The sequence below is a fragment of the Bos indicus genome, chromosome 1 (genome assembly GCF_029378745.1).
Source record: "Bos indicus isolate NIAB-ARS_2022 breed Sahiwal x Tharparkar chromosome 1, NIAB-ARS_B.indTharparkar_mat_pri_1.0, whole genome shotgun sequence".
Taxonomy (NCBI): domain Eukaryota; kingdom Metazoa; phylum Chordata; class Mammalia; order Artiodactyla; family Bovidae; genus Bos; species Bos indicus.
In genome coordinates, this window is record NC_091760.1 from 84,696,674 (window position 1) to 84,985,031 (window position 288,358).

Here is a 288,358-nt window from a genome sequence, read left to right on the forward strand (position 1 = left end):
CAAGTTTGAGGAATGGAAGGTAAGGCAGTGAGGTGGCTGAGGAGCAGAGACAGGGCCATGAGATGAGAGGCAGGCAGGAGCCACATTGCGTATGATTTTGTGAGCTAGCACAAGGAGTGCAATGAGATACCTTTGGAGATTTTAAAACAGGAAAGAAAAAACCTTGCTTTTTAAAGGTGACTGGCTGCTGTTTTGAGAATGATTCCCAGTGAGTTAGGAGGTTGGTGTCTGGACAAGGTGTGATGCTGGTTTGAACTAGTGTGACAATGGTAGGAGAAAGGTGGGCAAACTAAGGATATATGTTAAAGGTGGGGTCAGATAATTTAATGATGGGTTGTATTTTGGGAGGGAAGGAAAAACTGTCTAATTGAAATGGTTGTATAGATGATGCTGTCATGTAGCATAATGGGAGACCATTGGATTAGAAATCTGGGAAAATCAAGTATTCTGTTAGACATGAATGTTTCTTACTCTCTCAAACAAGTAAAAATAAGTAATGTTCCAAAGGATAGCCAGATACTTGAACATTTTGGGGCAGGATAATCCTGCATTGGATCTTGGAGCTGTACATTTTACCCCAGGAAATGAAAAACTGCCTCTCTAGTTTGACAGTCTAAACTGCACACATATTTTTAAATGCTGGGTGGGGTAGTTCTGGGGGCTTCCCCGGTGGCTCAGCAGTAAAGAATCCGTCTGCAATACAGGAGACACAGAAGATACTGGTTCCATCCCTGGGTTAGGAAGATCCCCTGGAGAAGGTCATAGCAATCTACTCCAGTATTCTTGCTCGGAGAATCCCATGGACAGAGGAACCTGGCAGGCTACAGCCCAAAGAGTGACAGGGCTGAAGTGACTCAGCACACGCGCATGGTTCTGCTTCAGGTTGTACCTCTAGTATACCGTTGCAAGTGTAAGGGGTCTTTACATCCTTATGTGTGTTTTCTCAGGCAGTGGACACTAAAAAGTACAACTTATGCCATCAGTTTAGTTCAGTTGCTCAGTTGTGTCCAACTCTTTGCAACTCTATGGACTGCAGCACGCCAGGCCTCCCTGTCCATCACCAACTCCTGGAGCTTGCTTAATCTGTCCAGCGAGTCAGTGATGGCATCCAACCATCTCATCCTCTGTCGTCCCCTTCTCTTCCTGCCTTCAATCTTTCCCAGCATCAGGGTCTTTACCAGTGAGTCAGTTCTTCACATCAGGAGGCCAAAGTATTGGAGTTTCAGTTTCAGCATCAGTCCTTAGAATGAATATTCAGGACTGATTTCCTTCAGGATTGAAAGTATTATAAAAATAAAATACTTTTATATTTTAAAAATATAAAAATACTTTTTATAGTACTTTCAATCCTAAAGGAAATCAGTCCTGAATATTCATTGGAATTGGAAAGCATTATAAAATACTTTTACAAAACTTAATTTCTTTAACATAATTGTTTAAAGCAAAACGTGTTTAGTTGGGTTTATAAATGTAAATAAACTACAGGACAGTAGTACAAAGGATTGAAGAGTCAATGGACTTTTATTGTAAGATTCTTATAAATGAGATGAGAGAATATTCACTGCAAGGATGCTAATTAAGTTGTGTCCAATTCTTTGTGACCCCTATGAACTGTAGCCTGCCAGGCTTCTCTGTCCCATGGGATTTTCCAGGCTTGAATACCGGAGTGGGTTGCCATCTCCTCCTCCAGGGGATCTTCCCAATCCAGTGTTTGAACCCAAATCTCCTGTGGCTCTTGCATTGCAGGCAGATTCTTTACCACTGAGCAATGTAAGGATGTTTAGTAAATCCTAGGAATTGCCACTGAAAACAGGTATAACCATAAACCTAAAAAGAGACGGAATGCTAAAAAATAACCAGAATGAAGGCAGGAAAGAAAGAAGCACGAGACAATAGAAAACAGCAAGATGTAAAGTTTAAATACAAATATATTAATGATTATATTAATTAGAAGAGACTTGGAATAGACAAAAAGCAAGACCCAAGTAGATGCTTTATACAAGTCATGCATTAAATATAAAGATAGAAGGACTAAAAGTAAAATGATATATCATGTAAACAAGCATAAAAAAGGTAGTGTGGCTATGTTAATACAAAGTATAAAAGGACATTTCACTTTGATAAAAGATCAGTTCATCAGAATAGAATCCTAAATGTGTACGCACCTAATAACAGACCTTCAAAATGTATGAAGCAAAAAAATGACAGAAATGGGCAAATTCACAATTAATTACAGTTGGAGATTTTACTACTCATTCAGTAATTGATAAAACTGTCTAAAAGCCACACACACACAGATACTGATTTGAAAATCACAGTTGATGTTTATGGAACATGCAGTAACTGTAGAATACAAATTCTATAGCTCATACACATTCTATAGTGCAGTTGGTAGAATCTCAACTGGCAATACGTTGGATGTGTAGATCAGTTTAGGAAGAACTGAAATCTTGACAATACTCAGTTTTAAGAGTTTAGGTTCTTAGTTTTATTTTTGGCAGTGCTGGGGTCTTCATTGCTGCATTCGGGCTTTATCTAGTTGTGCTGTGCAGGCTTCTCATTGTGGTGGCTTCTCTAGTTGCAGAGCACGGGCTCTAGGGCTCATGGACTCAGTAGTTATGGCACATGGGCTTAGCTGCCCCTTGGCATGTGTTCTTCCTGGACTAGGGATTAAACCTGTGTCCCCTGCATTGACAAGTGTACTCAACTGAACCACCAGGGAAGTCCTGTTTCCATAAGCTTGGCTATTGTGAATGATGCTGTGATTAACAAGGAAGTGCATTTATCATGTTAAAATCCTGTTTTTATTTCCTTTGGGTATATATGTCCAGGGGTAGAACTGCTGGATCATATGTTAGATCTATTTTTAAATTTTTTGAGGAACCTCCATACTGTTTTCCATAGTGGTTAAACCAGTTTACATCTTCACCAACAGTGAATGAGGGTTTCCTTTTTATCACAGGCTCACTGGCATCTCTCTTGTATTCTTGATGATAGTTATTCTAAGAGGTGTGAGGTGTTATCTCACTGTGGTTTTGATTTACACTTCCCCGATGATTAGTGGGATGTTATCTTCATGTGCTTGTTGACTGTTTTGAGTCCTTTTTGGGAAAATGTGTATTAATTCTGCCCATTTAATTACATTTTGTTGTTGTATGAATTCAGTATGTTTTGGATATTAATCCCTTAACTGATGCACGGTTTGCAATTTTTGTCTCCCATTCTGTAAGTTGTCTTTTCATTTTGTTCTTTTTGCTGTGCAGAAGCTTTTGGGTTAGATGTACTCGCACGTATTGATTTTTGCTTTTATGGATTGTACTTCTGGTGTCATGTCCAAAAAATTGCTGCCAAGACTAATATCGATGAACATTTTCCCTGTGTTTTCTTCTAGGAGTTTTATGGTATCAGGTCTGATGTTTAAGTCTTTGATCTATTTTCAATTGTTGTCATTGTTCTTTTGGCCACACAACAGGCAGGACGTTAGTTCTCCAACCAGGGATCAAACCTGTGCCCCCTGCAGTGGAAGTGAAATCTTAACCCTGGCATCTCAGGAAAGTCTCTCTAGTTTGTTTTTTTTTTTTTTTTGAGTGATGTGAGATATGGGACCAATTTCATTGCTCTGAATGTGTTTCTCCAATTTTCCCAGCACGATTTGTGAAGAGTATCCTTTCCACATTTGGTGTGCTTAGTTCCCTTGTGTATGCTAGGATTTAATTCTGGGCACTCTATTCTGTTCTGCTCTAGCTAGTACAGTAGAAGTGGTGAGAATGGGCATCCTTGTCTTTTTCCTGATCTTAGGGTAGACACTTGTAATTTTTCTTCACTGGGTATAATGTTAGCTGTGGGTTTATCATACGTAGCCTTAATTAAGTTTCTTTGATACCCAATCTGTTAAAGTTTCCTCCCACCACTGCCTCCCCTAGCCCCGGCATCAGGATTACTGATCTTTTCTTTCATTATCCATATCTGGTTTTACTATCAAGGTACTCTGGCTTTATAGAGTAAGTTTGAAAGTGTTCCCCATTCCTTGATATTTTGAAATTTTGAGGACGATGGGTGTTAAAATCTTCACATGTCTGGTAAAAATCTCTAAAGCCATCTGGTCCTGGAGTTTTCTGTGTTGGGAGATTCTGATTACTGATCCAATTTACTTACTTTTGGTCTATTCAGATTTTCTGTTTCTTCCTGCTTGAGTCTTCGTAGGTTTTATGTTTCTAGAAATATATCTTATCTAGGTTATGTAATTTTTGGCATATAATTGTTCAAGTAGTCTTAAGATCCTATGTATTTCTCTAGTATCAGATGTCACATCTCCTTTTTCATTTCTAACTTTAGTGAAGTCTTTTTCTAAGTGTAGCTAAAGACTTGTTAATTTTCTTTATATCTTTTCAGAAAAGCAGCCTGTAGTTTGGTTGGTTCTTTTCTGTTGTTTTTCTGGTCTCTATTTCATTTACTTTCAATCTAATCTTTGTACTATTTTCTTCTGCTTAATTTGGGCTTGATTTGTTCTTTTTCTGGTTATCTTTAGGTTATTTGAGATATTTTTGATTTCTTAATATGTACTTAATGCTTGATATGTTGTATTTCCATTTTCATTGTTTTGAGATAATTTTATTTGGCTTTTGGATATTAGTTTCCCAACCAGGGATTAAACCTACACACTCATCTGTGAAAGCAGAGAGTCCTAACCACTGGGCCACCAGGAAATTCCTAAAGATAATTTTAAATTTCCCTTTTGATTTCTTCTTTGACCCATTGTGCTGTTTAGTGTCCACATATTTGTAGATCTTTTTGTTGATTTCTAGTTTCATATCATTTTGGTCAGAAAAGATAGCTGGTATGATTTCAGTTTTCTTAAATTTGGTAAAATTTGTGTTCTATTTTATCATCTATCCTGGAGTGTTCCATGTGTACCTGAAAACAATGTGTATTCTGCTGCTGTTGCATAGAGTGTTATGCACATGACTGTTAAGTCCATTTATCCTAATTCCAACATTTTCTTATTGTTTTTCTGTCTGGACAATTTATTCATTGCTGATGGTAGGATACTGATCTTCCCTACTATTATTCTACTGTTGTCTACTCCCTTCAGGTGTTAGTATTTGCTTAATACGTTTGGTTACTTGGGTGTTGGGAGCATATATATTACTGATTGCTCTAACTTCTTGATGTATGGGCTCTTTTTATCATTATAGAATAACCTTTCACTTTCATTACCACTTTTGGCTTGAAGTCTCTTTTGTTTGATACAAGTATGGCTTCACCATCTTTTGGTTTCCATTTGCTTGGAATATCATTTTCCATTCTTTTACCTTGAGCGTATGTGTGTCTTTAGAGCTGAAATAAGTCTCCTGTAAGCAGCATATAGTTCTCTTTTTTTTAAACCCATCCAGTCTGTTCCTCTTGATTGATAAGTTCCACCCATTTACATTTAGGGAGATTATTGATATGTAAAGATTTACCACTGCCATTTTTTTTTTTTTTTTTGCCTTCTGGTTATTTTCTCGTTTTCTTTTTCACTTTTGTAAGTTGGTGATTTTCCATGGTGATTTGTTTACTCTCTTTTATGTTGTGTGTCTGCTGTAGCTTTTTGTAGTTATCATGAGATTTACATAAAATATTTCATAGAAACAGTAGTCCTTTTTTTTTGCTGATAGCAATTTATTTCCATTTGTCTGTTTCATCCTTTACTCTTCCCCTTTTGTATTTTTGATTTCTCAGATTATCTTTTTTTATGCTGTGACTTTAAGTTTTAGTAGCTATAGTAATTTTTAATGTCCTCCTTTAACTTTTGTAATTGTTTCATGTACTATTCTAAAAATTTTAGTTTTTCAATTCTATCACCTTAATCACTTTTGTGTACTTCTTTGCCTTTTAATTTCATCTTGAAGAGCTCTGATCAACATTTCTTTTAAGGCAGGTATAGTGGTGGTAAACTCCTTGAGGTTTTGTTTGTCTGGGAAAGCTATTATTTCTCCTTCCTACCTGAAGGTTAACTTTGCTGGATAGGGTATTTTCTTTTTATTAACTGGAGTATAGTTGATTTGCAGTGTTGTCAGGTTCTGCTCTACAGCAGAGGGAATCAGTTATACATATATCTGACCTTTTTTTTTTTAAAAAATATTAGACTGCGTTGGGTCTTGTTGCATCATGTGGGATCTTTTGTTATGGTGCATGGATGCTAGTTATGGTGTGGGCTTCAGAATTCAAGAGCTCAGTGGTTGTGCACGGGCTTACTTGCTCTGCGGTCTGTGAGATCTTCCCATACCAGGGACTGAACCCAAAGCCCCCGCATGCCAGATTCTTAACCACTAGACTGCCACAGAAGTCTCATATCCACTCTCTTTTAGATGATTTTCCCAAATAAGTCATTACAGAGAAATGAGTAGAGTTCCCTGTGCTATACATTAGGTCTTTATGATCTATGTATAGTAGTGCATGTATGTCATTCTGCATTGGGTGGTATTGACTGAATTTTTATCTTTCAATACTTTGAATATGTCATCTCACTCTCTCCTGGTGTGTAGAATTTCTGTTGATAAATCTGCTGATTGCATTATAGGGGTTCCTTTGTAGGTTATGGATTTCGTTTTTTTCCAATGGCTGCTTTTAAAATTCTTTATAATTGATGTTTGAGTCTTAATGTATCTTGGAGGTCTTTTTTTTCCATAGAAATAAGATGTTCTATTAGCTTCATGGACCAGTATATCCAGTTCCCCAGGTTTAGGAAGTGCTCAGCTATATTTTGTTGAACATGTGCTCAGCTCTTTTCTCTCTTCTCCTTATGGTATACCCACTAATGCTATGTTGGCTCTTCTAATGGAGTCTGTAAATTCTCATGGGGTTTCATTTCAAAAAAGTATTCTCTCTTCTTTTCCACCTGAAACACTTCTATATTGTTGTTATTGAGCTCATTCTTCCATCTGACCTGCCCTATATCCAATGCATTCTTCATCTAAGTTCTTGAGCCCTGGAATTTTTTTTTTTTAGAATTTCAATCCCTTTGGTATAGTACTCCTTCTACTCATTGACTTTATTCCTGAGATCATTGTATTACCTTTCTCAGTTTTCTTATAGCTTGTTGAATTTCTTCATAACTATTTTGAATTCTTTATCTTTTAGATCACAATATTCTGTGTCTTGGGTTCAGTTCCTGTAAAAACTTTGTGAAATTGTAATACCATGATTCTTTTCAATAGTATTTGATGAAAAGTGCCTTTGCTGCTGCATTTGAAGTAGAGAACACCTTTCTTATTTAGGTAAGACTTTGATTCAACAGGTTGGCAATTAGGAACCTTCATTTTTTTCAGAATGTTGCACTCTAGCACAAGTTTTTGATTTCTCTTCTCAAAGCGTGCTCACCACTAAGGGGTTGGGAGTGTGCACGTAAAGAAAGAATAAGTTGGCAGTGAGAAATATAGGGGAGAAAAGGGCAGTGGCAGAGTTGGGTGAGGCATATCATTGGCACTTGGGGCTGCCTAAAGCCTGGTATAGGGATCCTTGAATATATTTGTGGGTGGTCCTCTTGCCAGAATCCTGGGGTAGACAGCAGAAAATACATCCTTTCAGTTCTCTGCTTTCTTATTTTAATATTATTAGTAGTTGATTTACAATGTTGTATTTCAGCAGTGATTCAGTTATACCTAAAATATACGCTCATTCTTTTTCAGATTTTTCACATTGGTTATCACAGAATATTGAGTAGAATCCCCTGTGCCATACATGGTAGGTCCATGTTGATCATTTACAGTAGTGTGTGTTATGTTCATCTAAGCTCCTGATTTATCCACTTCAACATTTCTGTGGTAACCACAGGATTGTTTTTGATCTCTTTAAGTCTGCTAGTCTGCTTCTGTTTTGTAAATATGTTCATTTGTATCATTTTACAAAATTAGAGTCCACTTGTAATATCATATTTGTCTTTGTCTGACTTCAGTTAGTACAATAGTCTGTAGGTCCATCCATTGCTGCAAATGGCATGATTTCATTGTTTTCTAAATGGCTAAATAATATTCCATTGTATATATGTACCACATCTTCTTTATTCCTCTGTCAACGGACATTTAGGTTTTTACCGTCTTTTCCCTTTCCCTCTCCTCAGTCACTGTAACCTCTACTCAGAGCAGTGGGTCCCTCCAGCATGTGTGACCACGGAGACCCCCACTATCTTTGCCCTCCATCTCCATTGCCAGAATGGCATGCTAGCCCACCATTGCCACTAATGTCCTGGGGCTTCTGCCTCCTCTGAGGTCCCAATCCACCCCCTTTTGGATGTAAGGTAGATGGATCTCTCTCGGGTCACCTGGTGTACTGTGCAGATACTTTTTCTGGGTTATGGATGTCCAATTAGTTGTAAATCAAAGGGGAGAGGAAATGCTATGAGTCTGAAGCACCCCTCCTGATTTGCTAAAAGTTTGATTTTACATCTATGCTTATGAGAGATACTGTGGTTTAGTTGCCAAGTTGTGTCTGACTCTTCATGACCCCATGGGCTGTAGCCCACCAGGCTCCTCTGTTCATGGGGTTTTTCCATGCAAGAATATTGGAATAGGTTGCCATTTCCTTGTCCAGGGGATCTTCTCCACCCATGAGAGATATTTGGTCTACAGGTTTTTTCGATGATGTCTATATTGTCTTTATCTGATATCAGTATTAGGGGTAATGCTGGGCTCAAAGAATGAGTGTAAAATGTATTTCCTCTCCTGTCTTCTAAGAGAATTGGTATAATTACTTCCTTAAATGTTTGGTAGAATTCACCAGTGAGTGCATCTGGCCTTGTTGCTGTTTTGCAAGGTTATTAACAATAAATCCACTTTCTTTAGGAGATATAGGCCTTTTCAGATGGTTTCTCTCTCCTTGTTTGAGCATTGGACAATTGTGTTTTTAAAGGAATTGGTCAGTTTATTCTAGGTGGTCACAGAGTTGTTCATAATATTCCTTTATTATCCTTTTAATGATCCTTGGGATCTGTAGTGATGTCCTCTTTCATTTCTGGTATTAGTTATTTGTGTCCTCTTTTTTCCCTAAGTTATCCTGGCTAGAGATTTATCAATTTTATTGCTCTTTTCAAAGAACCATAGTTTGGTTTCATTCATTTTCTCTATTGCTATCTGTTTTCAACTTCAGTAATTTCTGCGCTAGTTCTCTTTTCTTCTGCTGACTTTGGTTTTAACTTGTTCTTCTCTTTCTGGTTTCCTAAGATGGAAGTTATTCTAGATTTTTGTGTTTTCCCTAATGTATACACTTAAATGTTATAAATTTCCTTCTAAGCACTACTTCTGCTGCATCCCACCAATTTTGCTAAGTTGTGTTTTCATTTAGTTCAAAATACTCAGTTGAAATTTCTCTTGATTTCTTCTTTGACCCCTGTGTTACTTAGAAGTGTTGCTTAATCTCCATGTGTTTTAGGATTTTCCAGTCATCTTGTAACTTATTTCTAGTTTAATTCTGTTAAGTTCTGAGAGCAGATATTGCATAATTTGTTCTTTTAAAGGGATCTTTTAAAGGGGTGTGTTTTTTGTCCCAGATGTGGTCTATCTTGGTGAATATTTATGAGCTTGAGAAGACTTTGTATTCTGTTGTTGGATAAAACAGTCTACAGATGTCCATTTTATTCAGTTGATTGACTTTTAATTCAGCTATATCCTTAACTGATTTTTGCCTGCTGGATCTGTCCACTTCTGATCAAGGTTGTTGAAATTTCTAACTCTGACAGTGAATTTATCTATTTCCATTAGTTTTTGCCTCATATAGTTTGATGCTGTTTTTGGGCACATACACATTAACCCCTTCTTGATGAACTAACCCCTTTATCATTATTTAATGCCCTTATTACTGATGTTTCTTTCTTTGAAGTCTGCTCTTCTTGAAAATTATTTTTAGCATTAATTTGATTAGCATTAGTGTGGTATATTTTCTTTCTATCCTTTGAATATATATCTCTTTATATTTAAAATGGGTTTCTGGTAGATAACATACTGTTTGTCAGAGTGGATCTAAAACCAAGACCAATCTATTTTTAAACTGGTACATTCCAATGACATTCAAAGTGATTACTGATACAGTGGTTAATATTAATACCTCTCATATTCATTACTATTTTCTAATTGTTGCCCTTGGTTCTCTCTTTTTCTGCGTTTTGTAGTTTTAATAGCATATTCTAAGATTAGCATATTAGTTATACTTTTTTCCCCCACCTTTTTTAGTGGATGCCATAGAATTTGTATATACTTTTATAGCTAATCCAAGTCAACTATGAAATAACACATCACAGTTAGTATACATTATAGTAACAAAATAATCCTAAGTCCTCCTTTGTACAACTGCTGTTATTCACTTCATTTATATATAAGCATATACATTAGCACACATAATCAAATACATTGTTGGTGTTTGGAAGAAACCGTTTTCCTGTTAAAGTTTTAATTTTACCATCACTTATTCCTTCTTCACTGCTCTTCCTTTATACAGACTGAGTTTTTGACCTATATTACACTCATTCTCTAAATGTTTCATGCATGGTGAATGAATTCCATCAGTTTTTGTTTCAGAAAATCTTTATTTTCTTCTTAAACTCTGGCTTTCTTCAGATTAGATTGGTGATCTCTGAATTTCCTGGATCTGTGGTTTGGTCTCTGCCATTAATTTGGGGTAAAATCTGTCGTTTCAAATTCTCTCTTTTCCTTTCTGTTTCTTCTACTGATATTACTGTGTGTACATATGTTATACCTTTTGTAATTGTCCCAAGTGTATTGGTTTTTTTTTTTTTTTCAGTCTTTGCTTACCTCTCCAATATTGGGGTAGCAGTTTGCCCTCTATTCTCCAGTCTCTCATGAATCCAAGAAGAGTTACTGATTTTTCAATCTGTTCAACTTTTGCTGTCAGGATGGAGTGGCGACTTGCTTTAAATGTAGAACCAGAAACAAAGTCTTGGATGCGCACATGGAACTTTCGCCAAGATATATCCCATGCTAGCTTTTACTACAGTCCCAAGGTTTGAAATCATAGAGTATGTTCTTTGACTATAACAGAATTATAAATTAAAAATAATATATACCCCAAGTACTTGGAAATTAAAAATTTCTTATAAATTTAATCACTAAAAGACATAGAAAGCTTAGATTACATAAGTCACTTATAAAGCTAGCATACAGGTTAAAGACTAAAGTAGTAAAAAAAAAAAAAAAAGTGATATACAATATAAAAAGTTAAATGTGATATCAAAAACTGAAATGTAACTGGGGGAAAGTAAAAATGTAATTTTAGAATGTGTTCAAACTTAAGTTGTTAGCAATGACAAAGACTTGTTATACGTAAACTTCATGGTAACCACACAGGAAAACATATAATAGATATACAAAGGATAAATAAATCTAAGCACACCACAAAAGAAAACCATCAAATCACACAGGAAGAGAAAGGAACAGAAGAACTGCAATACAGCCTGAAAACAATGCACAAATGGCCAATGAGTATATACCTACCAGTATGCAGAGCAGCTGAATGGATAAAAACCAATCCAAGACCAAGCTATATGCTGCCTACAAGTAATGCACTTAAGATAATCAGACACACACTGACTGGAAGTGAAAGTGAAAGGACTGAAAAGATTCCTTGTAAATAGAAATCAAATGAAAGTTGTTTTGGCTATATTTACATGAGACAAACAGGCTATAATAAATGACAAGGACATTACATAAAGGGGTTAATCCAACAAAAGGATATAATATTTGTAAGCATTTATAAACCCAACATAGAAGCACTTAAATATATAAAGCAAATATTAAGACTTAACAGAAATAGATAGCAATACAGTAATAGTAGGATACTTCAGTGTCCCATTTTCATCAATAAATACATCATTCAGAGAAAAATCAATTAAAAAACCCCACCATTGTCTTTAAATGACATGTTAAACCAGATGAACTTAGACGTATACAGACTATTTCATCTAAAAGAAACAAAATATACATTGTTCTCAAGTGCACAGGAACATTCTCCAAGACAGATTTTAGGCCACAAATCAAGTCTTAATAAATTTGAGAAGAATGAAATCATATCAAGGTTGTTTTTTTTTTGAGTACATGGCATGAAACTAAAAATCAATTACATAACAAACCTGGAAAATTTGCAAATATGTAGATTAAACAACATGCTACTGGACAATCAAAGGATCAAAGAAGAAATCAAGAGAAATAAAGGATAAAAAAAGGATACTTTAAAGCAAACAAAAATGCAAATATAACACCAAAACTTAATGGAATACAGTTATTAGAAGGAAGTTCATAGTGAGAAGTGCCTAGAAAGGAACTAGAAAAAGATGAATAAAGAACACTCTAATTAGTAGATGGAAGGAAATGGATTTAAAAGACAACAGAGAAGATCAAGAGCTGGATCTCTGAAAAGTAAACAAAATTGACAAACCTTTATCTAAACTCATCAAGAAAAAGGAAGGACTCAAAATGAGATGTTAGAGATGTTACAAGTGATACCACAAAAATACAAAGGATCATGAGATTATGAATGCTGCTGCCGCTGCTAAGTCGCTTCAGTCGTGTCTGACTCCGTGTGACCCCATAGACAGCAGCCCACCAGGTTCCCCTGTTCCTGGGATTCTCCAGGCAAGAACGCTGAAGTGGGTTGCCATTTCCTTCTCCAATGCATGAAAGTGAAAGGGAAGTTGCTCAGTCTTGTCCGACTCTTAGAGACCCCATGGACTGCAGCCTATCAGGCTCCTCTGTCCATGGGATTTTCCAGGCACGAGTACTGGAGTGGGTTTCATTACCTTCTCCAGAATGAATGACTGTATGCCAACAAACTGACTAGCCTAGAAGAAATGGATAAATTCCTAGAAACATATAGAAAACCTGAGTAGATTAATTACTAGTTAGAGGAGATTAAATCAGCAATCCAAAACCTCCCAACAAAAACTCTAGGACCAGATGACTTCACTAGTGAATTATACCAAAATTAATACCAAAGAATTAATACCAAATCTTACTCATCCAAAAAAATAGGAAAAGAGGAAGTGCTTCCAATTTTACAAGGTTTGCATCACCCTGGTACCAAAACCAGAAAAGGACACTGCAAGAAGAAAAATTACAGGCCAATATCCCTCATGAACATAGATACAAAATCCCTCAACAAAATACCAGCAAACAACTCAAGAATACATTAAAAGGATCAGAAACCATGATCAAGTAGGATTTATTAAAAGGATCCAAGGATGGTTCAATATCTGCAAATCAATGAATGTAATATACTATATTGACAAAATGGGGGATAAAAATCATACAACAATCTTGATAGAAGAAAAAGCTGTTGACAAAATTTATTCATTTATGGTAAAATTCTCAACAAAGCAGGTACAGAGAAAATTCACCTCAGCATAAAAAAGGCCATTTGTCATGTCCACAGATAACATGCTCAACACTGAAAAGCTAAAAGCTTTTCCTCTAAGATCAGGAATAAGACAAGAATGTCCCCTCTTGCCACTTTTATTCAACATAGTATTGAAAGTCCTAAGCAGAGCAATTATTTAAGCAAGAAAAAGAAATAAAAGGCATCCAAATCAGAAATAAGTATACCTTTGCAGATGACATATATACAGAAAACCCTAAAAATGCCACCAAAGACCATTAAAAAAAAAAAAAATCCCAAGAAAACTGAACTCATAGATTAGAGAAGACTGGTTACAGGTGGGGGCTTAAGAGTTGGGTGAAATGAATGAAGGGGGTCAAAACGGGGTACAAACTTTCAGTTAACAAGTAAGTCATGAGGATGTAATGACAGTATGGTGACTAAATACTGTATTGCAAGTTTTAAAGTGCTAAGAGATCTTAACAGTTCTCATCACAAGAAAACATTTGGTAACTATCTTTGGTGAGGGATGTTAACTATGCTGATTAACCACTTCACAATGTATACAAATATAAAATGATGCTGTACACCTGAAACTAATGTTGTCGTCAATTATACCTCAATTAAAAAAAAAAAGAAACCAAAGAATGTATGGAAAATAACCCAGGAAGGAGAAATTATTTCAGACATATGGAGGTAAAGTCTCATGAACTAAATTGAAATATTTAAAATGGATCAACTCCTAGAATTATATAAAATGTATAGGAATAATTCTCACTAGCTGTAAAAAGTGTATTAGAAACAGTAGTCAAAAGACCTGTCCTCTCAAAAAACCTCAGGTCTAAATGTTTTTATTCTATCAAATTCTACCAAACTTTCAATAGCTGTTTTATGTAAGTTGTTGCAGAACCCAGAAAATGGGGAAGTGGGGAAGCTCCCCATCTAATAAAAAATCCACACCAAGAGAATAAAAATTATAAGCCCATTTTGTTTATGTACACAGATGCAAAATCCTAAATAAAGCAATAGTTAAATGAATCCAACATAGCACTAAAAATAACAGATCATGAGCAAGCAGAATTTGTGCTAATAATGCAAGGATTACTTAATATCAGAAAAATTCATCAATATACTTCTCTACATGAGTAAAACATTTCATGATAATTTTAACTGAACCAGAACAATCACTTCATGAAGTTCAACACCTGTGTATAATTGTTATGGGTTAACCTTAGATGCATTCCCTTTAAGGTAAGAAACAAGATTAAGCTATCCTTATTACCACAAATGTTTTAACACAGAACTGGAAATCCTAACACTATTAAGAAAAAGTGTAGCGAATGGAAGGAAAAAAAAAAGTATATCCTCCAAATATTTAAAAATCAAAACACTTCTAAATAATCCAGGGGTCTAAAAAGAAATCGTAAAGGAAATAAAATATTGATTTTGAATAACAACAAAAATAAAATCTGTGGGATGCATCTAAAGCAGTAGAGGGAAATGTATAGTTTTAATGTCTTAATTATTAAAATAATTATCTAAGCTTCCAAAATTTAGCCAAAACAGAAGAGCAAATTAAAACCAAAATAGAAAGGAATAAAAACGAGAGCATGAAGCAATAGAAATAAATGGATAAAATTTAAAAAGCCAATGGTTGTTGAAATAAATCAATAAACTTGATTAAATCGCTAGAATGATTTGTCAGGTAAAAAAAAAAAATCAGGAAAGAAGCTACCAATATAAAAAAGAAAAGCAGAAACATAATACAGATCCCACAGTCATTAAAAAGATATTAAAAATATTCTGAATTATGTCAGAAATATTGGAAATTACATAAAATGGACAAATTCCTTAAAAGATACATCATCAAAATTTTCACAAAGAAACAGAATAATCCTGTCCTGTCATGATCCACAATATCCTCACTGAAATGCCCCCAAACCCCTCTTACTCTTGGTCCAGATGACTTCAGTGGTAAATTCTTCAAAATATTAAGAGTTAAAAATAACATCAACCTTATAAACTCTTCCAACAAAGGGGAGGAAGGGACACTTCCCAAACTTTTTTGAGGCCAGTGTAATAACCCTAATACCAAAACATGACAGGGATGTTTTAAGAAAATGAAATTACAGATCCATATCCTTCCATAAGCACAGATACAAAAGCCCTTAACACATTACTATATCAAACAGCAATATATAAAAGGGTAATACATCATAACCAAGTGAAATTTATCTCAGAGATACAAAGTTGGTTTAACATTGAAAATCAACGAGGATAGTTCACCATATTACCAAACTAAAACATAAAGAATCACATAATCATCTTGAAAAATGGAGGAAAAAAATGGAAAAATTTTGAAATTCAACACCTCGGAGAAGGCGATGGCACCCCACTCCAGTACTCTTGCCTGGAAAATCCCATGGACGGAGGAGCCTGGTAGGCTGCAGTCCATGGGGTTGCTAAGAGTTGGACATGACTGAGCGACTTCACTTTCACTTTTCACTTTTCTGCATTGGAGAAGGAAATGGCAACCCACTCCAGTGTTCTTGCCTGAAGAATCCCAGGGACAGGGGAGCCTGGTGGGCTGCCGTCTATCGGGTCGCACAGAGATGGATATGGGGTCACACAGAGATGGACACGACTGAAGCGACTTAGCAGCAGCAGCAGCATTCATGGTTCTCAGCATATCTATTAAACATTGTACAGGAAATTCTAGCCAGTGCAACAAGAGATAAAAAGACATGAAAATTGAAACAATTCTTAGATGACATATTGTGTATCAAAATCAAAAAGGTTCTACACAAAAGAAAAGTTGAATTTAGCAAGGTTGTTAAGTTACAAAGTCAAAGGCACAAAATTAACTGCATTTATGTAGAACAGTAATGAGTAACTGGAAGATTAATTAAATAATTCTACTTACCGCAGCACCAGAAACCTTAAAAATTTTAGGAGTTTAACAAAAGTTTGCCAGATTTCTACACTGAAGACTACAAAACCTTCCTAAAAGACCTAAGACAAATGGAGAGATAACATGCTCATGAAATACAAGAGTCAATATTAAGATGTCAGTGCTTTCAAAAATGATCTATAAATTCAGAGCAATCAAAACCATATCAGGATTTTTAATTCATTAGCTGGTTCCAAAATTTATATAGAAATGCAAAGAACCTAGATAGGATAGCCAAACTTACCACCAGATCTCAAAGTTAGGCAGAAAGCTATGGCAATCAAGAGTGTGCTACTGGTATGAGGATAAATGAATACAGTCCAGAAGTAGACCTATATTTATACAATTTTATATATTTTTCAGTTTTTTGGCCACACTGTGCAGCTTGTGGGATTTTAGTTCTTAGGCCAGGGATTGAACCCATGCCTCCTGCAGTGGAGGCATGGAGCTCTAACCACTGGACTGCCAGAGAATTCCCCAGTCAGTTAATTTTAAAGAGGCACCAAATGAATTCAATGGAGATTGAGAACATTTTCAACCAATTCAGCTAAACCAAACATATTTTTACGGAGTTAGGAGGAAGGAAGATCTTCAATCCTTACATAAATGAATTTAAGATGGATTGTGAATTTAAATGTTAGACTGCTTTCAGAAGGGAACATAATTACCTTTATGAACTTGGGGTTGATAATATTTTGGATAAGACACAAAAAACACATAATCAAAAAGGAAAAAAAAAGAACTTCATAAAAATAAAACACTCCTGGCTCCTCAAATCACCAGTAAGAAAATATACAGGCAGAGCAGTGTAGAGAAAAATGCAAGTAATACATCTGACAAAGAACTGACATCCTTATGGAAAGGATTCCAACCATTCCGTAATGAGACCAGCAGCCTATTGAAAAAAATGGCCAAAGACATCGAGAGATATTTCAGAAAAATATAAATTGCTAGTAAACATATAAAAAGGAGTTAAATGTCATGTTATGCAAATTAAAATCATAGGCTATAATAAAACTGAAACTCACATTATTGCACACAAGTGCACATAAAATGGCACCCACAATCACTTGGGAAAAATTTCTGACAGTGTCTCATAAAATTAAACATTGACCTACCTGCTGCTAAGTCGCTTCAGTCGTGTCCGACTCTGTGCGACCCCAGAGACAGCAGCCCACCAGGCTCCCCCGTCCCTTGGATTCTCCAGGCAAGAACACTGGAGTGGGATGCCATTTCCTTCTCCAGTGCATGAAAGTGAAAAGTGAAGTGAAGTCGCTCAGTCGTGTCCAACTCCTAGCGACCCCATGGACTGCAGCCTACCAGGCTCCTCCGTCCATGGGATTTTCCAGGCAAGAGTACTGGAGTGGGGTGCCATTGCCTTCTCCAATAGACCTACCTATGACCCAGCAATTCTACTTGTTATTTAATAGGAATAAAAACATGTCCATGAAGAATGTTTATAATAACTTTATTTATGATCACCCCGAACTAGAAATAACTCAAATGTCCATAAATCAGAGAAAGGATAAATTGTGAGATGTTCACAAAAAGGAACACTGCTGAGTAGCAAAAAAATACTCCAAACTATGGATATATGCAACAAGATGTATGAATATCACTGACATGCTAAACAAAGTAACATACAAAAGTGAAAATGTACAATTCCATTTATATGAAATTCAAGAACAGGTACAGTTAGTCTATGTGAACAGAAAACAACGAAAAAAATGGTTGCCAAGGGCAGAAAGGGAGAGAAGTTTCCTGCACACTTGAGATGATGGAAGGGTTCTCTATCTGGGTTAGGATTACAGAGATACACACATTTGTCAAAAGTGATAAAATGTAATCCTAAAATCAATGCACTTCACCGTCCACAGATTTTACTTGAATACAGACCATTTTACCTTAAAATCTGCTACTTCCAAAAACAGGTGTTCACAGATACGTGAACTCACTTCAATTTACTGAGTTGGCCAAAAAGTTTCTTCAGTTTTCTATGTAAAAATAAGACACATTTTTCATCTTCACCAAGAACTTTATTGAACAACATATTCACCATTCCGTTCTACTACCTTCTGTCACCTTCCAAGCAACTTCAAAATTCCATCTTCCCGAAACTTATCTTTTTGAGGAAAGAACTGTTCCAGGTAACTTTTACAGTCTTCCAGAGAGTTAAAAATTTTTCCATTAAGAGAATTTTGTAAAGATGGAAATAAATGGACATCATAGTTAGAATATCTGGTGAATACAGCAGATGAATCAGAACTTCCCAGCTGAGCAGTAACAGCTTTTGTCCAGTCATCGAAGTCAGTCAGTCTTGTGTCATCCTGATGGAAGATCATACATTTTCTGTTGACTGATTCTGAATCCTTTTTGTTGAGGGCTCCTTTCAGTTGGTCTAATTGGGAGCAGTGGGTGTTGGAATTGTTTAGCTTTCTGGAAAAAGCTCACAACAGAGGACTTCGTTCCAATCCCACCATGAGCATTCCAATCCCACCATCACTGTCTATGGATGAAGACTGGCCTTTGGTGTGGTCGGTGGTGGTTCATTGTGCTTGCCCCATGGTCTCTTCTGTTCCGCATTATTGTACAGTATCCACTTTTCACTGCCCATCATAATTTGTTTTAAAAATGAAACGTTTTTGTTATGTCTCAGTAGAGAATTACATGCAGAAATATGGTCAAGAAGGTTTTTATTTTTCACTTGACTTATGTGGAACCCAAACACCAAAGCAATGAACATAACCAAGCTGGTGCAAATGATTTGCAACTCTTGATTTGGATATTTTTAGTATGTTGGCTATCTTCTGCATGGTATATAACGCTGATCACAGTACCTTCTTCATATACCACACTTATCTTTTTTTTTTTTGCATTTCAGATGCATTTTTGTCTTTCTTAAAATAATAAAGCATAATAAATAAAAAGCTGAAAATATTGTTTTATTCCATCTTCAATATTAAAATGGTTACACAAAAATCCATGAATTGATTTTTTAAAATGCACATTTATATGACAACTGTCACAGTACAATCTAACAAAATTGTTTCAAATGAAGTTAAAGACAACTAATTTAAGCACTACCAAAGCCAACTTAGGAAAAAACTGAATGAACCTTTTGGCCAACCAAATACAACAGCTTTGTTTTTGAGTCAAAATAAATACTCTTCAAAATAAAACTTCAATTGTTTTTGAATTCACTACATGTTCTGGTGAAATACTGCCCATAAAATTTTACTTTCTTGCCCTATGTCTTAATCATCAGGAACATGATTCATTATGTTGTACAATAAACATTAAAGGCTGAATATCCTAAAGATAGTCTGAGTCCTCAACTCCTTTTAAAACAGAGGCCTAGATAAATTGACTTGTCCAGGATCATGTTCTATCTCATTTCAGAAATAAAATATATATTGTCTTCCCTTGCAAATACTAACACATGTACAAAAACAATAGCTTACCTTTTTAATAAACAGCAAGGAAATAATGTGTTTACAATGATTGAGCATCATTAGGACAGTGGAATATTTCAGATATAAATACAGTATATTTTAATGAACGCATTTCTTTTTCTTTGAAATTTTTAAATTTTTTGGCTACACCATGCAGCACATGGGATCTTAGATCCCTGACCAGGCATCAAGCCTGTGCTCCCTGCATTGGAAACATTGGAGTCTTAACCAATGACTGCTAAGGAAGTCCCAGAAAGCACATATTTTCTATTCATTGAAGGCATTTCCAAATTTACACTGGCTGGTTTTTCACGAATGATCCATTTATAGTTGAAGTGTGTTGATCTTTACAGTCGGTACATTTCAATCAGACAGCTTTCAGAAACTGTACTGATAATCTATACAACTTGGGTAACAAAAGAACTGGATTTCTGAAAACTGCAGTTAGTGAAAGGCATATAATAACATTTCTTTACTGGAGAATAAATGCAGTAAAATTTAACTAAAAAATCTTGGCAGTGCTGGTTTTGATGAGCAGAGAGAGGTTTAAAATGCATTTAAATAATGGAAAAAGACTGACTTATATAGGAAAATTTTTATTTAATATAATTTCATAAACTTTAAAAAATTACTGAGAGCTGCACAACAAGTATGCTACATTTACTGACAATGAAGATAACAAGTTCTATTAGATAGCCACAGTGTCTGAGGTCCAGAATTTTAAACTGTTATGATAGTATTTCCAACTATTTATTATTCATAAAAATCTAACAATCACCATTATTACAAACGTATCATTAGTTATGATCTTTTGAAGTAATATCATTCAGGTTATCTCAAACAGCACTTGAATAATGTTCTGTTTTTATGAAAACAGAAGTCATTTTAGATAGAAATAAAAGTATCTCTAAAGGAGGGCCAAAAATAACAAAACGTTTCATATAACTCTTTGGTGTGTTAGTTTTATTAACACCTGCTTATACCCTAAATTGATCTTTAAAGCAAAAACACAGACATGGGATGATTTTTTCCTTTTCTCCAGCCCCCAAAACTTTTCATAGTAGTGTATTTTAAAAAACTTTTGGTATAAATTGTAAATATTTTAGTGGTTGTGACTCCTGCCTATTAGATAGGAGTCTCAAGCTTATCACAAAAGGCCAATTTCACAATCTTGTGCAGTAGAAATGACCCTGGCTGGAGAAAGGTATTCCCTAACTAGCTGATTTGCCTCTGTTTAATCTCCTACTCAGGACAGTGCCAGAGTCTGGATCAGGTCTGGGAAGCTGCTGGACATCAGAGAGATTAAGACCCAAGGAGGAGGTTAGTTAAGAGAAATTCAAACTTAATTCTCCCCTTTTTCCTTCTCAACTCCACAGCAAGCCTGGGTAGCTATAGTTCCCCTGGCCCACACTCATTCCTTCCACTGTGAGCCTAATTAATGCTTGTTGAAAGTCGAGGCAGGATTGCTGAGTCACCTAAAGCAGCTGATGGGCAATTTTGGAAACTGACTTGGCGATTGCTACTATCTTCAGGGCTACAGCCTTCAGGCTAGGTAAACACAAGCAAGCGAGGCAAATAGATTTGAGACCAGTAACTAGCAATAACACATGTAGCATCGTACCTGGTTTTGTAGGATAACAGTAAGTTAATTATCAACATCGTACTTTCCAAATAATTTTAAAGAGATATGCAAGGAGGAAAACTTACAAATACTCATTATGCAGTAACAGTTTTACAAAATGACTATCTAGCACACAGAAGTATTGGAAGTTTGCAGACAACACTGTTACTTTCTTAACAGAAAATCCTTTTCTTACAAGAATTCCTTTAAAGGGAGTAGGTTTTGAACAACAGAGTAGGATAAGCATGTCAGTGGATGCTATTTTTCAGATACAAAGTTCCTAAATAACTTCAAATGGTGAATGCAGAAAATTATATCAATCATACTTTGAGCACCAAATAGGCTGGCTGAGTTCATGCCTTGCTGTAGTTGGTCAGAGACTGCCTGATGGCTTTGCAGTCCTTCCCTAGTATTAGTAGTCAGTAAAATTGATGGCAAATAAACACCAAAGTAGATGCAATGCCTGGCTACCAAATGTCATTTTGTTATATGAACATTTTACAAGACATTCTAAGAGCAAGTTTGGCATTGTCATCCACTAATACGCTACTGAAAAATTTCTGCAATATTTCCTCTTCTGAAACATGAACTGGTGAGGGTACATACTAAATTTTTATTATCCCTTTATAGTATTTCCAGAATAACAGCATTTTCCTAAATCCAATCTAAGGTAAAGATGGACTATTTGCAAAAATTAATATTTAGGCTGAAATTTATAACCTAATATATCCTTGCATTATTGAAGCAGACAAATGTTATATTGGCAAGAAAATAGCTTACCAGTAAACAAAGGTGAAGTCTTAATTGTATGATTCTTTCCCTACCAGCCCAATTCTAGAAGTCTTATATTCATGAAATGGGAAAGGAGTGGAAGGGTTGTGCAAAAAATAAATGTACAGAAAGGAATTACCACATTCAGAAAATTTTGGCAACCGTTCCCATACAATTTTAAATGTATATGTACTCAATCATATGCTTAGGAACAGTTCTTAAATAATCATTTCCAAATTTTAAAACAACATTACTTTTTATCAAAACAAATGACAGCACTGGATCACATTAAATTCAGGATGAAAATCAAGTACGGAACTGCAGTGAATTAATGGCAGTCATACAAACCTGATTAATCATTTATAGCACTTAAATTTATTGTAGCCATTACCCCATATAATTTAGCATTTTTGAGTTTATTTCATTTACATTCTATAGCCATACCTTATAATGGGACACTGGGCAGACTTGACTTTACTGTGGTAGGCTGCTGTAACTTAGATAACATACTAACCTAAAAATAACAGGATTCTCATCTGAAATTCTTTATTCTAAGAGCTAGCTTATTGAAAGGCAAGAGCAATTCTAAGCTAGACACAAAAAGAGGCTCTTCTCATTTTACTGATTTAATTATCCTAAAATTTTGATTCATATAATTAAAAGTATTTGCAATATTTAAATACTTTCCAAACTTTTTTATTGATATAGCTGGACTTCACAACAGCACTGTAAAATACTACAAACAAAGCCTTCAGATAGACAAGAAAAAACAAATTGACATATATTTACCAAATTAAAGCATGCAAAAGATCCAATGATAAACACATTAAATAATATGCTAATGTATCTAATTTACCCACTATAGGTTCTTTACATTTTCATGAAAATAGTAAACATTAATTAGAAATTTGGTGAATGGACTTGATTTATATATGATATGATATACCTTTTGCATGTATATGGTTAACTTAACTGGTTGTGTTACAGTACACTGAGAGAAAGTTTGGGACTGATATATATTTATCAATACTACCCATAGTGCAAGTAAATAACAGTTGGAAATGCATTCTCCTAATCTGTTCTGTGAACTTAGAAAGCACTAAAGAATTAACAAACATGGGTCACTGAGAGACCAAAATTCCTTAATATTCACATTAACTTTTCCCATGAAAAGCTTCAAATATAACTCTAATAAAAAAATAGAGTTTTCAAGGCAAACTTTTCAGCATAATTTACAGAAGCAGATTTAAATAGAAGACTCAATAACCAAGCTAATACTAAAAAATACAATTAACTAGGAATTAGCTCCCTTTTCTACCTTGATATTAAAATATAGTGGCCTTAGCAAAAGGCTGAAATGCCATTAGGAGTCCCATAACCACATGGGGACAACCCAGATAAAGAGATGAAAAATGGCTCTTTATTCACAAATTTTTAAGAGGGTGGCTGACACGGGTGCATGGTAACGCTTTTTGTTTGTTTGCCATTGTAACTATGAGTGGGCATGAACTAGTATCAGGGATTTCAGAAAGTAATTCCACAGAGGTAGTGTGGCCGTTACCAGGATGCTCACACTCAAATTAGGAAAGGAGTTGAAATGGCTCCCACAAAGTACTACTGCCCCTTTAGCAAGTAGATGAGTCCATTGTGGAGAGGGTCAAGATGCTCCTGTCGTTGGTATAGAAAGGATCCGATGCACTCCATGATCTAAAGTAACAATAAGAGAAAAGTTTGGCTCACCAGGACCTATGTATCACTTGAGAAAAAAATTAACTCTAAAACTTAGGAGCAAAATTCAGTTTGAGTATTAAACTAAGCACTGATTGATTCATTTTTAAAAGCTAAAGAGAAGTTCTTTTTACTAGCACTGAATGACCAAACATTCTATTTATATTATATAAAAATTTGGGAAAATAATGCTCTAGTCATCATATAAAAATATTAGCCAAAATTCACTAGTATTAAAACAATTTCTATAGGTAGTAAAGCATGAGACACTCTTAAAATCTTACCAATTCAGTAAGAAACAAGTATGTTATTAAGAGTTATGCACATTTGGTTTTACTGAAAAGCAACTAGGCTGTATTTGACATAACAAAAGCAAACAAACAAAAAGCCCAGTTACCAAAAGCTTTAGAATGAAGTAACAGTATGTTCATATTATATTATTATTTCTTTTCAGCTATAAATTCTATTCTAAACATTTTAGCATAATTAGCTTGAACAAAGTAAATATTCAACAGGTATCAAAGACACCTGGAAATCACTAAGATTTTCACTTAACTAAGAACAAATAATCCTCTGCTGGTCTGTAAAAAGTTAACTACTGTCTGTCTGAATGAAAAGACCATAAGCAATTCATTATACAGTAATTTATTTGCAGCTGTACCAATTTCAGCTAAAAAACTTAAGACTGAAAATAGCCTGCCATGCTTAAAATAGCCTAACCTATTTCAAGGACAGTTTAGAATTACCAAGTTAAAGGTGGCTGTTCTTAGAAGACTTAAAAGCACTTAACAATAAATACATTTTATGCAACTTTTTCCAGGGTTCCCACTTTCCTTAAATAAAGATGTTAGAGGAAAAGAGTAGCATTTAAAATGGCCCAAATTCACTTTTCTACAAAAATCTGTTTCCTAGAGACTCTAAAGTTTGTATGCAGTTCCAATTTAAATCGATTAAGTGAGCATAATCACAATGAAGTTTATAATCTAGAAAACTTTACAAAGTTGGCGAAGAGGAAGACAAACAAGCAACAACTACCAGTGATTTACAGGTTCTCTAATTTTACTAGTTTCCAGAAAACTTAAACAGTATCTATCCTCCTTTAAGAAGGGCTTGTTCACTACTGTCTCTCTAGTACCTAGAACTATGCCTGGTACATAGTAGGTACTCAGTATTTGTAAAATAAATGAATGAAATGAGACTGTGAACATTTCTTAGTATTCAGGCAAGGACAAGTATGCTCAGACACAGATGACAAAACATAACCATAAATAACACTCCTAAACCAATATTTTATACTAGTTTTTCCTGTTTTTCAACCACTGCTTACATAGAAAATCCTCTTAGGTAAGCTGTCTTTCATTTTGGATCTTTTCAAATCACATATGTGCATTTATATTGTTAAATATCATATTTGACAGAACATTAAACACTGAGTTATATATTAACTATTAACTCCTTTCTATTTAAAAGACAATTTTGATTAGGATAAGTAACTGTTGGTAAATTACATACAGAAAAGCATTTATTGCTGAACCACAGCCCTTCAGAGTACAACATGGCATATCTTTTATAGAGCACCATGATGCTACCTTTGAAACATAGCTTGCAATATGGCATATTTGTTTGACATCAATTAATAAAATGTAAGTAGAATAAAGGATGGTAAAACTTTATTAGTTTTATTAGAAATGTGTTATATGAAAGCACTAATTGTATTCCTCAAGTGATTACCATTATCTCTTATGTTTAAAGTTAATGGAACAAATATCCAAGGGATTCTACATCTTGTAATAGACGTAATCTTGTCCTTTCAAATTAGACATGAGAGAGAGATGTAGAATAGAAGCTGTTCCAAAATCAAAACAGAATGCCAAATGTACCTCACTAAAGCAATTACATGTAAAAAACAAAAACAAATAACTTTTCAAAGTTTAAATATAATGTTAATGGATCTGTGGTAATTTTCATATAGCCCTTAGAAAGGCACGAAGTGGTTTTGCATATTATATAATTTTATCCACTAAAAAAAAATAGAACAAATCTCAAAAGACTTTTTGGATTATTCAGAGATAACGACAGTAGTAACCAATAACATAACTGGAGATGCTGAACAAAACTGGAAAGCTATTTATAGTCTGTCAAATAAGATATTCACTACTGTTAAACATTTTATTAGCAAAAAAGAAAAAAAAAACTCTTACAAAAGAAAAAAGTGAGATACAACTTTAAGTGAAAAAAAGTACAGATGAGAACAGACACCTTCAATAGACCATGCAGAAAGAAACCCCATATAATCCCTCGGGCAGGCTCAAAAGGGATAATGTAGCAAAAAAATGGCTATGTTAAGAGTAATGGGGCATATTACCTTAATAGCCGATATCCAGAAAGTGGGAATATATGTAGAACAGAAAAATATTCTGGGCTCATTTAAAACTAATTCTAGTCTGTTTTAGTAGTTAGTGAAGATGTTTATTGTCATTAAACAGAAATTTCACGCTGAAAAGATATATAAAAAATTCTGTCCAAGTTCTATAGTAGTCTCTTAGTCTAATTCCCACCTTAGTTCTGTGCAGTAAACCTGTCTTAACAAGTAAAATAATATATATCAGTCTCTCTGGAACTTCCTTTGGGAGACTCACTGGCCTGGGTACATGACAGAACTATTTCTTATAATGCATTTTATAATACAATTTTGTAAGTCATACATGTCCCAATAAATTCAGCTGCTCATAGTAATTCTTATATATGGAATAAAATTACTATAAAATAATGTCACAGTGTTATGGAAATATTCTTATCACATTATAATCAACAAATGGGGACTGAAACCATATACATATTAAAAGAATTCTATTTATAAATTCAACTGTACCATAAAGAAATGGCCATAACTAAAGGCAAAGTGGGAGTGAACAAGTTCGCCAGTAAAAGTTACCTGAATTCTAAGGTACAAGAATAATGTACCTTATAATAATAATATATAATAATTAAGAATATAATAATAAGAATAATGTCATGCTCTTCACTTTTAAAACATAAACCCAACCAAATATTAAAAATTCTTTTATCAACAGATAAAAGCAGCGTTGCCGCTACCCTTGATTTCCTGCTCATGGGGTCTTTCCAAACTTTTCTCCAGTGTGGCACATATAGAAAGTGATGCTACTTCATGTGGCACTCTGTGGACAGTGGAATCACCATCCATCTGTGCCACCTCTAACACACCATGTGCACGAGTGCACTGCTGCTCTCACTTTGGAACTTTATAATATCATCCACTTAAAGAACACCCAAGTGTGAAACAATTTTCTATTTCTTAATATTCCCTAAATAATACTATGTCTCTTGGAGAAATGTAGAAAGAACTGAATCAATTTCACTTTTAAATAATTTAAGTGGTAAAAATGGTATTTTTGTTATGATTCAAAAGTACAAGTCTAATTCAAGAAATACATTTGGGAAGGGACAAAAAACAATAAAATTCTTCTAAACCATAATTTAAAGACCCGTTCTAACTTATAAACTTTTAATTAGACCATAAAGAGCAGTAAAAACTTAAAACTACAACTTATTTTAAAACCTCATTACACAGATAAAAAGGTGTAGGAGAGCAGAAATACAGCCTTTTTTATGTTTATAAATATCCCAAAGTCTCAAGTGACTTACTAGACAATATACATGAAGAATAAGAAAAGCAAAATCTCTTGATTTTCCTATTATGTGCAGATTATTTTATAAATACAAAAAGCAAACAAACAAAATACAGGAAATAAAATAGTATAGGTATAACAAAAAAGAGAAAGTTATAAAAACAAGAGTACCATATACACACTCCTATTCACCACATTTGAGAAAGAGTGTAAAGCAAAAATTTTTTGTTCATTAGATGAAAAGTCTCTTCAAAGGTGCTTTATCTTCCTTTGGTAGTGAAAGAACCCCCTATCTTAAAGCCACAAAGTGAAATAGCATCAAAGAGTGCTAATAAAGAGCACACTTCCTGCTTCAACTGGTAAAGGCAGGAGCTGACTGATTAGATTATCTAGAGATGTAGGTTCAACCTGTTCCAGTTTATAGTATACTCATCTGCAGCAAAGGCTACTTAGAGAAATTTCACACCTGCTGACATGGGATGGACTACATCTTCCTATTACTCGCTCCAGCATTCTTCCAACAGATGCACACGCTGTTTCTCCTTCTGAGAAACAGCACATGGAGTCCAAGCACTTGATACTTGAATTTGTTTCAGTAAGCTGAAGGAGGTGAAGCAGAAAAATATTAGTTACTGATAGATCTGGACTTCCAAAAAGCATTAAAAAAAAAAAAAAAATAACAAGCGCTTTAAAACCAAAAGTAATGTATACATATTTTATATAATATGGAAAGGTATGGAAGACTTTAAGAGTGATTAAAAGGCATTATGTCTTAAATTAGAGGTTGAGTAAAATGGTTATATAAAACAAGTAGCTGAATCTTGTATAAATCTGGAAAGTTTGTGGATTTAAAAAAATGTTAAAAAAATTATCTTTTGGCCCCATCACACGGCACATGGGATCTTAGCTCCCCAACCAGGGATGGAACCCACATCCCCTGCCTGCACTGGAAGCACAGAGTCTTAACCACTGGACTGCCAGGGAAGTCCCGAGATTGTGGATTTCAGTATCTTAATATATTATGATCAATATACATCAACCACTCAGAAACTTACTGAAGTTTAATTCTTTGAACTTTTTAGGTGAAACTGCTCCTGCAACTTCAATTAAAAATATCCAGTAACTGAGAAAAGCAGAGTTTAAATTATTTTGAAGATTGGGAAATAACCAGGCAGGACTGAATTCCAATCTTCAGCAATAACACCAACAGCAGCAAACACCTTACAAAGTGTTTACTATGTGCTAAGTTCTAAACATCATATAGATATATATACATACACCATAAATAATTCTTGGAAAAAAGCATCATTTGCCTTAAGTTGCTAAGCAACTATTAAGTGCTAATCATGTCCATAATAAGCTCATCTTGTTTTTTTAAAAATTAACTGATGATAGATTATTAAAGTCGATTAAATAAGTTGTACTATTTAGATTTAAAACTGAATTTCTGTAAGTATGCAAACTTTATACTGAGGAGGAATAAACAACCTGGCAAGATTACTTAAAGCCACAGTGCTAATAATTTCAATCCTGTTAGAGTAAGGGGGAAAAATGGTATAACCACATAGCCCAATGATTCCCAACCTGGTTTTGACACAGTCAAGGGTACTCCTAAATTTCTCAAGGATTATCATTTTAAACAAACTTATTTTCATTTATTTTACATGTATAACATACTGCATAACAAATCTTTCAAAAATAGAGGAAGGAAAACAACAAAAATAGATTCATTGGAGTGCTGCAGTTCACAAAGGTTGGGAGTCACCAAGTGTCGAGTACACGCATGGCAACAGGGTACATTCATGGATGGCACAATGGACAGAAGACACAAGCATGATGGAACATAAATAACCTGCATTCTGAACCTAAGCAACTGGTAAAAGAAAGTAGTTAGTTGCTCAGTCGTGTCTGACTCTTTGCGATCCCATGAGTAGCCCAGCAGGCTCCTCTGTCCATGGAATTCTCCAGGCAAGAATACTGGAGTGGGTTGCCGATTCCTTCTCCAGGGGATCATCCTGACCCAGGGACTGAACCTGAGTCTCCTGCATTGCAGGTAGATTTCTTCACCATTTGAACCACCAGGGAAACAACTGGTTAGGTCCAGCGAAAACCCTGCTCATAATAACCCTGTCAAATACCAGGCAACGTGAGACAACTTGGTTCCTTTTTGGCAATGAACTGACTGCATCAATGTCCTAGGATCTGCTGAACACTGAGGAATAGCCAAATTTCAACTTGTTCTTTCATTATAATGCTCTTGATTTAGGACTCTTTACAGTACTACTTCTTAACTGTGTTTTTTGAGATATTTACAGACATCACATGAAAAAAGTTTTGTGTTAAGTTTGAGAAACCCTAGTTCAAGGAATGTCTAAACACTTTTGTGAGTAAAGGACTGCCAAGAAGTCATGTTTGTATGGTCAGTCTCCAGGGGGAGAGTTAGACGTAGTGCAAATTTGTTTTTTTTTGGTGAACTTCCCTTCTTCCCCTCCCCCCAGGGAACATTAATTAATCAATACCAGGAGGAATATTAATATTCAGTGGAAGATTTTAGGAAATCTTGGTTTAGGTAACAGGATTTAACTAGTTTCCTAGTTTCGTTCTTGGGTCACTGGGCTGTAGCCTCCTCTGTCTCAAAACCAGCCTCTGTAGGAAGCAGAACTTTACAACTCCCACATGCTCAGCGAGAAACTACACCTCAGACAGGCCTGTAAAGCCCTTTATAACCTGACCTAAGGCTGCCTTTCCTACTCTACCTTTAAATGCTCCTTGTGTCCACACAGCCAACCAGGCAGTGTTCCTTGCCTGAGAACATGGGTCAGGGCCTTTTACCAATTAGGGGCAGCATGCTGACTCCTAACACCAAGATCAGTTTAAATACTGTCATTTCTATAAAATCTTCCCACCTGTCTAACTCTCAGTAACCTATTTCTCTCTAGATTCTACTCCATTGGTTGGTTGTATCATTTAAATGGCAGAAGCACTTAAATTCACCTTGTATTTCATTGAGCAAGGCACTGCACTGGTTTTTATAGGGGACAATCTACTGAGTTAAGGATAAAGAAAAGAAAGGGTGGGAGGTAAGTCAGAAACAAGTAATAATGGCTTATTACTTAATTATATTATAATTAAGTTATATTAATTAATTATAATTATTAATTATATATTATATATAATATATATTATTAATATAACTTAATTATAATTAAGTTATATTAATGGAATGCTTACTGTGTGCCAGTTACTAGGTAAGAAGCTTCTCGTGGATTATCTCATTTATAACTGCTTTTGGGATAGGCACCAGACTTAAACACATTTTACAGATGAGGAAACAGAGAAGTTAAAAATATATTCAAGCTCACCCAGCTGGGGCTTGAATCTTGGGTTTCTTTGAATCCAGGGCCCAAAGCTCTTTACCACGCCGTTATACTGCCTTCTTATAATTATGGTATAAGGCAGACTACAAACATCAAAAAAGGGGAAGGGAAGCTCAAAACCAGCTGTTGTTGTTGGTATTAGTGGGAGAGTATTTTGATGAAAAAAGATGGCATCTGAAATGCATACTGAAGACTGGATGGGATTTCAATAGCTGAAGATGGGAGAGAAAGAGCATTCCAGACTAAGCAAAAAGAATGAGTAACTATGTGGGCAGAAAAGCATGATGTGTATTCAGCACATCTTTAGCCTAAGTGTTGAAAGAGCAGCTGTTACTCGTGCCCCCTGGCAAAAAGACCAGTGTGCCTCAAAGTGTGATCTATGGATCATTGTTGGTCTGAAAACAGTTACTGGCCCATGAGAACACAAATGCATCTGATCTGTGAGATTAAGAGATTAGACAATTTTACTGCAATCTGACAAGAATATTTTTGTAACTGTTCAATCTAATAATTTCAAAATTGGGGCTTATTTTATATATCTTTTAAATTTCATTTCCTAGTAATTCATTTTTATTGTATTTTACAAAAGTATTGGTCTGTGGTGAACTAGAAATGAACAACAAAACAAGAAAACAATCTGGTCCTTCACCAGATTTATCTGGAGAGCACTGAACTAGACTAGAAACTCGAACAAGGAGTTTGTCTGGTTCTTCTTAATTTAACAGCATATGCTTCACTAACTGCTGGGGTTCAACCAACTGACAGGGATTCACTAAAGATGACATCCATAAGGTCAACAGCATTTTGAGTGTCCACATATTAATACATGCAGAACAGTGCTTAGGTCTGGATCTGACTTCAGGTAATTATCTTTCTTTGCACTCATCACCTTTTACTTTAAAACCTGAGGACAGGTATTAAATTATGGGCAACTTAACACAGAGTAAACATCTTAAAATGTCAAACATATATAAAGAAATGATTTCTCAGATCACCCTTTGATCACACTAAGTAAAATACATTTCTTTTTCTTCCCTAAGGGGGAAAACCCGCACCTGCTTTGAAAATGCTGGTTAAGTGCATTTCTGTAAAGCTATCTACTGGAAACACTATACTGTTCTCTAGCAAGCCTCCAAGTTCTACCACTTTCCCATATATACATCTTTGATCTCGTATCATAGCTTCCAGTATAACTGAGAGTGCAGCATTTAGGTCTCATTTCATTCAAAGTAAGGAGAGAGGGTCATTACCTTAAAAAAAAAAAAAGACTATTAATAAATACTAGAAAAGAAATAAAGCAAAATAATGGGAGTGAGACCCTACTTAGTGGACTAAAAAGTTACCTTTTAACTTACCAGAAATTTTGATTTATTGGTAAGACTCACTCTCCACGACACTTCTCAGAAACCACCACATAACTCAGAGCTAAAAGGGCTGCCAAGCAAAACAGCTATGGAGAGCCAACATGGGTACGTAAGGCTAGTGGAACTTTTCATCTTTACAGAACTTCCCTTCTGAAATAAATTCTAGCTTACTGCTTTTATATCCAATATTTTCACATCACTGATGGCAAACATTTAGAATTTTCTCCTGTTGCTTCTACAAAAATCTTTCTTGAATCTTCTAAGTTTTGGAAAACTGTCATAACATTTCTAAGTTTTTTAGTCACTCCCATGCCATTTTACCTATCAAATCAAATAAAGTTTTATCAAACTATTAACCACATTTGTTCTTTGTTCTTTTGGTCTTAAAATTGTTTTATATATTTCATAATCAAAGTGAATATCTTGCTTAGCCTTATAGGAGGTATTTGGAAAGAAGCCTTAAACTATAATGATGGTGAGAAAAAAAGGCTCCTGTTTAGGAAATGTTTTTCTTTTAAATCAAGAAAGTCATCTAATATTACCAATTTCCAAATTTGGTTAAGAATAGTAAAACCCCTAAAACCAGTATCAGCTTCAAGTCCTTATTGAGAGCTGGAAGAGGTAGCTGTTTAACGATGGTATTTAAATAACTGCTTCTCTTATTCAAGGCCTTTTTCTCCAAAACATGCTGCAAGTCATATTTACCTTCCCTAGACTCCCTCCCTTTTTTCCTTCTCCCCAAATAAAATAAACAATTTTGAAAGATAGTTATAAGCAAAATACCTCTATACTGACTTTTAGGGATCCTTAGAAAGGAGATTTCCATATGTGTTGCCTAAATTTAAGTATGAAAATAAACATACATTATTAGGCAAGCTTATTGTAATAAATTTGGCTTATTCCTTGTTTCAAAAAGACTGAGACTCTTTTAATAATGTGATTACCAAAAAACAAAACAAAACAAAAAACCAACCCAATATCTGACTAGGAATTTGTAGTTTAGATGAATAAGAGTTTTATCAAACTATTTCACAGATATCTGTGAAATAGTTTGATAAAACTCTTTATTTTAATGGAGATGGTGAATCTGAATAGCAATTATTAACTAATCAGCTGAGCTGATGTTAAAAAATCAGTTTTCTAAGTATCAGTCATACACAGCATATCATTACTATTTGGTAGAAATAATATCAATACTAATATCTTTCTTCATTTTGACCTCCAGATGAAAAAGCTGTTCAGTAAGTCAGCACAGATTTGAAAATAACATTAGTTTGTAAAGTGTCACACTTATCAGATATGCCTTATTATTATCAGCCTTTTAAATGTTTGATTCTGTTTACAAAATTTTACTCATTCAGAAAACTGTACCTTTTAGTGGCAAATAACTGAATATAGGCCATTTAGGTTTTCTGTTCTTCTGTAGTTAGCTGCTTTGTTAAATGAAGTAGTATTTCTATGTTATCTTTGTCACACAAGGAGAGGAAGGTGACTTGTAGTTGGTTGAAACTGCTTAAAATGGTGGTGGTGGTGGCAGATTTCAGGTCTGGGATTTAAGTACCCTGATCCACAATGAGAAGGTTTAGTAGCCCTAGCATCCTGTTGATATCTCTATGGTAGCTTCTAGGTGCAAGCTGGAAAAGGGCATCCAGAGTAGAGCCAAGAATCCAGAGAGAAAGAAATGACAGAACAATGAAGGCCTAAGAGGCAGGTGACATAGAGGGAGATAACTAGGAGAATCTATGGCCCATGGTAACATTTAAGGCTCAGCATAACTCTCTGTCTGATTTGGTAAGGCTAACCAAATTTTGATTAGAGAAACAAATGCCATTTCAAGAAAGAAAATATAGATGAGAGGGATTATTTAACACTTATTTTTAAAAGTGATTTTTACCTCAAAATATATGCCAAAGACAGAAATACTCAAAATACTTTTATTCAACCAATTTAAGTTTAGTGATGAGCAGAAAAAACCTGCAGATCAGGGTTACACCTCCAGCACTTTTACTAAAATCATATCCATGGTCTAAGGGTTCTTCTGCTTTCTTATTTATAGGAAGAGAGACCATATGTCACAGGATGATAGAAGAATTCACTTATCATTCCTTTGGAAAAGTAATCGTAACAAGGCCCCTATTATTTAATAGGGGCATTCTAGGAACCCAATTCTCAACCATACTGTACATTTTAATGGATATATTAAAGCAAAGCAGCTCCAGATACATGTCTTTTGAAATATCCACTTGAGCTTGAACCTTTGGGGAACTTTTATCACAGAGGACATAATTTCACAGTATTAGCATAGTCAGGACCCAAAAGGATTCTCTGCTGTAGGAAATAACTAGGACATAATCTAAATCCCAGCCAGCATCCCCTTTTAACCAGTGCGCCCTTCAGCTGAGTTTTCCTTTCAGCCAATGAGTGCATGTTCTAAAAACTAAAAATCTTTCTATATTTATCAAAATACAAGATAAATATGTTGTAAAGATAATCACATGAACAAAATAAAAATTTGAATTCTTTTGGATTTCTTTTCAACTAATAATAATAATGACTGACAGTTGACTAATCTCCAGCATTTTCCATTTTGGGCAATTCATTAAAAGAATCTAATTTTAAAAACACTTTTCAATATAATTCACATTTTTTCCAAATTACTGTACCTGTTCCACTGTCTGATTTACAATCTTCAAGTAGCTTTGTTTTAAAGTTTCTCCATTTATGAAGGTTATCTCAGATGACACAATAGCACCTTCTTGACCAGTAATTACAATATCCAAAGTGGCAAACAGTCCAAGTAAAAATATAATTACTAGTGGTAAGAATTTTTATCTTCCTTGGTTACTACCAATTAAAATAGTTTGCATATCCCAATCAGATCTAGAAGTAGTTGGTAGGATTTATATCTCAAGAGGGGAGTTAATCAAGTCTTTATTTAAATTCACACTTTTCTATTACAAAGATGTAACTATGACAGCTAATGAAAATTAAGAACTGAGAGTTTGGTGAGTATCAGTCAACAGAAAATTATTCAGTACCAGGTCTAAGCACTCAGTCATTTGACCATTCAACTCAAGGGGGAGACTTAGATAAGTAATGTGGTGTCTAACTACATTAACATGGATAAAATGACACACAGCTACAAAGTGGGAAAAGTGATTTCAGAAATAAGAGAAATAGCGTGACATATTTTCAAAAGAAGTGAAAAGGAATAAATTTTTCACTATAAGACAATAAGACAGAATCTGAAGTAAAGTAAGATTTAACTTAACTCCAAAGGAAGATTAATGAAATATTCGGGTACAGACATATAGAAAAATGTAAAGATCACAAAAAAAGGAAAACAGGTAAACAAAAACAACATATGAGAAACAGTGAAGGAATGAGTAAAGTAAAAACTGGAATGTGAGGCCAGTCCTCCCACAGCGTGCCCCAAGCTTAAGCGTGTAGCGGACACCCCAGGAAGGCCCAGTGCAGTACTACCTAGTGCGTGCAACAACTGTCCTGCTGGCTGCAAGCCTCAGCTAGCAGGTGCCCACTGTCCTCCCCTCTGTGCTTGCTTTCAGCAAATTCATATGCTGAGCTGACTGAACCCTTATCTTCTTCCATCTGGAAGGACAGAAAAGGAACAAGTCTCGTATTACAGAACAATACTCTCACTGTATATAAGTTTAGAATCAAAACAGCAAGTCAGGGTCCACAATCTGTGAGGCACAAATGAAAGTTCACACAACACCACATTCATTTACTGTCACAAAAGAGAGCTAATAGGAGCTTCTTAAGGAGCATACAACAGACCACACAAAATAAAGCCATGGTTATCCAGGGTACAAAGTTAAATTAAAACCAGGTTTCCGTCAGTAAAATTCAAGTTCTTCTATTAAATTCCTTTCCACTAACAATTAGGGTTCTTATTGCAAAGGTATGTCTTATTTCATATTTCTCATGCTCCTTCTCAGAAGACTTCTCTAACTTCAGCAGAGTGGAAGGGTCAATCATATAGCCTTTCAAATGTTAGACATATGGGTAAGGGGGAAGCTTGACTTGATTTAGTAAACAATTAAATCCTTAATTTAAAATATCTTTAGTGAGTATTAACTAACTTAAAACAATTTCTATTCTTTGCCTTTTCTATTTCACAGGGGCCATGCCTCATGGCTTGTGGGATCTTAATTTCCCAACAAGGGATTGAATCCAGGCACTCAGTAGTGAAAGTGTGGAGCCCTAACCATTGCACTGCCAGGGAATTCCCTCTATATTTTAAGTATTAGAGACCTTCTAAGGAATATGTGCCCATGGCCAAGCTAATTTAAAAATTTTAACCTTTCTTTAAAAAAAAAAAAAAAAAGACCTCAATAAAACATACTTTTCCCTCATTTCTATGTGTTTTCTCAGTCTTAGGGCTAATGAATAATTATTTCTATAAAAAATGCTATAGTAAATTTCTTATATACATAATAAAGTAGAATTTCTTGGTTTCAAGAGTACAGTAAGTTTATGTAAAGACAGCTTATTATTATAGCTTTGCTTTTTATAAGGGAGTGGAAATATTAAAAATGAGTTTTCTTTTATTTAAAAAAATTATTAATAGCTTTGCGTTAATGGTTCTTAAGAAGTATCAATACTAACCTTATAAAAGATTTGAAAACTCTTAAAGACATTCAATACATGTATAGTTTTCCTGTCACAATAGTAAACAAGTTATCCTGAACCACACCCAGGAATACTGTTCAACACGGTTCAAAAACAAGATGCATTTAAATTCACAGGGTGCACCAGCAGACAGATATTTGTGGGCACTTTTTCTTCATGAAGCTATGAGCAAATGCCCATCCAGTGGTCATTCACCACTCATGTAAGCAACTGTTATTTCTGCCTGACTTTTGGTTGATTATATTTCTTTTTGTTTTTTGCTGATGCTGACAGTAAGTGAATAAGACTATAGTATATAAAATGGTCATCTGATAGGTGAAGAACCTTGAAGCTCAGAGTTGACTAATCTGATTAGAATACAGAGGGTGCAGTGCCAAGGGCATGCTGGGCTAGCACTCAGGCCTACCGACTACCCAACAGGGTCTGCCATTGTTACACGACCTGACTGGAGAGTGACTTGTAGGAAATACAACGTGACTAATGTACCTGTGTCCATTGTATTCTTTCACAGATGAATGAATGTTAAGCTTACTATTTTATTACACTATTAAGGAGTGGGATATCTTTAATTTACAATTTCTGTGCTTCATTCTTTTTTTGTCTATCACTGCTCAAAAAATGTTGCTTGATTTGAGCCACCGTATGTGAAAATATAATTTAATAAAAATATTAAGATTATTCACAATGCAAAAGTTAATCCTCACAAATCTGCTTACCAGAGTGTTCTTTTAAATAATGAGTTCTCCTATTGCCTTAAGGTTCATAATCAGATGTTCAAAAATGTGATAAGTACACAGTTTTCAGAAGGCACATATAGATAAAAATGATATACATATTTGGCTTAACCAAAGTTGGAGGTAAATCTTCCAAGTTCGCTTTCATTTTAGTTCTCGTTTTAAACATGAAATTTAGTTGACTACCACTTAAACTCCCATTTATATATCATCTACATATTTGTAATTCAAAGTAGAATGTTTCAAAAACCCTCATACTAATAGGAATAATAAAATCAAAAGGTTTGGTAAAATTTGGAAGAGTTCAAAATTACAGGGTTACATAAGTTATTTAAGCAGGGCTTTGTCAAAGTCATTCATTTGATCAAGTGAACACAGATTAGAAATCTACAGAATAAAAAAGAATTTAAAAAATACATATGATTAAAAATCCAGGGTGAGAAGCTGAAAGGTGCCAAAACTAAAAACAAAGAAAAAAATTGTAGTTATATTACTTTTCCTCTTCAAACGAGATTGGAATTGAAGTTAATATATAACTTTGGTATCTTAATATGAAAAGTTCTAGGATTCAAACTTTCATTCTGTTCCATCAAAAGACATCTTGGGATTACTAATTATTTTTTGCAGAAACTGACAGAATGAATCTGTCGGTAGAGATAAAGATGTATATGAGATACAAAATCTATTATTCAATTTATAGATGCACTAAACAGTAGCAAGGATATGAACCATTTCAGCAGCATTACAGTGCACAAAGACAAATAGGCATGTGTATTTACAACACATATTAAGGCAAGATAAAAAATAGGCAACTCTCACTTCTAAGTAACTGAAACTTAAAACTTTAAATTTTATGATGAATTTCTGTAGCTTAAATTACTCAACATGCAGGAGCATTCTTAAATACGAGTATGACAAGCAGAAGCATTAGAATTGTGTTAGGAAAGTAGTTAAGGTATAAAACATATAACAAAGTACAGATCTCTGTCCTGTTATGCTGAATTTTCATCTCAAAGAAATGGATATTTTTTAGGTTTTAACACACATAATGGTAAAGGTCAAATTAGAGACAGAGCTGTGCTAACAAAAATGCCCCACTCTTAATTCATGCCTCTGCCCATCTTTTGAATATAAATTGACCTTTAGCATGCAGAAGAGTTAACGAGGTTCTACTCCTCCTACTCTACCTAAGTTTGCTCAGCTGATTCCTTGCCCTCGACAATGGCTGCAGTGCGATGAACTCGTCACTGAAAGCGACTGTGTTGGAGTACATCTATAAGTGGACAGAAAAGGGATGGGACATACAACAAGTCAGTGAGCTGTATTTATCATCTAAGAGACAGACACAGGACAAGCTTTGTAAAGACATTTGTTCCTACAAGAGCAGGAAGTATCATACATGCTACACATACATGACTGACATTTGTAGGGCTGTTGGCTTTGCTATCCCAAGAATTTACTCTTATTACCACATTGCTATTCTGCAGGAAAAACTCAAAATCGATGCTGCCAACTCTTCTTGTGATATAATTTTTCTTGCTACTATTTGGATGATAGCAAAATGAAGTAAGGAACTGACAGCTTTCTAACAATTTTATCATTTGAAATTAGAGGTGACAGTACAAGTCTGAAACAATAAAAATTACTGACTATAGCAAAAGAATAACATCACACATGGGATTTGAAGGACCATATACTGTCTTAACAAAAACAGAAAAATCCCCCATAGGCTAGGAAAAATCCCTGAGTGAAAGTAGAGATTTCCTCTTTATTTTTATATGTTCATTTTTTACGAAAGTACAATTGATTTACAATGTTGGACCAATCTCTGCTGTATAGCAAAGGGACACAGTTTTACACATATATACATTCTTCTCCTCTTTAGATCAGACCCCAGTTGAACATCCAGTCAAATCATTTAAAAGAAATTTAGTGGGGGTAAAAAGGGAGATTATACAGGCTTTCAGACATAGAAAAATGATTGATTTCTTAACTCCATTTTTTAAATCAATTAAAACCCATGGTAAAAGAACCAAAATATAAAGCACTTTTAACTTTTTCTTGTTTAAGGGTCCATCTTAAGGTATCAAATACTTCCTGTGTAATCCTTTAAAAAGAGGCCTATAAAAATAATAAGGACTAACATTATCATCCTGTATTATCATTAAGAAATCTCTTTGAAAGATATAAGTATGTAAATACTCTGCCTAAAGAAAATTTCCAAGTATAAATGTAAATAATTCTGATTTACTTTTATAAAAATTTAAGTTTCTAAGTGATGTCATTAATCTATTTTGATGAAATATAACTTTAGGCAAGCAGACAAGACAAAAATGTTCTTCATAATGGTCTAGAAAAAGTATAATAGTCAATGTATTAAAACTAGTATTCTATTACCAAGAATATCTCTGAAGCTTAGAAAAAAGGCAAACCTTTCTGATATACATTTAAGTAATATCTTGCACAGTGGAAAAGTTTGCCCATATTCAGATATAGATAAATGCATAGGCAGACAGAGTAATCAGATTATGCAAAATTTTTCAGCCCCAGCTGAAGATCAGTATTAGAACAGCATCCAAATCATTCTTATAATTATGTTCTTATTGAGGACTTACTACATACAGACCCAGGTGCTTCATATTAACTGTCTCTAACAATCATGTAGGGTAGTAATTATTATTCTGATTTTATATAGGAAGAAACTGAGGCTTAAGGAAGTGACTTAAGAATATACATTCTATGGTTAAAACAGTATTTGAATTAAGTCTGTCAGGCTTCAGATGCCTGCACTGCTTCAAAGGTGTTAAAATGTATACTGGCTAGAATTGAGGGACCAAAGCATATAAATGCTAAAGAAATGTTAATATGATCAATTGAAATTAAAACCATATACTATTTAAGAAGCCTAACTAATCTCTAAATACTTAGGAAGCACTTATTCTATTTGTAGCATTAACACACAACTAAATTTCCAAAATTTAAACAAAAATTTGCTTTGCATACAACAAACATGCAAAAACAACAACCCCCATCCCCCATTAAACAATTAATAAGCTTGGTGTTTACAGGGGCATAGAAGTTGATTAGAATGTGTTCCTGAGGATATATATTCAATGCCATGGTACAGTTAACAGAACAAACTAGTATTTCCAGGTTATGTACAAGTCAAATTACAAAGATGGTACATTTCACTAAATAGCTTTTATTTCTTGAGCATCCAGTTTATCTGAATATTAATTATTTCATTTAATCTTCATTACAAATGCAATGAAATAGACACTTCTGTCATAATTTTACCCATGAGGAAACTGAGACTTAAAGTCAGAGCTACCCAGTGGTAGAAAGAGGATTTTGAACTCACAACGATCAGGTCCTTAAGAACATATTCTTAAACACTATGTAAACACTGTTAATACCCGTTGTAGTTTAAATACTTTAGTGAGTATTCAATGAGAGAAAATATTTTGTAAAAATCCATTATGTAGAAGTTATTTCGGTTAAAGAACTATTTCTTTCTTCTGCTGACAACAATATAACCTAAAGAAGTACTACTGAAATTCTAATGATTCTAAAGACATGAATATATATCCCAATTATATATATTTGATAGAATGCTGTGATATTACTTAAGATATATTTATACTATTATTTGGATATGACTTGATAGTTTTATATTTCTAATCTACTTCTATAAAATTTTTAAAATTATAATTTTTCAGGAGTCAAAAACAATACAATTTTAACAGTATCACATTTAACAACATTTATATTGCAAAATACTTGATACAGGAATAGTTAATTTACTATTTTCTAACAGGAGCAAATTATAATGACAACTATTCATTAAACACTCCTAATTCAAAAGGTACTGTATATAAAATGTGGTTACCTGTGCCTTTTCGATATTTGTAGGATGGAACTGTCGGTCAAATACTTTTTTCACAATATCAAGAAATAAGCATGTAAAAACCATGAGGATTATGGCAAACCAAGCAGAACCACTTGATAGGAGCTGAATAAATACAAAGTACATATTCTGGGAACTCAAAAATGGCCTGCAAAGAAAGTGGGATTAATAAAAGAAGAAACTGACAAGACAGATTCTTAAATCAAGACATTAAGTAAACCACTATATTCAAAGGTTACAATTTTAGGTATACAGCGGTAAAATGTTCAAAATTTCAAATCAATGTAATTTAATTAACTAATAAAATGTGATATACTTTCATTGTCAAAAATAAAATCCAATTTAATTCGCTTGAATGACAACCATAGTTTTTATAATTAGGAAGTGGCAAGTAGTTGACTTATTCTATCCCAGTGGTAGGAAATCCAAAGAATTATGTAGTAATACAGACTTAAGAGGTTAAAAAAGCAAGAAAAAGTATGTAATAAAATGTTTTCTACTAAGCAACTATAAGGTTGATAACCAAAATTTTAGGTTGAAAAGCTCTAGTTAGAGGATCTTCTTTATACACTTATTTTAAAATAAATGTACTCACAAATATTACTAGTTCTACACAGTAATAGGTTTTGTCAAGATACCATTTTTGGGGTTTTGTACATATCACTTCAAAGCAGTATGGGGAAATACAGGAAAAAATGAAGAAATAAAGAGGAATAAAAGCAAATGATAGTCATGAGCATCCTTTTATAATCCTAATGAAAGTTAATGTTTAGCCAATCCAAGTTTTTTACCCGCTTTTTGTAATATTTTGCAGACACAGTAGGCAATGTAATATAAATACTCTAATTCAGGGACTTCAGTTGTCCATGACTTATCAAAGAATTTTAGGATTCTTTAGGATAAGCATTCATTTCTGATCTATCAGAGAAGCTGAATACCTGATTTTAGCAATGAAGATACAGCACACTATTTACTTTTCAGAGATAAAGTTACCTTTTTCATGAAACTTTAATGGTTCTATGTGCCTTATTTTATTATATACATTAGTAACAATTTAGAGGTATCAATACTATGGTTAGCATAAAGAACAATAATTTTCAAGTAAATCCTATTTTTAACCTTTGTGATCTTAAACAGTTCAGTATCCAAATAGAAAAAAAGGGATAGTAAGATTATTGTGATGAATCAATGTAATATCTCAGGTAAAACACTAGAATGCAGTAATTGTTAGCTTCTTTTTTCTTCCTTATTAGTAAGATCAACTGAAAGAACTAAATTTCTTATCAGGATAGGCTCTTAAAACTATTCTGAGCAGAATTTGTTCAAACCTATCATAATAAATATTAGAGTTGAATCAATATAATTAAAATACAATATAGTAACTCACCAGAGAATCCCTCCATAAAACAAAGAAAACACAAAATAGAATAAAATAGATCCCCACGTAACAAGATGATTGATCCAGGTCCAAAAATGAGTTTCCAAAGCCATCTAAAAAAATAAATTAAAAAATCCTTAATGTAAATTAATAAATCTTTAACTTCTCAGATAAAACCCAAGAATAAGTGACTAAAAAGTTCCTATGGCAAAGTCCCTCAGAAGACAAATATTAATGAAAAGCTCCTAGTATGAAATTGAACGATTTCAAGTTTATACTATTTTTCTTCTGTGAGGAAGCAGCATTAAAATTTCATGAGTACTTTATCAATTCCATGGGCTAAACCAGCTTGTGTTATCTTGCATTACATATAGAGAAGCACAATTTCACAGGTGGGTATTGAGGAGTTAACTTTCCTCTGACTAGAAAAATCAGCTGAGGCTTTCCAAAATAATGAATTAAAAAATGAATTCATAATGAATTTGACAAAAATTAAAATGAATTATCAAACTAGCCATCCATGAAATTATGCATGACTAAAAAGAAAAACTATATCACAAAATAAATGAAGAAAATTAGAATTATATAGACAAAACGTGTCCATACTTCTAATTTCTGTATCATACCTTTGCTGTGACGGTAATAACCATGACTGTGAAGACCAAGGTGCCAAATGTCCAATTTCCAAACATCTAAAACATAAAGAATAAACTAGTATTGTATTACATGTTAAAATGATGCTGAAACAGAAGTGATGCAAAGAATAACCACATTCTTTACTGAAAATCACTTGCATCATTTATGTCAGGTACATTTGAAATCTGCCTAGATTAGTAAAGTTGAAGGAGAATGAGAAGAAATACAATAAAGCATTATTATGTTTATTACATAAATGATCCTTTGGATAACATTATCAGACTGGAAACTCAAAGACAGGCTTGAAGTTGTGTGGCACAGATAGTTTTTAGTGACAATTATACACTGGCTGGAAGAAGCACAAGCTGGAATCAAGACTGCCCGGAGAAATATCAATAACCTCAGATATGCAGATGACACCACCCTTATGGCAGAAAGTGAAGAGGAACTAAAAAGACTCTTGATGAAAGTGAAAGAGGAGAGTGAAAAAGTTGTCTTAAAGCTCAACATTCAGAAAACGAAGATCATGGCATCTGGTCCCATCACTTCATGGGAAATAGATGGGGAAACAGTGGAACCAGTGTCAGACTTTATATTTTTTGGCTCCAAAACCACTGCAGATGGTGATTGCAACCATGAAATTAAAAGACGCTTACTCCTTGTAAGGAAAGTTATGACTAACCTAGATAGTATATTGAAAAGCAGAGATATTACTTTGCCAACAAAGGTCCGTCTAGTCAAGGCTATGGTTTTTCCAGTAGTCATGTATGAATGTGAGAGTTGGACTGTGAAGAAGGCTGAGCGCTGAAGAATTGATGCTTTTGAACTGTGGTGTTGGAGAAGACTCTTGGGAGTCCCTTGGACTGCAAGGAGATCCAACCAGTCCATCCTAAAGGAGATCAGTCTTGGGTGTTCATTGGAAGGACTGATGCTGAAGCTGAAACTCCAATACTTTGTCCACCTCATGCGAAGAGTTGACTCATTGGAGGTGGACAAAGACCCTGATGCTGGGAGGGATTGGGGGCAGGAGGAGAAGGGGATGCCAGAGGATGAGATGGCTGGATGGTATCACCGACTTGATGGACGTTGAGTTTGAGTGAACTCTGGGAGTTGGTGATGGACAGGGAGGCCTGGTGTGCTGTGATTCATGGGGTTGCAAAGAGTCGGACACGACTGAGCTACTGAATTGAACCGAATTGATACAGCTGTTAGTAACTGCTTTACTCCTGTCACACAGTAAATATGATAATAAACCCTGTTCAACTATAATTATTTTCTGAAACCACTCCAGCCAAAAGTCACAAGAGAATACCTGCCACTGTATTTTGGACACATAATAGAAAGATCAAGTAAAAAGAAATTTATACACAAAACCAACACTTGAAAGGAAAGATAACGGCTAGTGGAATGACTCAAAGGATTCCATGTAAAAATACAGTTAATGCCAGTCAGATAGTATTGCCCTGGGCTTTTTAGCCAAAACTGACTGCTGCTGCTGCTAAGTCACTTCAGTCGTTTCTGATTCTGTGCGACCCCATAGACAGCAGCCCACCAGGCTCCCCCGTCCCTGGGATTCTCCAGGCAAGAACACTGGAGTGGGTTGCCATGTCCTTCTCCAATGCAGGAAAGTGAAAAGTGAAAGTGAAGTCGCTCAGTCGTGTCCGACCCTCAGCGACCCCATGGACTGCAGCCTACCAGGCTCCTCTGCACATGGGATTTTCCAGGCAAGAGTACTGGAGTGGGGTGCCACTGCCTTCTCCTATTAAAAATGCAGATTTGCAGATTCCCCAAAGAATATCAGGATTTAATTTCCACAAATAAGAGCATAACCAGAATTTTACGTCAATTTAGGTCACCAAATAGTCATAATCTTTACCATTGGTTTTAAAAAAACTATTTAAAAGACCAGTCATTTAAAAACAAATGGGTTCCAATGGCAAAAAAAACTTATCTAAATAATTCAAAATAAATGACAAACTCAGTGCTTAAGACCCTGAATAGCCAAAATAATTTGAGAAAAGAATAATGGAGCTGGAGGAATCATACTCCCTGACTTCAGACTATACTACAAAGCTAATGTAATCAAAACAGTATGATACTGGCACAAAAACAGACATATAGATCAGTGGAACAGACACACAGATCAGTGGAACAGGACAGAAAGCCTGGAAATAAACCTACGCACCAATGGTCTAATTAATCTATGACAAAGGAGGCAAATATATACAATGGAGAAAAGACAACCTCTTCAATTAGTGGTGCTGGGAAATTGGACAGTTACATGTAAAATAATGAAATTAGAACATTCCCTGCTGCTGCTGCTGCTAAGTCGCTTCAGTCATGTCCGACTCTGTGTGACCCCATAGACGGCAGCCCACCAGGCTCCCCCGTACCTGGGATTCTCCAGGCAAGAACACTGGAGTGGGTTGCTATTTCCTTCTCCAATGCATGAAAGTGAAAGTGAAGTTGCTCAGTCAGGTCTGACTCTTAGCGACCCCATGGACTGCAGCCTACCAGGCTCCTCCGTCCATGGGATTTTCCAGGCAAGAGTACTGGAGTGGGGTGCCACTGCCTTCTCCGAACATTCCCTAACACCATATAAAAAAATAAAATCTAAAGAAAGTAAAGACCTAAACGTAAAATTCCTAGAAGAAAACATAGGCAGAACACTTTGACATAAAATGCAGAAATACATTTTTGGATCTGTCTCCTAAAGTAATGGAAATAAAAACAAAAATAAACAAATGGGACCTAACTAAACTTAAAAGCTTTTGCCAGCAAAGGAAACCATCCACAAAACAGACAGACAAGTTATGAACTGGGAGAAAATATCTGCAAATGATGCTACAGATGAGGGATTAATTTCCAAAATATACAAACAGCTCATGCAGCTTAATTATAAAAAAAATAAATAAATGGGCAGAAGACCTAGTAGACATTTCTCTAAAGAAAACACACAGATGGTCAACAGGCATATTAAAAATTGTTCAATATTACTAATTATAGGAGAAATGCAAATCCAAATTTCATTAATGAGGAATCCCCTAACAGTGCCAGACTAGCCATTATTAAAAAGTCTACAGAAGGATTTCCTTAGTGGTCCACTGGTTATAAACATGCCTTGCAATGCAGGGGATGTGGGTTCAATCCCCCGTCCAGGAAATAAGATCCCACATACCTAGGGGCAACTAAGCCTGCATGCTGCAACCAGAGCCTGGCGATCTAGAGCCCATGCTCCGCAATGAGAGAAAGCCCACATAGTGCAACAAAGAGCCACCATGCCAGAACTTTCCTACACTGTTGGTGGGAATTTAATTAATGCTGCCACTATGGAGAATAATGGTCCTTAAAAAGCTAAAAACAGTTACCATATGATTCTGCAATCCCAATCCTAGGCTTATAACCAGAGAAAACTACTTTGAAAAGACACATGAACCCCAATGTCCATAGCAGCACTATTTACAATAGCCTAAAACACAGAAGCAACCTAAATGTCCACTGACATATGAATGAATAAATAAGTGGGGTATATACACAATGGAATATTACTTAGCCATAAAAAATAATGAAATAACGCCATTTTTGGTAACATGGATTCACCCAGAGATTACTATATTAAATGAAGTAAGTCAGACAAATATCATATGATGTTACATACACAGAATCTAAAAAAAAAAAGATATAAATGAAATTGTTTATAAAACAGAAACAGATTCACAGACACAGAAAACAAACTTATGTTACCAAAGGGGATAGCAGGGTTGGGTGGGGAGAGAAGATAAATTAGAAGTTTGGGATTAACATATACACCCTGCTATATATAAAACAGGTAAACAGTAAGGACCTACTGTATAGCACAGGGATCTTGTAATAACCTATAATGGGAATCTGAAAAAGAATATATATATGTATACATACAACTGAATCACTATGCTATACATGTGAAACTAACAACACTATAAGTTAACTATACTTCAATTAAAAAACAAATAGCTTAAAAGGTAAAAAAGTAACCAATAAATAATGGTTCTTACAATCAACAATGAAACATTAATGTCCCTTTATTTGAGGGTATTCTGCCAACAAAGGTCCGTCTAGTCAAGGCTATGGTTTTTCCTGTGGTCATGTATGGATGTGAGAGTTGGACTGTGAAGAAGGCTGAGCGCCAAAGAATTGATGCTTTTGAACTGTGGTGTTGGAGAAGACTCTTTAGAGTCCCTTGGACTGCAAGGAGATCCAACCAGTCCATTCTAAAGGAGATCAGCCCTGGGATTTCTTTGGAAGGAATGATGCTAAAGCTGAAACTCCAGTACTTTGGCCACCTCATGCGAAGAGTTGACTCACTGGAAAAGACTCTGATGCTGGGAGGGATTGGGGGCAGGAGGAGAAGGGGACGACAGACGATGAGATGGCTGGATGGCATCATTGACTCGATGGACGTGAGTCTGAGTGAACTCCGGGAGTTGGTGATGGACAGGGAGGCCTGGCGTGCTGTGATTCATGGGGTCGCAAAGAGTCGGACACGACTGAGCGACTGATCTGATCTGATCTGGGGAGCTTATTTGTCAAGAGGAAAATAATGGAAAAGTCATATTGACTTTTCCTGCTTTCATCATCTCTAGAAATGACTTAGAATACTGAAAAAACATTGTATCTCACTCAATTTGGCTCTCAAGAATGCTAGCTCCTCTTTCAGTGATATGGAAACAGTTAATTAATGCAGTCAGGCCACCTGGGCCTGGAAATGGTAACAACCACACATATCTACCTCTCAGTATCTGGTTTTACTGGGCCCAGATTGGGGCTAATTATGTGTATCTTCCTTTGAAGCAGAGAATAATTTAAAATTCGAGCATTTAAGGACCTAGAGGGAGCTGTAGAAAACAAATTCACATTCTCTTTTTTGGGTAAATTAGCAAACTAGTTTATTTCAACTGCAGCAATAACTTAAGACTATTTCTCTGTGATTTCCCCTTGAATTTAGTTTAACTGGCGATGAGGTGAGTGGCAGAGAGGATTTGGGGATCTAGCTAGAGAGAAGCTGAGTTGGGCTTATTTGGCTTGTGTTAAATAGAACCTATTTATGTCACTCACAATCATTTTCACATATACTTATGTTTGAAATTATAGTTTTATGTTTTTTTCACTTAAAGAGGGCCTGCCAAAATGAGTAAGGTTTAGACTACTAAACCTGGATCTGTTCCTGCTCAGAAGAGACAAATGCTCAAAACATTTTCTAACACAATGTTTTGGGTTTTTAAGTCACTTCTTTTAACTTAATTTGCTACCTAATTATTTAATAAAGCCAACCATATATTTCAAATTAAAGAAGATGATTCATTATTCACTTGTAAAGCCAATCAAGATATAATAACGGAGAATCTATAATAATGGTACATACCAAGTACCATTCTAGACCTTGGGGAATGAAGCAGTAATAATGTAACATTCCTGACCTCATGGAGCTTGCCTAGTAGAAAAGGCAGAAAATAAACTTACAGGAAGTGACAGAAAGTGGGAGGGACAGGATTTTACTGGAGTGGTCTAGAAAGTCTGAGTCAAGCCAGTGATAGTTCAGGAGACCTGAAGGAATTAAGGGATTCAGCCACATGACCACATGAGGGAAAAGAATCTAGGCAGAGAAACAGCAAGTGCAGAAGTCCTAATACAGGAATAAATTAGTCTGAAGGAGCAAGAAAACCAGTGTGGCTGGCGTAGAGTGACTAAAAGGGAAGGTGGTAGGAAATACAGTCCAAGAGGTAGTCCAAAATTTTTTTCATTTTTATAAGCTCATTTGGGCTGCTGTGCAGAGAATGGATAGTAGGAAGGGAAAGAATGGAAGCAGGAAGAAGGCAGCTACTATGGTCCCTAAAAGACTGAAAAGGAATAGCTGGTAATGAAGCCAAAGTAACTTATTGAGACTAAGAGAAGATACTGTGGCAGGCAGGAAGGCTTCATAAATTGTACCCAGTGGTTGAGTTCATAAGGGCTGAGGCACGCTCTTGGATTTAGCAATAAAATGGGTGCTGCTGACCATAAAGAACATGGTTTGGATGCGAGTGCTTTGGGGGAAAGTCCCACAGGAGTACATTCAAGGGAGAAGAGGAGGCCAGGAAGTAGAAATAGTAAAAAAAAAAAAAAATATAACTTCTTCCAATTTTGTAACAGGTTTAACTTAACTATACATTGATCTATAAGACAATTACCTTCTATAGAGTTAATCAGTTGTTCAGTTCTCCAGTACAAACTATCTCTTTATTATTCATTTTAAACATTGACCAATTGTTGGATGATACCGTAAGAAGCAATGTATATTTTTCTGTTCTCTGTATATGAATAATTTCCTATTGATTGGAGTATTAATAGTGCTTTAAATATTCTCATGAATAAGAGAATATGCAGGAAAATTATGCAATGAACTAGATAATCAAAGACATTTCAATCATACAAGCTTTAATTAAAATAAATCTATATCTACTGTTAGGAATTAAATTGCATATGTGTCTTTAATGACCTGATTGGCAATTACAGTGGTTAAATCATTTGAATTAAAATAAAGATACTGACTTCTCTGTGGAATACAAATATAAAATAGTATATTTCTATCTTAACACAGAGCTCTTATCATTTGATGATTAGGTTTCAACAGCTGATGACATGTATAGTATAAAAGAGTAATTAAAATCATTAACACTTAAAAAAAAAAGTTCTGTAGTAAAAAATACAAAAAGGTTTTTCTTTCTCAAAATTACAACCTAGGCTCAACCCTGAAGAATAGACAGTCATAAGAGAAAGAGGCAACAGCATTCTAGAGAGGAAACAGAAATGGCTTTGAACACTAGAAATGAATGTTGCATGTTCTGAGGGAGCCAGCAAGGGCAGTTACACAGTTAAAGAGAGAGTTTGTGGGAGAAGTAGGCTAGATGGGATTGGGTAGGACAAGGTCTTCAGTAAAAAGACTTGATAGCAATCATAACAATACTCTGAAGGTTGAGTACTTCTGTATGCTAGCCACTATGCCTAATACCCTACATATATCATTTATTCCTCACAGCAAACCTATAAGGTAGTAATTAAGCTCCTAATTTTGAAGGAGGAAACTGAGTCTCAGAGAGGTTAACTAACTCATCCCAAATCACTCAAATGATAACTTCAGGTGCTAGGATGTAAATCCAATCTGACCGACTGTAACATATGCCCCTTTCCCACTGTTATCTACTAGTACTGGTGGCAGGGAGTGGTAGATTAATTTCTAGTGGCATATATCTGAGTGACAGAACTGGTAGACTAAAAGGGGAAGGAACTTAATGATATACAATTTGAGTTAAAAAAAATGGTAGTTAACTTATGGTAAAAAGAAAAAAAAAACTTTTATACCAAAGGGCCAACAACAATTTACCTTTCATTAAGATTTTTTCTTTCATATAAAGCATGCTCAAGATTTAATTTTAAAATAAAGTCACTAAAAACTAGAAGCAAATCAAAACTGTAATATTCTTAAATAATTTATGCCATATAATAGGCTCCAAAATCACTGCAGATGGTGACTGCAGCCATGAAATTAAAAGACGCTTACTTCTTGGAAGGAAAGTTATGACCAACCTAGACAGCATATTGAAAAGCAGAGACATTACTTTGTCAACAAAGGTCCATCTAGTCACGGCTATGGTTTTTCCAGTGGTCATGTATGGATGTGAGGGTTGGACTGTGAAGAAAGCTGAGCGTGGAAGAATTGATGCCTTTGAACTCTCAAGAGTCCCTTGGACTGCAAGGAGATCCAACCAGTCCATCCTAAAGGAGATCAGTCCTGGATGTTCATTGGTAAGACTGATGTTGAAGCTGAAACTCCAATACTTTGGCCACCTGATGGGAACAGCTGATTCATCTGAAAAGACCCTGATGCTGGGAAAGATTGAGGGCAGGAAAAGAAGGGGATGACAGAAGATGAGATGGTTGGATGGCATCACCGACTCAATGGACATTGGTTTGGGTGAACTCCGGGAGTTGGTGATGGACAGGGAGGCCTGGCATGCTGCGGTTCATGGGGTCGCAAAGAGTCAGGACTGAACGACTGAACTGAATATTACGTAGCTATGAAAAAATATTTTTGAAGCATTTTTAATAAGAAAAATCACTAAGGCAATACTAAGGGGAAAATGATGATAAGGTTATTGAGAAATAAGAGGATATAAATTCTGAGGTTAATGAAAAAATAATAGAAATATGTAAAAAATGATAGGAATAATTACAGTACAAGGAGAACAGGTGGGTTTTTTTTTTTTGTATATTTTTCGGATATAGTATTTCAAAATCAGAAGAAAAAGTAACTAGCACAAAAGAGATCTCTTTAACTTCTTTTTTATCCAATGACATCTTCCTTTTTTCTTAACTTTTCCCCCTGTTTATTCTGTCCCATTTTTGGCCCAGTATTTTAGGTGGAAATGGGCATGCTCATCCATATATTTATATATTTGATGACTGAACTTCCCTGGTGATTCATTGGTTAGGAATCTGCCTGCCAATGCAGGGACACAGGTTCGATTCCCAGTCCAAAAAGATCCCACATGCAAAGACTCAACTAAGCTCATGGGCCACAACTGTTACTAAGACCACACTGTAGAGCCCCTGCTCCGCAACAAGAGAAGCTACCACAATGAGAAGCCATTGCACTGCAGCTAGAGAGTAGCCCCTGCTCACTGCAAAGCCTGTGAGCAGCAACCAAGACCTAGCACAGGCAAATATATATATATATATATATATATATTTGATGGTCCTTGCACAGGTGGTAATACTGCACAGAAGTGTACCAGGCTAATAATTGTTTCTCAACAGAATTTAGGATCATGGCAAAGCATACAGGCTTTGACATTATACATATTTATACTGTATAATATAGAATATTATATATCAGTTATATAATATTGAATTATACTTTTGTAATTTATTTACTATGTGACTTGAGGCAAGTTTCTTAACCTGAGATTACTTTTCTAATACGAAAAAAGTAACATATATTTTCCTCATATAGGATTGTTGTTACAATTTAGTAAGTTAATACATGGAATACACCTGGCACAGAGAAAAAAATTCAATAAAATTCAATTACTTGGGGGAAATGCTGTTAACATTCATGCTACACAAACTAGATTCCAAACCTGGCTAAGCATGTCCTCACAAGTGGCAATAATATGTATGTTCCTATTCTACATCCTAAAGGGATTTGCATGGTTAAAGCCTAAAATTGAAATTCATTTCCTTTATGCCCTTGAATATTGTGTTATTTCAATTGCTCATTTCCGGTATCTCTCACAAGATTCTAAGCTCTATAACCGAGTGTGTTAGTTTCTCTCATAAATCTAGGCACTAGTATAGTACACGGGAATGGCTGCTGCTGCTGCTGCTGCTAAGTCGCTTCAGTGGTGTCCGACTCTGTGTGACCCCACAGACAGCAGCCCACCAGGCTTCCCCGTCCCTGGGATTCTCCAGGCAAGAACACTGGAGTGGGTTGCTATTTCCTTCTCCAATGCATGAAAGTGAAAAGTGAAAGTGAAGTCGCTCCGTTGTGTCCGACTCTAGCGACCTCATGGACTGCAGCCTACCAGGCTCCTCCGTCTATGGGATTTTCTAGGCAAAAGTACTGGAGTGGGGTGCCATTGCCTTCTCTGACATGGGAATGGCTAGTCCTCAATAAATGTTTGTTGCACAGATAAAACGTCATATTCTCCCAACAGCAAATATATTTTGGAGTTCTTAAGTATTGCCAGCAGAAAACAGAAACTAAAGGTAACAAGTGAAAAGAAGAGAAGTGAAAAGCAAAGGAGAAAAGGAAAGATATAAACATCTGAATGCAGAGTTCCAAAGAATAGCAAGAAGAGATAAGAAAGCCTTCCTCAGTGATCAATGCAAGGAAATAGAGGAAAACAACAGAATGGGAAAAACTAGAGATCTCTTCAAGAAAACTAGAGATACCAAGGGAACATTTCATGCAAAGATGGGCTCGATAAAGGACAGAAATGGTATGGACCTAACAGAAGCAGAAGATATTAAGAGGAGGTGGCAAGAATACACAGAAGAACTATACAAAAAAGATCTTACAACCCAGATAATCACTATGGTGTGATCACTCACCTAGAGCCAGACATCCTGCAAATGTGAAGTCAAGTGGGCCTTAGAAAGCATCACTACGAACAAAGCTAGTGGAGGTGATGTAATTCCAGTTGAGCTATTTCAAATCCTAAAAGATGATGCTGTGACAGTGCTCACTCAATATGCCAGCAAATTGGGAAAACTCAGCAGTGGCCACAGGTCTGGAAAAGGTCAGTTTTCATTCCAATCCCAAAGAAAGGCAATGCCAAAGAATGCTCAAACTACCGCACAATTGCACTCATCTCACACACTAGTAAAGTAATGCTCAAAATTCCCGAAGCCAGGCTTCAGCAATATGTGAACCGTGAACTTTCAGTATGTTCAAGCTGGTTTTAGAAAAGGCAGAAGAACCAGAGATCAAATTGCCAACATCTGCTGGATCATCGAAAAAGCAAGAGAGTTCCAGAGAAACATCTATTTCTGCTTCATTGACTATGCCAAAGCCTTTGACTGTGCGGATCACAATAAACTGTGGAAAATTCTTCAAGAGATGGGAATACCAGACCACCTGACCTGACTCTTGAGAAACCTATATGCAAGTCAGGAAGCACAGTTAGAACAGGACATGGAACAACAGACTGGTTCCAAATAGGAAAAGGAGTATGTCAAGGCTGTATATTGTCACCCTGCTTATTTAACTTCTATGCAGAGTACATCATGAGAAACTCGGGGCTGGAAGAAGCACAAGCTGCAATCAAGATTGTCGCGAGAAATATCAATAACCTCAGATATGCAGATGACACTACCCTATGGCAGAAAGAGAAGAGGAACTAAAAAGCCTCTTGATGACAGTGAAAGAGGAGAGTGAAAAAGTTGCCTTAAAGCTCAGCATTCAGAAAACGAAGATCATGGCATGTGGTCCCATCACTTCATGGGAAATAGATGGGGAAACAGTGGCAGACTTTTGTTTTTTGGGCTCCAAAGTCACTGCAGTTGGTGACTACAGCCATGAAATTAAAAGACGCTTACTCCTTGGAAGGAAAGTTATGACCAACCTAGATAGCATATTCAAAAGCAGAGACATTACTTTGCCAACAAAGGTCCATCTAGTCAAGGCTATGGTTTTTCCAGTGGTCACGTATGGATGTGAGAGTTGGACTGTGAAGAAGGCTGAGCGCTGAAGAATTGATGCTTTTGAACTGTGGTGTTGGAGAAGACTCTTGAGAGTCCCTTGGACTGCAAGGAGATCCAACCAGTCCATTCTGAAGGAGATTAGTCCTGGGTGTTTTTTGGGAGGACCGATGCTGAGGCTGAAACTCCAGTACTTTGGCCACCTCACGCGAAGAGTTGACTCATTGGAAAAGACTGATGCTGGGAGGGATTGGAGGCAGGAGGAGAGGGAGACGACAGAGGATGAGATGGCTGGATGGGATCACTGACTCGATGGATGTGAGTCTGAGTGAACTCTGGGAGTTGATGATGGACAGGGAGGCCTGGTGTGCTGCGATTCATGGGGTTGCAAAGAGTCGGACACGACTGAGCGACTGAACTGAACTGAAAGGTGACAAGTATTTTCAGTCTATCACAGGACTACAGTTGTTATTTCTTTCCTTCCTAACCTATCTAGTTAAGCCTAGAGAGAGAGGCCTAGTTCTGCAAAGAATCTCTCAACATGAGCATTCCAGTCAGGACACAGAAGCAACAAACTGTGTGGCACTCCTTTCCAATTTTAAATTTCAGAAATATGGCCATTCTAAACTGTAACTTGACATCTTCAGGATTGCTGGTGTGCACTAAAGAGTACAGCAGCACTTTTTAAGCTTACCAAAAAAAAATATACATCCATTTAAAAGCAAAACCCTAGACATTGTCTCTATTTCTCATTTGAAAAAGCCAATAGAATTACTGTGAGGATTAATGGAAATGCAGCATGTAAAGCACTGAGCACAATATTAAGTACTAAATAAACAGTAGCTATTATTAAAACACAATCCTGAAGTGAACAGCATGCAATGGAATGAATATATCCCCTTATATGAATTAATTTTTGAACCCGCAAAACTACTTAGGTAATTTGAGTTTCACATTAAAATTACACTGCACTGCCTTTCTGTTTTAATTTTCATTTGTATGAAATTTGATTAAAAATAAGTTAAAACCTTTTAATAATTACATTTTAATATATACAACTTTATAACTTAAATGTAATTTTACTTTATTTTTTATGACAGAAAGTTATCAAAAGCCAAACTACATTAATTATTAAAAACATTGGGTAAAAAACTGTATATTTTACCTGGCCATTTCCAAGCAGAGATGTATCTTTCCCTATGAGAAAATAGGATCCAAAAAAGAAAATAAAGGCATGACTGAAACCCAAGGTGGTCCAATAAAGAAATGTTTTCATGCTTAATTGACGGTTTTTACTTATGTCTCTGCAAATTTAAAAAAAAGAGAAAAAAAAACCATCAGGACTTATTATTTATCTACTAAATAATTATTACCATTTGATAATTAAAAAACAAGATGGCTTTTTAATTTAAAATTGCTTACAAATTTTAGAAGAACAAAACCTAATTTACAAACCACTGCTTGTAAATCATACAGCTGTGTAATAGCTTATAATTCTCATATTCAAATACAATTTCTCATTTGATAAGGAAATATGATATGGGCATAATTCTTCAGTTTAATTGTGTAAAGTTGCTATTTCTTTGCTATTACTTTTTTTGGGGCCCTAATGTGTGCCTTATGGGATCTTAGTTTCCTGACCAGGGATTGAACCTGGCCCCCTGGTAGTGAAAGCCCAGAATCCTAACCACTGGACTGCCTGGGAATTCCCTCTTTGTCAAATTCTGTTATATTCTGTTATAACTCAGCCATGACTATTTCTTTATGGTGGAGTCATGTGAGCTAGGTTTAGCACCGAGGTTCCTAACTGAGTTCACAATCTATCAACAGCTATTATGAGAAGAAAAGTCTGTGCCAATCTTGGGTCAGGGCTTCAGTAGCTCAGCTGCTAAAGAATCTGCCTGCAATGAAGGAGACCCTGGTTCAATTCATAGGCTGGGAAGATCCCCTGGAGAAGGAACAGGCTACCGACTCCAGTATTCCTGGGCTTCCCTGGTGGCTCAGATGATAAAGAATCTTCCTGCAACGCGGGAGACCTGGGTTCAATCCCTGGGTTGGGAAGATACCCTGGAGCAGGGCATGGCAACCCACTCCAGTATTCTGGCCTGGAGAATCCCCATGGACAGAGAAGCCTGGCGGGCTATAGTCCATGGGGTTGCAAAAAGTCAGACACGACTAAACAACTATGCACAATCTTGGGTCAAGCCTAGCCCTAGATATCCTGGGAAATCAAGGTAAGTTACTGCCATTTCTGGATAACTGAATATCTCTATAAGCGTAAAGGTCAAGTAAATATGGTAATCATAAGTTAGTCCTGAAAACCCAGGGGGCCTGGGATGGGATTTAATGGCCTCAACTCTATATTTTGCATCAATTACTACCCATAAATTTGGCAGGGTTAGAACACGAACTATTTTTTAGGAACTCTAGAGACAACTAAGTAATGAATAACTTTTGTGTGTACCCATGAAACAGAGTATTATTGGTTTAAAACAGTAAGTGCAAATTATGCAACTGCTCAATGCATTCCTAGGACCAAACTATTCATTCCTAAAAACATTGGAAAAATCATTCAAATATTCTCTTCAATGTTCAACACCTATAAATCATACGAGAACTTAAGTACTTCCTTTAGTAAGATATTAATCACCAAGAAACTGCCTGATATACTTGCTTATTTTTAAGATACTTTTAAAAATGGATAACTATTGAAATATAATGTACTACTTGTTGCAAGAGGTGGTATGGACATTTAATATTGGAAAACACTTACCGATAGAGGGTGGGTTTGTTCTGTAATACATGAGGGTCTATATGTTGTTCCAACAGACTATATATCAGAATAGGCAGGGATGTAAAACAAATATTGTATAAAGTCAGGTACACGCTGTCATATAGTGTCTAGAAAGAGAAATTTGTAGGAATTTGTAGACTCTAGACTACATTACTATTATACTTATTCATATAATTACAAAGAAGCATCATAAAAATTACATATTTTCAGTTTACACTGAATCCATTTTAGTATGATGGACAGGGAAGCCTGGTGTGCTGCGATTCATGGGGTCACAAAGAGTCGGACACGAATGAGCGACTAAACTGAACTGGTTTCTTATATAAACATAATGTTTCTACATTTATATTCTTTGTGGAAATTGGAATATTTTGTTATGTCACGTGATTCTGCTATTACAGTCAGATGGATCTATATTTCAAGACATTCTAATTTGACCACTGGGATGTAATTTTACACAATTCTCTTACATGTGTCCTAGGCTTGTTATTATTCCTTTGATACGCTACACATATAGTTTTGCTTTCATAGCTTTGTCTTCCAACCTAAGTCCTACACTTTCTTTAATCCATGATCCATGAAACTTAAAAAACACTGGCTCAAATTCCTGATGATAGCTGCTTCTTCTAAACAGTTATATGTACTACTGTTGGTACTAAGTGCTTAGCACTTTGCCTATTCTTCACATATAGCTTTTACTAACATTGATACTGTCTCTCAGATTGTACTATAAATTCCCTGAAAACCTAATCAAAATAGGTTAAGTCTTCTTGTCACATGCTCTCACAGCATTCTCTATTTCATCCAAGTAAAACATTTTTACTAGCAATCAATGTCCAAGCAGATGTCTCAAATTTAGAGTTCCAGCTTGTAAACAAAGGAGAAAACGGTGATTAAGGGTAGGAAAAAACTCATTTAAAAAACCCCCAAAAACCTAAGATAATTAAAACTTTCAATAAATTAGAACAAATGTCTTGATCAATTAGAGATGCTGAGTATGATATGTGAGAAGGGTGCTCAAGTAGTCAGAAGCAATAGGTCCAAGCATGGTTTAGTTATTAACTATGTAATCCTGGGCAAGTTACTTAATCCCTATGGATTTCAGTTTCCTTCTCTGTGTGACATGTGTACAAAGAAAAGACCCATCAAGTGTTCATTATAGCTACTGTTAACCTATGACAAAGTTTTCCCTGTGAGCATATAGTCATATAGCTTCAGAACCCTTTTCAATATAGCACTCTTGGAACCTCCATTTAATTATTTACCTTCTGAGATGAAACCTATATGTCATCCCTGGACTCAATCACTATGTTTCTTTCAAATCTTAAAAAAATTCTATGAGTCAAAAAATAAATAATGATGTAATCTTCCAACAATTATGGGGCCTGGCTTGATATGAATTTTATAGAAGTACTATACATAAGTTGAAAATAGCAAAGTCCTCTCATAAGCTATTAAGAGTAATAATATCTATTTTTTAAAAAAAGCATCCACAGTTAAAATATTTTTTTGGTATTCACACTCACTTCAAGCTGAAAATCAGAAAAAAGAAATACTGACGCTAAGCTAATTAAATATACTATAAGAAAAGTTATGTCTAGTTAGTTATCTGTAGGACTAGGAAAAATAGAAAAGGTCCCTCCAAGTATTTAACAAAACCTGAACACATATACTCTACTCTTTATCTAAAAGGATAAAACAAAAGACTCTATTTACTTACTTGTTGAGAAAACAAACAGTAGAACTGATATAAAAATTGGGGTGTAATAAAGCACACATTCTGAAAAACAAGATTAAATGGAAATAATTGAAATATTTAAGTCTAAATGAGAAATGATTTATAAAAATGACTTTTATTAAAGAGTCCAGAAAATAATCTCAGTTGATATGGTAAGTAGATCTGCCCATAAGAACTTGTCCATACAAAAATAGGAAAATAAGAATCCCATTTTATTAAAAAATGCCTAAAAGTAGTCTATGAAGCACTGCAAATGTCAGAATGAAAATACCTTTGACTCCTATCATTGCCAAACAATATGATAATTTTGAATTTATAACTATTATTCAATACTTTTCATACAAAATACAATTAGGAAGGTTTACTTAAACTTTAGGGCTAAAATTACTTTAAAATGCAAAAATATTTAAAATACAATAAATGGAGTGATCAAAATCTCTTTCCATTACAAAAGCCTTGAAAGTGAAAGTGAAGTCGTTCAGTCGTGTCCGACTCTGCGACCCCGTGGACTGTAGCCCACCAGGCTCCTCCGTCCATGGGATTCTCCAGGCAAGAATACTGGAGTGGGGTGCCATTGCCTTCTCCAGGGGATCTTCCCAACCCAGGGATCAAACCCGGATCTCCCGCATTGCTGGCAGACGCTTTAACCGCTGAGCTACCAGGGAAGCCCAGGTCACAGCAAAAGTTGTTATAATAAGCTAAGAAAAAACTGCCAACATCGTCTATTAGCATTATACAGTCTACCTGTGTTCTTTCATTGGGCTGCAGCTACTAATTATAGAAATGCATGCAACACAGAACACTCTGATGTAGTAAATGTCTTGGTATTCAGAGGCGCTTAACATTGGTTCCAAATAATCCCATCTTTGCCCAAAGGGTCAAGAGATAGAACAATATTTCAACATAATTGGCTTCCTTGTAATTCTATGCATTTTATTTTATACATCTAAAATCCCTATACTGAGTAGTTTATACTACTAGACTACCAGTCATTCATGGCCCAAAAAAGATTAAGAACTTCTGCTTAAAATCACAATATTGGAGATAAAATTAAAACTTACTACTGGTTCCGGACAAAATAACAATAAAGAAATCAAACCATTCATGTTCTAATTTACATGGAATAAAATAAGTATGAATTTTGATGTGTCCTGACAAATTCATACATCCATGTAACCGCCACCACAATCAAGTTAAAGAACTTTTCTGTCAAGCAAAGTTCTCCCATATACTTTTCTAGTCAATTCTATCACTCACACTCTTGGCCTCAGGCAACCACTGATTTGCTTTCTGTGAGTACACATTAGATTTATGATAAAATAATAAAAGTATATGCCATAGACTATTGTTTTGACTTATAGAAAAAAATTTCAGACTAATTTGTATGGTAATATTAATAACATTCCTTAAATTGAAACCTCAAATACTGTTATCAATTAACTCTAACATATCTCCATGAAACTCACCTTATAAAAAAAATACTGTACAAGGGTAGCTATTCTAATGTAATAAAAATGACCATGAACAAAAAGCAATTTGGAGAGAAATTTAAATCTAGCTATTGCATAGTCACTGTTTCTTGCAGCTTGTCTTCCTTCTTTACCCATGATTCCTGTAATACAGGGGACAAAAAGGTTAGTTCACTGATAATTGGTAAATGTAAATTTTAAGATATGCCTGAAAATACCTTAATTATCTGTAGCAGCTGAACCTGGATTTAGGATCACTATATCCTAAATTATAGTAGACAATAGATTCCCAAAAGGTTGCTCTATTTATATCAAATATGTAATTAATACAAAGCTATAACATATACTAGGCATGTAACATCAATCTTCAAAGAATTAGAATAAAATTGATATAAAATATTAAAAGTTCAGGATCTAAGAACATTTTTTTATTCTAATGAAGAGAATGCCATAAAACAGCTTTCATATCTCTATTTCCAAGGACAAAAAATATGCTGAATCAAGTCAAAATAACCATGTTTAACAGTTTTAAAACTCTCACACAAAACTCTGTGCTTTTTAAAAGAAAAATGTACAATATTACTTGAAATCAGTACATAATTTTATCTCACAAATATGAGCACTTTTTTTGAGGTTACTATAGTTCATTAGGTTTCAAAAGTTATTTCCAAGTTTGTTTTTTCAATGTGAAACCAGGATTGAAAAAATTATTTTTTCAAAATTAAAATTTTCTATTTTTGTCATAAAAGGATGAAAATGTTCCAAAATGTAAAGACAATCATCTGTATTCACAGCTCCTAGAGTAAACCACTATTTCTGGTCTATATACTCTTAGAAGTTTTTCTTATGCATATTTCATGTATGTTCACTTAACATACATACAAATAAGTACATAAAGATGGGATTATTTGTTTTGTAATCTGCTTTCATCACTTTCTACATTATGGACATTGTTTACTTACTACATATGGACATATGTGCTTGCTAACATAGTCATTTATTTTCTTAAAAGGAATTCCTGGAGGCCTAGTCACTAGGTCAAAGGGCACACATTTTATTTTTGCTATGCACAGGCTTTCACTAGGTACAGCAAGTGGGAGTTACTGTTTGCTGTGGTGCATAGGCTTTTTATTACAATGGCTTCTCTCATTGCACAGCACAGGATCTAGGAGCATGGGCTTCATAAGCTGGAGCATGTGGGCTCAATTAGTTGTGGCTCTCGTGCCCTAGAGCATGAGAGTTTCACTAGTCGTGGCACGAGAGATCAGCAGTTTTGGTGCACAGGCTTAGTTGTTCTGTATCATGTGGAATCTTCCTGGACTACGGATTGAAACCACATCCCCTACACTGGCAGGCAGATTCTTATCCACTGTACCACCAGGGAAGTCCAAAGGGCACACATTTAAAATTGTTATATATAATAATGCATGGTGTACCAATTTACGTGCCCACTAACATCATTTAAGGGCATTTGTTAATCTACATGCTTGTGTGCTCAGTTGTGTCCAACTCTTTATGACCCCATGGACTGTAGTCTACCAGGCTCCTCTATCCATGGAGTTTTCCAGGCAAGAAAACTGGAGAGGGTTGCCGTTTCCTACTCCAGGGTATCTTCCTGATCCAGGGATTGAACCCCCATCTCTTGCATCTCCTGCATTGGCAGGGGAGTTCTTTAACCACAGTGCCACCTGGGAAGTCTATACCCTTGTCCATTTCAGGGTTTTTTTTTTTTTTTTGCCAATCTGACAGGCAATTTTAACTTACTTTTTGATTATTACGGAGATTTCTACTAGAGTGTTTTTCTTATTCTCCTTAAATTAAGACCTCACATAATAGGAATACTAAGACTATCATCTATTTTACAAATATTCTTTACTAGTTTGTCTTTAAAATTTTTTAATATAAGTATTTACTTCTGCCACACATGTTGATCTTTTTCCTTTTCAGTTCCTTGCTTTCTTTGGTTTTGTACTTAAAAGATCCTTCCATACTTCAAATAACAGGATTATTCACTAAAGTCTATTATTTTTTATGGCCTTCAAAAATTATTTAAATCCTAATCCATCTGGAATTTGTTTTGCTATAAGCAATGGAAAGGGACTCACTTTTTCCCCCCAAATAACTAGTTATATCAGTGTTTTATTAAATCAAATAATTTGTTTCCTTACTTATTTGAAACATCTCCTTTGTTACATACTCAATTTCCAGATGTGCCGAACTGATTCTGTTCACTGGTCTGGCTGTTATCATATTATTGATAAAATCAAACTGTTACAAGTATTGTAGCTTTATATACTCTAACATATGATATAATAAGTTATAAAATTATCATGAAGATTTCTGGGAAACAACAGTATAAACAATATAAAGAAAGTGAAGTTTACAAAATGAAGAGTTAATTATCCCAAAGAGGAAGAAGCTGATTTGAGGGATACACTGGAAATATGGGACCTGATCAGTATTCATCACACAGTCAACTCCAGAGCAAGGACTATCTTCTTTTCTAACTCTATAAACTTTTATCCTTCAACAAAAACCCATACTCCTCTCTTTTGCTTCCTCAATAAAATTACTGAGGAAGACAGGTCAAAATACGGTTTAAGTGGGAAATGAATGGTAATATAAATATAATAAAATGATTTTAGTATTCTGAATTTAATAAAAATTTTAGGCAAAAATAGAAAAAAATTAGCATAAAGGTTATTAAATTAGAAAGTTACTTGAAATTTTATAGTTTGGTATAATTTCCTGTCTCTAAAATTATCTTTAAAATACATTCCAAAATCTTTAGACTAATGTATAAAGTAAATAATAATATTCTAAAATAAGAATAATTATATATATCATGAACTTAGAATTTAAAAATGATAAAAATACTGCGTAAAAGTATTTAAAAAGGTACAAAATTGCATGTAAAACTAAACTAACTTTACTGGGAAGAAGAACTGGCGAAGATAAAATTCACTAGTGGTATTTATTTCCTTGAAAATTTGCAATTAAAACATCTTGCGGCTTCCCTGGTGGTCCAGGTGGCTAAGATGCCACATTCCCAAAACAAAGGGCCTGGGTTCAATCCCTGGTCAGGTAACTAGATCCCCCATGCTGCAATTACGACCCAGGGCAGCCAAATGAATATTTTTAAAAAATCCTAAATATTGGGCTTAATAATGATAGGTTTCTGACAGAAATACGATGTGATATATTACACCACTGCATTTAGTTTTCATTCGTATATGTGACATTGTACTTTATTCTACAAAAGATTTATCATCAAATAATTATAATTTTAGAAGTTCAAAGAAAAAATATCAATCACCTATGCCAACATGTGCTTCTTGTATCATGCTTACATCGTTAGCACCATCGCCAATAGCCAATGTTATTGGCTTCTCAGGTGAGATTTTTATCAGTCTTATTACCTGAAAGACATACAACTCATTAATTATAATAAAATTTCAATTTTCTTGTATTTATATAAAATTACTTATCTGAAATGATCTGCTTTAAGAACAATAAAAAATTAGTTTTACATTGGACAGTAATATGCACTGGGGTTCACTGTTTGAGGAATGTCTCCATTAAGACGTTAGGAATGTCTTTCAGAAATGACAACAAAACAGAATGTGGTCTTTGGATTTTATGATGGGATGTAAGAATCTGTTAAACACAGCTTAAATTTATAAAAAGCTTAATAATTGTGTAAAAAATTAACTACAATTAATTGAACTTTGTCAGGCAATTTTTTTCTCTCAAGAAATTATTTTCATTTGATACAGAGGAAAGATATTTATTTTCTCTTGTAATAAAGTTTCTTAAAAATTTAAAAAGCCATCAAAATTAAATTCAATGAAATCTAAAGAAAGGTTTCTTTGGAATACTTGAATGTACTTTTCTAAAGGATTTAGGCATTAGGTCTGTTTGGTCTCCAGTTTAATATCCACAGACTGGGGTATAAGGGTTATAATAATAAAACAGGCACTGTAATAAAACCCCATGAAGCCAAAAAAAAAAAAAAAAACAACACCTGGATGTACAGTTTATTAGCTCTACATGTGAAATAATATGTTTAGATGTATATTTCAAAGCATATACTTGTGACGGTTTCAGTTACAAAAAATATTTGTATAGGTTTTCACTTGAATCATAGCTGAACATTAAATATTTCCTAACTACAGACCGCGCAGAACCACATCGGCTGCAACGGACCGCGCAGCCGAGAGGAGCTACCCCACGCCCAAAGTCAGGGGCAGCGGCTGAGAGGAGCTACCCCACACCCGAGGTCAGGGGCGGCGACCAAGAAGAGCTACCCCACGCCCGAGCTCAGGGGCGGTGGCCGAGAGGAGCTACCCCACATCCCAGGTCAGGGTCGGCGGCCGAGAGGAGCAACCCCACGTCCAAGGAGCAGTGGCTGCATGGATGCTGGAGGGCTGAGAGGAGCTACTCCATGTTCAAGGTCAAGAGGGGCGACTTCGTCCAAGGTAAGCAGCAGTGGCTGCGCTTTGCTAGAGCAGCCGTGAAGAGATACCCCACATCCAAAGTAACAGAAACCCCAAGTAAGATGGTAGGTGTTAAGAGAGGGCATCAGAGGGCAGACACACTGAAACCATAATCACAGAAAACTAGCCAATCTGATCACAGGGACCACCAGCTCAATGAAACTAAGACATGCTGTATGGGGCTACCCAAGACGGACGGCTCATAGTGGAGAGGTCTGACAGAATTGGTCCACTGGAGAAGGGAATGGCAAACCACTTCAGTATTCTTGCCTTGAGAACCCCATGAACAGTATGAAAAGGCAAAATGATAGGATACTCAAAGAGGAACTCCCCAGGTCAGTAGGTACCCAATATGCTACTGGAGATCAGTGGAGAAACAATTCCAGAAAGAATGAAGGGATGGAGCCAAAGCAAAAACAATACCCAGCTGTGGATGTGACTGGTGATAGAAGCAAGATCCAATGCTGTAAAGAGCAATATTGCATAGGAACCTGGAATGTCAGGTCCATGAATCAAGGCAAATTGGAAGTGGCCAAACAGGAGATGGCAAGAGTGAATGTCGACATTCTAGGAATCAACGAACTGAAATGGACTAGAATGGGTGAATTTAACTCAGATGACCATTATATCTACTACTATGGGAAGGAATCCCTTAGATGAAATGGAGTAGCCATCATGGTCAACAAGAGTCTGAAATGCAGTACTTGGATGCAATCTCAAAAACGACAGAATGATCTCTGTCCGTTTCCAAGGCAAACCATTCAGTATCATGGTAATCCAAGCCTATGCCCCAACCAGTAATGTTGAAGTAGCTGAATGGTTCTATGAAGACCTATAAGAACTTTTAGAACTAACACCCAAAGAAGATGTCCTTTTCATTATAGGGGACTGGAATGCAAAAGTAGGACGTCAAGAAACACCTGGAGTAACAGGCAAATTTGGCCTTGGAATACAGAATGAAGCAGGGCAAAGGCTAATAAGAGTTTTGCCAAGAGAACGCACTGGTCATAGCAAACACCCTCTTCCAACAACACAAGAGAAGACTCTACACATAGACATCACCAGATGGCCAACAATGAAATCAGATTGATTATATTCTTTCAAGCCAAAGATGGAGAAGCTCTATACAGTCAGCAAAAACAAGACTGGGAGCTGACTGTGGCTCAGATCATGCACTCCTTATTGGCAAAGTCAGACTTAAATTGAAGAAAGTAGTGAAAACCACTAGACCATTCAGGTATGACCTAAATCAAATCCCTTATGATTATACAGTGGAAGTGAGAAGTAGATTTAAGGGACTAGATCTGATAGACAGAGTGTCTGATGAACTATGGACGGAGGTTCGTGACATTGTACAGGAGAAAGGGATCACGACCATCTCCATGGAAAAGAAATGCAAAACAGGAAAATGGCTGTCTGAGGAGGCCTTACAAATAGCTGTGAAAAGAACAGAAGTGAAAAGCAAAGGAGAAAAGGAAAGATATAAGCATCTGAATGCAGAGTTCCAAAGAATAGCAAGGAGATAAGAAAGCCTTCCTCAGCAATCAATGCAAAGAAATAGAGGAAAACAACAGAATGGGAAAAACTAGAGCTCTCTTCAAGAAAGTTAGCGATACCAAGGGAACATTTCATGCAAAGATGGGCTCCATAAAGGACAGAAATGGTATGGACCTAACAGAAGCAAAAGATATTAAGAAGAGGTGGCAAGAATACACTGAAGAACTGTACTAAAAAGATCTTTACGACCCAGATAATCACGATGGTGTGATTATTCACCTAGAGCCAGACATCCTGGAATGTGAAGTCAAGTGTGCCTTAGAAAGCATCACTACGAACAAAGCTAGTGGAGGTGATGAAATTCCAGTTGAGCTATTTCAAATCCTGAAAGATGATGCTGTGAAAGTGCTGCACTCAATATGCCAGCAAATTTGGAAAACTCAGCAGTGGCCACAGGACTGGAAAAGGTGTTTTCATTCCAATCCCAAAGAAAGGCAATGCCAAAGAATGCTCAAACTACCACACAATTGCACTCATCTCACACGCTAGTAAAGTGATGCTCAAAATTCTCCAAGCCAGGCTTCAGCAATATGTGAACCGTGAACTTCCAGATGTTCAAGCTGGTTTTAGAAAAGGCAGAGGAACCAGAGATCAAATTGCCAACATCTGCTGGATCACCGAAAAAGCAAGAGTTCCAGAGAAACATCTATTTCTGCTTTATTGACTATGCCAAAGCCTTTGACTGTGTGCATCACTATAAACTGTGGAAAATTCACAGTTTTACCAGACCACCTGACCTGCCTCTTGAGAAACCTATATGCAAGTCAGGAAGCAACAGTTAGAACTGGACATGGAACAACAGACTGGTTCCAAATAGGAAAAGGAGTACGTCAAGGCTGTGTATTGTCACCCTGCTTATTTAATTTATATGCAGAGTACATCATGAGAAACGCTGGGCTGGAAGAAGCACAAGCTGGAATCAAGATTGCTGGGAGAAATATCAATAGCCTCAGATATGCAGATGACACCACCCTTATGGCAGAAAGTGAAGAGGAACTAAAAAGCCTCTTGATAAAAGTGAAAGAGGAGAGTAAAAAGTTGGCTTAAAGCTCAACATTCAGAAAACTAAGATCATAGCATCTGGTCCCATCATTTCATGGCAAATAGACGGGGAAACAGTGGAAACAGTGTCTGACTTTGTTTTTTTGGGGCTCCAAAGTCACTGCAGATGATGACTGCAGCCATGAAATTAAAAGACGCTTACTCCTTGGAAGGAAAGTTATGACCAATCTAGATAGCATATTCAAAAGCAGAGATATTACTTTGCCAACAAAGGTCCATCTAGTCAAGGCTATGGTTTTTCCAGTGGTCATGTATGAATATGAGAGTTGGACTGTGAAGAAAGCTGAGCACTGAAGAACTGATGATTTTGAACTGTGGTGCTGGAGAAGACTCTTGAGAGTCCCTTGGACTGCAAGGAGATCTAACCAGTCCATCCCAAAGGAGACCAGTCCTGGGTGTTCATTGGAAGGACTGATGCTGAGGCTGAAACTCCAATCCTTTGGCCACTTCATGCGAAGAGTTGACTCATTGGAAAAGACTCTGATTATGAGAGGGATTGAGGGCAGGAGGAGAAGGGGATGACAGAGGATGAGATGGCTGGATGGCATCACCAACTTGATGCACATGAGTTTGGGTGAACTCCAGGGGTTGGTGATGGACAGGGAGGCCTGGTGTGCTGCAATTCATGGGGTCGCAAAGAGTCGGACACAACTGAGCGACTGAACTGAACTGAACTACAGCTTCATATCACAATTAATTGGCTTTTTAACTCCTTATTAAAGTTCTACTTAGCACTTAACATTCATTTTTAACAAAGAGAATTATCAATTCATGAGAATGCAAGAATAAGCAAAGATCAACAGAATGACCTAGAGGTGCAGATGAACTGAAGTCTTATAGGCTCCTTCACCAGTTAAGTAACGAACTCAAATTTGTGTTATTGTAGTTCAAATTTGTGTCTCAGGAATATCACAAACTGCTCTCTATCACATGGTCATTTCTAGGTTACAATGATCTATTTCTATGTTATTATGAATAACTGAAACTTCAATATTTACTGTGAAATTTCCAAAGGCCTAATGTATATGGTTAAAATTCATATTACGAGAAGTAACTGACTCCTGGTTAAGATTCATATACCGTATATCACCAAATGGAACTATGTGAGGCATTAATGTTAAAGAATACTTTTAAATCAAAATATCTCAATGGGACTTGTTATGAAATAAACGTACCTTTGCTTTCTGTAGCGGTGCCATACGACAGCACATTACAGCTGAACAATGTCTACAAACGTCCATAAATAGCTTTTCATGCTCCCTGAGTGCAAGAGACAAACTGGTCCCGTCTACCACCAGACCATGCTGAATGACATGATCCTCTCTAATCCTAAAAAAAAGAAAATGATGATATCCTCTGTAAGACATGTATAAAGCCATAGTATTTACATTTATTTAGTAAACAAAATATTCTTACTGAAAATTGGATAATTCACCCATAGACTTCACCGGTACAAAACTGACATGTCAGGGAATAGAGTTCTACCATTTGACAGTTAAGATTAAGTAGAATTGAGAGTGATTGATATGAAGAGTAAAATAGATGATATTCAATTTTACAATGAATTGATATATATGAACTCCGGGAGTTGGTGATGGACAGGGAGGCCTGGCGTGCTGCGATTCATGGGGTCGCAAAGAGTCAGACACGACTGAGCGACTGATCCGATCTGATACACACACAGAAACTATATTTTTTAAAATGTGAATTGTGACACATAATCTGAGGATATTCTCTCAAACTGTATAAAAAATCTTAGAAAAATAAAAATATAACTAGTTATATATTTAGCAAGTTCTAATTTTAAAAAATTTAATGAAATCAAGAATGTTCAGGAAAATTTACAAGCTAGATTCACTGTATATTTAAGTAGCAAGGCAAGGAATGAAGAAACCATCAATTGTCTCTTGATATTTAACCCTACAATGGAGTGTAATGCCAGGTATTACAATGGTGGAACATGGATAACACCTCTCTTGTGGGCATACATGATACTGAGGACTATTTCAAAACATGGTCTAATTATTGGCAGTTGAGAGGACTATTTGTGACAAGAAAGAGAAAACAAGTATGTTATCATAATCAGTATGTTATTGCATCAGTATGTAAATAAAGTATATTATTGAGCACACTATTTTGTTCAGCTGCTTCACCCCACTCCGCCTTTGGTAATAAGAACTTCTCAGTGAAAGAAGCAGTGTATAGATTTACATTCTGGAGCAAGCTTATGCAGTTGAAGGCCAGCACTCAGAGTAGCACTGTGTTCAATTCAGCAAAAGGAAAATACTACAGTTCACTACTGGGTTCATAGTATAGCAGGACTGCTACTGAGAAACATCCATACATTTTCATTTTATTTTTTTTTCTCAGTTTTATTGAGATATTATTGACATATATGTAAGTTTAAGGTATACAACATGATCTGATACACATATATACTGCAAAAATGATTACTACAATAGGGTTAATACCTCCATCTTTTCATGTAAAAACTTTTTTTTGGTCTGTAGTGATAAGATTTGAGAGCTACTCTCTTTACAATTTTCAAATATATAATATAGTACTGTTAATTACAGCCACCATACTGTACATTAGATCCCCAGAACTTATTCATCTTATATATAAGCTGGAAGTTTGTACCTCAGATTATCACCTCCCCATCTCCCCCACAGCCCAGCTCCTGGCAATCACCATTCTATCACTGTTTTTTTTAGATTTCACATATAAGTATGTGTTTCTCTCTGTCTGACTTATTTTACTCAGCATAATGTTGTCAAGATTCATCCATGTTATCACAAAAAGCAAGATTTCCTTCTTTTTTATGGGTGAATAATATTCCTTCATGTGTGGAAGGAACATCACATTTTCACTGTCCATACACACATTAATGGATATTTAGGTTGTTGCCATTCTTGGCTATGGTGAATAATGTTGCAGTGAACACAAGTGTGGATCTCTCTGAGACAGTGACTTCATTTCCTTTGTATAAATACTCAGGAGTGGAACTGCTGTATTACATGGTAGTTCTATATAAAATTTTTTCCATACCATTTTCCATAGCAGCTATTCCCTCAATTTTTAAATGATAAGCAAGAAGACTATTAAATGAGCGACAAGTTATGAAAACTAAACATACTGATGATTTTCAGTCTCCTAATACTTAAATTTTTTCTGTAAGTTAAAATGATGTCTTCATAATATGCCTAGTAACTAGTGTTGCACTGTATAGTAAGTGGAAAGCAATGAACATTTTACAATATAAACTTAAAAAAATGTATACTTCCTTTATCAATTCTCCAATACCTGAAATCAGCATCTAAAATGACTATTTTTCCTCTCTGTTGGCTGAACTTACTTGGCAACCCCTGCTATCTACAGACATTCAGTGTAAGCACTGCCTGAGCACATGGTCTCAGAAGCAGAAGTAGCCAAGAGTAGGACAGATCAGATCAGTTTTCCTTGGGAACATTCCCAAGGCACACTAAGTTAGGTTTTTCTCTGGACAGGGTTCATAAATCAGCATACACAATCCATGGTGTAACATTTATGCAATATGGAAAAGCACCTCATAGTTCTGGCACACAGTAAGGTAGCATCTGCTTACTTCTGTAGCCTCATGTTTCAATATTTCCCACATCCTCTCCCATCTATTCCATTCCCTGGCCATAGTTAGCTACAATTGATAGTATCAATTGCCTGAATGAGCCTCTCAGCTCTGGGAATTTGCATACATGGGCCACTTTGCTTCTTGGTGTTATTTTCTGACAAGTTTACATCTCAAAACAGGAGACAACACAGTCATGAGTTCCAATGTACAGAGTTCTAATGTACAGAGCTGTTTCAAGGATAAACTTGGGCTAAGTTTCCCTCTTTGGTCCACAGACAGTTCTCTGTTCTTGCCTTTGTTACAATTCAGTTGTGATGGTTGTGACAATATATTTACTTCTTTTTTTCTGACACATTTTAAGTATTCTGGGAATAAACAACACACCTTATATGACTGTCCCAAATGCCTACATAGGAGACAATCAATGTGTTTTTGAAGGATTAGATACATACACTAAAGCTTTCAAAGGTATGGAATTCTTTTGCTATATCTAAGATTTTTAGAACAGATACTTCCTGAAAGTCTGTAAATCAAAATCCTATTGACTTATATGGTTAACTCAGAAAACATATTTCAGGAATTCCCTGGTGGTCCAGTGGTTAGGACTCTGTGCTCTCACTGCAGAGATCTGGGTTCAATCTCTGGTTGGGGAACTAATATCCCACAAGCTTTGAGACTCAGCAAAAGAAAAAAAGAAAAGGAAGAAAATATATTCCACTAAAATGGTATCTCTGAAACATACATTTCACGTACCAAGCCTAAAATTAATTTTAAGGTATAATATTCACTTTATAATACAAAATATAATACACTTTTGTACAAAAAGGGAAATGAACAATACCCATGATCTTAACAGACTCACCAGCACATATATAGAAGACTTAAAAATATTTGAAAATACAAATAACAATTATCTTCAGATGGCTGTATTATATTACTAATCATCATATCTTATTTTCAGTGCTTTTAAAATGAGTATTTATTACTTTTATAATCAGGAGTAATATTTAAGAAGCAAATGATTCTGAACAATTAGTTTGTATATTTTAGGGAGTTTTGAACATTATGCCCTTAAATGTTTAAGTAGCCACAATAGTGTTGGCATTGCTTCAAAACCAGTGTCATTAACCTAAATCAACCACCTTTTTGAGCTCAAGCAAAGACCTTTCTGAAAGTTGTACTGTCTCTTTAAAACGAATTGCCAGTCCAGGTTCTATGCATGATACTGTATGCTTGGGGCTGGTGCACTGGGATGACCCAGAGGGATGGTACGGGGAGGGAGGAGGGAGGGGGGTTCAGGATGGGGAACACGTATATACCTATGGTGGATTCATGTTGATGTATGGCAAAACCAAAACAATATTGTAAAGTAATTAACCTCCAATTAAAATAAATAAATTTATATTAAAAAAATAAAACATTCCTTAAATAAGCTTTTCTCTGATAAAATCCAAAATTTAGTATCACATCAATCCCTGCATAACAAACATAAATAAAGCACTGAATGTACAGTGACAACTGTGGCCATCATCTTTTCATATTTGTTTTTCTGCATTAATATCACAAGACTGCAAAGACAAATACCAGTAGGACATCTCAGATACCTACATACAAGTAACCCTCATGCTTACACTGAAGCACTCCTATTTAAGGTAAAAAGAAAAAAAAAACAAACAAACTGGGGATCCCCTGGTGGCTTAGTGGTGAAGAATCTGCCTGCCAATGGAGGAGACACGGTGGGGGCGGGGGGGGGGGGGGGGGGGAGAGGTTGATCAATGATCTGGGAAGATTCCACAGGCTGCAGCTCAACTAAGCCTGTGCACCACAACTACTGAGCCTGTGCTCTGAAGTCCAGGAGCCACAACTACTGAAGCTCACATGCCCTTGAGCCCATGCTCTGAAGCAAAGAAGCCACTGCATTGAGAAGCCTGCTCACTGCTAGAGAAAAGCCTGCACAGAAATAAAGACATGCAGCATGGCCATAAATAAATAAAATTTAAAGAAATTGTGTTAAATGAGGGCTCCTAAAAAAAGTTCTACCTAAAGAAGCAGATATAGAGAAAAACAGAACAAATTAAGAGCATATATACTCATGAAAGTATCTTTGAACAGTAAAATGCATGTGCATTTCCCAGTCTGGTCATGTGAACTGTATCACTGGTTGGTAAATGTTTTCTATACAGCACCAGAAGTAAATATTTCAATTTTAAGCTTTGCAGGCCATGAGACTAAATTGAAGATATCATATAGGTTCTTACATTACCAAAGAAGAAACAAATTTTGATAAAAATTTTAAGTAAAAAAATCTAATAATAATCATTAAATATAATTTTAAAAATAATAGAACAGAAATCTTTTTCTTGTTAGGGGAAGAACATTTTAATTGGGGTTCAAAGTTCATGTCCTCTATCAAAGTCAGCTGGCACATGTCCATCTGTTAATGCTGATCTGTAATGAGATTTTACATTACAAAAGAACCATCGGTAATGAGATTTTTAGTTCATATCTGATTATATCTGAAACAGGCAGTATATTAAACCATATCGTCACTGAATAATAAACATAATGCGTTGCCATCTAACTTGATAATAAAATAATCAACACTCTACTGTGCTTTAAGAGTATGATATTAAAAGTCCATTTTTCTTTTTATGTTGGACATGACAGTTAAATACTGACAATAAAAATATACCAAACTGCCATACAGCAGTGTGGCACAGAAAACAATGAGCTATAACTGTGTCACTGTGATTTGCAGTGTATCAAACAGCAATGAGAAATGATAAAAGTGCTCTGTCCCAATTACTCAATTGTGCTGTTGGAGCACAAAAGCCTTTGCTGATGTGTAAATGAACCAATGTGGCTCTGTTCCAATAAAATTTAAGTACATTAAATTTTTAATTTCATGTAATTTTCACACTATGAAATATTACTCTTCTTTGACTTCTTTTTCATCCATTAAAAAATGTGACTACCCATTTACCTTCAGTCATCATGTTCTGAGATTGCACCACCCCAATAAAGGAAAAGAATCCACCTGCCAATGCAGGAGACACAGGAGACCCAGGTTCCATCCTTGGATCAGGAAGATCCCCTGGAGGAGGAAATGGCAACCCACTCCAGTATTCTTGCCTGGGAAATCCCAAGGACAGAGGAGCCTGGCGGGCTACAGTCCAGGGGGCTGCAAAGAGTTGGACACAACTGAGCACACAGGCATGCAATAAAGAATTAACAATAAGGAAAAAAAATGTGAAAGTTATTTTGAGCACATGGGCTGTAAAAAAGGGCAGTGGGCCATATTTGGGTCCATCGGGCAATAGCTTCCTGACCCCTGAACTCCATGATGCAGGTAACTATATTCTTACCTTCTGGCAAGCTGCCCCAATTTTTCAGCACATTCACTGTCTGATTTCTGGTTTAAAAGTTCAAGGATGTTCATGGTTCTGTGAAAATGTCCACATGACAAACTCACACTAACAGCTGTTTCATGTTTATCTCCAGTAAGTACCCATACTTTGATACCAGCCATTCTCAATGCTTCAATAGTTTCTCGAACTTTATCTTGTAGTCTGAAAACAAAAGAAACACAGAGAATACTTTTTTGACCAAATTTTAAGTGTAAACCACATAGTACAAGTAGGGTAATTCTGAACTCCTTAACCTAGGAATGCTACAGTATAGTAAAACAACCGACTTTTTTTCCCACTAGGGAAAAAACAAGAATAACCCAGATCAGTGATCACCTGGCTAATACAAAATCTACAACTCTATGCTGACACATGTGTCACAACGGGCATTCCTGAGTTGTGGGGCATTTGAGGTGACAGATACGAATCACCTGGGTCAATACTGCCTTGATGAGAACATGTATGCATTCTTACAATTGTTAAGTTTCCTTCCTCTTCATTTTGGTGACAGATACTACTACTGTAAACGTATTTGGTTTTTTGAAGCTCACCGGGTATTAATATGCTGGAGCACTATGTAAGCTTAAATATAAAACCTACAACTTTGTATTTTAAGACTGTACTTTGAAGTTGATTTTTATAAAACCAACTAACTATACAGTCTTCACAAACTTATTTCTTAAAAGTCTTAAATTTCAAATTAGGAGATTTTCTTTTTGATAAGAAAATCTCTTAAATCAGTAGTTCAAAAATCAGACTGCAGACAATAAAGTTCTACATAACCTCAGAGAATCTCAGAAATCTCACAAGGACCACTGAAAAGTAAATGAAACACTAGATCTTAAAAAAAATGCAAACACCTTAGATCTAGGTCGTAGAAAAAAACCTAACAATATACTTAATTTGTAGAATTCAATAATTCAAGAAAGTGAAACATACATGGAGAGAGAAGCTAGGGAACAAAGGCAATGAATAAACAGATGGCATGGAATTCACAGGCTAACAGAGAAGAAAGTCTTCAAATAAGTAACTGTAATATACTGTCACAAGGACAACAGCAGAAACTACCTACAAAACATGAAGGCTTCCCAAAGAAGAGAATTTTTAATAGTATTAGGACTCAGGAAAGATCTTCCTAGAGTGCGGGTAATATATGAACTATAATTTATGAATGGGTATTCATAGATGGATAAGAGAAAAATGATCCAGGCAGAAGGCACAGCTTTACAAAGTGTAAAAGGCAAAAATAGAACAGTTTTAGTTAAAACAGTCTTCACTGTTGTTCAGAAAACAAGACAGTTTGGTACTGCTGAAATGTAAAGCAGAAGGTGGCAATGGCAGGAGGTGAGGCTGGAGAATTAAGCAAGAGCTTAAAATCTTTGAATGGCACACGGAGTAGTTGTCTAAAAACTCAAAACTATACATGGCTGGATTCTATCAAGTATTTCAGATAGCTGACTAGGACAAAAATTATATGTATGGACTGGGAAAAATTAAAGCTTTAACTTTTTATTTTAAATACATTAAGTCACTATAAAATGTTAAAAGTGGAGTTTGTCATGTATTACAAATATTTGGTTAGAAAAATTCTTATGAGAAAAATTTCATTGACTATTTATCTGATACTTACTTGTCTTCTACTGCTGTAGCTCCCAGTAATATCAGGTCTTTCTCTATGAACTGGAAGACACCTGCCAATTTCTCTTCCCGTTGCTGCAAGGCAGTCCTGGCTTCAAATAAACGTCTATTTATTTCCTCATACTCTTTAGATGTAAATTGCCTATAGGCCATACAAAGAGTTCTTAGCCCTTTCTAAAAGAGAAAAATTAAAGACAAAATTGAACGAAAATAACTAATGGGGAATCAAAAAGTTATTGAAATAAACTGAGGATACCATTACCAAAAATTAACTATCAAATTTAAAAATTATCATCATCTAGTGACAGGAAACTGTTACAAAACCACAGTCATCTGAATTGTGGGATACATATTATCATAGCTCTTTCAATTTCTGATGGGTTCTTAAAAAGTTGCTCATAATAATTAAGGTCACTGAATTGTACAACATTACAGAGCCTAGACATGCTCATAAACATGATCTATCTGTAATTTTAGAACCGTTTTTTACCAGGAAAGTAAAAAGTTCTACAAAGGTACCTTCAGGCCAATCAAAAGAGGCAGCACTAGGTTCTACTCTCTTGTTTTAACCACTAAAAATTTACTTTTATCTACTTAAAAAAATTTTTTTAAGCAAAGGGGACTATAATTTCCTGAGGCTTCATGGTATGACAAATTCACAATTCAAATAAAGAAGACTGTAAGGTGGTCATTATCAACCAACCAATACTTTTCTAGAGTCACAGAATGAATGATTTTTAATTGTATCATTGTATCTTCACTGGTGATTTGGAATTATACAAAACTTAGGAATACATGTTTGATTATCTGATTGTACCAAGGATCAATTTTTCTTATGGTATTAATATCTGAAAGTTGGTATCTAACTCTGAAAGCTTATAAAAGTTCTTTTTCTTACATTTTCCTCACAAAAACCCAAAATAAAGATTCTAATAAAAGGACTCAGAAAGGAAAGGTTTTAAAATACTATATGACACTACTTCAGTTCAGTTCAGTTGTTCAGTCGTGTCCGACTTTTTGCGACCCCATGAATCGCAGCACGCCAGGCCTCCCTGTCCATCACCAACTCCGGAATTCACTCAGACTCACATCCATCGAGTCAGTGATGCCATCCAGCCATCTCATCCTCTGTCGTCCCCTTCTCCTCCTGACCCCAATCCCTCCCAGCATCAGAGTCTTTTCCAGTGAGTCAACTCTTCGCACGAGGTGGCCAAAGTAGTGAAGTTTCAGCTTTAGCATCATTCCTTCCAAAGACATCCCAGGGCTGATCTCCTTTAGAATGGACTGGTTGGATCTCCCTGCAGTCCAAGGGACTCCCAAGAGTCTTCTCCAACACCACAGTTCAAAAGTATCAAGTCTTCGGCGCTCAGCCTTCTTCACAGTCCAACTCTCACATCCGTACATGACTACTGGAAAAACCATAGCCTTGACTAGACGGACCTTTGTTGGCAAAGTAATGTCTCTGCTTTTGAATATGCTATCTAGGTTGGACATAACTTTCCTTCCAAGGAGTAAGCATCTTTGAATTTCATGGCTGCAGTAACCATCTGCAGTGATTTTGAAGCCCAAAAATATAAAGTCTGACACTGTTTCTCCATCTATTTCCCATGAAGTGATGGGACCACATGCCATGATCTTCGTTTTCTGAATGTTGAGCTTTAAGGCAACTTTTTCACTCTCCACTTTCACTTTCATCAAGAGGCTTTTGAGTTCCTCTTTCCTTTCTGCCATAAGGGTGGTGTCATCTGCATATGTGAGGTTATTGATATTTCTCCCGGCAATCTTGATTGCAGCTTGTGCTTCTTCCAGTCCAGTGTTTCTCATGATGTACTCTGCATATAAGTTAAACAAGCAGGGTGACAATATACAGCCTTGACGTACTCCTTTTCCTATTTGGAACCAGTCTGTTGTTCCATGTCCAGTTCTAACTGTTGCTTCCCGACCTGCATACAGATTTCTCAAGAGGCAGGTCACTACTTAGTAGATTTCTAAATATTGGCTTTCCTTGATTTACATATGACCTATATTTATAAACACCTGTTTCTCTTAAATAAGTCAAGAGACTATCAGAGTTATAAACAAATGAAATTAATTCATTCCGCAACAAGTATTTGTTGAGTCCCAGCTTAGTGAAAGCATTGTTCTAGATATTAAAATGACAGAAAAGTAGAATATCTTTGTTCTTACAGATGTTACAGTGTGGTAGATGAACTAGACCATAAACAATTAGAAAATAAGTAATGGGAGAGAAGAAACTGTAAAGAGGCAGATGTATAGAGATAAGTATGGAGCAAACATTTACAGAAATGCAGAAATGAGAGATCATGAAGCTCTAAGACTGAGATAGAACTGCTTAATAAGTTTCCTCTTCACATGAACTGTAGCACTTTATTTTTGTAAGATTCTCCTACATTCTTTTATTAAGAGGGACATAAGTCACATACCATAATTCACTTTAAAGAGTACAATTAGCTGGTCCTTAGTGTACTCATGAAGTCATGCAATCATGACTATCTGATTCCAGAACATTTTCATCACCTTCAAAAGGAATTCCATACTCATTAGCAGACGCTTCCCTTTTCCCCCTTACTCCAGCTCCCGGCAACTACTAATCTGATTTCTGGCTCTATGAATTGGCTTATTCTGGATTTTCATATAAACAGAATATGTGGCCTTTTGTGACTAGCTTCTTTCACTTAACAAAGGAACATCATTTCTTTTAATGGCCAATTAACACTCCATTATACAGATAGGACACTGTTTAATCCATTCATCAGTTGACAGACATTTGGGTTTTTCCATGTTTTTAGCTATTAGGAATAAAGCTGCTACAAACATTTGTGTCCAAGTTTTTGTTAGATGTATATTTTCAATTCTATGGATGTATACCTTGACTCATATAGTAACTCTATATTATTCTGTGTTGCACGAGTAACTGTAAAACTATTTCTAAAGTTGGCCATATCATTTATATTTCCATAGCATGTATGAGGGTTCCAGTTCTACACATTCTTGAGATTTTTTTGTATAACCCCCTCCGTTTTTTTGGCTGTGCTGTGTGGGAATCTTAATTCCCTGACCAGGAATAAAAATCTGTGCCCCCTGCAGTGGAAGCAAGAGTCTTAATAACTGGACCACTAGGAAAATCCCTCCTTTTATAATGCAGCAATTTGAGGGGTCCTTAAAGCCATAAGTACTCTGGCTGTAATAGGTTCAAACAGAAGATATATGTTTGCAGGTTAAAAGGTCAGTATTTAACCAAAGAATGAGGAACCAACACATAATGTAACAGAACTACAGAATTACTGTAATTTTTGATAAAATACTAATGCAAATATCTTTCATATATATTTTTAATGGTTTTTAAATCAGAGAAATTTCCACTTACCAAAGCAAATTCATCTACATGAATTTTGGTTTTTTCTATTTCTCCACCTATACATTCAGGGAGAATTGATGATTCAGCGCCTTTAACAAATAAAAGCTTCTCACCTAAAAAGAAAAATGAACATTTAAAAAATTGTATTAGATACAATATTCAGTTCAGTTCAGTTCAGTCGCTCAGTCATGTCCGACTCTTGCGATCCCATAAATTGCAGCACGCCAGGCCTCCCTGTCCATTACCTACTCCCGGAGTTCACTCAGACTCACGTCCATCGATTCAGTGATGCCATCCAGCCATCTCATCCTCTGGCATCCCCTTCTCCTCCTGCCCCTAATCCCTCCCAGCATCAGAGTCTTTTCCAATGAGTCAACTCTTCGCATGAGGTGGAGTTTCAGCTTCAGCATCATTCCTTCCAAGAACACCCAGGACTGATCTCCTTTAGAATGGACTGGTTGGATCTCCTTGCAGTCCAAGGGACTCCCAAGAGTCTTCTCCAACACCACAGTTCAAAAGCATCAATTCTTCAGCGCTCAGCCTTCTTCACAGTCCAACTCTCACATCCGTACATGACCACTGGAAAAACCATAGCCTTGACTAGATGGACCTTTGTTGGCAAAGTAATGTCTCTGCTTTTGAATATGCTATCTAGGTTGGTCATAACTTTCCTTCCAAGGAGTAAGCATCTTTGAATTTCATGGCTGCAGTAACCATCTGCAGTGATTTTGGAGCCCAGAAAAATAAAGTCTGACATTGCTTCCACTGTTTCCCCATCTATTTCCCATGAAGTGATGGGACCACATGCCATGATCTTCGTTTTCTGAACGTTGAGCTTTAATCTAACTTTTTCACTCTCCTCTTTCACTTTCATCAAGAGGCTTTTTAGATCCTCTTCACTTTCTGCCATAAGGGTGGTGTCATCTGCATATGTGAGGTTATTGATATTTTTCCCGGCAATCTTGATTCCAGCTTGTGCTTCTTCCAGTCCAGCGTTTCTCCTGATGTACTCAGCATATAAGTTAAATAAACAGGGTGACAATATACAGCCTTGACGTACTCCTTTTCCTATTTGGAACCAGTTTGTTGTTCCATGTCCCGTTCTAACTGTTGCTTCCTAACCTGCATACAGGTTTCTCAAGAGGCAGGTCAGGTGGTCTGGTATTCCCATCTCTTTCAGAATTTTCCACAGTTTATAGTGATGCACACAGTCAAAGGCTTTGGCATAGTCAATAAAGCAGAAATAGATGTTTTTCTGGAACTCTCTTGCTTTTTCCACGATCCAGCGGATGTTGGCAATTTGATCTCTGGTTCCTCTGCCTTTTCTAAAACCAGCTTGAACATCAGGAAGTTCACGGTTCACATATTGCTGAAGTCTGGCTTGGAGAATTTTGAGCATTACTTTACTAGTGTGTGAGATGAGTGCAATTGTGTGGTAGTTTGAGCATTCTTTGGCATTGCCTTTCTTTGGGATTGGAATGAAAACTGACCTTTTCCAGTCCTGTGGCCACTGACAAGTCTTCCAAATTTGCTGGCATATTGAGTGCAGCACTTTCACAGCATCATCTTTCAGGATTTGAAATAGCTCAACTGGAATTTCATCAACTCCACTAGCTTTGTTCGTAGTGATGCTTTCTAAGGCCCACTTGACTTCACATTCCAGGGTGTCTGGCTCTAGGTGAATGATCACACCATCGTGATTATCTGGGTCGTGAAGATCATTTTTGGACAGTTCTTCTGTGTATTCTTGCCACCTTTTCCTAATATCTTCTGCTTCTGTTAGGTCCATACCATTTCTGTCCTTTATGGAGCCCATCTTTGCATGAAATGTTCCCTTAGTATCTCTGATTTTCTTGAAGAGATCCCTAGTCTTTCCCATTCTGTTGTTTTCCGCTATTTCTTTGCACTGATCGCTGAGGAAGGCTTTCTTATCTCTTCTTGCTATTCTTTGGAACTCTGCATTCAGATGCTTATATCTTTCCTTTTCTCCTTTGCTTTTCGCTTCTCTTCTTTTCACAGCTATTTGTAAGGCCTCCTCAGACAGCCATTTTGCTTTTTTGCATTTCTTTTCCATGGGGATGGTCTTGATCCCTGTCTCCTGTACAATGTCATGAACCTCATTCCATAGTTCATCAGGCACTCTATCTATCAGATCTAGGCCCTTAAATCTATTTCTCACTTCCACTGTATAATCATAAGGGATTTGATGGTCTAGTGGTTTTCACTACTTTCTTCAATTTCAGTCTGAATTTGGTAATAAGGAGTTCATGATCTGAGCCACAGTCAGCTCCTGGTCTTGTTTTTGTTGACTGTATAGAGCTTCTCCATCTGTGTCTTGAAAGAATATAATCAATCTGATTTCAGTGTTGACCATCTGGTGATGTCCATGTGTAGAGTCTTCTCTTGTGCTGTTGGAAGAGGGTGTTTGCTATGACCAGTGCATTTTCTTAGCAAAACTCTATTAGTCTTTGCCCGGCTTCATTCCCTATTCTAAGGCCAAATTTGCCTGTTACTCCAGGTGTTTCTTGACTTCCTACTTTTGCATTCCAGTCCCCTATAATGAAAAGAACATCTTTTTTGGGTGTTAGTTCTAAAAGGTCTTGTAGGTCTTCATAGAACCGTTCAACTTCAGTTTCTTCAGCGTTACTGGTTGGGGCATAGACTTGGGTTACTGTGATACTGAATGGTTTGCCTTGGAAACGAACAGAGATCATTCTGTCGTTTTTGAGATTGCATCCAAGTACTGCATTTTGGACTCTTTTGTTGACCATGATGGCTACTCCATTTCTTCTGAGGGGATTCCTGTCCGCAGTAGTAGATATAATGGTCATCTGAGTTAAATTCACCCATTCCAGTCCATTTCAGTTCGTTGATTCCTAGAATGTCGACATTCACTCTTGCCATCTGCTGTTTGACCACTTCCAATTTGCCTTGATTCATGGACCTGACATTCCAGGTTCCTATGCAATATTGCTCTTTACAGCATTGGACCTTGCTTCTATCACCAGTCACATCCACAACTGGGTATTGGTTTTTGCTTTGGCTCCATCGCTTTATTCTTTCCAGAGTTATTTCTCCACTGATCTCCAGTAGCATATTGGGCACCTACTGACCTGGGGAGTTTCTCTTTCAGTATCCTATCATTTTGCCTTTTCATACTGTTCATGGGGTCCACTGGAGAAGGGAATGGCAAACCACTTCAAATACAATATTAAATAAGTACAAATTCATAAAAGTTTAGATTTGTTACCTGAAGGTGCTTGAACAATTACACTCATTCTTCTACGATCTGGATCAAATTCCAAAATATGAAGCAGCTTGTATCTAAGTGAAAAAAAATAAGAAAGACAAAATCTTTACTTTTTTGAATAATATTAAGTGACTATTAGTCTAGTCAAGGCTATGGTTTTTCCAGTGGTCATGTATGGATGTGAGAGTTGGACTGTGAAGAAAGCTGAGTGCTGAAGAATTGATGCTTTTGAACTGTGGTGTTGGAGAAGACTCTTGAGAGTCCCTTGGACTGCAAGGAGATCCAACCAGTCCATTCAAAGGAGATCAGCCCTGGGATTTCTTTGGAAGGAATGATGCTAAAGCTGAAACTCCAGTACTTTGGCCACCTCATGTGAAGAGTTGACTCATTGGAAAAACTCTGATGCTGGGAGGGATTGGGGGCAGGAGGAGAAGGGGACGACAGAGGATGAGATGGCTGGATGGCATCACTGACTCAATGGACGTGAGTGTGAGTGAACTCCGGGAGATGGTGACAGACAGGGAGGCCTGGCGTGCTGCCATTCATGGGGTCGCAAAGAGTCGGACATGACTGAGCGACTGAACTGAAGTGACTATTTGGAAAGAACCCCCATAAGAGATAAAATGGTTAATTCAGAACAAGAAATTAATCTCAACTATATTTTTTAAGATGATGGATCATGAGTCAATTAACAATACAAGATAGAAAAAGAAGGAACAGACTTTTATTAAGTATTGGATTGGAGAAAAAGTTCATTCAGGTTTTGCCAAAAGATCTCATGGGAAAACCTGAATGACCATTTTGGTCAGTCTAATACTTAACGGAATGCCACATACTTTACATACCTTCTATCATTTAACACCCATGAAAACCAAAGGATGTAGGTCTTATCTCACTTTACAGATGAAGACTATTATACTCAGAAAGGCATATTCATTTGCCTAAGCCAAATAAGCATATGAATGGCAGAGCAAGGATTGGAATGCATATCTGCCCAGCTTCATGTTTCCTCACTAAAAAGGGTGAGTGATTCTAAACCCTTTTTTCTGACCAAACACATCTGAGAAATATAAGCCCTCACATTAGTAACAGAGGCTCATTATAGCAGTGATTCTAAACCCAGGACAGGACAGCTGCGGGGCGGGGCAGCGGGGGGCACGGGACGGGACAGGGAAGATCTCTCTAGGGAGCTGCAGAAGAATTTGGTGTCTGATGGTCAAGTGTGGAAGTTGATAAAATGAGCTAGACAGGGTCCCAGATAGAAGTGGTCAAAGACTGGGCACTATTTAGTTCAGAAAAGCATAGTTTGGACAAGCAGGGCTGGAGCTGAGATGTGATCAGAACTGATAAAAACCACAAAAGATATATGAATATGATAAGAATGGACTACTTTATCCAACAGTAGAAGTATTGGAAATGATACAACAGTTCCTTAATGTTTGAAAGATAAAAATCATTGGAAAGATAAAGAAATTTTTGTTTAGTGAGTAGAAACATAAAACTCATTACCTTTACATGTAAAAATAAACACATAAGTAAATTCAAGAACCGTTAAGCTAAAGTACAGATGAAAGATTCAGACAATTATATTATTATTGTGATGAGATACAATGTAATACTGACATCATTCTAGAGCAGGCCTTAGTAAACCTTTAAGGTGCCGGATAGCAAATACTTTAGGCTTTGAACATCATATATGATCTCTGTTGCATTTTTGTTTCTGAAAACATTTTAAAAATGCAATTTAGTCTACAGGCTATACAAAAACAAGCTGTAGGCCAGATCTGGCTTCTGGGTCACTTTACCGATTCCTGTTCTATAGTATTCAATACATAGAAAATTACATATAGAAAAAAATTACCGTTCCAGTTTTCCAAGAGTTTTAACTTCCATAATTTCTCCAGAATTACCAACAAACACGATGCCAAATCTAGGAAATAAAAGAAGAAAGAAATATAAGATATAAAGGATGAGAGGTGGACCATAAAGAAGGCAGGCACAGTGCCAAAGAACTGATGCTTTCAAACTGGTGCTAGAGAAGACTCTTCAACAGTCCCTTGGACAGCAAGGAGATCAAACCAGTCAGTCCTAAAGCAAATCAACCTTAAATACTCATTCGAAGGACTGATGCTGAAGCTGAAGCTCCAGTAGTTTGGCTGCCTGATGCAAACAGCTACTCACTGGAAAAGGCCCTGATGCTGGGAAAGATTGAAGGCAGAACAAGAGGGCAACAGAGTATGAGATGGTTGGATGGCATCACTGAGTCAGTGGACATAAACTTGGGCAAACTCTAGGAGATGGTGAGAGACAGAAGGCCTGGCATGCTGCAGTCCATGGGGTTGCAAAGAGTTGGACATGACTGGGCAACTGAACAACATTTCATATTTTACGATATGACTTGAGTAAAAACATTTAAAATATAAGTTTAAGATGTATTAAAGTATTTCCTTTGAGAATATATAGCATTATTTTTAAGAACTTAAAGGATTAGAGTTGGTACAAAACAATACACACACAAGTATTTCTCACAACATATTTCATAGCAATCAGACAGTAGCTAGTGGTGCCTGGACCTACTACAACACTACTTCTGCTGTCAGAGTAAAACTTGCCATCAGAAGACTGAAGCAATGAAAGGACCAGTAGAAGTGCCATTATTTGATAACACTGCTAGCCTATAGTAAATGTGTTAAAATTTATGTAACAAAATTACTTTGGCTTGTTGTTAACTTTGGGTATGGGTATTCCGCGATGGCTCAGCAGGTAAAGAATCTGCCTGCCAATGCAGGAGATGCAGGTTCGGTCCCTGGGTTGGGAAGATCCCTCGGAGGAGGAAATGGCAAACTATTCCAGTATTTTTTCCTGGGAAAGCCCACAGACAGAGGAATCTGGCAGGCTACAGTCTGTAGGGTCACAAAGTCAGACAGGACTGAGCACACATGCGGAATGCAGTAGACTTTTAAAGAGATCTCTTCAAAATACGACTTAATGCAAGCTTGACAACAAAATTAATGACATTTCACATTCTTATGTAGAATATTTTTATGTGCTTTTTTGTCTGAGAATTTAAAAGTATTTTCTTGTATTTTCACACTTTTATTTAAAAGGTATTTTTCTGAAGATTTGAAAATTATACTTAAACTACCTTGCAGCAGCTTCCACGAGAGCCTTTTCATCTGGTGAAGATGCATAGTACTCCAACTGGGCAGGTGCAAAGCTGGACTGCCAGGGACCATCACCAATGCTATCAGTCTGAACACTGCTAATCTGCACAGTGTGACAGAGACTGACTGCTTTAAAGAAGAGATCATGTTCTTTAATCTGCAGAAACATAATTAATATTCACAATAAAAATACCAATACCAAATAACATGTAGGAAACCAGAAACAAAATTCTAAAAAATCCCATTAAATACAGTTTGTAACTTGATAAAGATGTAGAACAAGAGTGCTATAATCTTGAATTGCATAAGTAATAGCTAGCTGGCTGCTTCTGACTCCAAAGAGTTAAGACGTCATGTTTGCTTATGACCCTTTAACATCTGACTATCTTTTCAGTAGACATAACCAAATTGCAAGTAAAGGTAAAAACTATTTTGTGGCAGAACTGAGATGGAAAAGGTATTAAATAAATTTAAGCTCTGTTCCTTAACAAAGTCTTATTTACTTCAAGGCAGAAGCGCGTTCCTTAACTTAGTCTCATTTAAACACCTAGAGAACTAAAGTAGATACATAATAAGTGACAATTTAAGTTTGCTTATGACTATAAATTCTCAATGCTGAACCAAAGTATAAACATTTCAAATGTGTATTTCTTGCCCCACTAACATTTAAAACATTTTCTCCTACAACCCACCAACTACAAAGAATTACTATTTCAAATGAAATTCCTATTTATTAACTTAAAAATTGCTTACTAGTTCAGTTCCATTTTCAGGACTGGTTCTAAAGGAGGAACCGGCTGCAAGATGGGATAAATTGTTAACATGGGATAAACTAGTAAGATAAGATAAGTTTCCTTCTGAAGAGTCTGGTGTTGGTCCTTCAGATACAAGTCTACCATTGATTTCTTGGTATTTTGTACCATTAATTGAACATTCCCGAAACTGCATCTCGTTTTCTGTCAGTGTACCAGTTTTGTCTGTAAACACATACTCCACCTAGAGATAGAAAAGAAAACAAACTTTTCTGTTCAGGGTCTTATATTAGACAAAAAAAAAAAAAAAAAGCTGCCCTCTGTCTCCTGATGTTGTTTACCTATTAACATTGATATACTCATGTTGAGAGTACAAATAATTAATGATGCAGGGTAACACAAAACATTTAAAATTTATAGACTTTTCTAAGTCTGTGGCATCTTTAGAGTTACGTTCATCTATAGAGGGGACTGGTAGTTTTTGTTTAATCAACAGCAGAAATAGTTCCTGGTCAGGGAACTATATTCCACATGCCGCAACTGAAAGATCTTATCTTGAATGCCCCCACATGCTAAAACCAAGACCCATCAGCCAAATAAATAAATTCAAATAACACACAAAAACCAGCTGCAATACTTCTGATGGCCACTTCTACAAGTATACTTTAGGTCTTTTTCATAAAGTGCCGTATTTATTGTAGTACTTATTTATTGTATTTACCATATTTATTGTATTTCTTAATAATTTAGCAAGTACTGTTGTCATTAGGTTCCTCCCTTTTCATTTTAAATGTATTACTGACAAAGTTTATGTTATACCCCAATCCCATTTTCCCATAAACCCTGTGGTTTTTAGTAAGTAATTTTACACAGCACAGTGATTTTTAGTAATGGATATGTCACATTACAGCAGAACTGATGAACTAAGATCCTGCAAACCACAGGGCACAGCCAAACAAACACACTGTTCTGATATACTATAATATTAGAAATTTAAAATATTATCATAGAAATAAACCAAAAGATAGGTGGAAAGATAAAAGTGCATGACTTCTCCCAGAAACCGTATTATAAAAACACGGAAATGAAAATTCAAAGAGAATTAGGAAATTAGGATAAATGGTCTGACACCCAAATTAATAAATTTCAGAAATAAAATTCCACAAAACAGAAACAGACTTGTTACTAAAGAAATAAGGAAAATTCCTCGAAGTGAAGGACATGTTTCTAGATTAAGAGGACTTGGAGTTCTTTGCCCAAAGGGAGTAAAAAAAGACACCAAGGTGTATCATCATAAAATTTCAGATTCATTGCACAAAGAGAAGATTGTAAACATTAACGTTTCCAGAAACAAAACAACAGATCACATAGAAAAACTGAGACTCAGAATAGGATTGGATTTCTCATAGAAACACTGGAAGCCAGGAAAAAAATGGAGAACTGCTTTTGAAAATATTGAGGAAAAATAATTCCCAACCTAAATTATTAATCAAGTGTAAGAAGGGAATAAAGATATTTTTAGACATGCAAAAACTCAAAATATATCCATCTTATGCATCCTTTCCGAAGAAGTTATTAGAAGATGTGGTCCACCAAAATAAGAGAATAAGCAACAGGTGGGAAGACATGGGAAGCAGAGGGCAGGAAATTTAAAACAGATGGGAGACAAGGGAAGTTCTAGGGTGATGGAAAAGGAAGTCCAGGGTGACAGCTGAGAAGCTGGTCCAGAAAGAAGTCCAAATTGAAGCAGAAAAATGAAAGGCTTCAAAAGAGAAAGCGAGCAACAGAATAAAAAAGAGAAAGGAAATCCTAGATTACCTGCTGTGTTTGCATATGTGAGAGATGGTTCATACACTCATCAGATTTGTTTGTGGTAAATGAAAATTAAGAGAATGGAAAAATAGAACAATTAAGTCTAACAAAACCAAAATACATAGGAAAAATGTAATTATAGTACTACACAGCACACAGAGAGAACTAGGAGTTAATAAACTATAACAAAACAGTTCTAATAATGTCAGTAAGTGAATATTTATTAAATCCCAAATTGTGATTTAACAATATTGGGGAGCTATGGAGAGGCAAAGTGGGTATATATCTGGAGATGTGTGTAGAAGGAATAGTGTAAGGGTTATATCTTTATATTTCATAGTAAATAATGTCGCAACTTTAAAAATCCAGAAAGAATACCATATAAAAATACAATGCTAAATAATGAAGAACAGTTTAAGATTTCAAAATGGGAAACAAGAAACAAGGTGTGGAGCAAAGAAAGTGGGGCTGTTTTTTAGTATAAGTTTTGTAATATTTAGTTTTATTAGTTTTTGTACATTTATTGTTTTGATAAAAATAACAAATTAGAAAAACAAAAGGATCATTTTTACCTGTCCAAGTTCTTCATTCAGATCAGAAGTATTGACTTGAGCTTTCTCATCTGATTCTTCATGATAGAGATCAAGATCCCAGCCAATAAAAAATGATCCAAGAAATTTTTGCAGTTCCACTGTCACGTACAATGAAATTGGAATGATGAAATTGTAGAGTACCAAAAAAGCAAGGAAGTCTGAAATAAATTTCAGAATCTGTGGGAAAAAAATGATTTTTGGTAAGAAAAAATATGAGAATTTCTTTATCATCACTGAAGAAAATAATCGGTTTCACATTTAAATAGACTATTAACTATATTCTGAAACAGAATAGCCTCATGAATTGAAATTCATTTATTGAATTGTCCTTTCAACACATTTATTGTTCTTTAGAATCTTAAAGAGAAAGGAAAAAAGATTAAAACCAAATTACTTAATTTGTTACTTTCTGTGCCTATGCGCAAGCCTGTGCCCAGCTGCTCAGTCAGGTCTGACTCTGCAACACCATGGACTGTAGCCCGCCAAACTCCACTGTCCCTGTAATTTTCTAGACAAGAATGGGTTGCCATTCTTGTCAGTCAGGGGATCTTCCTGACCCAGGGATTGAACCCACGTATCCTGCATCACAGGCAGAGATTCTTAACCACTGAGCCACTGGGGAAGCCCAGTGAATTACTCTGATAGAAATGAAAATTAATTAATTTACTCTTTAGTTATAATCTATAATATACAGTAAATGGAATGAAAATTTCAATATCTAGTACTGAAGTGGAATGCCAATACAGATAATCTAAATTTCTGTGATCTTCTTTAACCATTCAAATTATGTCATAGGGAATATAATTGCTTATGTCCTAAAATGTAAAAAGCATACCAGTACAAACATGTTGGCTACTCTTCACATGCAATATCCTTTTGATATCCTTCAACAATAATACTTTTAGGGGATGACACTGATAACTCCTATCAGAAGTCACTACAAAGCATTAAAAGATATAAAATTTCCAAAGAATAAAATTTTCTTTATAACAGAGTCAAGAACATCATAAAATACCTTACTACTATTTCTTTGATGTTCTGTTTTTTGGTTATACCAAGGTTCATCCCATTTTTCTTCAGCTTGCCATGTATATTTCAAGATAGTACTGATGATGGCTTCAGAAATAAGGATTATTAGATAAATTATCAAAAATGTATTCATTGACCTGAAATGAAAAAAAGAGAATATAAAATGTATCAATAACATGTTACTATACTCATTTGTTTGGAAATTATTATTGATATTAAATAAGACACTAAATATATAAGATATTATGATAGCTATCTAAATGACACAATTTATGACCATTCAATTAAATCTATTTACTAGAAATAAAAGAACAGATACATACGATTACAAACATATTTACTATAGTTAAGCTACTGTTCAAAATGCTTATAGTAAATGACAGTTTTGGCCAGTTATTTTACTGTAAATAATTATCAAAAGATTTTCTACATTTTCAGGACCTATCTTACTTTATGTGCAAACATAACTAATATTTGTATAGCACTGATATTTTATAGAACTTCTGTCACAACCACTAACTTGTCTTATGTTAAACAAAAAACAACCTTGTCTAATATTTATAAAAACCTGTGAGGAAGAGATTGCATCCTTTTTAAAGATGGTGACCAAAACTAAAAAATCGTTCTGTAGATTTCCCAAAATCATACAAGTCATGAATTGACTTTAAAATCCCTCTTCTTTTCACTGGGCAAGCTTAATATTTTATCTCTAAAGTCCTTCATCAACATTCTGTTCTTTTCAGCACATGGATTTTATATGGATTTTGTTAGGTGTACACCTAGGTACTTCTTTGGGAGTGGTGACTGCAAATGGTATAATTTAAATTTCAATTTCTGTCACTGGTGTTTCTTTTTCAATATCATTATTTAGTGCTGTGACAGTTAATTTTGTGTGTTGATTTGACCAGGCTAACCAGAGAGCTGGTAAAACATTGTTTCTGGATGTGTTTGTGAGGGTGTCTCTGGAAGAGATAGTTAGTTCAATAGACTTAGTAAAGACATACGCCCTCACCAATATAGCAACTAGTCGCTCAGTCATGTCTGACTTTTTGCAAGCCCATAGACTGTAGTCTGCCAGGCTCCTCTGTCCATGTCCATGGAATTCTCCAGGCAAAAATACTGGAGTGGGTAACCATTCCCTTCTCCAGGGTATCTTCCTGACCTAGTGATCGAACATGGGTCTCCTGCACTGCAGGCAGACTCTTTACTGTCTGAGCCACCAGGAAAGCCCCAAAATAGGCAGGCATCATCCAATTCATTGAGGGCTCAAATGGAACAACAACAACAATAAGAAAAGGCGAAGGAAGGAGAAATTCTGTCTCTTCTTGATTAGGGACCTCAGAGCTGCTGGTTCTTAGGACTTTGGATTTGGGCTAAATTATGCCACCAAGTTTCCTGGGTCTCTATCTTGCATTTGGCCGACTGAGACTTCACGGGCTCCACAACCACGTGAACCAATTCCTATAATAAATCTCCCCTTATATGTAACTTAGGTATAAACTACTGGCTTAGTTTCTCTAGAGAATCCTAATACAAGTACTATACATTTTCTTCTCAGCACTGCTATAGCTACATTCTACAAAATGTGATTGTTGTATTTGTATTAATTTCTAGGTATTTACAAATTTTTTCTTTGAAATTTCCTATTTGACCCACAGATTACTTATAAGTGCTTCAGCTGCTCCTTATCTGCCAATACTTGGAACCTTCAGTTTCCATTTTTACCACTTCAATAAGTGCGTCTTGGTATCTCTTTGTAGTTCTACTTTGTATCTCTTGTGACTAATGATATACACTTTTTCATGTGCCTGTTGGCCACATGTATATTCTCCTTTGTGAAGTATCTGTTCATATCTTACCTATTTTTTTCACTGGGCTGTTTTTATTATAAACATATAGAAGTTTTTAATATATCATTATATATTCTGAATACAAGTTCTTTGTAAGATAGATCTTGTGAATATCTTCTCCCAGTTTGTGGCTTATTTGTTCATTTCCTTAATTGTGTAGTCTGATGAAAAGTTTTTAACTTTGAGGAAGTCCAGTTTATCAATTTTTCCTTTTATTTATGCTATTTGTGTCCTAAAAAGTACTTAGTTATCTCCAGGTTGTGAAGATATCTTCCAAAGTTTTCTTCTAAAAGTTTCATAGTTTTAGCTTTTATGTTTAGATCTATGATCCATCCTAAAAATTTTTTTGGTGTACAGTGTAAGGCAGGAGTTGAAGTTTATTATTTTTTTTCCCATTTGAATATCCAATTGTTGTTACATCATTTGTTGAAAAGACTTTTTCCTCACTGAATTCACTTAATGCTTTAGTTGAAAATCACTATTTCTCAACTCTCTATATTTTAACCTACTGAACTATCTTTTCATGCTAAAATCATACAAAATTTACTGTAGCTTTATACTGTCTTGAAATGAGGCAATGCAAATCTTTTTAAGTTTTCTCTCTTCTACCACTTCTTTTCCCTTTGATCCCTCGATCTAGGTATGCTGCTGCTGCTAAGTCACTTCAGTTGTGTCCGATCTGGGTACAGATTTACCTATTTTAATATTTGCAAAGAAGCAACTTTTGGCTCTTAATTTTGTCTATTGCTTGTTTTTTATTCTGTTGTTTAAAGCCTACATTTTAAATATTTCTTCTCTTTATTTTCAGATCGGGTTTAATTGCTTCTTTTTATCCAGTCATTTGGGTAGAATTTATGTGCCTGTTTTGGAGTTCATTCCCTTAAATGATTTTTGCCTTTTTAGCTGCTCCTTCAGCTTTGAACTTTGTCCTCTAACGTCTATACACGATAAAGCTCAGGCTCTCTCATAGCCTGTGCAGCAGCACAGTAAGTAAAAAGGGCCCTCAGGTAAAAAGCTGCACTCCCCCTTGTTGCTGCTGTCATTTTTCAGGAGTAGACTCCTTGCCAGTTTCTGTTTTTGATCACTTTCCAATGCTTTCAAATACTTGTTTATTAATATTCTGTCCAGATTTTATAATTCTTTTCTGTAGGAGGTTTAGTCCGCTCAAGTGGTTCCATTATTATTCAACAGTTTTTATTTTAAAATCATTATTTTAGCATCTACAATATGCCAAATATTGTGCAAAATGCTACATGTATACATAAATGTTAGAAAGCATCCATTCCTCTTTGACATTGATCTTAATATTTGGAGGGGTGGTTTCCTGGTGGTCCTCAGTAGTTAGGACTCTGAGCTTTCAGTGTTGTGAGCCCAGGTTCGATCCCTGGTTGGAGAACTAATATTCCACATGCTGTATGGCATGGCCAAAATATATACATATACCTATTGCATCTCCTCAAAATATATACATATATATATATATATTTGCAGGCAAGGGACACAAAAGCAAAAAGGGACTATATCAAACTAAAAAGCTTTTGCACAGTGAAGGAAACTATCAATAAAACAAAAAAGCAGCCCACCCAATGAGAGAAAACTCTACAAATAATATATCTGACAAGAGGTTAATATCCAAAATATATAAAAATTCACACAACCTAACATCAGAAAAACAATCAGATTAAAAAACTGGCAAAAGATCTAATTGGACATTTTCCCAAATGATCAGGGAAATGCAAATCAAAACCACGAGATACACCTCATATCTGTCCGAATGACTATCATCAAAAATACAATGAATGACAAGTACTGGTAAGGATGTGGAAAAAAGGGAACTCTAATACACCAATTAGAAAACAGTGAGAGACTTAATTTTGGGGGGCTCCAAAATCACTGAAGATGGTGGTTGCAGCCATGAAATTAAAAGACACTTGCTCCTTGGAAGAAAAGCTATGACCAACCTAGACAGCATGTTAAAAAGCAGACATTACTTTGCCAACAAAGGTCCATCTAGTCAAAGCTATGGTTTCCAGCAGTCATGTATGGATGTGAGAGTTGGACTATAAAAAAAGCTGAGTGCCAAAGAATTGATGCTTTTGAACTGTGGTGTTGGAGAAGACTCTTGAGAGTCCCCTGGACTGCAAGGAGATCCAACCAGTCCATCGTAAAGGAAATCAGTCCAGAATATTCATTGTAAGGACTGATGCGGAAACTCCAATACTTTGGCCACCTGATAAGAACTGACTCACTGGAAAAGACCCTGATGCTGGGAAAGACTGAAGACAGGAGGAGAAGGGGATGACGGAGGATGAGATGGTTGGATGGCATCACTGATTCGATGGACATGAGTTTGAGTAAGCTCCGGGAGTTGGTGATGGACAGGGAAGCCTGGCGTGCTACAGTCCATGGCGTTGCAAAGAGTCGGACACGACTGAGCAACTGAACTGAACTGAATACACGAATGGTGAGACTGTAAATTGGTGCAGCCACTATGGAAAACAATATGGAGCTTCCTCAAAAAAGGTAAAAATAGAACTGCCATATGGTCCAGCAACTTCACTTTTGTGTATTTACTCAAAGAAAACAAAAGCACTAGTTTGAAAAGATATACGCACCCAATGTTCACTGTAGCATTATCTACAATAGCCAAGATATGGAAGCAACCTCAGTGTCCACCAATAGACGAATGGATAAAAAAGATGTGGTATATATACACACAGTGGAATATTACTCAGCCATAAAAAAATGAAATATTGCCATCAGTGACACGGATGAATCTAAAGTGTATTATACTAAGTCAGACAGAGAAAGACAAATATCATATGATCTTACTTTTATGTGGAATCTAAAAAAACAAAATGAAAACAGACTCATAGATATAAATAGGTGGTTGGCCTGACAGGATTGGGGGAATGGGTAAAATTGGTGAAAGGGATTAAGAAGTACAAACCTTTGGTTATAAAATAAATGATATGAGGATGTAATATCTGTATAAGGGATATGGTCAATAATATTGCAATAACTTTGTATGGGGACAGACGATTACTAGTCTCATTGTATCATTTCATAATTGATACAAATGTCAAATCACCACATACTACACCTGAAACTAATATTATTCATCAACTGTATGTCAATAAATCAGAATTGAATAAAAATGAGAAACTCTCCCTATCCTCAAGGATACCATCTTTTGTTGACTTTAAACATATACCACGTATTTTATACATATATAATATCCATATCAACAGTCCTATTTATGTGTAAATAAAATAGTTTTCTTACTTTTCTACTGCAGATCGTTTTTGCGATTTGCTCTTGTAATTTAATGCCATCTTAGTTTCCATTCCAGTATATACAGCAACACCTGAAAAACAAAACAGACTTAAACTAATCCTCCACCATGTTTCACAAAAGGAATGTACTCACTAGCATGAAAGCAACTTAAAAAATGTATCAACTGACAGTTGTTAGAATTCGGCTTTCAAGTCCTGGAGGTTTTTGGGAAACTCCAGTCATTCAGCCTGCTGATTGAGAAAGCCATATAGATTCTGTTCCTGAATGATAACTGAGACATTTGAATGAAAGCGGTATTACTTGAGTTGGAACTGATGGGGCAAAGAATTTGGAAAGATAAAGATAGCAGAGAATGCCATTACAGATACAGCAAATAGTGCACTAACTATAAGGCAAAGACAGAAATGGAAAAGCACTTTCTATTAGGTTCCAACAATGGATTGGGGTCAGTTTGAAAGGCCTTGAATGCCAGGATCTGGAGTCTAGACATAATCTCATAAGCAATGGAAAGATAATATGGTCATCTGTCACAGTAAATGAAGTAAATACAAGGAAACTGCTATTCTAAAAACATGTGCCTATGAGAAAGACTCTGAGATGAGAGAGAACGACAGTAATAATGGGACTAAAACTGGGAAGAGCAGTCTTGAAATTAGGTAAGAGCAGTCTCATTAAAAAAAAAACAACAAAAAAACTTTGGAGTTAGAGCTTTGTTTGAATGCTAGCTCTGCCACTTAGTTCTGCAACCTTGAGCAAGTTATTTAATCTTTCCGAGTCTCAATTTCTCCATCTTTAAATGGGAAAAAATAACCTCATTAAAACTGTTGCAAGGTTGTGTGACAAATTAGCAAAATACCTAGAAACAGAAAGACGATCAATAGATGTTTATGCCTATTCCTAAGCAGTATGATGTGAGGAACAATATTCATCATGCTCTCTTCCTAAAGATCTGTGCTGGAATTTTCACTATTAGAATTATTCCTTAAAGGCAGAGATTACAACTCAAATGATAAAGGGCACCAAAACTATAGAAATGTGAGAAATCAGACAGAATGGTACAACACAGAGAGGCGGTGCTTAGGAAAACAGCAGCAAATTCATCTAAAGGAATACACATATTTATGTGTAAATAAATATGTGTAAATAAATTTAAATTCATCTAAATTTCCTAAAGTTTAAGACTGTGAAAGGTATTACTGCTAGAGAGGTGTTAAAATACAGCATTATATGAGAGAGCCTAAAAGTCCTGGAGGTTTCTTTGGACTTTTTAAACCATAAAACTTTATTATGGTTTCCTTTTTTAAATTGTGGCAGAATACACGTAACGTACAATTTACCATTTTAATTCAGAGGTACTTAGTTACATTCACAATGTTGTGCAACCATCCTCACTAAGAATATTTAACGCCCCCCTCCTCCCAAAAAAATCCCTGAACCCATTAGGCAATCATTTCCCATTCCCCTACCCAGCTCCTGGGAACCACTAATCTAGTTTCTATTTCTATGAATTTACTTATTTTGGGCTTTTAATATAAATGGAATCATACAACATGTGGCCTTTTCTGTTTGATTTCACTCAGTATAATGTTTTCAAAGTTTATGTTGCAGCATTTATCAGTACTGCATTTCATATAGGGGAATAATATTCCATTAGTTGGACAGCCTACATTTGTTTATCCACTCATTAGTCGATAGACATTTGGGCAGTTCCTACCCTTTGAGCTATTGTAAACAGTGCTGCTATGAACATTCTCATACAAGCCTTTGAGCACCTGTCTTCAGTTCTTTAAGGTATATATCTAGAAGTAGAATTGCCAGGTGATATGTTTATAATTCTATGTTTAACTTATTGAGGAACTGCCAAACTATTTTCCACAGCAGCTGGAACATTCTACTCCTACCAGCAATGTATGAGAGTTCCAATCTCTCCATATTTTGGTCACACTCATTACTCTCCTTTTTAAAAAATTATGGATTTCTTTATCAGAGAGCCTAACACTGAGAGATAAGATATAGTACAGTTAAAAGAAAACAAAAGAATGAGAAAGAAGAGCTCAAAAGCTAATGGCCATTCCTTAAAGGTGAGGAGCTAGTTGACAGCTAAAGGTTATCATTAACTTCACAATTTACCTAGAGTTGAGTCAGAGCATAGTGAATTGAGATCTCCAATGCAAGAACACTATTTATTTATCCTTTTAATCCAGTCAGTGTATGTAAAAACAGCATCTGATACACAGTCACAGATCATTAAGAATTTGCTGAAGGAATAAATGAGCTAGCAGTTTTAACAATCCAATCTAACTATAATGGAATAATACAAGTGGTTTATTGTACCATGGTGCCAGATTATATAGTTCTCAACACCATTAATACAAATGCCAGAATTATCTTCTTAGCACGAAGTATTCACAAAGAAAATATAACAGCAAGGTTCCAATCTATTATTCAAAAGTCAGAATTAAGAAAAAATATAACACAAAATTATATTAACACAATCTTTGAAAGAAAATTATCACAGACAAATTATCTAACCAAAATAACACAAATGCTGTGCTTTCAAAAATACTTCATATAAAGCATCAAAACAAATCTATTATTAAAATTTTTCAATATATACAAACCAAAAATTTCTTTTGTGTTTTTTAATCTGGCTCCACGAAGCAAGAGACTCTCTGGCCCCAGAGGTCTAGGGGGAAAAATAACCAAAAGCATTAAATTTATTAAAAATTCAAGTAAAATTTAAATGGCATCTTTAGCAGACAGAAGGGACTCAAAGCTATACTTACAACAATGCTTTCTCATAAAACCAAAATCTCAGCTAGTATAAAGCTGTCTAGGTCAATCATGATGTTAGTTACTGTAACAACAAATATCTGCTTTAGCATTTCAGTCATTTTAAGGTCAATGACTCAGAAATAAGATTATGCCTGTAGATATCATCAGAAAGCCACTACTTTTAGAAGTTTAGACATAAAACAAAATTAAGTGATGTTAAGTGGTAACTTAAAAATGTTTTACAGAAGATGAAATTTTAAAATTTTGACCAAAATCAATAAACAGTTTTCAAAGGGAAAATACAAAATTAAAATGCAATGTAAACAGGTTGCGTGAAGAAAAAAAGCAATGTAAACACAAATTGTATTATGATTTGTGTATTACTGCATGTTTTCTGCACAATTAAAATTATACTAGGTTACAAATGATAGCATAGTAAGTGAGTTAGTATTTTTTTTAGGCAAGATGAACACTGCAACTTGACTACTTGCATTGCATACTTCTTGAAGCATGGGGTTCTTCTTGCTGTATGAATTTCTCTCCATAATGGAGATATAAAACGAGAAGAAATAACTAGAAAGGAAAATTGTATTTTCTTAGTGATAGCAAATGATAACTCTGTTATGGATGGACTAAAAAGCTTTAATTTTGTTGATATTCCTTATCATAAGGCTTTTCTGAAATATACATACAAGGTTATCTGAATTAAACAGAATCTGAACCAATTCTGAAGAGGTCTATAAACCCAAACACTAAAAAAAAATCCAATGAATATAGGGGTCCGGTGTTTGGCTATGTATAACAAGTATGGTTTTATTAGATCATATATTTGGAACACAATGAATGGATATTCCAAAATCAATTATTCAGGAGACTTATTACAGTTCTTTTTCATTTGGTTCCAACAATGAATAGAAAAACTTTGAGCTCAAGTTGGCATATAAAATTAGGATATAATGGTAGAAAGCCTCAAATTAAAAAATTCATTAGTTCACTCTGGTTGCTTCAGCAAAGAACAAGGCTCCCTTAAAAAACAAACAAAAAAAACAAAACATTCTCCTTGCTAACATAATTGCTCTTTTCCTTTACCAGCCACAATATCTTAATGCGAGTCATACTATGTATCCACACAAGCATTCCATTATGTCACTATAGAAATCAAAATAAAACCCAGTCACTGTTGTTCAGCAGGGGTCCCTAAATTTACAAAGACCTTGTCACAGAGTTCACTGAACGTGCCCCTATGTTAACTTATATTAAAAATGTGAATTCATCCTAATGCATATTTTTGGTGGCTTGTCTTGAGGATTTTATTAAAACAAATTCTCAGTTCTTTATATTAGTATCTTATTTTATGCAGCCAGTATAAACTGAACATCTCCAGAAAATAGGTGGAATGCTAATGAGACGTTCAAGGGTTGATTCCAAGATTTATTCTAAATTCAGCTTTGTGGTCATGCGTAACAATGTAATCTCACCCTATCATAAAATCTTTGAAATGACAAGAAGTTTTTCATGTAGGTACCAGAAATTAACCTGAATATTGAGGGAAAACAAACCAAAACAACCAAGCAACCAAACAGAAGAGTAAAGAAGTTCTAGATTGCCCAGTACTCTAGTTTGTGAGGAATGATTTTGAAGTGAAGACCTAATTTTCCTAAACGGGGAGGAAACAATTCCCTCCCCGAAACAATTTTCACTTAAAAGTGATTGGATAATGCAAATTTATTCTTACCTTACAATTTCTTCCATTTGTTGAGTTATTGTCATTCGTCCCATGAATCTATCAAAGAATTCATCATGTTACAAAAAAACGAATATTACATTTATGACATCAATAGGTGGAAAATTTCAAGAAAGTTTTGGTACTATTCTTATACATGAAACAAAACCAGTCTTTTGCATGTATGAATGATCCAATATTCATACTAGAAATTACAAAGGTAAATCAGTCACTAAGCTTTAAAAAATTAGTATTGTTAGATTCTCAGGGAGTGATCAGTGGTGCTGTTTTCCCTCTCATGCTCTTCTGCTTCATCCCGTTCCATCTGTGGAGGAGCAGTGTAAAGCCTTCCTCCACCATGCAGTGTGCTCCCTGCCATCCCCTGCATGATTTTCCTGGGCTTTGCAGATGATGTACAAATATGTGCTGGTGCCATAAGCTGTTGTTGCTGCCCACAGCTGTCTCACTAGCTCGCATGGTTTATTTCACCCACTTTTGCCATCAAAATTGTAGCAGGAATTAATGGCCTAGAGGCTGGCCAGTTGCTAGTCATTTCTGCTTCCATCATTGTCTTCAACCTCCTAGTGGAGCTGGAAGGCGATTACTGGGACGATTATGTCTTTTCCTTTAACTTTATGCCTTTTTTCCTACCGTCATGGGGCTGCTCTACCATAACGAGTAGCAGAGAGCCTCTGGCTAGTGACAGTGCACCAGAATGAGAATGACGACAGTGCCTCCATGGAGTGTGACAACATGACCCTCATCCACTTGCTACTTAAAGTCTTTGGGCCCATGAGTGAGAGAAACCTCACCCTGCTTCTGCTGCTGCTACAGGTCATGGGTGATGCTGTCACCTTCTCCATTCTGACCAGCTGTCCAACTCCTTCGTGTCAAGAGTCCCCTGATCCACTGAGCTTTGATTCACAGCTTCCAGGGTTTCTAACTCTGGCTTGACCCCTTCTGGACCAGGACTGCTTCCCAGCCCAGGCCTCTCCTATCCTTCATTCTCCAACAGATTGTGACCTCAGTATCTCGTTCCCCTTGTGACTACTGACATTCTGGGCCTTTCTTGCCCTCTAAAAACTACTGCTTGGACTCTGCCTATGGCTTCCTTGAATTTGCCACTCTCCTTCTCCGTTCTGTTTTGCAGCCTCCTAAGGCAGAATACTGTAATTTTTATGCAATTATCCACAACTCTGACACTCAAAGAGTATGTTGGGCCTGGGAATAGAACCCTGGTTGGGGATAGGCATACAAGTTCAAAGATGACTTGACATTTGGCTATAAATCATGTATTCTGATTAAGAGCAGACCTGGGGGGTCAGGTGCTCCCAGTGGTGACAATAAAATGTTGTATTTCTTATTTTAAAAAGCTTTTTTAAACTTTTTCCCCATTTTTCAAATAAGGCAAAACCACTCAAAGCATTACACATTTGACCTCATTATTAATCTTATGCTTTCTTAATGCTGCATCATTTTCTAGTTTTCAACAATCTTTTTATAATTCATCCTTTTCTGAGACTTAGAAATAACAGCAATATAGAACTCAAAGCACTGAATTCTTCACAGTTAAATCTATCTTATAATTTAAATGCACAGAACTTCCAATTTTTATAGTTAAGTGGAAAATTCCACATTGTTTTTGTTTTTGATGAAAATGTAACGTTTTTATACCACACAGAGAAAATTCCATTATAAATATATGGATCCAGAACAAAGATATGTAAGAGATCTGAAAAAGCCAATGACTAATGATTACATCTTAAGCCAACAAATGCAGAGAATGACAAAAAGCTGAGGTCAATTTTTACAATGTGGTTGTGATTTTTACTCTTACCCGTTTTTGAGTAAAAATGAGTAGTTTTCTCATGGAAGTTTTTAATAATGAAAGTTGTTTCCATTTCATAGATGGCAATAATTAGCATATAGCTCACTGAAAGATGACTTACAGTGTTAAAATGAGTTAGTTCCTAACAAACACAAAGACATGGCCCTTCATGGAGCATACATATACATATGCCTGAGTGCATATATATACACACACACCATTAAATTATTTTCTTCTAAGGAAATAACTTTATTTCCCTCATAGCTACTATTATTGTTATAATGTTTACTGCTATTGTTATAAAGCCAGTTCACACCAAAGTAGAAGATAATAAGGAGAAACATGTGAATAAAAGCACAGCTTTTAATACTTCAGCTTAGAATTCTGCCAAATTCTGCTTTTAGCTTTGCCCGCATTTAATTGATTTCCCGCCTTGCTCCCCCCAATGATGTTTTCAAACAGCTATTTCATTGCATGTTTATGACTGTAAAAAATGAGATCTGTAAACAGACTTAAGATGAATATGGTGACTATCACATCATACCTGTACAAGTCCGCTTCTGGTTGCTGACATTCTACCACAGCTATAAGAGTGTCCAAATTGGCAACTGTTTGTAATACTGCTGTTTCTGGAACTGCCACATGTGTCTGAAAAAAAGAAAAGTTAAAGCCCATAGTTTTGAGATCTAAATGGGACCTTAGACATCATTTATTTCAAATCTCTTTTACAAATGAAATCATAGCATTCTGTACTTGAGATCACTAAGCTAGATGGCAGATGAGAAGAGAAAGAAGAATGTAAAGTAACAAGCAGTGAAACGAGCTACTGTGACTATCGGTCTACAAAGGGCATTTGCATACAAGGAAATTAAGTCTGTAAGTGTGTTAATAGTCATCACTGCTCAAAGTTTACTGCAAATACATTTAATAGGTAGAAAAAAGTGAATCAAGTAAAATCTTTGATTGTACTTTGAAAATTGAGAAAAATTTAAATGTGCCCACTATTTAAAAAAGCACCAGTATATTAAAAGATTATAGTTTCTCCAAAGCACTTTTTACTTTTCTTAACTTGCTTAAACCATGTGAGGCTAACCTTGAAGTAAAATGTATACTTTCATGAAGTAATTAATAGTAATTTAAAACATTTCTCCTTTATCAGGTCAAACTTTATTACCTTAACCAAAGGAAAATATCACTATAATCCAGAGATGTTTTGTTCACTAAGAGCTACACTCAAACATACACATGTACAAACCTTCAGGTTAGTTTCTCCATCCAAACTAGCAGTTGTAACGTGACAAGAACCATCAAGTCGATCTGAGGACAGAAGCACCAAATCTGCAGGGAAAATTTCATTTTTGGCTACTCGAACAATATCACCCACCTATGAAGAATTTGGGGGAAAAGTGAATATACAGATTTTAAAAGGCAGGACTTATTTTTATTGCGTTCTAAACAAGTGGTCTACTGTAATATTTTAATGTAGGAAAGCAGACTTTAACTAAAATATAATCAGATTAGAATTTTTCCTTTTAATATATAATTGATTTCTATTATTTATTAAATGCATACCCGAATGTTTTTTGATCTAGTTGTTACAAGGCCACCACTTCGAACAACATAAACAGGAGCTCCATTTACTTCATTATCTGAGATATGTCTTAGCCAATCTTCATAACCCTGTAAGCATCAAAAGAATAAAAAAAGCCCCTCTTAGTATAATTAGAAGATGTGTGTGTGTGTGTGTTGGTTGCTCAGTTGTGTAATTAGAAGATGTGTGTGTGTGTGTTGGTCGCTCAGTTGTGTCCGACTTGCCCGCCAGGTGTCTCTGTCCATGGAATTCTCCAGGCAAGAATACTTGAGTGGATTGCCATTCCCTTCCCCAGAGATACTTTTTATCAAATGAGAAAGGGAAACATAATTTCCCCCAAACATTTCATTCATTAGAACCATGTTAGACTACTTTGGCATTCATTACTACTAGAAACACTCTCTTTACTTGGTTTTCATCACACACATGTTCCTGGTTTTCACAGTACCTCTTCAGTTACTTCTTCTCAGTTTACTATGGGAGGCTCCTTCTATATCATCTTAACGGGCCCTTTTTTCACCCTTCTCTTACTTCCTACTACCCGATTTCTTCATCCCTGTGTCTTCAAAAAATTCTGAAATTTCTATTTCCAGCCTGTATTTCCAGACTCTAATAAACTTAAATATCCAAATGCATTCTTAATATTTCCACTTTGATGTCTCATAAGTAACATTAAACATTTCAAAACTAAACTGATGATGTTATCCTTAAAATCTGCTGCATTTCCAATGTCTCCCATCTTGACAAATGACTCACTTTGGAAAGAGACATGTTGTAAGTTATTATTATTATATTAAACTCACTCCTTTGGCAGATATATTATAAACTCACCAACATATTTTCAACTTAGTTACAGCATCATATTCCAACTAAATCCACTCTTTATTTGGCTAAATTTATACTGGGAAACCAAGGAAAGAAGTATTTCAACATTTAACACTTTCTTAAAAATATTCAAGAGGTTCATTCACTCATCTATTCATCTATCAAATATTTATTTCATGTCAAATATGTGCATAACCTTGTTCTGGTCACTGGTAACAAACTGATAATATAAAACAAAGTATCTGCCCTCAGAGAACTAAACATTCAAATGAAGGTGACAGACAACCTAAAACAAGCATTTATTCAACAGAATAGGTAGTGAATGAGAAATGATATAAGCAAAAAGACCAGAGTAGTGAATGAGACAGTGACACAGGTCAGGAAACGTTTAAGGTGTCCAAGAGGAAATAGTTGTATTTGCAAGCACAAACTGTTTTATGTGTGTGTCTGGAGTTCAGAGCATAGTTGCAGGATACATGTAAATTTAGACCCACTAGACTTGATGAAATCACCAAAGAAGAAATTATATATAAAAAAGAAGTCCAAGGGACAAATCTTTGTTACTTTGATGCAATAAATGACATCTAAAAAACCAAATGAATATGTAATTGTATTAAGTGATCTGGATGCTTACTGACTTACACAAATCCTAGTCTCCAACAGTGGAGAAGGCAATGGCACCCCACTCCAGTACTCTTGCCTGGAAAATCCCATGGACGGAGGAGCCTGGAAGGCTGCAGTCCATGGGGTCGCTAAGAGTCGGACATGACTGAGCGACTTAACTTTCACTTTTCACCTTCATGCATTGGAGAAGGAAATGGCAACCCACTCCAGTGTTCTTGCCTGGAGAATCCCAGGGACGGGGGGAGCCTGGTAGGCTGCCATCTCTGGGGTCGCACAGAGTCGGACACGACTGAAGTGACTTAGCAGCAGCAGCAGTCTCCAACAGACCAGTGAATAAAGGGAAATCAAACTTACAGCTGCTGCTGCTGCTGCTAAGTCGCTTCAGTCGTGTCCAACTCTGTGCGACCCCACAGACAGCAGCCCACCAGGCTCCAGCATCCCTGGGATTCTCCAGGCAAGAACACTGGAGTGGGTTGCCATTTCCTTCTCCAATGCGTGAAGGTGAAAAGTGAAAGCGAAGTCGCTCAGTCTTGTCAGACTCTTCGAGACCCCATGGACCACAGCCTACCAGGCTTCTCCATCCATGGGATTCTCCAGGCAAGAGTACTGGAGTGGGGTGCCATTGCCTTCTCCAGTAGCGTGCTATTCAGACACACTAGATTAACTGTTAATTTATAGACTTCCATTACCTTTATCAAATAAGTAATAAATAAACTACATCTCAGAATTATAAAATGTTTGCCAATTTTGTTTCTATGTCAATTTAAACCTTATCCTTAAATCTTACAAAATGAAAACATCAAACTGGCACATGGAAATTCAAATTAACTCTTTCAAGAGGAAGGGAGCAGATATTTTGAGAAGTGGTAACTATATAAACATGACGTTTCTAGGGATTTTTTAAATTTCTTGTCATGTTTATCCAATAATACTGTTTTTCTACACCTAGATTTTAATATCAAATCAGATCTAGTTGAAGCTATTCCCTTAGAGTACAACTTTACATAAAAATCAATTTCACAGAGAAAGTTGTAAAAAGTAGGAAAGCACTATACAATTTTTATTCAAAAATTTCATGCCAGAAGTACATGCTTCACTCCTAAACATATCCCCTTCCTTTGAATTATATATCCTTTAAATACTACCAAACTCTACAAAGATGACTGTAACAATCTGTTTCACACATAACTTGGTTTGTACATACAAAATGCTTGCTTTTGGATACTTCTTAGGTATGTTAAACGAACAACATACTTTAATAATTGTAATCATCCCATCAGTCACCAAGTACCTGATAAGAGTGGCTTACCTCAATTTAATTTTTACCATATGCAGAATCAAACAAATTTGCTGCTTTTTTTCTGTTTATAATTTTGTTTATTTTTTTGGCTGTGCTAGGTCTTTCACTGCTGTGTGGGCTTTTCTCTAGTTGCAGGGAACAGGGGCTCCTCTCCAGTGCATGGGCTTCTCACTGCAGTGGCTTCTCCTATTGCAGAGCACAAGCTCTAGGGCAGTCAGGCTTCAGTAGTTGTGATTCCTGGGCTCTAGAGCACAGGCTTAGAATTTGTGATACACAAGCTTAGTTGCCCATGGCATGTGGGACCTTCCTGGATCAGGGATTGACCCCATGTCTCCTGATTTGGCAGGTGGATTCTTTATCTCTGAGCCACCAGGAAAGCCCTAAATTTGCTTTCTTATGAAAATTACTTTCGCAACAATAAATCTTACTTTGGAGGAGAAAACTTCTGAATGACTTGGGAAGAAAGCAAGCAACATAAAATATTTCATACCTGCTTTATGGCAGTAACTGTTATTACAAAGAACAACGGAAGTCCACTGGTAACTGGACTGGTAGGTGTATCAATCATAAGCTGCATTAAAAAAGAAAGAATGCAGAGTATTATATTTTATATTGTACATATCACTATTAACATGTAGAATCTTATAATTATTGGGAAATCTGAAAACATTATACAAAATACGTATCATAGTTCAGATGAAAAAGTAACTTGAGAGAGATTATGCAGTGAATGTAGTTTACTTCACAGTTTCACAAGTATACTCTGTTAGCCATTATATGGGGTTAGTAGACTATCTAAATCTATTGCATACCCACAAATACTGCTAGAGTGGACTCAGTTTCTCTGCTTTCTTAACACATAGAGTACTTAAGGTCTTCCTCAGTATTTGTCTTGGAGGGGAGCTACAGCTATTCAGAATTTCAATTCACATTTCTTTGCCCATCCAGAGAAATGCTAAAAAAAAAAAAAATCTGTCAATTTTTATTCTGGGATCCAGAATAAACTCACACTGGAGAGAAAACAAGAAATGGGACTAGGGAAACGGTTTCCTTCTACAAGTGATTTTGTTACAGCTAGTAGAGCCAGAGGGGTACAACTTGGAAAACAAATGATGCTGCAATTATCTAAATCATACAACTGATGTTTCAATAAACTGCTTTAGAAGAAATATTTGCAGTAATTATATTTGGTTATTTAGAACATGGGTCTAATAATTTATTAATATTGGTTTACTCTGGTTAGGCCAATTAAGTTTGTTCTATTCCACAGACAGGCTGAATTCCTGATCTTAGGCAGTAATTTCACAAATGCATGTTACTTGTATGTAATAAGTGTAAATTTCTCATTTTTTTGACTAAACAAGCTGATGGTCTACTGATTAAAAAACAAACAAACAAAAAAAAACCCAGAAGTTCCTTTTCCGCTCACAAAGGGAAGCAATTAAAGAAAAGCTTCCTCAAGCTTTAAGGTGACTACTTCACAAGTTTTTTTTCTTTTGAAGGTCCAGGTTCTATGGAGAGAAAAGTTCAGAGTTTATAAAAAAAATTCAGTGCCACACTGAAAGAGACTGCTAACGTATCATCAGAAAAGAAAAACCTCTTTGAAGGAAAATGACAATCACTAATTCTAAATCTTGGTTTATACTCAAGTTTCATACTGTTCTCTTGATATTCTGATATTAGGGGAAAAAAAGCACAATGTGAAAAACTAAAAACTAAAGAGCTTACAATGATTTAAGTTAAGAAAATGGCCTCCTGGATAAAAATCTATATTCATGGAGATTCTTAGAAATTATAATAAAAACTTTTAAAAGTAAAATCTATAAATTAAAAAAAAAGAAAAACCAAAGGAAGATTAATTTTGTACAAAGATGGTTCCACAGGCAGAAATGTACCAAAAACAAGTGCTGTATATTAAAAGCCAAAGTATTTATTTTCTGAGGCAGAACATTTGAAAGGATGATGCTATTTTCTTGGCTTTAATTATGATTATCAGCACTATTACACATAAGTGATAAAACAAAATACAACGGATCTTAAAATTCACTGGCTATTTTTCAGATATCTGGATGTGATTTACATTACTGTATTCACTGAATACAATGGGGAAGCTCTGCAGAAAAAAAAAATGGGTCCCATAGTCACATGGTTTAGAATGCAATGTTAACTTTTCCTTGAAGATATATGTTTAGCATTCATGTCTATCAACTTAACAATTTATGGAGTGATAAAGCTTACCTGAACCAAAAATATAATAAGAAAATAAAAGTTTGCCACTCTTCTGAATTGTTCAAATAAATTTTTTGGAACAAAATTCCACACAGTATACTAAAAAACAAAAAACAAAAAACAAAAAGATAAGTTAATATTTTAAAATAATATGTATTTTATACAAATAATAAGAAAACTTGTACACATCAGATATATCAAGCCCTTACACAAATTCATGTAACTTGATGCTATAAAAACTATCTGGTTTTTAGAGTTTCAGGGCTTTTATTCTACTTTTTACCTTTTACTATTTATTGGCAATTTTAGTATAACTTTAAAAGAGAGATAAAGGAACCTATCAATTTTGCTATTAAATTCCTAGTTTTTTTAGAAGTTGGAGATGGCAGATCTAAAATAATATTTTAATAATTTATTTTTGGTTTTGATTAGACAAAACTAAACCTAATGTTGAAAGATGAATTAAGGGACTTCCCTGGTGGTCCAATGGCTAATACTCCACGTTTTCAATGCAAGAGACCTGTGTTGGATTTCTGGTCAGGGAATTAGAACCCATATGCTGCAACTAAGAGTTCATGTGCCAGAACTAGGACCCAGGGCAGCCAAATAAATAAAAATAAATTTAAAGATGAATTAGGAGTTGATAAAAATGCTAACACTGGATTCAGTTTACTTTATAAATATTCTCTTTAGGTTTCGTCAGAAACAAAGGAGACAGTATAATTCTTCAAGTACTCCTTGGTACGCATGGGATATGAAATGTGAAAAAGATTAAAAATTACTTTAGTTAAGTGATCACTGGTATAGCCATGAAGAAAATCTCATAAAGGACATGAAAATCTGTCACAATGTCTATTTTTACAGTGAGATAGTAGAGTATAATGGTTATAAACATTGATGGTAAAAGGTTAACAACTGCTGTGGTCTAAATCCTAATTCATGGTCACTGAAGGACCTTGGATCTATCTCTCTATACTTCATTCTATGCTCTATAAAATGAGGACAGTTATAACAAGCATACTGTATAAGTTGTTACAAAGATTAAATGAGCTGATATATTTATATAGTGCTAAGGACAGAACCTCGGAGAAAGCAATGGCACCCCACTCCAGTATTCTTGCCTGGAAAATCCCATGGACGGAGGAGCCTGGTGGGCTGCAGTCCATGGGGTCGCTAAGAGTCAGACGTGACTGAGTGACTTCACTTTCACTTTACACTTTCATGCACTGGAGAAGGAAACGGCAACCCACTCCAGTGTTCTTGCCTGGAGAATCCCAGGAACGGAGGACCCTGGTGGGCTGCCGTCTATGGGGTCGCAGAGTCGGACACGACTGAAGTGACTTAGCAGCAGCAGCAAGGACAGAACCTAGCTCATACTAACCGCTGTGTGTCTGTTGCTATATTATTAATCAGTTTATAAGCCTATAATGCTACATTATGGGGATAGGGTAACACCATATAAATTTTACTTGTGCCACTCACTACACACAACACCATTACAAATAAAATAGGGAAACATTTTACAGTATTGTTACTTTGCCCAATGTCCATTCACCTAGCAGAATGTAAGATCCCCGGGGCTAGGAACATAGTGTTATTTACTGCTCTATCTTCAGCACTTACACTATAGCACACAGATAGCAAAACGCTAGCAGAATACATAAATAGGCAAATAAACACTGATGGGAAAAAACTTTTTTTCCGTAACTCTCCTGGTGTCAGGTAATGAATGAAGCCTTACTGGTTATTGACTAATTCAAGATTTTCTGTGGTACAATGGAAGATGGTTCTAATTTCTGTAGGTCAGAAATTCACTTCTTAATCAATTTTTTCTTCTCTTTTTTCTGGCCCTGGTGTATGGCTTACAGGATCTTGGTTTCCCAACCAGGGGTTGAACCTTTGTTCTCGGCAGTGAAAGTGAGAAGTCCTAACTACTGGACTGTCAGGGAATTCCCTTAATCAGTTTTTTGAGACCTGAAACATTCACTTATGAACAATTTTATAAATATGCCTAGGTTCCCAGAAGAACCCATGAAAGCCTATTTGACTCAAGGGTGTATGAAGAATAGGACAATACCTAACAGCCTTTCTTAGGTGAATTATATTTTCAGTCCTAATCTGGGATACCTGAAACATTTTCTTGTGGTTGTAGTGTCACCAGTGGTTCTAGAATCTGAGATTGGGAACCATGTTCACGACTCTAGAGCGAAGAGAGGCAGATACTTCCTGGAACCAAAAGAGGTCACTGCTCAATGTGTGTACGTGAGACAATGGGTCAAACCACTACCAGCTGATCTTAACTGGAGTAAAAAGACAGTTGTCCCTACAAGGGTCACAGTATTTCCAACAACTTTCTTAATCACCAGAGCAACTGTATAAAACTTTATAAGAACTAACTTGACAATGTTCTAAGTTTACATCAATCTATTTGATTCATAATAGTGATAATACATTTTATCTCTCAGAATTTTGAAAAGAGCAACTAAATATGTAAGTTAGCAATAAGATAATTAATTTCAGGATGTTTTCTTTGGCTAGGTCAATAATACAATGGAAAACTGAGAAGAAACAAAAACTTCTCATGAGCTAGCTTATAAATGTTGGGAATTGTTGTTTTCAGGTAAACATTAGTAGACTGAGTCTAAATTCTGTGCTGGTCCTGTCATACACAGAGAAGGCACTCAAGTAGAATAATATTTAAACACATGAAAATCTTCTAAGGAAAATAATAATTCATTATGCTTTAAAATTATTTTAATTATGTAATAACAGTTAAGAAAAATGAACTAGAAGCATATCTTCTCTACAATTACCTATATGACTTTACCACTGCCCTTCAAAGGTCTGACATTAGTTAAGAAAATGAAACCATGGTCATAAAATTAAATCTTTTGGAAGGAAATTTAAATTTATGATAAGACGTTACTATATAGTGAATTAAATTGAACAAAGGCATATTTTCCATCTACAATGTGCAAGGCACCTACATAATAAGAGAAACAAAGATAACAAGTTTAAATAGAGAGGATTAAGAACAATATTTATATCAATAGCTATATTCCAAGATAAAGTAAAAGAAGGAATATACAAAGAATTCAACAAGCAAGAAAAATTTAATGAAGGAGGTCACAATCAACATGGGCTTTAAGAGAGGAACCACTCACAGCTGAAAATAGGGGGCAAACAGAGAACATTTCAGGAAGGAAAGAAAGAATGAACAAAGGCAGAGAAGAGGGAAGTTCCTCATGGCTTTGTGGGAGAGAAGATAATGCAGTCTGAAAAGAGTCTAGGGAAATAATAGGAGAGTAGAAAGGTAGTAAAAGGGAACATTGAGAAGCCAGGCTCAACTATGGTCAAAAAAAACCCCAGACACTGCCTATATAAATATCTGGGCTTCCCTGATGGCTCAGCAGTAAAGAATCTGCTTGCCACTGCAGGAGATGCGGATTCAGTCCCTGCGTCCAGAAGATCCCCTGGAGGAGACCACGGCAATCCACTCCAGTATTCTTGCCTGGGAAATCCCATGGGCAGAGAAGCCTGGCGGGCTATAGTCCATAGGGTCTCAAAGAATCGGACGTGACTGAACATGCACACACACATAAAATGTCTACATTCTTGAAATATGGTTAAAAAACATGAAATCTACTTTCTCTGCAAAAATATACAACTTATATTCTTAAAAACTGAGGTTATCAAAACAAAATCATAGCAAAGGCAAGGTGGTAGGGAAGTTAAACATGAGTTTATGGAATAGCAGGTAATCTGGTTTGGAAGTTTTAAAAAACATTAGTGGAATAATAATAGAGGAGTAATGAGAAAGACAGTCTTCATGTACGTGAAAAAAGGCAACATTTATTTAAAAGTCTACATTTCTGAAACCTGGTCAAAAACACCAAACCTAATACTACTACATTTGACTGAATATCAAAACATTCATATATTTAATCTCAAAAGTTTTCCAGGAAACTCTGTTTCAAGTATCAACAGACTGTGAACTCCTCAGTTCAGTTGCTCAATCCTGTCTGACTCTTTGTGACCCCATGGACTGCAGCACGCCAGGCCTCCCTTTCCATCACCAACTCCTGGAGTTCACTCAAACTCATGTCCATGGAGTCACTGATGCCATCCAGCCATCTCATCCTCTGTCGTCCTCTTCGCCCCCACCCCCGCCACCTTCGATCTTTCCCAGCGTCAGGGTCTTTTCAAATGAGTAAGTTCTTCGCATCAGGTGGCCAAAGTATTGGAGTTTCAGCTTCAACATCAGTTCTTCCAATGAATATTCAGGACTGATTTCCTTTAGGATGGACTGGTTGGATCTCCTTGCTATCCAAGGGACTCTCAAGAGTCTTCTCCAACACCACAGTCCAAAAGCATCCATTCTTTGGCACTCAGCTTTCTTTATAGTCCAACTCTCACATCCATACATGACTATTGGAAAAATCATGGCCTTGACTAGACAATTACTTTGTTGGCAAAGTAATGTCTCTGCTTCTTAATATGCTGTCTAGGTTGGTCCTAACTTTTCTTCCAAAGAGTAAGTGTCTTTTAATTTCATGGCTGCAGTCACCATCTGCAGTGATTCTGGAGCCCAAAAAATAAAGTCTGCCACTGTTTCCCCATCTATTTGCCATGAAGTGATGGGATCGAATGCCATGATCTTAGAGCTCTGCATGTTGAGCTTTAAGCCAACTTTTTCACTCTCCTCAAGAGGCTCTTTAGTTCCTCACTTTCTGCCATAAGGGTGATGTCATCTGCATATCTGAGGTTACTGATAGTCCTTACAGCAATCTTGATTCCAACTTGTGCTTCTTCCAGCCCAGCGTTTCTCATGATGTTCTCTGCATATAAGTTGAATAAGCAGGGTGATAACATACAGGCTTGATGTACTCCTTTTCCTATTTGGAACTATTCTGTTGTCCCACGTCCAGTTTTAACTGTTGCTTCTTGACCCGTGTACAGATATCTCAAGCGGCACATCAGGTTGTCTGGTATTCCCATCTCTTTAAGAATTTTCCACAGTTTGTTGTGATCCACACAAAGGCTTTGACATAGTCAATAAATCAGAAATAGATGCTTTTCTGGAACTCTCTTGCTTTTTTGATGATCCAACAGATGTTGGCAATTTGATTTCTGGTTCCTCTGCCTTTTCTAAAACCAGCTTGAACATCTGGAAGTTCACAGTGCAAGTATTGTTGAAGCCTGGCTTGGAGAATTTTGAGCATCACTTTGCTAGCGTGTGAGATGTGCAACTGTGTAGTAATTTGAGCGTTCTTTGGCATTGCCTTTCTTTGGGACTGGAATGAAAACTGACCTTTTCCAGTCCTGTGGCCACTGCTGAGTTTTCCAAATTTGCTGGCATACTGAGTGCAGCACTTTCACAGCATCATCTTTTAGGATTTGATAATAACTCAGCTGTAATTCTATCACCTCCACTAGCTTTGTTCGTAGTGATGCTTCCTAAGGCCCACTTGACTTCACACTCTAGGATGTCTGGCTCTAAGTGAGTGATCACACCATCATGATTATCTGGGTCATGAAGAACTTTTTGTATAGTTCTTCTGTGTATTCTTGCCACCTCTTCTTAATATCTTCTGCTACTGTTAGGTCCATACCATTTCTGTCCTTTATTGAGCCCATCTTTGCATGAAATGGTCCCTTGGTATCTCTAATTTTCTTGAAGAGATCTCTAGTCTTTGCCATTCTATTGTTTTCCTCTATTTCTTTGTATTGATCACTGAGGAAGGCTTTCTTATCTCTCCCTGCTATTCTTGGGAACTCTGCATTCAAATTGGTATTTTTCCTTTTCTCCTTTGCTTTTCGCTTCTCTTCTTTTCACAGCTATTTGTAAGGCCTCCTCAGACAGCCATTTTGCTTTTTTGCATTTCTTTTTCTTGGGGATGGTCTTGATCCCTGTCTCCTGTACAATGTCACGAACTCTCCGTCCATAGTTCATCAGGTACTCTGTCTATCAAGTCTAGTCCCTTATCTATTTCTCACGTTCACTGTATAATTGTTAGGTATTTCATTTAGGTCATACCTGAATGGTCTCCCTACTTTCTTCAATTTAAGTGAACTCCTAGCAGATAAGACAATTTAAGTGAACTCCTAGCAGATAAGAATTATGAAAACTAGATTAAAACAACTATTTAAAACCTTGGAATGTGTCCAAAATATAGATAGAAACATGAAGAGAGTTTAACTTAAAAAAAATTACAAATGGAAGGTGTATGAATTATAAGCAACGGCTTCTTAGCCTGGAGATACTATCCAACTCACATAGCTATGGCAGTCAAAGAGTAGGGAAAAGTACTCCCTTATCAACAAAATACGACAAAGATTTAGAGCTCAGGGCTAGAAAAGCAACTGGAAACTTAAGGGGAAAATACTAGTAGTGAAACCCTCCAAGGAAAATGACCCAAATTCAGAACATAAACTATCCAAACCTATGGTGATAACTAATATGCACTAAAAAGGAAATGAACACAGATTCTGACACTTGTAGCAACAAAGATCGTTCTCAACAGTACTGTGTTAAGTGAAAAGAAATCAGACACAAGACTCCTACAGTGCATTGTTCATGACATTCTAGAAAGACAAAACTATAACTACAGAAAGCAGATCAGTTGCAATTGTTGGAGGTGAAGAGAAGGGAGAATGGCCACTAACTTTTTGGAGTGACAAACGTATTCTGTATCTTAATGATGGTGGTCATATGCTATACATTTGTCAAAATTCATCAAATTAGTGAATTTTATTGTATATAAGTTATCAGTTCAGTTCAGTCGCTCAGTCGTGTCCAACTCTTTGCGACCCCATGAATTGCAGCACTCCAGGCCTTCCTGTCCATCACCAACTCCCAGAGTTCACTCAGACTCACGTCCATCGAGACAGTGATGCCATCCAGCCATCTCATCCTCTGTCGTCCCCTTCTCCTGCCCCCAATCCCTCCCAGCATCAGAGTCTTTTCCAATGAGTCAACTCTTCGCATGAGGTGGCCAAAGTACTGGAGTTTCAGCTTTAGCATCATTCCCTCCAAAGAAATCCCAGGGCTGATCTCCTTCAGAATGGACTGGTTGGATCTCCTTGCAGTCCAAGGGACTCTCAAGAGTCTTCTCCAACACCACAGTTCAAAAGCATCAATTCTTTGGCGCTCAGCCTTCTTCACAGTCCAATTCTCACATCCATACATGACCACTGGAAAAACCATAGCCTTGACTAGACGGACCTTTGTTGGCAAAGTAATGTCTCTGCTTTTGAATATGCTATCTAGGTTGGTCATAACTTTCCTTCCAAGGAGTAAGCATCTTTGAATTTCATGGCTGCAGTCACCATCTGCAGTGATTTTGGAGCCCCCAAAAATAAAGTCTGCCACTGTTTCCACTGTTTCCCCATCTATTTCCCATGAAGTGATGGGACCAGATGCCATGATCTTAGTTTTCTGAATGTTGAGCTTTAAGCCAACTTTTTCACTCTCCTCTTTCACTTTCATCAAGAGGCTTTTTAGATCCTCTTCACTTTCTGCCATAAGGGTGGTGTCATCTGCATATCTGAGGTTATTGATATTTCTCCCGGCAATCTTGATTCCAGTTTGTGTTTCTTCCAGTCCAGCATTTCTCATGATGTACTCTGCATATAAATTAAATAAGCAGGGTGATAATATACAGCCTTGACCTACTCCTTTTCCTATTTGGAACCAGTCTGTGGTTCCATGTACAGTTCTAACTGTTGCTTCCTGACCTGCATACATATTTCTCAAGAGGCAGGTCAGGTGGTCTGGTATTCCCATCTCTCTCAAAATTTTCCACAGTTTATTGTGATCCACACAGTCAAAGGCTTTGCCATAGTCAATAAAGCAGAAATAGATGTTTTTCTGGAACTCTCTTGCTTTTTCCATGATCCAGTGGATGTTGGCAATTTGATCTCTGGTTCCTCTGCCTTTTCTAAAATCAGCTTGAACATCAGGAAGTTCACGGTTCACATATTGCTGAAGCCTGGCTTGGAGAATTTTGAGCATTACTTTACTAGGGTATTATACCTAGTGTTTAAAAAATTTTGTTTTCAAGAAGGACTTTTATTTCTTCCATCACTTACTAAGAAATATGTCATTTATCTAAAGCTCCTCTATTATCCTGACTTCCCTGGTAGCTCAGATGGTAAAGAATTTGCCTGCAATGCAGGAGACTTGGGTTTGATTCCTAGGTCGAGAAGATCCCCTGGAAAAGGAAATGGCAACCCACTCCAGCACTTTTGCCTAGGAAATTCCATGGACAGAGGAGCCTGGTAGGCTATAGTCCCTGGGCTCACAAAGAGTGGACACGACTGAGTGACTAACAAAAACACACATGCTCAAAGATGCCTGTGAACTGTGGTGTTGGAGGACTCCTGAGAGTCCCTTGAACAGCAAGGAGATCAAGCCAGTCAATCTTAAGGGAAATAAACCCTGCTGATTTGGGAGGACTGATGCTGAAGCTGAAACTCCAGTATTTTGGTCATTTGCTGTGAACAGTTGACTCATTGGAAAAGTTCCCGATGCTGGGAAAGATTGAGGACAGAAGGCAAAGAGGGTGTCAGAGGATGAGACAGATGGATGGCATCACCAATGCAATCGACATGAACCTGGGCAAACTTTGGGAGATGGTGAGGGACAGAGAGGCCTAGAGTGCTGCACTCCATGGGGTAGCGAAGAGTCAGACACGACTGGGTGACTGAACAACAACAATGCTTAAAGAACTTTACCCTCAGTTTCTGACTCACATCCTCTATAACTGCATTGTCCAGTGAGGTAGCCACTAGTCACATGTGGCTACTGACAATTTAAAATAAATCAAAATTAAAAATTAACTTCCTCAATTACATACTATATTTCAAGGTCTAAACAGCCCTATGTGGCTAATGGTTATCATATTAGACAGCAAGGAAAACATATCCGTCATGACAGATGATAGCATTATTCTATAATCTTCAGCTTCAAAATAGACTAAGACAGCTTCAAAATGCCACAGGAAAAAAAAATGAAACAAGGAAGAATATGTAAGAATGAGTAGGTTCTTTTGTACTATAAAATGTTTATAGAAGAATGATAAAATTAGAGGAAGTCAGGCTTTAAAGTCACACAGAACTGAGTTCAAACTCCTAACATCCCTGGGTAAATTATTTTCCAGCACTTCAGTTGGAGAAACTGATATAAAATGAGTATAACAAACACTCATTAAACATATATTAAAGTTGTTGTAAGGATTAAATAGTACAAGAAGTACCTAATACAGTGCCTGGCATATGGTATAGAAGTAAGTTCCTTAGTTCAATTGCTTCCTTAGTTCCCTTAGTTTAATTCCTTCCTTAGTTTAAACTAAGGGTACCTTTTGGAATACTGGCTATCTGACATTAGGAACCAGCAACTCTTTTTATTTTACAGTTTACAATTTTGGTTAAGATACATCTACCAACCACCATTTCCCTGTATTTTTAAGGATATAAATGTATACTACACAAACAAATCACTTTTTAAAGCAGTACATAACCACAGTTTTAATAATAGAAGTGTTAATTCTTACCTTAGATGAAATGATCCGGTTATCTATAAATTTCTGAGGTGTATAATGGCCATACTGAGGAAACCTGTTGGCTATGTAAATAGTTCTTGTGTCACTTTGATGTGGTGGGTCAAAACCCTAAAAGCAAAGCAAAAGAAAAATAATTGTCAGAAAAGTTAGTTGTCATGATTCTTTACTGGTGGTACTTTTTAATTGATCCTATTATACCTATCACTTGCCTTGAACTGTATATAGGGTTAATGTATTTAAGCCATTTCTTTTTCTTTCAAAAAAAGTGAGAGTTCACTCTTGTCCGACTCTTTGCGATCCCATGGACTATACACTCCATGGAATTCTCCAGGCCAGAATACTGGAGTGGGTAGTCTTTCCCTTCTCCAGGGGATCTTTCTAACCCAGGGATCAAACCCAGGTCTCCTGCATTGCAGGAGGATTTTTTACCAGCTGGGCCAACAGGGAAGCCCCTTTCAAAGCAAACAGGTACATTTTCTTTAGATATAAACTAACTAGGCAATAACCTCTGGTAATGAAAAACAGTCCATTCTTTGTCAGAGATGCAACCACAAGAAAAGAATAATCATACAGAAGATCTACAGAAGTTCGTGAAGGCTTCTTTCCTTCTCTTTCATTCCTGGGGTTCCTTGCTATTCTCTTTCCTAGTTCCTTGCTTTTCTCTTTTCCTAGTCTTTTTCTGATTCCTAGTCAGTGATGCAGAAGCCCAGTGTAGCTAAGGCCTAGTCAGCACCTACCATGTCTGATGACAAAGGCTTACATTTTATTTTACACCCAGATCAACTTGGTTTCAAAGAGCTTTGTTCCCAGAGAACTTAAAAATGCACTGTATAGCCCAGATTCAGTCCATACAAGCATTTCTTCATGCTAGTTACATTATCAATCGACTCTCTCACATGTGGGTATATTAATATGTTATAATTCTGGCTTCAAATTTAGAAGACATTCAATTAAGGTACATTTAGTAATCATCTCCAGTGGAAAGGTTTGCCTTGGTGACAAGAATACTGATACTTCATTCCTACAATATTACACTCTTTTCCAAAGTGGCAAGTAAATCTTTTTATTTTTAAAAAATTTATTTTTTAATTGAAGGATAATTGCTGTACAGAATTTTGTTGTTTCTGTCAAAACTCAACGTGAATCAGCCACAGGTATACATATGTCCCTTCCCTCTTGAACCTACCTCCCATCTCCCTTCCCATCCCACCCCTCTAGGTTGATACAGAGCCCCTATCTGAGTTTCCTGAGACATACAGCAAATTCCCATTAGCTATCTATTCTACATATGGTAATGTAAGTTTCCATGTTACTGTCTCCATATATCTCACCCTCTTCTCCCCTCTCTCCATGTTCATAACTCTGGTCTCTATTTCTCCATTGATGCCCTGCAAACAAATTCTTTGGTACCATCTTTCTAGATTCTGAATATATGTGTTAGTATATGATATTTATCTTTCTCTGACTTACTTTACCTGTATAATAGGCTCCAGGTTCATCCACCTCTTTAGAACTTACTCAAATGCATTCCTTTTTATGGCTGAGTAATATTCCACTGTCTATATGTACAACAATTTCTTATCCATTCATCTGTTGATGGACATCTAGGTTGCTTCCATGTTCTAGCTATTGTAAATAGTGCTGCAATGAACAATGGGACAGATGTGTCTTTTTCAATTTTGGCTTCCTTGGGGGTTATATGGTGGTTTTATTCCTAGATTTTTAAGGAATCTACATACCATCCTTCCATAGTAGCTGTATCAATTTACATTCCCACCAATAGTGAAAGATGGTTCCCTTTCTCCACACCCTCCTCAGCATTTATTGTTTGTAGACTTTTTGATGAGGGTCATTGTGACTGGTGTGAGGTGAAATCTCACTGTATCTTTGATTTGCATTTCTCTACGAATGAGTGATACTCAGCATCTTTTCATGTGTTTGTTAGCCATCTGTATGTCTTCTTTGGAAAAATGTTTGTTTAGATCTTTATCCCACTTTTTGATTGGGCTGTTTGTTTTTCTGGTATTGAGTTGTATGAGCTGCTTGTATACTTTGGAAATTAATCCTTTGTCAGTTGTTTCATTTGCTGTTATTTTCTCCCATTCTGAGGGTTGTGTTTCACCTTGCTTATAGTTTCTTTTGCTGTGCAAAGCTTTCAAGTTTAATCAGGTCCCACTTGTTTACTTTTGTTTTTATTTCCATTATTCTAGGAGGTAGGTTATAGAGGGTCTTGGTTTGATTTATGTCATCGAGTGTTCTGCCTATGTTTTCCTCTAAGAGTTTTATAGTTTCTGGTCTTACACTTAGGTCTTTATTCCATTTTTATTTTATCTTTGTGTATGGTGTTAGGAAGTGTTCTAATTTCATTCTTTTACATGTAGCTGTCCAGTTTTCCCAGCACGACTTATTGAAGAGGCTGTCTTTGCCCCATTGTACATTCTTGCCTCCTTTGTCAAAAATAAGATACCCAGAGGTACATGGGTTTATTTCTGGGTTTTCTATCTTGTTCCGTTGGTCTATATTTCCGTTTTTGCAGAATGGCAAGTAAATCTTCAAAACTTCTTTGATCGGGGAACCCTTGACAGGTTGAAGTGAAAGTCATTCAGTCATGTCCGACTCTTTGGAACCCCATGGACTGTAGCCCACCAGGCTCCTCTGTCCATGAAATTTTCCAGGCAAGAATACTGGAGTGGGTTACCCTTTCCTTCTCCAGGGATCTTCCCGACCCAGAGATCAAACCCAGGTCTCCTAGCATTGCAGGCAGTCTTTACTGTCTGAGCCATAGTGAAGCGCTCACAGGTTGAAAGCAATCACCAAATGCAGGACCTTTTTTGTTTCTAACAGCAATGATTCAAATTTTCTTAGATTTACATGTTTTTCATGATGGTCAAGGGCTATTTACCAGTACTATGAAGTTATTAAGAGATCAATTAAACTTGGTATTCATAAACTACAATGATCCACTTTTATAATTTAAGTGCTCTTAAGCTAGTAATCTACTAAATAATATGGCTGCCTTTCCATGCTTGGCATTCCTGTAAAATTTCCATTAAGTACAGACAAACATAGGATAGTGGAGATTCCCATATTACCTAGGGGAATATTTTGTTTAGTACATTAGAATAGTAGTAGTGCTATGTTTGGGTTTCAATGGCTGTTGTTCATGGTTTTAAACAATCTACTTTGTGATCTTAGAAACAGTTAGCACACAATGGTGCAAATTATATGTATTTGTATGCACCATTAAGAAATGAAGTTTTATTTTATCTGTTATGCTATTTAAAGTGATGACCACACTTTGTGGATGTGAATGTGCCATTATGTATCTGATTTCAAAATCAGTTTAAGGATAAAATGTGGCACATATTTATTTTCCTCATCAATTTTCTTTTAAACATTTCATAACTGTGCCCTATAATAATTCATGGGAGAAAAAGGCAGGTTTCAAAATCAGAGTTGGAACTCACTGGTCTATCTGGAATATCATAATCATTTAAAGATGTATACCATTTATTCAACCAACAACTATCTACTGAGATTAAGCACTATGTTAAGCCGTGAAGGATAATATGACTTATTAAATATGCAAACAAATCATAATATGCTCCAACACAGTAAATAGATGAACAGTCTGAATGCTACTGCTGTAGCCTATGACTGTGTTTCTCAAAGAGGGTCCACCAGAAGTTTGTCTATACAGTACATAAGACAAGAAGAGACACACACAGGTAACTGCAGTGCTAGACTCCATGGAACATACTTATTCTGTATCCACTCTGTAATCATGTTAACCTAGATCCTAAGTTATACACCATGCATGTAAAGCTTCTGAGATAAAAGAAAAAAGAGCAAATCTGAGCAAATTTATATAAAGATATAAATCTTTAAGATGTCAAGACAACTGAGACTGAGAACCACGGATACAAAATTCTTTTTGCTAAATCCAAAGATTATTACTATGTACATCTAAAGTTAAACAAAAAACAAAGAATCTAAGACCTTACCCCAAAATATACAATGATATTAGTACTACAACCTCTCATATTTCATAGTATGAATATACTATATATAAATGCATGCTCTTTACAGGAAGCAAATGCTCATCATTCTCCATCCCTCTCTACTGAATGAACCAGTGATCACACACAAATGCTGGAACTCCTGAGATTTCTACAATTACTTCAGGAAGATATATTGAAATGTCCCAAAAATCAGTTTTAAATTAAACTGAATTTTAAATTCAGTATCACCATATTTCAGGAAATCATATAAGATGACAATACCAAAAGGAAAATAATGATAGCACGTCTTTCCTTATTCCCAAAGAGGCTATAATACCCACTTAAGCATTCTGAATTGTTTCTCCAGTGATTAATTCAAATGACCTTATCCAATTTTGTTATAATCAGTGGCATGTATATACATGTGGGTGTATTTTTTTTACACACACCAAATACTTAGATTTTATATTTGTGACTACAGTCTAAGGATAGCTAGGCGTTCCTCGGAGAAGGCAATGGCACCCCACTCCAGTACTCTTGCCTGGAAAATCCCATGGACGGAGGAGCCTGGTAGGCTGCAGTCCACGGGGTCGCTAAGTGTCAGACACGAATGAGCGACTTCACTTTCACGCATTGGAGAAGGAAATGGCAACCCACTCCAGTGTTCTTGCCTGGAGAATCCCAGAGACAGTGGAGTCTGGTGGGCTGCCGTCTATGGGGTCGCATAGAGTCGGACACGACTGAAGCGACTTAGCAGCAGCAGCAGGCGTTCCTCATGGAAATTAAACCTGTAACTTCAATACATGAACATCATCTTCTCTGCCACAAATTCACATAGGCATGAACTAAATAAAATAAATAAATAAAACTGTCCAAAAATGAGAAAGGTGACTTAGAGCAGGGCGTCAGGCCTGTGTCTCTGAAATTATATGCAAATTTGTGTATACACGCATTAAAATTTTTTTTTTTTTAATTCTGGCCACACTGCAGGATCTCAGTTCCCTGACCAGGGATTGAACCTGGTTCACAGCAGTGAAAGCGCAGAATCCTAACCACTAGACCACCAGGGAACAAGTATTTTTCTGATGACACAATAGTTTTCAACAGATTTTGATGACATAAAGAAAGCTAGAACCACTTTAAGGTCTTGTTTTTATACTTAGCTGCCCCGCTCAATATTCCGTATTTTAAAAATGACACAGAGGATTTTATTTCAATAACGCCTCTAATTTCTTTAACAGAAATCAAAACAAATACCTTTTATCAGAATTAATTATATAACTATACTGTTAGTGTGAAGTTCAAGCATAGTTTCATACTATTTCTAGCAAGCATTATCAGCAATTCTATGGTACTGCACAATCTGAACTCCCTAATCACTAGGTTAAGGCCACACACATCAGGGTCCAGAAGCCTCTGGCAAATTACTTTCTGTTGTCCACCCAGACTATCCACTCACACCCTGAACCTTGGATGGCTTGCTCCTTTCTTCTCTGACTTCATCTTGTCCTGAGTAAAGGAACTGAGATACAGTGATGCTATTCTAGCCATCCTGATTTTTGCACCTGCTAAAAAGTAGAGTACAGTTGACTCTTGAACAACTCAGCAGTTAGGGGAGCCAACCCTCCATGCAGTCAAAACTCTGAGTATAACTTCAGAATTGGCCTTCTGCATGCTCTGAAACAGCCCTTCGGTACTGTAGTATTAACTGTTGAAAGATTCACATATAAGAGGACCTGCACAGTTCAAACCCGTGTTGTTCAAGAGTCAACTGTATAGGATTTTGGAAGCACACAAATTTAATTTTTATTTAAAAATTAAAACTCTCATATTCTAAGAAAGTATGAAATTAAAAACCTCTTTTTTGTCTGAATTTGTGAGCATATGTAAAAACCACAAGTATTTTTAAGTGGATGAATACTTAAGATGGAAAAAAGCCCCACAACGGCATTCAAGGAAAAAATGGAAAACACATGGGACTGATTTGAAAGAGATTTCTTTTGTAACAGCAAACTCATGAAGTCTAGAAAAACCAAACCAGAAAACAGCTTATAATTTTTAGAAGCTGGTCTTTGGCAAAAAGTGGTACTTGGAAATGAATCATAACATATTTTGATACCAAATATACCAACCTCTGTACTATTCTTAAAAATCTCAAAAATTTTATAAAAAATACAAGCATTACAAATAAGAGCTAAGAAAAAACTAAAACTACAGTCCTGTAATTAAATGTCACACTTCCTTAACAAAACTAAGAGAATATTTTTAGAGCTTAGTGATCAAATCTGTACATGTAATCATTCTTATATGTGATCTGTCTCCTCCAAAATACAAAGAAAAAGCTACAAAACAAATAAAAAGTCCATGAAAAATAACATAAAAAGAAGCTCCAGAATCAAAACTTCAATGGCACTGGTTATTAAAAGAAATGATCAAAAGCTTTATTTCAGTCACACACTTTGTATGACAGAAAGTGATTTCTGTTGCCTACATGTTCCAATGTAACGATGCTTCTGGGGAATAATGATTTAATGTACCTTACCAAATCTACAAAATTAATAGTGAATTACCGTTTCCTGGATATGGGCTTTAAATAAAAAACATCTATGTTGTGTTGTGCTCAGTTGCTCAGTAGTATCCAACTCTTCCAAACCCATGGACTGCAGCCCACCAGGTTTCTCTGTTCATGGGATTTCCCAGGCAAGAATACTGGAGTGTGTTGCCATTTTCTTCTCCAGGGGATCTTTCTAACTCAGGGATCGAATCTGTCTCCTGCACTGGCAGTCGGATTCTTTACCACTGAGCCTCCTGGGAAGCCCAAAATACATCTATATGAAGGTATTATAATTTTACACTGTTAATAGCCCAAATCAAGGTGAGAGGAAATAACTTAAAATGCCTATGATGTAAACACAATAATTTAATTTCAACTTTTTGAATCATGTTACATAATTTTCATTTTAGGATTTAAGGTAGTCTGCCATCCATCAGACCAGTCTGGGCTTCCAAGGACTGCTCCTACTGCAGAGGTAGGTTGGAACTAGCTTTCCAGCTACAGGATTCAAAATATAGAGTAATCTTTGGCATCACTGACACGATGGACATGAGTTTGAGTAAGCTCTGGGAGTTAGTGATGGACAGGGAAGCCTGGCATGCTGCAGTCCATGGGGTTGCAAAGAATTGGATGTGATAGTAACTGAACTGAGCTTAACTTTAAAATTCTTAAATCATTTACAAATACTTTACTATAAGAAGTTCATCTCTTACAGGAAGCTTATCTCTTCTGTTACTCCCCAGCCCTAATTCCCTATTCCAGCATACACCTGTAGCAGCCCCGTGGCAATAATATGGCAACTCCTCAGAAAAGTGAACACAGAATATCCACATGATCCAACAATTCTACTTCTGTGTAAAAACTCAAATAGATATTTGTAAACTCATGTTCATGGCAACATTATTCACAATAGCCAAAAGGTGGAAACAACCAAGTGCCCATTGACATAAAAATGAATAAACAAAATGTGGTATGTACAATGGGATATTATTCAGCCTTAAAAAGGAAGGAGATTTGGACACATGCTATAAATGGAAGAACCTTGAAGACATTATGCTAAGTGAAATTAAGCCTGTGACAAAAGGACAAAACTGTATGATTCCTCTTACATAAGGAGTAAAAGTTGACAAATTCATACTTTGTCAGGCATTTATTCAAGGTGTGGAGGGGAGAGTAAAAGGGCATTTGTGTTTAATGGGTATAAAGTTTGCAAAGATCAAACAGTTCAGGAGACAGACAGTGGCGATGGCTGCATAACAATGTCACAATTGGATATTTTAAGTACATTTATTTTTTATTTATTTTTTTTTTTTTAACTGAGGAAACCGAGGCGGGGCTGGAAATCCTTGCTGCCCGAGGTATCGCGCCTGCGCCAGGCGGGGTGGAGTGGAAAGACTCGGCAACCCTGAACTCACTTCCTTAAGTACATTTAAAAATGGATAAAATGGCAAATTTTAAGTATATTTACTACAATTAAAAATGTATCAATTTCACCCATTTGGGACTTAACCACAGATTTTCTGGATTAGAAGTTTCCTATTTGGCCATAATTTAACTGTGATAGTCTCTTACTTGCAAAACTGGTGATTTCTGTGTATAGAATCACAGAGATATTTCTGATAAAAATTAATCTGTGAAGTAGTTTTAGCTTAGATCAAATTTTAAAATTACAGATTTCACTGAGAGAATTTAAGGTTTCTGTAACCAAGAACCCTAAATTAATTTTCTTGATCTACCTATACCTACACCTACAATTGAACACTGGCTGGATAACAAGTGAAACTACTAAATTTAACTGTGGTGTCCAAATTGGAGACAGAGGAATGAACAAATTTCTACTAAGATTTCTCAAACACTTTTAAAGGCTCCTCTTTCTCTACTCACAATCATAAACAACAATGGCAATGAAGACGGCTTCCTGGGTCCTCCTCAGTACATCAGAAGCAGTGGGTTTACAATTCTGAGGCCACAGACAAGAATACTTAATCCTTTACAAAGTACCTTCAAAATTTAATATCTTAAAATATGTGCCAATCTACAAAGACAACCATAAAATTCTAAACAATAACAACATTAAAAAGAATGGCATCTGTTAAAAAGAATGAAATCTTTTAAAATCTACAGATGGGTTTTAAGGGCATTATGCTCAGTGAAAAAAGTCAGTCAGAAAAGACAAAATATTGTATGATCTCACTAATACGTGGAATGTAACACCAAAAACAAAAAAGCCCAAGCTCATAAATACAGAAATAACAGAAAACAGATGAGTGGCTGCCAGGGTGGGGCTTGGGGAGTGGGTAAAATGGGTGAAGGAAGTAAAAGGTACAAACTTCTAGTTATAAAATAAGTTACAGGATGTAATGTGCAGCATGGAATTATAGTTAATAATGTTGTATACGCAAAAGTTGCTATGAGTGTAGATTTTAAAAGTTCTCATAAGGAAAAATTCTGTAACTCTTGTGTGGTGATGGATGCTAACTAGACTTCCTGTGGTGATTATTTCGCCATGTATAAAAATTAGCAATAAAGTATGGGGTTTAATTAATAGCAATGTATTAATACTGGTTTATTAGCATAACAAATGTAGCATAGTAATGTAAGATGTTAACAATAAGAGAAACTGGGTGAGAAAAATGTATAGGAATTCTCTATTATTTCATAAACTTTCTGAAAATCTAAAACTATTTTTTTTTAAAAAGCTATTTTTTTAAGAAGTTAAAAGCACAGTCCTCAAAAACAAGGACATATATAAGTTAGAGCAAAGACGCACAAACAAACAAACAGACATGTGCATGATACACTGACCCGGTATTTCTCATTTTGCCCCAGATCACTGAAAACTTCATCTACAGGAAACACTATGAGGGAACTCATGGTCTAAGGCATTATATAAAGACTGATAACAGTATCTCTAATTACTTAGGACTTGACTTTCACTGTCTCATAATAAATTCCTAAGCTGTTTTGTTTTTAATTCTGCAAATATATGCTGGAAAAATAGTTGATCAAACACTGGTAGGTAAGCACTGCCTCCCTTTAATGCTGCATAGGAGTTGGATCCACAGTCTCCTGTAAATCTAAGTTTAGAGGCCGGTTCCTCTACAATATTTAAATTTCAATAGAAAAACCCAAAATTAGAGAACAACTTCCCTGTCTTCAATAGTAAAAAATCAAGTTCACCCTCAATCTTTGTTCGAATTTTCTGAACTAATGAAGAGCATAGTGGAGAAGTGAGATAAGGAAGGATATTTATATCCCTTTTGTTGCTCAGGAGATGCAATAGTGAAGAAACAACTTCCTAGGTAAAATACGATTAAGACTTGAACTGAATGTCTACAATTCAAGCTTTAAAGTTCAATTACACTCACTGCAAAAAATCTTACGAGACCAATATGTACCCAAGTATCTATTGAGGAAAAATGCTTGATACTATGCTAGGCACTGTACTAAGTTGCCAAACTGCCAATTTCAGACTTAAATTTAAGAAAGTAGGGAAAACCACCATACCATTCAGGTATGACCTAAATCAAATCTCTTACGATTACAGTGGAAGTGACAAGTAGTCAAGGGATTAGATCTGATAGACAGGGTGCCTGAAGAACTATGGATAGAGGTTCATAACATTGTACAGGAGGCAGGGATCAAGACCACCCCCAAGAAAAAGAAATGCAAAAAGGGAAAATGGTTGTCTGAGGAGGCTTTACAAATAGCTGTCAAAAGAAGAGAAGAGAAAGGCAAAGGAGAGAAGGAAAGATAGACCCATTTGAATGCAGAGTTCCAAAGAACATAAAAAAGCCTTCCTCAGGGATCAATGCAAAGCAATAGAGGAAAACAATAAAATGGGAAAGACTAGACATCTCTTCAAGAAAATTAAAGATACCAAGGGAACATTTCATGCAAAGATGGGCACAATAAAGGATAGAAATGGTATGGACCTAACAGAAGCAGAAAATATTAAGAAGAGGTGTCAGGAATACACAGAAAAACTATACAAAAAAGATCTTCACGACCCAGATAATCACAATGCTGTGATCACTCACCTAGAGACAGACATCCTGGAGTGTGAAGTCAAGTGGGCCTTAAAAAGCATCACTATGAACAAAGCTAGTGGAGGTGATGGAATTTCAGTTGAGCTGTTATCAAATCCTAAAAGATCATGCTGTGAAAGTGCTACACTCAATATGCCAGCAAATTTGGAAAACTCAGCAGTGGCCACAGGACTGGAAAAGGTCAGTTTTCATTCCAATCCTAAAGAGAGGCAAAGCCAAAGAATGCTCAAACTACCACACAATTGCACTCATCTCACACAGTAGCAAAGTCATGCTCAAAATTCTCCAAGCCAGGCTTCAATAGTACATGAACCGTGAACTTCCACATATTCAAGCTGGTTTTAGAAAAGGCAGAGGAACCAGATATCAAATTGCCAACATCTGTTGGATCATCAAAAGAGCAAGAGAGTTCCAGAAAACCATTTACTTCTGATTTACTAACTATGCCAAAGCCTTTGACTGTGTGGATCACAACAAACTGGAAAATTCTGAAAGAGATCGGAATACCAGATACCTGTCGTGCCTCTTGAAAAATCTGTACACAGGTCAAGAAGCAACAGTTAGAACTGAACATGGAACCACAGACTGGTTCCAAATAGGAAAAGGAGTACGTCAAGGCTGTATATTATCACCCTGCTTATTCAACTTATATGCAGAGAACATCATGAGAAATGTTGGGCTGGAGGAAGCATAACCTAGAATCAAGATTGCTGGGAGAAATATCAATAACCTCAGATATGCAGATGACACCACCCCTATGGCAGAAAGTGAAGAAGAACTAAAGAGCTTCTTGATGGAAGTGAAAGAGGAGAGTGAAAAAATTGGCTTAAACCTCAACATTTAAAAAACTAAGATCATGGCATCCAGTTCCATCGCTTCATGGCAAATAGATGGGGAAACAGTGAAACAGTGACAGACCATTTTTGGGGCTCCAAAATCACTACAGATGGTGACTGCAGCTATGAAATTAAAGTCATTTGCTCCCTGGAAGAAAAGTTAGGACCAACCTAGACAGCACATTAAAAAGCAGAGACATTACTTTGACAACAAAGGTCCATTTAGTCAAGGCTATGGTTTTTCCAGTAGTCATGTATGGATGTGATAGTTGGACCATAAAGAAAGTTGTGCACTGAAGAATTGATGCTTTTGAACTGTGGTGTTGGAGAAGACTCTTGAGAGTCCCTTGGACTGCAAGGAGATCCAACCAGTCCATCCTAAAGGAAATCAGTCCTGAATATTCATTGGAAGGACTGATACTGAAGCTGAAACTCCAATACTTTGGCCACCTGATGCGAAGAACTGACTCACTTGAAAAGACCCTGATGCTGGGAAAGATTGAAGGCAGGAGGAGAAGGGGACGGCAGGATGAGATGGTTGGATGGCATCACCGACTCAATGGACATGAGTTTGAGTAAACTCTGGGAGTTGGTGATAGACAGGGAGGCCTGGCGTGCTGCGGTTCATGGGGTCACAAAGAGTCAGATACAACTGAGCGACTGAACTGACTGACTGATTCGACCATTCTGAAATATCAAGCAACTTAGTATTTCATTTGTTAAGTGACCCTATAATTTAATTTAAAAAATTCATTATAAATACTATGAGCATTGACTATGTGCTAGGTAATATGCTTGGTACTATGAAAATACCAAAATGAGACGTCAGGACCCTTGCCCTGAATAAAACATCATTAAAAAAAAAAATGCCTTTAATAAACACAAAGAGTGAAATGAAAATCAGATAAAATGAGTAAAAATTTTTTTTTTTAATTTTATTTTATTTTTAAACTTTACATAATTGTATTAGTTTTGCCAAGTATCAAAATGAATCCGCCACAGGCATACATGTGTTCCCCATCCTGAACCCTCCTCCCTCCTCCCTCCCCACACCATCCCTCTGGGTCGTCCCAGTGCACCAGCCCCAAGCATCCAGTATCGCGCATCGAACCTGGACTGGCAACTCGTTTCTTACATGATATTCTACATGTTTCAATGTCACTCTCCCAAATCTTCCCACCTTCTCCCTCTCCCACAGAGTCCATAAGACTGTTCTATACATCAGTGTCTCTTTTGCTGTCTCGTACACCAGGTTATTGTTACCATCTTTCTAAATTCCATATATATGCGTTAGTATACTGTATTTCTGTTTTTCCTTCTGGCTTACTTCACTCTGTATAATAGGCTCCAGTTTCATCCACCAAAATGAGTAAAATTTTGACTGAAATAGCAGTAAGTCACTAGATGACTTGCTTTTTTTCCTACAGAAAATTATCAAACACATTCTTCTGAATAGTTAAATAACAACTTTAAATATATAAAAATAAACTATGGCATAATTTCATTACAAATGTAATAAAAGTTACTAATAAAAAAGGACAACTATCCTATCTCTTTTTAGCATTTCCAATTTCTACATCAACATCACGAGGTTCTCAAATATCAAAACAATTTTGTGGTTCCTAAGGTATAAGGTGAAAAAAGGCATTTAAAACTGAAAACCTTTCTAAAAAATTTGCCACAATGTTCAAAATCAATTAAAATGTATTTCATTTGATATTAGATAACATATGCAAGAGGAGATATATATTAGGGTACAAGCAAGGCCTAGCTTCTTCTAGTACCTAGAATATTATGTCAACTTGAAAATGGCCACATTGGCTAAACTACAGGAACTCTTGATTGCTTCTCTCCTTTTCCTCTCAGACCTGTCTCCTCCATCTCCAGAATACCACTGCTACCTACAATTTCTTTCCCCAACTCATTCTCTCCTCTTGCCTCCCTCTTGGTTAGATTTAAAAATGGAAGGAATGGGAAAGAGATATATAGGGAAAACTGCTGCTCCTGCTAATTCTCTTCCACCCTCGTATATGCCCGGCAAAAACTCTGGGTTATGTCCTGCCTCTAGCACTAATTAGTTAGTAACCTTGGAAAAGTACATACTTTGAACTCTTCTTCTACTTCACAAGATAGATTAAAAAAAAATTTTTTTTTCCTCTTTAAAACGACTTAGCTAGGCTTAAAATAAGGTAATCTTTTCTGATCAGGGGCTGAGCCTTTGGTACTCTGGCTCTGGAAATAGGCAGTCTGAAGTTCAATCCCCTTTTGTACCGAGGTCCAAGAGTCAGGTTCAACTGAAAGGAGGCTAAAAACAGCTGTGTACTTTTAAATATGTGTAAAATCTCCAAAGAGGTAACAGAATAATACTTTTTTTTTTTAAGAACAAAATACTACAAGACAAATCAGGCAAATATGCATCAAGAACAAATGGAAATGAAAGAGGTCCAATAATAAATTTGGGGCGGGGTGGGGGACAGTCATTTAAATTAAAAATTCAGAAGACAAGGATAAACTCTAGACTGGAGTGCAGCCCATGGCTTTTCCTCCCTGGCCCTGGAGCCTCCCTTCCTGCTAGGAGCTGCTGCTGAGGCCTGGGGTGGGAAGACAGGTGAGGGGAAGGGCGAGGTGAGGGGAGAGAAGTGAGGCAGGCCAGGCGGGAGACCAGAGGCCTAGCCCATGGACACAGGAGAAAACTGGTGACTGCAAACTAGAGCTGAGAATTCACACTGAAAGCAGCACAGAGAGAAAACATATGAGAAACATAAACAAGAAGGCAAGAGCCACAGAGCATAGATAAAGATCAAGCAAGAGTTCGAGAATGAGAAAACTGAAGTCGGATAAGCAACATTTAAAGGGGAAAAAAAGCTGTAAAATTTTCTGAACTGTAGAAACGACAGCTTTCAAATTGAAAGCACACACAAGAGTAGAGCAGGAGAAACAAAAATCATATGAAACAATGTGAGCACAGCATAGTAAAACTGCAAAATAGAGGACAACGAGGTAATCTTCAAAACGATGTTACAGAGATTATCAGCAAAGTAATGACTATTAGATTAAAAGCACACTTTACACCACCAATAAATGTCTGAAAGCAAAGGAATAAGTAGTATCTTCAATATGCTGAGTGATGGGTTCGATCCCTGGTTGAGGAAGTTCTGCATGCCGCACAGTGTGGCCAAAAATAACAATAATAATAATGTGCTGTGTGAAAGTAACTGTTAATCTAGAATTCTGAATCTACCTAAATTAGTATTCAATAATAATTAGGAATAAAGACATTTTGAAGCCATAAAAACTAAGGGAGTTTACCACACATGAAGCCTTGCTTAAAAATAACTAAAGAATGTATGTCAGCAAGAATAAAAGTAAATACATAGGCAAGAGGTGATATTCAAGAAATAACGGTGGGCTTCCCTGATGGCTCAGTGATAAAGAATCCACCTGCCAACGCAGGAGACTTGGGTGAGATCCCTGGTCTGGGATGATCCCACGACATGCCACGGAGCAACTAAGCAAGCCGGCGTGCCACAACTACTGAGCCTGTGCTCCAGAGCTGGGGAGCCACAGCTGCTGAAGCCTGCACTCCACAAGAGAAGCTGCCACATCACACCTAGACAGCGGCCCCTGCTCACCACAACCAGAAGACCCAGCACAGCCAACGTGCAAGTAAATAAACTTTAAATTAAATAATGATGAATAAAAAAAATCACTGTAGTAAATCAAAATGAATAACAGGTAAAAAGCTAGAGAATGTTTTGAGTTTAAATGTTTTGCGTTTCCACAAACATTATGGAAGAAAGTATTTGTGAAATCACGTATCTGGTAAGGGTCTTATATCCAGAACATATGTATATAACTCTTATAACTAAAAGAAAACTTAAAAATGTGTTAAAAGATCTGAATAAGCATTTCATCAAGAAAAGCCTCACAAAATACAAACAAATCAGTTAATAGAGACATGAAAAGATGTTTGAAATCATCATTTAGTTCAGTCGCTCAGTCGTGTCCTTAGGCAAATATAAATCAAAACCATGAGTTACACTTATGTTCATGACCACAGCTAGAATCAAAGACAAAAACAAGTATTGGCAATGATATAAAGACATTGGAACCCTTATATTATACATGACTGGTAGGAATGTAAAACAGAGCAATCACTTTGGAAACATTTGGCAATTCCTGACAAAGTTACCACATGACCCAGTAATTCCACTCTTTACATATTTATCCAAGAGAAATGAAAATACACATCCACAAAAAACTTGCACATGAATGGAAAAGGAAGCATTACTTCTAACAGCCAAAAGGCAGAAACCAACTAAATGTCCATTAATTGATGAATGAATACAATCTCTGGTATATCTATACAATGCAATTTTAGCAATAAAAGGAAATGAAGTATGAATATATGCTACAACACAGATGAACCTTGAACACATTATGCTAGCTGAAAAGACCATCACAAAATACCACATACTGCATGATGCCATTTACACAAAATGTCCAGAGGTGGCAAAACCATAGAGACAGAAAGTAGATTAGTGATTGATCACAGCTGGGGGCTAGTGGGGCTAGTGGCTTGCGGGGGGGAATGGAGAAAGAGAGTGGACAGGGAATCTCTTTTAGGGAGTATAAAAATGTTCTAAAATCAGAGTGTGGTGGGGCTGCACAACTCTATGCATATACTGAGAAACTGAACTGTGCACTTTAATGAGAAAATTATATGTGGCTATCTCTCAATAAAGCTGGTAAAAGAAAAACAAAGTTAAACTATTAAGTAATAGTAATGTGGAAGGTAAGAGGGAACACAAGTCAAAATCTTGTAAATCCCTATATTATTTGTAAGTAGAGAGAGATAATAAAAGGATAAAAATACAATCTACAGCTTCTACATAATCAAAGAGAAAAATATTAATAGAACTTAACAAATTCAATGCAAAGCCAATCAAAATCCTAGAAAGATTTTCCACAGAATTAGACAAACTGATGACACAAATAAAAAATAGCATATGGAAGAGTAGAGAGCCAAAGCAATTCTAGGGGTGGGAAAAAGATTGGGGATTTTGCCTGGTCAGATATCATAAAACACTACATTAAGATATTGTACTATATTATTCATGCACCACCAGATCAATAGATGAGTGAAACCAAATAGAGAGCCTAAAAAGAGAACACAACACAAAGGGAATACTGGTATATGACAGAGAAGGCAATATGACAGAGAAGGCAAACAACAGAGATTAGTGGAGAAAAGATGGCCCATTCAATAAACAGTACTGGGACAAACAACTTTCTATATGGGAGAAAATAAATTTCTCTACTTTATTCCACATAGGGCTTCCCTGGTGGCTCAGACGGTAAAGCGTCTGCTCGCAATGCGGGAGAGACCCGGGTTCGATCCCTGGGTCAGGAAGATCCCCTGGAGAAGGAAATGGCAACCCACTCAAGTACTCTTGCCTAGAAAATTCCATGGATGGAGGAGCCTGGTGGGCTACAGTCCATGGGGTCACAAACAGTCGGACACGACTGAGTGACTTCACTTTCACTATTCCATATACAAAAATAAATCCCAGGCATATTCAAGACCTAAATGTTGTAAAACTAGATTTTTAGACAACTCTAAGAAAATGCCAGAAAGACAGCTTTATGACCCTAGGAAGGAATTCCTAAATAAGTAATAAAAAGTAGAAATCATTCACCTAATAATAAGTTTACCTACAAATAAATTTAAAATATCAAAAAAGACATCAAGTTAAATACAAAGTGCAGGCTGGAAGATATTCACAACATACACAAAAAAGAATTGGCATCCAGACTACAAAGGAAACTAATAAGGAGAAAACAAACCACTCAACAGAAAAATGGGTAATCTATTCATATGAATGAAATAAAGGGGGCTTCCTTGGTGGTTCAGTGGTCAAGAATCTGCCCGCCAGTGCAGGAGACACGGTTCAATCCCTGACCTGGGAAGATCCGACATGGAGCAGAGCAACTAAGCCAGTGTGCCATAACTATTAAGCCTGCGCTCTACAGCCCAGAGCTGAAATTACTGAGCCCACATGCTGCAACCTCTGAAACCTGCACCCCAGAGCCTGTGCTCCACAAGAGAAGCCACTGCAATGAGAAGACTGAACATTACAACGAACAGTAGCCCCCCTAGCTTGGCTCAACTAGAGAAAAAGCCCATGCAGTAACAAAGTCCCAGAACAGCCAAAAATAAATAAATTTTTTAAAAAAGAGAAGAAATACAGGACATCTTAATCTCACTAGCAATCAGGAAAATGCAAATTAAGCAAAATGAGATACCTTTCACACTCACCAGATTGGTTAAGTTCTTTCAAGTCTGACAGTACAAAGTGTTGACCAAGATGTAGGGAAAGGGGAACATGGTTTTGGAAAATAATTAGCAATATTTAGTAACAGTCATAAAGTGCACACCCCATGGCCCAGCAATTCCACTTCTAGGTATGCCAATTTAAAAAAACACACAAGCAAGAATGGCCATTGCAACATTTTTTTAAACAGGAAAAAAACAGACAGAAATTCAAATATCCATTAGTCCTAGAAGAATGGATAGGGCAGTGGTTGCTTCATTTTGGTTGTTACAGAGTCTGGCAATATGCTATCACAGAGTACATGTTCAGAAAATGTTTGAGTGAATGAATAAATGAGAAAGAGTGTTACCTAAAAGTATGGATGCAGGTTGAGAAAGTTTTTGTTACATGGAGAACTAAAACAAAATAGGCAAAAATCCTTCCCTTCATGATATAAATGAGACAAGTAAAGTACAAAATATGTTAAATAGTCACAAGTGCTAAGAGAAACAAACAAAAAAGGCAGGGAAGGGGGCTAGGGAAGTATGGACGTGGCAATTTACAATTTAATACTGAAAAGGCCTCAATGATAACATCTAAACAAAGACTTGAAGGGAATGAAAGTGAAAGTGAAGTCGCTCAGTCGTGTCCCACTCTTTGTGACCCCGTGGACTGTAGCCCACCAGGCTCCTCCATCCATGGGATTCTGCGGGCAAGAATACTGGAGTGGGTTGCCATTTCCTTCTCCAGGGGAAGGGAATGAAGGTGCCACCAAATTAACTGGGGCGAAGTACATTCTAGCCAGAGGTGACAGCCAGGGCAACAATCTTAAGACTGAATGAAATCCGTCCTGCACTTCTGATGAACAGCAAGGTGTATGTGGATAAAGCAAAGTGGGTGAAGAATGATGGGAGATGAGAAGTGGTCTGGGCAGGGACTTGGATACAGATCTAGCAGAAACTTTGGCTGTTACTCTGAGCAAGAAGGCAAGTTCTTAGAAGGACAGGAATTACATGACCTAACCTGTGTTTTAATAAGATCACTCTGGCTGCTATGTTGAAAACAGACTGTAGGGATAAAGAGGATAGTTAATAATGATAGTGGCAATCACAAGGTTCTTTGGAGCATTTGGGCAAGGTCCCTACTTCAGTACAGCTAGGATAATTGGGATTCCACTAATGCTTGACCAGGCTTCCCTGGTAGCTCAGCTGGTAAAGACTTGGACTGCAATGTGGGAGACCCCGGTTTGATCCCTGGGTTGGGAAGATACTCTGGAGAAGGGAAAGACTATCCACTCAGTATCCTGGCCTGGAGAACTCCATGGACTGTATATTTCATGGACCCACAGGGTTGCAAAGAGTCAGACATGACTGAGCGACTTTCACTTTACTTCACTAATGCTTGACCTCTTTAACCAAATGAAAAACTGAGTATCTGAGGATATATGTCTGAACACAGAGATAAAATAAGCAAATATTCTAAGATTTAGGATCTTAAACATTAATATTTTCTTGGCTGCACTTTGCAGCATGCAGAACTTCCCAGACCAGGGACTGAACTGCAGCCCCTGCAGTGGAAGGACGCAGTCTTAACCACTGGACCACGAGGGGAGCCCCAAAACATTAACTTTTGAGGTTAAAATTTACTTAGCCACACCAAAATAACACCACCATAGGCCTTGCTTCCTTGGCCTACTCCTCTTTCATTCCTTGAGAGAAAGGCAAAGAACACAGGTACTTCCAAACTGATGTGGAAAGAAACCTGATATTCAGTCAACCAACATTTGGTGGGTGGGTACCTCCAATGGGCCAGCTGCTGTCTTGAGTGCAAGGGTTCTAAAGATAAAATATAGCCCATCCCAAGATATTTACAGACTAGTCTACTGCTTAAGATATCTAGACTTACATAATGTGCTATAAGGAAAAATGAGCTCACTTTTAATGTTATACGGCATTACATTTATGTAGTTTTTAAATTTCCAGTAACCATTTTTTAAAAAGTAAAAAGGAACAGGCAAAATGAACTACAGTATTTTACTTTACTAAATAAATCTAAAATATTTTTCAACATGTAACCAATATAAAAAGTTGAGCTATTTTACATGCTTTTTTTTACACTGTTTTTAAAATCCTATGTGTATTTTATACTTAAGCATATTTCAGTCTGAACTAGCCACATTTCAGAGTCCTGGACAGCATAGTTATATAGGAAAGACCTATTTTTTAGAAAACTGAAAACATTTTGACACAGGTACCGGGCAAAGTAAATTAGTAGAGGGAGGCATTAATGTGTTCACAGCTTAAAGAAAAAGTAAGAGTAAACAGACTACAGATAATTGATGCGGAGAGCAGGATGAAAGAACACAAATGGACTGGTGAGTCTGGAAAAGAGGACTGTCATACTTTTCTTTGTGACAAGTGTAAAGAGAACAGAGGAATAAACAAGTTTGGTGAATGTGAATAGGCTTTTAGGCTTACCATTTTTCTCAGTGAATCAGAAGACAATCTTACTAGCCTCCTTCTGCCACTGCAGATATAAACCTGAAGGGACTACATTTATAGAACAATTTAAGAAACTGTATCCTAGTACAACAACATTAAGTCGTATTTTTAAAAATTACAGTGAGTTTCCAGCTTTCCTCTGGACTGGTCAATCTTGAATTTTGTCACTTTATCTCAAAACACAGAAGCAATAATATGGATTAATTTTTTATCTTCTCACCTATTCATTTATTCAAAAAACATGTACCCAGTGTCTACTCTTATGTCAAGTCCTGTGTGAGACATGAAATACAGAGATAAATAAGGCCCTCACTGACCAACATCTGTGTCCCCAGTATTTAGCTTATTATGTATGCACACAGCAAGTGCTTTAAAAATATAGCATTACATTGTACTGTAAAGAAATATTACATGTCAATTAAAATATGAATTGACAAAGACTTTCATTTAAATCTAACATAGTGTTGTACAATAAAATTTTCTGTGATAATGAATATGTTCTATTCTGAACTGTCCAATACAGTAGCTAATAGCCATGTGGAATTTTAATTTAATTAATTAATTTTGTTGTTGATAATTCACTTTAATTAAAATTTTAATAGTCACTGTGGTTAATGGCTACCATAAAAATCTAAATATGAAACTACAACGGGTTACTGGCACTTATCATAATCGAGGTGTTGCCATCTCTAATGAGTTAACACATGTGATGCTAGAATAATACTCATTGTACCAGAAAGACATCATAAGAAAACTTTCTTAGTGTAAAATAACTAGGATTGTGAGCTCAAAAACGAAGAATGAAAAAGGAAAGGATAGTTCAATCTTTTCAGTCTACTTTCCCAAAGAAAAACATCAACTTTCTGACAACCTCCTCTATTTTTCTCATTGTGTCAAAAAGTGAAAATAGTTTGTGGAGATAAGCAGTCAAGTTGTGTTTAATTTAACAAGGAATTAATAGAAAATACAAGTTGTTTCTGTAACAAAATGACAATAAACTTTTTTTTTGGCACAACAACTTAAGAGGCCAGAAATCAGGATTCATACAATAAATAATGTTTTTAATTTCAAAAATCCTGTCTTTGTGATCTGCTTATTAACCTCTCCAAAGCTGTCCTATTTATCTGAACTTTGTGTGTGTGTGTCCTCCTCTTGCGACCCTATGGACTGCAGCCGGACAGGTTCCTCTGTTCATTGGATTATCCAGGCAAGAGTATTGGAGCAGGTTGCTGTGCCCGTCTAGTGACTCTATTGCTGAAAAACTCAACCCATTGAGCAAATCGAAGTATACTTTAAACTAGCCTACGAACTGAAGAATTCTGGTGCAGTAACTAGGAAGGCAGTTTATGACTGGGATAGTAAAATATACTTATTACTCTGTGTATTCACTATCCTTTACATATAATTTAAGTGACTGTACAAACTTAATCAAAGAGACAAACTCCTACATAGGCACAGGTCTGATTACATACTTGGAAGATCTGATAACTTAAAAGTAAAACCAGTGAAGTGAGTGACTAATATCAGAGATAGCATTTTTTATGCACGGCAACTTGTTCAACTTGTTAATCACTCCATAAGGCATTTCTTGTAAATTAACCACACAAGACTTTTTGCCCCTCCTGTTAGCTGTGTTTGGCTGAAGCCATTTTTTAAAAAAATTAACAAATTGCCTATTCTGAAGATGAGAATACAATCAGGATTTTATCCAAGTTAACAAAAAATACCTAACACTGAGAAGTGGTGTCTTAATCCACTAAGAAAAACTAGAAAAAACCACTGGCATACAAAAACACCATCAGGTAAACAAGATTTCTATACATGAAGATGGGCAAATCAAAAGCATGAAGTCAGACTTGAAATAATTAACTTCTAGAGTCAAGTTACCCAGCTGCGGCTTATTGCAATAAAGCCAAACTATTACAACAATTTGGTATTATAACGACATCATTAGCTTGGTTGTCTAATAAGGAATATATCTGGGATATCTGAATTCACAATTACCTAAAAATAGAGAGCTAACATGTGCTTGAGGGAGTGGCAGGCAGTTCTAGTTTTATTTATAAGGTATTTTTTTGAGAATGATGCCCCCTGCCAAATGAATTAACAGAAGGCTGACTCTAAAACAGCATACTTCTTAAACATAAAAATGCTCTTCTAGAGTAGGTAAAAGGAGGTATCAATGTTTTTAGTCCCCCCAAATCTTTACAGTCCCACAAAAACCGTTTCTGCTTCATTGTCTTTTAAATTAGTAAATGAAAACACCGAATTGTAGCAGCATTTAATTACTAATGCGATTTAGAAATTAACCAGCAACTAGGAACAGACATCATGGAGGTAATCGTAGACTTCTTCAGCCGGGAGCAATTTCACTCCTAACTGTCAACGTTGCCTTACCGTTGTATTTTGGGGTCTGTAGTTGCCAGCAAGCAAGAAAGTTTTCTTTGTGAATTAATTCGGAGAAAGGTGGCGCTTTTTATATGCCTTAAATCACACTTTTCTAAAATTCTTTTTTTTCTCCAGATGTTTCAGTAAAACTGAAAAGTTAACCATTGGTTCCAAATCGGTCGCGTTCACATTGCCTCGAGAACGGAAAAAAGTAAGGTTCCCATTCCAAAAGTTTCACCTGGGGTGGGGTGAGGACAAGGCAGGAAGAAAACCGTCCTTCATAATTCTCTCACTTAGCTTCGCAACTAGACGGGGTTTTAGAATATTCCTTCTTACCCAGGCTTCGGGTAAAATTTCTTTGAGAGGAGTTAGACTAGACAAGTTATGCTTCTCCTTGATAATCCACGCAACCTTGAAAACAGCGAGGAGATGGGGCTGGAGACAGATCCTCGCCGTCCCCTTCACTCAAACCAGTCCCAAACTGTTAAAGGCAGGAAACACGAGCCTCTTCTCTCTCCCCAACACCTACTCTCTTTCCGTCCCCCCACCCGAGTTCCTCAGCCGAGACGCCGACCCCGCTCCGCATCCACTTTTGGTCTCGGAGCGGCGAGAAAGAGGGAGTAACCGAGAAGCGCGACCAGGAAGCGGCAGCCTCCCGCCGCCGGCCTCGGGGCCCCGGGCTCGGCGATGAGACGTGTACGGGGCTGCGCGGGGCACTACCGGCTCCCGGACCCGCCTCCAATGCGGCCTAGCCCGGAGCTCGCGCTCCGGCCTCGCGGCTCTGCGCCGCCGGCCCTTCCCCGCCACCCGGGCCCGAGAAGCCGCGCGAGAGCGAGCGTCCGAGAGGTGAGAGGCGGAGGTACCTACCAGCTGCTGCCGGACCCAGCGCCACATGCCCCTTCCGTCGCCGTTCCCGTCCCGCGAGACGCGGGGGGCGAGGGGCTCCAGGTGGAGGCTGACGAGCCAGAGGGGAAAGCAGGAGAGCCCCTCCGGCTGAAGTTCCGCTCGCCGCGGCCGCCTCACTCCCCGCGCTGGGGCCCCATCTCCCGCGCCGGCTCCGAGGTCCTACAGGCGCGGTCCCGGCGCCGCCCCCACCCGGCGCAGCTGAGTCGGCTGCCGCGCCGCAGCCACCTTCATTATTGACCGTTGTCACCCGCAGTACCGCCACAACTCCGCCCCCGGCCCCCGGCTCCCGGCCCCACCTGGGCGGGCCGCGCCCGGACGTGACGAAAGAGGCTGCGCGGACCAAGGGCCGGGGCTCAGCAGTGTGGGTGGAAGGCGGCGCGCGTGGAGGGGGGCGGGCTCTCGATCGCCGCGTCGGCGCCACCCCCCCACCCCCCCTTCATTTAGCGGGTTGGATTAATTTAAACGGCTGTGTCTGGTATACCAAGGCCGCAGCTTTTGGCAGGCTCCTCTGTTGCAGACCTCCTGTTGCAGGTCTGCTTCTGGCTCTCTACTTTCTTTGGTTCCTTCAGCAGCCCAACACGCACACGTATCATCAGGAGTGTAGTGACTGAAAGTTCATCCCCAGGGGTCTCCACTTCGGTTCAATTAAATTGTCCGAAGTGTTTGTCTCAACACATCGCAGCTCTCGTTAGCAAACGAGCGAGCTGGGGCTAGGGGAATGTTGATGACTTAAGTAATTTTGAAAGGGGATGCAACTCCCCTGTGCCTGGTCGGGTGTAGACCAGTGTTTCCGGAGGAATAGACAAGATATGCTGTTTTGCAGTGCTAAATTGAACAGGTTAGGGGGAAAACACTTTCTGTGGGAACGTAGTTGTTTACTGTTAACTGCCGAAATGCGGTTAAGAATACCGTGTAAGTAGCAAGACCTAAGTAAGATGAGGGTATGAAAGAATAGAAGTAAGAAGGAATATATTGTAAAGACAACTGGAATAAAAATTTGACTTGGAAGGCTGAAATGAAGCGCCGGGTCTCGCTTTATTCAAAGCAAGCTCCTATACATCTTGAGTGTTATGTATGCGTATCGTGTACAGTATTTTGCTGAATTAAAGCACACTTCAACACAAACGAGTTAAAAAGAATTTTTTTATTAAGCAAAAACAAATTTAAATGAAATTAGCAAAACTGGGCAGTTTTTTCTTATATATATATATAAAATTTTTTAGTTTCAGTTGTTGTTTATCCTCTAAGTTGTATCCGACCCTTTTGCGATCCCATGGGCTGTCCATGGGGTTTACCAGGCAAGAATACTGGAGTGGGTTGCCATTTCCTTCTGCAGGGGATCTTCCCAGTCCAGGAATTCAACCCGTAGCTCAGGCTTTGTCTCCTACATTGCAGGCGAATCCTTTACCGCTGAGCCACCGGGGAAGCCTTAATTTCAGTAGACATTCCTTATTATATAATGATTATCCAGCACCACAAATAGAGCCTTTTCTTAGGGGTATTAATGATCTGTAAAACCAGAAGTGGAATTTTACATTATATGTATAGTCTGACTACAAAGAGAAAACGTAATCTCACTTCTGTTCTTATGACTAAATCTTTCTTTATGACCCTAAAAGGAAGTTTGCGATACGTTTACTTGTTTGTTACAGTGATCAAACGTTACTACCATTTATGGAACACTTGTGTGTCCCAAGCCCTATAATAAGCTCTTTACTTGCATGGCCTGTTTTCAGTCAGTTCAATTCAGTCGCTTAGTCGTGTCCGACTCTTTGCGACCCCGTGAATCGCGGCACTCCAGGCCTCCCTGTCCATCACCAACTCCCGGAGTTGGTGGACTCATGTCCATTGAGTCGGTGATGCCATCCAGCCATCTCATCTTCTGTCGTCCCCTTCTCCTCCTGCCCCCAATCCCTCCCAGCATCACGGTCTTTTCCAATGAGTCAGCTCTTCGCATGAGGTGGCCAAAATATTGGAGTTTCAGCTTCAGCATCAGTCCTTCCAATGAACACCCAGGACTAATCTTTAGGATGGACTGCTTGGATCTCCTTGCAGTTCAAGGGACTCTTAAGAGTCTTCTCCAACACCACAGTTCAAAAACATCAATTCTTCAGCGCTCAGCTTTCTTCACAGTCCAACTCTCACATCCATAATGACCACTGGAAAAACTGTAGCCTTGACTAGATGGACCTTTGTTGGCAAAGTAATATCTCTGCTTTTCAATATGCTATCTAGGTTGGTCATAACTTTCCTTCCAAGGAGTAGGTGTCTTTTAATTTCATGGCTGCAGTCACCATCTGCAGTGATTTTGGAGCCCCCAAAAATCTATCCTTTGAAGTTGATACTATTATTTCCATTGTGTGGATGCAGAAATGGAGGTTCAGTTTAAGTAACTTGCTCAGGTTAAGTCAGCAGAGCTGGGATTCAAATTCCCAGATGCAACAAAAACTCATGCTCTTATTGTAAAGAAACAAAAATATGAATGTATCTACTTTTATCATCTGCAAGTGGTCTGATTAAAATTAGTCCTGGAAATTTTTATTTATATGCCACTAAAGTTTGTCAAGACGAGAAATAGAAAGCTAAAGGACATTTTGTGTATTATTATTTAACTGTGTCCCAATTTTCAAAAGGCAGAGTGGGAGGAGTTGAAGCTGATTCTAAATTCTATGGTGGAATACGGTAAGATGTTATTTCAAGGTAACTGTGTAAAGATAATAATTGTAGCTCAAACTGTCAGTAACAGAATGAGTATTCATGGCAGTGTTTTGGTCTAAGGATTTTTCAAGAGCAATATTATATGCCTCATATTGATCTAAGAAGTATTAAGTTTTTATACTGTAGATTGTAATTCTTTATTGGCAATGAAATCAGTTTAATGTGTCATGATCAGTGTCTTTAAAAAATAGGATATAAAACATTGGAATATATTGCTTAGTGTAGATAATATGTATTTGTAAAATTTGTAAAATTTGTAAAATTTTGTTTCAGGTGTTTATGTATATGTGCATATGTGTATGTGTATATACACCTACACACCAGATCATGGTATAAAAGAATGTCGTCCTATTGGTTGTGGTTGGAAAGTTTTGAAAACATTGAGATTGGAATACACAGGACTTAAGGCAAGCACCAACTGCAAAGGAAAGGAAAAAAAATGTATTTGCAGTCAGTGGTCATTCATTCATTCCATAGCTATTTCCTCAATGTATTGGACACCAAATGTATGCATAACAATTGCCTAATATTAGGAGGAGACACAAGTGCATACGACTTTTAAGATGAGCCCCTTCTTTCTGGGGAGAGTTTACAATCCCCTTGGAACGAGAAGTTGCAGAGAGGAATCAGTTAAATAACAGTCCAAGGCAGTATGAGATTAAGTTCTAAAGAACTATACCAATAATAGTCACTAATTTCAGAAAATTGATGTGGGCAATATCAATTGAAGAGAGTTCAAAAGAACAGAGATTAATTTGAACTGAACTTGAAATGGGAGGATGAAGGTGGGAGACAAAGGCTTCCCAGCAGCAAGAACCACGGAAAGCTAAAGATGTTTGAGGTACAACTACTGTGGAGGAATAAGAGATGGGGTTGGATAAGTAGGGAAGGCATAATCTTAGGAGAGTTTCTGGCTAGTCACAGTTTACCAGAAATTGGGCAATCACTGGAATTTTCTGAACAATGAAATGACAGAATGAAATCAGAGTGTTATGTTCATAGACATTATGTGTGATAGGGTGAAGAGAGAAAAAACATCGATAGGAAATTATTGCTAGAATGAAGCATCAAGTTCACAAATGCTGGACTGGCAGAGACCCATATTATAGGAAGTTGTGCTCTGGTGTCAGACAAAGAAACTTGAACTTAAGCCATTTCAAGTGAGGTGATAGGCCTTCCAAGGGAATAATAGCATCACACAACTGAATTCAGTCACTCAATTAATGGTAAGTATGGTTCCTTTTTTTGAGGAAACTTGTTTATATAATTCTGTGTTAAATATACCTGTGAGATGTGTTTATTCCCAGGGAGTAAAAAAATCTCCTGGTTTTCTGTAATAGAGATTCTTAGGTATAATAAGGACAAAGAAGGATATTTTTCTTGATCAGAACATCTTGGACCATCAGTAGGAAGCACAGACTGTGAGCTTGTTAGGGTCATGATTCCTGGCTCATTTGTTTTGGAATGCATAGTGTGTAAAAGGTACTCAATAGGTGTTTGTCAAATTAATTAATACCAATAACTGAGTAGTTAGGGAAGAAAACATCTGGTTCCGAAATATCAAAGTGGAAGAGTGAAGTATACCGGATGACTTCAGGATATCATAAGCTATACAGTAGGAGTACCGGTTACTGTCCTTTAGAGTCAGGGCATTCTGTGTGGCATGCCTCTCAGGACCCTTCAAGGTTCAGTCTGAGTGGAGGAAAGTGAGCCTTGACAATCTGTTGCTTTAATTATTTTCCCACAGATGAAACCATCAGTTGGGCTCTAAAATCTGGTCTCATTTTTCAAAGGACAGCTTTATGTTTTCCCAAAATTATAAATCTAATATATTATAAATTATTATGCTTAAAAAGCAATTTCCTTCTGGTTAACTCTCATTCTAGAATTTCCAGACCAGACTTCAGGGCAGCTTTTTCCAGTTGTGACCAGGCTTGTGTATTTTATCAACTGGTAAAGAAATTCATCAGGAACAATTGTACATTACATCTTTGAAACTTTTCCTGAAAATTTCTCAAACAGATGTCAGGACTAAGTTGTATGAACACAGTTTAATTTCTGGTTATTTATGCTTACAAATAACTCAAAAGCCACTGAAACTCAGAGCCATTGTGAGAGTTAAGGTCTATAAAAATGATCCCTTCTTGAAAAGTCAAAGTATGTAAAGCATAAATATATTCTGAACTGTACACTTAAAAATGGTTAAGATAATAAATTTAAATGTGTATTTTACCACGATAAAAAAAAAAAAAACTGGGGGAAAAAAAGACTGCATAGGGAGATGTTTGTTAACAGTTACCTCATTGATTTTTCTAGGTTAAACCATCACAGTTGTGTTCAATAGCAAAATCTTGGCATTTACCCTTTTATCTATATTAGAAATAAATCCAAAATTCTTTTCTGAGGAAAATCTTGGCTTAGCCCACAAATGTTTCCTCAGTTCCCATCTGTTTCCTTAACTTTTATAAAACCACATGAAACCCATCCCCAGTTCTGCTGAGTACTAATGGAAGTGAATATACCCTAAATTGCCAACATTCCTTTCTGACTTGCAAATTTGTCAGAAATGCTCAGCTGGGAGAAGAAAAGTTAATGGAGGATTTCGTGAGGACTATGTACTTTCTTCTGGTGATGTCTATTTTATCTTCAGATAAAAGAAAAATGATCAGAAATCTGTCTTTACATAGTCTTATTTTGGCTCCTGCTATGGTGACTTTTACTGAACTGCAGTTTGGGATCTTGTGAACAGCTTAAGTCCAGAGAAGGTAGGAGAAGCAGCCTCAGGAAGCCCGTGACTGCTTTTGCTGTGGAGGTGCAGCTGGGAACACCGCTCACTCATCACACTGTTTTATTGAGAGCCTGCAGAAACTCCTCACCACAGATGACTCTGCTTCTCTTGAGCAACTAGTTTGTTTTGTAAGCTTCTGAGCATTTTGAATTATGTAATTGAACAAGCTTCCTTCTGTCATTTTGTTGCTATTTTAAAATTTCAGAGAATTATTTATGGCAAGTGCCTAGACTCTACAGCACACATTTCGTGAATTACTCTTACCCTGGATTTCTTGTTTTGTCTAATTTTAGTTTCCCTTTGGCTAGTTATTTCATCTCCTTTGTATCTTCTATATTTTGAAGATGTTCAATTGTTTCTGAATAGAAGGAATAAAAGAAAATAAGATATTCATATTATAAATCATAAAGATTAGTTTTAAGATAACAATAAGCCCCAAGTAATCTAATCTGAAGATTGTGATTTCCTTTACTGCCACAATTACGTATGTTTTCACTACTTTATGGTGAGTAGAGATGTTAATTTGTGTGAGTCGGCGATTAACTGTAAGGAAACAAACCAATGAGTAAAGGTTGAAATCAGGTTTGGTAGTATGTGAAAGGAGGGGAAAAAATGTGATCAGGAAGAAAACATGCTGAGTCAAACAAAGAACTATGTTAAGGTTGCAAGAAGTAGAATGGGTTGAAAGTTGAGTATTAAGAAATACTACTCCAAGAGATTTCTGTATGGGAAACAGAAAGAAAGTGGCTGCTTGTTTGAAGGGTTTTTGGTAATATTAATAGCATACTATTAAGGAAGGGTCTGGGCTTCCCGGGTGGCACTAGTGGTAAAGAACCTGCCTGCCAATGCAGGAGACGCAAGAGAAGCAGGTTTGATCCCTGGGTTGTGACGATCCCCTGGAGAAGGAAATGACAACCCACTCTAGTATTCTTCCCTGGAAAATTCCATGGACAGAGGAGCCTGGCGGGCTACAGTCCATAGGGCCAGAAAGAGTTGGATAACTGAGTACATACATACACACACAAGGAAGGGTCTGGTTGATTTCACAGAAATAACAGCAAGGAAATAGCAGAGAGCAGGTGAGCGTGGAGTGGGGCATAATCCTGGATAACATATAAAGCCTGTTACTGCCTTAGTTCTCAGGGAAAAAGGGCTCTGGGGTGGACTGAAGATAGTGGCTGGGTTGGTTTGGATTAGGGGACATAGGACGCTGGGGCAGAATACAACCAGTAGGAGACGTCATACCTCTCTGGGAGTCAGGTGAGAAGATTTCAAGCGAAGACAGCTGAGATCAGGCAGTGGCCCTGTAAGAACCCAGAGTAGGAAATTCTCTGGTAACCTAGGGCCTGGCACATATTATATTATGTGTTCAGAATTTTTTTTTTACAATAAATATGCATGCGTACTCAGTCGCATACAACTTGTTGTGACCCCGCCAGGCTTCTCTGTCCGTGGAATTTTCCAGGCAAGAATACTGGAGTGGGTTGCCATTTCCTCCTCCAGGGGATCTTCCTGATCCAAGGATGGAACCTGGGTCTCCTGTGTCCCTGGTTTCAAACCCATGTCTCCTGTGTCTCCTGCATTGGCAGGCATATTCTTTACCACTGTACCACCTGGGAAGCCCCAGTTACATAAATAAAGCTGTACCAAATTGAGCTGTGTGTCTGTGTTACCGTGTTTGCCCACTTGCCTGTGGTTAATATTCTGACATGGCCCTCACAGCAAGGCCATTTGTTGTGCACATATGACAGGACCTGGATGCATCAGCCCTTCACAGTGACTCCTGCGGAGAAGAGGAAAGAGATGAATGGGGCTGTGGTCTCAGACAATTTTGGGTGGTTTCACATGCTCCATGTACTTCTGTTTGCAAGTCTCTTCTGATATCCTGAAGAGAAGAAAGCTTCTTACTTGACTAATTCTTCTTCATCATTTAAGTCTCAGCTTAAAAATTAGTGTTCAGAGAAGCTCAGGTTCCCTTATAGAGCTAGGTTAAGACATTTATAAGCACTCAAAAGATCCCAGTGGCTGCCACCCCCCACACAAGCTAAATACAAACTCAAACACACACACAAAAGTGTGAAACATTTACCTGTTTTGGAAATAACATACAACAAAATGTGTACATATCCTGAATAACTTCTTTCTAGATTTTCTTCTGATTGAAATTATCCCCCTCTGTCTCTCATACATGCTGCCCTATTCTCTCTTTACTCCTTTTTTTCCCCCCTTGAGGCTCTCCTTGTGCCCCAGACAAATGCTGAGTCAACAGTCAAGGTAATTCTGCACTCTTCTCATTAAGCATGTCCAGTGTCCTATACCTTCCCAAATATTTTGTACACTGGTAATCATGTAATTTTTTGCTGAAATCACTTTAATGTTTGTCTTCCCTATGACACTATTCTCCTGTGGGGCAGGGTCTGTTTGTTCAAACATTTGTTTACTCTACCAACTATCCTGCTAAGTGTAAACAATTTTGGGACTTCCCGGGTGGCTGAGCGGTAAAGAATCTGCCTACAATGCAGGAGATGCGGCAGGAGCCCCAGGTTTGATCCCTGGATCAGGAAGATCCCCTAGAGAAGGAAAAGGCAACCCACTCCAGTTTTCTTGCCTGGAGAATCCCATGGACAGAGGAGGAGGAGACTACAGTCCATAGCATCCCAAAGAGTCAGACATGACTGAAGCGACTTAACACACACACTCACACATGCAGTCATTGTGCTAGGTGTCTGGGTTAATGTTCCCAGACACCTTACACTTCAGGAGTTCATTGTTTAAGTCCTGGTTAAGTCCTGTTAAGTCCGTCTTAAAATTAAGTTATTAAAGTAACACAATTTCATACCTGTCATCTTAAATATAGTAAAAATATTGTATGTGAAAGTATTAAAAGTTACTGGTACATAGAGTAAAAAAGGTCTATAAGAAGATAAAATTTAAAAATTTCTTAGTTCTGTCACCTCCAACTTCAAACTTGCTTTTTCACTGATCAGATCCTCAAAGTTTCATCTGGGATGTGGTAACTTTTTTAGATGGAGCGATGTTTTATGCATATGTATCATATGCATACTTAGGGACTTTGCATGAAGAAGCATTCTGTCTGTTGAAAAGGAGACTGCACTTCTACACAATGCAGGGCTGATGGTTTGTCAGTGTGTATGCGTATTTATGCATGTATATGTGTGCATCTGGGTGCCAGGAGGGGAGGAGATGAAATGTGTGCATGTTTTATTACTTAGCTTATTTAATTTTTATCCAGAGTTACTGATGAGTGTAAAGTCATAGACTCAACCCTCAGAGGTGGTTGTTAGCTTTACCAAAAGAAAAGTTTATCTCAGGACTATAGTTTGTATTTCCAGCCTCCAAAATAGGGCAGGAGAAAGCAGATAACTCAGTGAAATCACCAGCATGACCATAAATTCAATTCATATAATGGCAGATCAATAATACCATTTCTTTTTTGAAGTCAGATCATCATTGTAAAGGGAAATTACTGTTAGATGTATCACCCTGTGACTTTCCACTGTCCTATGAAAAAAAAGAGGAACCATAATAGAAAAGGTAAACAACTTTTAAACACATACATGTATATGTTTTCCTCTGTATTATTACATGTCTTTTTATTAATGTACTTGTACAGAAAGATATAAATCTAATTTAACCTTGAATAATATAATAATGCATGTGAATTCTAATGAATAAGCCTTAGTCCAACTCTGTAATTAATGATAGCTTTAATGAATGTGAGTGCTCCAGCAAGGTTGCTTTAGAATTCTGAATGGCATCTTATTTTTACTTTATTGTTTTGAAATGCCAGACAAGAAAATGCAACTTTTCTCCTGTGTTAATTAATTAAATAGTAAATTGGGAGAGATGCCAGCTTTTAGATTGCATCCATCAGTTTTAGCTCCCTCTGTTGTGTTTTATCAAGTTGCTATTTAAATGCTGGTACAGTACTGCATTTGTAGTTTCGATATTGTCCCCATTATCTTTCCTAGAGTGAATACTTCATTACTGACCCCTAAACATGCTCTCATGCACCTCAGCAGGGTAGGTGTCCTGGCCTGGTACCAGAAAGAACCTCTTCTATTTTGAGGTCAGATCATGGACACATTGAGGTTCTGAGGGTCTTAATTGTTCTCCTAGGGGCTCTTTGTAGAACATGTAGATGGAATTTGTCTCCAGTTGGAACCTGGGAGTCTCTTCTTCCTGGATTTTCCTTCTTCCTTTTGCCCTATCTGCTGTTTCCCAGAATCTCCATTCTCAGCCTCTCCCTGCCCCTTGAGTCAGAGTCTAAGAAGATGCATCACTGAATCCAACTTGGGAGAAGGACAGAAAGTACTTGCATTCTTCAAAGTTGGGGATTTGCTGCTATTGCTCATTGGTTTTAATATAACTTTGATGCTTTATTAATTTTACTATTAATATTTATTTAATAATAATAACCACAAGTGAGCAAATACAGCCTACTCTATAATTCTTCTTTATTTATCTCTCTCAAATTTCTATTGATTAGATGTTAAACTGAGAGTAAAAGTATGCTTATTTAGAGGAAATTTGGCTCCTTATAGGCAGATGCAGTTTAACTGCGATGCAATAATCATACTATTTGACACTTTACATTCTTATAACTAATAGAGAAGTTTTCTTCATAACATATTTAATTATTACTAAGTGGGGGAGATCTCAATATGGTGCTCAGAGAAAATAACTGTGGAGTAAAAGACATCTTTTGTGAGTGTACTCTGCTGAGGGTCTCAATGTCTATGTTACAATACTTCTTTGTATTTTTTTCTCCAACAATATCATCTCTGTGGATAAGAGATATTCTATATCTTGCTCTCATCTCTTTCTCCCCAATTAGTTTCAGCTTCCTTCTCTGCAAGCAGTTGCCTTTATTTCATCATTCAGATAGAGTGAGGCCTTTGAAAGCTAGCGAGTCAACGGAAGTCAGAAAATTATATATCATACATTTAATAATATCATTTATTTAATAATTGTGTACAATCTGATTACCGTGGGTACAGTTTTTATTTATGTATTTGTGGCTGTGCTAGGTCTTTGTTGCGTGCATGAGCTTTCTCTAGCCACGGTGATCAGGGGCTACTTTCTATTTGTGGTGTTCAGGTTCTCATTGCGGTGGCTTCTCTCTTTGCAGAGCACAGGCTCTAGAGTGTGCAGGCTTCAGTATTTGCAGCACATGGGCTCAGTAGTTGTGGCTTGTAGGCTGTAGAGTATGGGCTCAGTAGTTGTGGTGCATGGACTTAGTTGCTTAGAGGCATGTGGAATCTTCCTGGACCAGGAATCAAACCTATGTCCTCTGCACTGGCAGGCGGATTCTTAACCACTAGACCATCAGGGAAGTCCTGTGAATATAATTCTGTTTAAAAACAGTACATGACAGCAACCTTTATTCTCTCAGGATTATCTGAGTGGAAAAATCCCTTGAAGGGTATAAAAGAACTTGTGGTATAATTTTGATTTATCAGTAATGCAAATTAGCTTTGATCTTACCATCAAAATGTCAGGGAAAATTGACTCAAAATTGGAAGTAAGATCCTCAGTTCTGGTCCTTGGCTGCTTAGGTGGTTGATGCCCTCAGATAGTTCCCTCATAGCAATAGTGAAGATTGCCATCTTATGGAGTAAAAAAATTAATCTGGCCTTTACTTTCATACCTGAAATAAAACTAAGAGGAAAATTATGTCAGTTTTAGTTTTAGCTAAGTTCAATAGAATTTCACTTCACCTCACCTACATTTCCCAAACCACTAGACCACTAAATGTTCACTGGAGATTTAAGGTCATTGTAAAATTAGATGGCATTTTGGTAATTAGCTGATTTAATGTTCAGTGCCAAGACACAATTGAGGCTCAAAATCCACAAAACTCAAATCCATTAAATTATCCTGTTTTGAAAGTCTACCTTAGGAAAAATAAGCAGATGGTTTTAAAATAGCTATTTCATTTTGTATAACCACAGTCTGAAGAAATGTTAAATTGTATAGGCTGAGAAAGATTTCAGAAGACTCTCAAGATGTGAGCTGATATATTTCATTAGGGAAAGCATTACCTGGTTGTTAATTTAGCCAAAAATATGATTTATTTCTAATATAAACTCCCAGATATGAAAAAATATACCATTGGATTTTAAATGATCAATAACTGTTAATATTCAAGTTGCTTCAAGGATGCTTAGATTTGATTTGACTATTTTCTCACTTTATATTGTTTCTTCTCTGGGTTTATAGACAATAATTTTTCAGATGCAATTATATTAAAAAATTTAATTTTCTTTTGCATTATTTGACAGACTAGGTGTATTCCCAGATTATGAAATGTTTTTAGGAGTTGTTGGGCTTCCCAGGTGGTGCAATGGTAAAGAATCTGCCTGCCAATACAGGAGATGCTGGAGACCTGGATTTGGTCCCTGGGTTGGGAAGACCCCCTGGAGTAGGAAATGGCAACCCACTCCAGTATTCTTGCCTGGAAAATTCCATGGACAGAGGAGCCTGACAGACTACAGCCCATGAGGTCACAAAGAGTCAATGTTCTGACTCTTTGTGACTGAACATGTACCTCACAGCTGCTGCATTATTGTTTTTCTTAAACTGTTCACTATTTTTCCTATTATTTCCCACAATCTTACAACATGAGTACAGTAATTGTTTAGTAGCTAGAAAAGCTGTGATTATGCAATATTTGCTTGACCCTGATTGATCTTTTAATCCACTGTATCCAATTTAATTCACACAACTTGGTATTTAACCTAATCAAAAATTTTCAGTTACAAAAGTCGCATTTTATATACTTTTAAACTATGTCTACTTTTATATATATATAATTTTATATATTATAAAACTTATTATATAAATATATTATAAAACTTAATATTATAAAACTTATATATAATTTTAATATCCAAAATCCAAATACCAATTGTTGAAAACTCTTGGCATTATATTTTACTTCTCTACCTATGCATCTCATCTATTATGTCTTTCTCTCCATTTCTGACAAAAAGCGAGCCTCCAATTTAGCATACATAAATGTCCAGGTCATTATCCAACCTCATCCTTAGTATCAAAGGAAATTCCAATGCTATTATTACAGCCCTATGTTTCTTTCAGTGGGCTTCCCTCGCAGCTTCAGTAGGTAAAGAATCTGCCTGGATTCGATCCCTGGGTTGGGAAGATCCCTCGGAGAAGGAAATGTCAGCCCACTCCATTATTCTTGCCTAGAGAATCCCCATGGACAGAGGAGCCTGGCAGTCTACAGTTTATGGGTTGCAAAGAGTCAGACACGACTGAAGCGACTTAGCACATGTTATCTTTTAAAGACTGTTACTTAGCACCCATATGGGGATCAAGAAATCTGCCAACTACAAAGTTCACTTTTACTTAACAAAATGCAATAAGCCTTCCAGGACTGGATATTTCCTCATCCCTGTGCCAATGCAGGAAAACTGACTAGGGGGAAAGCAGAAATCCTCTGGACATGGTGAGAGAAGCAGTAAACTTTATCCATATGCAGTATTTGGAAAGAGAATAAGAGGGAAGACCTTTGGAAGGTATACATATGTGGCATCTGGGCAGGGCCAAGATTTCTTGCTGAGGTCCCAGTCTGGCTCTTTTTCTGGGACAGCAGCCTGTGCCTATCTCTTCCTGGTCTGTTCAAGTTTACAGTGGGGCTTCTGGCACTGTCTGAACCCCATGGGACCAGTGGAGGTGTCAGCCTGCAGCAGCACTAAGCAGCCTCTCCCCAAAACAGCAGCAGGGGTGAGATACCTACCCGTGCTCCTCACTGCGCTCTGAGGAACACCTGGGGCCCACACAGCTCTCTGGTGACAGTTAACCCTGGGACTTACATTAGCAGTTATGAAGGGATGCAACCTGCCCCATGATCACTTCTTCACAGGTTCAAGATGGCTGCAGGCAGGATCTGAGCTCAGAGAGTTATAGAAACACACCTGAAGCCAGAGCTAGTCCTCACTGTTCCACACAGGGAGGTCAGAATTGGTGAGGAGCAGTGATAGTAGGAGCTACTGTGGTTGCTGAGGACTGGAGCAAGGAGCAGTGGGAATCCTCTGGGACCCTGCTGGAAGGCAGAAGGGACTTGGCAGGGGAGGGCTGAATCACTAGCAAGTACCCTGGAGAGGCCCTGAGCTGGTGATGATTGTATGATCCTCATTTCTTTGCTTTATTTTTTTTCCCCTGGGAACCTGAGAAGTATCTGTTAAAACAAAAAGTCTCCCAAGTTTTGGGAAGTTTTGCTGTTTTTAGGATTACACTCTGAGACTAAATCATCCCAGCCATATACAGTCACAAAAATACTCCCACAATGTTGAGTTGCCTTCTTATCCTTTGTGAGAGACCATCAAATATGCACAAGAGCAGCCATCATTTCAACATATATAAATTGAAGGCCTACTATGTGCTAGGAGCTGTATTTGCTATAGAGATCAAGGGAGGTGAGGCAAGTGAGGCCTGTTTCAGCTGAAGACAGGAAAGAAAGTTAACTTCTGGATGTCATTCCTGTGCATCCACCATTCTGTTTACATCCTGTAGCTGACCTGGAGTGCACTGTGCTCACTAGTAAGGGTGTAGATAGGAGCAGAAAAGGGTTGTTTGACACTTTACCAATGCAGAGGGGATTACCTGGGGAAGCCTTGGAGAATTTAACTGTTCAATAGAGTCTGCTCTAAACGTCACAGATTAGAAAATGTTTCATCAGTAATTTGAAGTTGATTGGACTGGGGATGTTCAATTAGCAAACCTCTCAAAAGATTGATATATGAGATCAGAACAGTACTTTTATTAATTTACAATGAGAAATAAAACCTTTAGGGATCGGGGAGCCCATTGTTTAATTTTTCTTCCTCTCGTTATCCTCCCCTGTAAGAAGCCAAACAATCAGCAGAAATGTTGAGGAGCAAAGGCTTAGGAGAGGAGGCTTAGGAGAGGAGGTATTTGTGAGAGACTTATGGCATTATCCTGGAGAAGGAAATGGCAATCCACTCCAGTACTATTGCCTGGAAAATCCCATGGACAGAGGAGCCTGGTAGGCTACAGTCCATGGGGTCGCAAAGAGTCGGACACGACTGAGCGACTTCACTTTATGGCATTATGTTAAGATGGCCCGGTGTGTGCATTTCTGCTCTAAGAAAATACCTACTGGGCACCAGATACTATGAAGAAGCTGGCTGGATTTTCATTCCTCAAAACACAAATTGACTGGGCTCGGTCAATGTTTATACTGTGAATCTCCTTTTCCTCTATTTTTGGGGCAGATCTAGTCTCCCTACCATTCTTAACTTTATTAATTGTGTAGCAGGCTATTTTGTTTCTTTAAGGTGCATCTCAGTGTAGATCTTTGTTGTAAAACCCAGAGGGCAATCTTATTTCTCATTCTTAAAGAGTACCTCCTCATGGAATGTACTACTACTTGTGAGTGATTACTAAACTTTTAGCTATTAACTATTTTGACATCATTTCCAGTTTTACATTAGTTTCAGAAATGGGAGAAATAGCATGGAAATAGAGTGTATCATTAACAAGCTAGGTTTAAAATTAGGGTTTCCTAATTCCTAATCTGGCTTCCTTGGTAGCTCAGTGATAAAAATCCACCTGCCAATACAGGAGACCCAGGTTTGATCCTTGGGTTGAGAAGCTCCTCTGGAGAAATAAATGACAACCCACTACAGTATTCTTGCCTGGGAAATCCCATGAACAGAATGACCTAGGGGGCTACAGTCTATGGAATGGTGAAGAAAGAGTTGGACACAATTTAGCGACTAAATAACAACAATGCCTAATCTCTTGATAAATTCACTAGTTTTTGAAAGCTAATTACATGTTATTATTAATTTTTAATTGGCATGCTTATTATTTAATTGGGCACTAAGGTGCAAGTTAAAGAAAGAAAAGTCTATTGTATACTAAGAAAAACAGTTTATCAAATTTCCTAGAAGTCATTGTGCATTCTACAGCTTGGAGATTAAGTAGGTGGCTCAGTGGGTAAAGAATCAGCCTGCATTGCAGGAGACACAGGAGACCTGGGTTTGATCCCTGGGTCAGGAAGATCCCCTGGAGGAGGAAATGGCGACCCATCCTAGTATTTTTGCTGGGATAATCCCATGGACAGAGGAACGGGCTACAGTTGATGGGGTCACAAAGAGTTGGACACCACTGAGTATGTACACACTCACAAAATCAGTTTGGGAGATATAAAATGTTTTGTAAAATCATTGTCAACTGGGCATTCTCTCACTGTGATTGTGTCTCTCTGGGTTAAGAAGATTGCTAAGATCAGCATACTATTCAAAACGAATAAGAAAAATCTTTGTCAGTTTTAAATCAGCTCAAGCCGATTTGGTTGCTTGACACTGAGAACCTGCGAGCCAGGTCCGGGCAGCTACTCTGTAAATGTTGTCTCTGGAGCTGCTTCTCTTCATGCTTGCTTCTGCAGATTAGGCCACAGCCACTGTTTGGCTTGGAAAGTCACCTTCCCAGGGGAGCAAGGAGTACACCGACTTGTAACTGGATGGCCACAGGGGCTGGCTGTTAAATCCACTGGGTTTTCCAATGGAAAAACAAAATGGGAAGAAATGTTATGATGTATTCAAACACTCAGGGAATCTTCCTTCCTGAGACAGCACCCTCTGCTCCCATTACAAAAAAGGAAATTGAAACCAGAACTATTTATATCCACTCCTAGTAAGCCAATTTATGAAAACAGAAAATTCACCAGATTCTGAAATCCTCTGCTCCTATTACATAGTTACGTTGTTCAGGCATGCCTTTTAATAGTTAAGAAAAATCGCTCTTCTACCCTAGGAAACATAGTTAGTATACAAATAGATAGGCAAAAAAATGTTATTCCTTGATAGTAATCCAAAGAATGCAAGTGAAAGTGATGTAAAAATAACATTTTACATTTACTAAAATAGCAAAATAAAAGTATGACAATTGTCAATGTTGAAGTGAAAGTATGTACTCATTCTTGATGGCACTATAAATTAATACCATCCTTTTGGAAAGGAATATGGAAACAAAGAACAACAGATATAAGTATAATCACATCCTGTGTTCTATCAATTCTACTTTGAGGAATTTTATCACAAACTAATTTAAAAGAAATAAAAAAGGTATATACATGAATACATTCATTACCTCTTTATCCATAATAATAAGACATTGGTACAGAATAAATAATCAACATTAAGGGTATAGATTAAAATTTTGGTTAATCACTTTCACAAACTAGGTATCACGTTCCTTCATCTACCATAATTGAAAACGAGCACCTATTTCATGATACAAATGTGTACTACAGACACTACTGACATAGTCCAGCAGCTGACAGTGGCAAGAAATGATGAATTCTGCAACCTCATGTCAAACATAAAATTTAGTTACTAAAATTTTAATGAATGTACAGTTTCAATAGTCAAGGATACTATTACCTCAAAATAACCTAACAGTAGTGAGGGAAAGTTTCTTTTTTATAGTATCACTGCCAAAAACTAGGAAGAAATAAGAGTATCACTATGTAGGTATTGCTCAACGAAGGCTATTTGCATCTCAAGAAGACAACCAGACATGTACCTTCTGATGGAAGTTTATAAACGTCTGTGAGGTGGTTTTGTCCTTCACCAAAAAAAAAAAAAAAAGATCTAAATATGATCAAGTCTCAGATTTTAGTTTATAGAAGATAAAATGTGGCAGATGGCAGTATGACTAGATGAATATGTTTAAAAGAGTCCATGGATATTCAGTCAGCAAAATCTAGACAGTGAGGATATCTGTAGGCCTGTGACCTTTTCCTTCAATAATAAAATTGCAAGGTTTTTTTTTTAAAGAGAGAGATCCAGGGGAAACATAGATTAAAGAAAAAAGTTCTCAAAATATATATCAATCCATAACAATATATGGACCCTTCGTATCAAGATTTTGAACAAACTGTTTTTTAAAAAGTTTTCATAGTGTGATAAGGGAAATGTGAACATTGGGTATTAGTAGTATTAAGGAATTTTTCCTGACTTTGGAGGGAGCAAAGTATTACAGCTTTTTAAAAAGAGAAGTCCTAAAAATATGAAAATAAAAAGGAAAGTCCTTTTAAAATGATGCAATATTGAAATATATAGAGAATGAATGATATCTTGAATTTGCCTCAGAACAACCTGGAGTTTCTTCAAATAGAGCTCATATCAATTTTTTAAATGCAACTAAAGCCTACAGAATGTTGCACATGTGCTCCAGACCTTTTCATGTACAAATTTATTTATTCCTTCAAGGAATTTATCTTTTTTCACCAGAGCCTATTTAGAGCTTATTTCTGCTTCACAGATTTTCGCCTAGCTTCTGACACTACTTCAAGACCATATGAACTATTTGCCATCATTTACTTCTTTAAAAAAAAAATCAAATACAAATTCCACTATTAACATGTATTCTTACCCATGGCATCTCATCATAAAACGAAAGTCATAGAATCTGAGGCAGATTAAACCTAGAAGTACTTAACAGATGCACATGATGGATTATGCATGGAGCATGATAGAAACAGGTTAAAAATAAATTCTCTGTCTTGAGAAATTAGACCATCTAAAAGGGGAGAAAGTTGTATGGAAATAATTATAAAAACCAATAACATTTATTGATGTCATACTATGGGCATGGTACTAGCTAAATGCTTTATGTGCATTTGATTTTAATCCTCACAATGACTATGAGGTAGGTATTATTATTATTATTCCTAAAATACAAATTTAAAAACTAAAATGTACAAAGTTTATGTAACTTGTTGAGGGTCATACAAATAGTAGAAGGGCCTGGAACCCAGGTCTCTGTGAAGCAAAAGCCCCCACTAGCACAGTCACACAAAACTATCTGTAGTCTACTCAGCTGAGTCTACCTCAGTAGACTCTGGTAGCTGTAGTCTACTCAGTTGAGATTAACTCCAAGTGTTCATGGTACACAGCGGTATACAGTGAACAGCCCTATACAGACACTGCTATCTGCCACATGAATATGATGATAGTTAATTTTATGTGTCAACTTGACTGGGTCATAGGATGACCAGATATTTGGTCAAATTTTGTTCTGGGTGTTTTTCTAAGGGTGTTTTTAGATGAGATTAACATTTTGATTGGTAATCAGATTGCGCTCCACAATGTGGGTGGGCCTCATCCAACCAGCTGAAAGCCTGAATGGAACAAAAAACAGTGACCCTCCTCCAGGGAAGAGGGAGTTCTCCAGCAGATGGCCTTTGGATTTTATCTGCACAGTCAGTTCTCCTGGGCCTCTGCCTACTGGCCCACCCTGTAGATTTGGACTTGCCAGTCTCCATAATCACATGAGCCAATTACTTATAATAAATTTCTTTCTCTCCTTCTCTCTGTGTATATATTTAGTCCTGTTTCTCTGGAGAAGACTGACTAATGCAAATGTATTTCAAAGAAGCAGTGTTTAAATTACCACTAAATTTTGCAACACTGACATAGTAATTTTATATGAAAATGGCCTTTTCTTCCCATGAATCATATTCCTGAAAAAAATGTGCTTCTAAAAGTCATAAACAGATGATCCTACCTGCTATATTTGATTCCCTCTTAGAAAAAAGACCAAAGGAAACAAGTATTAGTTGTCATCACCAGTCTATTTCCAAACCATTCTATTGATATAAATGTTTACCTTATATCTGTATTATACAACTACTTTACAGAAAAAAATTATTAACTTGTTCAATACATTTTGGTAGTGCCTTGCTAGGCACTGAAAAACCAAAGAAAAAATTGTCCCTGACTTCAAGTAACTAACAATCTTAGTTTGAGCCAGATAAGCTAAAGTCTAGGCTCCAAAATCACTACAAATGGTGACTGCAGCCATGAAATAAAAACACACTTGCTCCTTGGAAGAAAAGCTATGACAAAACTAGACAGCATATTAAAAAGCAGAGACATTACTTTGCCAATAAAGGTCTGTATAGTCAAAGCTATGGTTTTTCCAGTAGTCATGTATGGATGTGATAGTTGGACCATAAAGAAAGTTGTGCACTGAAGAATTGATGCTTTTGAACTGTGGTGTTGGAGAAGACTCTTGAGAGTCCCTTGGACTGCAGGGAGATCAAACCAGTCAATCCTAAGGAAATAAACCCTGAATATTATTTGGAAGGACTGATGCTGAAGCTGAAGCTCAATACTTTGGCAACCTGATGAGAAGAACTGACTCATTAGAAAAAACTCTGATGCTGGGAAAGACTGAAGGCAGGAGAAGAAGGGGACAGCAGAGGATGAGATGGTTGGATGGCATCACTGACTCAATGGACATGAGTTTGAACAAGCTCTGGGAGTTGGTGATGGACAGGGAAGCATGGCATGCTGCAGTCCATGGGATCACAAAGAGTCAGACATGATTGATCTACTGACTTGAACTGATCTGAAGCTGAAGTCATTAGGCTTCCCTAATGGCTCAGTGGTAAAGAATTCGCCTGCAATGAGGAAGATACAGAAGACCTGGATTCAATCTGTGGGTTGAGAATATCCCCTGGAGGAGGGCATGGCAACCCACTCCACTATTCTTGCCAGGAGAATCCTATGGACAGAGGAGCCTGGTGGGCTACAGTCCATGTGGTTGCAAAGAGCTGGACACAACTGAAGTGACTGAGCACAAGCTAAAGCCACTACAATATCATGATACCTGCTGTATTGGAGGCATGTGAACTGCAATGGGTATAGAGAAGTACTGTCTAATCTCCAAGAGAGTCAGGGAGACACCCCAGAATAATAGCTTTAATATTTAAAAAATGTATTGTGATGATTTTCCTTTCAGATCTTCATTTAAGACAAGCTCCACACTGTATCAACACAAAAGGAATCCTGATTATATTTTTTTCTTGTTTATTGACCTCTGTACCTAGTTCTATAGTTAATAAGGAAGCTACCTTAAAACCCAGGAGGAGCTCATGTTTTTCTAGGCAATTCCATTTTTCTTTCTGTCTTTTACAGAGTCCTGGAGGATGGGTTTCAGAGCAACCCATGTATATATGGAATGAAATTACGCATATCCAAAATGGAGTCCCTCTTATAAACTCCAGATCAACAATGTCAGCCTCTGACTCCAGACCTACAGATGGAGAAAGAATGATTCATTTCCCCATTGGTTTTCCATGCTGCTGCTGCTAAGTCACTTCAGTCATGTCCGACTCTGTGCAACCCCATAGACGGCAGCCCACCAGGCTCCCCCATCCCTGGGATTCTCCAGGCAAGAACACTGGAGTGGGTTGCCATTTCCTTCCCCAGTGCATGAAAGTGAAAAGTGAAAGTGAAGTCACTCAGTCATGTCCGACCCTCAGTGACCCCTTGGACTGCAGCCTTCCAGGCTCCTCCATCCATGGGATTTTCCAGGCAAGAGTACTGGAGTAGGGTGCCATTGGTTTTCCATACTCAAATGCAATTAAGGAATTTGAAGTTGTTTAAAATAATTAACAATAAGCTCTCCTACTTTTCTCCCATCCTTAGATTAATTTTCCTTATGAGCCATCCCTGGGAACTCATATTTAAGAATTTGATCTTCCTTAACATTAATGGGACCCCACTCCAGTACTCTTGCCTGGAAAATCCCATGGATGGAGGAGGCTGGTAGGCTGTAGTCCATGGGGTCGCTAAGAGTTGGACACGACTGAGCGACTTCACTTTCACTTTTTGCTTTCATGCATTGGAGAAGGAAATGGCAACCCACTCCAGTGTTCTTGCCTAGAGAATCCTAGGGGCGGGGGAGCCTGGTGGGCTTCCGTCTGTGGGGTCGCATAGAGTCGGACACGACTGAAGTGACTTAGCAGCAGCAGCAGCAACATTAATGGGACTAATGTTACCTTATAAGCAGCCCCTTTATGTTTATTTGCTCAATCAAAACCAAATTTAATCACTGCATTGCATGCTGTGTTTTAGATACTGCTCTCAAATTAAACTCTCTGCCAACTTATGTCTCCTAGTAACTTTCTTGACTTAAACAGAACCTTGACATTAGAATAGATTTTCACATCTACTGACTAGTGAATAGAAAATAATGGTCAGATTTTAGACATACTTTCTGTGATTTAAAATTGGCCTAGTTACTAGGGCTCCGTAGCTCAGGGGTTAGAGCTCTGGTCTCGTAAAATTGGCCTAGTTTTATATATGTTTTAAATCAAGAGAGGTTACGTATCTTTCATTATTATGAAAGAGTTTCTGCCCCCTGGACTCCTCCCTTCCTTCACAAAATGGCATATTGAACCATAAAACTAAGAAAGGAGGAAACATTTTGAGTGGAGGCAGATTTGTGACTTACTTTCCAGGGATATGTTGGCTGGGATGTACAATTCCAGTGGCATTTTGCACATTGGAAGGCACAACAGCTCACTAATGTCTTGTTGAGGGTGGTGGAGTGGGATGTAGCAAAATTGTTTGTTTCAAGCGTCAGTGACCAAAGGTATCAGATTGGGAGGGACAGAGCAGGCAGCACTAGTTCTGGATATTCTGGGGCCTAAAACTGTAGAGCAAGAAGTGTGTTTATGATATGGTGAGGCATACCGTGGGCCAGCTTGCTGGGGTTCAGAGCTGAGCATCAATCTCACAGATGTTCAGGAGGGATGTGCAACCAGGTGCCGAGGACCAGCTGTGAACCCTGGTCAGTTTTAGTGAAGTTAGAAAGGAACAGTGGCTCACTGGTGCTCATGTGGCACCTGGGATTCACTTTTCATCATGGGGAGCTCAGAGGAACAGATGAGTATCATCTCGAGAAGGAGTTAGAAATTGTGCTGGGACTTGGGAAGGGTGAAATTTTAGTTAATTGTGAAGGAGTTCACATCTGAAGTCTAGTCCTACTGGGAGTGGACTGAGAACTCAGAATCAGGCACTCAGAAAGGGGTGGGGGTGGGGCAATGAGTCAGGCCAACCATACACAGGAGTGTGTGTGCTCAGTCACTCAATTGTGTTCAACTCTTTATGACCCCATGGACTGTGGTTCGCTTGGCTCCTTTGTCCATGGGACTTTCCAGGCAAGAATACTGAAGTAGGCTGCCATTTCCTCCTCCAGGGGATTTTTCCAACCCAGGGGATCATACCCAGGTCTCCTGCATTGCAGGAGGATTCTTTACCGCTGAGCCACCAGGGAAGACCAGAAGAGACAGCTATTAGTACTTCCCACATCCCTACAGTGAAGACATTACTAATTCAGATCCAAACTGGTATCTTCCTGAAGGATGCCTTAAAAACAATTAAGTGTATCATCTTGAAAACAAAATGAAGTTTAGAGTTTATTATGAAAAACAGTTATATTTTTGTGTGTCTGCCCTAAGTGAAGTCCACAGTTTATGGAGCCTAAGCATTGAAATGTTTGCTGCCTTACAGTAAGATATTTATGTGGCAACATGTTTTTCTTGTCATAAGATTGTCACCTGTTAGACCTTATTGTAATCATGGGTTCATACCTTTGGCTCCAGCTCTTGTTTGCTAGGGCAATATTAAACCTAGATTAGATATAAACTCTCTGCTAAACTAAGTGGTTGAAAAAGTGCCTTCAGAAGTGCAATACTGATTGTCCTCCTTCTGACCTTCTCTGTGCATTTTCTTTCTTATCTCGGTAACCAGAGAAATAACTAGGAGAGGTGAAGTTGGCTAAGGTCCACTCCTTCACTGCTTGGAAGGTGACAGCTGCCCTAGTTCTTTGCCAATAATGATTTGACCGAAGAGGTGAAGGGTTGGACCTTGAACAGTAGCTATTCCGGCTTCTGAAGGAGTATGGGCAAAATAGGGTGAGTAAAGGGCTCATTGTCCCTGCACTCTTCTCTCTCACTGTTAAATGCACCCCTATATTCCCCGAGCCCCTTCATCTTTCCCTCTACAGATCACTGATGCCCACCCGTACTTGGTCCTTCTCTCCCACTTAGACTTATTACCTCTTTCTGTTGATCTGTCACACCCTGTGTCCTCTGTCAAGGCATAAGGTGAATGTGAGCTTTGGATTGACAAGGATCTCCTCTGAGCTAGTGCACCTGATCCTCAATTTCCTGTTCTGGGAAATGGTAATAAAACCTACTTCACACAATTATTTTGAGGATTAAAAAAAGTATTTTAAAAATGTATTTATGTATATATTTCTAGGCATGCAGTACATATTCTGTAAATGTTGGTATATTTTCCTGCCTATTAATCTTTATCATTTGACCATTTCCATGTTCTTTTTACCTCTAAAACTTTACTACTCAAAGTGTGGTCTGGGGACCAGCAACATCTGAGACCCAGCATGGACAGAACACACATTTTAACATCTCTGTGTTAGTACTGCATGTTAGTGCTAACATGTTTTACATGCATATTAAAGCTTGAGAAGCACAGCTGTTAAGACAGAGACTGCTTCTCTCACTCTCCTTTTGCTAAAGGGGAAAGGATAATGAACATCCCTGATTACCTGCCTGCTCTGTGTCAGCTGCTGGTTTCTTGACTGCCGTTTCCCTCCTTCTCACTCTGTGAGGTTGGCACTGTCATCTCCCTTTACCTGGGAAGAAATGGAAATGAAGGGGTTAACTCCCCAACCCAAGAGCAAGTAGAGATTCAGACTCAACTCTTTTTTGCCTGCAAACTTTATGCTACTTCAAAACTACATAACTCTATTGGCTTTCACTTCTGGAGAAGAAAACAAAAGTGAGGAAAAAAAAGAAAATGAAAATAGAACAAAACAAAAAGAGAGGCATGGAAGCGTTAAAGGTAAACTTGAGTTTCAATTAAATCAATAAAGGACTACTTTTTTTAAACCTATAAGAAATATTTTCATATCAATTTTAAGTTAGAAAGAGGCATACTTTTTGTGTTTTTTAAGATTTATCAGGAAAGAGAAAAAAAAGTGGAAAATCACGGTTATACAGCAAACACTAGTTTCCAATAAAATTTTACATATTTTCGTAGTGATCCATGTAAAATTTTTTTAACATTCCATTTTATTTAGTTATTTATTTTTTTAACATTCCATTTTAAATCATTCCACATACAGGATGAACCATCTCATTGTCTTATGGGTGAGATACTACTGCATTATCTCTTTGGAATTGGAAACCTGTATGTTGAACTGAGTTCCCTGTGCTGTATAGTAGGTCCTTGTTGGTTATCTTTAAATATAGCAGTGTGTACATGTCATCCCAAACTCCCAGTCTATCTCTTCCTTTACCCTTCCCCTCTGGTAACCACAAGCTCATTCTCTAAGTCTGTGAGGCTGTTTCTGTTTTGTAAATAAGGAGGACCATTTTCTTGATGCCTGATTCCAACTGCCCTCAATTCTTTTCTGGGTTCCTTGCCCTTTATTTGATATTGACATACATTTTGGCAGTTAATAAACAGTGATAAAATATTCCACAAACATGAAGTGATTGTTCAGTTTTCATCCTGTTAAATGAAGCAAAGTTTCAAATGATGGTGGCTCCTAATCCAGCATGTGATTGTGTTGTTTCCTTTGTGAGTTTTTTTAAAATGAGTTTTTTTCCTCCTGAAAGTAAAAGAAAGTGAAGTCGCTCAGTCATATCGGACTTTTTGCGACCCCATGGACTATAGCCCACCAGGCTCCTCCATCCATGGGGTTCTCCAGGCAAGAATACTGGAGTGGGTTGCCATTTCCTTCTCCAGCGGATCTTCCTGATTCAGGGATCGAACCCAGGTCTCCCACATTGTAGGCAGACGCTTTACTGTCTGAGCCACCAGGGAAGTCCTGACTAGATTGTAATATTGTAACTATAAAAGTTAATAAACCATTCCAATTTACCAAACTTTTCCTCTATTATCATTTTTCCATACTTTGAAGCTTAACTCACTAGACAACATTCCCTAACTTGCCAGAAATGGGATAACTGTTCCCAATAAGTAATTTTTTGAAACCTCTCCACCCCACTTACTCATGTAAAAATAAAACCTCGTTCTGTAAAAGGGGATGATTATCTGAATTTATCCCCTTTGGACACCCAAATTGGCAGAGTCAGGTTGTAGTAGTCACGCATCCCAGATACCTATCTGTTGTGGGAATGAATTTCAGTTCACAAACAACCACGCAGGAAATATCATATTTCTTTATTTTCCCTAAATCACTGAAATCTGACTCAGAGCCCCCATCCCGCAGAACAGGAACAGCACTCACTCACTGATTTGATGGAGTCTTGCCACAGAACCGTGCTGATTCTGGGGAGAGATGGACTACTCTGGCACTGACCAAAGGACCGGCCTGGCTTTTGTTGCCAGGCCTGTGTCTCATCAGGATGGGCTGAGGGTTCAGCTGCTTCTGGACCATGCCTGAGGAAGGAGAACCCTGGGACAGCCAGGTTCTGTCCTGCTTTGGGGCACTGTAAATCTTCCTCTCGGAGGCCTTGCCTCGTCCTGTAGCTCTGCTGTTAAGCAGTGCAGCTAGTCCCTGGTGCTCTGCAGGATCTGCTGACTTCAGGCCCCTGTCCAGTCTCCCAGAATCTTCTCTCTCTCTTCTGATTTAAAAAAACGCTTTCCTAGGACTTCCTGACTTAGGGTTTGATCCCTGGTTGAAGAACTAAGACCTCACATGTGCAGGGCAACTAAGCCCATGAGCTGCAACTAGAGAGACGTCTGCGCACTGCAAGGAAAATTCCCACATGTTGCAATGAAGATCCCTTGTGCTACAACTAAGACCTGCCACAGCAAATTAATAAATAAATATTAAAAAAAATAAAAATGCTCTTCTTTCTCCTCTTCCCATGTAGTTCAGTTCAGTTCAGACACTCAGACATGTCAGACTCTTTGCGACCCCATGAATCGCAGCACGCCAGGCCTCCCTGTCCATCACCAACTCCCGGAGTTCACCCAAACTCATGTGCATCGAGTCAGTGATTCCATCCAGCCATCTCATCCTCTGTTGTCCCCTTCTCCTCCTGCCCCCAATCCTTCCCAGCATCAGGGTCTTTTCCAATGAGTCAACTCTTCGCATGAGGTGGCCAAAGTATTGGAGTTTCAGCCTCAGCATCAGATTTTGTTATTTTAACCTTTGAGTTGGTTTTTTAAAATGAATTTTTAAAAAGCTTTTTTTTAAAGGGAAAAAAAACAACAACAACCAGGCTTTATAATGAAGCCCACTTTGTCATGAAATGTGTTGAATGAGACTGTGAAAATAGTAAAAATGGGACCCTGCATTTGTCTAGTGGTTCATTTTAAAAATGTTTATAGGTGTTAGATTCACTATTACAGGAGAAGCACATCTTTACGTTGCAAAAAAGATCCAGCATCTTCTTAGAATAACATTATCGCATTCACTTGACTAATGAACTCCTTAAAGCTTTATAAATAATATCCACTGTCCTTAAAAAAAAGTCACTGGGTTACTGGCCTCAAGAATGTTGGTCTGATGAGGGAACATTTACTCTCTCTTTAATTTCAAGGAGCTTCTAAAAATAGTGATTGGACATTACCTATTCATTTATACAGGCATCAACTTTATCTTTTGCTTCATTAATAAGAACTCCATTTGGCGGAAAACTGTCCTGTGAAGCACAAGTTCTGATAAAAAGTCTCCAAGGCACTCACTTTTATCTCAAATCATCTGGGTAAATTTTGAAGTGGGGCTTGGTATTCGGTTAGCTGGAAAAATATCCTTTATCTGCAAGCTTATAAGATGTTTGCATTCCCCTTATAACTGTCATTTTCAGAAGTCTGTCCCTGCCTTTTCTAGAATAGCCCCACAGACACGTGGGGATTCAAGACAGTCCCTGGCTTCTTCCACTATTCTTCCCTTCCTCCCTTGTGCTCTCCTTCCCTCCCTTTCTTCCTTTTAACCGTGTCTTTCACTTACTGTTTTTTATCTTTCCTACAGGGCCACTTAAAATAGATTCACTACCTCCCCAGACTTATAGTCTTACAATTAACTAGAGGTAATTATTTTCGTTATTCATATCCCTCCATCTAAGATTAAATAATCACTCTCTATTAAAGGGGATAAGTTGTTTCAAGCTTTCTTTACAAACTAGTTATATCCTATATCTCTTGAGCACCTACTATGTGCCAGGCAGTATACCTATACCATTTCTAATCCTTACAACCTTGCTAGATGAGTTAATGATGCCTAACTTATCTATGACAGCCTTATCATCATAGCATGTTAGATATGGTAAACACAACTAAAGCCATAATAGTGGCTGACACATAGTAACATTCAATAAGTGTTAACTGTTTAATCTTGTACTTCTGCAAGCATCTGGAAAATTTTTTGACTCAACTATAGTATTCTACATTTATTTGTTTTTTAAAAAATTTCAACATAATAGAATTAACCTGAGGAAAACTTTTGGCTCCTCTTATTAGTTCACTGTTTCTCCTAGCTTTGTATTAACCCATATTTTTGGTCTTTAAAGTCATTCAAAAGAATGATAAAAGATCAAGGATGGAGGCCTGCAATTTTCAAAAACCTTCAGGTTATTCTGGACCAGGCCTGCCTTGTACAGTTCTCTGAGGTTTATTTCTTTTGTGGAAAAGCACTCTCCTGCACAACACGGGGGAATGGCACCTGAAGGTGGACTTCCAGCTCTAACAGAACACTGAAAACATAGCTCTAGTGTGTTTTCATGTATTAAAATTCAGTTTGAAAGATGCAATTTTTTCAAAGCTCAGTTAAAGAGTAGGAGAAAGAGTACAAGGCTGTGGTGATCAGGGGTAGGGTGGCTGATTCAGCTGGGTCAACTGCCATTCCAGCCTGGGAACTGGTATAGGAAGGCATTTACTGTTTGGGGAACATCATTTAGTGAACAGGCATTAGAATTTTTCCATTGGCTATGTAGGATACTGTATTTTAACTCAGCATTGCGTTTTTGCCCACACATCAGCTTGGATTTTTTGGCCAGTTTCCTTGGGGCTTCCTCAGTGGCTCAGTGGTAAAGAATCCATCCGCAATGCAGGAAATGCGGGAGACCGAGGTTCGATCCCTGGGTAGGGAAGATCCCCTGGAGAAGGGCATGGCAACTCACTCTAGTATTTTTGCCTGGAGAATCACATGGACAGAGGAGCCTGGCAGGCCACAGTCCATAGATCACAAAGAGACACAACTAAAGCGACTTAGCACGCACACACTTGAGTTCATAATTCTTTGAACTGGGAAGGACTTGCAGAACTAGTCTAGATGGTTAGACAAACTTCAGTGGTGGGACAGCGCTGGCTGTTGATCTGGGATGCTCCCCTTTGGGGAAGGAAGTGTTCTGGAGTATAGAGCGCTTGGTCAGATTAGGGAACATGAGAAGAAGCTTGCCGTAAGTAAATCTGGGATTTGATTTCTGCGTGCTACACCAAATCTTAAGTGGTACTGGGAGCTGTTCTTGCCCTGAAGATGACTGTATCAGCTCCCCAGCTCCGTCTTTTCTGTTTTCCCACAGTATAACTTCAGCCTGACATAATGAGGGTTAAGCTGCCTTTCAAAGCACAGAAGGTCACCCTTATTCACAAAATGTCAAGGACAGAAGCAGACTGGGAAATATATTTAGTGGAGATTTTAGTAAAATATATTTATATGGTTCACTGTCACTTCCACAGATAACGTTGTTGCCAGTCATTCCAGTGTAGGAAATGGAATGGCTTCTAAAAACATTTCTACCAATCTCTGTGCTGACTCACATGTCATTCTCTACCCAAGAGCTCAGGGCCACTTTCTTATCATGAATATATAATGTATATGTTCCACAGAGACCTGTACCCGTGGGAGTGTGTTATGGAGGAACACCAAGGTTTAAAATATTAGGAGCCAGACTAAAAAATTTTTTTTCTAAATCTGATAAATCATAAATAGAAAAAAAAAAAAAGTCTGAGGATAGAGCTTCTCCCAAATTTGACAGAATACTAAGTATTTACATGACATTACCAAATATGAGTTATGAAGCTAAAGTATGTCAATAATATATCAATAATAAAGAGCAAAAAGCTTCAAACACTGAATTATCTATTTTCTTTATAGAAAATATTACAAAATAATTGTCAATAGAAGATGTGATGAAAGAATATACAGACAAAAATGTTCCCAACAAGCATTATAATTATAAAGGGGTGCCAGGCAGATAATCAATAAAGATATAGTTGCTTTCTTGGATCTTGTGATTTTGTGACATGTCTTTTCAAAATTTGTAATTGTTGTAATTTATTTTATCATACCAAATAAATATTCATTTCCATACCAGCTTTTTCTGTTGTTACTGATCTTTTGGCTACATGCCCACAATCTGACAACAGATGCCTTCTGCTTTTGACTTTTGAGTGGTACTCTGTTTGACCCAGCTCACAGTCAATAAATGTTAATCTAGGGAATAAAAACATAAATCATTGCAGTCTGGAGGGTTAGGTGGACCTCAAAAAGGAGTGAACTACTCTTGGATTTGGGGGATGGGTGGAATTTGAAGAGGTGAGAGGGATAGTGACATCAGCAAAGATGTAGAGATAGGAAGACCATGGAGAGATCAGAGGATTAAAAAATAGTTAAGATTAAGCTAAAAAAATGGAAACTGTGAGATGGTGGCGATGTTAACTAACCTTATTGTGGGAATCATTTTTTCAATATGTACTTATATAAAATCACTATGTTATGCACTTTAAACACACAATGTTATTTGTCAGTTGTATCACGGTCAACAAAAGAGTCCAAAATGCAGTACTTGGATGCAATCTCAAAAATGACAGAATGACCTCTGTTCGTTTCCAAGGCAAACCATTCAATATCACGGTAATCCAAGTCTATGCCCCAACCAGTAATGCTGAAGAAACTGAAGTTGAATGGTTCTATGAAGACCTACAAGACCCTTTAGAACTAACACCCAAAAAAGATGTCCTTTTCATCATAGGGGACTGGAATGCAAAAGTAGGAAGTCAAGAGACACTTGGAGTAATAGGCAAATTTAGCCTTGGAGTACAGAATGAAGCAGGGCAAAGGTTAACAGGGTTTTGCCAAGAGAACATACTGGTCGTAACAAGCACCCTCTTTCAACAACACAAGAGAAGACTCTATACATGGACATCACCAGATGGTCAACACCGAAATCAGGTTGATTATATTCTTTCCAGCCAAAGATGGAGAAGCTCTATTCAGTCAGCAAAAACAAGACTGGGAGCTGACTGTGGCTCAGATCATGAGCTTCTTATTGCCAAATTCAGACTGAAATTGAAGAAAGTAGGGAAAACCACTAGACCATTCAGGTATGACCTAAATCAAATCCCTTATGATTATACACTGGAAGTGAGAAATAGATTTAAGGGCCTAGATCTGATAGATAGAGTGCCTGATAAACTGTGGACTGAGGTTCGTGACATTGTACAGGAGACAGGGATCAAGACCATTCCCATGGAAAAGAAATGCAAAAAAGCAAAATGGCTGTCTGGGGAGGCCTTACAAATAGCTGTGAAAAGAAAAGAAGTGAAAAGCAAAGGAGAAAAGGAAAGATATAAGCATCTGAATGCAGAGTTCCAAAGAATAGCAAGGAGATAAGAAAGCCTTCCTTAGCGATCAGTGCAAATAAATAGAGGAAAACAACAGAATGGGAAAGACTAGAGATCTCGTCAAGAAAATTAGAGATACCAAGGGAACATTTCATGCAAAGATGGGCTCGATAAAGGACAGAAATGGTATGGACCTAACAGAAGCAGAAGATATTAAGAAGAGGTGGCAAGAATACACAGAACTGTACAAAAAAGATCTTCACGACACAGAAAATCATGATGGTGTGATCACTCACCTAGAGCCAAACATCCTGGAATGTGAAGTCAAGTGGGCCTTAGAAAGCATCACTATGAACAAAGCTAGTAGAGATGATGGGATTCCAGTTGAGCTATTTCAAGTCCTGAAAGATGATGCTGTGAAAGTGATGCACTCAATATGCCAGCAAATTTGGAAAACTCAGCAGTGGCCACAGGACTGGAAAAGGTCAGTTTTCATTCCAATCCCCAAGAAAGGCAATGCCAAAGAATGCTCAAACTACCGCACAATTGCATTCATCTCACATGCTAGTAAAGTAATGCTCAAAATTCTCCAAGCCAGGCTTTAGCAATACATGAACCTTGAATTTCTATATGTTCCAGCTGGTTTTAGAAAAGGCAGAGGAACCACATATCAAATTGCCAACATTCACTGGATCATGGAAAAAGCAAGAGAGTTCTGGAAAAACATCTATTTCTACTTTATTAACTATGCCAAAGCCTTTGACTGTGTGGATCACAATAAACTGTGGAAAATTCTGAAAGAGAATGGAATACCAGACCACCTGACCTGCCTCTTGAGAAACCTATATGCAGGTCAAGAAGCAACAGTTAGAACTGGACATGGAACAACAGACTGGTTCCAAATAGGAAAAGGAGTAGGTCAAGGCTGTATATTGTTACCTTGCTTATTTAACTTATATGCAGAGTACATCATGAGAAATGCTGGGCTGGAAGAAGCACAAGCTGGAATCAAGATTGCCGGGAAAAATATCAATAACCTCAGATATGGAGATGATACCACCCTTATGGCAGAAAGTGAAGAGGAACTCAAAAGCCTCTTGATGAAAGTGAAAAAGGAGAGTGAAAAAGTTGGCTTAAAGCTCAACATTCAGAAAACGATGATCATGGCATCTGGTCCCACCACTTCATGGGAAATAGATGGGGAAACAGTGGAAACAGTGGCTGACTTTATTTTTCTGGGCTCCAAAATCACTGCAGATGGTGACTGCAGCCATGAAATTAAAAGACACTTACTCCTTGGGAGGAAAGTTATGACCAACCTAGATAGCATATTCAAAAGCAGAGACATTACTTTGCCAACAAAGGTCCGTCTAGTCAAGGCTATGGTTTTCCCAGTGGTCATGTATGGATGTGGGAGTTGGACTGTGAAGAAAGCTGAGCTCAGAAGAATTGATACTTTTGAACTGTGGTGTTGGAGAAGACTCTTGAGAGGCCCTTGAACTGCAAGGAGATCCAACCAGTCCATTTTAAAGGAGATCAGCCCTGGGATGTCTTTGGAAGGAATGATGCTAAAGCTGAAACTCCAGTACTTTGGCCACCTTATGTGAAGAGTTGACTCATTGGAAAAGACTCTGATGCTGGGAGGGATTGGGGGCAGAAGAAGGGGACGACAGAGGATGAGATGGCTGGATGGCATCACCAACTCGATGGATATGAGTTTGAGTGAACTCCGGGAGATGGTGAAGGACAGGGAGGCCTGGCGTGCTGTGATTCATGGGGTTGCAAAGAGTCGGACACGACTGAGCGACTGAACTGAACTGAACTGAAAGCTAGGAGAAAAAATATTGGTTCCAGTGAAAGGCTTGTGTTGTATAAGGGGTGAGCAAATAGGAAAGGAAGTTTTAAGCCACATTAAGGTAAAAGAATCTATTATAGATTGTCAGATTAAGGGAATTTAACTGTATTGTACAGTCAAGGGAGAGTGTATTGGCCATCTGTTGCCTGTACCTACAGATAAGTCCATCCTCTCATCTTGTAATAGCACCCTTATTTTCTATGGGAACCATGCTTTTTCTCCTTTTGCTCTATGTTGATTGGATGGGTTCACATCACCCCAGGCTCTAGGCATGGGCCCATGACTCAGGTCTTACATGTCAAACTCAGTATTAGGACTTCTGCCAGACTATTGGGAAAGAGTCCTCTCTTTCTGCTAATGATGTTGCATTTCTCTAGTATGAATCTGCTGGTAGTGGTGGCTGAAAGTGGTGGCTAAGTGTGTCCTGGTACACACTTAGGAAGAGTGTGCCTGCGAGTGAAGCCGACCCATAGCCAAGAGATGGAGGAGAGAGACTCCCAGTGATATTGGTTAAGTACTAGACAAGTACTTGGGCAACCATGCTCGAAGAGAGATATCCTTGGCCTTTTCATTTAGGTGTGAGCCAGTACATTTCTTTTTAAATTTGTCAGTACCAACTGGGTTCTTTTATTTGCAACTGAAAGACTTCTGATTACCATAGGCTATAAAAAGAGTAGGGTTTTATGAAAATTAAACTAGTAGCAAATCAAGAATAGAGAAATCAAGATGCTGGTAGTGGAAATAGGAAGGAAAGAAAAGTAAAGAGGAAGAATTAAGAGGGCTGGTTTCTAGAATAGGAAGAGGAAACAAAAATGACTGGTATTTGGAGACTAAGTGAATTACAAAGAATACCATGTTCCCTGCCTGCCCCTCCCCCGCATTCTCTCAGGGGTAAGTACATTTATTCTTAGGCTTTCAGTTTGAGGTGATGACAGGAAAATCAAGTGGAAATATTTAGCAGTTAGTTAAAGTGTAGAATTAAACCTCAGGAGAAAACTCACGATCCAAGATATAATAAGTACACATGTTGGCAAGATGGAACAATATGATGATCTGAGTGGAAAGCTAAGTCTCTGACAGAAGACTGAGAAATGGGCTGATTGACAGGAGACACAGGGCTTGGAACAAATCCATTTCTTTTCCTTTGCCAGACATCTAGTCTCCACCCGCTGCAATTCAGGAAGCAAAGGCCGTGAATCGAGGACATGAGGCTTGGGTGGGCACAACTGCTTAAAAGTGCCTTGCAAGGCGAGAACTGAGCGTGTGTGGGTGAGATTTCTGAAGGAGTGGTTGTGGAGAAGAGAGTGATGAAGAGCAAAAGAAACAGAGATGGGAAGGTTGATTAGAAAGCTCTCTTGGAATACAAAGAAAGAGAACCTCTCAAAATGCGGATACTCAGCTGCAGAGAGATGAGAGGAACAGCCTGGGAGACTGTAGATTCACTGGGCTCTAAATGTGGAACTAGATTCAAGTGAGTAGTTAATATAAAAGTGGAAGCAGAGGGTGGAGACCAGAAGTTTGGCAGAGAAAGGAAGTAGAAGGGGCAGGGTAGTTTACTAGCGGAGCAGCTTAGTCAAGGCTTTTTGTTTGCTTTGTTTTATATCTAGGACAGAGGAGGCTTGTTTCAGAGGGTAGACAGAAGAAAGGGCAAGTGAATTAGTAGGGAGTGAAGAAGATAGAGAGGATTCAACTGAACAGAGGAGACAAGGCAGACAGCGGTGGAGAGAGCAGATGGGAAGGGAAGCAATACATCCCCCATCAGAGACCAGTGGGGAGGATGAGAGAAAGCGTGTAAAGAGAGATGCTTGGAGCCAGAATGGAGAGAAGATGAGGCATCATGTGTTTCCAGGATCGATAAGACAGTAACATGAGGTGTCTGATGCATTCAACAGAGTCTGTGAATCAAGTTACAGTGGGGACCTCCAAATTGCTTTTCTCCCCAGGAGACTTCACAGAAGATTATATTACTGTAAACTGATGTTTAAGCAAGGAAAAAGAAATAAAACTAAATGGATACATAGTCTGTTGCACACATTAGCTTTGTAGCTCCCAGTGAAAATGGGGTGATTGTTTTGTCATGACAAGAAGTAGATAATGCAAACCACATTATGACATGATACAGACAACTGGTCATCACTTAAATGAAGTAAAAGTACAGATGTTATTGGAAGTGACATACATTTCATAATTCTGCTGTGGGACTTTCTCTGGGAGGATCCCAGAGAAGCCAAATATCGAGTCTGGTGGCTGTGGCTTACTTTGGTGAGTAATAAACTGATCCCAAGAAGAAAGACTTGCTATGAATCAGAGGCAGAGCCAGGAGGTAGTCTATCGTTGGTTCCTACTATCAGATCAAACCACTCAATGCCAGAAGAACTGGAGAAACCTGTAGGAAAGGAGTGAGTCATTGTGTCTTGTCTGATAAAAGTTGCTGCACTGTGTCTCTCTGTCTGACTGTCTCTCTCTGACAAAATTGTACTATTGTTCAAGGCAATGGTTTTCACCCTGAAAAGGCAGCTTGTGCCAATGTGGTGATGGTGATTATGGCCCTCAATCAGATCTTCCCTTTTTGAATCAGTCAGGTGGCACACAAGACTCTAACCAAGCCCCTTCTTGGCGCCTTTTGTGCTCCTGAGTCACATATAGACCCACACATCTCCTTGGGTCTATACAATGAAATTAAAAGCACAAATAGTGGCAGGACTGGGTGGCAGGTGAATGAAGGAGGGCATGCCTCTCTTATTAAGACCTTTTACTTAATGACAACTACTTCAAAGAAGTGCGAGGCCAAGAGAATTGCCCAAAAAAGTCCAAGCAAATGCTTGTGGGGGAAAAGAGTGTGGGAAAACATAACTATTTCTTGCAAAGTAGCTAGAATCATGTCATTATCATGGACTCATGATAATATAATTGAATTAGGCCATATGACTATAACAGTTTCCTGTCAAAAAAAAAAAAATTCAGTCGCTAAGTTGTGTCTGACTCTTTGCGACTCCATGGACTGTCGCATGTCAGGCTTCCCTGTCCTTCACTATTCTGAGTCAGGGGGTCCTAATAAATAAGCAATTTGTGAATCTCTGCTGAGATGGGTCAACACTCCCCATGGAGTGTTTGGAAATGTGAGGGGGTGTTTTAGATGGTCACAATGACTAGGATAAGGCTGGTGCTTAGTGGGGATGGGGTGCAGTGACACTTAATGTCCTGTACTCCCTGCCTAAAGAGGAAAGAAGAGTCCCACCAAGCATTCTAATATCATACTGATGAAAAATACCAAGTCACAGACACCTCCTTCATGGAACAGACTTCATAGCTTTTGATTTATGAATAAGATTCTTTGAAAACAAAAATCCAAGTAAGTTGGATGTTCTAACATTGATTACTTGCAATATCATTTTCAAATATGAAGGATAAGTACCTAGGGATGGAGCCTAAGTTTGGGGAGAAAGAATAAACTTGTTTGGATCTATGTTCAAAATACAGCATAAATGGGAGAGGGAGGGAGGGAATTACTGTTTAATGGGTAGAGGGTCAGTTTTGGAAGATGAAAAACTTCTAAATATCTGTAGATACAACAATATGAATATACTTATCACTATTGAATTGTACATGTAAAAATGGTTAAAATGGTACCCACAGACATAGAAAACAAACTTACCGTTATCAAAGGGGAAAGGGGAAGGAAAGGATAAATCAGGAACTTGCGACCAATATATACACATTACCATATATAAAACAAACAGGGAAGTATATTTGATATTTTGTAATAACCTATAATGGAAAATAAACTGAAAGAGGGACTTCCCTGGTGGTACAGTGGATAAGAATCCACCTGCCAATGCAGGGTCATGGATTCAATCCCTGATCTGGAAAGATCTCACATGGCAATGGAGCAACTAAGCCTGTGTGCCATGACTACTGAGCCCAAGTTTTAGAGTCCACACGCCCCAACTACTGAGTCTGCATGCTGCAACTGCTGAAGCCTGTGCACCAAGAGCCTGTGTTCCACAATAAGAGAAGCCACCACAGAGAGAAGCCGTGCACCCCAACGATGAGTAGCCCCTGCACACTACAACTAGAGAAAGTCTGTGTGCAGCAACCAGGACCCAGGGCAACCAAAAATAAATAATTTTAACAAATAAAATAAAATGTATACACTGCCAGGGGCTTCCCAGGTGGCGTTACTGGTAAAGAACCTGCCTGCCAATGCAATGTAAGAGATGTAGGTTTGATCCCTGGGTCCAAAAGATCCCCTGGAGAAGGGCATGATAACCCATTCCAGTATCGTTGCCTGGAGAATCCCATGGACAGAGGAGCCTGGTGAGCAATGGTCCACATGGTTGCAAAGAGTCGGACATGACCGAAGCGACTTAGCATGCACACATACATTACTAAGCTTATAAAAAGGGAAATAATAAAAAATGAATATATATAATAAATATATATATATATAAATCACTTTTCTGCACACCTGAAACTAACACATTTTAATTAAAAAATGGTTAATTTGGTAAATTTAATGTGTATTTTATCATTAAAAATCAACAAAATAATAAAATTTTAAAAATATATAAATGGCTTGAGAATTGGATGCAGCCCTCATTTCAAACCTTTGAAGCAGAATTTCCACATCGCAGGGACAGACCTAGGGCAATCAAGGAGAAGCTTGTATTTAGGATTCCTGGTCCTCAGTCTTAGCGTTCCTGTATCTCTTTCCCAGCAGTAGTCCTTTCTGCCATCCCTCAGGATGCCACAATATACTGGTAATTCCTTAGCTCGGTTCAGTTGAGAAATCCATTTGCTGTTCTTGATCTCTTTCTTTCCCTTGTCTCTCCCATCTCTCTGCCCCAATCCAGCCTCACCCAGGCTCTTCTGTCTCTCCGCTGGGCTCCAGCAGTAGCCTATGACCTAGTCTCCTGCATCCCTGCTACTCCTTGCCACTACCCCTCCGATCCATTTCCCTCACACACCAGCCATAAAGATGTCTTTTACGCATTATTCAGATTGTGCCATTCCTTAGCTTCAAATCCTTTAATACCCTCCCTTTGCACTGAAAGTAAAATCAGGGTTGATTTCTATGCCTCTCTCCTTCCTTGTTTGAACCTCCTGCCCCTTGCTCACTGTGCTCTAGCCACATTGGCCTTCCTTCCCTTCCTCACGTGTGCTCAACTCATGGCCACTTTGGGAACTTTGCACTTATTCCCTCTTCCTGGAATGCTCTCTAAATAGCTAGCTGTTTCTTAGGCTTTAGGAATGGCTGACAATGTCATCTTTTCTAGATTCCTTCTTGGTCCTCCCCCACCCCTACCCTCATCTCTGTCCTCTTATAAAATTGCCTGCCTCCTCATAATCACTGTTTACTGCAGTTACAATACTTAATCTGAAATCATCCTGTTTATTTGTTCACATTTTCATTGTTTATTTGTTTTCCTCTATTAAAAAATAAGCTCCATGAGGACAAGCCCTGCCTATTTTGTTTACCATTTTATTACCAGCATCCAGAACAACACCTTTCACATAATAGCTGTACAACAAATACTTGTTCAATAAAAGAACAAGTGAAATGTGAATCTGATTTTCATAAGAGTCCTGTGAAACAGAAAAAATATTCTCAATCCTAGTTTATCAACATATTTTACAGAGTATCTGTGCTTACCAAAACCACATAAGTGATATTTTTCTTCTAAGTCCTTTATGCTGCATTCTATTTGCTGGTTCGTAAACAGGTAATCTTAGCCCTCTTTGAAGATGGAAGAGGCAGGAAGTGGGGCACTTGAAGAGACTACAAGTCATACTATATACACTTTCTTATTCATAAAACTGTAGCCACAGACAGAGAAGTGTGGGGAGAGGGGCCCATCTCCTCCATGTCTCTACTGAAACCACGCATAGCATGGCTGGACGAGCAGGAGAGCACTGTAGGTCACTACAGGGGCTTTGTAGGAAGATAGATCTGGGTTCCACTTTTACTTCTACTACTTACTGGCTGTGTCTTCAGACAAGTTATCTTTTCTGATACTTGATCTCCTTTCTTGTAAAATGAGAATAACACCACGATCTTTTAAAGCTATTTGGATGGGTGGGGGGAATTCCTTGGTGGCCTAATGGCTAAGGTGCTGCACTCTCAACGGAGGGGGCCTGGGTTTGATTCCTGGTTAGGGAATTCAATCCCACATGCCACAACTAAGAGCATGCTGCAACTAAAGATTCTGCATGCCACAACTAAGACCTGGCACAGCCAAATAAATAATAAATAAAAATAAATATTTAAAGTTTTTTTGGGGATTATTAAAAAAAGAAGATCTGGTGTTTGGTATACAGTTGGGCTTCCCAGGTGGTGCTGGTGGTAAAGAACCTGCCTGCCAATGCAGGAGAGATCCCCTGGAGGAGGGCGTGCAACCCACTCCAGTATTCTTGTGTGGAGAATCTCATGAACAGAGGAGCCTGGCAGGCTATAGTCCATAGGGCTGCAAAGAATCAGACACGACTAAAGTGACTTAGCACACAGCACAGGTGCTGTATAAAGAATATGGTGTCAGACTGTTATAAACACGGGACTGAACAGGCTTACCAGAAGGTCAGCTTTCCAACACCTCCCTCTTCCACCTATAGATATGGAAGGGAAGTTAATTTCTAGCTCTTAGAACTGACAAGTTCTTGATAATCATCCAGTCAAGCTACTTAATTTGTACTCCAAAGAAACTCACGACCAGAGAAGGTGATGACTTGACTGAGCACCCTAGGACAGAAGCAATGGAACTGGAGATGGAAGAGGAACCTGAGTGAACTACGCCTGTTTGTGACTCTCTCTACTCACTGTAGATACTACAAGGCATGGACATCTCAGATTTCCATCTGTTCCTTTCCTTGGCTGATGTACACAACTTAAATCAGGAGGGTTCCCTCAGGGCAGGTGGGATCATTCAGATATGAGCAGGCCCTGAGGAGTCCTGGGGCCTTCCCCAAAGCCTAGTTACTGGCTTGTGAAATGGGCAGTTACATCTCACTGATTCTTAGTTCCATCCTCTACAAAACAGGGACGGTATTGGGGGAGAATGGATACACATGTATGTGTTTGGCTGAGTCCCTTTGCTGTCCACTTGAAACTGTCACAACATTGTTAATTGGCTATACTCCAATATAAAATTAAAAAGTTAAAAAAAAAAGGATAACAGTACTTACCTCTTAGGATTGCCATAAAGATTAAATAAAATAACTCATGTAAAATTGCCTGCAACTCAGAAACAATAGTAGATCTATTTCTAAACTTGTATAAAAGTGATTTAAAAGTGCCTGTTGTAAGAGGAAAATATAGTTTTGCTCATATAATACAATATGTAATATATAACAATTTATTACTAAACTTGGAAAAATATAAAATATATAGTTCTAAAGAAATATATTGATTACCACTGAATATTGGTGACTAGAAGAGAATAAAGCATCACAAACTGACTGGTAAATTAAGTCCCTTACTGTACATGTCATATTGTAAAAGCAAATAATGAAACTGCATTTTATTTGTTTGTACCAATAAGTAAGTTATAATATGAAGTACATTAGGATAAATTTCTGCATAGTCTATAGAGTAAATATATTAATAAAAATGGGCACAAAGCAAGCAGCAATATAAAATAAACTTGAATGAATACAGGAGTTGAAGCACATGTAGCTAAACAAATATTTCACTAAAAACTAGCACAAAATATAGGAGCATATTATTGCATTGGCAGGAATGTCAATATTATGTGGGCAGTTAAATCAAGTTGTTCACAGAAAGTTAGTATTCAAAAAAGCAACAAAGAAACCAATTGAATTTCAACAGAAATCTCATCTGATACCCCACAACAATGGGCAGAAACAAAAAAGTGACAAAAAGTGACCAAATAGGCTTCTTAGCAGTTTACTTTTTATCCTCAGAACCCAGGAAGCCTTCTCCTTTAACTCCCACCAAACAAACCCTCCGCCTCTGCTGCATCCTGGCGAGTCTCTTCATCATTAAGTGTCACTGCATTAAAAACAAAGCCAACACTCCTTCAAATCAGCAACTCCATGTTTTTAGACTGATTTCATCACTATCTTTTGCTTTGTAAGAGTATGTTTACTATCAACCCTAGGCTTCTCTTCTAGTTTTCAAATATTTGTAATTTTTTTTGGTTGTTGCAAGATCTGAATAGTATCTGGCAACTTTATTATGGTCTTTCTCACTAGGTCTTAAAAAAGCCTAAGACTGACGCTCATGTTAGAAAATAGCTGATACTGCTTTTGAGCCAATAACTTATATAATAATTAATTTAATTTTTTTAAAAGAGAGAAGTATAATGTGAAATAGAAATTATTACAGGAATAATGTAAATTCTACACCCATCAATTTGGGGACTTATAATCTTTTAAAATAACTCCTAACGGGTGCTGCACCTCACCAGTAGGAGGGAATAATAATTGCCATTGCTTGATCATCCATTACATCCCTTCCCTCTTAGTTTTGAACTTTCTATTGGTAGCACTTAAGTCAACATGGGATGATTTTTAGATGCCTCTTTCAGTGGAAAAATACATAGTATACATTAATTAGCATGATCATTTAAATCATTTATGCACATAGCATCATTGAGGATGGTGACTGCAGCCATGAAATTAAAAGATGCTAGTTCCTTGGAAAAAAAGCTATGACAAACCTAGATGGCATATTACAAGGCAGGAACACCACTTTGCCAACAATAATCAAAGCTATGGTTTTTCCAGTAGTCATGTACGGATGTGAGAGTTGGACCATCAGGAAAGCTGAGCACTGAAGTTGATACTTTTGAACTGTGATGCTGGAGAAGACTCTTGACAGTTCCTTGGACAGCAAGGAGATCAAAACAGTCAGTCCTAAAGAAATCAACCTTGAATATTCATTGGAAGGACTGATGCTGAAGCTGGAGCTCCAATACTTTGGCCACCTGATGCAAAGAGCTGACTCATTGGAAAAGACCTTGATGTTGGGAAAGATTGAGTGCAGGAGGAGAAGGGGAGGACAGAGGATGAGATGGTGGATGACATCAGTGACTCAGTGGACATGAGTTTGAGCAAACTCAGGGAGAGAGTGAAGGACAGGGAAGCCTGGCATGCTGCAGTCCATGGGGTCACAAAGAGTCGGACACAACTTAGTGACTAAACAACACTGCACATATACATCATTTAAAGCTCAGAAAACTATGTTTCCAATAGTAGCCTAGTAGCCTAAATGTAGCTATAACTTATTTTGGTGCTTCTTAAAATGTGAGCCATGGAACACCTGTATCAGAATCCACTGGAGGTGTGTGTTAAAAATGGAGGTTCATAGTCTCCATCCTGCTTTCTCCTCCAAAGTCTACTGAATTAGATTATCATTTTTAACAAAGTCCCCAAGTGATCCTGGGTCCAGTAGAGTTTGCCAGTCAGGACATATCACATTGGTCTTCTTCCTTCCATATCTCAGTGAGCAGGTAAAAGTCAGCTGAACAGAACAGCCTTTCTTTCAGGTATTCACCCAGGTGGCAGTTTTTGCTTTGCTAGAATTCACAGGTTCTTTATGATTGTATTTGAACTTTGAATTATGATATTTACTGCAGACCCTTCTCTTCAATTACTTCCTTGAACAGTTCTGTAGAGAATCACCATTTTACTCCCCAATTCCCTCATCAAGGCCACACACACAGCATCAAGGCCACACACACAGCTGCTTTGCCCAGTATATCAGGTTCATTCTGACCCATCTGTGGTCCAGGATAAAGAAATCCCTGTGAGAGGGGTCATGCTACTAGGACAGCCTCTTTCCATGGCTCAGACAAGGCTTGGAGAAGGGGAAATTTACAAAGACATTATAGAGAGCTATCTCACTCAGGGAGGAGGGCTTTAGACATCCGACAGGACAGACAAACTCAAAGGTACTTGTTTTTGAAAGAAAACATAAATTAAACTTAATGAGGCAGGGAGTTGGATGCTCTTTGTGACTGACTGATTTCCAATAAATTCAGGGCACCCATCCCAAATTCAGGGCAAGCTCTATATAACCAAAATCTAAGGAAAAGTCCAAGTTTCTATGGTATATTCTTTAGGGCCACTTTTGAATGCATTAACTATGGGAATCAGAACATTTAGGGAGCAGCTAGGCAAATGTTCCCTGGGTACCAGAGTGCCACTTAGGCACGAAGGGATATGGGAGGGTTCTGTTTGGCCATGCGGAAGATGCTATAGAATCACCTGAGTTTGTTCTGTTTTTTTGTTTGTTTGTTGCCACAGAAGCAGTAAGCTTTCATTATAGGAGGCCATTTTAATCATTGCTGAGGTTTTCTTAAATGTCTATAAATGAGTCTGGGTATACAGCCGTGGGTCTGTAGCTCAACAGTAGCTGCATGTGAGAGTGGCCTTCCAGGGGGACTGTTCCTACAGCGATGATGCAAGCTGACTCATTCAAATATGGAAAGAAAATATTAGAACTTCTAACTAAAATACTGCATTATAGACGTCTACTTCTGTGTGTTTTTTTATTTGTTTGTTTGTTTGTTTTTTACTGCACTGTAGAGCTTTCAGGATCTTAGTTCCCCAACCAGGGATTGAAGCCAGGCTCTTGGTAGTAGAAGTGCAGAGTCCTAACCAATGGACCACCAGGGAATTCCCGGTGGGCTTTTTATATGTCTAGTGCCTGTATATAGATTATAAAAATAAATAGACATTTATTGAGGGTGTGTGCTCAATAATTTTTTACTGACTAGGGTGCATAATTAAAAAAATTTGAGATTACTGTCCCATAAGGTAATGGATTAGGTGAAAGCAGAATAATAATTTGATTTTAGTTTGCTGAATGATTTCTCAATTGTGTGATGTTTACTTGTCATTTAGCCACTGGTTTGGTAGCTAGGATTGTAAAACCATAACTAGGGGATAATCTGCTGCTGGTAATTAAGGAACTCCAAGACAAACCACTGAGTCATGGCTGTGATCAGATGCTTTTTATTTCTCCTTCCCTTAGGTGGAGGGGTAGTGGGAAAACTTAGGAGTCAGACACACCCATGTCTGACTAGGAGGAACTCTAAACTCTGCCTCTTATTTTTACTTTATGATTTTGAGAAAGTAAATTAACTTTTAAGCTAGCTAAGCCCCCAATTTTCACACTTGCATGATGTGCTGGTTATAAAACAAAATGGAAAAATGACATAAGCTAGCAGAGTGCCTGGTGCATAGTAAGCTCTCAACAAATGTTGGCTCCTAGCTTCTCAAATCTCTTGCTTGTAGACCAATCGTCTATACTAAGAGACTTGCCAAGACTATAAGCTAGGGCCAAGTGAAGTAGGTGAGAACCACATGGCCTGGGAATTATTACATAAGACTTGCCAAACTGAAGAAAAAACAACCCTGCCAATAATAATGACAGGGACTCATGCCAGATGCTGCCAACTAAAAAGGAGCTCTTAAAAAAAAATAAACAAAAGATCTCTTTATTTACACAGAGAGCCTGGTACCACACCACTGCATGGAGGGAGACAAGAGTGAGCAGTCCCAACCTCTGGTGCTGGTCTTGGCTGGCCTCCAGGTCTGGGAGGAAAGACCTCCCATGGGAAGGAACACCTCCCACGCCTCTGCTGGAGTTCTACTGCCTGCCTGCAAACTCGGTATCTGCAAAGAGTCCCAGCTGAGCAGGTAAGCCACAGGTGACAGAGCAACACTTGCAGAGATTCTGCTGGGTCAGCCAACTTTCCCAGGCTTTTTTATGACAGGGTGGATGATGAAGCTTGCTTTCTTAATTTCTTGAAGGCAGAATAGGTGCTGGTGTGCTCAGTCGTCTCTGACTCTTTGCAACCTGATGGACTGTATGTAGCCTGTCAGGCTCCTCTGCCCATGGGATTCCCCAGAAAGAATACTGGGGGGTGGGGGGTGGGGTGGGGTTTTGCCATTTCCTGCTCCACAGGATCTTTCCTAACTCAGGGATGGAACTGCATTTCCTGTGTCAGAGGGTGTATTCTTTACCACTGAGTCACCTGGGAAGCCCAGCCAGGGTAGGGTTATCTTCCTATTCAGTTGGTTGTAGCCTAGGATGAAATAGGCCATGGGAGAGCCCGGGCGGGAGGGGCAATTCATTTTCAATAATAGACTTGATGAGTTTAAAAGTCACAGGACTCTTCTATTCCTCCAAAGCATAGTTTGTAGATAAAACCTAAATAATGGCCCCAAAGATATCCTAATCTCTGGACTGTGCAAATATTATCTTATAATGGCAAGAAAGACTTTGTAGGTATGAATAAAAGATACTGAGGCAGGAAATTATCCAGGTGAGCCCTGAATGGAATCACAGGTGTCTATTCTCTCTCTCTCTCTCTCTCTATATATATATTTTTTAAATTTTATTTATTTATTTTTGTATGTGCTGGGTCTTTGTTGCAGCTCTTGGGGGCTACTCTTCATTGTAGTGCAGGGGCTTCTCCTTGTGGTGTCTCCTCTTGTTGCAGAGCATGTGCTCTAGAGAGGGAGGGCTCAGTGGTTGTGGCACACAGGTGGCATGTGGAATCTTCCCAGACAGGGACCAAATCCGTGTCCCTTGCAGTGACAGGAGGATTCCTAACCACTGTATCACCAGGGAAGTCTGCAAGTTACAATTTTTAAAGGTTCACAGGTGTCTTTTTAAGAAAGAGGCAGAGGGGGACTTCTCTGGTGGTCCAGTGGGTAAGACTCTGCACTCCCAAAGAAGGGGACCTGGGTGTGATCCCTGGTCAGGGAACTCGATTCCACATGTTGCAACTAAGACCTGGCACAGCCAAATAAATAAATATTTTAAAAAAAGAGGAAACAAAGTTCTACTATACAACACAGAGAACTATATTCAATATCCTGTAACAAACCATAATGGAAATGAATATGAAAAAGAATTATATATATTATAATATATATATATGAGACACTTTGCTGTAAAGATGAAATTAACAAAACATGGTAAATCAACTATACTTCAATACAATCTTTTTATAAAAAGAGCAAAGAAGCTATGGGAGATTGGACATAGAAGAAGGAGGCAAGTAGATACCAAAGCAAAACAGGTTTTGAAAATGGTGGAAGGGACCATGAAACAGGAAATGCAGCCCAAAAGTTTGTGGCATTTTGTAACAGCAGCCAAAAAAAAAACCCAACAACAACAACAAAAAACAAATACAGCACCTTAAATGTAATGAAGGTTTGTTTTTCCTGGAAGCTTTCCTATACATATAATCTCATTGAATCCATACCATGATTCTATGCCTTAAAGCCATAGTTCTGTAGATGGGGAAACTGAGGTTCAGAGAGCTTAACTAATGAATGGCCCAAGTTCACTGAGCTAATAATAAGTAGGGCAGTATAGGGTTTTGAACCTGTTTACTCTCATGTTAGAATTATTCTCATATTAGAAATTCTGTTAACAACTGTGCACTTTTGTTTTTAAATTTGAATTTTATTTTATTTTTAAACTTTACAATATTGTATTAGTTTTGCCAAATATCAAAATGAATCCGCCACAGGTATACTTGTGTTCCCCATCCTGAACCCTCCTCCCTCCTCCCTCCCCATACCATCCCTCGGGGTCATCCCAGTGCACCAGCCCCAAGCATCCAGTATCGTGCATCGAACCTGGACTGGCGACTCGTCTCATACATGATATTATACATGTTTCAATGCTATTCTCCCAAATCTCCCTACCCTCTCCCTCTCCCACAGAGTCCATAAGACTGATCTATACATCAGTGTCTCTTTTGCTGTCTCGTACACAGGGTTATTGTTACCATCTTTCTAAATTCCATATATATGCATTAGTATACTGTATTGGTGTTTTTCTTTCTGGCTTACTTCACTCTGTATAATGGGTTCCAGTTTCATCCATCTCATTAGAACTGATTCTAATGTATTCTTTTTAATGGCTGAGTAATACTCCATTGTGTATATGTACCACAGCTTTCTTATCCATTCATCTGCTGATGGGCATCTAGGTTGCTTCCATGTCCTGGCTATTATAAACAGTGCTGTGATGAACATTGGGGTACACGTGTCTCTTTCCCTTCTGGTTTCCTCAGTGTGTATGCCCAGCAATGGGATTGCTGGATCATAAGGCAGTTCTATTTCCAGTTTTTTAAGGAATCTCCACACTGTTCTCCATAGTGGCTGTACTAGTTTGCATTCCCACCAACAGTGTAAGAGAGTTCCCTTTTGTCCACACCCTCTTAAACTTAAAAGCTTCTGCACAACAAAGGAAACTATTAGCAAGGTGAAAAGGCAGCCTTCAGAATGGGAGAAAATAATAGCAAATGAAGCAACAGACAAACAACTAATCTCAAAAATATACAAGCAACTCCAGAAAAATAAATGACCCAATCAAAAAATGGGCCAAAGAACTAAATAGACATTTCTCCAAAAAAGACATACAGATGGCTAACAAACACATGAAAAGATGCTCAACATCACTCATTATCAGAGAAATGCAAATCAAAACCACTATGAGGTACCATTTCACGCCAGTCAGAATGGCTGCAATCCATAAGTCTACAACTGTGCACTTTTGAATTTGTTGTTGTTCAGTTGCTCAGTTGTGTCTGACTCTTTGTGACCTCACGGACTGCACCACACCAGACTTCCCTGTCCTTCACTAACTCCCGGAGCTTGCTCAAACTCAAGTCCATTGAGTCAGTGATGCCCTCCAACCATCTTGTCCTCTGTCATCCCCTTCTCCTGCCTTCAATTTTTTCCAGCATCAGGGTCTTTTCCAATGAGTTGGCTCTTTGCATCAGGTGGGCAAAGTAGTATTGGAACTTCAGCTTCAGCATCAGTCCTTCCAATGAATATTCAGGGTTGATTTCCTTAGGATTGACTGGTTTGATCTCCTTGCAGTCCAAGGGACTCTCAAGAGTCTTCTCCAGCACAGTTCAAAAGCGTCAACTCTTCATCATTCATCCTTCTTTATGGTCCAACTGTCACATCCATACCTGACTACCGGAAAGACCATAGCTTTGACTATACAGACATTTGTTGGCAAAGTAATGTCTCTGCTTTTTAATACATAGTTTAGGTTGGTCATAGCTTTTCATCCAAGGAGCAAGCGTCTTTTAATTTCATGGTTGCACTCGCTGTCTGCAGCGATTTTGGAGCCCAAGAAAATAAAATCTGTCACTGTTCCATTGTTTCATCATCTATTTGCCATGAAGTGATGGAACTGGATGCCATGATCTTAGTTTTTTGAATGTTGAGTTTTAAACCAGCTTTTTCACTCTCCTCTTTCACCTTCATCAAGAAGGTCTTTGGTTTCTCTTCACTTTCTGCCATTAGGGTGGTGTCATCCACATATCTGAGGTTATTGATATTTCCCCTGGCAATCTTGATTCCAGCTTTTGCTTCATCCAACCCAGCATTTCACATGATGTACTCTGCATATAAGTTAAGTAAGCAGTGTGACAATATACAGCCTTGAGGTACTCCTTTCCCAATTTTGAACCAGTCCATTGTTCTATGTCTGGTTCTAACTGTTGCTTCTTTATCTGCATACAAGTTTCTCAGAAGGCAGGTGAGGTGGTCTGATATTCCCACCTCTTTAAGAAGAGATGAGCTCCTTAATGCAAAATTCAGACTTCAATTGAAGAAAGCAGGGAAAACCTCTAGGTCATTCAGGTATGACCTAAATCAAATACCTTATGATTATACAGTGGAAGTGACAAATAGATTCAAGGGATTAGATTTGAGACAGAGTGCCTGAAGAACTATGGATGGAGGTTCATAACACTGTACAGGAGGTGGTGACCAAAACCATCCCCAAGAAAAAGAAATGCAAAAAGGCAAAATGGTTGTCTGAGGGGGCCTTACATATAGCTGAGAAAAGAAGAGAAGTGAAAGGCAAAGGAGAAAGGGAAAGATATACCCATCTGAATACAGAATTTTGAAGAATACCAAGGATAAGAAAGTCTTCTTAAGAGAACAATGCAAAGACATAGAAGAAAACAATCGAATGGGAAAGACTAGAGATCTCTTCAAGGAAATTAGAGATACCAAGAGAATATTTCATGCAAAAATGGGCACAATAAAGGACAGAAATGGTAAGTACCTAACAGAAGCAGAAGAGATTAAGAAGAAGTGGCAAGAATACACAGAAGCACTATGCAAAAAAGATCTTAATGACCCAGATAACCACAATGGTGTGGTCACTCACCTAGAGCCAGACATCCTGGAATGTGAAGTCAAGTGGGCCTTAGGAAGTATCACTATGAACAAAGCTAGTGGAGGTGATGGAATTCCAGCTGAGCTAGGTCTAACCCTAAAAGATGATGCTGTTAAAGTGCTGTACACAATATACCAGCAAATTTGGAAAATACAGCAGTGGCCACAGGACTGGGAAGGTCAGTTTTCATTCTAATCCCAAAGAAGGGCAATGCCAAAGAATGTTCAAACCACTGCACAGTGGTGCTCATTTCACATGATAGCAAAGTAATGCTCAAAATCCTTCAAGATAGGCTTCAACAGTACATGAACCAAGAACTTCCAGATGTACAAGCTAGATTTAGAAAAGGCAGAGGAACCAGAGATCAAATTGCCAACATCCATTGGATCATAGAAAAAGCAAGAGAATTCCAGAAAAACATCTACTTCTGCCTCACTGCCTGTGCTAAAGCCTTTGATCCACTGTGTGGATCAAGACAGACAGTGGAAAATTCTTAAAGCGATGGGAATACCAGACCACCCTACCTGCCTCCTGGTCATTAAATGAAAGAAAAATGTTACTACCCTTCTGCTGATGTGAATAAGTACTACGACAGTCATAGTTTGACCTCATAGGGTCGGACATTCTCCTGCCTAATATGAAGGCAGAGCTAGTTATATAAGCCTGATGTATACTTGAAGAATGAGAAAGAAGCTGATCTTTTCCTCTCTCCCCCATTCTCCTTTGATTATAAAATTGTAGCTCACTTAATCCCCCTTGCCTGCCTCCTTGCATCTCTCAGTTCAGTTCAGTCGCTCAGTCGTGTCCGACTCCTTGCGACCCCGTGAATCATAGCACGCCAGGCCTCCCTGGCATCTCTCACAGCATCCTAAATTAATAAGTGTACTTCTTGCCTATTACTTTGCCTCTCACTGAATTCCTTCTACACTGAGACACAAAGAACCAGAGCCTCAGTATGTCCAGACACAAGGTGAGTGATTATAATTAAAAGACCGTGAGTTTAAGTCCTAGTTTGGGTTCAGGCTGCGTTCCAGTTCTGGCACAAGGATTCAATTCCCAGTCAGAGGCGCACAATTTCAGTTCAGCAGTACATGTTGGTTTATTCTCCTTGGGATCCCCTTTGTCTACTTGAAAAAATTGCACGATATGAGAATTGTGTTATTTGGGCAAAAATGAGGACTCCAGCCTGGGAGACAGTACCTCAGGTAACTGAGAAACTGCTTCAAAGAGGTGAGGGGAGAGGTCAATATATAGGGAATTTTGGTGAAGAGGGAGTTCATGTAATCAAGTACTTATCTTTGCAAAAGTTTTCTGCTAGTGATGAGGAGCTGATGTCACCATGAAGGGATTAAGTGCTTTTCTAGATATGAGGAGATGCAAGAATTGGGCTCATAATATCTGTTCCTGGAAATATCTATCTGAAGACCTGTTCTGCCAGTTTTCCAGAGCACAGAATACTTCATTCTTGATCTCTACCTTGAACTCCCTTCAGGGGGCGTTGAAGGTCACAGCAGCTGTAGCAACACATGATTTAATCATTGTAGAGGTAGATGGCAGGTGCTCATGGCAAGTGACACTTTGTAGCTGACAGCTTCTACAGACAGTTTTCATAGCTTTCTGTCCTTTGCTAATGAAACGGAATTCCCCTAGAACCAAGTTCCCCTGCCAAGTTTATGATTAACCTCTCTATCCAAAGCTTTATTCCCTTTCTCGTCCTGCATCTGTTTCCCTCAGGATTGAGGGGTATCAGAGAAAAAGCGTGGGGGAGGTTTGAAACAGCAGGACCCAGTGGGGCCCTCTTGGGTACCAAAGCCTCTCTGTGTTCCTTATTTCTTGTGTGTAACAAAAGACTTTAGTCTTTTAGATCTTTCTGAAGTTGCAAAACACAGGCCCATGCAGTTACTAATTAGGGGAGTGAGGGTATGCAGAAACAAAGGAAAAGTAGTTAAACAAGAAAAGCAATAACAGGTCAGTGGTAAAGCAGAGTCCCGGTTCCTCCTCAAAGGATACACATAACATTTGGACAGGTATCTCTGAAGCTGTTCCTTAGGAAATACAATCCCTACCTGAGGCAGAGGATGCTGGCTACTGCTGCTGAATCCAAGCACTAGACGCGTACTGGATGGAAACAGAAGGCTCGTGATTGAGAGCCCTGAAATACCACCCTGTTGCCTCACTACTGCCCCATCAGAAGCCCTTGCTCCAAAGGTTGTCTTTAAAGACACTCCCCTGAAAACAATCAGGGAGTTTGGATCTTTCGAGCACGAGCCACCCACATTCTTGGCTCGAACCTGCAATGAGGGCTGTACTTTCCTTCACCACAACTGGTTTCAGGAAACTAGCTTTACTGTGGGTGGGTGAGCAGACCCAAGTTTGGTTTGGCAGCAATAAGACAATTTACTTTCTGAGTTGTAAAATTTTGTTACATCAGCTCCTATTCTCTTTGTTATGACAGATTTATACCTTTCTCTCGCTGATGTGTTGGTGAGGACTTGAATTGGAAAGGAGATAAATGTATGTGATCAATCTGTTTAATTAGAAATTAGCCTTTACTTTGGGTGATTCAGTTTGTCTTTAACCATGTTTTTTCAGGGCAACAAATAATGGAATTAAAAAATTCTCCCCCACCCCTCCTAAATTTTTTTTTTCCCATGATCTTTTTAATTTTAAAAAGGAAGTTTAGTTCTTTTAAAGTTTTGATTGGTATATTTATACATTGTATTCAATGGAATCCTTTTTATTACTGCCATTTTTATAGCACATTTAAAAATCTTCACTTAATTCCATGTAGATGTTACTGAAAACAAGTTCCTATGCCTGACACACAGGAAGGCCAAATGAATCAAAACATTCAAGTTTGGAGCAGAGAAAGGTATATTGCAGGGGCAAACAAGAACAGGTGGCTTGTGCTCAAAAACCTCAAACTCCAGGGAGTTTCTACAGGCAAAATGTGGGATGAGGGCTTCAGGGTATGTGGCTTTCTTCTGACTAGGTGGTGGTGAAATAACAGGGCAGTGTTTCAGGAATCTTGTGCTCAGCCTGAAGTTACCATCCTTCACCTGAGCAGGAGCTTTAGTTCCTACAGAAGAACTAAAATATATTGCTATGTATATTCCTTTTCCAAATAGGAAAAGGAGTAGGTCAAGGCTGTATATTGTCACCCTACTTATTTAACTGATACGCAGAGTACATCATGAGAAACGCTGGGCTGGAGGAAGCACAAGCTGGAATCAAGATTGCCAGAAATATCAATAACTTCAGATATGCAGATAGACACCACCCTTATGGCAGAAAGTGAAGAGGACTAAAAAGGCACTTGATGAAAGTGAAAGAGGAGAGTGAAAAAGTTGGCTTAAAGCTCAACATTCAGAAAACTAAGATCATGGCATCCGGTCCCATCACTTCATGGCAAATAGATGGGGAAACAGTAGAAACAGTGGCTGACTTTACTTTTCTGGGCTCCCAAATCACTGCAGATGGTGATTGCAGCCATGAGATTAAAAGATGTTTACTCCTTGGGAGGAAAGTTACGACCAACCTAGACAGCATATTAAAAAGCAGAGACGTTACTTTGCTAACAAAGGTCCGTCTAGTCAAGGCTATGGTTTTTCCAGTGGTCATGTATGGATGTGTACTGGACTATAAAGAAAGCTGAGCGTCAAAGAATTGATGCTTTTGAACTGTGGTGTTGGAGAAGACTCTTGAGAGTCCCTTGGACTGCAAGGTGATCCAACCAGTCCATCCTAAAGGAAATCAGTCCTGGGTGTTCATTGGAAGGACTGATGTTGAAGCTGAAACTCCAATACTTTGGCCACCTGATGTGAAGAGCTGACTCATTTGAAAAGACCCTGATTCTGGGAAAGATTGAGGGCAGGAGACAACAGAGGAAGAGATTGTTGGATGGCATCACCGACTCGATGGACATGGGTTTGGGTGGACTCTGGGAGTTGGTGATGGACAGGGAGGCCTGGCGTGCTGCGGTTCATGGGGTCGCAAAGAGTCGGACATGACTGAGCGACTGAAATGAACTGAATATTCCTTGGGGAATATTAAGATGTATATTAAAAAGCAAAGATATCACTTTTCTGATAAAGGTCTGTATAGTCAAAGCTAAGGTCTTTCTGGTAGTCAGGTATGGATGTAACAGTTGGATCATAAAAAAGGCTGAGTGCGGAAGAATTGATGCTTTTTGAACTGTGCTGGGGAAGACTCTTGAGTATCCTTTGGACAGCAAGGAGATCAAAACAGTCAATCCTAAAGGAAATCAGTCCTGATTACTCATTGGTGGGACTGATGCTGAAGCTGAAGCTCCAATACTTTGGCCACCTGATGCGAAGAGCCAACTCATTGGAAAAGACCTGATGCTGGGAAAAATTGTAGGCAGGAGGAGAAGGGGACGACAGAAGATGAGATGGCATCACTGCCTCAGTGGACATGACTTTGAGCAAACTCAAAGAGATGGTGAAGGACGGGGAAGCCTGGCAAGCTGTAGTCCATGGGTTCTCAAAGAGTTGGACTGAGTGATTGAACAACAAAAACATATTCCATGAGGAGGAACCAGGCCCCTGCACTCTGGCTCTGCCTTTGTTTCTTGACTATTCCTTCCTTGTTTACGCATTCCCTCCCTTCCCTGATTAGTAACTATTTGAATCTGCCCTTTGGAACTCATGGAAGGTCAAGGAGGCTGAATGCAGCCTGTTTCCTACAAACAAGAAATGGAGGACACAGAAAGGATTTATACCCAGGAGAAAGCCACAGGCTCTTTGCTCCATTTAATAGATGACTATCAAATGTTTTAAATACAGTTCTTTAGTTTTAGTCTTCTAAATACTCTTATTCCGTAACCTTGAATTTGAATTAATTATTTTAAGCCATCCCTGGAGGGTCTGTCAATATTTTCCAGCTGGATAAATTCATTTTATCCTTCCTAACAAAAACAGTAATAATATCCATCTGAAAGTTTACTGTTTTAAAAGTATCTTCATGCATACTATACCATTTTCTTCTCCCATCACTGTAAGGAAGGCAGTGAGGATATTTTCCAAATCAACAACAGGGGAATAACCAGAGGTTGGGAGGAGTGACTCACCTAAGTCCACGTAGCCAGTGGAGTCAAAGCCAGGCCCAAGTCACCCAGCTGTTTAAGGTGCTCTTTCCACTTATAAACCTGCTGACATATGTTTCTCATGCTAATAAACTAATCTCCCACACATTATTCCCTACTGTACCACCCCACAAATCAAACCCTTGGAACCTCAAGTTCAACTTACTGAGTCTGTTTCTTCTGCCTGACTTCCTCCCACCCCTACCCCATTTGAACACACTGACCTTCTGTTGTGCTTTTCCTTTTGTCCTACCTTCCTGAGTGTATCTCTGTGTTACTTACTGTTCAAATTTCTCAGACTGATTTTCAAAGCCTTCCAAAATCTAATAGCTACCAGTTATCTGGTGTTTTCTGTATGTCAAGCGCTATACTAAAAACTTCACACATACTAATTCATTTAATTTACTTACCTATTCAGTGAGATAAGCACTGCTATTATATTACCATTCTCACTTTAGAAAGGGGGATAGTGAGGCAACATAAAGATGAAATAGCTTCCCTGGTAGCTCAGTGGTAAAGAGTCTGCCTGCCAATGTCAGAGACGTGGGTTCGATCCCTGGGTCGGGAAGATCCCCTGGAGGAGGGCATGGCAACCCACTCCAGTATTCTCGCCTGGGAAATCCCATGGACAGAGGAGCCAGGTGAGCTACAGTCCACAGGGTCACAAAAACTCAGACACAACTTAGTGACTAAACAACAATAATTTGCAAAACTAGCCACACACCTAATGAGTGCCAGAGCTCAGGGTTTGAAACCAGGTAGTTAGTGGACCTCTGGAGCTTTGCAGATCCCATAGTCTCACTTCCAGCTGTTAAAATGTGTCATACAAAAACCCCATCTCCACTCCAGCCTGAAATCTGACCGGAAATTGCAAAAAGCAACTAGTTCACTTTTCATTTTCCCACATCTTAGATATCCAATAACTCTTGTGGGTAACAAAGACTAACCTAGGATTCTCCACTTTTTGCTCACCACCTGACTTCCTAAAGAAGTTTGACCTGTGGTCAAATTGTTGCAGAAGTTGAGATTGAGGTTGAAAGATGAAGCAATTTCAGAAGTTTGGGCATAGAAGGGTGAAGGAAGCTGCTGACAGCTGGAGCTCCTTGGGATGCCCAGCTGTATTCTTAGACTTTCTGTCTAGTCGGGAACATTTTGTCTAGGGCATAAAACCACAGATTAAAACATCATTTGCCGCCACCTAGTGTTAAAGTGGACAAATTGCACCTATTTAGATTGGTTTCTCTTGTAACGTCTCAGTAGTAGACTTTCCATGAACTGGAGAGATAAGACACTTATTTTTGCAACTATATACTTTTTCCAAATTAACTTTTATGTGACATGATACTTGAATTGTTTGATACCAGGATCCATGATTCAATTAAGCATTTTTTGGACAAATATTTGTGTGGAATTTATATACATTTATCAGTTTCTCCTGTTTGTATCACAGAGATGTCCTAAGACTCTCTTGGGATGATGTACTTGAGAACACTTTGTATATGATATGATTGCCAGGGGAGGACAGAGCTAGGAGGTCATGGATAAACTGAAGGAGAGAAGTGCTTTATAATTATGGCAAGATAAGTCATTAATAATGACAGTCAATACTTTCATGGTGTTTATGGTGCCAGGTCATGATCTAAACACTTTTTATGTATTAACTCCATCTTCCCAACAACCCTATGAAGTAGGTCCAATGACTGTCTCCATTTTAAAGGCCAAGAAATGGGGGCATATAGAAATTTAGTAACTTACTCAAGGTCACACAGCTAAGTAAGTAGCCAAGCCAATATTTGACCTTTTATGCATTTTGGCTATGGAATCCATAGTCATTAGGCAACATTGCCTTAAACATTAACATGCTAGCAGTTATAGTTCCCACTATAGAGCAACTACTGTAGCTGAGCAGGACCACGTGGGGCTCCTGGGCACAGAAGCCTTTTTGTCTCCCGATTCTTGTTTGTAGGGAACAGACTCCAGCCTCCATGACCTTCCTTGAGTCTGAAAGGGCAGATTCAAATAGTTGCTAATCAGGGAAGGGGAGATGCAGAGACAAGAGTGCGTGCATGTGTGCTCGATCACTTCAGTTGCGTTCGACTCTTGCAACCCCATGGACTGTAGCCTGCCAGGCTCCTCTGTCCATGGGGATTCTCCAGGTGGGAATACTGGAGTGGGATGCTGTGCCCTCCTCTAGGGGATCTTTCTGACCCAGGGACTGAACTGTGTTTCCTGTATTGGCAGGTGGGTTCTTTACCACTAGCGCCACCTCGGAAGCCCAGAGACAAAGGAGGAGCAGTGAAGAAACAATAGTGCAGCTTTGGGGCCGAGTCCTGGTCCCACCTCAAGGGATACACAGAATGATATCTTTGAGCTCTTTACAGAACTGAACTCCACCCGCCCCCTGGCTTGCCCCCCACCAAATGGAAGAAGTTAGTATTCTTAATTCCAGAGATTACAGTTTGATGGCCTCAAGAAGTTCATCAAGAGACCACCAAGTGGTCCAGTGGTTAAGATTATGCCTTCCAAAACAGGGAACATGGGTTCGATCCCTGGTTGGAGAACAAAGATCCTACATGCTGTGGGACAACTAAGCCCGCATGCCTCAACAGAAGACCCTGTGTGCCACAGCTAAGATCTGACACAGCCAAAACAACAAACCAAAAAAGAGACCATATGAGAGACCATATGGTCGCTCTTTAGGCGACCACCTGAGACCAGAATAAAGGAGTACAGACCCTGTGCACTCTCTAGTCCTCATTAGCAACCCCACTGTTGCTATTAAACTCCTCAGCAGATCCCCCTGGATAGGGGCACACAGTTTTGAGGCCATGAGCCTGCAGTATCCCCATTTCCCTGGCAAAGCAATAGAGCTATTCTTTTCTACTTCACCTAAGACTCTGTCTTTGAGATTTGATTCTGCACCAGTGCACATAAGCTGAGCTTTCCACATCACTATTGGGTAGACTCACCTGCTTGATCTCATTTCATCCTCACACTGACCCCAAGAGAGAGATACAAATAATCTCATTTTAGAGATTTGGAACCTAGGTTTTGGGTAGGTAAGTAACTTGTCCTAAGTCATATAGCTGTTATAGAGCTGAATCAAGATCGACCTGACTTCAGAGCCCAGTTAGTAACCACATAATCATATGTCCTTAGAGTGTTATCCACAGGATGGCCCATCTCTCCCCTCTATTATCACTATGCTGCATACAACTACAAGAATAAAGAATGAACATAAAAGCAAACTGAGAGAAATATGAATGAACTAAAAGAAAAAAATACCACCACCCCCACCTAGAGTGCAAGGGGCTCTCCTGTGAGTGAAAGATATGGGTCTTAGTGAACAATTTTATTAAATCTTATTTGCATTCTTTGGATAATTTTGTTTTTTGTTTTTTTGCTTACTACTTTTCTTAAATGTATTCTGGGTAGCTGAAATAGCTAGGTAGCTGGATTCTGAAGAAATGAAATGTTACCATAAATGGAAATAAAATGACTGTTTTGACTTTGTGGCCCACATTGAGATATGTCATATTTAACATATGTTCACACAATTTAGGAATGAGAAATCATTTTTCTTTACTCTTTTTTTTTTTTTTACCATGAGCACTTGCCTTCTTATGCTGTATCACTTTACTCCTACTTCATTTTTCAAGAGTGCTCAGCAAACTGCTTCAGGAAGCTTTGCACCAGTCTACTAAGTGTGCTGTTTCAGCAGTAAGATCGAGCAGGTGTCCAACTGCTACTCAGGGGTTACCTATTTTGTGCAATCTGTAACTGTTTTTATCCTTGTTTATCCTTATGCCATGATCTCTTCCAATTCTGAGAACATCTCAGGTGACAGCAGTGACCTCAACGGAAGTGGTGGGTGGCAGAGGACGCAAAAGGCCCTCTGGGGATGAAGGAAGGAGAAATCAGAACTGGTGATCCAGGTTGAAAACAGGACCTTGATTGTTTTAGGGGAGTGGCTGGTTCCTAGAACAGCCTGGCCTCTGCTGTAGGTGCGCTCTCCGTATCAAATAAGGAACAGCCAGCTTGGGAGGTCAGATCCAAGAGAGCATGGCTAAGTCCTACATACCAAGGGTCAATAGTTTCCCAGTCTGGAATATGAATTCATTTGTCTTTTATCATTTCTAATAAAATACCTCAAATTTCTCTGCAGTCCCCTCTTTGGTCACACTATTTAGGATTTTTATTTGTCTGTTCTACAACTATAGCTAACTTAGGATGGAAAGGAATTTACTGGAATGTGTTAAATCAGAATCAGAGAAAAGGTCTACAGTCTATTTTCTATAAGGCTGCTAGAGCAACTTAATACAAATACAAGTCATTCAAGTCTCTTTCTTGCATACCAAGAGCTTTTCATTACATGCTAGAATAAAACTCTACCAGGCCCTACACCATCTGGCCCTGGCCCTGTTACCTCATCTCTGCTTCCCCACCTACCCCCATCAGTTCCGGGTAGTCCACCCTCCCTACTCTCCCCTGCCTCAGGACCTTTGAACTTGTTTCACCTGCTGAAGAAAGCTTCCACCAGAGTTTTATATAGTTCACTTCTTTATTCAGATATGTTCACTTGTTTATCACCTCTTTTCTCCAACTTGAATGTCAACTCTATGACAGCAGGGCTTTATTGCTGTTTTCTGAGCTTAGAACAGGGCCAGGCACATAGTAGGCTCCAATTAATGTACTGACTAAATGAGAAACCAGATTATAAGCAGTTCCAGGGACCTCATTGGCAGGAGTTAAGGGGTAATCTCTAAAGAACTGGAATGAAAAAGCTGAATGGAATATACTAAAAGTTTTCTGAAAAGCCACTCAAAGGTTGTGGTGACTAATTCTGATTTGTATGTATATGGGGGGGTGGGGTGGGAAGGAAGCAGAGGTGGTTCCCACACTAACAAGCCATTCTTCACTAGTGGGTGTCCTACAATTCAACTCAATTCTGACACTATCTACCTGGAGATAGTGCAACCAAGCAGGACCCTGTGGATCTCCCGGGCGTGGAAGCCTTTCTACGTCCTCTGTTTCTTGTTTGTAGGGAATAGGCTTCAGCCTCTATGACCTTCTCTGAGTTTCAAAGGGCAGATTTAAACAGGGATGGGAGGGGATGAAGAAGTAGGGAAGAAGTCAAGAAACAATAGTGCAGCCTTGGGTCAGGATCTGGTTCCGCCTCAAGGGATATACATAATAATATCTTTGAGCTCTTCTGCAGAACTAAACTCCCAAACAAATGAAAGATGTTAACTACCTGATGAAGCATTTTTCATTCCAGAGACAGTCATAGTTTGATAACCTCCAGAACCAGAGAAGCTCTTTAGGAGACCACCTGAGTTCACCTTAAAGGAATTCAAGCCTTATATACTCAATATGCACTAAATATGCCAGCAAATTTGGAAAACTCATCAGTGGCCACAGGAAAAGTGGAAAAGGTCAGTTTTCATTTCAATCCCAAAGAAAGGCAATGCCAAAGAATGCTCAAACTACCACACAATTGCACTCATCTCACACGCTAGTAAAGTAATGCTCAAAATTCTCCAAGCCAGGCTTCAGCAATATGTGAACCATGAACTTCCAGATGTTCAAACTGGTTTTAGAAAAGGCAGAGGAACCAGATATCAAATTGCCAACATCTGCTGGATCATGGAAAAAGCAAGAGAGTTCCCGAAAAACATCTATTTCTGCTTTATTGACTATGGCCAAGCCTTTGACTGTGTGGATCACAATAAACTGTGGAAAATCCTGAAAGAGATGGGAATACCAGACCACCTGACTCTTGAGAAATCTGTATACAGGTCAAGAAGCAACAGTTAGAACTGGACATGGAACAACAGACTGGTTCCAAATTGGGAAAGGAGTATGTCAAGGCTGTATATTGTCACCCTGCTTATTTAACTTCTATGCAGAGTATATCATGAGAAATGCTGGGCTGGAAGAAGCACAGGACGGAATAAAGATTGATGGGAGAAATATCAATAACCTCAGATATGCAGATGACACCACCCTTATGGCAGAAAGTGAGGAAGAACTAAAGAGCTTCTTGATGAAAGTGAAAGAGGAGAGTGAAAAAGTTGGCTTAAGGCTCAACATTCAGAAAACTAAGATCATGGCATCCAGTCCCATCACTTCATGACAAATAGATGGGGAAACAGTAGAAACAGTAACAGAATTTATCTTTTTGGGCTCTTATGAAATTAAAAGATGCTTGCTCCTTGCAAGGAAAGTTATGACCAACCTAGATAGCATATTAAGAAGCAGAGACATTACTTTGCTAACAAAGGTCTGTCTTGTCAAGGCTATGGTTTTTCCAGTAGTTATGTATGGATGTGAGAGTTGGACTATAAAGAAAGCTGAGCACTGAAGAATTGATGCTTCTGAACTGTGGTGTTGGAAAAGACTCGAGAGTCCCTTGGACTGCAAGGTGATCCAACCAGTCCATCCTAAAGGAAATCAGTCCTGAATATTCATTGGAAGGACTGATTTTGAAGCTGAAACTCCAATACTTTGGCCTCCTGATGCGAAAAACTGACTCATTTGAAAAGACCCTGATGCTGGGAAAGATTGAAGGTGGGAGGAAAAGGGGACAACAGAGGATGAGATGGTTGGATGGCATCACTGACTCAATGGACATGAGTTTGAGTAAACTCTGGCAGTTGGTGATGGACAGGGAGGCCTGGCATGCTGCAGTCCATGGGGTTGCAAAGAGTCATGACTGAACTGAACTGAACCGAACTGATACTTATTAGCAACCCCACACTTGAACCATTGCTATAAATCTCCACACCAAATACTTCCAGGTAGGGACAGTTTTGAGGGCATGAGCCTTCTCTGTTCCCTTTGCCTGGAAAAGCAATAAAGCTATTCTTTTCTGTTTAACTCAAAACTCAGCCTCTGAGATTCAATTTGGCACTGGTGCACAGAGGCTGAGCTTTCAGCATCATTGGCTTATTATAAAAGGATATAATTCAGGAAGAGCCTGAGATGCATAGGGAAAGGTATGGGGAAGGGTACAGAGCTTCCAGGTCCTCTCTGAAGCCACTTTCCTAGCACCTCCACTTGTTCACCAACCCAGATGCTCTCTAAACAATGTTCTTTGGGGGTTTTTGTGGAGGCTTCATTATGGAGGATTGATTAAATCATTGGTCACTGGCAATTGATTCAAACTCCAACCCTCTCTTGGGAGGTCAGGGGTAGGATTAAAAGTTTCAACCCCTCTAATCATTTGGTTGGTTCCCCTGGCAATCAACCTCCATCCTTAGGTGCTTTCCAAAAGTCACCTCATCAACCTAAAAGAAAACATCTTTGTTGCTCTCATCACTTAGGAAATTCCAAAAGTTTTAGGAACTCTGTGCCAGAAATGGGGATGAGGACCAAATTATATTATATTATAAGTGTATTTTTTATAATATATTGTATCACAAATTATATTAGTTATATACTATAAATATATTTTATATTTTTATAAAGTATTATATACTCTATTCTATTATAATTATATTACAAATCACAATATCATAGCATCAAAGAACAAACAACATAATCGACTATTACTGGACTGAGATCTGGCAGAGGATGGGAGCTCAAAATGTGAATGCACTGCTACTGAACTGAACTTGGGTTGGCTCGCTCATTAGCAGTGAAGCCAATCTACTGACACTGGTCTGTAGTGAAAGAAAGTACAGTGTTTATTGCTGGGTGTGAAGCAGGGGAAAGGAAGACAAGACTCAGGTTCTTTCCAACTTGGTCTTCGGATTAGAATGTTTTTTTTAGGGGGAAGAACAAAAAGGCTGGAATTAATCATAGTTTTGTGCCATTTATGTGCCATTTCTTAATTGTAGTTTAGGGAGTCAGGATGTCTCTGGTCTATGATTCTCTGGCCTAGTGGTCCATGGCTCAGGGGTCTGTTAGCCTATCTTGCCCTGGGGAAACAACCTGAGTTTGTACGTTGGTGATGATACATACAACAGCAACTGTAGTCATCTAACTCTAGAGGATTAGTGTTCAGTTAGGACAGGATTGAGGTCATGGAGGATGAGAAAGGGAATAAAGTTTTGGATAGAGATATTAATCATAAACTTGGGAAGGGAACTAGGTTTTAGTAGGACTTGGTTTCAATATTACTTGATGACTTTTGCTGCTGACTCAGTGGAGGCAGCCATGAGGCTGAGCTGAGATCTCACTGAGCTAGGAGTTGTCAGAATTACAATTCAGGGCATGCAAAGGGTGTTGTGACCTTATTACTGTAGCCCTCAAGGTTCCTCTGTCCATGGGATTCTCCAGGCCAGAATACTGGAGTGGGTTGCCATGCCCTTCTTCAGAGGATCTTCCTGATCCAGGGATCAAACCCAGGTGTCTTTCATCTCCTGCATTGGCAGGCAGGTTCTTTACCAATAGTGCCACCTGGGAAGCCCCCTGATAAATAGCACTCTACCTCTACTCCTTGGACTGGGAATATAGCAATAAAAATTAACTGGAAGTAAATCAGATCTTGTATGGGCTGTACCTTTCCAGTCATATGGAAACCCCCAAAATCCCAAATAAAGTGATCCTGATTGCTACTGTGTCCAGGTGTCTGAAGGAAACAAATAAAAATAACACTGAGGAGAGTAAAATCCTACAGTTGGCTTTAAATTATTTATACACATATTTTTATAAGTCTAATCCATTTTGTAATTTCTAGCGTAATTACTAAAAACAAAACAAAACTAAAAAGAGTGTACATTTTCAAACTAATAGATAAGTGGCACGTGCAAAAAAAAAAAAAAAAAAAAAAAAAAAAAAACACTACCCTAGAAGACAGGAGATAGGAGAGAAAAAGGAAAGAGTTTGTAGACAAATAGAAAGCACATAGTAAGATGGTAAATATATTCCCCAAAACAACATTATTATGTTAACTATAAATGGGCTAAATGCTCCAGTTAGAAAGTTGTATGTATAATGTGTAACTGGAGATATATATCTATATGCGGATATATATCTCATTGCACCTGGCAGCTTGAGGGATTTTAGTTTCATGACCAGGGATTTAACCTGGGGCCCTCGGCAGTGAAAGCACAGTCTTAATCACTGGACCACCACGGAATTTCATATATACATATATATTTAATTTATTTTTAAGCAATATACCTAAATGAGGAAGATGATAAGGATACAGAAAGATGGAGAGTAAAATATTAACTTCCTGCCAAATTTATTTTAAAATTTGAGCAGTTCCATTAATGTCGGACAAAATAGAATTTAGGGAAGAAGCACTACTAGAGTTAAGGGGCTTTACGTCATAATGATAAAAGATTAAACTCATCAAGAAGATATGGAAATTCTATATTGGCATGTTTTTAATATGATAACTGGAAGGACTGATGTTGAAGCTGAAACTCCAATACTTTGGCCACCTAATGTGAAGAGCTGACTCATTTGGAAAGATCCTGATGCTGGGAAAGATTGAGGGCAGGAGGAGAAGGGGACGACAGAGGATGAGATGGTTGGATGGCATCACCAACTCAGTGGACATGAATTTAGGTAAACTCTGGGAGTTGGTGATGGACAGGGAGGCCTGGCGTGCTGCGGTTCATGGGGTCACAAAGAATCGGACATGACTGAGCAACTGAACTGAACTGAATATGATAACAGCAACAGATATAGAGCAAACTTCAGGCAGAATTGCCTGGAGAAACAAATTCACCCTAATAGTGAAGAATGAGTATTGCACTGATAGCAGCATATTGTAGACTTTTCAAAGTCATGAAGAATATTTACAAAAATTGATGCTATACTGAGCTATAAATAAAGTCTTAACAAGTTTAAAGAACTGAAATCAAGTTTAAAGATGAATGGATAAGAAAGCTGTGGTACATATACACAATGGAGTATTACTCAGCCATTAAAAAGAATACATTTGAATCAGTTCTAATAAGGTGGATGAAACTGGAGCCTATTATACAGAGTGAAGTAAGCCAGAAGGAAAAACATAAATATAGTATACTAACGCATATATACGGAATTTAGAAAGATGGTAACGATAACCCTGTATACGAGACAGCAAAAGAGACACTGATGTATAGAACAGTCTTATGGACTCTGTGGGAGAGGGAGAGGGTGGGAAGATTTGGGAGAATGGCATTGAAACATGTGAAATGTCATGTATGAAACGAGATGCCAGTCCAGGTTCAGTGCACGATGCTGGATGCTTGGGGCTGGTGCGCTGGGACGGCCCAGGGGGATGGTATGGGGAGAGGGGAGGGAGGAGGGTTCAGGATGGGGAGCATAAAAAAAAAAAAAAAAAAAAAAGAACTGAAATCATATAGAATATGTTCTCTAACAAAGTATATTTATTCTAACAAAATCAATAATAAAGAGATAAATAAAAAATACCTACATGTTTAGAATTTAATTAGTAAGCATCTAAACAAATCATAAGTCTAAGGAAAAAATCACAATTAAAATTAGAAAATATTTTAATTTGTATAATAGTGAAAATGCTACAAATTAAATCTCCTAAGATAGGATTAGACCAGTACTTAGGAGAAAATTTACTATCTTTAATGCATATACTAAAAAGGAAAAACAGGCTGACAACAATTAAGCCATACATCAAATCTCAAGAAATTAGAGGAAATTTCCTGGCAATCCAGTGGTTAGGACTTGGTATTTTCATGACGGTAGCCTAGATTCAACCTCTAGTGCGGAGCCAGGATCCTGCAAGCTACGAGGTGTGGCCAAAAAAAAAAAAAGAGAGAGAAAAAACAGAAAAGTTAATCCACAGAAATTAGAAGGCAGGAAATAAAACAGATGAGAACATGAACTAACGAAACAGAAAACAGTCAATAAAAAAGATGAACAAAAACCAAAATGTAGTTATTTGAAAAGACCAATAAAATCAATTAACTTCTGGTGAGTGTACCGAAAAAAGAAAGAGAAGGAACACATAATCAATATATAAAAAGATAAGAGGATACTATGAACAACTTTTTATCCCCAAATTGAAGATTTAAATGAAATATTTAGACTCCTGGAAAAATACCAAACTTACCAAAACTGACATAAGAGGGAAGTCGCTCAATCATGTCCGACTCTTAGCGACCCCATGGACTGCAGCCTACCAGGCTCCTCCATCCATGGGATTTTCCAGGCAAGAGTGCTGGAGTGGGATGCCATTGCCTTCTCCGATTAGTAAACACAGAAAACCTAAATACTTCTCTAACTATTACAGAAATACAGTCTCTTATTAAAGAGCATCCTGCAAAGAAAATTTATGCTCTGATTGGCTCAAGTGGAGAATTCTACCAAGCAAGGAGGAAATGCCAATAATCCTATGGTCTTTTTCTTCAGCTAATTTCAGAAGATGAACATAATCTTGTACTAATATGACAGATTCTGCACATATGCAAAGAAAAATACAGATGAATTTCATTTACAAATATAGCTGCCAAAATTCTAACAAAATGTTAACAAACCGAATTCAACAATGTATAAAATAACACATCATGATCAAATCGAGCTCATTCTTGGAAATAAAAATACAGACTAACATCACAAGTTCAGTGTCAAAGTGTTAGTCACTCAATTGTGTCTGACTGTTTGCAATCCCATGAACTGTGGTCCACCAGGCTCCTCTGTTGATGGAATTCTCCAAGCAAGAATACTGGAGTGGGATCTCCAGGGGATCTTCCAATCCAGGGATCAACCCTGGATTTCCTGTGTTGCAGACAGATTCTTTACTGTCTGAGCCACCAGGGAAGCGGAGTTCAATAAATGTAAATGTGAATATTGACAGATTATATGAGGAAAGTCATATAATCATCTTAATTGAATCAGGAAAAAAAAATTGATAAAATTCAGTATCTGTTTATAACTAGGAAAAAGTACTGTTGACAAACTAAAATTGAAGGTATCTTTTTAGGGATAAAGGACATCTAAAAAAAGCAAAATGGAACTAATGAAATGTTGGAAACTTTCTCTTTGAGATCAGTGTATTAATCATGTCTTATTTTTTCGTATCTTATAATATTTTAACATCTTAAAAATCTTAATGGTGGAGGGGAGGCTGGCTTCCTTGGGCTAGTAATTCCTGAAATTGGTAAATACTTTACTCGGGAGCATGCCTCTCATGTGCAAGCCAATCACCTCCTTTATCTAATGCTTACACACTAAGCAAATATTTCCCCTGGCCTAAGTCATCCCCAGGCCAGGAACCAAGTAGCTAGAAAGGACCCCATAGCCCAAAGCCCACAATTTATTACTAATAATAACTAATCCTAAACTGTTTTACTTTGCCCTGCCTTTCTCAAAAAACTCCAATAAGGGTTCTGGGTTTAGGCTTTTCCCTCTCTCCTGTCTGTCTCCTGACCACTCATGTGGTCTGAATGATGTGGCCTCTTCTCTCAGGAAATGTGAGTAGTTCTTATTTCAATGGCATTAGCTTTCATGTCATCATTTAGTCACCTCAATAAATTAAAATCCCACAGTTACAAATCACACAATCAGGAAAAATACAAGGATGCCCATTATAACTATTTCCATTTAGAACTGTAGCAGAGTCCCAGTCTGAGCCATTACATAAGAAAAAGAAATAAGAATTATAAGGATTGGAAAGGAAGAAACAAACTCATTGTTTAAAGATGATATGATTATGATAAAACCCAGAATAATCTATGAATACAATATTAGTTTTTAGCCAAATTGAGCAGTGGATACAAAGTCAATACAAAAATTAACTATTTCTATATACCAGCAGCCAATAGTTTAAAAAGGAAACAAAAAAGAGATAACCATTCAAAATAGCTTAACAAATCAAGTCCCAAGGTATAAATAAAAAAAGTGCAAACCCTTTGTGAAGAAAACTATAAAACTTAATGAAAGAAAATAAAGGCAACTGAAATGTACCATGTTTATGGATCTGATGACTCCACACCAACAAAAAGAAAAAGGAGGAGGAGGAGAGGAAGAGAAAGAAAAAAAGGAGAGATATTGAACCCATAATCAATCCACACCATGACAAGTCAGTTTTGGGTAGAAAGTAGATCTCAATGTCAAATATAAAGAATAAAAATTTTTGAAGATAATCTAGGAAAATATCCTTATGATCACTGGCCAGGGAAAGATACTTTAAAACAAGCCACAGAAAATAATGATTGCTGAATTTCGCTGCACGAGTCAGAAGACACATTAAGACTCATTAAGAGAAGAAAAAAAGTCACAGAGAAAAAACATTTGTGATGCACCTAACAAAAAGCTCACATCCAAATATAAAAAGAACTTCTACAGTGCAATAAAAGACATATAACAAATAACGACAACAACAAACGGAGACAAAAGACAAAATACCAAATAACCAGACAGCCCAATGGAAAAATGGAAAAGACATGAATTGACAGTTCACAAAAGAGGATGTCTAAATGGTCAATAAACATGTGTACAGATATCCAAACTCACTGGTAATCAAGATAACGCAAATTAAAACTACAGTGAGGTACAAGTACTTACCACACTGGGTAAAACTTAAATTCTAACCTTAAGAAGTGTTAGCAAAGATGTGGAACCACAGAAAAGTTCATATACTGCTGGTCGGGTGGCAGGTGGTTAATTATTTCAACCATTTCAGGAAACTGTTTGGCATTATCCAGTGAAGTTGTAGATTTGCATATCCTTTGACACAAATTCCTCTCCCAAGTATATACCCTAAAAAAATGTGTGCTATGTTCACCAGGATACATGTACAAGAATATTTAGAGATGGGTCAATTGAAATAGCCCCAAACTGGAGAACTATAAAGTGAAGCAGTGCGGTGATGACTATAAAATTCAAGAGAGTTGTTAGGGGAGGGGTAAGTGATTGGGTCCCTCACCTTTAGCCAGATATCCTGGAGTGTGAAGTCAAGGTGACCTTAAGAAGCATTACTACGAACAAAGCTAGTGGAGTCGATGGAATTCCAGCTGAGCTATTTCAAATCCTAAAAGAAGAGTCTCTTGATGAGAGTAAAAGAGGAGAGTGAAATGCTGACTTAAAACTCAACATTGAGAAAACTACCATCATGGTATCCAGTCCCACCACTGCATGGCAAATAGATGGGGAAACAATGAAAACAGTGACAGATTTTATTTTCTTGGGGTCCAAAACCACTGCAGACAGTGACCAAACTATGACAAACCTAGACAGCATATTAAAAGCCAGACATATCAATTTGCCAACAGAGGTCCATATAATCAAAGCTATGGTTTTTCTAGTACTCATGTACGGATGGGAAAGTTGGTCCATAAAGAAGGCTGGGTTCTGAAGAATAGATGCTTTTGAACTGTGGTGCTGGAGAAGACTCTTGCAAGGAGATCAAACCAGTCAATCCTAAAGGAAATCAACCCTGAATATTCACTGGAAGAACTGATGCTAAAGCTGAAGTTCTAATGCATTGGCCACCTGATGCTGCTGCTGCTGCTGCTGCTAAGTCGCTTCAGTCGTGTCTGACTCTGTGCGATCCCATAGACGGCAGCCCACCAGGCCCCGCCGTCCCTGGGACTCTCCAGGCAAGAACACTGGAGTGGGTTGCCATTTCCTTCTCCAATGCATGAAAATGAAAAGTAAAGGTGAAGTCGCTCAGTCGTGTCCGACTCTTAGCGATCCCATGGACTGCAGCCTACCAGGCTCCTCTGTCCATGGGTTTTTCCAGGCAAGAGTACTGGAGTGGGGTGCCATTGCCTTCTCCCACCTAATACAAAGAACCAATTCATTGGAAAAAACCCTGATGCTGGGAAAGATTGAGGGCAGGAGGAGAAGGGGGCGACAGAGGATGAGATGGTTGAATGGCATCACCGATTCAATGGACAGGAGTCTGAGGCAAATTCAAGGAGATAGCGAAGGACAGGGAAGCCTAGCGTGCTGTAGTCCATGGAGTCACAAAGAGTTGAACAGGACTGAGTGACTGAACAAGTGATTGGGTCAGGGCATTCTTAGGATTTGACCAGGAATCCTAGGTAGTTAGCTCCAAATGTATTTGCATTCACACCCATGTTGATGATTACAACAGCGTGACAATTCTCAAGGGTTATGGAATGGAATTCTCCTTTACAATACAGACTTATGTAAAGCCCTGAGGCAATGAGATTCAGGGCAAGCAGGCAAAGAAGGATAAGTGGAAATAAACTGGAACACAAAGATTCCTCTTGGGAGCCAAAGGGAAGCTTAAGGAGAGGCTCTGTCCAGTCAGAGGGTCTTAAAGGGATATAAAAAAGGGAGGCATGGTATTGGTTCTGAGTAAAACATATGCATCCCGTATTTTCTCCGCAGACTCATCTTACACCATTAATATAAATGTACCATCCTACTCTATGGTGCCATTACTTCCTGTGTAAGGTAAGTCTGAGGAGAAAATATGAGATACATACGTTTTACTCAGAACCAATACCATGCCTCCCTTTTTTGTATCCCTTCTAGATACTTTAGGATACTGTAGATTCCAAGTGTTCTTATGTTACTGAAACAGATATATTACTCACTGAACTGTATACTTATCTTGTATTTCTCTTCATATAATTTATAGGAAAAATGAGTCATTAAATGTACATATAAATGACATTTATTTGTATATTTTGAATAATTTCCATATAAATAAATTCACATTTGAGAGAAAAATCTTTGCTAGATCAGGGCATCGTGATTGTTGGTTCAGGGACTTTGATCAACCATCACCACTGCCCTGAGTGTCACGGCTCTGGTCTCTTTAGGCGGAACAATTTCCTCAGCTCCTATGGAACTGGAGCACAGTATGAGGTCTTCTAGCCACAAGAGAGGGCAGAAATCATACACATGAAAATTTTGAACCTGCACCTGTGCTGTCCATAACCTAAGACTTAGTGAAAGGATTAAATCAAAGTCAAGGGCAACATGTATGGTAAACGACTTTAATTTTTTTGGCCACATGGTTTGCAGGATTTTAGTTACATGACCAGGGACTGACCCCTAGCCGCGGCACTGAAAGCGCCAAGTCCTAACCACTGGACCAACAGGGAGTTTCTGGTAAGTGACTATTTAAAAGAACTTTTTGGTTATAAGTTTTGAAGAAGATACCTCATCAATGTTGCTAAAATAACAGGCATTTTCTTTTCTATCGGTTTATCTCCTTAGTTTGCCTATAATATCCTGTGGGCTTCAGAAATATTAAGAAACAATTTGGTGCTGCTTGGGTGGGTTGGGATGTGATAAGGGAGAAGAAAAACACTTACCTGGATATGGCTGTTGCTGCAGCTCAACTCAGAAATGATGACAGATATAATGAGGAAAATAATAGTCACTTTAAAAATGATTTGGCAGTAATTTTATTTGTTGTGCAATAAAATGACTGGCTTGTGGCTGTATATGTAGATTCAGGAGTAAACTTTCAAAGCATGCTCAGGAGGCATGCATGGTAATCCTATTATCAGATAACAGGATTTGTGCACATACCTCCCACATGCAGCATCAGTAACCCACCCTTTCAGTATTGCTGTGAAATGCAATTTGTGTGCAGATGAAAAGTTTACAGAACATGGGCCTGTGCCATGAAGCTCAACAAAGCCAGCGCACTGTGTGGCAAGGTTTCTGAACCCAACCCCTGTTGTTCCTGCTGTCTCCCTCCTTATTGATTTCTGTCCCTTGGCCAAGCTGGCTTTGTAATGGTCTGTATCCACCCAGAAACTTGCAAAATGAGCTAATCAAATAGGGCAGCAGAAACCAATCCTGAATTTCTAGGCGGTTTCGGAGTCATGCCATACAGGGAGGTGAAGAGATGACTGGGTCAGACAAATGGTGGCTGAGTGTATGGTGTGAGGTGGTCAAATGGCATGAATTTTGGATAATCATTTTTTACAGAAATATCCAGAGAAGTAGGCAAAGCAAAAATTAGAGGCAAAAACTGGAATAAGTCTTAGTCTGCTAGAGCTGCCATAACAAAATACCACAGACTGGGTGGCTTAAACAACAGGAATTTATTTTCTCACAGTTCTGGAGGCTGGAAGTTCAAGATCAAGGTGTCAGCAAATTTGGATTCTCCTGAGACTTCTGTCTGTCCTTGGCTTGCAGACGGATGCCTTCTAGCTGTGCCCTCACATGGCCTTTTCACCAGACCCCTTGGTGTCCTTTCCTCTTCTTTTTTAAAATTTATTTTTATTTATTTATTTGGCTGCACTGGGAGTTAGTTGTGGCATGCTAAATCTTCGATCTTTGTTGTGGCCTGTGGAATCTTCTAGCTGTGGCATTCGAACTCTTAATTAATTTCGGGATGCGGGATCTAGTTCCCTGACCAGGGATTGAATCCGGGCCCCCTGCATTGGCAGCGTGCAGTCTCAGCCACTGGACTACCAGGGAAGTCCCTCTTCCTCTTCTTATGAGGATCCAGTTATTGGATTCAGGCCCCACCTTCATGACCTCATTTAAACTTAATTACCTTTTAAAGACCGTATCTCCAAATATAGTCACAGGGAGGGTTTCAACATACGAATTTTGAGAGAACACAATTCAGAACAGAAAATGACATGAGTAGTGCTTTTAAAATAAGGTCTTGCCAATACCTTATTGGTATTGGCAAGACATTCAGCCAATATGTGCATGCTCAGTCCTGCTCTTTGCGACCCTATGGACTGTAGCCTGCCAGGCTACTCTGTCCAGGAATTTTCCAGGCAAGAATACTGGAGCGGGTTGCCATTTTCTACTCCAGGGTACATACAACCAAGAGGCACATTAAAAGATGTTCAACATTGCCAATTATAAGAAAAATGCAACTCAAGCTACAATGAGGTACTACCTCATACTGGTCAGAATGGCCATCATTAAGAAGTCTGTAAATAACAGAGGCTGGAGAAACTGTGGAGAAAAGGGAACTCTTTTATACTGTTTGTGGGAATGTAAATTGGTGTAGACACCATGGAAAACAGTATGGAGGTTCCTCAAAAAACCAAAAGCAGAGTTGCCATATGACCTAGCAATCCCACTCTTGGGCATATATACAGAGAAAACTCTAATTTTAACTAATACAATATTGTAAAGTTTAAAAATAAAATAAAATTAAAAAAAATAAAAATAAGAAGGGAAAAAATTAAAAAAAAAAAAAAAGATATGTACAGTGCAGTATTCAATAGCAGCATTACTTACAATAGCCAACACATGGAAGGAACCTAAATGCCCATCAACAGATGACAGGATACGAAAGGTGTGGTATACATGGAATACTACTCGGCCATAAAAAAGAATGAAGTGCCATCTGCAGCAACATGGATGGACTTAGAGATGATCACACTAAGTGAAGTAAGAAAGAGAGAGACAAATAGCATATGCTATCATTTATAAGCGGAATCTAGCATATGACACAAATGAACTTTTTACAAAACAGAAACAGGCTCACAGGCATAGAAAACAAATATGCAGTTACCAAAGGGAACGGGGTAGGGGTATAAATTAGGAGTTTGAGATTAGTAGATACAAACTACTACATAGAAAATACTATACATAAACAACAAGGTCCTACTATATAGCAAAGGGCATCATATTCTACTACTGTAGGAATGTGTTGAATCTATAGATCCCAAAGGAAAAAAGGTCCTGCTATTCACATTTTAAGGTTTTTGTTCAACCTGTTCTATTTTCTTTTGATAAAGCTTACAATAACTGGTATATAGTTTCACATGAACATCATAAAGAGCAGCAGATGTTAGTAACAGAAGCTGCTGTGAAAAATATGGAAAAGAATACACTCATTACTTCTATTGCTTATGAGTGTGAAAATAAAGATTTACACTTTTATTTTCTTAAAAACTGAATGTGTGGAAAATTCACATATTGATAGGTGAATTTCTTCATTCTTTCCAACAAGCTAATCAAGATGGGAAAGTTATTTTAATAAAATGTATTTATGTTAACCATTGCCTTTAAGACAATGTGATTGCATATGGTTTAAAGAATGGATAATCATTCAATGTACCCCTTCATGGGTACATTCATGGGTACAATGTACCCATTCCTGGGTTAAGCAATGAGTACAAATAAGACAAATAGATTTAGTTGGGAGAAAGTTCTAAACCATGAGATATATGTGAAATTTGGATATTGGGATTCTGTTGGTGGCTGATAAGGAAATAGGTTGTTCTAGCTCTTTTCTTTTCCTTGTAAAACTTGGAATCAGCTTATCTATTTCTACAAAAAAGCCTGCTGGGATATTTATTGGGAATGTGTTGAATCTATAAATTCATATGACAAGAACTGATATCATAATAATACTGTATATTCTGACCTGTGAGCTCAGTACATTTATACTTTCCAGAGTCTATGGCTCTTGTACTATTTTGCTAGATTTACTCCTAAGCATTTCATGTTTTTTGATGCTATAGTCAACAATTCTGCTTTAAAATTTCAATTTTCAATTGTCTTCTACTGGTACACAGAATTACATTCAATAATTTTTTCCCTAAGTACTTAAAATTCATTTCATCCTTAATAAATACAGTGAAATACTCTTATGATTAAATGATGCTCTTAACATTATTATCAAATGCTTGATTTTGAATCAACATTTCTAATGCATATCTGCTTATCTTCGGGGTTTACTATGCTATGCTTTTATGTAGTTTTTTAAAAAAATAATTAAATTGGAGGCTAATTACAATATTGTGGTGATTTTCACCATATATCAACATGAATTAGGCATGGGTGTCCAGGCATCCCCCTATCCTGAACTCCCCTCTGACCTCCCTCCCCACCCCATCCCTCTGGGTTGTCCCAGAGCACCAACTTTGAGGGCCGTGCTTCATGTATCAAACTTGCACTGGTCATCTATTTTACATATGGTAATATACATGCTTCAAAGCTATTCTTTCATATCGTCCCACCCTCGCCTTCTCCCACAGAGTCCAGAAGTCTGTTCTTTACATCTATGTCTCTTTTGCTGTCCTGCATATAGGGTCGTCGTTACCGTCTTTCTAAATTCATACATATGCGTTAATATACTGTATTGGTGCTTCTCTTTTGATCTTACTTCACTCTGTATAATAGGCTCCAGTTTTGTCTACCTCATTAGAACTGACTCAAATGCATTCTTTTTTTTTTATAGCTTTGGAGTAATATTCCATTGTGTATATGTACCATAACTTCCTTATCCATTTGTCTTCTGTTGGACATCCAGGTTGCTTTCATGTTCTAGCTATCATAAACAGTGCTGCAATGAACATTGGAGTACATGTGTCTCTTTCAGTTCTGGTTTCCTCACTGTGTATGCCCAGCAGTGGGGTTGCTGGGTCGTATGGCAGTTCTATGTCCAGTTTTTTAAGCAATCTCTACACTGTTCTCCATAGTGGCTGTACTAGTTTGCATTCCCACCAACAGTATAAGAGGGTTCCCTTTTCTCCACATTCTCTCCAGCATTTATTGTTTGTAGACTTTTTGATGACAGCTACTTTGACCAGCATGAGATAGAAGTACCTCATTGTGGTTTTGATTTGTCTTTCTCTGATAATGAGTGATGTTGAGCATCTTTTCATGTTTTTGTTAGCCATCTGTATGTCTTTTTTGCAGAAATATTACAATGAATTTTTTTTATATTGAACCTGTATCTTGCAATCTTACAAAACTCATACTTTATAGTCATTTTTTCTTTCTTTCTTTTTTTTTTGGTATATGAATTTACTCCATAGAAAATCATGTCTTCTGCAAATAAGGGGAAGCTTATTTCCAATATGCATGTCTTTTATATCTTTTTCTTGCTTTAGTCCTTTGGGTCTCCATTATGATGCAGAGTAGCAGAAATGAGAGCGGACATCCTTCTCTCATTTCTGATCTGAGGGGGAAATCATTCAATCTTTTATCAGTAATAATGATATTAAAAGTAAGATTTTTGTGGATGTCCTTTATCAGCTTCTACCTTAAGGAATCAGAAAAAGAAGAGAAAATCAAGCCCAAAGTAAGCAGAATAAGGGGGTGGGGGAGGGAATAAACATGGCAGAAATCAGTGAAACAGAAAACAACAGGGGAAACGGGTCAGTGAGATCAAAATCTGGTTATTTGAGATCAGTAAATTGATACACCTCCAATCAGACTGAGAAAAGAACACTATCTTCTGACTTTTATGGTTTCTGTTGAGAAGATGACTGTTCATCTTATTGTTCCTCCTTTGAAGATAATGTCTTTTGTTTTGCCTGATTTAAAAATTTCCTCCTTTTCTTTTGTTTTTAGCTCTTTCGCTCTGATATCCTGGTTATGCTTTTCTTTGTAGTTATTCTGATTAGGATTCATAGGACTTCTTGAATGTGTGATTTGCAGTCTTCCATCAAATTTGTATTATTATCCCTTGTCTTTTCAACTGTATTGCTGCCAGAGAATATGGTCTTCACGATGCTGATTCTTTGAGATGTGTTGAGACGTGTTATGGCTGAGTTGAGTGTGGATTTTAAGAAATACTGCTTGTGAGGTTGAGAAGAATGTGTGTTCTCTACTTGTTAGATATCTAATTTTAAATATGTTAATTATAGCAATTTTGTTATACTTGTTCTTCAAGCATTCTTTATTCAAATTAATATGTTATCTTCTAGACCACCAATAATTACAAAGGTGTGATAACATATGCTATGATGATTTTGAGGCAATTTTATTCTGTGCATTCAAATTTAAATTTGCTATAATTACATAGTGAACTGAAAACTTTTACCATTATATAATAACCTTCTCTATTCCCAATAATGCTCTTTGTTTTATATTTTATCTAATATCAGTGTAGTGATCTATGATTGTTCTGGCATTGTCTGGAATTTCTTTTTTAATCTTTTGACATTTTTATATTTTAGGTGTGACTATAAACTTTTTCTTTAGGTTTTGCTAAAGAAAAAACAGATTAAATAAATTTTTAACTTTTAATTAATTCATTTATATTTATTGTCATTATTGATATAATTGGACTTGTTTCTATCAATGTAAATTTTTCCTTAGGGGCCTTCGTGGTGGTCCAGTGCCGAATACTCTGCCCTCCCAAGGCAGGGGACTTGGGTTTGATCCCTGGTCAGGGAACTAGATTCCACATGCCTCAAGTAAAAGATGCTGCATGCTACTTGGCTGTGCTAAGTAAAATAAACAAATATTAATTTTTTTCTCCTTTCTGTTTCACTTGCTTCTTTCCTTCGTTTTCCTTTTCAAGATTAATTCAATTTTTTAGTTAAAGATTTTTCTTAACAAATTTTCCCCTCATCCAGTTAAGATGAAATATTCTTTTAGTAATTACTATTGAAATTGTATCATGCATATTAAATTTAAGTAAGTCTAAAGTAAGTTAATATGTTAAACATGCTCCTGAACGATGCAAGATGCAAGAATCTTAGAACACTTTTCCATCAGCTACTTACTTCTCATTGGTGAGTCAAAACCAAAATCTGGAGACTGAAGAATCTCCAAATGCTACTTAAGTCTAGAACTTCAGTTCTGTATTTTATTGCTTAAACACTATAAATTAGAACCCCACCTCTCCTTCCTTCTTTCTTTCTAATCTTCTTCCTTGAATGAGGTAATTTAAAATTAAAGATGTAAAAATTACATCTTTACCAATTTATTCACTAATAATTTGCATTTTAGACTTTTCTTTAACAATAGCTTTGTTTCTTACTAATGCACATTCTTTACAAGTTCCTAAAACTGTTGATGGCAAACTCTTTAGATTTTTGTTCAACTGAAAATGTCTTCATTTTTTCATTATTTCCGAAAAGATAATTTTGCAGAATACATAATTATAAGCTGACAGTTAATTTTTCCCCTTGTTCAGTTGCTAAGTTGTATCTGACTCTTTGCAACCCCATGGACTGCAGTGCATCAGGCTCCTCTGTCCTCCACTACCTCTGGGAGTTTGCTCAAATTCATGTCTACTGAGTTGGTGATGCTTTCAAACCATCTAGTCCTCTTGCTGCTCCCTTCTCCTTTTGCTTCCAGGCTTTCTCAGCATCAGAGTCTTTTCTAAAGAGTTGACTCTTCACATCAGGTTGCCAAGGCACTGGAGCTTCAGCTTTACTATCAGTCCTTTCAATGAATATTCAGGGTTGAATTCCCTTAGTATTGACTGGTTTGATCTCTGTGCAGTCCAAGGTACTCTCAAAAGTTTTCTCCAGCACCACAATTCAAAAGCATCAATTTTTCAGGGTTCAACCTTCTTTATGGACCAATTCTCATATCCATACATGACTACTGAAAAAACTACAGCTTTGACTATATGGACTTTTGTTGGCAAGGTTATGTCTCTGTCTTTTAATATGCTCTCTAGATTTGTCCCAACTTTCCTTTCAAAAAGCAAGTGTCTTTTAATTTCATGGCTGCAGTCACCATCTGCCGTGATTTTGGAGGCCAAGAAAATAAAGTCTGTCACTGTTTCCATTTTTCCCCATCTATTTGCCATGATCTTAGTATTTTGAATGTTGAGTTTTAAGCCAGCGTTTTCACTCTCCTCTTTCACCTTCATCACGAGGTTCTTTAGTTCCTCTTCACTTTCTACCATTAGGTGATGTCATCTGCATATCTGAGATTATTGATATTTCTCCTGGCAACCTGGATTTCAGCTTGTAATTCATCCAGCCCAGCATTCACATGATGTACTCCATATAAAAGTTAAATAAGCCAGGTGACAGTATATACCCTTGATGTACTCCTTTCTCAATTTTGAATCAGTCAGTTAGTTATTAGATGTCTTGTTCTGTTTTTTCTTGATTTCATACAGATTTCTTAGGAGACAGGAACAGTGGTCTGGTATTCCCATCTCTTTAAGAATTTTCCATGGTTTGTTGTGATCCACACAGTCAAAGGCTTTAGCATAGTCAATGAAGCAGAAGTAGATGTTTTTCTGGAACTCCCTCGCTTTCTCCATGATTCAGTGATCCTGTCTTTTTGCTTTCTATCGGTATGGTTGAGAGGAAAACATCATTCTTTATCAGGTTGCTTTTAAAGTCTTTTTGTCTTTTGTGATCTGCAATTTCACTACAATGTATCTTTGTCGGTTTCTTTTTATTTATCTTGTTTATTATATATCAGCTTCCTTTACTGATACTTCTGAGTTTATGTATCTTATCAATTTTGGAAATTCCTTGATCATTTTCTCTCCAAATATTGCAGTTCCTCCATTCTATTTTCTTCTTTAGGATTCTGAATGGAAGTATTTTAAAGTCTTTCATTTTATTCTCTATAACTTTCAATCTCTATATTAATTTTTATCTTCTTTTTTCTCTACATGGGATTCTGGATATTCTTTCAGATATATCTTCCAGTTTACCAATTCTCTTTTCATTTACATTTAATCTGCAGTCTAAACCATCTATTTTCTTTTTCAACAATTACATTTTTTATTCCCAAAAGTTCTTTTCATTTTCATTTTTTTCAAGTTGGCAGAATATTTTTGATAATCCCTTAACAATTACTTGTTCTGTGAAAGCATGTTTAATTATTTGAACAATTTATATATAGAAATGTTATAATCTGTATCTGACAATTTCCAAAATGTGAATTCCTTAGGGACTGGAATCTATTTGATGACTTGCAATGATGGTGTCTTTTTCACATGTGTATTTTCTGATTTTGGTTTTGAGCCCATATTTGCTTTCTCTTAATATGGATCTTTGGGTAATACAATGGGGATAGTTTTCTTAAGAGAATATTTATTTGTAATTGTGCTAGGCAACAGGGAGACCATTGAGCTGGAACATTTCAGTTTCCTTTGAGATCAGCTTAATGTGGGATTCTCAAGTTCAACTCTTATAGTAGCTTCTAGCCCAAGACTTGGTCCAGCTATCAAAGCTCTAATATTGGCTTATGCCTTTAGGCCACTCTACCTTTCCCTTCTTAATACTGCGCATCATTCTGCATTCTTGAAATTTATTTTTGGAGAGAGTATCCTGAAAAATTACCTTTTTTTCTTACAACTATAGACATGCAATAAAGGATGGCTTATCAGGATCTACTTGTTTTTTGGTGGGAGGCCCTCTCAGAATATTAGCTCCTCTTACTTCCAGAAAAGGAAATCTGAAGTTTTTTCCTCAAGTGTCTGTTTAATAAGATTAAAAAAATTACAACTAGATCTTCAGCTGAGTTAAAAAAAGGTAATTCAGACAACAAAACCTATCTTATTCACCATGATTAAGCAGTGTTCCTCACAGCCCCAGTTTTATGATCTGCCCATTCACTTTATCTTGCATATAGAATGCAAACTTGCCACGGAGGGTTAGATTTAGAATATTCAAATGAGCAAGTATCTTTTAACACAAACACAAGTTGTGTATACAATTTGGCAGATTGAAGATTAGAGAAAAGACTTGGAGTTTCTTACAAAGCAAATAGAAGCATGAGAACATTACTGAATGAAGGCAATGAGCTGCATCTCTCTAAAAAGTTAAATAAAAAAGCAAAGAGATCAACAACTTGGCATTAATGAGATTGTAAAATTAAAAATTTTACAACATTTTTCTCTTAAATCTTCATACACACCCAGAGCATGTGTTTCTGCTCAGTTGCTTCAGTTGTGTCCAGCTCTTTGTGACCCCATGGACTGTAGCCTGCTAGGCTGATCTGTCTATGGGATTCTCCAGGCAAGAATACTATAGTGGGTTGCCATGTCCTCCTCCAGGGGACCTTTTCAACCCAGGGATCAAACTACTGTCTCCTGTGTCTCCTGCATTGCAGATGGATTCTTTACTGCTGAGCCACCAGGGAAGCCCATATCCAAAGCAGTCAAAGTTTTTTTCTGTGACTACATCAGTGTGTAAATTTGACTATTTTAAAGTTTTGCAGGTATCTCTGAATTGTATACTTAAAGTTAAAAATGTGCTGTATAAGGTAGAACACCACTGATACATCAACTATAGTCTTCTTATGAACAATAATGGTCGTGAAATCAACAGCTTGAAATACCAGCTATATTTTTTCAAATACAAAATACAATGTATTCTTTGACTTATGTGTATCTCAATTCAGAAAATACTATTTAAGGTAAGAAGAAGCTGTGAGTAGCAGATTGAAGGGAGATTACTTTTTGAAATTGCACAACAGAGTCTTCATGGAGGGCATGGCAAATTGGTCTGGACGGTTGAATCTCTAGGTAAGACTGATTTTCGGGTGCTATTTGTTGACAGATAAACACGTGTGGTCTTGCAGAGGCTTGATCCCCATTCACATTTTATTAAAAAAATGTTATCTGTTTATTTTTGGCTGTGCTGGGTCTTCATTGCTGTTTGAGTTTTTCTTTAGTTGTGGTGGGTAGGGACAGCTCTCTCGTTGCAGTGCTTGGGTTTCTCATTACAGTGGCTTCTCCTGTTGCGGAACACAGGCTCCAGGGTGCATGGGCTTCAACAGTTGTGGCACGTGAGCTCAGCAGTTGTGGCTCACTGGCTTAGTTGCACTGTGGCACGTGGGATCTTCCCAGACCAGGGATTGAACCCAAGTCTCCTGCATTGACAGGCAGATTCTTTATCACTGAGCCACCAGAGAAGCCCCCTTGTTCACATTTTAAAGTGTCTCTTCAGTTCTCATAAAATTAACTTTATGTTTACCCCCCATCTCTGGGTCTTAGTTAGTTTCCTAGTACACCAAAGATGCAAGACCAAGTGTTCTCTAAGGTTTCTCCTAGCACTATCAGTCTGGTGTAATATATGAAAGTAGGGTATATTTTAGTATTCATCACAGCCTTCTCTCACCACCACATTAAACAGTGTACAGTAGAATAAGGGAGGCTATTAACCACAGACAAGAAATCCAGATACGAAAAATTTAAAAAAGGTATTTAAATTGGAATGGAAGAGATAAAACTGTGACTATTTGCAGATGACATGATGCTCTATATAGAAACCTCTAAAGTCACCACACAAAAACTATTAGAACTAATAAATGAACTCAACAAGGTAGCAAAATACAAGATTAATATACAGAAATATGTTGCATTTCTTAACAATGAAATGTCAGAACAAAATCCCATTAAATATCATGCCAAAGGACTTCCCTGATGGTACTGTGGATGGGAATCTGCCTGCCAAAGCAGGGGACACAGGTTCGATCTCTGGTCAGGGAAGATTCCACATGCCTCAGAGCAGCTAAGCCTGTGTGCCACAACAATTGAGATTGTGCTCTAGAGCCCGTGAGCTGCAACTACTGAAGCCCTTGAGCCTAGAGCCTGTGCCCCACAACAAGAGAAGCCATTGCAATGAGAAGCCTGTGTACTGCAACTAGAGAAAGCCTTTGCACAGCAACAAAGACCCAATGCAACAACAACAACAACAAAAAGTGTAAAATTAAAAAAAACCCCAAAATACCCCAGCAATATAGGAATCAACTTAATCAAGGAGGTGAAAGACCTATACATTGAAAACCACAAAACATTGATAAAGGAAGTTGATAACTCAAAGAAATGGAAAGACACTCCATGCTATTGTTTTGGAAGAAATACCATTGTTAAAATGGCCACACTGCCCAAAACAATCTACAGATTTAATGTGAATCCTATCAAAATACCCTTGACAGTTTTCACAGAACTAGTACAAATAATCCTAAAATCTATGTGTAACCATATAAGACTCAGAATTGCCAAAGTAATTCTGAGGAAAAAGAACAAAGCTGGAAGTATAACTCTTTCAGACCTCAGACAATATTGCAAAGTGACAGTAATCAAAACAGCATGGTATTGGCACAAAGACAGGCACATAGATGAATGAAACAGAATAAAAAGCCCAGAAAAAAACTCACACACCTATTGTCAATTAATCTTCAACAAAGGAGGCAAAGGTGTACGATGGAGAAAAGACAGTCTCTTCAACACATGGCATTGGGAAAGCTGGACAGCTACCTATAAATCAATGAAATTAGGACAGTCCCTCATACTATATACAAAAATAAACTCAAAATGGTTTAAAGACCAAAATATAAGACATGACACCATAAAATTCCTAGAAGAGAACATAGACAATACTTTCTTGGACATAAATCATATCAATATATTCTTAGGTCAGCCTCCGAAGGCAAAAGAATTAAAAACAAAAATAAACAAAAGTGACCAAATCAAACTTAAAATCTTTTGCACATGAAAAGAAACCATCAACAAAACTAAAAGATGATCTACAGAGTGGGAGAAAGTATTTGTAAATGAAATGACTGACAAGGGATTAATATCCAAAATATACAAACAGCTCATATGACTCAATTAAAAAATTAACAAACAAACAAACCACAAATAACCCAATCAAAAAATGGGCAGAAGACCTAAATAGACATTTGCCCAAAGAAGACATAGTGAAAGTGAAAGTCTCTCAGTAGTGTCCAGCTCTTTGCAACCTCACGGACTATACAGTCCATGGAATTCTCCAGGCCAGAATACTGGAATGGGTAGCTTTTCCCTTCTCTGGGGATCTTCCCAATCCAGGGATTGAACCCAGGTCTTCCATATTGCAGGCAGATTCTTTACCAACTGAGCTATGAGGGAAGCCCAAAGAAGATATACAGATGGACAATATGAAAAGATGGACAACATGAAAAGATGCTTAACATCACTAATTATTAGAGAAATGCAAATTGTAATCATAATGAGGTATTACCTCATACCAGTTAGAATGGCTATCATTAAAAAGTCTACAAATAATAAATGCTGGAGATGGTGTGGAGAAAAGGGAACTCTCTTACACTATTGTTGGAAATATAAATTGGTGCAGCCACTAGGGAAAAAAGTATGGAAATTCCTTAAAAAACTAAAACTAGAGCTAATATATGATCCTGCAATCCCACTCCTGGGCATATATCCAGAAAAGACAAAAACTCTAATTTGAAAAGATAATGCACCCAATGTGCATAGCAGCACTACTTACAATAGCCAAGATATGGAAACAACTTAAATGCCCAACAACTGTTGATTGGTTTAAGAAGATGTTGTGTATATATATATATATATATATATATACACACATATGGGCTTCCCTGGTGGCTCAGAGGTTAAAGCGTCTGCTTGGAATGCAGGAGACCCAGGTTCGATCCCTGGGTCGGGAAGATCCCTTGGAGAAGGAAATGGCAATCCACTCCAGTAATCTTGCCTGGAGAATCCCATGGAGGGAGGAGCCTGGTAGGCTACAGTCCATGGGATCACAAAGAGTTGGACACGACTTGAGCGACTTCACTTTCACTTTCATATATACACACAACATGGGATATTACTCAGCCATAAAAAGGAATGAAATAATGTCATTTGCAACAACATGGATGGACCTAGAGATTATCATACTAAGTGAAGTAAGTCAGACAGAGAAAGACAAATAATATGTGATATCACTTTATGTGGGATAAAAAATAATACAAATGAATCTATATACAAAACAGAAATAAACTTATAGGCATAGAAAACAAACTTATGGTTACCAAAGAGGAAGTGGGAGGGAAAAATTAGGAACATGAGATTAACAGATACAAACTGTTAAATTAAAAGTAGATAAGCAATAAAGATTTACTGTATAGACAGGGAATTATATTCAGTATATTGTAATAACCTAGCTGAAACTCCAGTACTTTGGCCACCTCATGAGAAGAGTTGACTCATTGGAAAAGACTCTGATGCTGGGAGGGACTGGGGGCAGGAGGAAAAGGGGACGACAGAGGATGAGATGGCTGGATGGCACCACCCACTCAATGGACGTGAGTTTGAGTGAACTCTGGGAGTTGGTGATGGACAAGGAGGCCTGGCGTGCTGCAATTCATGGGGTCGCAAAGAGTCGGACACGACTGAGAGACTGAACTGAACTGAACCGATAACGGAAAATAATCTGAAAAAAAGCAACTGAATTACTTTCCTGTATACCTGGAACTAAACTAATACAATATTGCAAATCAACTATATTTCAATTAAAGAAAAAGATAAAAGGAGGACAGTTTCCTCCATGATGGGCCTCAACAGGCTCTCAACAAAATTTTTTTCCTTGAATGACTTAATCTATAGATTATTTCATGAAAAAATATCTTGATTCAAACAACTTTGTTACTTTATCTGTTATTCCTTCTTAGAGAACCTTGAGTGACCTTCAAACAGTAATGATAATGTTGGTGATTTCATTAATTCACCTTTAGGGTGAAGACAGTACCTGGGAAGATAAAGCAGAAAAATGGAAAGAAACTAACATTTTGGTGACACTATTGGAGCCCCTGGATCAACACTTGCTTAAAGCTTGAACTGGAGTTTTCAGTTACATGAGCCAATGCATTGCCTTTATTGTATAAGACAGATGTAGATTTTGTTTACTTGCAGTTAAAAGCATCCTAATGATAATATTTCTATTTAGAGTATAACTTGAACATATGACTTCTAGCCAATAAGTGTTCCAAGAAGTTGTGTCTGACACTTTGTGACTCTTTTGACTGTAGCCCTCCAGACTCCTCTGTTCATGGGATTCTCCAGGCAAGAATACAGGAGTGGGTTGCCATGCCCTTCTCCAGGGGATCTTCCCTACCCAGGAAGTGAACCCATGTCTCTTATGTCTCCTGCATTGGCAGGTGGGTTCTTTACCACTAGTGCCACCTGGAAAGCCGCTTTTAATTTATTATCACATAAATAAAAATGGAGTTTATTATTTGGCAGGGTAAACAGAAAATACACTATTTTTCTTTTGAGATGAAAACAAAGACTGAAATGCATTAAAAAAATTCAGTGACAATTAACCAATGGCTAGAAGTGTTATCGGAGAAGGCAATTGCAACCCACTCCAGTACTCTTGCCTGAAAAATCCCATGGATGGAGGAGCCTGGTGGGCTGCAGTCCATGGGGTCGCTAAGAGTCGGACACAACTGAGCGACTTCACTTTCGCTTTTCACTTTCATGCATTGGAGAAGGAAGTGGCAACCCACTCCAGTGTTCTTGCCTGGAGAATCCCAGGGATGGCGGAGCCTGTTGGGTTGCCGTCTCTGGGGTCGCACAGAGTCGGACACGATTGAAGCGACTTAGCAGCAGCCGCAGCAGAAGTGTTATATATCAATAAGACAGGTTTCAGCTCCTAGGGCACAGAGTGATTAACTTCTTTTTTGCATCCTGCTCAGTCATCACATCACCCTTCCTTCTGAGCCAACACTTGGCCACAGTCTCCCTCTGTGGCAGCCACTGCCAATTTCTGAGACCTGGGACATAAGATAACACCTATTTGTGCTCCTTGTCATTTCATTCTATCTGCTCCTAAATGTCAGAATGGGGACTAACACGGCTATGGGTTTTGCAAGAAAATAAATGCAAAGCTTTTGAAAGAGACAAAAGGATTCATTCACTCATTCATTCTTTTCAACAAGTATTTATGTTTCACGGAAGAAAAGGAGTGAGACTAAACTCACAGATTTTAACAGTAAAGTAACATCTGCCCTCATGTATGCAGAAGTGAAGAACTACAAGGTTTCCAAGTCAGCTGCTGCTCCTAAGTCGCTTCAGTCGTGTCCGACTCTGTGCGACCCCATAGACCGCAGCCCACCAGGCTCCCCCGTCCCTGGGGATTCTCCAGGCAAGAACACTGGAGTGGGCTGCCGTTTCCTTCTCCAATGAATGAAAGTGAAAAGTGAAAGTGAAGTCGCTCAGTCGTGTCCGACTCTTGGCGACCTCATGGACTGCAGCCTACCAGGCTCCTCCGTCTGGTATTCAGGCAAGAATACTGGAGTAGGTTGCCATTGCCTTCTCTGTCCAAGTCAGCAGCAACCACAAACTCACCAGTGAGAGAAATTGTAGTGCTCACCTCCTTCCACAGAGGGGCACTCCAAGCTCATCACTGAAAATGCCCGCAGGGTCGCTTCTGTGAGCCGTTGGAGACCAAGTGCTTCACATCTCCTCTCCATATCTAAGGATTATTGAGTAAAATTGAAAGTACATTTAGCAGGGCTCTTTGAGAATGATGCGCAGCTATTTTAACATCAATCCCTATGGTTCCAGCAACTTCTTCTAAATTAATTCATGTTTAAAAAAATTAACAGAAATGTGTTAAGTTTGAGAACAAATTGGACTTCAGATCTGTTTGGGTCTCCATTATACACAGATGAAATAATCATACAAAATAAAGAATACATTGAGGGTAAAACATTTCTCATTCAAAGCTTTATTATGGTTTATTAGAAAACTAGAGTCAGCTCTACCTCAAACACATGCCTTCATCAGAACGGGCAGTACAGAATTCAAAAGTACATCTTGGATAAACAGAATTTTAGACAAATATGAGTCAGGTCATTATCTTTATCCCTGTGTCTGGGAGAAAAATCTTTCAGTATTTCCAAAGGCTTGATAGCATTTCGAAATCAGCAGTGGATGAAAGGTGGGACCGTGTAGCTTTGTTGAATCAAATACGAGTGTATAGGATGGGCCTTAAAGTTTGTTTCTCACATTACAAAATGAAACCATCAAAGGGGAGACTCTTGTCTTTCCTAGTATATTAAAAAAGACTTTGAGGACCAAATCCTGGAAGACTGGCGTCAACGCCGCCAGGCGTGCCGACTCCCTTCCGAGCCCGGGAGCGCCGCCGAGGGAGCCGTTGCGTTTCCGCTGGTGAGGGGCGCTCCGAGCGCTCCCACCGCTCGCCCGGGCAAACGGAAAGGGCTAATTGGCTTGCAGCTGAACAACACATTTAAAAGGCAGCATTAAAAGCCCAGAAGGGCAGCAGCCCAGATTGTGGAGCCGGCAGAGCTGCGGGCTTTGAGGGTTCCTGGGGCGAAAGGGGAAGGGGCGGCGCGCCCGGCCTCGGACAGATGGATCTCGAGCTCCCGCGGCCCGCGCGCTGGGGGCGACCGCACCCAACATCTTCCCACTTGGTTTAAGTTTATTCTGGGCCGCCGGGAGCTGGAACAGGAAATGTTCAGTCTTTCATGTCCGCTGGCCGGCTGCAGTTTTGCACCTCCCGGCGAGCGCTGATGAGTTGGTTGATTCTGCTGCGTTTGAAGTTCACCATTTATTATTAAAGAGAAGTGGCAGTGATTAGTTCGGAGTTCTCAGAGAGCTAAATAAATGTTTACCAAATAACAAGGTTCAGCCCTACTAGAAACGGCTCGAACAGGTTTCTGAAATCCCTGCGAGGGCCCCACGTGCCGCCCCCAGGCAGGAAGTGGAGTCGCGCGCTTCCCTTTGGGGGTATGCCATCTGCAGACGGCGTGGCGCTGGGGACCTTTGAGAGTCAGGGCTAAACGGAGAAAATCCCGGTCCTGAGTCCAAGTCGGTGGTCTGTGGTTTTTAAATGGTGCTATAGGCTGTGTTTCTTGTATAAAGGCAGAGGTGACTGTCAAGCTAAACTTTGAACTTTCCTTTCAAAACAATTTAAATAATGCAGCATTTTATTGTTCAGACAACTAAGAGGGTTGATTTGTATTGCTTCTATCATTAGGATTTTCCTAGCCTCTGTATACTCCAAAATAGATTCAAATTGTGAACACTGAAAAGAGTATATTTAGACGGTTTATTTGGCAAACAAGATGGCATCCTTATAAGATGGCATCCTTGTTAAAAGGATTTTTGTTGGTTGTTGGTTATTTTAAAAACACTTTTCCCTTAACATTAGACTAACACTTTAACTTTAGAAAATGTAGAATATGGATATATTTGTGCATCGATATTATGCTATTGGTATTCCAGTTTTGTATGATTTTTTTTCAGCCACACTTTTTTTCTGAGAATTTTCTAATGACATAAAAAATTTCCAGAAAACATTACCAATCGTTGAACATTAAGGTGGATCCCAGAATAGCACAATTAACATAGTTACACATAAGTCTGTTTGCATCTTTCTGATTATTCCCTTAGGAAAAATGCCCAGGTATGGAATTAGCAAGATAAGCTTGTGAAAAAATTTAAACTGCTTAGTGTATCTTGCTGAATTTATAGAATGTAAATTGAAGGAATTAATAGGTAAGACACCATTTTAATTTGAATTTCTTTGATTATGAATTGGGTTTAATATATTATGAGTTCTTTCAAAACAGGGCCAGTTTTTGCTCATCAATCAATTTGGTGTCTTGGGTAATACCAGGTACATATTTGGTACTCAAATAAATATTTGTTGACTGATTAAGGAAAAGATGAATAAATGTTAGCAGGACATTTGAATTTCTTCTTGTGTCAGTTGCTTTTTTCATATTGTTCAGTTATTGATTATTGTGAGTTATCTTTTTCTAATTAATTTAAACTGTGTTTTACATAAGAATTTAATCTTTTGTCACTTATGTGGCAAATCATACATGCCCTCTCCAAATCAAAAGTATATTTGTGTGTGACTACTTTTTGATTTTCAAAAGTTAAAAAATTAATTTTGTAAGTACTTTTAAACACTTTATCACATACACAAATTAATTAGCTATAGCTGTGCAATCTAAGATTTGACAGTTTTATATATTTTAGACATAAAATATATTTAGCAAGTTGTTCCTTGGAGTTGTTTTCTAGGACATAATATGTCAAGTAAAAAGGCATTGCAATTTTAGTCTTAGTCTGACAAACACTAGGCTCAAGACCTGTTGTCATACCAGAGAAAATCTGCCAAGTCCCTAGTTCCCAAACGACTAAAAAACGCTTCTTGCTGCTCTTCCATTTGCCCTTTTCTTTTCTTGTACATTATTATTAATGAATAGAAAAAGGATCTTAGTTTCTTAAGGGGTTTTTTGCACATATCTCATTCCAAATGAACATGTAATCCCCTTTGGTATCCCACCTGGTTGTGGTTGAAATGACAGAGTGTTAGGGACCATGGGATGGAAACGGGGTGCAATTTAAAACTTTGGAATATGGATATCTAATGGAGAGAGACATTAAGCCTTAGATTTCTTTTCTTTGCTAAGTAAGCATTCCCAGAAATAAAAGCATGACACAGGAGCCAAAAACTTATCTAAGGCAAACAGTACGGCATTTAAGTCACAAAATTTGAAGATACTGCATATTGTATGTATTTTTGTAGAGTTAGGCTTGAGAGTTAGAGAGGGAAAGGAGCTCACTTGGAGTATATTTCTTTTCCTTGTTATAGCAACACCAGTTTGGGTTACCTGTAGCTCTACTTCATTTTGTCCTTACTCTAGACATAGAACAGGCTCTATCTGGGACACTGCTGCCCTGAACTAGAAAAACCTCTGTGAACCCAATACCAGTCTTCTATTCAAGTGATATACACCACGTGGGATTGTTCAAAAATAGCTATTCAATTCAATAAGCATTTGGCACGTGCTTTCTGGGTTACTTTGACTTTTTCAGATGCTGAGGGATATAGGCTTTAGTGGGAAAGAGTGAAGGAGAGTTAACCTGATCAGATTCTGAGCAGTTTACCACTATCTGTCTTTCAAGGCCCATTGAATTCTTGGAGTCTTCTTGGATAACTTTATAGTCAACACTAACATGCTCCTTTCTGTCTGCCTTCCATTCAAAAATATTTATTGAAGCCAAGTATGTGTGGTGAGTAACAACACAGGCATGGTTTGTATTTTCGTATAGTTGACTTTCTAGTGGGAGGAAACAAGCAATAAATAAGGACACTAGTACATATGACAGTTTCAGATGGTGAAATGCGCTGTGAAGAAAACGCATGTCAGAGAGTGTGGCAAGTGGGATGAGTGGCTGGCTTATGCTGCACGGTTAGGGAAGGCTTTTTCAGTGGGTAACACAGGATCTAAGAGCCTACCGAAAACCAGCAGCCAGCTGTGTCAGGGGAGGGACTGGTCAGTACAAAGGCCCAAAGGTAGGTAAGAGCTTGGATGACTGAGGAATAGAAAGAAGACCAGTCGGTCTGAGGCTAGTGAAAGTGAAGATGTGTGGTAGGAGATGGGGTCTCAGAAGTTGGCAGGTCTCGGACATCTAAGCCTTTGTGAGGACTGTACTTTTTCTTTTTTTCCTGGTAAGTGAAATAGGAAGCTATGACAAGATTTTCAGTTTCACAGTACAAGCTCTGATTTAGGTTTTTAAGCAATCATTCAGATTGCTGTATGCTGTATGGTGAATGGATAGAGTGCAGTGAGAAGTGAAGACGGAGGGACCAACTGAGAATCTGGTACTTGCTCATTTTCAAACTAACATTCTGAGGGGTTCCCCAGTGCATTACAAGCTCCTTTAGGACAAGAACATGCTACTTCTCTTCTTTCTATTCCCCGTCTCCCTTTCTCTTTTTGTCTGTTACTCCTAGAGGCTCTAACAGTGTTAGCAACATAATGGGCTCAATTAAAACTTACAGTGATCTGGAGAACTTTTCTGCGAATTATTGCCATAACTTTTTGGATGTAGAATTGGCCCAGTGTATTTGCCATTTGCTTTGAATGTGTGGATTCAAGAGACTTCAGCTCCTTGGAAGAAGGTAACTGCATAATGAAGACGTGATGTTTTCTTTTTTTCTTCAGTTCTATTGAGGTGTTTTGTTGTTGTTTAGTTGCTAAGTCATGTCCAACTCTTATGTGACCCCATGGACTGTAGCCCATCAGGCTCCTCTGTCCATGGAATTCTCCAGACGAGAATACTGATGTGGGTTGCCATTTCCTTCTCCAGGGATCTTCCTGATCCATGGATCAAACCTGTGTCTCCTGCATTGGCAGGTGGATTCTTTACCACTGGGCCACCAGGAAAGCCCCTTATTGAGGTATAATTAACAAAAAAGATTGAAATGTATTTAAAGTATACATGATGAATTGACTGAGACATACATTGTGAAAGGATTCCCACCTCACATATTTATTTATCTTTTCTTTTTTGGGTGAGAACACTTAAATTCTACACTCTTCACAAGTTTTAGTTATACAATACAGTATTATCAACTGCAGACACCATGTTATACATTAGTTCCTCAGACCTTAATCATCTTTAAACTGAAATTTTGTACACTTTTATCAAACTCTATTTCCCCAATCCTCCAGACCCTGGAAATCATCATTCAACTCTATGTTTCTATGAATTTAACTTACAAAATTCATATATAAATGATATTGTGCAGTATGTATCTTTCTCTGTTTGGCTTATTTCACTCAGCATAAAGTCCTCCAAGTTCATCCTTGTTGTCATGTATGGAGGATTTTACTCTTTGTATAAGACTGAATAATATTTTTTCAATCCATTCCCTATATCCATTCATTCATCAATGGGTACATAGGCTATTCTCAATAATACTTTAATGAACATGGAAGTAAAAACATCTTTTCTAGATGGTGATTTTATTTCCTTTGGATATATATGCAGAAGTGGAATTGATGGATCATATGGTAGTTCTAGTTTTAGTTTCCTGAGGAACCTTCATGGAAGCTGTACCAACTTTACGTTTCCACCAAGTATGTACAGAAGTTTCCCTTTCTTCATATCCTTGCCAGCATTTGTTATCTCCTATCTTTTTGTTTATTTAAAATTTTAATTAATTTTGGCTGCCCTGGTCTTTGTTGCTGCATCTGGGCTTCAGTAGTTGAGGTGCATGGGCTTAGTTGCTCTGCAGCATGTGGAATCTTCCTGGAACAGGGCTCAGATCCATGTCCCCTGGATTGGAGCACCAGGGAAGTCTGTCTTCCCTTTTTAATAATAGATATCACCTCACATCCTAGTATGTATGAGGTGATATCTCCTTGTGATTTTGACTTATATTTTGGTGATGATTAGTGATGTTGAGCTTCTTTTCACTTCCTACTTGATCATGGTGTATGACCCTTTCAAAGTACTACTGAATTTGGTTTGCTAATATTTTGTTGAGGATTTTTGCATATGTGTTCATAAGGGCCATTGGCCTATAACTTTCTTTTCTTAACAGTGTTTTTCCCAGGTTTTTGATAGCAGACTAATACTGTTCTTGTAAAATGAGATTGGGAAATGTTCCCTTCTCCTGTTTTCTTGGAAGAGTTTGGGAAGGGTTGGTATTAATTCTTCTTGAAATGTTTTGTAGAATTCACTAGTGCAGTCATCTACTTTTTTATGTGTTGGAGAAGGTTTTGAACACTGATTTAATCTATTAGTAATTGGTCATTTCAGATTTTCTATTTCTTCATGAGTCAGTTGTGGTAGGTTATATGTATTTAGGAATTTATTCACTTTCTAGGTTAGCTAATTGTTGACATACAATTGTTTATAGTAGCTTCCGATGATCCTTACTGTTTCTGTGTTATTAGTTGTCATGTCTTCTGTCTCATTTCAATTTTATCTATTTGAGTCTTTTTTTCTGTTTTTCTTAATCTAGCTACACTATGTCTATTTCATTTATCTTGTCAAAGAACTTGATCTTAGTTTCAAGGATTTTTTCCTTTAGTCTTTTTAGCCTCTTTTTCATTTATTTCTATTTTGATCTTTGCTATTTCCTTTCCTCTACTAACTTTGGGTTAGTTTGTTCTTTTTCAGTTTTTGAGGTGTAAAGTTAAGTTGTTTGAGATCTTTATTTTTTCTTAGTATGGGAATTTATTGCTATAAACTTCCCTCTTAAAACTGCTTTTGCTACACCCTTTAAGTTTTGGTATGTTATTTGCTTCCATATTCATTTGTCTTAAGATGTTTTCTAGTTTTCCTTTTGACTTCTTCTTTGTCCTGTTGGTTGCTCAGGAGCATGTTGTTTAATCTTCACATATTTGTGAATTTTTCAGTTTTTTTCTTTTAGTTGATTTCCAGTTTTGTACCATTGTGGTTGGAAAAGATGCTTGATATGATTTCAATCTTCTTAAATATATTAACACATATTTTGTGTCCTAACACATGATCTATCCTGGAAAATGTTCCATGTGCACTTGAGAAGAATGTGTATTCTGCTGCTGTTAGATGGAATGTTCTATATATGTCTGTTAGCTTAGTGTGTACTTTAAGTCCAGTGTTTCCTTACTGATATTCCATCTGGGTAATCTATCCATTGATGAAAGTGGGGTATTGAAGTTCCCTATATTATTGTGTAACTTTCTATTTCTCCTTTCAGATCTGTTAAATATTTGCTTTATACATTAAGGTGCTTTGATGTACCTAAATGTACATTATACATTATTTATAATTGTTATATCTTCTGATGAATTGGTCCTTTTATAATTATATAGTGATCTTCTCTGCTTCTTGTTACAATTTTTCGTTTAAAGTGTATTTTGTCAGATGTAAAGGTAACTAACCCTCCTCGCTTTCTATTTTTATTTACACGGAATATATTTTTCCATCCCTTCACTTTCAGTCTATGTGTGTCTATAAAGCAGAAGTGAATCTTTTGTAGGCAGAATATGGTTGGATTTAAAAAAAAAATTTCATTCAGCTACTCTTTGTCTTTTGATTGGAGGATCTAGTCTATTTAGATTTAAAAAAAATTTTATTTATATATTTATTTAATTTTATTGAGGCATAATTGACTTATAATAATATTACATTAGTTTCCAATATACAATATTTGATTCAAAATATTATAGATTATATTCTATTTATAGTCATTAAAATTTTGGCTATATTCTAGTCCATTTACACTTAATTATGGAGTAAATATTTCCATTTTATAACTTATTTTCTGGATGTTTGTAGTTCCTTTTTTCTTCTCTTGCTCTCTTCCTTTGTACTTTGGTGTATTTCTGTAGTCGTATGATTGATTCCTTACTTTTTATCTTGTATCTCTGCCGTAGTTTTTTGCCTTGTGGTTACCATGAGGCTTACATAAAACATCTTACAGTTAAAATGGTTAGTTTAAAATTGATAATGACTTAAATTCTAATGCATACAAAAGCTCTATATTTTCACATCTCTCCCACCTTTCATGTTTTTGATGTTGCAATTTACATCTTTTTATATTGTGTATCTATGAAGAAATTATTGTAGTTATGGTTATTTTTAATGCTTTTGTCTTTTAATGTTTATACTAGAGTTATAAGTGACTTACTCATAACTGTTACAATCTTAGCATATTCTGAATTTATACATTTACCTTTACATTTTATACATTTGTGTGTTTTCATGTTATTAATTAGTATGCTTTTATTTAAACTTGATAAACTTGCTTTAACATTTCTTGTAAGACTGGTCTAGTGTTGATGAACTCCTTCAGCTTTTGTCTGAAAACTCTTTATCTCTCCTTCAATTCTAAGGTAAAGGACAACTTTGCCAGGTAGAGTATTTTGGTTTTTAATTTCAGCACTTTAATCATCCTACTCCCTCTAGCCAGCAAGGTCTCTGCTGAAAATACGATCATAGTCTTAAGAGAATTCCTTTGTATATAACAAATTGCTTTTCCCTTGCTGCTTTTAAGATTCTTTTTTTGTCCTCAACTTTTTAAAAAAATTTATTTTTTTACTGAAGGATAATTGCTTTACAGAATTTTGTTGTCTTCTGTCAAACCTCAACATGAATCAGCCATAGGTATACATATATCTCCTCCCTTTTGAATCTCCCTCCCCATCCAACCCCTCTAGGTTGAAATAGAGCCCCTGTTTGAGTTTTCTGAGCCATACAGCAAATTCCCCTTGGCTCTCTATTTTACATATGGTAATGTAAGTTTCCATGTTACCCTTTCCATACGTCTCACCCTCTTCTCCCCTCTCCCCATGTCCATAAGTCTATTTTCTATGTCTGTTTCTCCATTGCTGCCCTGTAAATAAATTCTTCATTACTATTTTTCTAGATTTCATATATATGCGTTAGAACACGGTATTTCTCTTTCTCTTTCTGACTTACTTTACTCTGTATAATAGGTTCTAGATTCATCCACCTCATTAAAACTGACTCAAATGCATTCCTTTTTATGGCTGAGTAAAATTGTCTATTGTGTCCATTGTATACATGGACCACAACTTCTTTATCCATTCATCTGTCGATGGACATCTAGATTGCTTCCATGTTCTAGCTATTGTAAATAGTGCTGCAATGAACAATGGGGTACTTGTGTTTTTTTCATTTTGGGGTTCCTCAGGGTATATGCCTAAGAGTGGGACTGCTGGGTCATATGGTGGAGAAAGCAATGGCAATCCACTCCAGTACTCTTGCCTGGAAAATCCCATGGATGGAGGAGCCTGGTAGGCTGCAGTCCATGAGGTCGCTAAGAGTCAGACACGACTGAGTGACTTCACTTTCACTTTTCACTTTCATGCATTGGAGAAGGAAATGGCAACCCACTCCAGTGTTCTTGCCTGGAGAATCCCAGGGACGGGGGAGCCTGGTGGGCTGCCATCTATGAGGTTGCACAGAGTTGGACACAACTGAAGCGACTTAGCAGCAGCAGCATGGTGGTTTTATTCCTAGTTTTTTTTTTTTTTTTTTAAGGAATCTCCATACTTTTAAATGAATCTTCCATAGTGGCTGTACCAATTTACTTTTCCACCAACAGTGCAAGGGCGTTCCCTTTTCTCCACACCCTCTCCAGCATGTATTGTTTGTAGACTTTTTGATGATGGCCATTCTGACTGGTATGAGGTGATATCTGATTGTAGTTTTGATTTGCATTTCTCTAATAAAGAGCAATGTTGAGCATCTTTTCATGTGTTTGTTAGCCATCTGTATGTCTTCTATGGAGCAATGTCTGTTTAGGTCTTTTTTCCCACTTTTTGATTGGGTTGTTTGTTTTTCTGGTATTGAGCTGTATGAGCTGCTTGTGTATTTTGGAAATTAGTCCTTTGTCAGTTGTTACATTTGCTGTTATTTTCTCCCATTCTGAGGGCTGTCTTTTCACCTTGCTTATAGTTTCTTTTGCTGTGCAAAAGCTTTTAAGTTTAATCAGGTCCCACTTGTTTACTTTGGTTTCTATTTCCATTACTCTAGGAAGTGGGTCATAGAGGATCTTGCTTTGATTTATGTCATTGAGTGTTCTGCCTATGTTTTCCTGTAAGAGGTTTATAGTTTCTGATCCTACGTTTAAGTCTTTAATCCATTTTGAGTTTATCTTTGTGTATAAGTCCTGAGTGTTCTTTGGAAGGATTGATGCTAAAGCTGAAACTCCAATACTTGGCCACCTCATGTGAAGAGTTGACTCATTGGAAAAGACTCTGATGCTGGGAGGGATTGGGGGCAGGAGGAGAAGGGGACGATGGAGGATGGGATGACTGGATGGCATCACTGACTCAATGGACATGAGTTTGGGTGAACTTCGGGAGTTGGTGATGGACAGGGAGGCCTGGAGTGCTGCAATTCATGGGGTCATAAAGAGTCCGACATGACTGAGCGACTGAGCTGAACTGAACTGAACTGATGGTGTTAGGAAGTGTTCTAACTTCATTCTTTTACATATAGTTGTCCAGTTTTCCCAGCACCATTTATTGAAGAGGCTGTCTTTGCCCCATTTGTCCTCAACTTTTGATGGTTTAATTATAATTTGGGTCTGTTTATGTTCATTCATCCTATTTAGTATTCTTTAAGCCATTATTTCCCTGAATAAGTGTTCCGCTCCTTTTCTCTCTCACATCTCTATAGTTCATATATAGGTATTTTTGGTATTATACCAAAAAGTCCCTTGAATTATTTTCACTTTTTTTCATTCTCTTTCCTTTTACTGTTCTGATCGAATGAATTCCACTTCCCTGTTTTCAAGTTCACTGATCCTTTCTTCTGAATGATCAAGTCTGACACTGAACGAGAAATACCAATAACCTCAGATATGCAGATGACACCACCCTTATGGCAGAAAGCGAAGAAGAACTAAAGAGCCTCTTGATGAAGGTGAAAGAGGAGAGTGAAAAAGTTGGCTTAAAACTCAACATTCAGAAAACTAAGATCATGGCATCCGGTCCCATCACTTCATGACAAATAGATGGGGAAACAATGGAAACAGTGAAAAACTTTATTTTTTTGGGCTCCAAAATCCCTGCAGATGGTGACTGCAACCATGAAATTAAAAGACACTTGCTCCTTGGAAGAAAAGCTATGACCAACCTAGACAGCATATTAAAAAGCAGAGACATTACTTTGCCAACAAAGGTCCATCTAGTTAAAGCTATGGTTTTTCCAGTAGTCATGTATGGATGTGAGAGTTGGACTATAAAGAAAGCTGAGTGCCGAAAAATTGATGCTTTTGAACTGTGGTGTTGGAGAAGACTCGTTAGAATCCCTTGGACTGCAGAGAGATCCAACCAGTCAGTCCTAAAGGAAATCAGTCCTGAATAATTCATTGGAAGGACTGATGCTGAAGCTGAAACTCCAATACTTTGGCCACCTGATGCGAAGAGCTGACTCATTTGAAAAGACCCTGATGCTGGGAAAGATTGAAGGTGGGAGAAGAAGGTGCTGACAGAGAATGAAATGGTTGTATGGCATCACCATCTCGATGGACATGAATTTGAGCAAGCTTTGGGAGTTGGTGGACAGGGAAGCCTGGCGTGCTGTAGTCCATGGGGTCACAAAGAGTCGGACATGACTGAGCGACTGAACTGAACTGATTGATTTTTTTTTCAGTTTAGTTACTGTATTCTTCAGCTCTATGATTTCTGTTTGGTACTTTGAAATATTTTCTATCTCTTTGTTGTTCATGAATTGATCTTATGATCCTGGTGAGCATTTTTTTTAGCAATTATTTTGAACTATCAGGATTTATCTCCATTTCAATAGGATCAATTTCTGGAGATTTATTTTGTTCTTTTGTTTGGAACACATTTCCCTGTTCCTTCATTTTCCTTGGCTCTCTGTGTTGGTTTTCCTACATTAGATAAAAGAGCCACCTTCCCCAGTCTTAATAGACTGGTCTCATGTAGGATATGAACCTTGTGAATCAGCCTGGTCCAAGTTCCTGGTTGCTTCTCAAACTTCTGTGATTGTCCAGCAACCATCCTTATTATTTGAGGGTGTGCCAAGACCCATCAATGTCCCAAAGAATACTGAGGAGTACTGCTGTCATCATCTAATGCGGGCTGGTCGGCATAGACTTTCAGCAGTAACTAGTAAGTGTTTAAGCCAGGAAAAAATGTCCAGGGAAAAACTAGGTAATGGACAGTTTTGCCTGCTTCTCTGCACTGAGCCCTGGTGAGAGTACATGTAGTGAGTGCTAATACTCCTGCTAAGAACTGCTTTTTTGTTTGTTATAGCTTTGTGGGTCCTGTTAACCCAAGCCCTATTGGCTTTCAGAGATATGTGTTTTTGGACCCATCCCTCTGATATGATCTTTAAAAGGTAGAGCAATAGATGCACAGTTCAAGTTCTTTGCTCCTCAGGGAGAAACTGGGAGTTTAGGGTTCCGTCCTGATTGTATGGTTCTGTGCCTGGGGTGGAGTTTATGGCAAGGATATGTCTCAGCCTATCCCACTTATTTTGTTGTAGTTACTTTCTCATTTTCCCTGTGTTGTAGGAGTCACTCAGTTAGTTTCTGGAATTCTCTCAGAGGGAATTGCATTGCGTGAGGTTGTACATTTGGTGTGTCCATGGAAGGAGGGAAGTTTAGGAGCCTCCTATGTTACCATCTTGGTCCCTCCCTTGAGGTGGTGTTTTTTTTTAACATGCATTAACTGCAACAAATATTTTCTCCTTCTTAAAACTAGCCATTATTTAATATTTAATATAGTATGAAAAAGGTTGGAGGTCTTTTGTAGCTATATAGAAATTGATTATCTCACCTTTCCGTGCACTCTTCAGTAGGAATGATTAACCTTTGGCCTTAAACCTGTTACCCACATTTGCTATCTTACTTGTGATAGAGATCTCACAAAAAGTGAATTTTTAGTTGATATGCTATAAATACTCTTCACATTTGCATATTCTATTTATATGGTTGTAATTCTGGAGTCTCCTAATTCATTAACCCTAGCCACAAAGGTGATTATGTAGGTCCTGAGATGTTTACAGTAATCATTTTTGATATTCTGTCCCAGCTTACACCAAGTAGACTAGGGGGTGATGTTGAAGTCACATCACTCCAAATTCATCTGTTGAAATAATCCCTGATATAATAGTATTTGGAGGTGGGGCATTTCAGAGGTGATGAACCCATGAAGGTTGAGATTCATGTCATTAAAAAAGGGACCCCCAGAGAGATCTCCCTCCCCTTCAGCCATGTGAGAACACAGTGAGAAGTTGGTGTCTATGAACTAGGAAGAAGGCTCTCATCAGACACCAGATACGTGCCTTGATCTTGGACTTCCCAGACTCAGAACTGTGAAAAAAAAATTTCTATTGTTTATAAGCCATCCAATCTATGCTATTTTTGATACAGCAGCCCAAACTGACTAAGACAATACTTCATAATGTCTCTTTGAGAATTAAATGAGATGGCATATATAAGTATTTGGCATATTAACTTGTCATTAAGTCATTTTCTTACTATAGTGGATGAAGCGCAAGCTGGAATTAAGATTGCTGGGAGAAGTATCAATAACTTCAGATACACAGATGACACCACTCTTATGGCAGAAATCGAAGAAGAACTAAAGAGCCTTTTGATGGAAGTGAAAGAAGAGAGTGAAAAAGTGGGCTTAAAACTCAACATTCAGAAAACTAAGATCATGGCATCTGGTCCCATCACTTCATGGCAAATAGATGGGGAAACAATGGAAACAGTGACAGACTTATTTTTTGGGGCTCCAAAATCACTGCAGATGGTGATAGCAGCCATGAAATTAAAAGACACTTGGTCCTTGGAAGGAAAGCTATGACCAGCCTAGACAGCATATTAAAAAGCAGAGACATTACTTTGCCAACAAAGGTCCATCTAGTCAAAGCTATGGTTTTTCCAGTAGTCACGTGTGGTGTGAGAGTTGGACTGTAAAGAAAGGTGAGTGCCAAAGAATTGATGCTTTTGAACTGTGGTATTGAAGAAGACTCTTGAGAGTCCCTTGGACAGCAAGGAGATCCAACCAGTCCATCCTAAGGGAAATCAGTCCTGAATATTCATTGGAAAGACTGATGCTGAAGCTGAAACTCCAATACTCTGGCCACCTGATGCAAAGAACAGACTCATTTGAAAAGACCCTGATGCTGGGAAAGATTCAAGGCAGGAGAAGGGGATGATAGAGGATGAGATGGTTGGATAGCATCACGATGAGATGGACATGAGTTTGAGTAAGCTCCAGGAGTTGGTGATGGACAGGGAAGCCTGGTGTGCTGTAGTCCATGGGGTTGCAAAGATTTGGACACCACTGAGCAACTGAACTGAACTGAACCTATTCATTATAGTCAGTTAAGAAAATAAAGACAAACAAACCCTCCTACACTGTTGGTAGGAATGTAAATTGGTGCAGTCACTATGGAAAACAGTATGAAGGTTCCTCAATAAACTTAAAATAGAACTGTCATATGTCTAGGAATCCCACTCCTGGGCACATATTGGAGGAAAACTCTAATTTTAAAAGATACACGCTCCCCAAAATTCATAGCAGCACTATTTTAAATAGCCAAGACATGGAAACAACCTAAGTGTCCATCAACAGATGAACAGGTAAAGATGTGGTATATATACACAATGGAATAGTACTATGCCATAAAAAAGAATGAAATAATGCAATTTGCAGCAACATGGATCGACCTAGAGATTATCATGCTAAGTGAAGTAAGTCAAAAGAGCAAGGCAAACACCATATGATATCACTTATATGTCGAATTTAAGTTGTGACACAAACTTATTTGCAAAACAGATTAACAGATATAGGAAACAAACTTACAGTTACCAAAGGGGAAAGGCAGTGTGAGAGGGATAAATGAGGAGTTTGAGATTAGGAGATACAAACTACTATATATAAAGTAAATCAACAGAGTCTTCTCAGGTGATCCAGTGACTAAGATTCTGCGGTACCAATGCAGGGGCCCCAGATTCAATCCCTGGTTAGGGAACTAGATCCCACGTGCTGCAACTAAGAGTTCACATCCCACAACTAAAGAAAAGATTCCACATGCTACAACTAAAGATCCTGCATGCACAGCCAGATAAATAAATAAATACTAAAAAAGAAACTAAATACTTAAAAAATAGATAAACTGAAAGGTCCTACTGTATTGCACAGGGTACTATATTCAATATTCTATAATGAATTACAATAGAAAAGAATATGAAAAAATATATATATTGGCTTGGCCAAAAAGTTCGTTTGGATTTTTCTGTAACATCTTACAGGAAAACTAGAATACTGGGGCTTCCCTGGTGGTCCAGTGGTTAAAGAGTCTGCCTTGCAAGTTCAAGGGACACTGGTTCAATCCCTGGTCTGGGAAGATTCCACATGCCTTGGCACAACTAAGTCCCTGAGCCACAGCTGTTGAGCCTGTGCTTTAGCACCCCTGAGCAGCAACTGTTGAACCCACATGCAGCAATTACTGAAACCTACAGCTAGAGTCCCTGCTCTGAAATAAGAGAAGCCACCACAATGAGAAGCCCACATACTACAATGAGGAGTAGCCCCCTTTCGTTGCAACTAGAGAAAGCCACGTGCAGCAATGAAGACTCACTACAGCCAAAAAATAAAAATAAATACACAAATCTTTAAAAAAACTCCAGTGACATTTTTGGTTAACCCAATGTGTATCTGAATCACTTTGCTATGTACCAGAAGCTCACACAACATCGTAAGTCAACTATACTTCAATAAGAGAAAGAAAATATAGACAAATGAAATAAAACTATGTATAATCTCATAATCCAGAGATAAACAGAGATATCTACTCCCAATCATTTTCTATGTATATGTTTTTAGCAAAATTTGATTATATTGTACCTACTGTTAACAGCTTTGCACATTGTTATATGATTTTCTAAAATTTAATCAAGGCTAGGTGAATAAAATTTCACCATACAAGTGTACTGTACTGTAGTTTATCCTACCAAATCTCTTTTGTTTGATTTTTATGATTATTTCCATTTTTTTGCTATTACAAAGTCCTGCAATAAGCATTATTACACAAACTTCCCCCCCAGATATCCATGAGAATTTTCTTGGTTCAGTCATAAAAGTGTAGTTGCTGAGCTGAATAGTATCTGTTTTTAGGATTTTGGATCCTTAGTGACTAATTTGCCACCAGAAAGTTGTTGAAATTTATATTTTAATCAGCAGAATATGACAGTAACTTTTGCCCTGTACCTGCATCAACATCAGGCATTAACTTTTAAAACAAACTTTCACTTATTTCCCTAATACTATTTAAGGGACTATTCTATGCGTGAAGGTACAGTGTACAGAACAGACAAAAATCTCCCTGACCTCATGAAGCTAACACAGAGTGTGTTAAATGATGTAGTTACTATAGTGGGAAATGAAGCAGAGCAGGAAAACAGTGTCTGGTTTGTGGAAATGGGGAAAGTGTAAATTCATGCAGGGAACCAGGGAAGTTCTCACTGACAGGTGAATTTGGGCTAAGATCTGAAGGTGAGAAAGTATCTAGGATATTAGGATATTTAGAGGGTGAACTTTCCATGCAGAGGGAAGAGCAAGTGCGAAGATCCTGAGGCAGAAGCATTCTTGGCATGTTTAAGAAATACTAGCAGACCAGTATAGCTGGAGTGAAATGCATAAGGAGAATAGAAGGTGATGAGGTCAGAAAGGTAACTGAAGCTTAGGTCATGCAGGGATATTACACCATTATAAGGACTCTGAATGTCACTCTGCATGAGATGGGGAGTCACTGCAGAATTTTGAGCAGAGGCGAGCCGTCGTCTAACTTACATTTAAAGGATTACTCTGCCTGCTGTGTTGGCAATAGATTGAAGGATAAAAGTAGTAGGGAGGCTGATTTAGAAAATGAAGGTTGGTAGCTTGCAGCAGGGTAGTAGCAGTACAGTGGATGAAGTCCGGAAGTAGCTGCAGTGACAGGACAAGAGATTTGCTGATGAGACAAAGAGAGGAGGCAAGGTTTTTGATTTGAGCAGCTGGAAGGATGGAGTTACCATTCACTGAGATGATGAAGACTGCAAAAGAACAGGTATGGGGGTAGATTAGGAGCTCAGTTTGGATATGTTACCTTTGAGATGCCTTTTAGATGTCTATGTGAGGTGTTACATGAAGAGTTGAATACATGAATCTAAAGTCCAGGGGAGAAGTTTGATGTTGAGGGAGCAGTGGTTTAGGGAGGTGAGTAGGTAAGGTTTAGGGAGAATCTTTTTTTAAAATGGAGTGATAGATTATAGTGTTTATTTGTTGATGGAGATGATCCAACAGAAAAGGAAAAACTGATGATTCTGGAGAGGAGAGAATAATTGGAGCAATGTCATCAAGAAGGTAAGAATGAATGAGATCTTTCAGACAAGATGGTTGTCTTTAGATAGCAACTGAAACAATTCATCTGGAGTAACAGGTGGGAATGCAGAATGGTGAGTGTGTACATAGGTATGTGGTTAGATGTGGTGGCAGAAATTTGTGGACTTTCTGTTTGATTTGCTTCTATTTTCTCAGTGAAATAAGTAGTGAAATAGTCAACTGATAATGAAGGGGCTTGGACAGACCCACTGAGATCTATTGAAAATACATCACTCTTGTAGCAGTGCATGATAGGCTGCATGGGGCCGGGCCCACCTGAAGAGACCATTGCAGTATTCTCAGCAGGAGATATGAGTACCTGGTTAGGGAGGTGGTCCTAGACACTGAGAGAATACATCCTAGTTATGTTTTGGAGATAGGACATGCAGAACTCACTGACGGATTGGAAGTGGCTGTGAGGGAAAGGTGGATACCAAGCATAATTATATTTTGAAAAGCATTCTAAAAAGCCAATAAATTACAATGGCTTAAGCTACATGGAAATGAAGGCTTGGGAGCTAATCACAAATGTTGAGGGGGAGAAATAAACAGAAACATTAATTTAGAATTATGAAAAGCAATTGTATCTTAAGTTGCAGATATTAACTACATGCTTATTTTGTTTTGTATAATGCCTAGGATAGAATCCCATGCAAATAGATGCTTAAGAAATGTACTTGACAATGATTCTGCATGATGGATTAATTGCCATTAATTGTTTAAAAACCCTTCTAAATATGTATAAAGGAATTCACAATATTGACAGCCTCTTACATTAAGGTTATATGATTCTGGAGCTTGATGGGAACTTAGATGTCCCGCAGGTAAAATACTGTTTATTAGATAAAAATGTGAAACTGAAACTGAGCAACCCAGGTAGAGGCCTTCCTGGTGAGAGAACTCCCCGTGTGTCCCCTGCTTCTAAGTGATTAAGAAAAAGACTGTGGAAATATACTGTGGCCTTCGAGGCCCTCCATGATTAGACAGAGAAAGAAATAAGCCCAAGCAGGATGATTGGAAAAGCTAAAGAATGCAGAAATAAAGATAAAGGGCAGTCAGGCAGAGAAATAGCCATAACTTAAAATATTAATCAGCCTCAAAGATTCTTGGTTTTGTCTCAAAAGTAAAGTCTAAAGCACATTTCTCAGTTGTTTTACAGAAACCAGACCCCAGCCAGATGGAGAATGATGACCATGAGCATGTAGCCCCTGGAATGGCTGGAGCCTGAGGATTGATAATGTGATCAATCTCTGTGACCTCATCTGGTTACCTCACCACCCACCAATCAGAAAATTGTATGAACTGATTACATTCCCTATGACCCTCATTCTCACTTTGTCTTTAAAAACCCACCCTTAAAAGCCATCAGGAAATTCAGGTCTTTTGAGCATTAGTTGCCCATTCTCCTTGCTTGAGAACTTGCAATAAATGCTACACTTTTCTTCATCATCTGGTATCAATAGATGGGTTTTGCTGTGTGTCTGGGAAGTGGACTCAAGTTTGATTTGGTAACAAAATTGAATATTTTTTATGTCCTGAATCTCTGCTTTCAGCAGAAAAGTAAAAATAGGCAATACTTTAGAATATTGATTTAGTAAAGTTTCACATAGGATCCTATTTTTTTTTTTGGTTTATACCTAACTCAGAGTTTGAGTGGGTGATACTAGACTTTCAATTCTATGCTTTAAAAGAACTTTTGGTATGCCAGTCACCCTTGTTTCTGGTATTTGGTAGTTTCCCCTAAAAAAGCAAACATTGGCAAAGTAATATGGTACAATATAGTTCATATTTTTTATTCATTGTCTTAGAACTTGTTCCTTCATTAACTTAAAATTTTTTTTATGAAGCACTTTCTAAATGTCCAGATTTTTTTTTTAAGCAAGGCATTGTGTTTCCAACTTGAATATCAAGCCCTTTGAGGGTAGGAAAGCTCCTTTATCTCTGAACATGCTAGCATGCTTCACAACAACACAATACATAGTAGCTATTCATGAATGTTTCTTCAAAAAAAAAACTGAAATTCTTAAACTTCAGTTTTTCATTTAGTAGGTGTGCTTTAAAATGTCACGTTTCCCTCTGTGTACAAACATGGATGTAGAGAACCACATTATCTTTGGATTCACCTACCTTTGACAATTAACTATCTAATTAATTAATCATCTGATAATTAAAGTGACCTCCTTTGGCTGATATTGGATCCGAAGAAAGGTTCAAAAGAAACTCAACACATCTTGTTGTGTCATGTTCCATTCATTGTGAGACACCCCTGCTGTTTCTCACATTATGTCATATATCACATGGTGGAAACGTCAAGTTGAACAAAATGTTCACCAGAACGTTTGTACCGGAAAACAACCCAGTACATTCGATTTATATGAAATCACTCATTCTTCACTCCTTCAAAATGGTACAGTTACTAGGCAAACTTTGCAAATTTAGCATGTTTTAACCATCAACAAATTTAGGACTGCTATTCATCAAGAAATTCACACACTGGACTTAGCCCTTTCCTCAATTTTGAGTTCAGGGTTTTGATTGTGGCACTTTGTACAACATATGAGCTTATGCATCTTATAGTTCTTGCACGATCCTGTATTTCTGTCAACAGAATTCTTAAGTTCTCACAGTGGAAGATATTAAGAACATAGAGTGTTTTGTGGATTTGGGACATACCATTTTTCTCCCTCTGTCTCAAAAAAAGTGATTAATGAGAATTATGACAACCTACTCCAGTACTCTTGCCTGGAAAATCCCATGGATGGAGGAGCCTGGTAGGCTGCAGTCCATGGGGTCGCTAAGAGTCAGACACGACTGAGCGACTTCACTTTCACTTTTCACGCATTGGAGAAGGAAATGGCAACCCACTCCAGTGTTCTTGCCTGGAGAATCCCAGGGATGGGGGAGCCTGGGGGGCTGCCGTCTCTGGGGTCGCACAGAGTCGGACATGACTGAAGCGACTTAGCAGCAGCAGACTTGAAATAGTAACTCTGCAAGAAAATTCTAATTTTATAGTCTTCATTTGGTATTCTATACTCATGGCAGTCTCAGTTATGGCAGTATTATTGCATTTATATTCATGGAAACATTTTTGGTTCCAGGGTGGTGTACTAATTTCCAAAATCAAACTAGGATTCCATGGTCTGTGGAATACAATGAGTCCACAGAAATATAATACATTTTTAAAGATTTTAACAAACAGCATCCATGAGCCCTAACTTGAAACTCCAATTTTCACTTACTGTGATTAATTTATTATGATATTATGGAGTAATATGGAATTTAGAGAGGACCTAAACAGTAAAAGTGACCTATCGCTGACACTAGTCTGCACACTACATGTATTGAAGCGTTTCTTCATCTGATACTGCATCTTTAATAAGCTACAGATGACATGGGTCTCTTCTCAAAGGGGATATTGGCTTTCTGTATATAATTAATAACAAGAAAACTGTATCCTGACTTTAAGATCTGCAGTAGCATCCTGAAACAAAAAGGGCCATAAATTAACATCAATTATGCATTAAAGTTCCAATTAACCCGGCTGACACAGATATACTTTAACAAGGTACATTTAGATAAAAGAAGAAACTCTCTAATTACTTGAAACAGGACCTTATGACCCATTCTGCTCTTTTATCCCAGTTTCAACCTAGTGAAGAATGAAGAGAGAGGGAGAAAGTTCTGCAGAAGGTGACAGTGTAGCAACCAAAAGATATCCTCTGGGATCGCCCTTTGCCATCAAAAACTCTTCATCATGAATATTCTACTGTACTTGTATTCTTAAAAACAAACACCTCCATTGAAGAAGAAGAGCATTTTAAGGTTGAAAAATGGTGTCATCCTTTGAGATTTTCCACTTGAACATGTTGTTCAGTTCAGTACAGTTCAGTTGCTTAGTCGTGTCTGACTCTGCAACCCCATGGAACCTGTTGAGCATATTATAAACAGGAAATGGAAGCCCCCTCATTCTGTCTGCACCTGCTTTAGATTCATTTTCTTTGAGAAAAGCTCATTGGTTACTATTCCCTCTGCATTGCTCATTCTCCACGTCCCTCAAATCTTTGGACAGCCTTTCTGTTTCCGTTTCATTTGGGAAGAGCATTCTGGTCCCCGGTCCCCATCTGTTCTCCAGGTGGCTCTTTGGATTTTGTTCAGTTTCGTCTACTGTCCACTGCCTGGGCATCTTGCCCACTTAGTTCTCTATGTTTTGGTGTACCTCCTGGTATCCTTCGGTCAGCTAGCTTCATCCAAAACTGTATATGTACCTTGTAAGCTGCACATTACATGCACTGAAATGTTCCTTCATCTGAAAACACAGAAATAGCAGTCAAAGATGTGTACAGAATGGATCAAAGAGAAAATGTGGTGACTGTGGGCTACAGGGAAAGAGTGGAAGCAGGATATATCCCAATAACCTGAGGAGTCAGAAGAGGAAAGGACACACAGAATAAATTAAGGAGATAATTATCTTTATTGCACTTTTGTCTTTCTGGGTATCATTATCAAATGTTATGCTTTGCTTTCCTGCCGTGATCTCCTATATAATATTTCTTGATTTTCCTGGAGCCTCTGCTCTGACTCACCCTCCACAGTAGATGGAGGAGCCTTGTCTCACTTACCCTGTATTCAATCAGGCTTTCCTACTCATCCCCTTTTCTCCTCCCACCAAATAGCCCGAGGCATAAATACTTTCCTTCAGGCTCTTCCTTGCGTATATCCAAAACGAGACTGACTTTTTATAGATATGAACTCAGCTTTTAGCCAAATATGAAATTTTAAAAAATCAAGAAATGCATCTAAATAAAGCAGAATTTCTACTTATACATTTGAATAAATATATCCAAGTTCTTTCAGGGCCACAGATATATGTGAATAGATTCTTAGATCTAAGTATGAAGCAAGTATCTAGAACAAATGCTTATGAATAAAGATGAAAGTAGGCATATAGAAATTATGTGTCAACAACATATGTGGCCAGTGAAATTGTCTTGGAATATGATTCTGACCCTGTTTCTGTGTCTTTTGTTTTGTTGACAAAGGAAAGTGATAGTAAAAGCATAAGACGAAGGATGTTCATCCAGCTTGGAGGTTGATATCTAAGGTTAATTGGTTTGCGCTGAGGCTGATGGGGGAAGGACAGTCACCCTGCAGCAGATAAAGAAGTCCCCAGGAACAACTTTATTTGAAAGTTGATTTTCTGCCCTTAACCCATTTGCCTGTGTGTTCAGGCCCAGGGCTTCCAAGAGTTTTCCCATCCCCAAGTTTGTGTTTTTTCTGAGCTTGATTTGACAATCCAACTCTGTCCTTTGGCACTCCACTTAATATGTCTTTAGCCTGCTTCAAAGATAATGAAAAAGGTCTTATAAGCTTCCAAATAGAAAGAACAAGTTATGCAAAAAGGTAAAAAGACTTAGACTGCCTTGTTCTTTTCTGTTGAAACATTAAATTCAGAAGACTGTGAAATATATAGCATCTACAGAAGACTGCAATAAAATTATTGTAACCCAAGCCATGTGAGAGGAAAAAGGAAACAAACCTGCAAACCTTTGATCAAACAACTGGTCCAGGCCACCCACGCCTGTCACCTGGATTACGGCAGTAGCCTACTCACGAGTCTGTTCTCCACATAACATCCTGAACGATTCTTTTAAAAGATTGCTCAGATCACACCACTTCTGCTCACAAACTCCTTAAGTGGTTCCGAAAGCAGCCTTTCCCTTTCTTTTCTCACTTCGTCTTCGACTCACCCTCCTGTTCACGCCTCTCCAGTCACAGCAGCCTTCTTGCTGTCAGCCTGGGATTCACTTTACCTGATCCTCACATGGTTCCCTCCCTTCCTTCAGCTCTTCTTTCTATTACTGTTTGATCAAGGAAAACTCCATGTATTTTAATAAAATGGCAATCCCCTACCCCAACTCTCAGTCATTCTCTATCTTCCTAATTCTGCTTTATTTCCTACCTAGCACTTTTTATCTGCTTTCCTGTGTATTTGTTTATTGTATGTTTTCTCCTTTTAGAATACATGTGTCATGAAGACGGGGTTTTTGTGTTCATTGTTACAACCTAGAACAAAGCCTAATAAGCTCCCACCATTTGTATAATGAAGGGAAAAGGTACAAGAAATTCTTCATGGAGAAAAAAAAAAAGACATCTGTTAATATGCAGGGACTCAGAGGCCAGATTATCCCCAAACACCAATTTTTGAGAAAGATCTTGGAATCACCCAGAAGGCCTGTTAAAAAAGAGTATATGTTAAGGTCCCGGATCATCAGAATCATTCTTTCCTTAAGAAAAATCTAGAATCTGAGTATTTCAAGCTATTAACTGAATATTTCTAAAGGGCCTTATGTAATTGATAATAAAGAATATAGCAGAAGTTTGGAAATCTCTGTGAGTCTATCTTAAAACAAATGAATCTGAATAGACTTCAGTTCAGTTCAGTTCAGTTCAGTCGCTCAGTCGTGTCCAACTCTTTGCGACCCCATGAATCATAGCACGCCAGGCCTCCCTGTCCATCACCAACTCCCGGAGTTCACTGAGACTCACATCCATCAAGTCAGTGATGCCATCCAGCCATCTCATCCTCTATCGAATGTTTTCTGAGAGCATCACTATGTTATAGCACTAAATCATAACTGATATTTATATTGATAATCAAATCCCTTGAAAAGGTAATATACGCATCTGAATGCAGAGTTCCAAAGAATAGCAAGAAGTAATAAGAAAGCCTTCTTAAGTGAACAATGCAAAAAAATAGAGGAAAACAATCGAATGGGAAAGACTAGAGATCTCTTCAAGAAAATTAGAGATACCAAAGGAACATTTCATGCAAAGATGGGCTCAATAAAGGACAGAAAAGGTAGAAGCAGATCTAACAGAAGCAGAAGATATTAAGAAAAGGTGGCAAGAATATACAGAGAGCTATACAAAAAAGATTTTCATGAACCAGATAACCACGACGGTGTGATCACACCTAGAGCTAGACATTCTAGAGTGCGAAGTCAAGTGGGCCTTAGGAAGCATCACTAAGAACAAAGCTAGTGGAGGTGATGGAATCCCAGTTGAGCTATTTCAAATCCTAAAAGATGATGCTGTGAAAGTGTTGCACTCAATATGTCAGCAAATTTGGAAAACTCAGCATTGGCCACAGGACTGGAAAAGGTCAGTTTTCATTCCAATCTCAAAGAAGGGCAATGCCAAAGAATGTTCAAACTACTGCACAATTGTGCTCATTTCACATGCCAGCAAGGTAATGCTCAAAATCCTTCAAACTAGGCTTGAATAGTACATGAACTGAGAACTTCCAGATGTTCAAACTGGATTTAGAAAAGGTAGAGGAACCACAGATCAAATTTCCAACATCCATTGGATAATCGAAAAAGAGAATTCCATAAAAAGATCTACTTTTGCTTCATTGACTATGCTAAAGCCTCTGACTGTGTGGATCACAACAAACTGTGGAAAATTATTAGAGATGGAAATACCAGGCCACCTTACCTGCCTCCTGAGAAACCTGTATGCAGGTCAAGAACCAACAGTTAGAATTGGACATGGAACAACAGACTGGTTCCAAATTGGGAAAGGAGTGCGTCAAGGCTGTACATTGTTACCCTGCTTATTTAACTTATATGCAGAGTACATCATGTGAAATGCTGGGCTGGATGAAGCACAAGCTGGAATCAAGATTGCCGGGAGAAATATCAATAACCTCAGCTATGCAGATGAAAACACCCTTATGGCAGAAAGTGAAGAAGAACTAAAGAGCCTCTTGATGAAAGTGAAAGGAAAGTGAAAAAGTTGGCCAAAAGCTCAACATTCGGAAAACTAAGATCATGGCATCCGGTCCCATCACTTCATGGCAAATAGAGTGGAAACAGTGTCAGGCTTTATTTTTTGGGGCCCCAAAATCACTGCAGATGGTGACTGCAGCCATGAAATTAAAAGACACTTGCTTCTTGGAAGGAAAGCTATGACCAACCTAGACAGCATGTTAAAAAGCTGACACATTATTTTACCAACAAAGGTCTGTCTAGTCTAAGCTATGGTTTTTCCAGTAGTCATGTATGGATGTGAGAGTTGGACTATAAAGAAAGCTGAGCGCCGAAGAATTGATGTTTTTGAACTGTGGTGTTGGAGAAGACTCTTAAGAGTCCCTTGGACTGCAAGGAGATCCAACCAGTCAATCCTTAAAGAAATCAGTCCTGAATATTCATTGGAAGGACTGATGCTTAAGCTGAAGCTCCAATACTTTGGCCACCTGATGGGAAGAAATGACTCATTTGAAAAGACCCCGATGCTGGGAAAGATTGAAGGTGGGAGGAGAAGGGGATGACAGAGGATGAGATTTGGATGGCATCACCAATGGGATGGACCAGAGTTTGAGTAGGCTACGGGAGTTGGTGATGCACAGGGAAGCCTGGCGTGCTACAGTCCATGGGGTCGAAAAGAGTCAGACACGACTGAGCAGTTGAAATGAACTGAAGAGGAACTAAAGAGCCTTTTGATGAAGGTGAAAGAGGCAAGTGAAAAAGCTGGCTTAAAACTCAACATTCAAAAAACTAAGATCAAGGCATCCGGTCCCATCTCTTCATGGCAAATAGATGGGGAAACAATGGAAACAGTGATAGACTTTATTTTCTTGGGGTCCAAAATCACTCTGGATGGAGGCTGCAGCCAGGAAATTAAAAGACACTTGCTTGTTGGAAGAATAGCTATGATAAACCTAGACAGCATATTAAAAAGGAGAGACATCACTTTGCCCACAAAGGTCCATCTAATCAAAGCTATTGCTTTTCCAGTAGTCATGTATGAATGTGAGAATTGGACCATAAAGAAGGCTGAATGCCAAAGAATTGATACTTTTGAACTGTGGTGTTGGAGAAGACTCTTGAGAGTCCCTTGGACTGCAAGGAGATTATATCAATCAATCCTAAAGGGAATCAACCCTGAGTATTCATTGGAAGAACTGATGCTGAAGCTGACCTGATGCAAAGTGCAGACTCATTGGAAAAGACCCTGAATGATTGAAGGAAAGATTGAAGGCAGGAAGAGAAGGGGACAATAGAAGATGAGATGGTTGGATGGCATAACTGATTCAATGGACATGAGTTTGAGCAGACTCTGGGAGGTGGTGGGGGACAGGGAAGCCTGGTATGCTGCAGTCCATGGGATTGCGGAGTCAGACACGACTGAGCAACTGAAAACAACAAATATTTATACACATCTTAGAAAAAAAGCTAATTATGTCCACCATACTCAATTTAAGTAGGCGGGGAATTGTTAAAATGACCAAACATGGTTAACACAAAATGCTGTTTGATACTTAAAGCAACCAATTTTTTGGAAAATATAATTATGGAAAAAATAGTATATTAGATAAGTAGGGTACTATAGCATAAAATAAGATCTTTGAACACAAAATGCCTATAATCTTGGTGGAGAGAAAAAGCATAAAAGCATGAAATTAACAGTAAAGAAACAGTGCTATTGTACACGCTACCTGTTCACTCTGTATCACACAGTAGCTTCATCAATGAAATGGATATAATAATGCAGTCCTCAGTTCAGTTAGTTCAGTCGCTCAGTCGTGTCCAACTCTTTGCAACCCCATGAATCACAGCACGCCAGGCCATCCTGTCCATCACCAGCTCCCGGAGTTCACTCAGACTCACGTCCATCGAGTCAGTGATGCCATCCAGCCATCTCATCCTCTGTCGTCCCCTTCTCCTCCTGCCCCCAATCCCTCCCAGCATCAGAGTCTTTTCCAATGAGTCAACTCTTCGCATGAGGTCGCCAAAGTACTGGAGTTTCAGCTTTACTATCATTCCTTCCAAAGAAATCCCAGGGCTGATCTCCTTCAGAAAGGACTGGTTGGATCTCCTTGCAGTCCAAGGGCCTCTCAAGAGTCTTCTCCAACACCACAGTTCAAAAGCATCAATTCTTCAGCACTCAGCTTTCTTCACAGTCCAACTCTCACATCCATACATGACCACTAGAAAAACCATAGCCTTGACTAGACAGATCTTTGTTGGCAAAGTATTTCTCTGCTCTTCAATATGCTATCTAGGTTGGTCATAACTTTCCTTCCAAGGAGTAAGCGACTTTTAATTTCGTGGCTGCAGTCACCATCTGAGTGATTTTGGAGCCCCCGAAAATAAAATCTGACACTGTTTTCACTGTTTCCCCATCTATTTCCCATGAAGCGATGGGACCAGATGCCATGATCTTAGTTTTCTGAAGGTTGAGCTTTAAGCCAACTTTTTCACTCTCCTCTTTCACTCTCATCAAGAGGCTTTTGAGTTCCTCTTCACTTTCTGCCATAAGGGGTGTTATCTGCATATCTGAGGTTATTGATATTTCTCCCAGCAATCTTGATTCCAGCTTGTGCTTCTTCCAGCCCAGTGTTTCTCATGATGTCCTCTGCATATAAAGGTTTGAAGATTGAAGGAGATAATTGATGTTCTGGATAAGTGACATATAATGCAGAGACATTACTTTGCCAACAAAGGTCTGTCTAGTCAAGGCTATGGTTTTTCTAGTGGTCATGTGTGGATGTGAGAGTGGACTGTGAAGAAAGCTGAGCACCAAAGAATTGATGCTTTTGAACTGTGATGTTGGAGAAGACTCTTGAGAATCCCTTGGACTGCAAGGAGATCCATCCAGTTCTTTCTGAAGGAGATCAGCCCTGGGATTTCTTTGGAAGGAACGATGGTAAAGTTGAAACTCCAGTACTTTGGCCACCTCATGTGAAGAGTTGACTCATTGGAAAAGACTCTGATGCTGGGAGGGACTGGGGGAAGGAGAAGAAGGGGATGACAGAGGATGAGATGGCTGGATGGCATCACTGACTCGATGGACGTGAGTCTGAGTGAACTCCGGGAGTTGGTGATGGACAGGGAGGCCTGGCGCGCTGTGATTCATGGGGTTGCAAAGAGTTGGACACGACTGAGCGACTGAACTGAATTTAACTGAACTGAATGCCACTAAGTGAGGAATGACAAAGGTTTGAAGGTAAAAGTAATGGCTGAAGATCGGCATAGACAGGGAAACCTTATGGAGATGGAGAAATTGAAACTTGCTCTTGAAGAAAAAGGAAAATTCTAGGTAGGCAGATCAGTGAAGGAGGAAAAAATCAAAGCAGTTTGGAGAGATGACGAGGAGACCATCTGACTGAAGTGTGGGTCATAAAAGTCAAGGTTAACTAAGTAGATGTACTTCTTAAAGTGGAAAATAGATATAAACAATGAGAAACTGAACAATATCCTGTGATTCCACCAGAGATAACTACATTGCTGTATATACTTGCTTCTAGCTTTTTTCCCCTATGCAGATATTTACTTTTATATTTAAAACATACAATACTATATACACAGTCTTACAACTTACATTTAACACTGCTATTTGCATGCCATTACATATCCCTTGGAAAAATGTTTTCTGTGGCCACATAATACCAAATTTTGTGATCTTGCTATGAGTTAATCAGCCTATGTTTTTTTCTGAATTTTAGTTTGCTGTATTCTTTTTCTCTTCTAATATATAATACTACCATGAGAATAATTTTTTAAAAAGCTGATTTTTTTCCTCCATAAAATGAATTACTAGAAAGGACACATCTTGGTCCAAAATATATGAATATTTTATGTTATTGATATATTTTGTTTAATATTCTGAAAGCTGTGTCAGTGTACATTTCTTTCTTTCTTTATTTTTTCAGTATACATTTCTACTACCAGGATATGAGAGTGTGAATATCATTACACTCTTGGCAGAGAAATTTGGAATCTGTGGAATTCTTGATCAGAGGAAGAGCAGTTTCTCAGCAGTAAGTGGATGGATCAGGGGAAGAGATACTGGAGCCATAAAGCAATGCTGGGGTATTATGAACAGGTATGGAGTTTCAGTGGTCCAAGTAAGAATAGAGAGGAAGGAGTAAATCTACGAAATTTTCCCTGCTTTCTCTTGTCCCTTTCTCCCTCCTTCCCTTTCTCATTCTCTGCTTCGTAATAACTTGTTTTCCCCCTTTATTAAAAAAAAAATATATATATCATAATAGAATATTTATAAAATACAGAAATATATAAGTTAATGTTTTATTATGCCTTTCCAATCTTTTTCAACATGTCAACCAATATATTTAAGAAATATTTTCCCAATTAAACATTCTTTGCAAAAATGAAAGCATTTCCTTTCATGGGTGCAATAATCTATATATTCATTTGCCATTGATGGATATATATGCCAAAGATTTTCTATCTTTGTTCAAATTATCTTTATTTTTGATTTTACTGTAGTTAAAGGAATTACTGAGTAAATGGTATAGATAGATTTTAGATTTAAAAAGCATTTTAAAGCATCATTAACAGGTTTCATTACATGCACACACACACATACACACAGCTAGAAAAAGTAAAAAATGATCCCTCTGTTTCTAAACCTCAAGAATGAATCACAACAGAAATTCCAAATAAGAACTGGCTTTGGAGGGAAGTTGGCAAGCTCCGTTTTTGAACCTAAACTGAACAAATAAACATATACAAATGAAAGTGAAAATGAGGATAAAAGTGGTTTAAAAAAGTGAAGAGTTCAATAAATCCTATTTTCAATTTTGACATTTTATATTATAGCATATTAATCAAAATCATAAGAAAAATATAGATATCTAAGACTCTATTTTATCTTAAACACTGCAACATTATTTATGTAAATAATCCCAGTGGAAAAGTTGAAGAAAAATATGTGAGATTTTATCGTCTTTAAAGTTTTATGCTTACTCTATCTTCAGCCCTTCTTGTATGCAAATGCTACTTAATCATTACTTAAGGAACATTAGTATATATCACTGTGACTCCTTTTTATTTGTGAATGGAAGAATAACTGTCTTTTTCTATATGAAGTGGGCTTCCCAGGTGGCTCAGTGGAAAAGAATCCTCCTACTACTGTTGGAGACACAGGAGACACAGGTTTGATCCCTGGGTTGGGAAGATCCCCAGAGCAGGAAATGGCAACCCTCTCCAGTATTCTTGCGTGGAAAATTTCATGGACAGAAGAGCCTGGAGGGCTGCAGTCCATGGGGTCACAGAGTCGAACGTGACAGAGCATACGTGCACATATGCATCTATGTGAGGTAGCCAGTTACGAAGACTTTTCCCAACCAAGAATAGCACATGAAACTGATCCATCTGGTCAAAAGCTACCCGAGTGGATTGGTGTGAAATTCAGTTAACTCCATCTTCCAGTACCTCAGCTGACCCTATCTTATTTAAAGCTGTCTTGACTCCCCCCCTGCTCTTTTTTCCCTTCCTATATTTTTACTAGAAAAATAAATACTTCCTCTAGAAGTAAGAAAGAAAAAATTTCAAAATTTCTCAGTAGTATCTTAGATTACAGAGAGTCAGCTTACCAAATTAGAGTTGTGTTGTCACTGATTGATTGCCACAACAAATCTTATAAATAGATTGGCCTACTCATTAAGACCTGTACCTTTTTGAAGGACTAAGTTTGAGTCAAAGAATGGATTAGAGCTTTGCTAAAATATGATATCTCTGTTGTCTCCAGTGCTTTCTCTTGCTGTGGCAATTGAAAGTGTCTCAGTATTTTTATTCTAATGTACTTTAAAGGAATATATATATTTTTCCTTTCTTCATTACCGAATTGATGGTGCAGTCATTTGTCTCATGGGTTTGAAACAAAGCTTGAATTGATGGTCATTTTCTTGTGTGGTGTAAATTTTTAGTTAGGTAGTAGGGGCTGAGCTTCTTTGTCTCTCATTTGTTCTGAATGCTATGAATATATTCATTAAGAAACACTTAATGGATGCCTTTCACATGGCAAACTCTCTCTAAGTACGTGAGGCATCTGCTAGGTATGTGATACTGAAAAAAAGTTGACTTGGTCCTGGTCGTTATGGATCTTACGGTTTATGAGAAAGAATAAAGTAATGAGCACAGAAATCAACATATAATTATAAAAGATGTTATATAGCTAACAGGATGCTTTCTGAAGTCCTGAATGATAGATCAAGAATGAGAGACATGAGTACAATTAGGATGCTACATCAGCATTCCAGGTTAGTCATCAAAACTGCTGTTGAAAATTATCTTTAATCCAAGATATTTACTTACAAGATGGAGTAGATCATTCATATTTTAAAATTTTATCTCAATTTCCAATATGTTTTGGCACTTGGTATCGCACTTCTCTGACATCCTATGTAGCTCTATGACAGTGAGCCAGTGTAAGTTATCTTCTCCAGAGCAACTAATTATTGGGTTGGACAAAAAGTTCATATGAGTCTTGCCATATATCTTATGGAAAACCTCAATGAACTTTTTGGCCAACCCAATATATTGACCGTTTGCATAGGGCAGTTTTTTAAAAAAACAGAATCTCTTGAATTGGCAATAATTTCTGAATATACATGTGCTACGTCACTTCAGTTGTGTCTGACTCTTTGCAACCCCATGGACTGTAAGCTGTCAGGCTCCTCTGTCCATGGGACTTTCCAGGCAAGAATACTGGAATGGGTTGCCATTTCCTTCTTCAGGGATCTTCCTGACCTAGGGATCAAACCTGCTTCTCTTACATCTCCTGCATTGGCAGGGGGTTCTTTATCCCTAGCGCCACCTGGGAATATACAAGGATTTGTTAATTTCTCCATGTAGTTTTTTAAAAAATTAATTTATTTTTGGCTGTGTTGGGTCTTCATTGCTGAGTGAGGGCTTCTCATTGCAGTGTCTTCTCTTGTTGTGAGAACAGGCTCTATGCTTTTGGACTTCAATAGTTGCAGCACATGTAACTCCCTGTAGTTTTATCAGTATTTGCTTATATATTTAGTTGGTTGAGGGTATATATATTTAAAATTGTTGCATAATTCTGAACAATTGAGCATTTTAGTGTGTGTGTGTGTGTGTTAACTTGCTTCAGTCATGTCTGACTCTTTGAGACTCTGTGGACTTTAGCCTGCCAGGCCCCTCTGTCCAAGGGTTTCTCCAGGCAAGAATACTGGAATGGGTTGCCATATACTGCTCCAGGGGATCTTCCCGACTCAGAGACTGAACCCATGTTTCTATGTCTCTTGCATTGGCAGGCAGGTCTTTACCACTAGTGCCAGAGCATTTTATCTTTATGTAGTAAACTCTAATTTCTAATAGAATTGTCACATTCTATTTTGGCTGATAATATAGAAACTTCAGATTTTTGTTTTCCAGGAAGAGTTGATTTCTACTTTATTTTAGTGAATCTCTTGTAAACCACATATATCTTGGTCTTTGTATTTTTTCTAGTGTGTTACATTCTGATCTTTTGTCTTTAAATTGGTAAGTTTAGTCTACTGAAGTTTTTCTTTTAAAGTTATTGATATTTTTGGGTTTTCTATCATCTTTCTTTTGTTTTCCTCCCTTTCCTGCTTTTGTCCCATTTACAACCCTGAACATGTAATCTTACTATTTTATACCAGTAATCTTCAATCCTCTATTAACCAGAATCACCTGGGAGATTTTTAAAAAATATTAATATTCAGGGTCCATCTCTAGGGTTTTTATGTGAGGTCTGGAGTAGGGCCTTGACATTGGTATTTTTGAAAATTCCCTAGGTGGTATATGTTTATCTATATTATAGGTATTTTTGGGCATTCAGAATTTTTTTATCTCCTTCCAAAGTCACATCATAACCACCCCCAATACCTGGAGAAGCAATCTTTCTTTAGCTATTCTAATGAAATTCTTGAAATAACCTGTTTTGGAATTGGTATTCATGCTATTTCCACTCTATTCTCTTGGAACTGTCTCTGTGACTTGATTCCCATTCCTACTGCTTCGCAGCTGCTGGACTCCCACACTCGTATCTTGACAGAGTCAGGTATTTCTGGTATTTAGAGTTAGGTATTGTTTAGGTCTGATCTTTTGGCTGTTAGATCCTCTAATGGAGTTCAGAGTTGGGGGCAGCTTAAACTTAAGTTCACTTGATCCTCTTAGTTTCTGTTAGACTCCTTCTTCTATTCCTTAGGAAATACCTATTTCTACTCCTTAACCCCTCAGCAGATTTGCTTTTTGCTAGACTCTGGTCTACCAACTTGTTGTTGAAGATGCTAATAATAACATCATTGAAATATTTACTGGAAAGCTACAGATTCTGGTAGCTCTGGAATGTGGAGTTTATTCTGTTAAAGCTAATAGTGAACAATAATGTTCTTGAATCCTGTAGTTCTCAAACTGAGAACTTATTAGAAATAAACATTCTCTGGTCCTCTTCCAGAACTACTGAATCAGAAATACTGGAAGGTGAGATCCAGCAATCTGTGTTTTAATAATCTGCCAGCTGATTTAACACTCAGGTAAGTTTGAGAGCCCTACTGTAATCCAAGAGGTTTTCAATGTTCAATCTAATTAAGGACACAGGAAAATTTACAGTGGAAACTGGTTAATTAACTAGAAAATCAAGAATTGTACAACCAAGACTCAAAAATAGAATACACTATTCTGTGGGTGGTACTGTATTTTCCAGTTTGGTATTTTAATTTACTTTGAACACTACCCCACTATTTAGGCTAATCTTCACATGAATCTGTTTTTCTTGAAAGTTAGTATATGTATTTAGTCAAGTGGGAGAGTCAAAGCAAGAATTGTGAACAAATTATCTAAGTGGAATATGGACTTGTACTAGATTATTCACAGCCAAACCCTCCTGTACAGAAACAGTTACCATGGTCTTTTAAAATGAATAGCACAGGGAATGTAGCCAACATTTTATAATAATTTTATATGGAATATAATCTATAAAAATATTGACTCAGTATGTTGTACACCTGGGACTAATATAATATTGTAAGTCAACTGTACTTCAATAAAAAATAAAGTTTAATATGGAGTCAGGTTCTTCTTCTGTTTCTACTATCCCTGGTTTCCAAAACAGGAATTAAAAAAACTCTGTTAGCACTTGCTAAGCATACAACAGTACACAAAGCTCTATGTTATAATAAATATGTACAGCAAAGCCTTCTCTTTGTAAAATTTGGTTCTTCTCTTTGAAAAAAGTAATTTAGGGCTGGAAAAAATATGACATCTAGAATCTGAGATATCACACACTTGCTTTAACTCTAAATTTATTTTAAAAGTTCACTTTTATTCTGTTTGCTAGTTGTTACACTCATTTTGCTTAGAGTACCTTTTAGCTATCCAAATAACTTTTAATGGAAACATTTTTTTTTTCACCAGTAGTAAACTGAAGGAAAAGAAGATAATTCAGTCACTGATTTTTTTCCACCAAAATCTATCTTCATACATGCAATATCTTCTCTTAAGAAAAAATAACTCAGGTTTTCTGTTTATATTAATGAACCTTAACAGGGTCATTAAGGTTGTTGGTGGGACTGTGAGCCACATGCAGGAAGTGTCATGAGCTCTATAGCCACAGTGTAATGGGAGGTGGGAGATGGGGAGGGAGACACACACATGTGATTTCATAGCACGGTGGACCATACATTTAGGAGATCATAGAGTGAGAACAAGCATGGTAGAGCCATGTAAACAAGCACTTGGACATTTCTGGGATGTTTAAGTGTTAGTGGGGGCTTCCCTGGTGGCTCAGTGGTGAAGAATCTGCCTGCTAATGCAGGAGACGTGAGTTTCATCCCTGGGTGGGGAAGATCCCCTAGAGAAGGAAATGGCCCTCGAGTATTCTTGCCTGGGAAATTCCATGGACAGAGGAGCCTGGTGGGCTACAGTCCATAGCGTTGCAAAATACTCAGATACAACTTAGTGACTAAACAACAATAACACCTGCTTGTGGAGGGTATTATGCACATATTATTGGGGAAAGTAAACATTTCTTTAGAGATGTATTTGACTACAACTCTGTAACTAAACACTAGATTAAAGGAACAAGGGACTCCCATGTGTGACGGTCACCTCACTGCTAGAGCTTCTGTGGATATGGAATGACCTTCCAGTTCAGACCTTGTAACTCCTTGTTCCTGGCAGTTTGATTTTCCTAGAGTCCCAGGAGTTCCAGCTACATGATCCAGTTTCTTTTTTTCCTCGCTACCCCCAATATATGTAAGTGAAAACAAAACAGGAGTTATTGTTCTTCAAGGGGGGATCAAGCTTATAAAATTGCAAAATACTCCTAAATTCTCAAATGCATCTGCAGGTTAACTAGGAGTCCAGTAGATGTTCTTTATAGGGTCAGACCAACCTCTTCACATCACAGGATTCATTCCCTTCCATGTATGGCCTGCTCTGCTTTCTCTCGTCTCCTTCTGCTTCCCTGTAGCCTCAGACCCTCAGGCCTCCCAAGCAAATGCATTTAGTAACCTGTCAAATCATCTCAATCTCACCCCGAGAAGTCTCTTAGGCTATTATTTCTTGTTTACACTGCCTTCACCTCACATGTTCATCAAACCACCCTGCAGTCAGGGTCTGCTGGAATTCCCAATACTGTCATGATATCATCCTGAATAGACCTGCAACAGGTCACAAGCTCTTTCAGGCTCCAAGCAGTCTGCATAAAGAAATTCCATGATTTTCTCCCCCCTTCTACCACTTGCACTGTGTTGTAAGTGGAATTAATGGAGATGTGTTCATTTCTTTGATTTATATGTAGCTAATTGTTCCTATGCTGCTGCTGCTAAGTCGCTTCAGTCGTGTCTGACTCTGTGCGATCCCGTAGACGGCAGCCAGTCAGGCTTCCCTGTCCCTGGGATTCTCCAGGCAAGAACACTGGAGTGGGTTGCCATTTCATTCTCCAATGAATGAAAGTGAAACGTGAAAGTGAAGTCGCTCAGTCGTGTCTGACTCGTCGCGACCCCATGGACTACAGCCTACTAGGCTCCTCCGTTCATGGGATTTTCCAGGCAAGAGTACTGGAGTGGGGTGCCATTGCCTTCTCCAAATAGTTCCTGTATAGACACTTAATTTTGTTGTGTTAGAGTTGTCACTGATTTTAAGAGCTTGGAGTTTAGATGTGTGTTCTACCTTGTCTGAATGGTGCTCATCTATACATGCAGCTGAGCACTTCATAATGATGATAGGATGAACATTTTACCTTTGAGTCTGACTTGTACTGTCCTGAAAGGCTGAAGTCCAGTTCCTCAGAATAGCTGGTTGTTAAATCCCTTTCTACAATCTATAGAATTTGTATATTGGTTTATGTCTCTAACATTCAATTTTGGGGTTCAAAATGGTATCCTTCCATTACAAAATTCTGTACCAAAGGTAATATTCTGTTTTGTCTGATGATAAAATCTTCTACCATAGCCACTCAAGGATATTTAAAATGAGAAAGGAAAATGCTTCCTTTATGTAATAAGAATTATAGCTTACATTTTTTTTCTCTTTTTTTAAAAATTTTATTTTATTTTTAAACTTTACATAATTGTATTAGTTTTTCCAAATATCAAAATGAATCCGCCACAGGTATACACGTGCTCCCCATCCTGAACGCTCCTCCCTCCTCCCTCCCCACACCATCCCTCTGGGTCGTCCCAGTGCACCAGCCCCAAGCATCCAGTATGGTGCATCGAACCTGGACTGGCATCTCATTTCATACATGATATTTTACATGTTTCAATGCCATTCTCCCAAATCTTCCCACCCTCTCCCTCTCCCACAGAGTCCATAAGACTGTTCTATACATCAGTGTCTCTTTTGCTGTCTCGTACACAGGGTTTGACACTATGGAAAGTAGGCATTGGGATAGCATCTTTTCTCTCTAAATATATCCTTGGCTTTCAATTATTCTTTCTACTTCACCAAAATGGTTTTAAAAATTCTTCCATCTTCACAATGTTTTCCTTTATGTTGGATTGGCAGGACCACCTTGAGCCCATCCCTCAGCTCTCATCAGCAAACATCATTTCAAGAGAAACATAAACTGGGGCAGTCTGAGTGCAAAGGAGTCTCTTTGAGAAACTATTATGATGCCACAGGAATGTGGCTTAAAATTAAAGCATGTCTCAGATAACAGGTGGCCACTGTTAACTCTATAACTTCCACAGGAAATAGAAGCCTAAAATAAAAAGTAAGGACCTTCCTTTGAGGGTGAAGGATCAGGCCCTACTCCAGGAAACACCAGCAAGATGCTGTGGAAGCACCATGGTTAGACTGCCAGATACTTGTGACTTTGGAAAATCCTTTTGCTCCTGTGGGTTTCAGTACCCAACTCTGTTTTGTCTGGAGATTTTCTAAGGTTTTAAACTTATTTGTCAAAATATATTTATGAGAACCTACAGAGTTTCAGGCACTTGAGATGAAATGTTAAATAATGGAGATAGAGTTTCCAGTCTCCCAGAACTCAGGGATCAGTTCAGTTCAGTTCAGTCACTCAGTTGTGTCTGACTCTTTGTGACCCCATGGACTGCAGCACACCAGACTTCACTGTTCATCACCAACTCCTGGAGTTTACTCAGACTCATGTCCATTGAGTCATCGATGGCTTCCAACCAGCTCATCTTCTGTCATCCCCCTTTCCTCCTGCCCTCAATCTTTCCCAGCATCAGGATCTTTTCCAATGAGTCAGTCTTTGCATCAGGTGGTCAAAGTACTGGAGTTTCAGCTTCAGCATCAGTCCTTCCAATGAGTCTTCAGGACTGATCTCCTTCAGAATGGACTGGTTGGATCTCCTTGCAGTCCAAGGGACTCTCAAGAGTCTTCTCCAACACCATAGTTCAAAAGCATCAATTCTTCGGTGCTCAGCTTTCTTTATAGTCCAACTGTCACATATATACATGACTACTGGAAAAACCATAGTTTGACTAGATGGACCTTTGTTGGTAATGTAATGTCTCTGCTTTTTAATATGCTGTCTAGATTGGTCATAATTTTTCTTCCAAAGAGCAAGTATCTTTTAATTTCATGGCTGCAGTCACCATCTGCAGTGATTTTGGAGCCCAGAAAAATAAAATCTAACACTGTTTCCATTGTTTCCCCATCTATTTGCCATGATGTGATGGGACCAGATGTCATGATCTTAGTTTTCTGAATGTTGAGCTTTAAGCCAACTTTTTAACTCTCACTTTCATCAAGAGGCTCTTTAGTTCTTCTTCACTTTCTGCTCTAAGGGTGGTGTCATTTGCATATCTGAGGTTATTGATATTTCCCCCAGCAATCTTGATTCCAGCTTGTGCTTCATCTAGCCCAGCATTTCTCATGATGTACTCTGCATATAAGTTAAATGAACAGGGTGACAATATACAGCCTTGATTCACTTCTTTCCCAATTTGGAACCAGTCTGTTGTTCAATGTCCAGCTCTAACTGTTGCTTCTTGACCTGCATACAGATTTCTCAGGAGGCAGGTAAGGTGGTCTGGTATTCCCATCTCTTTCAGAATTTTCCACAGTTTGTTGTGATCCATAGTCAGAGGCTTTGGCATAGTCAATAAAGCAGAAGTAGATGTTTTTCTGGAACTCTCTTGCTTTTTCAATTATCCAAAGGATGTTGGCAATTTGATCTCTGGTTTCTCTGCCTTTTCTAAATCCAGCTTGAACATTGGGAAGTTAACGGTTCACATATGTTGAAGTCTTGCTTGAAGAATTTTGAGCAATACTTTGCTAGCATGTGAGATGAGTGCAATTGTGTGGTGGTTTGAACATTCTTTGGCATTGCCTTTCTTTGGGATTGGAATGCAAACTAAACTTTTCCAGTCCTGTGGCCACTGCTGAGTTTTCCAAATTTGCTGGCATATTGAGTGCAGCACTTTCACAGAATCATCTTTTAGAATTTGAAATAGCTCAGCTAGAATTCCATCACCTCCACGTGCTTTGTTCTTAGTGATGCTTCCTAAGACCCACTTGACTTCGCATTCCAGGATGTCTAGCTCTAGGTAAGTGATCACAACATCATGGTTATCTGGGTCATGAAGATCTTTTTTGTATAGCTCTTCTGTGTATTGTTGCCACCTCTTAATATCTTCTGCTTCTGTTAGGTCCATACCATTTCTGTCCTTTATTGCACCCATCTTTGCATGAAATGTTCCCTTGTTACCCCTAATTTTCTTGAAGAAATCTCTAGTCTTTCCCATTGTATTATTTTCCTTTATTCCTTTGCATTGATAACTGAGGAAGGCTTTCTTACCTCTCCTTGCTATTCTTTGTAACTCTGCATTCAGATGGGTATATCTTTCTTTTTCTCCTTTGCCTTTCATTTTCCTTCTTTTCTCAGCTATTTGTAAGGCCTCCTCAGGCAACCATTTTGCCTTTTCATATTTCTTTTTCTTGGGCATGGTCTTGATCCCTGCCTCCTGTACAGTGTCACGACCTCCGTCCATAGTTCTTCAGGCACTCTGTCTATCAGATCTAATCCTTCAATCTATTTGTCACTTACACCATATAGTCGTAAGGGATTTAATTTAGGTCATACCTCAATGGTCTAGCGGTTTTCCCTACTTCCTTCAATTTAAGTCTGAATTTGGCAATAAGGAGACCATGATCTGAGCCACAGTCAGCTCCTGGTCTTGTTTTTGTTGACTGTATAGAGCTTCTCCATCTTTGGCTGCAAAGAATATAATCAATCTGATTTCAGTATTGACAATCTGGTGATGTCCACGTGTAGAGTCTTGTCTTGTGTTGTTGGAAGAGGGTGTTTGCTATGACCAGCGCGTTCTCTTGGCAGAACTCAGCCTTTGCCCTGCTTCATTCTGTATTCCAAGGCCAAATTTGCCTGTTACCCCAGGTGTTTCTTGACTTCCTACTTTTGCATTCCAGTCCCCTATAATGAAAAGGACATTGTTTTGGGTGTTAGTTCTAAAAGGTCTTGTAGGTCTTCATAGAACCGTTCAACTTCAGCTTCTTCAGTGTTACTGGTCGGGGCATAGACTTGGATTACTGTGATATTGAATGGTTTGCCTTGGAAACGAACCGAGATCATTCTGTTGTTTTTGAGATTGCATCCAAGTTCTGCATTTTGGACTCTTTTGTTGACTATGATGGTTACTGTATTTCTTCTAAGGGTTTCTAGCCCACAGCAGTAGATATAATGATCATCTGAGTTAAATTCACCCATTCCAGTCCATTTTAGTTTGCTGATTCCTAAAATGTCAATATTCACTCTTGCTGTCTCCTGTTTGACCACTTCCAATTTGCCTTGATTTATGGACCTAACACTCCAGGTTCCTATGCAATATTGCTCTTTACAGCATCAGAATTTACTTCCATCACCAGTCACATCCACAACTGGGTGTTGTTTTTGCTTTGGCTCATCTCTTCATTCTCTCTGGAGTTATTCCTTCACTGATCTCCAGTAGCATATTGGGCACCTACCAACCTAGGGAGTTCATCTTCCAGTGTCCTATCTTTTTGCCTTTTCATACTGTTCATGGGGGTTCTCAAGAAAGAATACTGAAGTGGTTTGCCTTCTCCAGTGGACCACGTTTTGTCAGACCTCTCCACCATGACCCTCTGTCTTGGGTGGCCCTACATGGCATGGGTCATAGTTTCATTGAATTAGACACGGCTGTGGTCCATGTGATCAGATTGTGATAGTTTGCATTTAATAGTCTGTCTATGGAAGGAAGTTACCAATTACATTTAATAAGGGTTTTAGTTTACTGTTAGCCTTTGGATCGTACCATCTTATTCCAAGTCATACTTCTTTTGTCCTTTTTCTACTTGCTGGTCTTCCTCAACCATTCCCAGAGAGATACAACATTGCACCAAATTAAACACTTGTCTAATATGATGTGTTGAGAAAATGCCAAGTGTATTTTATTAGAATTTGTTTTGATTAATTGTGGTCAATATTGTCTGCATTCATGGGTGTAATTCAGGGAGGGAGAACAGATATTGGTGACCACATTTGGGTCTTATTGCTGTGTCATAGTTATAAAGCTGTATGGATAAAATACAGGTCAAAATAAATCACAGCTAAAATTTCTTCTCAGCCTTATAAAAAATCAGTCTACATAAATGTATCTATTTCATTTAAGCAGTGGGTTTTTTATTTTTGAGAGCCAATATGTGCTATTTCTCTACAAAAACAGCTATGTTTAAAGCTTAATGAAGTAGGAAAGGCATTCAGGAAGAGCTAGAGCCAACATCTTGTATATTTGAACCTGTCTGTTCTGCCAGTGACCCATAGAGTGAAGAGCTGTGTCAGCTAATCATTTAGCTGACCATTGCTGACAGACAAATACCTCATGCTGAGCTGGGAGGGAATGTCACAAAAGCATCAGAAGTCAACAAGGTGACACAATTCCTGTGGGGTCCTGTGCTTATTTTTGCCTTGGCTTGGAGCTGAGCAACTGCATATAAAAATGCATCTTATCTGCAAATAACATACACATTTTAAGACTTTAAATTAGTTTGTTTTCAGAGGTGTTTTTGAAACTACTTGGACACATATTTTTCCAATGATGGTAATTAGCTGATTAATAATATCACAGTCATCAAAAGAGATAGCATGTTTTCAAAATCATGCAACAATAGATAAGCCCTTACATGGCTTTAATTGGAACACCTAATAATTATAACCTTGTAGCTACAAGGGAAGAAATGTTTTCAACAGTAAACACCAACACAGAAAATCAAAACAAAAATTTGTCAACAGAAGACCGCCCTGCTCATAAGACTGCTAAGCCAGATAGCAGCTGTTAATTTAATGTATTGTTTCAGAGGACATAGTACTCTAATGAAACCACAGAGGTAGTGTTTCCAACACTGTCAATAGCAAAAATCCTGTCATCTACCTGCCCAATCATCTGCAAATTGAGAGAGACTTTCTCCCATATATTTGCATTCTGTAAATAGTTATGGGTTCCCCACTCCCCCTCCGTATTCTTTAGCTGAGAATACCCCCATATTCTTTAGCTGAGCCTTGCAGCATGCAGGATCTTAGTTCCCCAACCAAAGATTGAACCCGCGCCCCCTGCAGTGGAAGCACAGACCACCAGGGAAGGTCCCTGGGTTTTTCCATTTTAATAAGCAAAGACAATTTTAACTACCAGTTAACGATTATGATGAGGGTGAAACATACATATTCAACACTGAATTTCTATAATTCCTATCCAAACCAAGGAAACCTGTTGTAGATATTGCAGATTCCCTTATGGTGACCAAATATGTGATTATTTTAGACATTTAAAAATCTTGAAAATGGTACATGAAACCCATTGCTAGTTTTTAGGAAGTTTTAGAGTTTGAGAGCTCTCTTACAAAGAAACTCAATGATGCATAAAAATTATAGTGTGAATTTAGCTGTGTTGGATGCATTAAGAGTTCTTTTTCTAAGAATGTGAAGAGCCAAGCTATGTTTTCCTAGTAGAATTAAACAAACTTTCTCTCCTATTTCAAGACAAATTCGATGGGGCTCCTTACATCTGAGTCTTTGGTAATTATTAAAAAATGTATGGCTAAACAATGGAACTGTTTATTGTTCTTGGCAGACCTGAATGGGCACAATATGAAATAGGCTGGGATGCAAAGAACAAAATAAACAAGTATTTTTCATAAAAACATGAATTACCGATTTCATTGTGAGATGGTTGGTATTGCAAGATGTGGAAGAAGATAGAAAATGTTTTTCTCCTTACTAGTTATATTGCCTCTGAGAACTAATGTTGGTCCTTGGAAAGTGTGTGTGTGTGTGTGTGTGTGTGTGTGTGTGTGTGTGTATGTGTGGGTGTGTGTATGTTCTAACAGTTCTCTACTGAACAGACTGTATAGTGGACGTGTGATACCAAGTGTGTTGCTTAGACTCACTCTAGATTTTTTTGTGATCTCTGAGTCTTGAGGGCATATCTGTACTCCCATCCTAACCCCACACTTTTTTAGGGCATGATGTGTCAAATGCTACTGAGAATGTTTCCTGGAGCCCTGGGAATCTTCTTTTTTATATTGACTTCTACTGGTTCAGGGAAAGATACTGCTGGGGGAAAGAGAAAAGATACTTGAGGTGAGATTCTTTCTAGAAGGCCAGAAATAGAATTTTCTGAGAGTGGGAAGAGGATTGCATGACAAAGATGATTAGAGAGGAATGGTTGTTAAGTATGGTGGGGGAAAACTTAGAAGCTGGGATGCAGGTGACTATGAGAACCCTCTTTCCATCATAAATTATGTTCTTGGATGGTCTTCCCTTGAACATGGGAAAGGTCATGTAAAATGTAAAAATTTTACATCCATCAATCAACCCTATGCCATCCTACCCTCCTATGGTCTTTCCCCCAGTTTTATCAAGAAATAATTGACATACATCACTTATAAGTTTAAGGCATATTGTGTGATGATTTGATTTATGTACATTATGAAATCCCTATGGTTTATTATTTTTAGTTACCCCAAATCATTCTGTCAGGTCTGTTGTAACTGAAGATGTTTGTGTGCTGGTGTTATGGAGGACAAAAAAAGATGAAGCAAAATGACAAATGACCTTAAAATTTTTTTTTTAATTGAAGTCGAGTCAGTTTACAATACTGTGTTAGTCAAGTGTGTAGCAAAGTGATTTGGTTCCCTGTATATATATATGTGTGTGTGTGTATTTATATTGATTTAAAATTCTTTTCCATTATAGTTTATTACAAGATATTGAATATAGCTCCCTGTGCTATACAGTAGGTCCTTGTTGTTTATCTGTTTTATATATGGAAGTGTGCATCTCTTGGGGGTCCCCAGGTGGCCCAGCAGTAAAGAATCAACCTACCAACACAGGAGCCTAGGAGATGTGGGTTTGATCCCTGGGTCAGGAAGATCCCCTGGAGGAGGAAATGGCAACCCATTCCAGTATTCTTGCTGGGATAATCCCAGGGACAGAGGAGCCTGGTGGGCTACAGTCAAGACAGAACAGAGTGAATGAGCACCCACCATGCACCATGTGCACCTCTTAATCGCATACTACCAATTTATCTTCTCCTCACTTCTTTGATAACCATAAGTTTACTTCCTGTGTCTAAGAGTCTGTTTCTGATCTATAAGTATTTAAGTTTATTTGCATTATTTTTTAGATTAAACATATAAATGATGTATAATATATGGCTTTGTCTGACTACTTCATCTAGTATGATAACCTCTAGGTCCATCCATGTTGCTACAAATGGCATTATTTCATTAGTATATACACTACATCTTCTTTATCCATTCATCTGTTGATAGATACTTGGGTTGCTTCCATGTCTTAGCTTTTGGAAGTAGTGCTCCAGTGAACTTGGGATGTATGTTTCTGCTGTTCAGTTGTGAATTCGTGTCCCGCTCTTCGCAACCCCTTGGACTGCTGCATGCCAGGTTTCCCTGTCCCTTACCATGTCCCAGAGTTTGCCCAAGTTTATGTTCATTGCATTGGTGACACCATCCAGCCATCTCATCCTCTGTCACCCTCTTCTCCTTCTGCCTTCAATCTTTCCCAACATCAGGGTCTTTTCCAACGAGCTGCCCGTTCACATCAGGTGGCCAAAGTACTGGAGCTTCAGCTTCAGCATCTGTACTTCAAATGAGTATTCAGGATTGATTTCCTTTAAGATTGACTGGGTTAATCTCCTTGCTGTTCAAGTGTCTTCTCCAGCATCACAGTTTGAAAGCATCAATTCTTTGGTGGTCTGCCTTCTTTATGGTCCAGCTCTCAGAACTGTACGTGACTACTGGAAAGACCATAGCCTTGAGTATATAGACCTTTGTCAGCAAAATGATGTCTTTGCTTTTTAACACACTGTCTAGGTTTTTCATAGCTTTCCTGCCAAGAAGCAATAGTATACTAATTTCATGGCTGCTGTCACCATCTGCAGTGATTTTAGAACCCAAACTGCTTCCACTTTTCCCCGTTCAATTTACCATGAAGTGATTGGGCCAGACGCCATGATCTTAGTATTTATTATTATTTTTAATATTTAGTTTTAGGGTGTATGCATCTGTTCAAATTAGAGCTTTTGTCTTTTCTGAATATATGCCCAGGAATGGGATTGCTGGATCATATGGTAACTATTTTTAGCTTTTTAATGAACCTCCATGCTGTAATTGGGTACACCAATTTACATTCCTGACATCAGTGTTGGAGGGTTGTATCCCTTTTCTCCACACCCATTCTAGTATTTGTTATTTTAGACTTTTTAATGATGGCCATTCTGACTGGTATGAGGTGATACCTCATAGTAATTTTTGTTTGTTTGTTTGTTTATCTAGATAGCCTTTTTCTATTTTTCCAAACTTAAACAGACTCCTCAGGTGGAGCAAGTGGTAAAGAACCCACCCGCCAATGCAGGAGACATAAGAGATGTGGGTCTGATCTCTGGGTTGGGAAGATCCCCTGGAGGAGGGCATGGCAACCCACTCCAGTATCCTTGCCTGGAGAATCCCATGGACAGAGGAGCCTGGTGGGATACAGTTTATAGGGTTGCAAAGAGTTGGATATGACTGAAGTGACTTAGCATGCATGTAGAAACTTAAAAATTTTTATTTTGTATTGGGATATAGTCTATTTCATTGTAGTTTTAATAACTTTTGATGTTGAGCATCTTTTCATGGGCCTGTTGGCCATCTGTGTGCCTTCTTTGAAGAAATGAAATGACCTTTATTTTAAATCTATTAGTTGTAAGGATGATGATTCTTACTTCAAGGTGGGGAGGGCTGACAACTGAGCTTCACCCACACATTGCCTCCTACAATTTTCCCCAAACAGTGTCCCAAACCATATTAATAAGTGTTCCACCCCAAGAAAGGATTCTAAGGCCAGTTATGTTTGGGATATATTTATATACCATAGGACATTCACAATATATATTAAACAATCTAAAAATAAATTTGAGAAGTCCTGCAATAGAGAAAATTATTAATGTTAGTTAATCCAGTATTTTCTACTAAATTTAACTATAGACTCCATTTTTCATAGGATGTATTTTTCATGGAACAAGACTGACATCTTCTTTCTTGAAACAATTTCTTCCTTCACTTCTGTGACATCACTGTTAGTTTTCCTCTTACCTATCTGGGTCCTTCTACCTCCTTGATTGGCTCATTGTTTTCTACTTGGTCATTTGACATTAGATTTCCTCAAGGATTAGGCCTAGGCTTGTCTCTTTTTTCATTCCTTATTCTTCTCTTCTCTCATCCATGCTTATGGCTTTAAAGATTGACTCATGAAGATGTCTCACAAACCCTACAAAATAGCTCCAGTCTAGACCTCTTCTCTAAAACTCAGCTCTGCATTTTCATTCATCAGCTCACTTGATATCTCCTCTGGGATGTCTGAAAGGGCTTCTAACTCAGTGTTAAATCAAGATCATTGTTTTCTTGTCTTTGCCCAGTCTTCTTGCAGTCTTCCTTTTCTCGTGAAATGGTATTATAATTTATTCTATTATGTAAACCAGAAACTTGGAATCATCCTGACATATATACGTACAAATATGTATGATGTCCTTGACACCACCCTCAAACATACACCAAGTAGGATAGATGTTATTTCTTTTTTTTTTTTTTTGCCACACCTTGAGCTTGTGGGCTCTTATTTCTCTGTACAGGGATTGACCCTGGACCATAGCAGTGAAAGCACTGAGTCCTAACGGGACTGCCAGGGAATTCCCTAGATGATATTTCCTAAGAACTTTAAATTCATCCACTTCTCTGCAACTTTATTTCCTTCAATTTGTTTTATAGTCCAACTTTTCACACCTGGGAGCCTACAAAAAGGCTTATCCACTCTGTAGCACTCACTCTTGTCTTCTCAAATCCATTATCCACACTATAGCCAAGTGATAGCTCTTTTCACAAATCTAATAACATCACCTTTCTCCTTATAAGATTCCATTACTCTTAGACAAAGACCAAATCCTTAAGTCATAAAGGCCCTCTGAGATTAGGCCTCTATCTCTTGTTTCAGCCCCATTTTGCATTACTCTACTCATATCTCTCTTTGCTTCTTTTGTCTTAGTTTTTTTTGTTGTTGTAAAAAATTGATATATCATTTACTCTTTTTGGTATCACTTATGGTATATCATAATATAAAATTCACTCTTTTGAGGTGTACAGTTCAATCATTTTAGTACATTTTTAAGGTTGTGCAACCATCACCACTGGGGATTCCCTGGTACCACCCCCAGTGGCTCAGCTGGTAAAGAATCCTCTTGTAATGCAGGAGACCCTGGTTCGATTCCTGGGTCAGGAAGATCCCCTGGAGAAAGGATAGGCTACCCAATCCAGTATTCTTGGGTTTCCCTGGTGTCTAAGATGGTAAAGAATCTACCTGCAATGTGGGAGACCTGGGTTTGACCCCTGGGTTGGGAAGATCCCCTGGAGGAGGGCATGGCAACCCACTCCAGTATTGTTGCCTGGAGAATCCCCATGGACACAGGAGTCTGTGGGCTATAGTTCATGGGGTTGCAGAGTTGGACATGACTGAGTGATTAAGCACATGCACAGCACAACCATCACCGCAATCTAATTCAACTATTTCATCCCCTCTAAAATAAATCTATTAGCATTCATCCTCCAGTTTCTTCTACCCCAGCCCATGTTAACCACTAATCTATATTCTATCCCTCTGGATTTGCCTATTCTGGACATCTTATAATGGAGAAATCATGTAGTGGAAGGTGGCTTTTTGTGTCTGACTTTCTCTGATTTTTCATACTGTTTTCAGAGTTAAATGTTTATTTATTTAGTGCTTCATTCCTGTTTATTGTCAAGTTGTATGTATATAGTATATTTTGTTTGTTCATTCATCAGTTGGTGGATATTTGGGTTTGAACATACAGGTGCAAGTCTGTGTGAGCATATTCTTTTGGGAATATACCTAGGGGTAGAATTGCTTGGTCATTACGGTAATTTTATGTTTAAATTTTGAGGATCTTCCAAAGTGTTTTCCAAAGTGGCTGAACCAGTTTACATTCCTACCAGCAATGAATGAAGGTTCCAGTTTCTCTACATCGTTGCCAACTTGTTACTGTCTGTCTTTTTGATTACAGCTATGTTAATAGTTATGATGCAGTATCTCACTGATTTGCATTTCCCTAGTGACTAATGCAGTTTCTGTTTTACTTTTAGTTTCTGAAATGTATCATATTCCCTATTGCTGCAGGATCTTTTTTTAACAAAAATTATTTATTTATTTTGCTGTGTCAGGTATTAGTTGCAGCATGTGGGATCTTGAGCTTTGCTGCAGCATGCAGGGTCCAGCTTCCTGACCAGGGATAGAAACCTGGGCAGCCTGCATTGGGAGCGTGAAATCTTAGCCACTGGACCACCAGGGAAGTTTCTGTAGGGTCTTTTTGTATGTACAGTTCTCATTTCCCTAACCCTTTAACTTATAAGTTGACTCTTCCTTTTGTTCTCCTTATACAGATTGCAACTGTCATTTCCTTAAGGAAATATTCTCTGATATTTCTAGGTCAAATTCACTGACCATAAGCTCTCATAGGTCCTTGTGATTCTCCCTCATAGAGTTTATCACAATTTTAACTCTACATTTATATATGTGAGTCTATGATTCGTGCCTTCTCTCCCAGACTATATGTTTCCTGAAGGTAAGAAACTTGTTTATATTATTCCTCATTGCATTTTCAGCACAGACAATACCTGGCATATAGTTGCTAACATAGTTAATAAGCATTTTAGGAATGAATGAAACTAAATAGATTGATTCTGTGTTATAGAACTAGATTTAATAGGTAAAGACATTCAATGGCACTGTGTTTTCCTGTGGAATTTCTCAGAAGACAGTTTAGGGTCACAAATCTCTCTTTGTGAACATATTTTGGTTAGTTAGAAAAGATAAATGAGAGGAGAAAGGGCAGAGAAAAACATCTGTAGGAATGAAGGATAGATGCTTTTCATCAGATTACTTTTGTATACCCTTATGAATTAAAAACTAATGTCCTACTACCATTTTGGACAGCTTGTAGAAATCAATTCATTTGTTTTTTAAATAAATTTCCTCATGAATTGATTTTCTTAAAATTATTAAAATGAAAACTCAGTTTTCTTTCAATGCATTGACCCTTCTTCTGCTAATTGTCTTTGCTTTGGAATACAGGCACTATTTGCCAGGCTTTAGACTTCTTTAAAAAAAAAAAAGCAAAATGGAAGATTTCTATCATCCTTTATCTACTGACACAAATTATCTCCATTGGTCATTACTGTCTGAAACCCAAGATTCTTATTCACTTCAGTTGAATGCTTTTGCTAAGCATTAGATGACATTTACTTATATAAATGAAGGCTAGAATTTCAGGAAAATCTATTCTAACATCCTCTAACATTTATCATTTCAAGTGACCCACAGTAAAGAGTAGCATGCACACCCTCACACTCTGACACTCAGTGGGGCTGTCAGCTGGCACTTAGGACACTTTACTCAAATGCTTGGTATCTAGCAAAGGAAGAGAGTGACTAGTACTCCATACACATCAACAAACAATGATATCCTGAAGCATAATGACCACCAGCATGCTAGTCCCCATCTCACCTGTGACCAAGTGTAGCCTTGGGTAATAAAGATGGAAAACAGCAATACTAAAGAAAACGTATCTGTGAAGGAGCTTTTCCTAAATTACTAAAGGTGTCAAGCTTCTTTTTCTCCTCCCTGTTAGTAAAGTCTTCACGGTCGAAGGCATGGAGGCCTACTGACAGGAGATGGACATGCCATAGACAGAAGTGGCCCTCGGACCCTGGAGGCCTCTGTGTGATGGTGTGTGTGAAGGAATGCGCATCCTTTTTACGTCTTTGTTCTAGTGGACATGGTCCACTGGCAAATCCTGTTGCACTAAGATCGGAGGGTGTAGATAACCCAAACATAATCCAGACATGTGGACATTGTTTTTGTGACTTAGCATTCCGAATCCAAAGTGCACCACCCTTCTCAAAAAACAAACAAGTCTTCGGTTTCTTCCTGCATGTAGAACTCTAGACCTATAAGTCTTTCATTTTCTCAATCTCTAACTCTTTTTCTTTCTATCTCTATGTCTCTCTTATTTCTCCATTAACTAAATACTTATACTTCAGATGTATTATGTGTCTTCTAGACATTGTGTGCTCAGTACCTGAAGATACAGTTGACTACTTAATATATATAAAATATGGAGCATGTTTGTACAAGTCATATATATTTATATATCTGTATATATTATATGCATGTATTAGTGTCCTAAATATTTGGTCTTCCCAGATGGCACTAGTGGTAAAGAACTTGCCTGCCAGTGCAGAAGGCATAAGAGATATAGGTTTGATCCTTGGATTGGGACGATTCCCTGGAGAAGGGATTGGCTACCCACTCCAGTATTTTTGCCTGGAGAATCTCATGGACAGAGGAGCCTTGCTGGCTATGGTCCATAGGGTTGCAAAGAGTCAGGCATGACTAAATATTTACAACCCCCAATTAAAAAGATAACTCTTAAGTCCATCTGGCGTTGAATGGCAAACATAAATTATCTAACCACATTTTATGGAGGAAAGAAAATGTAATTTTGTCAGAAACAGGATGAGAATGAGTTGGAATTTATGAATATTTGTCCAAATAGACTCAGTGCCCTTGCCTGGGCTTCCTTGCCTATGGGCTCAACTACAGTCACTCTACCAACAACTTGGGTTCTCTGTATCAGCTCTTGGGCTCCACATGGGCTCCATCTTTGGAAACTTTCCTTGGTATTCTGCTATTTGTTGTGAACATTGGAGTCTGTATTGTTTTCTATATTCTTACCTTGACCTAGCTCTTTGTATCTGCCTTGGCTCCCAGATCCTTCTTCCCCTGGAAGAATACCTAATATCCTGAAGCCACAGAAAGGCAATGTCAGGCAATGTCAATCCCACAGATCTTGGTGTTTCCAGGTCATTCTTTCTGGCCTCTGCTCTGGGATCTCTGCTCCCAAGGACCTACCCAGTCCTTTAGAGCCACAGCAGATTTTCGGGGAGCATGGAACCCTTGTTGGGTGGCCTCAGAAAGAGTATCTGGGCCCTAGTGCCTGGGTTCTCAGGACTAGGTGTCTCAACTCTAGGTCTCTGAACCCATCAGAGGCCACAGAGTGACATGCTAGGTTGGCAGTGAGCCCCATGGCCTCCTCATGCTGTATCCAAGAAACCTCATGTTCTAGTACATGGCCTAGGACATGACATTTGGACCAATTATGGCATTTGCCTCTGCACTCTTCCTGCAGTGTCATCAGGGCCCTAGCATTTGGTCAGTATCTGATATATTTTATGTATCCGCACATGAGGTCTTGACAAAGCCAAGAACTGAAGTATGTTCTCTAGCACTAGGCCCTTCAGAACACCATCCAAGGACAAAGCAGTGCCTAACTCCTTCCCTAGTGTTTTCACACTATGAAGCTGGAGGCCAGCTTTTGGGGAGCTTTCAGGTAGATAGTGACCACCAGAGGTTGTCCTCATTTTTCACTGCCTTCAAATAGAACAATGTTTGACCCAGCAGGACCAGATTTCCACCTGTGTCCTAGTGACCTGTACCAGAAACCTTGAACAGGGTATGAGGAGTGTTGAATAGGAAAAGTTGGATGTAGAATGATCCTGAAGTCAGCTTCTGTATCCAGTCCTTGGATGAAGGTAACCCAATGAAGCCCATCTCCCTTCTGTGAAGAACTTTAACTTACTACCAATCAAACTGATTATCTCTTTGATCCATGGGTTAATGGGAGAAGGGAAACTGTGAATAGTGCACTTGATATTGTATCAGTGTAATTTGTGCTTCTTTGAATCCAAATTTTCTGATTCTAAAGCCCAGAACTCTCTGTCACACATCACATCCTTTTTCTTAGGATACTACACATCTCTTTGATGGCCAACCTCAAAGAGACCCATCTCCTAAAAGGACATAAGAAATAATATCTATCTATTAATTCATTGATTTTACTGAAATATAATAGACCTACAAAACCATTCTAGTTCCAGGTGTGCAGCATAGTGATTCTTCCAGCGAATCATTACAAAATGATTACAATGATAAGTCTAGTTATCATCCATTACCATACAAAGTTATAATAGTATTATTGACTATATTCCCCATATTGTACACTTCATCCCTATGATTTATAACTGGAAGTTCGTCCCTGTTAATGTCCCTCACCTGTTTCACTCATCTCCCTACCTGCCTGCCCTCTGGCAACCACCTGTTTGTTCTCTGAATCTCTGAGTCTGTTTTGTTATGTTTGTTCATTTGTTTTATTTTTTAGATTCCATATATAAGTGAAATCACACAGCATTTGTCTTCCTCTAACAATTTTGCTTAGTAGAATACTATCTGTGTCCACCCATGTTGTTATGAATGATGACATTTCATTATTTTTTCTGGCTAGTATTCCATTGTATGTATATATATATAAAATACGTATACACCACATCTTCTTTATCCACTCATCTACTGATGCACATCTAGGTTACTTCCATACCTTGGCTATTATAAATAATGCTGCAGTGAACACAGGGGTGCATATTTCTACTTAAGTTAATGTTTGTGATTTCTTTGAAAAAAATACCTAGAAGTGAAATAGCTGGATTGTATGGTAGTACTATTTTTTAATTTTTTGAGGAAATCGCCATACCATTTTCCATAATGGCTGCACAAATTTACATTTCTACCACTGTGCACAAAGTTTCCCTTTTCTCCACATCCTTGCCAATACTTATTACTTGTCTTTTTGATAGTAGCCATTCTGACTGGTGTGAAGCAATATCTTGAGATTTTGATTTGCATTTCCCTGATTTTGATTTGCATTTCAAGTCATGTTGAGCATCGATTCATGTGTCTATTGGTTATCCGTATGTCTTGCTTGGAAAAATGTCTACTCAGGTCCTCTGCCCATTTTTTAAAATTGGGTTTTCTTGTGTTTTTGATATTGAGTTGTACGAGTTCTTTGTATATTTTGGATATTAAGCCCTTATCAGACATATTGCTTGCAAATATCTTCTCCCATTCGGTAGACAGCCTTTTGGTTTTTTGGCAGTTTTCTCCTCTATGCGAAAGCTTTTTAGTTTGATGTAGTCCCATTTATTTATTTATTTATTTGGTTATTCTGGTCAAAAAGATATTACAAATAACTTATGCTAGTACATTTGAGCTGGCCTTCAACAAGTAGGTGAAATGTAGTCATGAGGAAATGGAAAAAGGAAAAGACAATTCAGGCAGAAGAAACAAGGTGAGAACAGACTTGAGTCGGGACACTGGGGAGCACGTGTGTGAGTGGCGCAAGGAGCCAGGGGAAGCGGTTATATTGTCTCCCAGTGATATAATGTGTGAAGAAATACTTAGATGGTACTGGTGTTGTGCAGTACAGATGGGTTAGGTAACTTTTTCTTCTTTTCTCTAATTTCTCCTGTGCAACCTGCATGTCCTCTGGCCTTGCCTGGGAATCAGTCCACGTGTCTCATACTGTCTCTGTGTCATTGTCACTGCTCCACTCCAGGCCCTTCTTCATGACCCTTCTGCACTGCTGATGTCATTTGCCTACAAGTCATGCTTTTTTGTTTGCTTCATGTGGCTACTCACGCCAGAACTCCTACAAATCATATTCCCTAGGCCTCGGCCCGTCCAGGTGTCCTGCTCCCCCTGGACTCTCCGCATTGCTTGTGACCCTAACAACAACCTCCTCTACATCCTTACCTGCCGGGGTCCAGCCCCAATGGATCCAGGGAATTCGAAGCGGGGACGGCGTCGGCGAGGATCAGGAAACAACTGCTTAATTAAACGTTTATTAAGGATATAAAGAGTGGTGAAATAAGGATAGCTCAGCGAAGAAATTCAGTGAAGAAAAGAGGCTGAATAAAATTCCAAAGCAGGGAATTTACGTCACCTACGAAGGCCACAGATGTCATCCCGTTCTCCCAAAGGAGAAGAGACACTAAGGCCTCCCCGGTCAGATCTTAGAAGCCCAGGCAAAATCAGTAGGCTTGACGAGCTTCCTCGCCTCAGAGGAAAAATTCAGCTAGAAGGTGAAAGAAAGAACGACATGGGGAGACCAAGTTGCGGAGAACAAGGCCCGCACTTTATTTTCCAAAGTAGTTTTTATACCTTAAGTTATGCATAGAGGATAATGGGGGAAGGGTAGAGTCATGCAGCAAGCCAGGCTTTCTTCCTGCAAACTTATCATATGCAAAAGCTTAGGTGATTTGCATCATCTTCTGGCCCGGAGGCCTGTTAACATTTTAAGACCCTTTCTTCAGAAAACTTATTTTTCTCTAAAGGTGATTGGTCAGGAGCCACCCTCCAAAAGCATTAGATAAAGTTGCATTCCAACAGAGCAAAGGTGTGGTGGGCTATAACAAGAAAAAGAATTAACTCAAGGGTCCCAGGTTACAAGCATTAAAGCTACTACTTACACCAATTATATTAATCAATACACTGCCAGGGACACAGCAGGTAAGGGATATGGAAACTTAGCAGCAAACATTGGCCCAACAAGTGAAACTCCCTTCACCAATACAATTTCTAATCAATCTTTTAACTGCTCAAAGGAATCTGTATTTAGACAGTTTAGAACATCTCATGCCTCTCACAGTTGGGAGGCTCTGAGCAATCACATGTGGCCGGAAAAACCTATTCAGGCAGGCTAGAGGACTTCCAAAAGAGTTTGTAGGTTGAAACACTGTCACACCCAGGAATTATTAACTGGAGCTGTAAGCTAACTCTTTTTTCAGAGAGAGGTAGTGGGGGACAGCCCCCCGTAAAGTCAGAGGTGTAGGTGAAAGCACAAAACAGAAAGTAGGCAGACTCTGGTTTTGGGGGTAGATGCTCAAGAATTTCCAGGGAGACTCCTGAGGCTTGATCCCGCCTTTGCGTATGCCAAGCCTCCTTCTTCATGACCTTTGCCAGGGGCGGAGCTCGCTCCCCGCACTTACCCCTGTCTCCACTCCCTCCCTCTGGCCACCACACTGCCTGCCACTGTCCTCCATTCATCTGGCCATTGTCCCACCCTGTGTGAGTCTCTTTGGAGTGGCCTCTGACACAACTGCTTGGGGGCCAAGGTCTCTCAGCCTCCACTGAGGATTAACAGCAACAGGCTCACTACCTGGGCTTTGCTGGACTGAGTACAACGTGGGAAAATGTGCTCTATTGTTCTTTATAAAGATTGTGCTGAAAAAACCAACCAACCAATCAAATGAAATGTACCCATGGCCACCTTTCCCCAGGATATCTATACACAGTTAGGGTGGATGAATTTGGTAGTTTCAGCGTTGACTATGTGCCCTGCAATTGCTACATCAAGTGCTGGGACACAAAGATTGGGTGATCCAAGTTCTGACTTCACAGAGCTCACGTGGCAATGGAGGAGACTGCACATAAACAAGTCAACCAGCAAACATAAATAATGTAATTTCAGGTGGTGATAGGTGCTGTGAAGTAAATAAGTCAGGGTGGGAAATTTAAGGGTCAAAGCAAGGATCCCTCCCACTGAGGATGGGATCTCAGTCTCACACACCTAATCTCTACCTGAAGAGGATTTCTTTAATAAAAATACAATAAAAAATTTTTATATTGCAATTGGTAGAACATTCCTCTGTGAAACTGAAGGTAGAAGTATTGCAGATATTTCTCTGCTTATACGTAAGCATTCCTCTTGGGAAAACTTGGTGTCAGTTCCTTGTAAGTTATGATCTGGCAACTTAGATACAGAAATATAAATTAAAATGTTATTGCCTTGGACTAATTTTGACAGCTAATATACGATTGGAATTCGAGATTCACAATATCCCTCCCAGAGTCAGCTGAGTGCTCTCAATCTGTGCTCAGTACCTTATGGTCCCCTTTGTGTTAATGATCGTGCTAATTACCTGCAAGGTCCTTTAGTTCCACCTTTAGGGAATGGGGGTTTCAAACTTGGATTAATTCCAATTAAAGCATTTGTGTATGTGTTCAGTTGCTTAGTCGTGTCTGAGTCTTTTGTGACCCCACAGATTGTAGACGACCAGCCTCCTCTGTCCATGGAATTTTCCAGGCAAGAATACTGGAGTAGGTTACCATTTCCTCCTCCAGGGGATCTTCCCCACCCAGGGATCAAACCTTCGTTTCCCACATCTTCTGCATTGCAAGCAACTTCTTTTACCGCTGAGCCATCAGGGAAGCCCAAATAAAGCATTTATCTCTTTGCTATGCAAATTCTCCTTGCAACTGGAAAGTAGTCAAGTAAAATTTGCCTCCAATTAAGACTGTGCTGCTAGGATAATATTTAGATTTGAGGGGATAGTTTTTGCTACCTATTGTTTTGTGTTTTATATCTTATGAGGGCAACACACATAGTTTCAAGATGATTTTATTAAAACTATAAAAAATTCCAACGATGATGATGATAATGCGAAATATTAGTTTCAGATCAGATCAGATCAGTCGCTCAGTCGTGTCCGACTCTTTGCGGCCCCATGAATCGCAGCATGCCAGGCCTCCCTGTCCATCACCAACTCCCGGAGTTCACCCAGACTCACGTCCATCGAGTCAGTGATGCCATCCATCCATCTCATCCTCTGTCGTCTCCTTCTCCTCTTGCCCCCAATCCCTCCCAGCATCAGAGTCTTTTCCAATGAGTCAACTCTTTGCATGAGGTGGCCAAAGTATTGGAGTTTCAGCTTTAGCATCATTCCTTCCAAAGAATACCCAGGGCTGATCTCCTTCAGAATGGACTGGTTGGATCTCCTTGCAGTCCAAGGGACTCTCAAGAGTCTTCTCCAACACCACAGTTCAAAAGCATCGATTCTTCGGCGCTCAGCCTTCTTCACAGTCCAACTCTCACATCCATACATGACCACAGGAAAAACCATAGCCTTGACTAGACGAAACTTTGTTGGCAAAGTAATGTCTCTGCTTTTGAATATGCTATCTAGGTTGGTCATAAATTTCCTTCCAAGGAGTAAGCGTCTTAAAGGCACTAGAATATTAGTCTAGTGCCTTTTAATTAGAAATTTCCAAACAAAAAGAAAGTTCAAAGGTTGTTCTTATGATAGACATATATCTCTTCCATAACTGATAGACTCATCTATAAACATATACATTTCTCCTTCAAACTGGGTTTTCTTAACATGGGTCATGTGCAATGAGATTATAAACAATTTAGGGCCATGCTTCAAAAACTGAGGTAAAATATATATGCACTGCACAGGTCTTAAGTTTAATAGTCAATGAATTTTGATAAATTTTTTCAGTTATGTGATCACTATTATAATTAAGAATATCTTCATTATTCCAGAAAATTCCCCACTGTCATAGTGTGACGTATGTAGAATGTATTTGGCTATAAAAATAACTGCAGTCTGAAATCTGGCTTACTCTCACTAATACATGTAACCAACATCTTAACTAAATGAGCTATTTTCTTGAACACCTGCTGGTGGTTAAATATCGCTCATTGCCCATGGGCTTATCAGTGGTGCCAAAATCACTTGGGGAAAACTTTACTCCTGAGGTAGCAAAAGCTTACTGATTAATTTAACAATGAGCTAATTATAATGGCTTCTTATAATTAGCTGAATTTGGGGGGTTTTGCTTCATTCAGATCAAACATGTCCATCATCAGTATCTTTGGGGCCCAGAAAGCAATCTCAGTTTTCCTGTTGAAATGGACCAGAGCCACCTGAAGAGACACGGACTGAGGCAAACTGCACAGATTTTATTTTCATTCATTCAACAGATAACTTCTGACTATGTTCCAGGAATTTTTGAGGTACTGGGTTTATAACAGGGATCAAACAGGAAAAATCTCTCTCCTCACAAAGAAAAAAAAAGGCCACCCCAAATAAGTCTAATAATATAATGTTAGTCTAGGGGTCTAGGGGATGATGGGAGAAGGTCTATACAGTCAGCAAAAATGACCTGGAGCTGACTGTGGCTCAGATCATCAGCTCCTTATTGTAAAATTCAGGCTCAAATTGAAGATAGCAGGGAAAACCACTAGGCCATTCAGGTATGACCTAAAATCAAATCCCTTATGATTATATAGTGAAGGTGATGAATATATTCAAGGGACTAGATCTGATAGACAGAGTGCCTGAAGAACTATGGATGGAGGTTTGCAACATAGTACACAGGAGGCAGTGACCAAAACCATCCCCAAGAAAAAGAAATGCAAGAAGGCAAAGAAGTTGTCTGAGGAGGCCTTACAAATATTTCAGAAAAGAAGACAAGCGAAAGGCAAAGGAGAAAGGGAAAGATATACTCATTTGGATGCAGAGTTCCAGAGAATAACAAGGGGAGATAAGAAGCCTTCTTAAGTGAACAATGCAAAGAAATAGAGGAAAACAATAGAAGGGGAAAGACTAGAGATCTCTTTAAGAAAATTAGAGATACCAAGGGAACATTTCATGCAAAGATGGGCACAATAAAGGACAGAAATGGTATGGAACTAACAGAAGCAGAAGATATTAAGAAGAAGTGGCAAGAATACACAGAAGAGCTATACAAAAAAGATCTTCACAACCCAGATAACCATGATGGTGTGATCACTTACCTAGAGCCAGAGTCAAGTGGGTCTTAGGAAGCATCACTATGAACAAAGCTAGTGGAGGTGACGGAATTCCAGCTGAGCTATTTCAAATCCTAAAAAATGATGCTGTGAAAGTGCTGCACTCAATAGGCCAGCAAATTGGGAAAACTCAGCAGTGGCCAAAGGACTGGAAAAGGTCAGTTTTCATTCCAATCCCAAAGAAAGGCAATGCCAAAGAATGTTCAAATTACCGTACAGTTGCACTCATTTCACAGGTCAGCAAGATTATGCTCAAAATCCTTCAAGCTAGGTTTCAGCAGTATGTGAACTGAGAGCTTCCAGATGTACAAGCTGGAGTTAGAAAAGGCAGAGGAACCAGAGATCAAATTGCCACATATACTGAATCATGGAAAACGAAAAGGAATTCCAAAAAAACATCTACTTGTTCTTCATTGACTATGCTAAAACTTTTGTGTGGATCACAACAAACTGTGGAATATTCTTAATGAGATGGAAATACCAGGCCACATTACCTGCATTCTGAGAAACCTGTATGCAGGACAAGAAGCAACAGTTAGAACCAGACATGGAACAATGGACTGGTTCAAAATTGGGATGTATATTGTCACTCTGCTTATTTAACTTCTATGCAGAGTACATAATGTGAAATGCTGGGCTGGATGAATCACAAGCTGGAATCAAAACTCTTGGGAGAAATATCAACAACCTCAAATTTGCAGATGATACCATTTAAATGGCAGAAAGTGAAGAGGAACTAAACAGTCGGTTGATGAGGGTGAAAGAGAAGAGTGAAAAAGCTGGCTTAAAACTCAACATTCAAAAAATGAAAATCTTGGCATCCAGTCCTATCATTTTGTGGCAAATAGATGGGGAAAATATGAAAACAGTGTTAGATTTCATTTTCTCAGTCTCCAAAATTAATGCAGATGGTGACTTCAGCCATGAAATTAAAAGATGCTTGCCCCTTGGAAGGAAAGCTATGACAAACCTAGACAGTGTATTAAAAAGCAGAGACATCACTTTGCCGACAAAGGTCCAAATAGTCAAAGCTATGGTTTTTCAAGTAGTCTTGCAGGGAAGTGAGAGTTGGATCATAAAGAAGGTTGAACACTGAAGAATTGATGCTTTTGAACTGTGGTGTTGGACAAGACTCTTGAGAGTCCCTTGGACTTCAAGAAGATCCAACCAGTCAATCCTAAAGACAATCAACCCTGAATATTCATTGGAAGGACTGGTGCTGGAGCTAAAGCTACAATACTTTGGCTACTTGGTGTGAAGAATCGACTCATTGGAAAAGACCCTGCTGCTGGGGAAGATTGAGAGCAAGAGGAGAAGGGGGTGGCAGAGGATGAGATGGTTGGATGGCATCACTGACTCAATGTACATGAGTTTGAGAAAACTCAGGGAGATAATGGGGAACAAGGAAACCTGGTGTGCTGCAGTTCATGGGGTTGCAAAAAGTTGGACATGACTTAGTGACCAAACAACAAGAGGATGATGGGCATGAGAGTGACGGTGTTACTTTGGTTCAATCATTAGAAGTTTCTCTGAAAAAGTGACATCTGAGTAGAAGTCTGAGAAAAAAGAATCATGTAGATCTCTGGGAAATGCAAATACATAGGACCTGAGGCGAGAATGTGCTTGAAGATTCCATGAACAGGAAAGTGATGGGAATGGCTGAGGAAGAGGCAATGATGCTGGAGGGAAAAGATCAGTCAGATTATCATATTATATAGGACTTTCTAAGCCATTCTAGGACTTAGAAATTGGGACCAATTTCTCTTATAGTTAACATCTATAAAATGTAGTGGGTAACAGGTGAAGACTAGGAAATTGACATTGGTATAATACTATTAACTAAACTCCAGATTTTATTTGAATTTATTAGTTTTTCTTTTTCTGTCCTCCTTCTGTTCTAGGATCCAATCTCTAGTAACACATTGCATTTAGCTCTCATGTCTCCCCAAACTCCCCTGGTCTGTGACAGTTTCTTAGCCTTGTCTTGCTCTTCATAACCTTGACTGTCTTGTGGAGTACTGGTCCGTTTTCTATAGAATATCCCTCAAACTGGGTTAGCCTGCTGTTTTTCTTGTGATTAGACTGGGCTTATATGTTTTTGGAAAGTATACCACAGAAGTGAAGTACCCTTCTTATCACATCATGTCAAGGGGCATCTGATATCCATATGACCTCACTGGGGATATTAACC

The 288,358-nt window shown here is 37.9% G+C and overlaps 1 protein-coding gene and 1 non-coding gene across 8 annotated transcripts; one reads left to right on the plus strand and one right to left on the minus strand.

Moving 5' to 3' along the window:
- Positions 1-20,341: 20,341 nt before the first annotated feature.
- Positions 20,342-141,998, minus strand: ATP11B (ATPase phospholipid transporting 11B (putative)). 7 transcript variants are annotated; one of them, XM_019959174.2, is made up of 31 exons: positions 141,660-141,997; positions 118,141-118,257; positions 108,596-108,685; positions 106,848-106,928; positions 103,590-103,697; positions 103,273-103,401; positions 102,562-102,665; positions 100,202-100,249; positions 98,313-98,377; positions 95,680-95,761; positions 90,531-90,681; positions 89,495-89,692; positions 87,112-87,354; positions 86,340-86,515; positions 85,056-85,124; positions 83,195-83,268; positions 79,954-80,057; positions 76,558-76,739; positions 74,886-75,089; positions 69,089-69,242; positions 64,115-64,217; positions 60,796-60,941; positions 59,312-59,371; positions 57,571-57,698; positions 55,963-56,101; positions 43,571-43,636; positions 42,954-43,057; positions 41,549-41,714; positions 38,847-38,932; positions 27,998-28,131; positions 20,342-23,860 (listed from the first exon to the last, which is right to left on the minus strand). In XM_019959174.2, the coding sequence occupies exons 1-30, from the start codon at positions 141,684-141,686 to the stop codon at positions 28,029-28,031; spliced, it is 3,507 nt and encodes a 1,168-aa protein (XP_019814733.2). In that variant the 5' UTR covers positions 141,687-141,997; the 3' UTR covers positions 20,342-23,860; positions 27,998-28,028. The 7 variants fall into 7 exon arrangements, with proteins under 7 accessions (XP_019814733.2, XP_019814724.2, XP_070647407.1 ...); XM_019959182.2 differs by lacking the exon at positions 20,342-23,860 and adding an exon at positions 35,756-35,881 and having other exon boundaries at positions 141,660-141,998; XM_019959165.2 differs by lacking the exon at positions 38,847-38,932 and having other exon boundaries at positions 141,660-141,994.
- An 82,710-nt stretch (positions 141,999-224,708) lies between these two features.
- On the plus strand, positions 224,709-224,780 carry TRNAS-GGA (transfer RNA serine (anticodon GGA)). The gene has a single exon. It is a non-coding gene; the product is annotated as a tRNA-Ser (tRNA).
- Positions 224,781-288,358: the final 63,578 nt, after the last annotated feature.

Bases quoted from the DNA above. Each gene is read 5' to 3' on its own strand.
- ATP11B (XM_019959165.2), bottom strand. From the start codon at position 141,686: ATGTGGCGCTGGGTCCGGCAGCAGCTG. The intron at 64,218-69,088 runs GTACGTTTATTT...TATGTCTTTCAG, and splicing joins CACCGCTACAGAAAGCAAAG to GTAATAAGACTGATAAAAAT. The intron at 43,637-55,962 runs GTAAAATATACA...TTTATGTTTTAG, and splicing joins CTCTGCTTGGAAATGGCCAG to ATGTTTGGAAATTGGACATT.